At 43.2% G+C, this 234,455-nt stretch overlaps 3 protein-coding genes across 3 annotated transcripts in view; all 3 read right to left on the reverse strand.

Annotated features, from left to right (window-relative positions):
• The window catches only part of LOC123755102 (ionotropic receptor 93a-like), a 158,574-nt gene extending 103,290 nt beyond the window's left edge, over positions 1-55,284 (reverse strand). The window contains exons 1-4 of the mRNA XM_069332691.1: positions 55,271-55,284; positions 52,049-52,232; positions 51,528-51,764; positions 26,403-26,668 (exon numbers count right to left, since the gene is read on the reverse strand). Of these exons, the coding sequence (XP_069188792.1) occupies positions 26,403-26,668; positions 51,528-51,764; positions 52,049-52,232; positions 55,271-55,284 (701 nt within the window). The remainder of the gene's footprint in view (positions 1-26,402; positions 26,669-51,527; positions 51,765-52,048; positions 52,233-55,270) is intronic.
• A 12,343-nt stretch (positions 55,285-67,627) lies between these two features.
• On the reverse strand, positions 67,628-68,296 carry LOC138369447 (tetra-peptide repeat homeobox protein 1-like). Its single transcript, XM_069332693.1, has one exon. It carries the CDS (start codon positions 68,294-68,296, stop codon positions 67,628-67,630), a length of 669 nt encoding a protein of 222 aa, XP_069188794.1.
• Positions 68,297-91,778: 23,482 nt separating this feature from the next.
• On the reverse strand, positions 91,779-187,663 carry LOC123748074 (uncharacterized). The gene is made up of 4 exons (XM_069332694.1): positions 187,467-187,663; positions 186,457-186,599; positions 184,528-184,632; positions 91,779-92,015 (listed from the first exon to the last, which is right to left on the reverse strand). Exons 1-4 carry the CDS (start codon positions 187,654-187,656, stop codon positions 91,779-91,781), a joined length of 675 nt encoding a protein of 224 aa, XP_069188795.1. The 5' UTR covers positions 187,657-187,663.
• Between the last annotated feature and the right edge of the window lie 46,792 nt (positions 187,664-234,455).

The following is a 234,455-nucleotide window of genomic DNA, read 5'->3' on the forward strand; positions in this document are numbered from 1 at the left end:
CTATGCAAGGCCCGATTTGCCTAATAAGCCAAGTTTTCATGAATTAATTGTTTTTCGACTACCTAACCTACCTAACCTAACCTAACCTAACTTTTTCGGCCACCTAACCTAACCTAACCTATTAAGATAGGTTAGGTTAGGTTAGGTAGGGTTGGTTAGGTTCGGTCATATATCTACGTTAATTTTAACTCCAATAAAAAAAAATTGACCTCATACATAATAAAATGGGTAGCTTTATCATTTCATAAGAAAAAAATTTGAGAAAATATATTAATTCATGAAAACTTGGCTTATTAGACAAATCGGGCCTCGCATAGTAGGCTGAGAAGTGCGTTCTGGCTACTAGGTACGACATATATATATATATATATATATATATATATATATATATATATATATATATATATATATATATGTCGTACCTAGTAGCCAGAACTCACTTCTCAGCCTACTATTCAAGGCCCGATTTGCCTAATAAGCCAAGTTTTCCTGAATTAATATATTTACTATAATTTTTTTCTTATGAAATGATAAAGCAACCCTTTTCTCTATGTATGAGGTCATTTTTTTTTTATTGGAGTTAAAATTAACGTAGATATATGACCGAACCTAACCAACCCTACCTAACCTAACCTAACCTATATTTATAGGTAAGGTTAGGTTAGGTAGCCAAAAAAAGCTAGGTTAGGTTAGGTTAGGTAGGTTAGATAGACGAAAACACATTAATTCATGAAAACTTCGCTTATTAGGCAAATTGGGCCTTGAATAGTAGGCTGAGAAGTGCGTTCTGGCTATTAGGTACGACATATATATATATATATATATATATATATATATATATATATATATATATATATATATATATATATATTTATATATATATATGTCGTACCTAGTAGCCAGAACACACTTCTCAGCCTACTATGCAAGGCCAGATTTGCCTAATAAGCCAAGTTTTCATGAAATAAATAATTTTTCGACTACCTAACCTACCTAACCTAACCTAACTTTTTCGGCTACCTAACCTAACCTAACCTATAAAGATAGGTTAGGTTAGGTTAGGTAGGGTTGGTTAGGTTCGGTCATATATCTACGTTAATTTTAACTCCAATAAAAAAATTTGACCTCATACATAATGAAATGGGTAGCTTTATCATTTCGTAAGAAAAAAATTAGAGAAAATATATTGATTCAGGAAAACTTGGCTTATTAGGCAAATCGGGCCTTGCATAGTAGGCTGAGAAGTGCGTTCTGGCTACTAGGCACGACATATATATATATATATATATATATATATATATATATATATATATATATATATATATATATATATATATATATATATATATATATATATATTAATATGTATTTATATATAATATATTTTTTTTTTAATATATATTATTTAATAATATATATAATATATATTTATATATATATATATATATATATATATATATATATATATATATATATATATATATATATATATAAATATATATATATATATATATATATATATATATATATATATATATATATATATATATATATATGTAATATGTATATAATGTCGTACCTAGTAGCCAGAACGCACTTCTTGGCCTACTATGCATGGCCCGATTTGCCTAATAGGCCGAGTAATTTACTTTATTTTCAAGAAACGATTTCTAATTGGTTTATTTGAATTATTATTATTATATTAAGAACATAAATTATTGACTTAGTTATGTTACTTTAGGTTAGGTTAGGATAAGTTAAGTTAGGTTTGGTTGGATAGGTTAGGTTCAGTCATATATCTACCTTACTTTTAACTCAAATTAAAAAAAATTAACTCCGACATAATGAAATGGATTTCTTTATCATTTCATAAGAAAAAAATATAAATTCAGGAAAACTTGGCTTATTAGGCAAATCGGGCCTTGCATAGTAAGCAGAGTACTGTGTTCTGGCTACTAGGTATAACATTTTATATATATATATATATATATATATATATATATATATATATATATATATATATATATATATATATATATATATATATATATATATATATTTTTTTTGTGAGGGTACCACCTCTGGTGCCAATGTGGGGACCCATAGCCTCGGAGAAGAAAATAAAAAGTATTCAGAGGAGACCTTGTGGTTTCTCACTGAACACTAATATTATCATCTCCTACCACCCCCATTCTTTTGTATGTACACATATATATTTACTTTATTTGAACTTTGTTACAAAAAAGGAGTTACATATGGGAAACAAAAAGATGGTTATCATAGGTTGTCGAGTTCCTCCAGCTCCTCAGATGGCGGGCAGAAACCCTGGATGCAGTGCGCATTTCCCCTCTGCATCACCACACTGAGGCGCTGGAAAAGAAAGCTTGCAGCTCTCGGGTCCCTTGTTGTTTCAATGAGCCTAGAACCCAGTTCCTTCAAAAAACTGGTAGCACTTTTACCCCAGGCGCCGAGTGTCTCAGAAGCAATGGGGACAAAATTGTAGTGGTGATCCAGTTCTCTATACTTACGGGATTTGGCTGCTTCCCTGTGGGTGGCAGCGCCACCTGGTTGTGCAACACTGAGGTTAATGTAGGTGTTAGCCAGGGTTGATACGCACGTGTAGTCCCATACCAACTGCTTGCCATTCTTCCAGGGGTTCACTGTGATACCATCCGGGCGACCAGTAAGAGCATCAGAGTTACGGGGCGTTAGGTAACGGGGCTCTCTTTCAGCTGGGCATCCAGCTGTGGTGAGGCTCCCCTTGATGATGTCGTTAACTTCACTGTGCCTCGAGTGCCATCCCCCTGTGCTTTGGCAGAGTAGGCCATGGTGGCCGTACCTGTCAGCCACCACCTCGCCGCAAATACACCTATATCTGGTGTGGATTGGGGCAGCAAGGCGGAGGGCCACAGCAATTCGGAGGGCGTGTGGTGTGAGACGCGTGCCAGTTGCCGACATTGGGGTTGCTAACAGGAAATCCCCTGCATGTGGTGCTGCTACTGCTGTGAGGCGAGCAATATATATATATATATATATATATATATATATATTAGTATATTTTGGAAGACTTCTTAATTGTAAACATATGTTGTTTAATATGACCGAAAGGGTAAGATTGATGATTCTAACACGAATCTTCTCAATACTACTTATGTTTTACTTCAATGTCGAGGGCAGTTGAAAATTTTACTATCCAAAGTTCATTTTCACATTTTATTTATGGTCTAACGTCTAGAAGCGTTTTGCAAGACACTTCTTACATTCTCAAAGACAATTTTTCATACAAGGTTAATGCTTATATTCGCTTTGGAGTGAGATGATAGGACATGAATCAATGGGTACATTGCGTGTTTTATTTTCTTGCTTCTATGTTGGTTTGGGGTCTTGAAGTGGGTAGAATGTAATTGTGTTAATTGGCTGTTGATTGCTGGTTTTGATTTTTTTATGTGTAGGCTCTCGCTGATGTCGAGTCTCCTGTTGTCGTTGTATCTGTCGATAATTTCTGTGTAGCTTGTTAAGATTTATCTGGTGATGGTCTAGTTGTGTGAAGAGATTATATGCTCCTTGATGGAGCCCTGTTGTTTGTGCATTCTTATTCGCTTAGGAAAAGACATTGTTGTCTTGCCTATATACTGAGCTGACACGTGCCCACTTGGGGCTGACAGTCCCCAAGTGGGCATGTGAAGGCATAGACGACGTTGGTTTCATTCAAGGCATTCCGTTTGGTATCTGGGGAGTTCATTGTTGACCGTTTTATTAATAAAAAAATAATGTTCCTATTAATAATAACTTTAAGGACACTTTCCTCCGTTTTATGAGCCGTCGAAAAAATTTCCTGTAAAACAGTCTAATAGGAGGTACAAGTGTTGTGTTAGTAGATTCTTCAGAGATTGCATGGCATTTCACTTGTCTTTTAATGACGTCGTCAACATAACCGTTAGAGAAACCATTGTTGACTAGTACCTGCCTTACCCTACCGAGGTTTTCGTCGACCTGCTTCCAACCAGAGCTGTGAGTGAGAGCTCGGTTGACGTAAGTGTTGACAACACTCCTCTTGTACTTGTCTGAGCGGTCACTATTGTCATTAAGGCACATTCCTATGTTCGTTTCCTTAGTGTAGACTGTAGTGTGGAAGCCACCATTCCTTTCCATGACTGCTACATCTAGAAAGGGCAGCTTCCCATCACTCACCATCTCGGAAGTGAAACTTAACATCGAAATTTGCTCGAATGCCTCCTTCAGCTGCTGCAAATGTCTGACATCTGGTACCTGCATAAATATATCGTCACCATACCTGCTGTATATGGAGGGTTTCAAGTCCATGTCAAATAAGACCGTCTGCTCTATGGTACCCATGTAGAAATTTGCAAACAGGACACCTGGGGGAGAGCCCATCGCGACACCATCTACTTGTTAATACATGTGCCCACTGGGATTCAAGAAGGGTGCCTCTTTAGTGCAGGCTTCGAGTTGCCTGCACTAAAGAGGCGCTATTCTTGAGTCCCAATGGGCAAATGTAGATGGGCAGATTGAGAGGTACGCTGGTGCTTGTAGGCACCAGGTCAGTCAGAAAGGCAGGCAGAAAGGAAGGTAGGGAGGGAGAACTGCAGGCTTGAGGGTAGGGAGGGAGAACTGCAGGCTTGAGGGTAGGGAGGGAGAACTGCAGGCTTGAGGGTAGGGAGGGAGAACTGCAGGCCGGCAGGAAGGTAGGGAGGGAGAAATGCAGGATGGCAGGAAGGTAGGGAGGGAGAACTGCAGGCCGGCAGGAAGGTAGGGAGGGAGAAATGCAGGATGGCAAGAAGGCCGGCAGCAGAAAAGGTAGGCAGGCATTCAGGAAAATAAGCATGTAGATAGTCAAGCTTACTGGAAGACGTGCAAGCAGGAAGCCAAGAAGATAGGCCGGGACAGGCAGGCAAGCAGGCAGGCAGACATAGAGGCAAGCAGGCAGGCAGACATTGAGGCAAGCAGGCAGTATAGCAGGCAGAATGGCAGGCAGGCTAGTATACGTGCAGGACGTTAGACAGGATGACAGACGAGCAGGAAAGCAGGCAGGATGGCAGGCAGGCTGGTAGACTGTATGGTGGCAGGACGGCAGACTGGATGCCAGGAAAGCCGGCAGACTGGTAAATTGGCAGAAGGCAGGCACGCTGGTAGACTGAATGCTCGCAACACGGCACACAGGATGGCAGGCTGGCTGGACGGCTGAATAGCAGGATGGCATGCAGACTTAGAGGCAGAATGGGAGGTAGGATGGCTGGACGGAAGACGGGGAACAGATAGGATGACAGGAAGGATTTCAAACGATCAGGATGGCGGACAGAAAGGCTGGGGATCAGGATGGCAGGAAAGCAGGCTCGCTTGTAGGATGACAGGCAGGCCGGCAGGATGACAGGCCGGCAGAATAGCAGGTAGGCCGGCAGGATGGCAGGGAGGCCGGCAGTTTTGCAGGCAGACCAATATGCCAGCAGGCAGGCCAACAGGCAGGCCAACAGGCATGACGGCAGGCATGACAGCAGACATGCTGGTAGCATGGCACGCAGGAAGCCAGGCAGGACGGAAGGCCGGAGGGCAGGCAGGCTGGAAGGGAAAAGGCAGGCTGGAAGGGTAAAGGCAGGCTGGCTGACAGACTAGCTGGCAGGCTAGCTCGAAGGTAGGCTAGGTGTCAGGCTACCTCTAAGGCAGGCTAGCTGTCAGGCTACCTCTTAGGCAGGCTAGCTGTCAGGCAAGCTGACAGGCGAGTTGGCGGGCAGGTTGACAGGCTAGCTGGTAGGCAGGTTGGTTAAGTTATCTTGAGATGATTTTGGGGCTTTTAGTGTCCCCGTGGCCTGGTCGAACCTCGACCAGACCTCCACCCCCAGGAAGCAGCCCGTGACAGCTGAATAACACCTATAGCATAGGGTGAAAGAAACTCTGCCCATTGTTTCTCGCCGGCACCTGGGATCGAACCCAGGATCACAAGTCCAGCGTGCTGTCTGCTCGGCCATATATATATATATATATATATATATATATATATATATATATATATATATATATATATATATATATAATATAATATAATATAATATAATATAAATAAATAAATGGAAATGTTCGTTTGTTCAAAATCGCTAATCTCCGAAAGTTCTTCACCAATTGCTTTGAAATTTTCACACAACGTTCCATTCGCATTCAAGCGGGTTTTTATACACATATTGTATCGATATCATTTCTGTGACGGGGAAAAAACATGCTTTTTTGGTCTTCTACTCTCTACTACTTCTCTACTTCTACTTTTACTTCTACTGTGTTTAAAAACTGTGTTGTACTGTGTTTAAAAACTACTTCTCATGTGTTTTTTATGTGAGGGAAAACTTAGAAACCGCTTTATCGATTGCTTTGAATTTTTGGCACAACGTTGCATATGAATAGGCCAGTGTTTTTATATACCTACAATATACATGACTCACCTAAGACAGGAAAAAAACATGCTTTTTTTTTAAACAGGGTCATCAGTAGGATGCAGGAGCAACTCACGCTTTAATCTCCAAAAGTTCTTCGCCGATTGCTTTGTAATTTTGATAAAACGTTCTACTCGCATACTTGTGTGTTTTTATATACCTACTATTGTCACGTGGAGGTGGGCCGGGGCTATGCTAGCACTCAGCTGCTAGAGACTCAAAAGGCTGGATACTCAGCCCCTCTGACTCCCTGGATTCACCGGAGTCTCCTTGGTCACACAAGAGAGGACCAACAATGCCCACCTCCGCAGGTCTTTGCTTCCACCACAAAAAGGGGGGGGGGGGGCCACTGATTCAGCCTGGAAGCCCTTCAGTCAAACACGGGGAAACTGCTATTAACAGTTCCGGCCTAGACCCGTGGAGGAGTGAAGGAAGACTCAGGCTCACCTTATAACAATAACCTCCCTGAGTCTTGCCTGCCAGACAAAAAGGTTGCAGGAACTCCTTTCCCGCCTATCTTCTCTATCTTCTTCTTAACAAGGTCGCCAGCTGGGTTATTATATCTGCACCCCAGCAATGCAGTTCAGTGGGTGTATTATATATTGTTTGTAGTCAGAAGATTGCTACTCCCATAGATCTGCTACTAGACTGTCGGCCCAGGGTACTCTCCCAGGAAGGTCTGTGTGGCTTTACCTCTCTCTAGCCACCACGTTACAAGTTGCCACCATTCAGGCACTGATACTGATCGGATGGCTAAGGGTACACTTTTATATAGGTCCGTGCTGTCTTTACCACTCTCCAGGCAATAAGAACTTCTATAGAGAACGTAATGTTCCCTAGGTGGTACTATGATAACCTTCGTTTATGCTCATAGAGAAATATTATAAATGGAGGCACACTTAAACACAATGATAAAAGTGTGAATTTACTGATGCAAATTACATGAACACACATACAATCACAAGTAATACATGAATATGAAAATAAGGATAATAAGTCTGGAGATCGTCAGCCTCTTCTTCCACGACCTCCAATACTCCTTCAACTGGGCAGAAAGACAGGAGTCCCACACTCTCTCACAGGAGGGCCTCTTCACCACGTCGGCGCCTCTTCTTCACTGTCCTGCCATCCATACACACTGTCCCCTCTGACAGTCCTGGACACAAGCTGCCTTGCAGCCTATTCTACTACTAAAGTATTAATGTCCTGTTGCCACATACATAAGTAAATATTGTGGCCTAACTAGCCTACTCACACAAGGGGTAATGGGAGGGAAAATGATCTAACTTACATTCCTGGCTCACGACGCCTGTCCCTCGATGGTGTGAGGTTCCCACGCTTCCTGAGTCGATCCTTGACGATCCAGGAACGTTCCACAGGTCCTCAGGTGTCGTGGAGCCTTCGCGTCGTCGCCGTTCCAATCCCTGAGATTCAGCTACCCCAATCCTGGTTCATCGATGGGCGCTGAGCTAATCACTACTTTCCCACACTCGCCCCTTCCACAAGGCGTTGCTCCTTGTCCTAGGAACGGTGTCGTCTTTCCAAAACCCTCAGTGGATGTGACCCGGTCACAGCTAGGCTTGCCCGCCACACCTTTCCAGGCCCTCAACGTCCAGCGTCGCTGCCCAGCGTCGTCACCGAATATTTCCAAGTTTGGCACTCTTTTGCTCAATAAACTTGGTTCCTTTTTGCTTCCCAGAAGCGCGGGGTCTCCAATACGTGAGATGGGCTGCGATAGCCAGCTCTAATCCACTAAGAAAGGCTTGTAGAGCCTCAAATCCTTGAGAGATGACCTAGGTGCGTCCTCTCGCTTCCAAGGTCAGGTCAACTCTGACGTTGGCGCCGCCCGGGGCACTCGGTGACGTCACAGCGGGCCCTGATTGGTCGCCCGCGACCTAAGTCGGCCAATCCGCGATCGGCTAGTGTCCCTTCCAAAACGTCATATCTGCAGTAGGGGATACTCTTTCATTTTATATCAAGGCGCCAATTTACCCTTACTTACAGCTTATAATGTAACTTTCTCCCTTAACTGGCAGCCGGTCTGGTCGCCACATATATCAATAGACTCCCTGAACCTCAGAGAATCAGTAGGGAGAGCTGATATGTCTCTTAAAGCGGGCAAACGAAAGAAATAGGAGAGGGCACCGTAACACTATGTAGATGCCACACCTGTGACAGGTAAAAACCATGCATTTTTTTTAAACAGCGCCATCTGTTGCATGTAAGACCAAACACAAGCTATGCAAAATATGTTACGATTCCATATCAATGTTTCCGATTGCATTGATAAATTGAATTTTCATAGATTTTGATTAATTTCAATTTTGATTTAATTATTTTGTGTGACATTGCATTGGAATTGAGCTGTATTGTTTTCCATACCATTCATTTCGTGGGTATAGTTTATTTGTTTCTTTTTGATTGTTTTTCATTTCGTTCTTTTAACTGTACTTATTTTCAGTGCAATTGGAGGTGAAATTGAACTGTGTCGATTGATCTGCGTTTGAATTGAATTATTTCGTTAGAATTTTTTGTTTTTGTTTTTAAAACATGAAAATGAACAACACGTTTATTTCACAGCTGCAAATGTTCAACAAACAGCTATGAATCCACTGGCTACAGCGTTAACTGCGTTCTTCACGTTATGTCAAAATGACGCATTTGCCAAAACATTGCTGCATTCGAAAGTGCCTACGTATTACACATGGAATACCAGTAGAAAATCATTTGAATGACGTAAACCAGGAGAGCGAGTCGATAGACATCCTGACATATTCAAATAAACTGATAGGCAGACTGTAAACCGTGCATCCCAATCAGAATGAATGGTTCTTTCTTCACATGCTGTAGGTAAATGTGCCCGGTCCAACGTCTTTCCAGCAACTGAGATTTGTTAACAGCATAACACATGCCACTTCCCGTAGTGCATGTTAAGCTCTGAATTTATTGGAGAACGACCGATCCTGGGATGTGTGCATTAATGACGCGTCCAACACGTCACATCCAAATCAAATTCGTGCAATGTTTGCAATCATATTGACCACAGGCTCTCTTTCATCTCCAACAGAGTTATAGGATAAATATAAATCGAACATGGTTGAAGATATTATCCGTCGAATACGCAAGGAAAATTCAAATATGACCATGGATTTTACAGCAAAAATCTACAACGAAGCGATGGTAATGACTGAAGACTTGTGCTTAGAAATCACGAACAAAGTTCTCAATCAATTGGAAATGCCATCATCGAATCGATCTGCTGCCGCTTCGTTCGATGTAGAATTGCGTCGTGAACAAAATTACAACACGGGTGATCTGTTGTCGTATGTTTAACCAAATATTCCTAAGGTAACGCTTGAGCGAAAAGTCATTTACAATCCAATAATTCAAACTGTCAATAACGTGCTTGGAGAAATCTTCTTAGATGCTCCAGGAGGAACTGGTAAAACATTTCTAATTAGATTGATTCTGGAAGCATTTCCATCCCAAAATGGCAAACCTTAGCTCATGAATCGTCCGGAATTGCTGCGACATTGCTACCAGGTGGATGAACTGCTACTTCGGCTTTGAAATCGCCATTGAGCATTGAAACTCCCACATGCAACATTTCCAAAGCGTCAGGCCTGGGAAAAGTATTGCAGAAAGGCAAACTTATTGTTTGGTATGAATGCACAATGCACGGCAAAAAATCGCTCGAGTCTCTTCATCGATCATTGCAAGATTTGCGTTGAAACATCAAACCATTTAAGACGCGTTAATATTGCTTGCAGTAGATTTCAGCCAAACATTACCTGTTATTCCTTGATCGACACCAGCGGATGAAATAAATGCCTGCCTGAAATACTCTACTTTGTGGCGCCACGTAAAGACATTTAAATTAACAACAAATATGCATGTAGTTATGTAGCTACTGCAAAACGATCCATCAGCTGAGATATTCTCACATCAATTTCTGGAAATTGGGAACGTGAACGTGACGGTTGATCTGACCTCAGGACGAATTTCATTGCCTCATAACTTCTGCAATTTAGTGACGTCAAAAGAAGAATTGGTTGAAAAAGGTTTTCTCATTATTCAAACCAATTATGTGAATCACGATTGGCTGAATGAACGAACTATTCTTGCGGCCAAGAACAAAGACGTCTACGACCTTAACAATATTATTCAGTCTAACATACAAAGCGAGGCAGTCACATACAAGTCTGTCGACACTGTTGAGGAAGCACATGAAGCAGTTAATACCAACAGAATTTTTTAATTTACTCGATCTGCCAGGGATACCACCACACATAAGACAACTGAAAATCAGCTTGCCAATTATCATGTTGCAAAATATCAGCCAGCCAAAACTTTGCAACGCCACACACCTTGCAGTAAAAAATTAATCAGCGACATCGTAGAAGCAACAATCTTGACAGGACCTTTCGAAGGTGAAGATGTTCTCATTCCTTGCATTCCTATCATGCTAACAGATATTCCACTTCAATTTAAGAGATTGTAATTTCCAATTCGATTGGCGTTTGCATTCACTATCAACAAAGCTCAGGGTTAATCTTTAGAATTGTGCAGTTTATTTCTAGACATGGATTGCTTCTCACATGGACAATTATATGTTGCGTGTTCTAGAGTCGGCAAACCAGACAATCTCTATATCTCCACAGACAATGGAACAACAAAAATATTGCATACCCACAAGCATTGTGAAATTAAACAAATTAGAAACGTACGCTTTCTCTTTTCTTTCTTTCTCATTTAACCAGACTGAGCCACAGCAACGCGTGGTGGGTACTGCTTGTTGGAAATTTCCAACATTGATACACTACTATTGTATCATAATACATCACTATTGTATACTAAGTACAATAACTATTAACTCTACCAACTGTAGTGCTAACATAAATTAACAGTTCTTTATCTGAGTGTATTGCTAACATTCTCACGATATTGAGAGGCAGGATTGCGTCAGATAATGTCTATCTAAACATATTTATTACCAATATGTTCGAGAATTGAATGTGGTTCTCTAAATTTATCAGTATTCTGTGCAATAATTAACTACGGGTGATATAACTCCTAATGGTCCAATAACTGAGAGTTATTAATTAAGATTATCATCAAGTAACAGTTTTGTCTGTTACATACGAATGCTATGGAGGAAATAGAAATTCTCTCCATTTCTCGATTAACACCATTTAACGAGAATATGATATTATTTAATTAATTCCCTACAATTGCAACCCTGTTCTCATTAACGCATTACATCAATAATTACACGGAAAAGAATTATCCGTGATTATTAAATTCTATTGTGAATGCGTGAGACGGGCTGATGGAGGGAGGCGAAGGGACGCCATTCGCCTTTAGCAATTCACCATTAAGCACACGAGCTAGCGACGCCAACAACCACATCGTGCGTCCTGGGAGAGTCGAATTTCCATTAATTCTACGTTAGGCCCTTACAGATAATCGGCCTAGAAGCGTGCAATTGCTCCAGTAGCAATCTAGGATTGCTTCGGTGGACAACCAGCAGGTTAAGTGCCCTAGTATTGTTTATATTGAGTACTCCTCATAAATTTTATTGTGCACTGTCCATCATTACGCCACACGACCTCCCCAAACAATAAGTACGTCCATAAGGAATTAATTTTATTCTTTCTATGGCATAGTGAGGATACTAGATAGTAGGTGTAAACAATTGGTATGTTTAGTTTAAATTTCAGCTTGTGTTGAAAGTGGTCTTGGTCCTCTCATGTTCCCACGCCATGCTCGAGCTCACGTGTTGCAGCAAGTAGCAGACGATGCCACCGCACCTCTACCTCTCCGTTCACTATTACAGCTTAGCAGCTGAACCCTTTCATTTATTTTCTTTCATTGAGTGAAATCTATAATCGATTATCAGTCAAGAATATTTAGTTTATATGATTTGAGATATCTAACGTAAATTGATAGCCTCATTAAAGTCAAATGAGAATGAGTTCTTGTTTAATCAACATATAATCTTCTTACCACTCAGCAATTTATTTAATGTTTATTAACATATAATTTAGTAGGAATTACTAATTTTATTCGAGAAAGAGCCAACCTCGATGAAGCGTACTGGGAGTAGATTACTTCTGGTATTAACCCCCCATTTTGTGAAGGACGGAAATTTATTCTCAAACATTAATATATTATACAGTCCATTGAAGTTTAAAGAATAACCTTTAATAGTTTCCTTATCCATAGGCACTGGTATTTCAGTCCTTATCATTTAACTTTATGTTTCCCATTTCAGTAAAAATAGGCTGGTCCTTCGATTAATTTAAATTAATCTATTAATTAAATATCAATCAATTAATAGAGAGTAAGCTTTCTTCCCAACACAAAAATATGGTCTTTATCGAACCGGATGTATTACAATTAATACCATAATCATAACTAATTACTGTGTGTAGTAATCAAGGCTAAAAACATTTTATTAATTGTGACTACCGGCAGTGTACCACATAGGTCAACCTAATACACACCCATTTATTTGCTGCTTATATCTCATGTATAAAGTAGCACTAGTGGGACACAGTCAATTACCCACAATACTCAGACCTATACCTCACACTGAGGTAAGAATCTTCAGGTCACCAGGAGCAACAGCTCATAACTTACATTCAATTTACAGCCAGACCATACAGGCAAAACCTGGATAGAGATGGACTACACCTGTCAGGTGAGTCTAGGTCACATGTAGTTGACAAGTTGGTCAACACAATCACCATAAAAGGCTGTGGCTAGCAAGCCAAAATTAATTGTTCATATTTGTATTTTCAACTGTGTGTGCAAGTGCACATTTATATAAACTATACAATCTAAAAAAAACAAAAACTCAGCACAACTATATATTCACATTATTGCACTATGAATTAATTTATGCCAACCTTTATTAGGTAGGAATTTAGGCTGTGATTGTGTTGAGTTTTGCACAAATACAGACTAAATAATTTAGTAGTTTCTTAGGTAGAAATTCTTTCCACTAGCCTTGGACTAGTCAGTAGTGCATACATTATTCATTCTTGTGCTGACCCTACCAAGGGTGGGATTCAAACTTTATAGTAACTCTGATTAGAGTATATACATATTAATTATTTTATGTATCAATTATTTATGTGTATGAAATTTGAGTGCTGCTGAATGATCACTATTACATCTAATAGTGATAATGAAGAGCTATCCAGAAGAAAGTTAATGGTGACATTCAAACACTGCTCAAAATCCTTAGCTACTTAGTGTTAGGTAGGTACATTTAGCCTGGAGTGAGCAGAGTGTAATTTAGCCAGATTAATTTAGGCTATATTCAATTTACTTGTCAACTAATGAGCAAGTACCCCAGCTTCATTAGTAATACTTATTCAAGTCCTATGAAACCTGGACTTAAAGCAACCATGGCTACTCCTGAACAGTTAAGGAGAACCTATATTGGCCTTAAAGGTCATTTAAACAGACTGATTAATAAGTCTGATGCTTTGTCTAAAGCAACTCCCATTGATTACTATCAACTAGAAACATCATTGAGAGTAGCTGATATCAAATATGATCAAGTCAGATCTACAAGCCAGTCTTATCTCAACCTACTGAATGCAACTGCAACTGATCCTGATGAAATAGATCAAACTCTAGCAGAAATTTATCAGTATGAAGATGAGACTCAAGATAAACTTGATGTACTATCCAATATAGTAAAACAATATAAATGCAATGCAAATAATACTATGTCTCAATCCAGTAATCAATTACCTGAGGTTCGTTTACCTACTTTAGACTTACCTACATTTGCAGGGCTGGATGAAGAAAATTGGGACACATTTTGGACTTCATTTAAAGTTCATGTACATAAAAAATCTTCTCTTGACAGAGTTTCCAAATTCTCTTACCTAATTAGTCTTCTCAAAGGGAAGGCTAAAAAGGTCATAAATAACCTAGCTCTCACTGAGAGTAATTATGAGGAAGCTATAAAACTACTAAAGTTGAATTATTGCAACAAGGAGTTGAGTATAGCTAACCTGTATTACCAGTTGCTGGATCTGAATGCACCAAGTAACCGACCAGACTCACTTCAAAGCTTCAGGCTAGAAGTAGAGTCTCTAGTGAAGGCCTTAGGTACTAAAGTTGATGTACCAGCCTCAGAATGGTCAATTAAGTTACTTTTACAGAGGAAATTACCTCGATATATTTTAACAGAAATCTGCTCACACTATAAAACCGAGTTTCTCACTCTCGAGCAAATATTCGAATGACTGAGAATAACGGTTAACAGGTTGAAAACTCATGACAAGATTAAACCTGAGTCTAAACAACCTAAGCTTGACAACTCAGTCAAACCCAAATCGACTTTGAAAAAGTCCAATAAATTCAAACCTAGGACTACTCCATCCACTGGGTAAAGGAGTGGTAGTGTAGGTATATATTCAGTATCTCCCTTTGACGTTACAACTGATGTGTCTACTAAGAAGACAAACTCAACCAGAGAGAGAAAGTGTCTTTTCTGTGAACAAGAACATGTCACCTACAAATGCAATGATAATCCTAACTTTAATACCAGGATTAAACGGCTACAAGAATTACACAGATGCACCAAGTGCATGGGTTCTCATGATCCTAGTAAATGTGTAGTGCATCTATGGTTGTGCAGTAGATGCAACAAAGGTGTGCATCATTATGCCTTGTGTAGAATAACTTCTTCACAATCTGTGACACCTAGGGAGGATCTATGAATTCTACCACAGTACAATATTGCAAGGTACACCAAGAAATAAATATACTTGCTACTGAGTCAGGCAATAATACTACTCTGCCTACAGCTCAACTCAAACTAATTGACAGGAAGTCTAGAGTTAACACTAGAGGTCTCTTTGATCAATGATCACAGAAAACTTTCATCACACAACAATTAGTCGAGCAGTTGAAATTAAAACCTGCCAAAAGTGTGAGACTGAATATTTCTGGGTTGTTGACTAATAGTGGACCTCGTGAATACCAAGTAGTCAAGGCGTTAGTGAGACTTGGATCTTCCACTAGTCCAATACAAGCAGTGGTAGTAGATAAACTTCCTTCAGACCTGCAGGTCACAGGACTAGCTCGCACTGCGAGATATCTCAAACGTAACCGCATGAGGCTAGCAGATCACAAAATAAATTCTGACGGCCTCACAGATGTTAATAGGCGCTGGCTATTATTATAAATTTATAACAGGATGCACCAGACAACACGGAATGAATTTGTAGTCATCTGCTGGAGGCAAATTGCTTACTGGACCGGTGCTTTTCCAACAAAAAACAGCGTCAACCAACAAACTAACAATTCAATAGTGGCATGACTAGGCTTGGAACAGTCACCCCCCTACATTTCAGAGAAATATCTGAAGATAATGAGTCTGATCCACCTGTATATCGCCTGTGGGATTTAGACACTTTAGGTATTGTCCCTGATAAACCAAGCCCTGATGATACGTGGACTTACCAGCAATATCTGGACACAGTTGTCTATAAAGACAAACAATACTGGGTGAGACTGCCATGGAATTAAATCATCCACAACTTCCAGTTAATTATTACATGGCAGCCTCTCAATTACAGTCTCAATTAATACGGCTGAAGAAACAGCCAGATAAATTGAACATGTATCATCAATTAATTCAACAACAACTCAACAGTAAATTTATCGAAGTTGTTGATAATGATGACCAAAAAACAGGTCAATATTTACCCCATCACACTGTGGTGAAAGATTCATTGATAACACCAATACGTATCGTCTTCAACTGTAGTGCCAAAGTGAAGGCAAACAGCGTGTCCTTGAATGACTGTCTCCAAACAGGACCTAGCCTGACACACAGGCTACATGATGTATTATTACGATTCCGTACTGGTATTTTCGCTTATGCTGCTGATATCAGTAAAGTTTTCCTTAGAGTAGGCTTACAAGAGGAGGATCGTAATTACACCAAATTTCTGTGGATTAAGGACCCACTGAATCCTGACAGTGATGTCATAACCTATCGGTTTGCCTCTGTGCTATTCGGTGCGACTTCTTCACCGTTTCTACTTCAAGCCACATTAGATACACATTTGAAGAAGTCAGATAGCCCTTATAAAACGGAGATTAGTAACAACTTGTATGTCGATAATTTCCAGGGAACTACTAATGACAAATCCAAATTGGTAGAAATCTACCATGAGGCTAACCGTGAGTTGTTAGGAGCCAATATGCCACTACAATCATGGGCCTCAAACAACAAATCATTAAACCAGATAATCGAGAAAGAATTTCCAGGTTATCAGGTGCCTAATCAATTAAAGGTTCTGGGCGTGGAATGGAACACAGTTACTGACGAGATGAATGTCAAGTCAGTACAAACCAATAATTCAACCCTTTCCATGAGAAAATTACTCTCGTATGTCAGTCAACCATTTGACCCTTTGGGTTTACTTAGCCCTATTTTAATAAGGGGCAAACTCCTCATGCAGGAATGCTGCAGAAACATATGGGATGGGATGATCCGTTGCCAATTGAGTTGCAAGATAAATGGCAAATACTCGCAATGGATTTCAATTAATTAGGTGTTTTGAAATTTCCTCGTAATGCTTCAGGACAAAACTTACCCACAAATTTGCACGTCTTTTGCGATGCCTCTGGCAAAGTGTATGGCGCTGCAGCCTACTTAGTCAATAATGTACAATCATTTTTACTCACATCCAAAGCAAGAGTTGCTCCAATCAAGAAGAGATCTTAACCTCAAATGGAGTTAACTGCATTGCTGGTGGGAGTACAATTGGCTCATTGCCTGATCAAGACACTCAATAATATCCACTTTGGTGAAATCGTAGTGTGGTCAGACAATGAGGCAGTTTTTCAATGGGTAAAAAATAATAACAATAAAACTCCCTACGTTAGTAATCGTGTTAGGGAAATTCATCAATTATATGTTCTTTAAAGCGTTCTGCTTTGAGTTTCTCATGAGTAGGCTGGCCGTTTTTTTGGTTTTATAGTAAATCGTTAGTTGTATCTTCTGATTTTTGTCTGGAGGGATAAAGTTTCTATTAACAATATCTTTCAGGACCCTTTCCTCCGTTTTATGAGCTGTGGAAAAGTTCCTGTAAAATAGTCTAACAGGGGGTATAGGTGTTAGTTGTCTCTTCAGAGGTTGCATGGCGTTTCACCTTCCTTCTTATGATGTCTTCAACGAAACAATTGGAGAAGCCGTTGTTGACTAGGACCTGCCTTACCCTACAGAGCTCTTCATCGACTTGTGAGGTATTTAGACAGAACGTTTTGTGCCAGAGACAGGGGGAACAGATTAAGGGTTTGCTATCCGGGAGCTGGAATTGGTGATATTGTTGGAAACATGAACGATATTATGACAGGAAATGGGAACAAACCCATTATTTGTATTAGTGCAGGGGGTAATGATGTTGGGCGAGTTAGGAGTGAGGAACTAATACAGAGATTCAGGACATCCATTGAATTAGTAAGGAGCAAGGGAGGAATCCCGATCATATGTGGCATTCTTCCAAGAAAGGGAGTGGGAAATGAATGGATGTCGAGGGCACTTGGTGTCAATTGCCGGTTGGAAAGATATTGCAAATCAAATGCAATATCTTTCATAGACAACTGGGAACACTTCTATGGAAGAAATGAAATGTATGCTCGTGATGGGATGCATCTATCGAGGGCTGGGGTTGTTGCTGTTGCGAACTCGTTGGAACCAGTGGTTAGAGGTGTTTGTTTGGGTTTAAACTGTTAGTAGATAGTGGCATGGGAATTGATTTGGAGGAAGGAGGTAATAAAAGTATGTGTTCGTGGGAGAAAAGAATTGGCAAAATGATCAGGGAAAGAAAAGGGCCTCAAAATAACAATTCACTTAGGGTATATTACACTAACAGTAGAAGTCTAAGAAATAAAATTAACGAATTAAATGCTCTTGTCTGCACAGAAAAAATAGATATTATTGCACTTACCGAAACGTGGATGAATGTAGAAAATAGAGAACTATTAGCTGAATATCAAATAAATGGATTTAAACTATTTCACACAGATATATTAGACGAGGAGGGGGAGTAGCCATATATGTTACGGACAATTTGAAATGTAGTCTCAAAGAGGGAATCAAAACTGAGCCACACACAGAAACTATTTGGATAGAGTTAAACGAAAAAGCAAATAATATTATAATAGGAGTTATATATAGGCCACCAAATTTAGACAGAATGAAAGCAAAGCATCTATGGGATGAAATATCTAGAGCATCAAGATCTAACAGTATTTATGTCATGGGTGACTTAATTTTAGTGGAATAAACTGGGTGAACAAAACAGGGAATAGTGAAGCAGAAGATTTTCTAGAATTAATTGACGATTGCTTTCTTACGCAACATATTAAGGAACCTACGCGGGAAAATAATATTTTAGATTTAGTGTTAACTAACAGGGAAACACAAATTAATGACATCGAAATAGGGAGTGAGCTAGGGAACAGTGATCACAAAGTAATCAGATTTAGCATAGAATGGAATAGACCTGTAGGAGTAAATTCTGTTAAAGTGCCAGATTTTCGTAAAGCTGATTTTAATTGCCTAAGAAATTTTTTGGGTCAAATAGATTGGAAAGTCTTGTTTATGGGGTGTGGGCCGGTCTTGGAGCGAGACATGAACCCAGCGATAGGTGACGTAAAAGGGGATTTCGATGTGGATTTAATATATAACTTATTTAAGAATATTCTAAACAAAGCACAGGAACGTAGTATACCATACAAATTGAATAGATCGAATACTAATGACCCAATTGTTTCGATTGTTTCAAGCGTGGGTTGGACATGTATATGAGTGGGATTGGGTGGTTATAGATAGAAGCTGCCTCGTATGGGCCAATAGGCCTTCTGCAGTTACCTTTGTTCTTATGTTCTTATGTTTTCACTTGCGAGATGGAGAAGGATGGGAAGCTGCCCTTTCTAGATGTAACAGTCATGGAAAGAAGCGGAGGTTTCCACACTGCAGTCTACACTAAGGAAACAAACATAGGAATGTGCCTAAATGCCAACAGTGACTGCCCAGACAGGTACAAGAGGAGTGTTGTTAACGCTTATGTCGACCGTGCTCTCTGCTACAGCTCAGGATGGAAGGAACATAAGAACAAAGGTAACTGCAGAAGGCCTATTGGCCCATACGAGGCAGCTCCTATCTATAACCACCCAATCCCACTCATATACATGTCCAACCCGCGCTTGAAACAATCGAGGGACCCCACCTCTACCATGTTACGCAGTAATTGGTTCCACAAATCAACAACCCTGTTACTGAACCAGTATTTACCCCAAGTCTTTCCTAAATCTAAACTTATCCAATTTATACCTATTGTTTCGTGTTCTGTCTTGAGTTGATACTTTAATGCCCTATTAATATCCCCTTTGTTATGTCCATTCATCCACTTGTAAACTTCTGTCATGTCACCCCTAATTCTTCGTCTTTCCAGTGAATGCAATTTAAGCTCTATTAATCTTTCTTCATATGAAAGACTTCTAATTTGGGGAATTAACTTTGTCATCCTACGCTGGACACGTTCAAGTGAACTTATATCCATTCTATAGTACGGCGACCAAAACTGAACTGCATAATCTAAATGGGGCCTAACCAGAGCAAGATATAGATGAAGAACCACACCAGGTGTCTTGTTACTAACGCTTCAATTAATCAATCCCAGTGTCCTATTCACCTTATTACGAACATTCATGCATTGATCCTTTTGTTTTAAATTCATACTAATCATAACTCCCAGATCCCTTTCGCAATCCGACTTCGCAATCTCAACACCATCTAGCTCGTATCTTGTAACTCTATCATCATTACCTAGCCTCAAAACTCTATATTTATCAGCATTAAACTGCCTCTGCCAATCCTTTGACCATTCTAAAACCCTATTTAGATCAACTTGAAGTGATAGCGAGTCTTCTTTCGTGTTGATTTCCCTACCGATTTTTGTATCATCTGCAAATTTGCAGATGTTGCTACTCAAACCTGAATCTAAATCATTTATATATATTATAAACAACAGAGATCCCAGGACAGAGCCCTGAGGTACTCCACTAACAACATTATCCCACTCTGACTTACCCCATTTATACTAACTCTCTGTTTCCTTTGGAATAGCCATGCCCTAATCCAACTTAATATAGCACCTCCAACACCATGAGCTTCTACTTTTTTAATTAGTGTTTCATGTCGCACTGCATCAAAAGCTTTGCTAAAGTCAAGGTACTCAACATCACAATCCTTACCACTATCAACTGCCTCAACAATGCTGGAATAAAAAGTTAGCAAATTTGTTAAACATGAACGGTCATTTGTAAAACCATGTTGCGACTCATTTATTTATTTATGTTTTTCAAGGTGGAGACGAATTGTATTTGCAATTATTGATTCAAGTAACTTTCCCACAATAGACGTTAGGCTAATTGGCCGATAGTTTGACGCAAGTGATCTATCTCCTTTCTTAAAAATTGGTACCACATTAGCTACCTTCCATGACTCTGGCACTCTGCCTAACTCTATTGATTTATTTAATATGGTAGACAGTGGCTCGGAAAGCTCCTCTTTGCATTCTTTAAGCACCCTGGCAAACACTTCATCCGGCCCTGGGGATTTGTTTGGTTTTAGTTTTACTAATTGTTTAATTACATCCTCCCTGGTAACTGCTAAACTAGTAAACCTGTCCTCATCCCCACCCACATAGACTTGTTTGGCTGAAGGCATATTGTTAAGTTCTTCTTTAGTAAATACAGATACAAAATATTTGTTAAAAATACTACTCATCTCCTTGTCATTATCCGTTATTTGACCTGTCTCAGATTTTAATGGACCAATCCTTTCCCTTTCCCACGCAACACAGAATTCTGCTCAAATGCCTCCTTCAGCTCCTGCAGATGTCTGACATCAGGTACCTGTGTAAAAATGTCATCAACATACTTGCAGTATATGGCCAGTTTCAAATTCATGTCGACTAAGACCTTTTAAGAACATAAGAACATAAGAACAAAGGTAACTGCAGAAGGCCTATTGGCCCATACGAGGCAGCTTCTATCTATAACCACCCAATCCCACTCATATACTTGTCCAACTCGCGCTTTAAACAATCGAGGGACCCCACCTTCACCACGTTACGCGGTAATTGGTTCCACAAATCAACAAACCTGTTACTGAACCAGTATTTCCACAAGTCTTACCTAAATCTAAACTTCTCCAATTTATACCCATTGTTTCGTGTTCTGTCACGAATACCTTTTAATACCCTATTAATATCTCCTTTGTTATGTCCATTCATCCACTTGTAAACCTCTATCATGTCACCCCTAAATCTTTGCCTTTCCAGTGAATGCAATTTAAGCTTTGTTAATCTTTCTTTATATGAAAGGTTTCTAATTTGGGGAGTTAACTTAGTCATCCTACGCTGGACGCGTTCAAGTGAATTTATATCCATTCTATAGTAAGACGACCAAAACTGAATTGCATAATCTAAATGGGGCCTAACCAGAGCAAGATATAGCTGAAGAACCACACCAGGTTTCTTATTACTAACGCTTCGATTAATAAATCCCAGTGTCCTATTTCCCTTATTACGAACATTCATGCATTGATCCTTTTGTTTTTAATTCTTATTTATCATAACTCCCAGATCCCTTTCGCAATTCGACTTCGCAATCTCAACACCATCTAGCTCGTATCTTGCAACTCTATCATCATTACCCAGCCTCAAAACTTTATATTTATCAGCATTAAACTGCATCTGCCAATCCTTTGACTATTTCAAAACCCTATTTAGATCAACTTGAAGTGATAGTGAGTCTTCTTCCGTGTTAATTTCCCTACCGATTTTTGTATCATCGGCAAATTTTCAAATGTTGCTACTTAAACCTGAATCTAAATCATTGATATATATTATAAACAACAGAGGTCCCAGGACAGAGCCCTGAGGCACTCCACTTACAACATTTTCCCACTGACTTAACCCCATATATACTAACTCTGTTTCCTTTGGAACAGCCATGCCCTAATCCAACTTAATATAGCACCTCCAATACCATGAGCCTCTATTTTTTTAATCAGTCTTTCATGTGGCACTGTATCAAAAGCTTTGCTAAAGTCAAGGTACATAACATCACAATCCTTACCACTATCAACTGTCTCAACTATGCTGGAATAAAAAGATACCAAATTTGTTAAACATGAACGGCCATTTGTAAATCCATGTTGCGACTCATTTATTAATTTGTGTTTTTCAAGATGAAGACGAATTTTATTTGCAATTATCGATTCAAGTAACTTTCTCACAATAGACGTTAGGCTAATTGGTCGATAGTTTGACGCAAGTGATCTATCTCCTTTTTTAAAAGTTGGTATCACATTAGCAACTTTCCATAACTCTGGCACTCTGCCTAACACTATTGATTTATTAAATATGGTAGACAGTGGCTCGGAAAGCTCCTGTTTGCATTCTTTAAGCACCCTGGCAAACATTTCAACCGGCCCTGGGGATTTGTTTGGTTCGAGTGTAACTATTTGTTTAATTACATCCTCCCTGGTAACTGCTAAACTAGTCAACCTGTCCTCGTCCCAACCCACATAGACTTGTTCGGCTGAAGGCATATTGTTAAGTTCCTCTTTAGTAAATACAGATATAAAATATTTATTAAAAATACTACTCATCTCTTCATCACTATCTGTTATTTGACTTGTCTCAGTTTTTAATGGACCTATCCTTTCCCTAATCTTTGTCCGGTATAATTGGAAAAACCCTTTAGGATTTGTTTTTGCTTGCTCTGCTATGCGAACTTTATAGTTTCTTTTTGCTTTCCTTATCTCTTTTTTTAGTATTTCTAACCAGTTGTACGAATTCCTGTTCTAAACAGACTTCCCCATTCTTAATCCTTTTGTACCACGCTCTCTTTTTTCCTATAAGGTTCTTCAGATCCTTTGTTATCCACTTTGGATCATTAGTATTCAATCTATTAAATTTATATGGTATACTACGTTCCTGGGCTTCGCTTAGAATATTTTTAAATAGGTTATATTTTGAGTCCCCATCGTAAACCCCTTTTACATCACCTATCGCTGGGTTCACGTCTAGCTCCAATACCGCCCCACACCCCATACCCAAGACTTTCCAATCTATTTGACCCAATAAATTTCTTAAGTTATTGAAATTAGCTTTTCGAAAATCAGGTACTTTAACATAATTTTCTCCTACAGATCTATTCAATTCTGTGCTAAATCTGATTTCTTTATGATCACTCTTCCCTAGCTCACTCCCTATTTCCATGTCCTTAATTTGTGTTTCTCTGTTAGTTAACACTAAATCTAAAATATTATTTTCCCGCGTTGGTTCCTTTATGTGTTGCGTAAGAAAGCAATCGTCAATTAATTCTAGAAAATCTTCTGCTTCATTATTCCCTGTTTTATTCAACCAGTTTATTCCACTAAAATTAAAGTCACCCATGACACAAATACTGTTTGATCTAGATGCTCTAGATATTTCATCCCATAGATGCTTTGCTTCCATTCTGTCTAAATTTGGTGGCCTATATATAACTCCTATTATAATGTTATTTGCTTTTTCGTTTAATTCTATCCAAATAGTTTCTGTATGTGGCTCAGTTTTGATTCCCTCTTTGAGACTTCATTTCAAATTGTCCCTAACATATATGGCTACTCCCCCTCCTCGTCTAATATATCTATATCTATCTGTGTGAAATAGTTTAAATCCATTTATTTGATATTCAGCTAATAGTTCTCTATTTTCTACATTCATCCACGTTTCGGTAAGTGCAATTATATCTATTTTTTTCTGTGTAGACAAGAGCATTTAAATCGTTTTTATTTCTTAGACTTCTAGTGTTAGTGTAATATACTCTAAGTGAATTGTTATTTTGAGGCTCTTCTCTTTTCCTGATCATTTTGTCAATTTTTTTCTCCCACAAACACATACTTTTATTACCTCCTTCCTTCAAATCGATTCCCATACCACAATCTACTAACAGTTTAAACCCAAACAAACGCCTCTAACCACTGGTTCCAACGAGTTCGCAACAACAACCCCAGCTCTCGATAGATGCACCCCATCGCGAGCATACATTTCATTTCTTCCATAGAAGTGTTCCCAGTTGTCTATGAAAGATATTGCATTTGATTTGCAATATCTTTCCAACCGGCAATTTACACCAAGTGCCCTCGACATCCATTCATTTTTCTCGGTGGTACCCATGTAGAAGTTTGCAAACATCCAAGATCAAGAAGAAGGACAGAGTTTATCGTGATCCGGCCTGTACTCCTCTTGACATACCAGAAAACATTCTTAGGAAACTACTCCAAGGTTGTACTAAAGAGGCACCCTTCTTGAGCCCGGATGGGCACATGTATAAGCAAGTAGATGGGGTTGCCATGGGTTCTCCCTTAGGTGTCCTGTTTGCGAACCTCTACATGGGTACCATCGAACAAAAGGTCTTAGTCGACATGAACTTGAAACCGGCCATATACTGCAGGTATGTTGACGACACTTTTACACATGTACCTGATGTCAGACATCTGCAGGAGCTGAAGGAGGCATTTGAGAGGAATTCTGTGTTGCGTTTCACTTACGAGATGGAGAAGGATGGGACGCTGCCGTTTCTAGATGTAACAGTCATGGAAAGGAGCAGAGGTTTCCACACTGCAGTCTACACTAAGGAAACAAACATAGGAATGTGCCTAAATGCCAACAGTGATTGCCCAGACAGGTACAAGAGGAGTGGTGTTAACGCTTATGTCGACCGTGCTCTCAGCCACAGCTCAGGATGGAAGCAAGTCGATGAAGAACTCTGTAGGGTAAGGCAGGTCCTAGTCAACAACGGCTTCTCCAATGGTTTCGTTGAAGACATCATAAGAAGGAAGGTGAAACGCCATGCAACCTCTGAAGAGACAACTAACACAACACCTATACCTTCTATTAGACTATTTTACAGGAACTTCTTTTCCACAGCTCAAAAACGAAGGAAAGGGTCCTGAAAGATATTGTTAATAGAAACGTTATCCCAACAGACAAACATCAGTAGGTACAACTAACGATTTACTATAAAACCAAAAAAACGGCCAGCCTACTCGTGAGAAACTCTCCCAGACACAAAGCAGAACGCTTTAAAAGAGACCAACGTCGTCTATGCTTTCAAATGCCCACTTGGGGACTGTCAGCCTCAAAGAACTCAGTATATAGGCAAGACAACAATAGCATCTCTTTCCAGGCGATTAACGATGCATAAGCAACAGGGCTCCATTAAGGAACATATAATCTCTTCCCACAACCAGACCATCACCAGAGAAATCTTAGCAAACAAAACAGAAATTATCGATAGATACAGCGACAGCAGGTGGCTTGACATCTGCGAGGCACTACACATCAAGAAGTCAACACCAGCAATCAACAGCCAATTAATGCACAACTATATTCTACCCACTTCAAGACTCCGCTCCAATATAGAAGCATCATGAAATATGGGCCAATAGGCCCTCTGCAGTTACTTCCATTCTTACCTTCAATTTTCCCAATTAATATCCATTGTTTCATGTTCTGTCCTGTGTTGAAACTTTTGTTCACCTCATCCAAAACTGTTGTAACATATCACCTCACCTAAAATGCGGGTATAAAATAAAATGAAAGCTGTTTAAATCATACCATAGTAAGAACTCTGTTTAGTGTTTGTAGGTTATAGTTGTGTGTGTAAACTAAAAGTCTTTGAAAATTTAATAAGTTATTACGAAACGCGTTCAAGTGTCGCGTCAGACTAGAAATAAAAATGAATTTTGAAATATTGAGAAAATTCGTGTTGGAATTATTAATCTTACTTTTTCGGTCATATTTAATAATAATATATATATATGTATAATAATAATAATAATAATAATAATAATATTACTTTTGAGCGGTTGTGGCGAGTTGATCGAGGGTTTCAGGTCTGGGTGGGTACTTGGGCATGGTGAGATAAGCAGTGAGGTTGCCCCTGTAGACGGTGCCCACCACCAGCGTGAACAACAGCCACGTTGTCAGCAGTAGCCGGGTTGAATTACTGGTAGGCAGGTGCTTGCTGGTGCCCTGGCCGAGCAGTGATCCCACCGCTATCTCAGCCGCATCTCCCAAGGACATTCCTCTGCCGTATTCTTCTCCTCGTTGAGGACGTGTGATCTGAGTATGTGTATTTAGAGAATAATCTAAATACCACATAGAGAAATATAGAACATAGAGAAGAATTGTCTAATAAAGAATGAAAATTAAATCAATCACTAAGTCATATACATTTACTTGCTTCCCGGGTTGTTGTTTTCGTTAAATTATCATACTCCTAATTCTCTTATGATATTGTCTTATTGTGTATTTCCCGAAAGGAAGAATTTATTCGCTATTACTCTTGTTCAACATCTTGATTCTGGTTCTGGTTTAAACCGTCAACATCTTGAATGATGTCTGCCACCACATAGATATTCGCCTATGATCCCAAGGAGCGTCTTGTTAATTTGGTTGCAATCTTTTAACTGAATGTTTTGATAGAAACACTCCTTAAGATTTGAGACGAGTACCTAGTATAGGCATACATGCCAAAACAAGTGCCAGAAAGCTGGAATTTAGTATCTTGAATGATCCACACCAGAGGTAATTAAAACCTATGCCGAGCATAAAATAATGTGTAAAATCGTATAAAAAGGTGTGTTTAAAACCAAACATATCTTTGTCAACAGCGCGTTTTGCTACACCACATTGGATAGAGATACTAATAAATTCCTATCTTCAGACTCCAAACACATCATCAATTTTAACCAAGCAGTAGTTACATTTTTATAATACTATTGTTAATAACTGTTAAACAAATATTAGAAATACAATTGATAATACTAATCACTTAGAGCCTGCCTGTAAAGTGGATGAGCTCATCATCAAACATAAAGTCACTTAAGCACAAGAGGAGCTGACCACAGTAACGAATACCATTTTGCTTATGAGTGTTTCGTTGTTGTTGTGCTTTTTGCACTGGTTTTAGTCATTTGTTTTAATAACATTATATTTGTCGGGGATATAGATGGACAATGTTCACTAGAGAGTCCCATTCTTCCCCTGTTTTTTTAATCATTGTAGTCAAAGGGGCATTTGCCATTTAATGCAGCCGCTCTGGTTGGTTGCATGATGAGTTTGATGCGCAAGGCTTCATTTGCTTCATATTTTAGTAAGTAATGCAATATTGGCGCCTTTACATCTGTTCCAGAGAGATGACACTCTTTAACTATTGGGGGGTTATTACTTGCCATCAGTACTTGTAGCGAAGTCTGAGTCGGTGTATCGCTACTGCAATGTATATGGATAGCTTTTTGCAATCCTTGAAAGAGGAGTACCCAGTGGCTTGTTCGTACCACCCCTCCGTGGTGTTGCCTTGTCGTGGTGAGGGGCTCACATACACCTCGCTGGGACCGGTGAGGGCTGCATTTGCCCCCTCTCCTGCCCCTCTTTGGGTGGTGTATGTGCAGAAGGGAATCACGTAGGGGCCTTGTGAGCCATCGGACCGCCAGCTGGAGAGGTCGCCCGTGAGGTACCCCCCCCCCTGAGTGGATGGCTGGGTGTCCAGGCTGGGGCGATAGGAGAATGGGGTTTTAGCACCAGTGTGGGAGAATGGACGATGTAGTAGGACTCCCCTGTTGAAAAGGCGAAGCATCGCTGGAGACGATACACCTTTCCTGCATTGGCTAGCCTGCATTCGGCCTCCCTGGCTGCCCTGGTAGGTGGTATCTCTTGGTTCCAGGCCCCAAACTATTAAAAGGGCTGCAGAATGGATGAAGACACGACCTCTCTTACCCCAGGCTCATAGGGTGGGCGACCAGGCTCCTGGGTCAGACTGTGCTGGAAGATCGGGCTCTGTATCCCCCACGACAGACTACTGCCCCACTCCCCTCCCTACTCCCCTTCCTCCCCTGTGGTAGGGTTGAGCTCCAAGCCCCCCAGTGGTGACCGCCTCGTCCCCTAGCACGGCTCCGTCTCTCATTGTGACTACTGCGCCTTATGATTCCCCTCTCTGTAGGGGTTCTCATTGCCGTCCCCGCCAAGGCCTCTCTCGCATGCTCCTTTCCCATACTAATTCGTACCATGCTTTGTTTGGTCCTGCTAAATGGACCAAGTACTTTGACCTCCATCATTTAGAGTCTACTCCTCCTGACGATTTCTCCCTCCATAGACACCTTGTTGCTTCAGTAGATGCCTCTGTTACTTTTAACCCAATCCGTCTCGGTACGCCTGTCGTTGCTACTGCTTCTCAGGATGCAGCTACCCGCTTGGCTGCTTTGCCCTGCATTGGGAAGACCCCTGTTCGGGTCTCCAAGAATGCTCAGTTAAATTTTAACTGTTCTGGCACTGTTCTCCTCCCACACCATGTTGCAACCGGCATTAGGAACCTCAAGGATTGCCACGAGGATATTACTCATATCCTTGAAGCCCACGGTAATTCTGTTCTCCAGGTGGAAACGTTCAGTGGACCCCTCGTGCCGTCGCTGTCTACCCCTTTGGGTTGTGAAGATTACCTTTGATGTTCGGACACTTCCACCCTCTGTTATTGTTGCTGGTGCCAGATGCTCCGTTCAGGAGTACATCCCCTCTCCTCGGCTTTGTAATAAATGCTGAAAGTTCGGACATGGCCCTCAGATACTCCAGTACTCTCTCTCTTTGCCCCATGTGTGGGGACGAAGGTCACTCTAAGTTGGAGTGTACTTCTCCCCAGGCTCGCTGCCTCAATTGCAGTGAGGCCCGCCCTACCTTCTCCCACACGTGTATACATTACAAATTTGAGGCAGCCGTCCTCATCATGAAGCACCAGGAACGTTTGTCTTTTCCTGAGGCGAGGCGCCATGTTCGCCATCTCCCCCCTTTCACTTGTGTCTCTTATGGTCGCGTGTTGCGCTCTTCCTCTCCTCGCCCTTCTCCCCTTCCTCGGTCTCACATCCATTTCCAGGCCTTAGACTCGGACACGACCACCGCCTCCTCCCCTGTTCCTTTACGTTCTGTTCCAACGGGTCTTCCTCCTGGTTCTCAGTCTGGTTTCCCTTCTTCCTACCTACCCCATCTTCCATGTTTCCTGTGTCTTCTTTCTCATCTCCCTCCAATCCTCCTTCCCATCCTTCTTCCCCATCTCTTAGCTCTCCACGTCGACTGTCTGTACGGGCTGTTGTCCATCACTCTCCCAGTGATCATCTTGTTGTTCACTCTCATTCTTCTTCTCCCGTTGAGACGTTCGAGCCTGTTGCCTAATACGTCGTTGCTGGAACGCCTGTCTCTTTGAATCAGAAGTGAAAGCCTGGCTCATCTCCTTCCTCCTCCCCAGCGGGTAGAAAGGCTTCGCTTTCTTCCTCGCCCCCCACCTCTGACACTCTCGCTCCATCCCTTCCAGTTTCAGTGGTCGAGCCCCCTGTTCCTGCAATTGAGGTTTCATTGGAGGAGAGACAAATCTAGATTATGTGCTTCTTTTCCAATGTGTAGGATTTCAGTGATGAGTTGTATATTATCTCTGTGCTGGCTAGATAACAATGCCTGAAGCGAAGATTTAGAGTATGTCTGCTTCCCTCTCGGTTGCTGCCCTTGCTGAGGTGTGTATCCCGGTTTCTGCCCCCTCCTCCTGTTGTCCTTGACCCTCGGTTGTCTCCTTCTCCATCTCCGGACCCTGCTCATCCACCTCTGTCCTCCCACTCCCTTCCCTCCATCCTTACTCAGTTTACCCATGCCCCCTAACCTTGACTTCGCTGATCCTGATCCTGAGCACCTTTTAACATGCTGTTTTCCTTTGTACCCTTTGTTTCTTCATTGTTCTCTGTTGCTGTTCTTTCTCTTTTGTCGATTTTTTTTCAATATAATATTCGTGGATATAAAGCCAATTTCCAGGAACTCCAACTTCTGATTTAATAGTTTTCCCCTCTTTGTATCTGTCTCCAGGAGCCGATGCTTGGTGCTCGTCCTGGTCACTTCCGTGGCTATTCCTTTCTCCCCCCCCCCCTGAGTTCTGACAAATGTTCTGAAAAACACTTGAGGTCGCCTTCTTGAACCTTTCGTCCTCTCTTTTACCCTGTTTCTTCTTAATTCTGGTGAGACCACTCCTTTGGACTCTCAAACTCGCACCCTTTCCTGTCTTGATCTTTCTCCCTGCTCGTCATCTCTTTACTTGGATTTCTCGTGGCGAGTTCTTGATGACATCCATGGCAATGACCATTTCCCCATCCTTGTTACCTTTTTCTCTTTTCACCCCCCCCCCCCCTCTCTTTCCCTAGATGGTAGTTTGACAAGGCAGTCGGGAATCTCTTTACCCTCCGAGCTACACTATTCGACCTCTCAATTATGCCTCTCCCTCGCGCTCTCCTTCTTTTTCATGACACCATTTTGACGCTGCTCTCCAGTCTAATCCTCACTCTACCTCTCGGAGCACGCGGAAGTGCGTTCCCTAGTGGACTGTGCCCGGACTGTCTGTTGTAAGCATGCAGCTTGGAAGAGACACCACCGCCGGCAGACGGCTGATTCTTTTCTTGTATTTCGGAAGACGAGTGCAGTGGCCCGTAAGACCATCCATATGGCTAAAAGTGAGTGTTGAAAGTCTTAAGTTTCCACTATTACGTCCGAAACTCCAACTTTCATCTGATAGCTCTGGTTCTCATCTTCCTCAGCCTTTCCTTCTTCGTAAGCCTGTTTTGAATTTCATCCTTTAGATTTCCGTACCCATCTCAGACTACCCTATAACGATCCCATCTCTCTCTCTGAACTTCAGTCTGCCCTGGCCCTCTGTGGTTCTATGGCAGCGGGCTCAGATGACATTCCTGTTCACATGTTCCTGTGAAGCGATATGTGTTTGCTATCTTTGATTGATTATTGCGGTGGTTCCAACATGTTTTGCTGTTATGGTAGCTATTCTTCGTTTGATCCTATTTTCTAAGGCTGGTTAGTAGGTTTTCATTTATAGAGTATATCACTACGTCCAAATAGGTGCTCCTAGCATTGTTCTTAGAGCATCATTTTGTTACACTTTGAATTTCCCCCTGATTCGACCCTGGATTCTTAATTGGCTCTGCCAGGGAACCAGGCTCATTAGAGTTCTGTTTTATATCCAGGCAGGGTCCATTCACTTAGTATATTGGTAGTGATAGGCTCTAACTGTTAGGGATTATGTGTGGGTTCTTGATTAATTAAATTATAGAACATTAATTGATAGGTTAGTTTATGTAGGAGAGATAATTAAATAACAATATAAGACTTATATTCAAGGGACCTGTATCCTTGATTTTGTTGATGATCCCGTCTTCCCTGCCAGGCGTAGGAATAACCTTGTTGCTCACAGGTCTGGTATTCCCTGTGTTAATTGAATATTAATATAATATAAAGCTAGATGTTAACTATACTTAGAACTGTTAAAGTAGCAAGTAAATATTTGTCTTGAAAGACTAGTAATGATTGCTACTGTACGATCGGTTTAGTATACATCAGGCAGCGGCCACATAGAGGAGCAAAGGGAGCTGCAAGATCTTCTCTGCTGTGATCCCACCTGGACTGGTCATGTGATCTGGGGCCGTTTGTTTATATATTTCCCCCTCCTCCTCTCTTCTCTCTCCTTGTTCTGTGACTACCAAGTTAATAACAATAAACTGAAAATTCATAACCTAGAAAAACAGCAAAATATTGCCTAAATCGTTGATTTTCAAGTACCATATTCTAGAATTACTGTGCCATTTGTTAGATTCTTAGGGCATTTCTTTATGTCCTATAAATCAGTGTTATGAGCCCCACGTGTTACCTCTGGGGTGGCTTAGGGTGATCATGTGTTGTTGATATTATTACCAGTGGGTGTTCTTTCCTTTACGGCAAGTAGACCTTATCACTAAGTTGTTGTTTGTAATCCTTGTCTCCTGTCTATGTAGATTCAAGGAGTTAACGTAAGATTGAGGTGGCACGGTATTTAACTGAGAGGAAGGAGGTTAATACGGGTATTATTGATTTGGCCAAGTTGTTCGAATACTACTAGTTGGTAGGCAAAATGACCAGTAAAAATAACTATATTCGCCATGGTAACAAACCTTATACCCACAGCCAGTCTAGACCAGCCCAATCTTACCCTGTAACTGTTTCAACAACTCTTTCAGAAAGAACTAACCAGGTTAAATTGTCTAACCCCATGGCACCTAAGGGTGAACCACGGAGAAACTCTGGTAGTAATGTCACTTCTCCCCAAAGATCCTGTTGCCATTGTAAATGTTCAAACCACACCACTAGCTGATGTTGACAACTGTACCCAGAAAAAAGGGCAAATGCTCTTGTTGTGACTCAGGGTTGAGGACTTCTCAAGGGTTAAAGAGTAAGACCCCCAACCCAAAGTGGTTGAGCCTGCTTACTCCATTCTTGTCTAAAGGGAAACTTTTAAACTGGGAGGGTTCTTCCAAGAAGGACGTGGTGATCTTCTGAGACTCCGGTACCATCCAGATTTTAATTTTAGAGAGTGCAGTGCAAGGTGCCCACGCTCTCGACACTGGAGAGGAAGTACTGGTCGAGGGTGTCACACGTGATATACGACCAGTACCCCTCTGTAAGGTAACCCAGGAATCTGATTTCCACAATCAGTGTTTGTACAGTCGGAGTCACCTCTTACTTACCTTTCCCAAATGTTGATATATAATATTGGGTAATGATTTAGCAGGGGATAAGTTAGGGGACTCCAGACTGCCTATTATGTTGCTTACCCCTAAGGTTTCCATGGAACTACCCGTCACATAGGATAATGTTGTATACCCTTACTGTGCATTAACCAGGTCTATTGGTCTTAAATGTAAGGGCAGCCTTGCAGTTGCCAAAATGGTAAATCCCGAGGCCATGAGGAACTTTCCGAGTGGTGAAAGCTAAGTGGATCTTTGAGGATACTTTCATGGTAAGAATCGATGATGAGGCCGAGGTTATTGTGAAGAGCCTACCATCACCTACCGAGAGAACATGGTTGGGACTCTGCCAATGGCATCTGAACGAGGCATGGGAGCCACTTTGAGTGAACTGCAGAAGGCTGACCTTAGTTTTGCAGAATGTCATGATGTAGCTCTCTTAAAAGAAGATATAGTGGATGCAGTGACTGATCCTATTACAAGGATCAGATTTTGATGAGAAAATGGAGATCGCAGAGTTCTTCCTTGTCAAATGAGTGGGAGGTAGTACACCAGGTAATGGTGCCTACATGCTATAGAGAGAAGGTTTTGGCAGCTGCTCATGATGATCCTATGGGGGACATCAAGGTATTAACATTACTTACCATAAAATCTTTAAACATTTCTATTGGCCCAAGATGAAAAGCAATATGGCAAAATATTTTAATTCTTGTGTCCTGTGTCAACTTATTGGAAAACCAAACCAGACACCACCTAAAGCTTCTCTAAGGCCTACTGTAGTGCTGGAGGAACCATTTTCGCATGTGGTAATGGACTGTGTTGGTCCATTACCTAGGACTAAGGCTGGTAACATTTACTTGATACCCATGATGTGTATCACGACCTGTTACCCCGAGGCTTTTTCTGTAAGGAAAATCCGAGCAAATATTGTTGTTGCTCGTATGTTGCAATTTTTCTCCACTTTTGGACCTGCCTTGGGTCGTTCAAACTGACAATGACACTAACTTTAAATGTGATACTTTTGGTCAATTCAGTAAGGACAAAGGAATAACTTGCAAGGTTTCTAGCCCATATCATCCGCAGAGTCAGCAAGTAATTGAGCGACTTTGAAACAGATGCTTAAGACATAATGTGAACACTCCAACAGGGCTTGGAAAGAGAACTTGCCATATGTTTTGTTTGCTACTCGAGAGGGGTTAGAGTTCACTGGGTTGTTCTCATTTTGAGTTAGTCTTTGGCCATAAGGTCCATGGAACCTTACAAATGTTACAGGAGGACCTGCTAGGTAACGTAACATTAACCAAAGGTTCGGCTTTCTTTGCACAACGCCACCAGAGACTCAGTGACTGTAAGGCGGCTGCATCAAAACATCTCGAAGACCCAAGATAGCATGAAAGAACGGCACAATGCTAAGGCTAAGTTGAGGGTATTTCAGCCTGGTGACCCTCTCCTGGTATTAATGCCTTTATTGGGGAGCACTATGTCTCACAAATATGGAGATCCCTATAAAGTGACAGAAAAGGTTGGGGACCTCAAGTACAAAGGCACTCGGACAAACATAACCAGGTGATGATTGTGCACTTGAACATTCTGAAGAGGTTCTAGGGTCCCATGCCAGTCGTTCTACAAATATTTCCTTTTCCAGAGGGAGGGGGATAATTGTTCTGGGGACCCAATTAATCCTATTTTCAATCATTCTAGTTCTGCGAATGCTGTGGAGGAGAGGCTGTCCCATTTACAGATGTTTCAGTGTGAAGAGGTGCAGTCGTTACTTAAGGGGGGCATCTGGGTCCAAAAATGCAAAAATGATAACTCGTTCGATTTCAATCAAACTTTTTTGACAAGTTCTTTATAAAAAGTGTTTCATCTGGTCCACGTTTCAGCATCGTAGCATAAATAGGAAGGGAGAAAAAAAATATTGAAGTACTTGTGAAAATTATGCCAAAATGGTCAAAATCGATTATCAATCGAAGTGTCAACTGAAATCATAGCTATGGCTCTTTGCTATCACAATAGCATATATTAAACAAATATTATAATTAGTTTAATTGGAAAAAAAATTGTATTTTTTTTTTCAATTTTTTTTTTTTATTTTTTTTTCGGGCGATTTGCATCAAACTTACACACCTGACTGTAAGTAAGCCTATCTGTAAGGATGCCAATTTTGGAGAATATTGGTTGATGTCAACCTCAGCCACAGATTTTAGAACCTTAGACTTTATTCATTTCTGTTTTTTTTTTTCAATTGACACAAAACGTTTACAAAACTGATTCATTTTTTATTAAATTTACATGAAACTTACACAGTACATGTGGAGGGCATGTCTCTACATTTGCGTGTTTTCATTTTTCTCTAAGTTTATTTATTGATTTTATAATAGCAATAAACATGCCATATTTGCATAATTTTTTTGGGGAACTTTGAACATTTGTATTAGGAAAACTAAAGATGTTTTGGAAATTCGAAAGCACACAATTCTTTATTATATGCTAATGTGTCAGAAAAGTGTCACAGAATAATTATATCTGAAACGTGTGTTCTGAAGTGTAGACTTGAAAATATGTAAAAAACGTTGAAAAAACAAAAACAAAAAATCTCCCTTTCTATTTACGCTGCAGTACTGAATCTTGGGACAATTTCAGCACTTTTCATATACAACTAGTCAAATAATATTGGTTGACATTGAACAACTTTTCCAACACCAACCTAATCGCTCCTACCGGGTTGTCTATACGTCATAGCTGATGTGCTATCCCGGTTACCTGAGTAGTGTACATCAGAGCCACAGGACACCACAATCCAACTGTCATGTTTAATTTTATTTTTAGATTCCTAGCGCCTTTGCCTTTGATGACCACAAAGTCGCCTGCATAGTTAAGCAGTTTGACTTTCGGTAACTCGAGCTTCGTAAATTGTTCCATGAGACAGTGGAAGAGGAAGGGACCTAGTATTCCTCCCTGTTGAGTCCCATTTTCGAGCCTCTTTGAGGAGGATGTTTTTCCTTTAAATCTGACTTTAGCTTCTCTGGTGAGCAGACTTTCTTTGACAAAGACAAGAGCATGTCCTTTGATTTCTTTATCCACCAGGCAGCACAGTGTAGCTGGAGCATTGGCTAGTTCAAAGGCTTTTTCTAGTTCCAGAAAAATAAGGATTCCTGATTTGTCTTTTATTTGATCCAGACGGGAGGTAAAGGAGTCTGTGGTTCACACACCTTTTCTGTAAGAATTTTTTTTTGTGCAGTGGCTTTCCATTCACTTTGATTAAGAACCATTCTTTCCACAGTTTTGGCCAGACAACTGCTTATTGACATGGGTCTAGGATTTTCTGGTTCTATGGGTTTTGGAATGGAATTATAATTGAATTGTTCCAAGAGAGGGGGTTGAGTTCTTGTCACACATACTCTATTTATGAGATTCAAGAAGGCTTCTTCACCCTTTTCTCCTAGCTTGGCCAGCATGTTGTAAGTGGTTTTCTTCTCACCTGGAGCAGTTTTTAAATTTTATTTGTAGCTCTTCTGAGTTCTTTCAGATAGAAAGGTTGGTCTAGTTCGTCCGGTAAGGCTAAGTGCTTCGTCTTGCCTTGTGAGTGCTTGATTAATTTATTGATAAAGATTTAGCTACCAAAAAGGTGGCACTGGCATGAATAGCTGGTAAGTGGAGGTCTTTTGGAGCCATTACTAGTACCAATAGCTGATACTGGAGACTTGTGGATGGATGGGCTCTTCATGGTCGCTCATAGTTTATGGCCCGCAGGAGGCTTGGTCGCCAGGTTGCAGTTTGATGTGCAAGACGACGTTTTATATCTCGACAAAACAACCTGGGTAGTTTGGTATCATTAGGATCGTCGTCCTTTTCGAGGAATTGCATTTATCCGTCTGGGAATTTGCGGCGAAATTCTGGGTCGCGGTATTCTTCCTTTAGTATTGTGAGGTCAGTGTAGTTCATGGTGTTGGCGTGGACATACATGGTTTGGGGTATTTGTTGTTACTGATTATCTTGTTACATTTGTGGGTAAAATTTTCGTTCATTTGTGGGCCAATTTTCTTGTCTTTGCGTTTCCATTAAACTCACTTGACGGAATGAAGAGCACATAGTAAGTACTTTTGTCTTCGTCATCGGTCGCAAGGTCATTCTCGTCGACGTCGGTGGTGGCTCTGGTGTCGCCTCCTGGTGTCGATTGTAGGAGTTTCGGGTGGTCCGTCGTCGTCGTCTTCGGATGTAATGTCTTCGCTGGCATGGGCAGCCAGAGTGGGTGGAGTCCCTGTTACCACACCGGTTGTGAGATCTGTTGCTGGGTCGGACGCCGGGCCGGCAGCAGGTGGAGGAGCTGGGAGAAGGTCACTTGGTACCGTCACCTTCGCTAGTCCATTTGTGGTGAGAAGCCGGTTGAAGGTGTGGACGTACAGGTTGACGTCGTTGACCGCCATTTTGTAGGCGAGATGAAGAAGTACCAGTAGCAGGGTATAGTTGATGGTAACTGCAGGTTTGGGTGGTGGTAGTGAGGGCTGCAGGGGCGAGGCACCAAGCGATGATGAGGTAGCAGCAGCTTCCCAAGGTGTGTTATCGGGCATGGCCGGGAAAGCAGACATAGGTGAGTTGGCTAGCTGAGGTGAGGTAGAGGTAGTGTTTGCCCTCATTTTTTTTATTTCCTCCTGCTGGTGGAGACAGTCAGGTGAAACTGCAGTGTGTGGGCCATTGCAGAGTAAGAAGCGTCTATGGGAGGATGTGCAAGCCGTGTAGTTGTGCTCCTCGGTGCACTTCCTAATGTAATGGGAGTACCGGTAGCCCTTGAAGCACTGGCAGAGGTACGTGTATCGTTCCTTGGTCACTTGGGCATGTGGAATGATGACTCTGGCACACTTAAGTCCGTGTTCCATGGTGTGAGTTGCTGCGATGGCCGTGCTAAAGGTCCCTTGTCCCCTCCAGTATCGGTTTGCAGGTGTTGCTGGAGTTGGTGCTGAACTTTGCCACTACTGCAATCCGCGTCGGGTTCAGGACATTGATACTGGCAAGGATGTCATTGTCGCTGCAGGCAGAGATCCATGTGCTGATGTGTCTGGCAAACTCATTTCTATCCACCAGGTTGCGTCGTGAAGGAGTGAGGGTGAGGCCGCCGTCTAGCAGGGAGGTCGAGGTGGAAGCGGTGAATAGCTTCTCTAGGTTGTTGTCGCGGGAGAAGAGAAGGTTAACACCTCATCTGGTCTCCAGGATGTCAGCCGGTGATACATTTCCGATTGTAGAGATCTTTTCTTAGATCTCAGCCGTCGTGAGAACGAGGTCGTCTCGGAGGCGAACCTTGACCCTGTGCTACATGGACCGGTGGGCTCTGGATCATAGATGCTTGGGTCTGTGTGTGTGTGCTTAGTCATACCCTACAGGTATACTCCGGCTTTGGGACATTATTGTTGTTGTTTTGAGATTCAGCAACTCGGAACAAAAAGTTCCAAGTAGCACGGGCTATGGTGAGCCCGTAAGTGGAGGCTCTTTGGAGCCAATATCTATATCGATAGCTGATATTGGAGATGTGGGGATGGGGTCTGTGGACGCATCAATCCAATCCATGACCACAAGTCTGGTCAGACCGGTGAATGGTTGGGGTACACACACATCGCTCACAGTTGAGTGCCACAGGAGCTAGTAGTGCCACTTGGCTGTCGGCGGGCTGGCCACAGTTGGCCAGTTTAGGGGGATATGTCCGAGTGTTACAAGAGGATTGGTTTCCTTATCCCAGTTCCCCGAAATTAGTAGACTGGCCGAATTTTCTTCTTCAAGGTGTTATAGTCGCAAAGATTGTTGCTGTTCATTTTAGATTTAGCTACTCAGAACGAAATGGCCATGTTGCACGGGTTACAGTGATCCTTTAATTGAGTTTGTTTATTCGCGATAAACGTGTTACTGAGATATTTGGGTCAATGTTTTAAATTGAAGTGGGAGTTCCTCCTTTTCTCCTGTTTGTTTTCCACTTCTATTTTACCTCACAGGTTTTAGTCTTCTTTTAATAACAGTATCTTGCTGGTGGATATAGATGCGCAGTGTTCACTAGTGTGACCCATTCTTCAACTCCTTTTCAAATCATTTTAGTTGTTGTGGATTTTGCATCTAGTGCAGCTGCTCTCATTGGATGAATGTTGAGTTTGATGTGCAGGGCTTCAGTTACTTCACATTCCAGTAGGCAATGTAATAGTGGCGCGTCGGAATATGTCCAACAGGTATGACACTTTCTAACTATTGGGTTTATTACCTCCCAGCAGCACTTGTAACAAAATCTGAGTCTGTGTATGGCTACTGCAATGTCTCTGGATATCTTTTTACCAGGCTTGAAAGAGGAGTATCCAGTTGCTTGTTCGTATTACATCACAGTGGATATTCCTTCCGCTACTTTGGCTATGTGGCGACTTTTCGTAGTTGGAAGTATTTTCTTCTTGATTTACTCCTTAATCTGTGAATTTTTTTTTAACCAGTACAGCATTTTGAGTATATATATATATATATATATATATATATATATATATATATATATATATATATATATATATATATATATATATGTATATATATATATGTATATATGTATATATATATATATGTCGTACCTAGTAGCCAGAACGCACTTCTCGGCCTACTATGCAAGGCCCGATTTGCCTAATAAGCCAAGTTTTCCTGAATTAAAATATTTTCTCTAATTTTTTTCTTATGAAATGATAAAGCTACCAATTTCATTATGTATGAGGTCAATTTTTTTTATTGGAGTTAAAATTAACGTAGATATATGACCAAACCTAACCAACCCTACCTAACCTAACCTAACCTATCTTTATAGGTTAGGTTAGGTTAGGTAGCCGAAAAAGTTAGGTTAGGTAGGTTAGGTTGTCGAAAAACAATTAATTCATGAAAACTTGGCTTATTAGGCAAATCGGGCCTTGCATAGTAGGCTGAGAAGTGCGTTCTGGCTACTAGGTACGACATATATATATATATATATATATATATATATATATATATATATATATATATATATATATATATATATATATATATATATATATATATATGTATATATATATATATATATATATATATATATATATATATATATATATATATATATATATATATATATACATATTATACATAGGTAAGATTAATAATTCTAAAACGAATTTTCTCAATATTTCTTATGTTCCTTTTCACTGTCGACGGCAACTGAAAAATCAATTCTCCAAAATTCCTTTTTATTTCTAGTCTGACTTGAAGCCTGAACGCGTTACGTAATAACTTATTACATTTTCAGAGACTTTAGTTTGCACACACAACTGTAACCTGTAAACACACAAATCCGTCCATACTTATACTCGAATTGGGGTGAGGTGATATGGTACAACAGTTTTGGGTGAGATGAACAAACATGTGACAAACACAAGACAAAACACGAAACTATGGATATTAATTAGATATGAGAACATAAGAATAGAAGTAACTGCAGAGGGCCTATTGGCCCATACTTCCTCTTGATGCTTCTATGTTGGTTCGGAGTCTTGAATTGGGTAGAAGTTAGTTGTGCATTAATTGGCTGTTGATTGCTGGTATTGACTTTTTGATGTGTAGTGCCTCACAGATGTCGAGCCTCCTGCTATCGCTGAATCTATCGATTTCTGATGATTTCTGATGATTTCTGATGAATCTATCGATTTCTGATGATTTCGATCATCTGATGAATCAGATGATTTCTGTGTTGTTTAAGATTTCTCTGTTGATGGTCTGGTTGTGAGAGGTTATATGTTTCTTTATGGAGCCCTCTTGGTTATGCATTGTTAATCGCCTGGAAAGAGACGTTGTTGTCTTGCCTATATACTGAATTCTTTGGAGCTTACAGTCCTCAAATGAGCATTTGAAGGCATTGACAACGTTGGTTTCCTTTAAAGCGTTCTGCTTCGTGTCTGGAGAGGTTTTCATGAGTAGGTTGGCCGTTTTTTTGGTTTTATAGTATATCGTCAATTGTATTTTCTGATTTTTGTCTGTAGGGATAACGTTCCTATCAACAATATATTTCAGGACCCTTTCCTCCAGTTTATGAGCTGTCGAAAAGAAGTTCCTGTAAAATAGTCTAATAGGGGGTACATGTGTTGTATTAGTTGACTCTTCAGAGGTTGCATGGCGTTTCTGCTTTCTTTTTATGTCTTCAACAAAACCATTAGAGAAACCATTATTGACTAGGACCTGCCTTACCCTACAGAGTTCTTCATCGACTTGCTTCCATTCTGAGCGGTAGCTGAGAGCACGGTCGACGTAAGCGTTGACAACACTCCTGTTGTTCCTGTCTGGGCAGTCACTATTGGCATTGAGGCACATTCCTATGTTTGTTTTCTTAGTGTAGACTGCAGTGTGGAAGCCTCTGCTCCTTTCCGTGACTGTTACATCTAAAAAGGGGAGCTTCCCATCCTTCTCCATCTTGTAAGTGAAACTCAACACAGAATTCCGCTCAATGCCTCCTTCAGCTCCTGCAGACGTCTGACATCAGGTACCTGCATTAAAAGGTCGTCAACATACCTGCAGTATTTGGCAGGTTTCAAGTCTATGTCAACTAAGACCTTCTGCTCGATGGTACCCATGTAGAAGTTAACAAATAGGATACCCTGGGGAGAAGCCATGGCGACCCCATCTATTTGCTCATACATGTCCCCATCTGCGCTCAAGAAGGGTGCCTCTTTAGTACAAGCTTGGAGTAGTTTCCTTTGTATGTTTTCTGGTATGTCAAGAGGAGTACAAGCCAGATCACGATACACTCTGTCCGCTATCATCCCGATTGTTTCATCCACAGGTACGTTGGTAAACAGTGATTATATGTCCAACACGACTCGATGTCCCTGTGGCCCGTATTCTCCACAGTAAGTCAACAAAATCCATTGGCGACTTCAGGCTGAAAGCATAAGGTACATAAGGAGTCAGCAAGCCATTGAGTCACTTAGCCAGTCTGTACGTGAGTGTGGGTATCTCGCTGATGATTGGCCGAAGTGGGTTTCCAGGCTTGTGGATCTTGACATTTCCATATGCATAACCAGGTTTGTATTCCCCAATAACCTTTAGCAGGTGGAGTCCGGATTTCTTGGCGTTCACAGTTTCGATCAATCTGTTTACATTTGTTTTCATTTCGGCTGTAGTGTCCTTCGTTACCCTTTGGAATTTAGTTTGATCAGAGAGCATGAGGTTCATTTTTGCCAAATATTCGTCTTTTTTAAGAATAACTTACATTGGAGACTTGTCACCTCTCCTGACGATTATCTCCTTGCTCTCGCGAAGGCTCTTAGCTGTTGCTTTGAGCTCAGGGGACAGTATGGTGCTTCCGTAGTTGCCTTGAATCTTTCCTCCTTCTGCTTGCAAGGTGTCTTTAGTGGTAACCTTCTTTTGCGTCTCGAGGTCGAATATGTCGTCCAATAGGATCTCCAACTCCACTTTCCGGGTCATCTCACTTGTTCTGGACATAACATGACAGTTTATACCCAGATTTAGGAGAGTGATTTGGTCCACAGTGAGGCTGATTACAGCAAGGTTCAAGAAGCCATCAGTGGGTCGTGGAATCGCCATAGATCCTCCATATAATGTTGTTAGTTTCTTGATGATCCTAGTTTCGGTACTGTGGTGATGTCGATCTGTGAGTCAACACCAGCAATCAACAGCCAATTAATGCACAACTATATTCTAACCACTTCAAGACTCTGAACCAAAATAGAAGCATCAAGAGGAATTATGGGCTAATAGGCCCTCTGCAGTTACTTCCATTCCTATGTTCTCATATCCAATTAATACCCATAGTTTCGTGTTTTATCTTGTGTTTGTCACAAGTTTGTTCACTTCACCCAAAACTGTTGTACCATATCACCTCACCCAAATGCGAGTATAAGTATGGACGGATTTGCGTGTTTACAGGTTACAGTTGTGTGTGTGAAATAAACTCTTTGAAAATGTAAGTTATTACATTTTCATTTTCAGTTAATAAGTAGAAAATGTAAGAAAAAATAAGTTATTACTAAACGCATTCAGGAGTCGTGTCAGCCTAGAAATAAAAATGAGTTTCAAGAATTGATTTTTCAAGTACCATCGAGAGTGAAAAGAAACTTAAGAAATATTGAGAAATTTCGTGTTAGAATTATTACTCCTACCTTTTCGGTCATATTTAACAACATTTGTTTACAAGAAAGACTGCTACCAAAATATACTAATATATATATATATATATATATATATATATATATATATATATATATATATATATATATATATATATATATATATATATATATATATATATTAGTATATTTTGGTAGCAGTATTTCCTGTAGACATATATTATTAAATATGACCGAAAAAGTAAGATTAATAATTCTAACACAAATTTTCTCGATCATTCTTATGTTTCTTTTCACTGTTGATGGTAATTGAAAAATCAATTCTCCAAAATTAATTTTTATTTCTAGTCTGACGTGACACTTGAATGCGTTTCGTAATAACTTATTACATTTTCAAAAACTTTTAGTTTACACACACACAACTATTACCTGCAAACACTAAACAGAGTTCTTACTTATGCTATGATTTAAACAGCTTTCATTTTTCATTTTATACCCACATTTTGGGTGAGGTGATATGTTACAACAGTTTTGGATGAGGTGAACAAAACTTTCAACACAGGATAGACCACGAAACAATGGGTATTGAAGGTAAGAATGGAAGTAATTGCAGAGGGCCTATTGGCCCATATTTCTTGATGCTTCTATATTGGAGCGGAGTCTTGAAGTGGGTAGAATATAGTTGTGCATTAATTGGCTGCTGATTGCTGGGGTTGACTTCTTGATGTGTACTGCCTCGCAGATGTCAAGCCGCCTGCTGTCGCTGTATCTATCAATGATTTCTGTGTTGTTTGCTAAGATTTCTCTGGTGATGGTTTGGTTGTGGGAAGAGATTATATGTTCCTTAATGGAGCCCTGTTGCTTATGCATCGTTAATCGCCTGGGAAGAGATATTGTTGTCTTCCCTATATACTGAGTTTTTTGAGGCTTACAGTCCCCAAGAGGGCATTTGAAGGCATATACGACGTTGGTTTCTTTTAAAGCCTTCTGCTTTGTGTCTGGAGAGTTTCTCATGAGTAGGCTGGCCGTTTTTTTGGTTTTATAGTAAATCGTCAGTTGTATCTTCTGATTTGTCTGTAGGGATAACGTTTCTGTTAACAATATCTTTCAGGACCCTTTCCTCCGTTTTATGAGCTGTGGAAAAGAAGTTCCTGTAAAATAGTCTAATAGGGGGTATAGGTGTTGTGTTAGTTGTCTCTTCAGAGGTTGCATGGCATTTCACTTTCCTTCTTATGATGTCTTCAATGAAACCATAGGAGAAGCCGTTGTTGACTAGGACCTGCCTTACCCTACAGAGTTCTTCGTCGACTTGCTTCCATCCTGAGCTGTGGCTGAGAGCACGGTCGACATAAGCGTTAACAACAGTCCTCTTGTACCTGTCTCGGCAGTCACTGTTGGCATTTAGGCACATTCCTATGTTTGTTTCCTTAGTGTAGACTGCAGTGTGGAAACCTTCGCTTCTTTCCATGACTGTTACATCTAGAAAGGGCAGCTTCCCATCCTTCTCCATCTCGTAAGTGAAATGCAACACCGAATTCCGCTCAAATACCTCCTTCAGCTCCTGCAGATGTCTGACATCAGGTACCTGTGTAAAAATGTCGTCAACATACCTGCAGTATATGGCCGGTATCAAGTTCATGCCGATTAAGACTTTTTGCTCGATGGTACCTATGTAGAAGTTCGCAAACAGGACACCTAGGGGAGAACCCATGGCGACCCCATCTACTTGCTTATACATGTGCCCATCCGGGCTCAAGAAGGGTGCCTCTTTAGTACAAGCTTGGAGTAGTTTCCTTAGAATGTTTTCTGGTATGTCAAGAGGAGTACAGGCCGGATCACGATACACTCTGTCCACTATCATCCCGATTGTTTCATCCACAGGTACGTTGGTAAACAGTGATTCTACGTCCAACGAGGCTTTTATCCCTGTGGCCCGTGTTCCCCGCAGTAAGTCAACAAATTCCTTTGGAGAATTCAGGCTGAAGACGCAAGTAACGTAAGGAGTCGGCAAGCCGTTGAGTCATTTCACCAGTCTGTACGTGGGTGTGGATATCTGGCTGATGATTGGCCGAAGTGGGTTTCCAGGCTTATGTGTCTTGACTTTTCCATACGCGTATCCAGGTTTATATTCCCCAATAATCTTTGGCAGGTGGAGTCCGGATTTCTTGGCGTTCACAGTTTCGATCAATTTGTTGACCTTTGCTTTCAATTCGGCTGTAGTGTCCTTTGTTACCCTTTTGAATTTAGTCTGGTCAGATAGTATGAGGTTCATTTTCGCCAGATATTCGTCTTTTTTAAGAATGACGTATATTGGCGACTTGTCACCTCTCCTGACAATTATTTCCTTGTTCTCACGAAGGCTTTTAGCTGCCACTTTGAGATCGGGGGACAGTATGGTGCTTCTGTAGTTGCCTCGATTCTTTCCTCCTTCCGCAATAAGTTCTGTCACGTTATGTCCAGACCAAGTGAGATGGCCAGGAAAGTGGAGTTGGAGATTCTGTTGGACGACATATTCGACCTCGAGATACAAAAGAAGGTCACCACCAAAGACACCTTACAAGCAGAACTTATTGTGGAAGGAGGAAAGAATGGAGGCAACTACAGAAGCACCATACTGCCCCCCGAGCTCAAAGCGGCAGCTAAGAGCCTTCGTGAGAACAAGGAAATAGTTGTCAGGAGAGGTGACAAGTCGCCAATATACGTCATTCTTAAAAAAGACGAATATTTGGCGAAAATGAACCTCATACTCTCTGACCAAACTAAATTCGAAAGGGTAACGAAGGACACTACAGCCGAATTGGAAGCAAAGGTCAACAAATTGATCGAAACTGTGAACGCCAAGAAATCCGAACTCCACCTGCCAAAGATTATTGGGGAATATAAACCTGGATACGCATATGGAAATGTCAAGACACATAAGCCTGGAAACCCACTTCGGCCAATCGTCAGCCACATACCCACACCCATGTACAGACTGGCGAAACGAATCAATGGCTTGCTGACTCCTTATGTTCCTTGCGCCTTCAGCCTGAAGTCTCCAAAGGAATTTGTTGACTTACTGCGGGGAACACGGGCCACAGGGATAAAAGCCTCGTTGGACGTAGAATCACTGTTTACCAACGTACCTGTGGATGAAACAATCGGGATGATAGCGGACAGAGTGTATCGTGATCCGGCCTGTACTCCTCTTGACATACCAGAAAACATTCTAAGGAAACTACTCCAAGCTTGTACTAAAGAGGCACCCTTCTTGAGCCCGGATGGGCACATGTATAAGCAAGTAGGTGGGGTCGCCATGGGTTCTCCCCTAGGTGTCCTGTTTGCGAACTTCTACATGGGTACCATCGAGCAAAAAGTCTTAGTCGACATGAACTTGAAACCGGCCATATACTGCACGTATGTTGACGACATTTTTACACAGGTACCTGATGTCAGACATCTGCAGGAGCTGAAGGAGGCATTTGAGCAGAATTCGGTGTTGCGTTTCACTTATGAGATGGAGAAGGATGGGAAGCTGCCCTTTCTAGATGTACCAGTCATGGAAAGGAGTGGAGGTTTCCACACTGCAGTCTACACTAAGAAAACAAACATAGGAATGTGCCTAAATCCCAACAGTGACATCCCAGACAGGTACAAGAGGAGTGTTGTTAACGCTTATGTCGACCGTGCTCTCAGCCACAGCTTAGGATGGAAGCAAGTCGACGAAGAACTCTGTAGGGTAAGGCAGGTTCTAGTCAACAACGGCTTCTCCAATGGTTTCATTGAAGACATCATAAGAAGGAAAGTGAAACGCCATGCAACCTCTGAAGAGACAACTAATACAACACCTGTACCCCCCTATTAGACTATTTTACAGGAACTTCTTTTCCACAGCGCATAAAATGGAGGAAAGGGTCCTGAAAGATATTGTTAATAGAAACGTTATCCCTACAGACCAAAATCAGAAGATACAACTGACGATTTACTATAAAACCAAGAAAACGGCCAGCCTACTCATGAGAAACTCTCCAGACACAAAGCAGAACGCTTTAAAAGAGACCATCGTCGTCTATGCCTTCAAATGCCCTCTTGGGGGACTGTACGCCTCAAAAAACTCAGTATATAGGCAAGACAACAACATCTCTTTCCAGGCGATTAACGATGCATAAGCAACAGGGTTCCATTAAGGAATATATAATCTCTTTCCACAACCAAACCATCACCAGAGAAATCTTAGCAAACAACACAGAAATCATTGATAGATACAGCGATAGCAGGCGGCTTGACATCTGCGAGGCACTACACATCAAGAAGTTAACACCAGCAATCAGCAGCCAATTAATGCACAACTATATTCTACCCACTTCAAGACTCCGCTCCAATATAGAAGCATCAAGATATATGGGTCAATAGGCCCTCTGCAATTACTTCCATTCTTACCTTCAATACCCATTGTTTCGTGTTCTATCCTGTGTTGAAAGTTTTGTTCACCTCATCCAAAACTGTTGTAACATATCACCTCACCCAAAATGTGGGTATAAAATGAAAAATGAAAGCTGTTTAAATCATAGCATAAGCCTTTTTTATTACCATCTATGCTAATATGACTTGGTATCCAATTTAGGGGTGATTGACGGCCCTAGATTGTGTACTTCTTTTTCTGTATGTAGGATTTATGTGATGGATTTAATAATATTTCTGTGCTGGCTGGATAACAATGCCTAGAGCGTAGATTTAGAGTCAGAATGAATGATGACATAATTTAAATGATTTTCAATTGCATAATTTATGTCCTGTTTCAGGGCATATAATTCTTCTTGAAATGTTGAGCACCTACTATTTATGCTTCAGCAAACTTCGTGGTTGTTATTGTAAACTGCTGCTCCAGCAGTATCTCTTTCTTGATCAACTGATCCATCTGTGACGAAGTGAGTGGTTGTTGGTCTTGAGATGGTTTCCATTTGTTGTTCTATGACTGCTTTGAGCCTCTGTAAGTCACATGCTGATTTCTGTAACAGGTAATCCTTCAATGATACAATGATAATCTTTAGACTCGATTCTTTCCATGGAGGTGGCTGCTGAAAGTGTTGATATAGTATATCTTCTAATTTGTTTTTAATGGTCCGTTTCAAGTCCACTTTCTTTAGAATCTTGACCAGATTATCCATCCATGCACTTCTTCAATATTGAAGGTTTCTGTGAAGCGATCTGTGTATGCTATCTTTGATTAACAGTCTGGCAGTAGTTCCAACAAGTTTTGGTGTTATGGTGGCTATCCTTTGTTTGATGCTGTTTTCTAAGGCTGGTAAGTGTGTTTCCATTCCTAGATTTTCTGGACTCGTCTATATAAGTGCTCCCAGCATTGTTCTGAGGGCATCATTTTGTGACACTTCCAGTCCCTCCCATTGGTTATCACTGAGGGACGCAAGAGCAAGAGCAGCATAGTCACCTAACTGCTTGAACGTAATACATTGTGAGTACTGGTAGAGATGCACCATCTCTATGACTTGTTAGGGAGTGTAAAGCTGAGATTCTGACTTTGCAACGTTCACGAAGATATTCAATTTCTTTAGTGAATTGCAACTGGCTGTCCATTATGACTCCAAGGTATTGAAAGAATGTAACCCACTCAATGAATTGTTCTTGTATTGCGAGTTCTCATTTTATCGGTCATTGCTTTGGTTTTATTACTCTTTATTTTCTCTGCTTATGAGGTCTAGTCATTTTTGTGCATGATTCCTGGCACCTTTGCTATTGATAATGACCACAAAATTGTCTGCATAGTTAAGCAGCTTGGTTTTTGGCAACTTGAGCTTCATAAATTAACAACTTTATAGACAATTTCTCTGTTAAGCAGACTTCATTTGGCAAAGGCAAGAGCGTGTCCTTTGATTTCCTTATCCACCAGGCAGCACAGAGTAGCTCGAGCATTGGCTAGCTCGAACATTTTTTCTGGGTCTAGAAAAATAAGGATTTCTGGTTTGTCATTGATTTGACGCAGGAAGACATTTTCTGTAAGCAAACCTATTTTGTTGCAGTAGATTGGCTTTTCATTCAATTCGACTGAGAGCCAAGAATTCAAGAAGATTTGAGATTCAAGAATGCTTCTTCACCCTTTTCTGCTAGCTTGGCCAGCATGTTGTAAGTGATCTTATCCTCACCTGGAGCTGTGTTTTTAGTTTTCGTTGTAGCTCTTCTTCCACAGAGGTGGTTGAGGCCTTAGGGACAAATTAACTGACTTATTGGGAAAGAGGAGAGATCAGGTGGGGTTATGTCAGTGAGGTGAAGATTATATATGTATGAATGTGAACTTGAAGAATCATCATCACGAAAAAACTCGCACACCTCAACAAAGCCCATCTACAACAGAGAGTAGCAAAGATTTCGCCCTCTGCAATATGATATCTTCAGGCCACCAAGTTAGACAGGCTAAATATCCACAGATAAATAGCAGTTCGGTCATATAGACTACGTCTAGCTTACAGATGCAACTGGGAAATTGGTGAACCCAGAGAGAATGCATCTTCTGCCAAACAATCACAGAAAAACCACTACTTCACTATATCCTGGAATGTGAAGCAACCAACGTCCTTAGAAGAATTTTAAGCGTCCCTGAATCTTCCGGTAACCACACTGAAGGCATCAACACTGCCACTCTACTGGTCAAAAAAAGTGTCCAGTAGCTGGACATCCTCATAAATACTGTCCAGCAGTATTCCCCTCCCATGACAGGGGACCGACGATTTAAATGCGACCTCAGCACACAGTATACAAGCATTCAAAAAATCTTCCTCTTTCGGGCTATTAATGCCCGTCTCACCTCTTGGGTGGCTTAATCTTCATCAATCATTGAATCAAGAAACTTGCTACAATGCCGTAATAGAAACAATTGCGGATTCTTTGGAGACAGTAAATTGGCAAAAAATCTTTTAGTAAAGTAGATCCGATTAACTGTAAAATTATTCTTAAGGAAGCGAAACTAACTAATCTCGTTAATTCACATAAGCACAGACCCTGTGATGTACAGAGTAAGGATAGTGATTCCGCAGAGCCCTGGAAACAATTCTCAGAAATGAGGATAATTCAGTATTATTTTCAAACTTAAACATCCCTTGGCGAGTCCCTGGGGGAACATAATCACGACGACATCTAGTGATGGACGCAGAGTGTAGCACTTAACCAGAATTATAAACGTAAACTCCTGGAATGTTATTCAGAATCTTGTATAAAGGACTTTGAGAGATAATGTAGAATACATCCAAAAAGTTGTTTTTTAATACACTTACACTTATATATTGGTTCTTTACTTCACCTTCATTCAAGCACTACAGCATGATTGCTGTAGTGCAACATTCAGGGGACCATTGTTGTAAGTTTCTCCATTATTTTTAGGGTAATTAACATATGAAAAGGGTTAACAGTGTCAAGTCTCCTTCATTCCTTTCGATTGTATTATACATCTTGCTAAGTTTACATGGAATCCCTAAAAACAAAATCCTTCTTTAGCATCTTCCTCATACTGTAAAATATATTCGTTTTATACATAATCATCGCATCATGCTATTTCAACGTAAACAGTTTTATAAAAGAATGAATTTGAACTTTCCATGCAGTTTTGTATAGTAAGAGGTGACTCCTCTCCTTCTATAAAAACACTCTCATACACTTGATCAAGATTTAAGAAATCATAGAGAAAGTAAAGAAATGACCTCATTTGTACTCTCACCTTGAAAATGGGACGAAACGAGGAAGTCATTAAGTAATTTATTCGAGCATTATATGGATATGTAGCCAGCAAGTCCTTGAATATGTTGGTCTATACATCAGAGTCTATCCTAACATACAATACCATATATCCTTCACTGGCAAATGCAGAAATCAAGCGAGTAAGAACATAACAAAAAATGCGAAATCATTACAGAACCAGAGAGCAGCTCACTTTCCCAACAAGACATACATCAACCCATAAAACCAACACCTGCAATAATGACATTATTCTTCCAATTTACCGAGTGGAACTCTTGCACAATAACAATACTTCTCCTTTGCATAAAGTTGAGAAGTAATAATAATGGATTTATTAGTATTGAAATTGACTTTATTAGTAAAAAATATATATTTTTGTCTCCGTGACAAAGCGATCCATCCTGATGCTTGGATGTAACTCGACACTGACAGTCTAAGGCTGCCATGGCAGCCTTATAGACTACTAGTAATTGTGTAAACCAAAACAGAGGACATTATGAGGAGAGTTAACAGAGTACAAACACCCTCACCACGTACCAGGAAGAGCAGGAGCGGTACCAGCAGCACGGACGCCAGCACTGACGCCCACACCTCGTCCGTCAAAGGCTCATAGAGGCTTTGCCAGTTTGATCTTAGGGACGGCTTGGCCATTACAAAGCAAGCCGGATCGTGCTCATAGATATATGTGAAGTCATAAATGAGCTGGCGCTGTGGTAGTACCGCGTGCAGGACCGTAGCCATGAAGGAGATCCTATCCACTACCAAGCTTGTCACCTGGGAGTACCGTATATGCATTTTTTTATAAAGACGAAAAAATATGTGGTAATTTATGATATGAACAAATAATTTTGACGGTCCATTTAAAAAAAATCCACTTGGATATCTTTAGGGTAATCACCAGTAGGTTCTCATAAAAACAAAAATTATCTGAATCGACCGGAAATGTTTGATGAAGATAAACTTGGGGTTGGAATACATGTATTATGAATGCAGAATACCACAGTATTTATTTTGTAACGCAGGGGCAACACCGAAGCTAAACTGGGACGTCAACATACCTGGTCCCAGGAAGTTACAGGAAGGACAATAAAAGTGAAGTTGAGGGCTTCAGCTATGGTGATAAGGAGCTTGGCGTCGCTGCCAGAGTACCTGGTGGAACTAGAACTATCTTGTTCCACCTCCGCCTCAGTCCAGTAAGGTCGGTATGGCAGTGCGGTCACGTTTACTGAGGCTCCGTAAAAGCTGATAGAATATTTTTGTTTCGTAAATTCTAGATGGTATTATGTACATATTACATTAAAAATATAATCTTTACTAATTTCGTAACTACTCAATACTGTAAATTCGACGAGTAAATATTCTAAAGTTTAATGGTCGTGAGATCCACTCTGTCCTCTGGTCCCCTCAGCTGTAGTGCGTGCCCACAGGCATTCAAACTTACCTAAATTATAGTAGTGTAAAAGGAGACACATGGGGAATAAATTTTTTCAGAAACGGTTGGGCACTTCCATGCCAACTCGACTCCCGGGGGCCAGATCGTGAAAATCTTTTTCAAGCAGTTGGGCCAGGACGCGCTGGGCGCGCACCTGGCTGGCTGGCTGGGTGGGGTGGTGGTCTGTTCCCCCCCAGGGGTACCAGGGCCCACCACCCAGGATGTACCTGAGGAACTGATGCCCTATCCTAACCTGTTTTTTCTCGTGCTTTTAAGATGAGTCTAAGGCATCAAGAAGGGGGTCCCCTACTTATGAATGGATCAGTGGGTGCATGTTCAATAGATTCAAACCAAAAAATACACTGGTGTAAGGCATATAAACGTTTTTGGAGTATTTAATAGCATGAGCAAAAATTCACGATTTGGCCCGTGGGTGTTACGAGAGTACTACGGTATCAATTTGGGGTCCCTTACTTTTGAATGGATCAGAGGGTGAATGTTCAATAGATTCAAACCAAAAAACCCAGTTGAAAGAGAATATAGAAGTTTTTGGAGTACTTTAATGATGCTATGACTGAATAGTATAGGGAGCCCTTGGCACAGCTCCATTTTCTGTAATGGTCAGAGGTGAGCGGTGAGAACAGGGCGCGATTTTCAACCCGTTCTCGCAAATTCGTAAAGTCAATATTGACTTATTAACTACGTGCATAGGTGATATACTAAACATAATAGATACCCTTAAAAAGATTCATAGAAAACACCGACCTTACCTAACCTTGTTAGTATCTTAAGATAAGCATCTTATTGCTTCGTAATTACAATTATTACTTAACCTATACCTATTATAGGTTAGGTAATAATTGTAATTACGAAGCAATAAGATGCTTATCTTAAGATACTAACAAGGTTAGGTAAGGTCGGTGTTTTCTATGAATCTTTTTAAGGGTATCTATTATGTTAAGTATGTCACCTATGCACATATTTAATAAGTCAATATTGACTTATTTAATTTGCGAGAACGGGTTGCGATTTTTATGACCAATCAGGAGCCGAGTAGAAAAAATTCTCTTTACGTCCCGGGTCATGGGCCAATCAGGTGAAATTTTCCTTATTTGTCACAGGGGTGTCACGTGACATGACGTCAGCAATAGGGACCCTCTACCTATGATTACCCCAGTGGGGTCAAGCATACAAGGGGGAGGGGGTCAAGATTCTTTACAAAGACCAAGTTGGATATTTAGGTGTAGTAAGCCTTATCTTGAATTTGCATGATAATGTGGGGTACATTGACATGAAGAGCGAATCATAGAGCAGGATCTGCATGTGAGATGGGTCATATTAGGGTTTTAAAGAAGTTAAGATAGCTTTAAAGAGTCCTGTGTGCTTGATGGTGGGTAAATGTTCAGTCAATAATTCTCGTGTTTTTAATCTGAATGAGGGGTCCTAGTTTGCGTTCTAGTCGTAAAATGAGCTCCTTAGTATATTTGCTATGGAAAAAGAGCTTTCAGTACTCTATATAATTTGAAATGAGGTCAAGAAAGACATGTTTATGTGCGAGAGGAGTCAGGTTGTAAACTGTTTATTCCAGTCATCCCCCCTTGGCTTTGCTCTGTTTTCTGTAGCCAAAGTAAAGATTCCATTTTCTGTGGCCTTCAGTTGATTACTGGTGAAAAAGGCATGCTTGCATTTGTATGGTTCTAACCTGTTTATAGATTTTATAGATATATTTGTCGGGCCTCAAATTAGATTTTTAATATGAAAAATAGCATCAAATGTATGTCTATCCTTTGTAATAAACGTTACAACCATTAACATTACCTATGATATTTCATAGAATACAAAAAGAATGCTAAATAGTGGGGCCTCAGCCATATTGTGTTGGGTTTGACACTCCAAACATTAATTTGACACTCGTAAATATACTATGCAGGAGAGTAGTTAAGTGGTTTAAGCAATAAATATATATTAGGAATCTGTTCATATTCCGTATTAAATTGCATCTTTTAACATCATGATAGTTCGCAGATATTGTGGTGGGGGCCCCAGTAACTTCATATAACGCTTCAACTGGCACTATCTGTTGCTATGAAATGCTTTTTGCTATCATGCCTAAAAATTTAAAAGTAGAATCCATCAGTTACTTTTTTTTATGTCAGTGGTGGTATATCAAGCGCAAAGGGTTTTAGAAAATGTTAGACCTCCACCTTTCAAAAATTGAAAGGATGAATTTATTTTGGCATTACCTTCATTACTTTGGAAGTTTTCAATGATAGCACATGCTTAAACAAACTCGCTCGCAAAAACAAACTCATTTTTTTTTGGTTCAACTTACACAAATAAACACGGGCTTTGCACATTCACACAAAAAAAATGCTTAGTCCCCCTAGACTTGAACACTCACATTCTTCCGTGCTTTAATTGCCAAAGCCTTCCAAACCTGCACTGGGTCGTTAGTCATACATAGAATCAGGGAGAAAAATATCTGCTTCAAAATATAAAAAAAAAAAATAATACAACTCTTGAATAAATAGTCCAACCACTTGGATTGGACGGTAGAGCGACGGCCTTACTTCATGCAGGTCGGCGTTCAATCCCCTGACCATCCAAGTGGTTGGGCCATCCTTCCTTCCTCCCATCTTATTCCCAAATCCTTACCCTGACTCCTTCCCAGTGCTACATGGTCGTAATGGCTTGGTGCTTTCTCCTGATAGTTCCATTCCATTCTTGACTAAATAACTAGCATTAAGTTTTAAGTCAATCTAATATCCCTATCTCACGGCCCCCCAGAACTCTGCACTGCCCTCCAACAAATCCCAAAGCCTTGCAAGAGCCCACTCCAGTCACTCACGTGGCAATAGACATGTTTTTTGCCCAACTGTATTTATCTAAAATAATACGTCAGATAGAAAGAGTTTCGCATTGCTATTATCTTTACCTTATAAAGCCTTTCTATAAAAATGATATGCCACTGCGTATTATGATTGATTTATATTGAATATTGCATAAATACTTACGCGATTTCATAAAAAAATATTTTAATGAGCCAGGTTTGGAAGGCTTTGGTTTTAAATTATCACTTACTTCTTGTTTTAATAAATAATAAAATTATTAAGATTGACAAAGATTTACTCCTGAAATACATTGTCTTTTAAGACTTTTATGTGCTATAAAGTAGTTGAGATTTTCAATACTTAGAGTACCAATCGTTAAAGTTTTTTTTCCATCACAGAGAAAATCTTTTCTTTCTCCCACATGTTTCATCATTTGCACTGGATGCAGAGCAACCTTCGTGCAAGTCCTGGCTCAGTTCCCCAACGTCCAAACTATTGGACATTGCAAATTTCACTAAATGATGCGGTATCTTAGTTGCCCTCCTCTAATTATAGAGATTTTACTCTCTAAACATTTGAGTGCCAAGAACAACTCTCGTGCAGGCCCGTGTTCAGTTCCCGACGTTCAAGCTTTTTGCTAAAGTAAATGTCTCTAAATGAGGCCTTATCTCGCCCTGACCAACTGTTTTTGGCTCAATTGTAACCCATCCAGCCGCAGTCTGCTGGATAGAAGGGCAGTGGGCCTGATAAAAAATAAAAACATAAATTGTTAGATCAGCCTCTAAATGAAGCCGTATCTTGCCCTGACCAACTGTTTTTAGCTCAATTGTAACCCATCCAGCCGAAGTCTGCTGGATAGAGGGGCAGTGGGCCTGATAAAAATAAAAACATATAAATTGTTAGACTAGCTCTTTACATATGCTAGTTGCTTTATTTAGAAACTGCTACTAATGCGATGATGCAAGAGGAGCCAGTACACATCTATGGATCAACCAATAAAAGCAGCAGACTTCTAGATGTTACTACTGCTCAGCTTAGCCCCCCACTGGATGGGCGGCGGTGCGCAAGAAAAACAGATAAATTATGACACTAGCTCGCCACATATCCCAGTCTTGGTTTTAATTTAGAAACTGCACTTGCGGTCTTTCTCGTGCCCCATTGTTTATGTGTGACAATGACCATTGGATTTTTCAGAACTAGCTCATTAAGATTGCGAAAACTTGCTTTAGCTAAATAAATTGTGTAGGTTCTGACTCTGAGGCCCATTATGCATCGCTGCAGCCCTTTCCACTATTGCCCACAAGATGGGATTGATTGATTGATGAAGATTAAGCCACCCAAAAGGTAGCACGGGCATGAATAGCCCGTACGTGGTGGCCCTTTTGAGCCATTACCAGTATCAATAGCTGATACTGGAGATCTGTGGAGGTGCGACTGCACCTTGCGTGATGGGTGATGTCTCCCCCGTGGCAAGATGGGAATAGGGGCTGCATTAATAAATGAATTAAAACTAACATTCAATTATATATTCTCAAACTTATGCAACAAAAAAAAACTTTACAATCACATTTGCAGACTTGCACAAATTAATATTGTCAATTTTGTTTACCCATTTTTTGCTTGTTTTTCTTGCTTGAGCCAAAATGAATTGTTGGGTTCATTGCCAGAGTACATTTCCCGCCGTGGTAACCCTTCCCACTACCCGCCCCACAAGATGGGTATGGGATTCATAATAAATGAACTAAACTAGCATTCAATTATATTCTCAACAAACTTATGCAAACCCCATACAATTACATTAGCAAGCTAACACAAATTCATTGAGCAAATTTAACTATTCGCATACTTTGTGTCATTATATAATGGAATACGAAAAAGAAATTCGCAGAATTCAGAGATAACACCATCAATGGAGTCCAAGAAATACGCATGTATTTCATTCATAATGATGCGCTGCCAGGAATCTTAGCAAAGTAACCAAAATATTTGCGTACTGTATGTATGTGAAGGATGCACATGACTCTCTGGTTAGGCGGTTGTGGAGTGAGACCTGCAACTGCAGACTTCCCATAGTCGTAAAAATGCCTTGCATAGAGACCGTTGCAAGCCTCTTGTTGAATCACTTAGGGTGCATATATGTGTGTGTGTATGTAGCAGTGACAATCGCGTAACGAGCTTTCAAGAGATTGTCACTTACATAGCTAAACAATATGTAGGGTTCAGTTTCCAAACCAATTATGCGGCTCTCGAACCCTTTTCCCCCGCTACATGCGGGAGATCCCTTTTATTTTCAGCTAAAATATGCATTATATTGAGGGGGTTCGCCGTATGTCATAGCACAACCAAAAGCCCAATATACTCCCCTAAACTTTCCCTATCCCATCTAAATTTAAAAAAATGCATTTCCAATACCCAATATATATATACAGCTAACGCATATTATACAACATCCCCAACACCATTTCATAAGAGTTAGTGCTGCACCCCTCCAGGTAATTTCATCAAATTAAAGACAATTTTACCTAAAATTTGTTGTGTATGGTACAACCAAAAGCCCAATTTCCCAAAGCTTAAAAAAAAAAACAGCCCAAGCTAAATTTATTTAAATTTCCTCCAGTTTATAGACATGTCCACCAAAAGTTATCTCCAACTATAAAAAAAAACTAAAACTGAATTTAAATGTAACTAATCATATAAGAACCAAAAGCTAAATTTCACTGTCCCTCCCCCTCCCCCACACACTCAACTCCCACCCCACCCCAGGAATAGGCCTGATTTGTTCAAGCCAAAGCCCAATTCACCCCGAGTTTTCTCTATCTCATCTAAAAATAACGTTCATTTCCAATGCCCAGTACCCAGCCACCACATATTCCCCATTCCAAAGACCATTTCATAGTGTTAGTGCTGTGGCCATCTACCTAATTTCATCCCAATTAATGACAATTCCCCATTAAATATTGGGAAAATATGCCAAATCATATCACAGCCAAAACCCATTTCACCCAAGTTTCACCTATCCCATACAAATTTAATGTGCATTTTCAATATCCAATATCCAGTTGCCCCATGTCACGCCCTATTCCCATGACTATTTCATAGTAATAGCGCATTGTCCTTCCAGCTATTTCCAAATATCCAGATGTGCTTATATATCATCACTCCTAGGAAACCAGTCCTATCCTAATGCAGCCAAGGCCAAATTTTGCCAAATGTATCCCAATTTACGACAATTTCCACCTAATTTATGGCAATTTATCCCAATTTAATCCAATTTCCACCTAATTTTTTGCCCCAATTTGTCCTAATTTAATCCAATTTCCACTAAATTTACCAGAGTTTGTCCATTTCATAGCGCAACCAAAGCCTAAATTTGACCAAGTTTCACCTATCCCATATAAATTTAATGTGCATTTTCAATATCTAATATCCAGGTGCCCTATGTCACGCCCAAGACCATTTCATAGTAATAGCGCAGTGTCCATCCAGCTATTTCCAAATATCCAGATGTGTTTATATATCTTCAATTCCACGAAACCAGACCTAACCTAACACACAGCTAAGGCCAAATTTATCCCAATTTAATCCAATTTCCACCTAATTTGATCCAATTTATTCTAATTTAATCCAATTCCCGCCAAATTTACCCGAGTTTACCATTTCATAGCACAATCAAAGCCCCAATTTGACCAAGTTTCACCTATCCCAATTAAATTTAATTTGCATCTTCAATATCAGGTCGCCCCCAATGTCACAGCCTATTCCCAAAGACCATTTCATAATAATAGTGCAGTGTTCTTCCAGCCATATCCATGTTCCAGATGTGTTTATATATCATCAAACCTACCAAAAGCAGACCTAACCCAATACGGCTAAGGCCAAATTTAACCAAATTTTCCCCAATTTAAGATAATTTCCACCTAATTTGCCACAATTTTATCCAATTTCCACCAAATTTTACCATAGTTCACCTTATCATAGCACAGCCAAAGCCCCAGTTTGTCCAAGTTTCACCCATTCCATATAACTTTTATGTGTATTTCCAGTATCCAATATCCAGTGGTCGATGTCATACTTCATTCCCAGAGACCATTTCATAGTGATAGTGTAGGGTCCGACGAGCCATTTCCAATATACAGATGCGTTTATATACATCAATCCTACCTAAAAACCAGACCCAACCCTAACATGGCTAAGACCAAATTTAACCAAATGTATCACAATTTAAGACAATTTCTACCTAATTTGCCCCAATTTATCCAAATTTAAGACATTTTCTACCAAATTTACCCGATTTTACGTATTATAGCAAGGCCAATGCCCAATTTTCCCCCCAAGTTTTGCCTATTCCATACACTGCAAATTTAAGGTGCATTTTCAATATGCAGTCCAATATTCTCGACTGTTTTTTTTATTTGTTAGTTATGGATCTTCCATAACTAACTATAGTTATGGAGTTCAAACACAACCCAACCTCATATAAATGGATTTGAACTCCATTTGTACACATGTTCTTAGGAAACATGATACGATTCGATATAAGAACATGTGTACAAATGGAGTTCAAATCCATTTATATGAGGTTGGGTTGTGTTTGAACTGATGTAGAGAAAAATGGCCATTAAACCCATAGTTAATAGAGGTTAGGTTGGGATGGATTGGCTGTATCCCAAGAATAAGATACCATATATGGAACCAAGATCTTGGTATCATAGGTATGGGCAAAGGCGGTTGGGTTGATGCAAAAACATCACGTTCCCCCCCAAAAAGAAGGTGCAACAATTAACGTGAGGTCAAGGCAGGTTAGCTTCAGGGTTGTTGAGTCCATAAACATCATTGGCAGGAATATTCGGCAAAGATCCACGCAGGTTAGGGTACGGGGTAGTTGGGTTAATATCCAAACAAATACTTTTCTGAGAATATAAAATACAATATTTAACAAAGATCCATAACTAACAAATAAAAAAAAACAGTCGAGAATATTGGACTGCATATTGAAAATGCACCTTAAATTTGCAGTGTATGGAATAGGCGAAACTTGGGGGGAAAATTGGGCATTGGCCTTGCTATAATATGTAAAATCGGGTAAATTTGGTAGAAAATGTCTTAAATTTGGATAAATTGGGGCAAATTAGGTAGAAATTGTCTTAAATTGTGATACATTTGGTTAAATTTGGTCTTAGCCATGTTAGGGTTGGGTCTGGTTTTTAGGTAGGATTGATGTATATAAACGCATCTGTATATTGGAAATGGCTCGTCGGACCCTACACTATCACTATGAAATGGTCTCTGGGAATGAAGTATGACATCGACCACTGGATATTGGATACTGGAAATACACATAAAAGTTATATGGAATGGGTGAAACATGGACAAACTGGGGCTTTGGCTGTGCTATGATAAGGTGAACTATGGTAAAATTTGGTGGAAATTGAATAAAATTGTGGCAAATTAGGTGGAAATTATCTTAAATTGGGGAAACTTTGGTTAAATTTGGCCTTAGCCGTATTAGGTTAGGTCTGCTTTTGGTAGGTTTGATGATATATAAACACATCTGGAACATGGAAATGGCTGGATGAACACTGCACTATTATTATGAAATGGTCTTTGGGAATAGGCTGTGACATTGGGGGCGACCTGATATTGAAGATGCACATTAAATTTAATTGGGATAGGTGAAACTTGGTCAAATTGGGGCTTTGGTTGTGCTATGAAATGGTAAACTCGGGTAAATTAGAATAAATTGGATCAAATTAGGTGGAAATTGGATTAAATTGGGATAAATTTGGCCTTAGCTGTGTGTTAGGTTAGGTCTGGTTTCGTAGGATTGAAGATATATAAACACATCTGGATATTTGGAAATAGCTGGATGGACACTGCGCTATTACTATGAAATGGTCTTGGGAATAGGGCGTGACATAGGGCACCTGGATATTAGATATTAAAAATGCACATTAAATTTATATGGGATAGGTGAAACTTGGTCAAATTTAGGCTTTGGTTGCGCTATGAAATGGACAAACTCGGGTAAATTTAGTGGAAATTGGATTAAATTAGGATAAATTGGGGCAAACAATTAGGTGGAAATTGGATTAAATTGGGATAAATTGCCATAAATTAGGTGGAAATTGTCGTAAATTGGGATACATTTGGCTAAATTTGGCCTTGGCTGCATTAGGATAGGACTGGTTTCCTAGGAGTGATGATATATAAGCACATCTGGATATTTGGAAATAGCTGGAAGGACAATGCGCTATTACTATGAAATAGTCATGGGAATAGGGCGTGACATGGGGCAACTGGATATTGGATATTGAAAATGCACATTAAATTTGTATGGGATAGGTGAAACTTGGGTGAAATGGGCTTTGGCTGTGATATGATTTGGCATATTTTCCCAATATTTAATGGGGAATTGTCGTTAATTGGGATGAAATTAGGTAGATGGCCACAGCACTAACACTATGAAATGGTCTTGGGAATGGGGAATATGTGGTGGCTGGATACTGGGCATTGGAAATGAATGTTATTTTTAGATGAGATAGAGAAAACTCGGGTGAATTGGGCTTTGGCTTGAACAAATCAGGCCTATTCCTGGGGTGGGGTGGGGGTTGAGTGTGTGGGGGAGGGGGAGGGACAGTGAAATTTAGCTTTTGGTTCTTATATGATTAGTTACATTTAAATTCAGTTTTAGTTTTTTTTATAGTTGGAGATAACTTTTGGTGGACTTGTCTTTAAACTGGAGTAAATTTAAATAAATTTAGCTTGGGCTGTTTTTTTTTTTTTAAGCTTTGGGAAATTGGGCTTTTGGTTGTACCATACACAACAAATTTTAGGTAAAATTGTCTTTAATTTGATGAAATTACCTGGAGGGGTGCAGCACTAACTCTTATGAAATGGTGTTGGGGATGTTGTATAATATGCGTTGGCTGTATATATATATTGGGTATTGGAAATGCATTTTTTAAAATTTAGATGGGATAGGGAAAGTTTAGGGGAGTATATTGGGCTTTTGGTTGTGCTATGACACGGCGAACCCCCTCAATATAATGCATATTTTAGCTGAAAATAAAAGGGATCTCCCGCATGTAGCGGGGGAAAAGGGTTCGAGAGCCGCATAATTGGTTTGGAAACTGAACCCTACATATTGTTTAGCTATGTAAGTGACAATCTCTTGAAAGCTCGTTACGTGATTGTCACTGCTACATACACACACACATATATGCACCCTAAGTGATTCAACAAGAGGCTTGCAACAGTCTCAATGCAAGGCATTTTTACGACTATGGGAAGTCTGCAGTTGCAGGTCTCACTCCACAACCGCCTAACCAGAGAGTCATGTGCATCCTTCACATACATACAGTAAGCAAATATTTTGGTTACTTTGCTAAGATTCCTGGCAGCGCATCATTATGAATGAAGTACATGCATATTTCTTGGACTCCATTGATGGAGTCCAAGAATATCTCTGAATTCTGCGAATTTCATTTACGTATTCCATTATATAATGACGCAAAGTATGCGAATAGTTAAACTTGCTCAATGAATTTGTGTTAGCTTGCTAATGCAATTGTATGGGGTTTGCATAAGTTTGTTGAGAATATAATTGAATGCTAGTTTAGTTCATTGATTATGAATCCCATCTTGTGGGGCGGGTAGTGGGAAGGGTTACCACGGCGGGAAATGTACTCTGGCAATGAACCCAACAATTCATTTTGGCTCAAGCAAGAAAAACAAGCAAAAAATGGGTAAACAAAATTGACAATATTAATTTGTGCAAGTTTGCAAATGTAATTGTAAAGTTTTTTTTTTTTGCATAAGTTTGAGAATATATAATTGAATGTTAGTTTTAATTCATTTTATTAATGCAGCCCCCTATTCCCATCTTGCCATGGAGGGGGGGGGGGGGAGACATCTCCCGTCACGCAAAGTGCAGTCGCACCTCCACAGATCTCCAGTATCAGCTATTGATACTGGTAATGGCTCAAAAGGGCCACCACGTACGGGCTATTCATGCCTGTGCCACCTTTTGGGTGGTTTAATCTTCATCAATCAATCAATCCCATCTTGCGGGCAATATCAGAGTCAGAACCTACACAATTCATTTAGCTAAAGCAAGTTTTCGCAATCTTAATGAGCTAGTTTTTGAAAAAATCCAATGGTCATTGTCACACATCATCAATGGGGCACGAGAATGACCGCAAGTGCAGTTTTCTAAATTAAAACCAAGACTGGGATATGTGGCGAGCTAGTGTCATAATTTATCTGCTTTTCCTGCGCACTGCCGCCCATCCATTGGGGGGCTAAGCTGAGCAGTAGTAACATCTAGAAGTCTGCTGCTTTTATTGGTTGATCCATAGATGTGTACTGGCTCCTCTTGCATCATCATCACATTAGTAGCAGTTAATAAATTAAACAACTAGCATATGTAAAGAGCTAGTCTAACAATTTATGTTTTTTATTTTTTATTTTTATCAGGCCCACTGCCCTTCTATCCAGCAGACTGCGGCTGGATGGGTTACAATTGAGCCAAAAACAGTTGGTCAGGGCGAGATACGGCCTCATTTTAGAGACATTTACTATAGCAAAAGCTTAAACTTCAGGAACTGAACGCGGGCCTGCATGAAAGTTGTTCTTGGCACTCAAATGTTTAGAGATTAAAAATCTCTATAATTAGAGGGGGCAACTAAAATAACGCATCATTTAGTGAAATTTTTGCAATGTCCAATAGTTTGGACGTTGGGGAACTGAGTCAGAACTTGCACGATGGTTACTCTGCATCCAGTTCAAATAAAGAAACATGTGGGAGAAAGAGAGGAAGCAAGATTTACTCCCCTAGAAAACCTTTAAACAAAATTTGTAGGAGTTTTGAAAATATTAGCAACCTTATACAGAATCAAACTCTTACACAATAACATATATCCTGATGAATAAATCTTCCTCTGAGATATATATATTTTAGTTAATTTAAAAGTTCGTATTTATTGTAATCACGATGCCTTCCAAACATGGCTCATTAAAATAATTTTTTGTTTATGAAATCGCGTAAGTATTTATGCAATATTTATTATAAAACAATCATAATACGCAGTGGCATATCATTTTTATAGAGAGGCTTTATAAGGTAAATATAATAGTAATGCGAAACTCTTTCTATCTGATGTATTATTTTAAATATATACAGTTGGGCGAAAAACATGTCTATTGCCCGCGTGTGCGACTGGGGTGGGCTCTTGCAAGGCTTTGGGATTTGTTGGAGGGCAGTGCAGAGTTCTGGGGGGCCGTGAGATGGGGATATTAGATTGACTTAAAACTTAATGCTAGTTATTTAGGCAAGAATGGAATGGAATGGAACTATCAGGAGAAAGCGCCAAGCCATTACGACTATGTAGCACTGGGAAGGAGTCAGGATAAGGATTTGGGAATAAATAGGATGGGAGGAAGGAATGGTGGCCCAACCACTTGGATGGTCAGGGGATTGAACGCCGACCTGCATGAAGTAAGCCCGTCACTCTACCGTCCAGCCCAAGTGGTTAGACAATTTATTCAAGAGTTGTTGTTGTTTTTTATACATATATATATATTGAAGCAGATATTTTTCTCCCTGATTCTGTGTATGACTAACGACCCAGTGCAGGTTTGGAAGGCTTTGGCAATTAAATCACCGTAAGATTGTGAGTGTTCAAGTCTAAGGGGGGACTAAGCATTTTGTGTGAATGTGCAAAGCCCGTGTTTATTTGTGTAAGTTAAAACTTGAGTTTTTGTTTGTGTATAAGAGTTTAGCAATGTGTTTAAGTAAGATTGTGCAACTGTTTTAAGTTTAGGGGGGACTAAATATTTTGCGTGAATGTGAAAGCCCTGGGTTTATTTGTGTAAGTTGAACAAAAAAAAAAAATGAGTGTTTTTGCGAGCGAGTTTGTTTAAGCATGTGCTATCATTAAAAACTTCCAAAGTAATGACAGTAATGCCAAAATGAATTCATCTTTTCACTTTTTGAAAGGTGGAGGTGCAACATTTTCTGAAAACCTTTGCACTTGATATACCACCACTGACATAAAAGGCAACTGATGGAGTCGACTTTTAAATTTTTACACATGATATCAAAAATGATTTCATAGCAACAGATAGTACCAGTCGAAGCGTTACATGAAGTTATTGGGGCCCCCACCACAACAGCTGCAAACTATTAAGATGTTAAAAAATGCAATTTAATACAGAATATGAGCAGATTCTTAATATATATTAAATTGCTTAAACCACTCAACTACTTTCCTTTAGAGTATATTTACGAGTGTCAAATTAATGTTTGGAGTGTCAAACCCAACACAATATGGCTGAGGCCCCACTATTTAGCCTTCTTTTCATATTCTATGAAATATCACAGGTATTGTTAATGCTTGTAACGTTTATTACAAAAGATAGACATACATTTGATGCTATTTTTCATATTAAAATCTAATTTGAGGCCCGACAAATATATCTATAAAATCTATAAACAGGTTAGAACCATACAAATGCAAGCATGCCTTTTTCACCAGTAATCAACTGAAGGCCACAGAAAATGGAATCTTTACTTTGGTTACAGAAAACGGAGCAAAGCCAAGGGGGGATGACTGGAATAAACAGTTTACAACCTGACTCTTCTCGCACATAAACATGTCTTTCTTGATCTCATTTCAAATTATATAGAGTACTGAAAGCTCATTTTCCATAGCAAATATACTAAGGAACTCATTTTACGACTAGAACGCAAACTAGAACCCCTCATTCAGATTAAAAACACGAGAATTATTGACTGAACATTTACCCACTATCAAGCACACAGGATTCTTTAAAGCTATCTTAACTTCTTTAAAACCCTAATATGACCCATCTCACATGCAGATCCTGTTCTATGATTCGCCCTTCATATCAATGTACCCCACAGTATCATGCAAATTCAAGATAAGGCTTACTACGCCTAAATATCCAACTTGGTCTTTGTAAGGAATCTTGACCCCCCCTTGTATGCTTGACCCCACTGGGGTAATCATAGGTAGGGGGGTCCCTATTGCCGACGTCATGTCACGTGACACCCCCGCGACAAATAAGGAAAATTTCACCTGATTGGCCCATGACCCCGGGACGGAAAGAGAATTTTTCTACTCGGCTCCTGATTGGTAAGAAAATCGCGCCCCGTTCTCACCGCTCACCTCTGACCATTACAGAAAATGGAGCTGTGCCAAGGGCTCCCTGTACTATTCAGTCATAGCCTCATTAAAGTACTCCAAAAACTTCTATATTCACTTTCAACTGTGTTTCTTGGTTTGAATCTATTGAACATTCACCCTTTGATCCAATCATAAGTAGGGACCCCCAAATTGATACCGTAGTACTCTCGTAACACCCCCGGGCCAAATCGTGAATTTTTGCTCATGCTATTAAATACTCCAAAAACGTTTATATGCCTTACACCAGTGTATTTTTTGGTTTGAATCTATTGAACATGCACCCACTGATCCATTCATAAGTAGGGGACCCCCTTCTTGATGCCTTAGACTCATCTTAAAAGCACGAGAAAAAACAGGTTAGGATAGGGCACCAGTTCCTCAGGTACATCCTGGGTGGTGGGCCCTGGGTACCCCTGGGGGGCAACGGATTACCACCCCACCCAGCCAGCCAGCCAGGTGCGCGCCCAGCGCGTCCTAACCCAACTGCTTGAAAAAGATTTTCACTATCGGGCCCCCGGGAGTCGAGTCGGCATGGAAGTGCCCAACCGTTCTGAAAAATTTATTCCCCATGTGTCTCCTTTTACACTACTAATTATATATTTCGTCTAGTTGTTACATACAATTGTTACTGGAAATGTATCATTTTATTTTCCTCTGAATATAATAAATTGAACAGTACAAAATGTATTTCGGCAAACATTTTTTTTTTATTTTAGTCATATACATACTTATTGAACTTGTTAGGAAATAGATGTTGGTTAGTGAGCTGGAGGCCATGAACTGTTGTCCAGGACGCCGTCCGCACTATCCTTGTCTGTGAGGCGCTGTACGGCAGGCTCACATACACGCTGAAACTATCACCATATTATGTTATACAAGACACCACCTTTAGTTTAAAAAAAAAAAGTAAATTTCTATCATTCTTTCAAAAATTATTTAGGAAGTCAATATTGGAAAGAATTGTGACATCATATATCTTTATATCATATTAAGCCTTTGATACTGTACTTCACGAGATACTAGAAAGAAAGAGGCTAGTATTATCCATTGGTGAGAGCGGGTGGTTACGCTAATGGTAATTCGGGCTTGGTTAATAAAAAAAAGAAGTGTTAGCATAAATGGAATAAAGTCCAACTGGAAAACTGTTGTGAGTGCTCCAAGGGCCTGTCAATGGGCCAGTCCAGGGATGTGTCCAGGCGCCTGTCCAGGGATGCTTCCAGGGGCCTGTCCAGGGATGTGTCCAGGGATGTGTCCAGGGGCCTGTCCAGGGATATGTCCAGGGGCCTGTCCAGGGATATGTCCAGGGATGTGTCCAGGCGCCTGTCCAGGGATGTGTCCAGGGGCCTGTCCAGGGATGTGTCCAGCTGCCTTTCCAGGGATGTGTCCAGGGTCCTCTCCATAGATGTGTCCAGGGTCCTGTCCAGGGATGTGTCCAGGGGCCTGTCCAGGGATGTGTCCAGGGGCCTGTCCAGGGATGCTTCCAGGGGCCTGTCCAGGGATGTGTCCAGGGGCCTGTCCAGGGATGTGTCCAGGGATATGTCCAGGGGCCTGTCCAGGGATATGTCCAGGGATGTGTCCAGGCGCCTGTCCAGGGATGTGTCCAGGGGCCTGTCCAGGGATGTGTCCAGCTGCCTTTCCAGGGAAGTGTCCAGGGGCCTCTCCATAGATGTGTCCAGGGTCCTGTCCAGGGATGTGTCTAGGGGCCTGTTCAGAGTCGTGCCCTGGGGCTTGTCCAGGGAGCCTGTGAAGAGACGTGTCCAAGGGCCTCTCCAGGCATGTGTCCAGGGGCCTGTTCAAGGACGTGTCCAGGGGCCTGTTCTGGTGCGTGTCCACCATGGAGAAACAAACTGTAACTGTCTCTATTTTCCCCTTGTTACAACTTGTAATAAAGTTGTTGCATCTTGGCTTCACGTGTTTATGACGTATTAGAACGTTGTTACAACTTGCTATATTGGTTGTTATAACTGGTTAGGTGTTAAAACTGGTTCGAACGTTGTACCAACGTCGTAGTTTCGGTGAGTGTTTGCCGGGCAGGGGCCTGCCTGGGGGATGTATCCAGGGGCCTGTCCGAGACATGTGGGTGCCAGTCCAAAGACATGTCTAGGGGCCAGTCAAGAGACGCGTTCAGGGGCTGGTCCGGGGACGTCTCCAGGGGTTGGTCGAGGGACGCATCCAGGGGATGATCCGGGGACACGTCCAAGGAGTGGTCCGGGGAGGTGTCAAGGAGATGGTCCAGGGACACATCCAAGGAGTGGTCCGGGGAGGTGTCCAGGAGATGGTCCAGGGACACGTCCAAGGAGTGGTCCGGGGAGGTGTCTAGGAGATGGTCCGGGGACACGTCCAAGGAGTGGTCCGGGGACGTGTCCAGGGGATGGTCTGGGGACACGTCCAAGGAGTGGTCCGAGGACACGTCCAAGGAGTGGTCCGGGGACGCATCCAGGGGATGGTCCGGGGACACGTCCAAGGAGTGGTGCGGGGACGCGTCCAGGGGATGCGTTCAGGGTGTTGGAAATTTCCGACACCTAAGTACTATCCCCCTTACACATCAAGATAAAAGCTTCCTGTTAGAAAATTAATTTTACTAATAATATTTATTTGAGTGTGGAACACCAGGGGACTCCCCTAACTGAATATTTGGAATTATGAAGGAACTATTGTCATAGAGAAAAGGATTACTGACATCTATCTGACTTTAATTGGACTCAGAATATATGTTATACGAGCTGTGTTTGGAGTGATTCTGAGCCGAGGTAACCCCAGAATCAGTTGATTTAGATTACTTAGAGTGTGCAAATATCTTTAACATTGTGGAATAAATAATTTATTTTAGTTCTTCCTTTAATTAAGTCTCATAGCATCCTAATTTTGTGATTGAAATTGTGCCAATATGTCATACAGCCTGATGGTAAACCTCACTTTGTTATTAGAAAATATCACCATTTAAACTGTAAGCTAAATCTCACCCATTATATGCCACAAATGTTTGTTTTACACTGCCATAGACCTGTTTAGTACAAGTTGTGCACAAATTATTACCAATTACGTTTCTGATGCTGATAATGATATGTCTGCATGCTGTGCTGTTATTGTGACGTGTGCAATAAATATTATCATTTTTATGTAAACTTTCCCAATTATAAATATTCAATCATATTCGACTAAAGTTTTTATTTTTGCTTTGTTGTGCATATAGTGTAAAGACAAGTGTAATATGAATCGTGTTGTCCATTAGTGAACAACTGGTGCGTCATTGCTGGATTATGCTCGGAATGATTGTAACAAACACCATTTTAAAATAATGAAAGTGAATGCATGGTTTGGTAAATGTATCAGGAACGCAAGAGTGGGGACTGACAGGAGTTCTGGTGGTAATTTAAAAAGGAGGGATTCAGACAGTAACAGAGAAAGTGATCCCCCTCCTCCAAGTTAGGGCTTGTAAATTCATTATTTACAACAATTTATAGTATTAATTGTGTGGAAGGTTTCACACAATAGTTATACAAGTCCGGCAAGTTTAAAGCTGAAATAAAATTAGTATGGCTAATAAATATTACTTACATTATAATAAAGACACACTTTAAACACACACACTCATGGAAGATGCCAGCTCAGTGTTGTTGGGAAACGCCCTCCATCAAGTCATCTACCAGTCATCTACCATATTCACACTCCAGCGTCACGTCCATTCCTACTGCAACTCTACCTCATTCCAAGCAACCTCCAGCCCAACTTTATTCCAAGTCACCTCGACCCAAACACATACTTACTATATAAAATAACATTAAATTTAAGGAAAGTGCAGACGATCTATTGACCCATATGAGGCAGTTCTGATTTATGTCCTCCCAAACTCATTCAAATATATGTTTGAAACACTCCAGGGATTCCACATCTATTATGTTTCTGGGAAACTCGTTCTGTAAACCATAACCCTTTTTCCTTACCAGTATTTACCCAGGCCTCTCCTAATAACCGCCAATTATGTTACGGCCCTCTCGGGACGCAACGGGGTTCTTACTCTGATGTTGTTAGAGGAAGTTGTATCCAACCCCAAGCCAGTAGTGGCTTTCAAGGGATGAGATCCGTGACGCAAGTAACTTAAAGGGGAAGGGAAATAAAGTCAAGAACTTAATATAATATATTGACCACCACCAATAAATAATATATAAAAAGATTACACGAGGGGAGGGGTATTAACACTGTACACAAACGTCTTCTCGTGAAGACTCTGGAATCAAGCTCTCGGTGCTTTCGTGGCCTCACAACGAATCCTCTGAGAAGCTGAGCCTACCCTGGCCACAGGTCAGCCAAAACACAGGTCCACTGGGGGCACCGCCGTGGAGGCCGTCAACCACAAGTCCAGCAGGTCTGCTGGCAGGTTCCGGATCAGCAACGCTGGTCAGGCCACTCCACGGGCGATATTAGGGTAACGCCCTAGACAGGAGCCTCGTGTGATACCACAAATCACTCTCCTGTCCTCAATACCCCAGTGGATAATCGTCTCCAGCAGTCGGTCCCGGGTAATCCTTCTACTGCCACTCCACTGGCAGGGTAACACCACAGTGTTCTTCCGGGGGACGACTTCACAGCTGCTGCAGCAAAGCACAAGGTATGGAGACGGCTGCCTTGGGTAGACTGCCTCAACTTCCATCACAGCAGTCCCAGGTCGACTCTGTAAGCAGACACGTCATCAATAACAGGGACACTAAAACACCTCACTTACGGGCTCAGGCACAAACGCCCGACATATCCACTCCATAGATGGCGCTGTAGTCTGAGCACCACCTCACCAGAGGTCAGGAGCGGCTGTGTTGTGAGCTGTACAGGACTGGAAACTGGCCCTTGTGGCCAGTACACGTCATCCTCACCAGGTGTCGTCGTCCGTTTGGAGGGGGTTTCGGGAGCTGACCCACAGATGGCGCGGTCGTCATTGCTCCGTGCTCGGATGCTGGATCCGGGTTCGTAACACCTCCCCACCAAAAAGAATTTGGTTTGGGGTTCTAGAAAAAGAAACACAAACCAAATTAGTATGGCGACACAACTCCAAATGGACACACATGCTTCATAAACTGGAACGGCGAGGCTGTCTCGTCCACAGAACTGTACTAAGGAGAAACCCTGGCACAAAGGGAACTTGAAAATGGCAGGCGATGACCTGCCTGATGTAATCGTCCACATTTCCACTACGATGTCAAGCAGGGGCATCATCTCACATCTCTCAAGTAAGGATCGGTGTGGACACGATCTGGGGCGACTCGACACTTCCCTATGTCGTGGCACCGATGATGGCTGGACACAGACGGCATTTCTGGTACCGGTCCGGTAGTCCTTCAGGGAGACGGGAACCTGGAATACAGGGGTCTGATAATTCAGAGTGATAGCGACAGTGGGTAAGTCAATACTTACTGCATACGCCTCTACTAGGCTTACACCTAGTTTCAACAGGGCTGCTTGCACACCGAAGATGGCATTCGCTCTGCCACCGTCAGGTCGACCAACGTTCCATATAACGCTGTATTGAGGCTCGGCTATCACGCGGGGGGTGTCAACCTGTCGGAAACAGTCACTCATATTATCATTTCTCGTACCTCCTGTATCTACCATTACCTTCCAGGTCCCTTCTTCAACTGCAACACTTGCAGTGCAAATCTCCAATCCCTGGGATCTCTTCTCGATGTTCAAGGGAGCCATCATCCTTCGGGTCGTCCACTGATCCTTACTGAGAACACAGAGAACACATACGAGAACAAAACAAAATACCGGTAGGAAACATTTGGTAAACTGAGGGATAAGCTTTCTGAGCTTGTAATATCCATAGCCGGCTACATCCAATAGTCTGGTTTGGACTGAACAGGGCTCTAGAACCTTCGCACATACCTCACATACCTCTGACGTCTGGGGAATCTCTGGTCGGTTCAATGAACGCTGTACCTTGCCATACCGCAAGTACACATCCGCCTTCGCTCCAGACTCGTTGGTATCCGTGGGTGCCTGCACACAAGGCCTCTCTTCTAGCTCAGGTACTTCTGCCTCCCTAGCCGCATGTTCCTTGTCGGGAGAAGAATCAGGAGTCTCTGCTAGAATATTGTCGATCTGCGGGTGAGAGGAAGGATTAAACACACTTAAATCCGGGTCTGTCTTTACATGGACATTACCATTGCCTGTTGTCACCTCCGACCTTGCTGTTTCGGCTGACTCGTCCACGACCTTGGGAAGATTGATGCTCCAATCTGTCGCCAAGTCGTTGGCTAGTACCACGTCAATCCCAGCCACAGGGAGGATATCGACTACTGCCAACGCACATGTGCCGCTGAAGTAAGGCGAGTCGAGATGTACCGGCACTAAGGGGGCGATGTACCGCGTCCTTGGAAACCCAACCAGGACAACCTTTGGTCTCCCAACCACACTCACTCCTTCGGGTAACGAGCTTCTCACGATCAGGGACTGGGCTGCTCCACTATCTCTGAGCACTACTACTGATCTACCAGTATGATCACTCGATACATACCCGCCTGAAGTGTGAGGGGAAAACAATCTGGGTTCTTCCTGCGTAGTCGTAGACTGGTTCCCTGCTGGTGATGTTCCACAGCTCATCAACATCACCTCCCTTCGTGCGCCGCGACCTCTTCTGCCTCGGCACATAGCAGCTATATGCCCTTTCTGCCCACAAGTCCAGCACACCACATTCCTCTTCGGACTCCGGTGTTTCGGACTGCTAGGACTAGTCCTTCGAGGGCTACTTGGGGGCGTCTTCTTAGCGCTTCGTGGGACGGGGGTCTCCTCTTCGTCCTGAGGTTTATCAAACCGGCGTTGGTAATGCCTTGGGACGTACTTAGCAGAAGGCCTATGAGTCAGGATATACTCTTCAGCCATGGTGGCTGCCGCGCTCAAGGTCTCTACCTGCTGTTCCTCTAAGTACGTCTTCAAGTCTCCAGACAAACAATCCTTGAAATCCTCTAGCAGTATAAGCTGCTCGAGGTCTTCTTTGGTCTCCACATTCCGAGAGGCACACCATTCTTGAAAAAGTCGCTCCTTGATTGTGGCGAATTCGGTGAAAGTGTGCTCTGAGGTCTTTTTCAGGTTTCGGAACTTCTGTCTATATGCCTCAGGTACCAATTGGTACGCCATGAGCACTACCTTCTTCACCTTGTCATAATCGCCGGAGTCGTCAAGGGATAACGTGGAGTAAGCGATTTGGGCCTTCCCAATCAAGACTGACTGTATCATGATGGCCCAATTCTCCCTTGGCCACTCCAAAGAGGCAGCGACTTTCTCGAAGGCTGCAAAAAACTTTGAAACTTCCCTCTCATTGAATTTGGGGACCATTTTGATGTTCCTTACCGGATCGAAACCGCTGGTGTCCGTTGTTGGCCTCCGACCACCGCCTAATCGTAATACTTCTAGTTCATGTTGTCTCTGTCTTTCTTTTTCTTCTCTCTCTCGCTGTTTCTCTTCTCTTTCTCGTTCTTCTCTTTCTCGTTTCTCTTCTCTCTCTCGTTCTTCTCTTTCTCGTTCTTCTCTTTCTCTTTCTCGTTCTTCTCTCTCTCGTTTCTCTTCTCTTTCTCGTTCTTCTCTTTCTAATTCTAAACGCCTCATCGGCAATTCCTTTTCTTTTAATTCTCGTTCCATTTCTAATTTCTTCCATTCTATTTCACGATTTATCTCTAGGGCGCGCATTTTGACAGTAAGAAAGCTAATATTAAGCTCACCTGCATCACTGTCAATGTCACTGCCCTTATCTTCCTTTTCCGTGGAAGCTATTTCCTCACCTTCCTTTGTACTAGGAGTCTCGCCTTCCTGTTTCTCCTCTGCCTTCAAGTGCCGGTGAACCTTGGACAAGATCTCCACACGGGAATCACTGGCACGGATCTTGATCTCCACACGGGAATCACTGGCATGGATCTTGATCTCCAGGTAGGCGCTCACTAGTACAAGTTCCGGTTTGCTCAGATACTTTAATCTGGCAAGACAGTCCACTCTGTTCAGAAAAGCCTGAACATCGTCCAGATCATCGATGGTAGCTTTTTCTGCCATTGTCACAGATGGAACACTCAACTAGCACTTAACACACTGCTTACACGTTAGCACTTAATGCACCGAGCACTGTTCTACGCCAATATTGCACTTTATCGCACCAAACACTGCACTTGCCAATATTGCACGTAATCACTTCGGGCACCGCACTACGCAATATCGCACTTAATCACAGCGAACCCTTCGCTCTACAATATTGCACTGAATCACTGAGCACCGCACTAGTCAATATTGCACTTAATCGCTTAGTCACAGCGAGCACCGCACTGCACAATATTGCACTTAGTCACTCTTGAGCACCGCACAGGACGTATAACGTCACAATCGTCCCACAGAGGGGGAATTATATACAGGGATTACGCCACTTCACCACCCCTGTCAAACATACTTATCAAGGGGACGGATCCCGCTGGGGATGCCAATTATGTTACCGCCCTCTCGGGACGCAACGGGGTTCTTACTCTGATGTTGTTAGAGGAAGTTGTATCCGACCCCAAGCTAGTAGTGGCTTTCAAGGGATGAGATCCGTGACGCAAGTAACTTAAAGGGGAAGGGAAATAAAGTCAAGAACTTAATATAATATATTGACCATCACCAATAAATAATATATAAAAAGATTACACGGGGGGGAGAGGTATTAACCCTGTACACAAACGTCTTCTCCTGAAGACTCTGGAATCAAGCTCTCGGTGCTAAGTCTTCGGTGCTTTCGTGGCCTCACAACGAATCCTCTGAGAAGCTGAGCCTACCCTGGCCACAGGTCAGCCAAAACACAGGTCCACTGGGGGCACCGCCGTGGAGGCCGTCAACCACAAGTCCAGCAGGTCTGCTGGCAGGTTCCGGATCAGCAACGCTGGTCAGGCCACTCCACGGGCGATATTAGGGTAACGCCCTAGACAGGAGCCTCGTGTGATACCACAAATCACTCTCCTGTCCTCAATACCCCAGTGGATAATCGTCTCCAGCAGTCGGTCCCGGGTAATCCTTCTACTGCCACTCCACTGGCAGGGTAACACCACAGTGTTCTTCCGGGGGACGACTTCACAGCTGCTGCAGCAAAGCACAAGGTATGGAGACGGCTGCCTTGGGTAGACTGCCTCAACTTCCATCACAGCAGTCCCAGGTCGACTCTGTAAGCAGACACGTCATCAATAACAGGGACACTAAAACACCTCACTTACGGGCTCAGGCACAAACGCCCGACATATCCACTCCATAGATGGCGCTGTAGTCTGAGCACCACCTCACCAGAGGTCAGGAGCGGCTGTGTTGTGAGCTGCACAGGACTGGAAACTGGCCCTTGTGGCCAGTACACGTCATCCTCACCAGGTGTCGTCGTCCGTTTGGAGGGGGTTTCGGGAGCTGACCCACAGATGGCGCGGTCGTCACTGCTCCGTGCTCGGACGCTGGATCCGGGTTCGTAACACCCATATGAGGCAGTTCTGATTTATGTCCTCCCAAACTCATTCAAATATATGTTTGAAACACTCCAGGGATTCCACATCTATTATGTTTCTGGGAAACTCGTTCTGTAAACCATAACCCTTTTTCCTTACCAGTATTTACCCAGGCCTCTCCTGATTTAAAACTGATCAAATTTAAATCGTAAGTTTTCATGGTTTTTAAATAAGTTTTGTGTTCCCTTTTTGCGTTGATATATTTAAAGCCTCATATACCTCCCCTCTTCTTATTCACTTTCATCAATTTGTATTCTTCTGTTGTCTCCTCTTACTGTTCGTCTTTCTAGTTAGTGTAAAGTAAGCTTTCTTGGGATTACCTTTATCATCATTTTATTTGTGTTCACATAAATATATGCTCATACTATTGTATAAAAAACAAACTGAACTGCATTAATCTAAGTGTGGTCTAATAAAGACAATAAAAAGTTGAGGAATATTATTAGAATGATTTGCAAATGAGTCTAGAAATAAATCCCAGTATCCTATTTACTTTATTTCCTATATTTATACATATAATTCTTGGCTTAGTCCTCCTAGTATCTCCTAATCATTTTCCCATTCAGATTTCGTAATTTCAAAACTATCTAGCTGATATCTGGTAACTGATCATTTGCTACAGAATTATTATTTAAAGCAAAAAACTACATCTGCAATTCTTTTATCCAATGTACAAGACTATCTTGATCGTTTTGTAACTGTTTTGATTGTTACAAGTCGTTCTTCTAAATTTACTTCACAGAAAAAGTCCACAGGACCCGTGATGAGGATTCGAACCTATGTGCTAGGTATTCGTAAATGCACGCTCTATACGACTACACCACGGCATGGTCAAAGGAATTACAACCAAGTGTACTTCTCTACACTCCAGGATTCCTAAAGCTTCCACTGAAGCGGGACATGAGTTCCACAGAATCCCTCCCCCCTCCCATGTACTCTGGATCTGTCGTCCATTAACTCTACTTCAGACGATCCTCTTTCAGTACACAGAAAAATCATTTTATTATGATGCTAGCTGTACCCGCCACGCGTTGCTGTGGCTCAGTCTGGATAAATGGAAAAGAGAGAAAAAAGAAAGTACACGTTTCTAATATGTTTAATTTTACAATGCTTGTGGGTATACAATACTTTTTGTTGTTCCATTGTCTGTGGAAATATAGAGATTATCTGGTTTGCCAACTCTAGAACACACAACATATAATTGTCCATGTGAGAAGCAATCCGTGTCTTCATATAGAGCGCATAATTCTAAAGATTGACCCTGAGCTTTGTTGATGGTTATCTTGAGGTTATCTTGAGATGATTTCGGGGCTTAGCGTCACCGTGGCCCGGTCCACGAACATCCTTCCATTTTATTATCCTCCCCAGGAAGCAGCCCATAGCAGCTGTCTAACTCCCAGGTTAGACAGCTAGCCTGAGAGTTTTACTGCTAGGTAACAGGGGGGCATCAGGGGAAGCATTTACTGCTAGGTAACTGGGGGGGGGGACAGGTTGAAAGAAACTTTTTGACCCATTTGTCTCCGCCTCCACCGGGGATCGAACCCGGAACCTCAGGACTACGAATCCGAAGCGCCATCCACTGAGTTGACAGGCGCCCTGCAATGGTTATTGCAAACGCCAATCGAATTGGAAATTATAATCTAAAAATGAGATGGCATATCCGTTGGAATCATAAGAATGAGACGAATGAGGACATCTTCACCTTTGAAAGTTCCTGTCAAAAGTGCTGCTTCTACGACGTTCCTGATTATTTTTTTTACTGCAAGCTGCGTGCCTTTGCAAAGCTTAGTCTGGTTGATATCTCACAACATGATAATTGGCACGCCGATTTTCAATTGCTGCTGTACGTGCGGTGGTATCCCTGGCAGATCCTGAATTCAAAAAATCTGTTGGATCATTAACCGCTTAATCTGCTTCCACAACAATGTCGACGGATTTGTATGTGACTGCCTCGCTTTGGATGTTAGACTGAATAATATTGTTAAGTTCGTAGACGTTTTTGTTCTTGGCCGCAAGAATAGCTCGTTCACTCAGGCAATCGTAATCCTTATAGTTGGTTTAAATATTGGGAAATAGTTTTTCAATCAATTATAATTTTGACGTCACTAAATTGCAGGAGTTATGAGGCAATGAAACTCGTCCTGAGGTCAGATCAACCGGCACGTTTCCGTTCCCAATATCCTGAAAATAATGTGAGAATATCTCAGCTGATGGATCGTTTTCAGCTGGACACGCACATTTATAGTTAATTTTAACGTCTTTCCATGGCTCCACAAAGCAGAGCTGTTCAGGCAAGCATTTATTTCGTCCGCTAGTGGCGATCGAGGAATTACAGGTAATGTTTGCCTGAATTCTCCTGCAAGCAATATTAATGCGTACCCAAATGGTCTGATGTTTCTACGCAAATCTTGCAATGATCGATCAAGAGCCTCGAGCGATTTTTTGGAATCCATTGTGCATTTTTCCCAAACAATAAGTTTGCATTTCTGCAATACTTTTTCCATGCCGGATGTTTTGGAAATGTTGCACGTGGGAGTTTCAATGAATTGCATGTTCAATGGCAATTTCAAAGTCAACTGAGCAGTTCTTCCACCTGGTAGCAAATTGCAGCTATTCGACGCAAGAGCTAAGACTATGCCATTTTGGAATAGAATTGCTGCCAAAATCAATCTAATTAGGAAGGTTTTACAAGTTCCTCCTGGCGCATCTAAGTAGAAGATTTCTCCAATCCCATTATTATCAGTTTGAATTGTTTGATCATAAATGTTTTTTGCTCATGTTTTAGCTTTGGAAGATTTGATTGCATACACGACAACAGCTCACCTGTGTTGTAATTTGGTACACGACGCAATTCTGTAACGAACGAAGCAGCAGCAGATGGATTCGGTGATGTCATTCCCAATTAAATGAGAACTTTGTTCGCGATTTCTAAGCTAAAATATTGAATCATTATCCACGCTTCGTTGTAGATTTCTGCTGTGAAAACCATGATCATATTTGAAATTTCCTTGCGTATTCGACGGACAATATTTGAAGCCATGTGCGATTTATATTTCTCCCATAACTGTGTTGGAAATGGAGAGAAGCCGGTCAGTATGATTGCAAATAATGCACGAATTTGATTTTGTTGTGACGTGTTTGACGCGTCATTTATGCATACATCCCAGTGTCTGTTGTTCGACATTAAATTCACAACCAGAAATGCACTACGGAAAGAGGCATGTGTGACGCCGTTTGACAAATCTCAATTGCCGGAAAGACATTGAACCAGGCTCATTTACCAACAGCGCTCGACGGAAAAATCTTTCATCTTGATTGGGATGCATGGTATACAATCTGCCTATCGTAGATTGTTTGAATATGCCAAGTTGTCTGTCGACTCGCTCTCCTCGTTTGCGTCGTTCAAATGATTTTCTACTCGCATTCCATATGTAATACTTAGACACTTCCTCATACAGCAGTGTTTTTGCAAATGCGTCATTCTAACATAACGCGAAGAAAGCAGTTAACATTATAGCTGGTGGATTCATGGCTATTTGTTGCAAATATGCAGATGTGAAATAAACACGTTGTCCATTTTCTTGTTTTCAAAACAAAAACAAAAAATACTAACGAAATATTTCAATCCAAACACAGCTCAATCGACACAGCTCAATTCCACCGCCAACTGCACTGAAAAATAAGAACAGTTAAAAAAAGCGATATTAAAAAATAAAAAAAAAATATTAACTATACTCATTTCGTTCATACCGAAATGAACGGTATGGTAAACAACACACACCTCAATTTCAATGCAATATCACACAAAATAATTAAATCACAATGAAAATAAATCGAAATTCATGATATTAATTATCAATGCAATTTGAAACATTGAAATTGAACTGTAAGAAATTTAGTATTGCGTGTGTAGCTCTTACATGCAACAAATGGCACGGTTTAAAAAAAATAGCATGTTTTTACTTGTCACCGGTATTGAATCTATATAATAGGTATTTAAAAACATGCACGTATTCGAATGGAACATTGTATCAAAATTTTAAAGCAATCGGTGAAGAACTTTCAGAGATTACAGTGTGTGTTGCTCTCACATCCAACAGGTGGCGCTGTTTTAAAAAAACAAACATGTTTTTTCCTGTCACAGGTGAGGCATGTATTAAGTAGGTATTGAAAAACACGCGCCTATTCGTATGCAACGTTGTGTCAAAATTTCAAGCAATCGGTAAAGATGTTTCGAAGATTTCCTTCACATGAAAAACACTTGAAAAACACAGTTTTTCAAATAAAGCATGTTTTTTCCCTTCATACCTTCATAGACGTGACATATATTTAGGATGTATATAAAAAGCCGCTCAGATGTGACGGGAACGTTGTGTGAAAATTTGAAAGCAATCAGTGAAGAACTTTCGGAGATTAGCGATTTTGAAAAACGATCATATTCATTTTTATTTATGAAGATATCAAAATAATGATATATCTCACGGGCTATTTTTAATCATCTACAAATTTTCAAATGTTGCTTTTTAGCTCTGAGTCTTCGTTGCTTGGAGAACACCAGCGGTCCATGGACACATCCTCGGTCCTTTCCAGGGGACGTTCCGGGACGCGTCCAGGGTGACGGTCTGAGGACGCTTCCAGGGGGACGGTCTGAGGACGCTTCCAAGGGGACGGTCTGGGAACGCATCCAGTGGGATGGTCCAGGAACGCGTCCATAGAACGGTCCGAGGACACATCCAGGGGACGGTCCTGGGACACGTCCAGGGGACTGTCGGGGGATGCGTCCAGAGGCTGGTCTGGGGACGAGTCCAGGGGACGTTCCAGGGACGTGTCCACGGAATGGTCCGAGGATGTGTCCATGGACCGCTGGTGTTATCCACATATATAAACAACGAAGATTGGGTATCGAATGTATAATTAAAGCACAGATAATTCAGTAGAATCTCAGGATGTATAACGTACCCCTGTACCAAAATAACGTGAGCGGCTGACAGTACTCTAATCGCTGGTTCGACTCACCTAAGTTTCAGTTGATTTTCTCGTCGATATATACCAGATTAGTGTGATTTCTTTGTGTATGTGAAGCCGAAGCGTACTGTTGATGAACTACTTTACCTCCTCCAGAATGCTAGGAGGTAAAGCTGGGAATAGCTTCAGTGGAGGCCTCCAGACTTCCAGTGGATTCAGTGGCATCCCAGGTTGTATAACGTCCACGTTCATTTTATATGACGCTATTTAGCCTTTTGCTTGAACGTTTTTCTAATTTCTCCCAAAAATTCATAAAACCTTTTTCTTGAAAGGTCAGCAACGTTTGATCTGACAACGTTATGTATATCTTGATGCTCTTGATGGCCTGATGATAGTGGTCCTTGGTGCTTTGTCTGATCTGGTGTAACCAGCCATCTCTGGGGGGCCCAGCACCTCTCCATAGGTTATGCCAAAGGAGAGAGATCTATTTTATGATTCCCTTACGTGATCATTATAATTAGGTCTATAACTTCGTCTGTTTCCAAGAGGGGCTATTCTCCAACCCCCCATCCCCACTCTTAACGTACAGTGACATAGATGTTAAAGTCATTTAAACTGTTCTGGTGCATATTATGCTGAAGATTTGAGCAAAAAGACACTTGCATCAGTTGGAATTTGAATATTAAAGTTTTCCATTCAGCAAGTTTTTACATAAATCCAGGTCAACAACAGTGACCTTCTCCCAGATCAGAAGAGCTGTAAGGAGGAGAAATCAGTTCTCTCTGGCAGCAGCAACTCTGCGAGTGAGGTACACTGAAGGTGGCCATGATAGGATGATTTAGGAATAGATTGTCACCATCACTGAGTCTGATACCCACAGATTTGACCAGTTAGACCATCCTTAATTTTAAAATTCTCAACACGAGATCTTCCTCTCTCATGCATGATAGGAAACGGATAGTTAATATTAAATTCCTAATTGAAACCTAATTTTGCAAATGTTTTGCATCCATGAAAGCGCAAAAATTGATAAAAACGTGTCTAGTTCAGAAAAGCGCCATTAAAATTGCCTATCACCATGAGGTTAGCATCATGATACGAATTAACGAAGCGAGATATGTCAATTACCACATCTCTATACACATTTGCACTGTTGTTGTTGTTAGTGCTTATGAAACAAGACATACACACGTGTGACCAAATACTGTCTAGCACCATTGGTGACAAGTACAGCTGTAGTGCGCCCTGATACTGTATTGATACCGATCTATTCATCAATCTGTACCGCTATCGATCTACCTATTGATCTATTTATCCATCCACCTATCCATATAATTAAACATCTATCTACTGACTGTTTGCCTCTTTGTCTCTCTGCCTTCCTCGGTCTGTGTCTATCTATCTGTCTGTCTCTCTTATAAAATATGTAATTGTCTAATGTGTGGGTAGTCGCCAGGTAGCGGAGCTTAGTGGTGTGAATGACTAAATCCACACTAATTACTACTTACTCTGTATTACTTCATCAACGCAATCATAGCTAACTGTCATTGTTATGGTGTTAAGGCTCCTTGAAAGAAACACCAACGGTGCAGTAATCTCCACTGATTCAAAAGCAGCATTACAAAGCCTTAGTAAAAATCAAGCAGAAAACCTTGTGATAGGCGCTGACATCAGGAGTGCTGTGAGAGCACTAACCAATCAGGGAAGAGTGGAAAAATTCCTGTGGATCCCCTCCCATGTTAGAATCTGCGGAAATGAACAAGTTGATGTGCTGGAGGTTGAGGGGGCTCATGGAGACCATATTGAATACCCCATTCATAAGACTTCTACAAATTGGAGGTATCATTAGGCAACATTACTATGACCAGGTAAATGAGGATAAGAGAACAGAAAAGCAAATCACTCAATCTCCACACTGGTACAGTGTGGTTGCAGCTGGCAATTCATATCATTATAGAAGAAGGGGAGGTTGATGTGGGGAGAATCAGTAATAGTATGAATTCGCCTTGGATACAAATATCCATGGAGATTCGGGATGGAAAAAAAAACAGAGCAGCGGAGTTGCAGTATCTGTGGTGAGGGTCATGTGTTATACTCAAATTATATGGCGGTTGAGACATAACCAATCACAGGCGAGTAGGCCTCTGACGTCATGCCAGACAGAGGAGCACCAGCTATGCTTGCAGCAGGCCTCAGTATTCTCACAGACTCAGAGTAGGTTGGACCTCGGCTGGCCAGTTATACACCTTGTTGTCTTAATCAATAAAACTACAGAAGTGCCTACTGTGTATAACATTCAACCCGACAAGGCAACGAATACTGGTAGCAGCAGTGGGATCCAGAATTATTTTTCTGGAAACGAAAATTCAAGTACCCACATCGCCACATGTTCCAGCCGCCACCGCCGCCATCCTGCCACCCACACATCAAATATTGTGCCAGTCCGGGGTCCTGCCATCAACCACTACTCCAGGCCAACGTCTCAGAAGTAGGGGTCAATATTTTCCTGTGAGAACGCTAATTCATCAGTGAGGAGAAAGGAAGATTCCCGCGCCAACCATTTTGAATCTCGCGCCACGTGGGAACCTGCACCACCCACCACCACCGCCACCCAAGCCAATAGCATCAAGCTTTGTGAGTGTTCTACCTATTGAAATCGTGGTCAGTCATCGTCGCAAGTATCAACTGATCATTGTGTGTGTTGTACTGTTATTTAAGAGGAATTGATGGACTGCAAATGTCTGAATAATGTCGCCACCAGCTTATACACACCTCGCCTCCTCTCACCATCGCCACAGCCTCCTGCTACACCACTCTGCTGTGAACTCCTGCCTAGCAAATCGTGCTTCCTTCACCACCATCGACGCAATATCGTCGTCTCAAAGTTTATCTTCGCGCTCCCAACATCACTCTAGTGTGGGGTCTCCCGAGCTTCGCACCACTGCCGCTAGGAGCGCTGCCGTCGCACCAGATTGTAAACAAACATATGTGCATGTGCCTCTTCACCAACCCGTTCTCGCAAATTTAATAAGTCAATATTGACTTATTAGTTGCGTGCATAGGTGACATACTAAACATAATAGTTTCCCTTGAAAAGCTTCATAGAAAACACCGACCTTACCTAACCTACTTAGTATGTTAAAATAAGCATCTTATAGCTTCGTAATTACAATTGTTACTTAACCTATTATAGGTATAGGTTAGGTAATAATTGTAATTACGAAGCAATAAGATGCTTATCTTAACATACTAAGTAGGTTAGGTAAGGTCGGTGTTTTCTATGAAGCTTTTCAAGGGAAACTATTATGTTAAGTATGTCACCTATGCACATATTTAATAAGTCAATATTGACTTATTAAATTTGCGAGAACGGGTTGCTCTTCACACGCCTTGTCGCCGTTTTTCGTGTTGGCCACTGTTATATTGCAAATCCTGCAGCCCTGAGTTAAGTAATTAAGAGCTCAGATATCGTGTGCTATGTTTTAAAGAGGTTTAACGTAAATATATCCACAATATCTTAGAATGATTTCAACATTCATGCTTCTAACAGTAATTTCATTGTGCATTAATTGTGTTGATAGTGTTATTAGCAAATTCAAAGTCAAGAGAAGTAAGACATTCTTGTTTTAGTAGCAGTTAAGGATTTGTACAATATAATTCTTTTTAATTCCTCCAGGTCTAAAATTGAAATTTACTCCTTCAACATTTCATATTATAATTTTTACCATAGCAGTTATATACATATGTGTGTCCAGTGTATGTGCTACATCCATATTTCTTGCATTGCCACTTGTTGTGTTGAATCATTTTAATGAAATTTTGCAATTGCACTCTCCAGTTTTTTATTCTAAATTGCTGTGCTTAGCCTGGTTTAGTTAATTTACATGCTTCTAATTCCAGCCATTTTCATGAAAGATTGCTAATTTAATTCACAATTTTGCTTGTTCTTAATTATTTGTTGCCTAACCCAATTTAATAATTTTATTTCTGCCATTTTCTTACTTTAGCCAAGTTGAAATTTTTTTGAGTGTTTATTTTTGTGTATACCATTTCTGATGCCTGGTGCACTTAATTATAATCTGCGTTCAAACATTACTTCCACGGCTGTGACAATGCCTACCACTGTTAAAACCCCCTCAGACTCAACGGGAACAGTTGCTCGTCCCAATGTCCAGAGGTCAGCTCAGGAAATGGCTATTCCTCTTTTTGCTGGTGAATCCCGCTTATTAGAGTCATGGTTTAGTAAGGTTGAAGCAAAAACAGTTGCACGTTTTTCTAAGCCTACTGATGCCGAATACTTGGCAATTGCAGGGTCAGCTGTGGATGCAACCAAAGGTGATGCACATTTTGTTGTTGATGAGAAAGCCATTGGTAGCCTCCAGTCTTGGTCTGAATTTAAGGACTTCTTTCGCTGGCGCTTTGTTAACAAAGGAGACCTCGACCCGTATAGGTTAGTCAAAAAAAATGCCAATGCCACTTGGCAGCCTGGTGAATCGTTTAAAGCGATTACTAGCCGTCTCGATCAGTATCTGTATTCCTTAATGTCTGCTATGATTAGTTCGTCTTGCGTAGATAAAGACAATAATCTGTCCCCTGAAGCTATGGCCAAGATGATAGCATTTGGAACTTTAATTCATTTTGCCCCAGAGCATACTAAACCGATCCATGAGCAACAAAATTTTGGATTTAAACATGAAATTGGTGAAGTGTTTGAGGCTATTAACAATGCCGCCGATAAACTAGCTCCCCGAAGTACTCAACTGTTGCCACCCTCAGATACTGTAAATGTAGTAACAAGCTCTCAGCATCCCCCCACAAACTCTCGAAACTCTTGGTCGCAGAACCGTACCCATGGTTGTAGCCCCCAGTCAAATTCGCCTCCTCATAAGTTGCCAAGACGCCATAGTCCACAACCATCCACTCCCTCATGTTGGCATTGTGGTAAGAGTAACCACCTCGCAAGGGACTGTTGGTCCGCCTCTAGATCATCACCCTCTAGACAATTCTCTCGGTCTCCTCGTCAATCTAATCATTCTAGGCTCACATATTGCAAGTACCATAAACAAGTTGGTCACCACACTGCGGATTGTAGAGCTAGGCAAAGGACATCCTCACCTCGTATCTTCCACGGTCAGTCTTGGCGAGGCGCACAGCGTCCAAGACATTATCAGAACTCGCGTAATTACAACTCCCGGCCCAGCTATAATGCAACTTCGAATTATAATACTCGGCCACAAAATGCTGGAGTTCAGAATGTTCACTCCATGTCGTCGGAAACCCCCAAGGCCATCCGCTAACCAATTCAAGCTAGCCAATTCTAGTGCCCTCCCTGTGTATTCAGTAGCTACCCAAAATAGATTTGGACACTTGACAGAGGAGGAAACTGACTCTAGACCTGTTGTAGATGTTGACGGAACCACAGTGAATTTGACCCAGACGAGACGCAGATATCCCAGACAACATAAGTCACAAGTAGTAACTTGTCCAGTCTCAAGTGATGGTCCCCTTGTCTCAACCATTGTCCATGGGAGAGTTTAGAAAAGTTTTTCTTCACTCAGGTGCAAAAGTTAATATTGTCAAGCCCTCAGCTCTTAGAGACATTGAAAGTAAGCACCCTACTACAGTAAGGAAGTGCCCCATACCTTTTCTAAGTGGTGTTTCAGGAAATAAAGTATAAGTTCAGGGTGAAATTGACCTACCTCTCAAGTTAGATGATGTCACATTGTCTATAACATGTTTAGTTGTTGACATTATTCATTTTCCTAGAGACATTCTCTTAGGTCTGTACACCATGATTGATGAAAATATTGCATTGTTTCCCCATCGTTGGAACATTAGTATCAAAGACCACGTCATACCATACATATCTATCTATTCGTCTATCCATGCATTTACCTATCATCCATTTATTTATCCATCCATCTACTCATGTCTGTTCATCTACCTATCCGTCTGCTTATCCATCTACCTATACATCTGCTTATCCATCTACTTATCTATCTACTTGTCCATCTACTTATCCAACTACTTATCCATCTACTTATCTATCTACTTATCCATCTACTTATCCAACTACTTATCCATCTACCTATCCACCTGCTTATCAATCTACCTATCTATCCCTCCATCTGTCTACTACCTGTGTTTGTCTAGTTGTCTCTTATTCAAAATATAATTCTTTAATGTGTGGGTAATGGGCAGAGAAAGTAGCTCAGTGGTGTGATATACAACAAAAATAATTGTTATCCCTGGCTCTGGTAAAGATCTGTTGCTCGAGGATCCTTTGATGCTGTGTAAGGCGTGTCTTTTTGATGCAACTCCGGGCAAATTATTGACAGCAGGAAATCGGCAAAGATCAGTGACTAATATTGCATATTACGATAAAAAAATAATTTGGAAAGTTTTGAAAATATTTAGCCGCGTAGGCGGCGGATAATGCCAAAAATAGTAGTGTGGGTGTATGTATCATGTATAGATATGACCCTGGCACGATTACGTCTTTAATTTGTGCGACGGAGACCATCCTATGTTTATGTCGGAAAATCCGACACCATTTAATATCATACAGATAATAGCTGCTGTATTACCAACAAGTTAACCATAGAAAACGTAACTTGTAGTGGAATTACCGTCTAAAGAAAACGGGATATCATCACCACATACTATTATAATTCACCAGCTATTCTGCTGGGAATTATTCTTAAATACATTAGTCTTTGGACTTTACCATCATAAAAACATCTTATATAAATTAACTTAATTATCAATATTAAAGTAGAGTAAATGTGACCCTTCTATCACCTTTGGAAATCTGGACAAAGTAGGCCAGGCGTCAGTGGGGAAGGAGGGGGCCATTGTTGTGTCACCTCCGAGACGTGTGGAGCAAATTCGGCTCCTATCATTCTGGACAATGTCGGCCAGTAACGTCAATAGGATGGAGTGTTAAACAGCCATTGTTTATATTGAGACCAGAGGCTCACACGGGAGCAAATTCGGCTCCTGTTAATTTACTTGGACGTAGTGTTATGGAAACCAAAGGTACCATCTCCAACACGATGTCTACAATTCAAGTTAAGTCTATCCGAAACCCGTTTATCATTCATTTATGGCCATTAATGTCAGGATATAGGGTGATCCGGTTAGATCGCGAAATCGCCTCAAACTAAAGGTAATTAAGCCAGGTCTTCATGTTCCATGTACTGTATAGTGTTTTCTCTGATATAGCTTGTCATATATAGGATTCTGGCTTCACAGCTAGCGCACTTTTGACAGGTCAAGACGAGGAAGAGTTTGTGCACCAGTTACTGGGTGATGGAAGCTACCTCAAAGAGGATAATTTGGTGTCTACACCCTAGTTATACCTGGTGGACTAACCTGCTGTACTATAAGATAAGGAACCTCTTCAATGTATGTAGTTAATTTTGTAGTTTGATTGGCTGCATATATATATATAAACTATTAAACCCCCCCTAATGTGTAGAGGATCGATTTGTGAGATTATGAGATTATTGCAGAAATACAGTCCACTTATCATTATACAAATTGCTATCGAAGTATATAAATTAACGTAAATATAAATTCATATAAATTAAATAAATATAAATCTCACAGGTCGGTACCCACATTATTTGGACCTTCGGAACCGGAATATTCGGTCCTTTGAACCCACATTTGGTCATCTTAGTACCGGATGAACCAGTTAACCAGTGGATTCATTAAATATACTAGTGCAGTGTTATTTAAACAAAGCCAGTCAAGACAGCGGCGTTGCCTCGTGGGAGCTCAGGAGCCTCCCTCAGCCCAGTTCAGCTTCGTCAGCGGTTTCATGCACACCCACAGATATTTGGTGGCGTGTTATTTCGTGAAATGACAGCGCTAATATAGAATCCAGCCAAATTAGTGACTGTGTCTTCGCGAGATTGTTCACGGATTTCGTGGTGTTACATTTCGCGAGAGATTATCTACGAATTTTGTGGACTTTATTTCGCGAGGTCACTAATAATATTTAATACTTCTAGATAATATTAGAAGTTTCATAGAGGCTAATTAAGAGGCTATTAACAATAATTGTGTATATTATTTCTCCAAAATAGAGAATTATTTAATATATATTGCACTAGTGATCACAGTATAATATTTACTAATTGCCAACCCACAACAGGGTAGGATATTAACCATTGACTAGTTGAACTATTATCGTTCATCCTAGTCCCATTATTACCATAGTCAGTTGTACTATATTGATTAACCTAACACCATTAATGAATGGTGCAGACCCTATTTTGGGTGTAATTTTTATCAACTCGAATTGAGTTGTATATATAATAATTTACTTATGATCATCACACCTTTGAGTGATTAATTAGTGTCTCTACCATCCTAGGGTGATATAGAAGAGCTAACCTAAAGGTACTTCCAGTGACACTGGTTTATCACTCAAATCATTAGTGTGGATGATTGTATATATATAATGTGTATTAATTTTAAGTGCTAACCTCTAGTAGAGGTAGGATTATTGCCTAGTGAGTGCAGAATTTACCCTAGGCTACCATTAGTGTTTGTTCAGAATTATGAGCAGCCCAAGTACAAGCCCCACAAGGCTTCACCAACTAGCCAGGATGGATAATGCAGGGAGAATGAAAAGAACCCTTGCAGGTCTTAAAGGCCACTTAACAAGACAGATCAAGAAATGTGAAGATTTGTCACAACAATCTCAAGTTGATTATGCTGACCTGGAAAGCTATTATCAAGCAGCTGCAGGTAAATTTGAGCAAATCAAATGCCAAATGGCTGTCCTTGTGGGGGCAGACTACTACCATCGATTCATCGGTAGCCCTACTAAATATCAGGGCATAACCATGTTAAACTCTGCAGGAGGTAAATTACTCTCAGGCCCAGTATCAAGCCTGAGGAGACCTATGCCTGCAGATAAACAATACCAGTAGAAATCTAAATTTGTCAGCTGATTATATTTCTCCAGTAGCATTATACTAAGGAGATTACAGCTGACTATACCAACAGAGGTTGATGTTAGTATCATCATTTAAAGCTGGAGTTGAGTTCATGAGGCCTCAGTGGCAAATCAGTGAACAGTAGCCTAAATCAGCTACAAGTCACTGCGACCAATGTCACTGAACCCACTGCAGTCTCAGAACTATACTTTACTTTAATGATGAGCTATTCAATCTTCTGAATCAATTAACTAAATTAAACCCTAATAAATCTGATGACTGATTTGATACATTTATTATTTAATCAAGATGTATTCCATGGGCCTCAGTGTTTATATATCAGTGACCAGTTACCTGAACAAACTTCAAGTTATATCTAATGTCACTGATCTCACTGCAGTCCCTGAATCATACTTGACTGTAGTACTTGATCACATCCAGTCTTCTGGGTTAAATAATATGTAATAAGGCTTGAATATTAGCCTTTCAAGAGTTGACAGGGAAATGAAATCGCATTAGACTTCTAACCCCTGCAACTCTAGTACGGGACATCCGTCCTGTACGAACAGACGCACAAATGTGTGATTACTAACTACTAACATCAAATTAATCTAATAATTCGAAGGAGGAGTATCGGTGTTCGTCTGTTCTAATTAGGACTTCGACCCGTGAGCAGCCCCCTGGGGAATTATGTCGGAAAATCCGACACCATTTAATATCATACAGATAATAGCTGCTGTATTACCAACAAGTTAACCATAGAAAACGTAACTTGTAGTGGAATTACCGTCTAAAGAAAACGGGATATCATCACCACATACTATTATAATTCACCAGCTATTCTGCTGGGAATTATTCTTAAATACATTAGTCTTTGGACTTTACCATCATAAAAACATCTTATATAAATTAACTTAATTATCAATATTAAAGTAGAGTAAATGTGACCCTTCTATCACCTTTGGAAATCTGGACAAAGTAGGCCAGGCGTCAGTGGGGAAGGAGGGGGCCATTGTTGTGTCACCTCCGAGACGTGTGGAGCAAATTCGGCTCCTATCATTCTGGACAATGTCGGCCAGTAACGTCAATAGGATGGAGTGTTAAACAGCCATTGTTTATATTGAGACCAGAGGCTCACACGGGAGCAAATTCGGCTCCTGTTAATTTACTTGGACGTAGTGTTATGGAAACCAAAGGTACCATCTCCAACACGATGTCTACAATTCAAGTTAAGTCTATCCGAAACCCGTTTATCATTCATTTATGGCCATTAATGTCAGGATATAGGGTGATCCGGTTAGATCGCGAAATCGCCTCAAACTAAAGGTAATTAAGCCAGGTCTTCATGTTCCATGTACTGTATAGTGTTTTCTCTGATATAGCTTGTCATATATAGGATTCTGGCTTCACAGCTAGCGCACTTTTGACAGGTCAAGACGAGGAAGAGTTTGTGCACCAGTTACTGGGTGATGGAAGCTACCTCAAAGAGGATAATTTGGTGTCTACACCCTAGTTATACCTGGTGGACTAACCTGCTGTACTATAAGATAAGGAACCTCTTCAATGTATGTAGTTAATTTTGTAGTTTGATTGGCTGCATATATATATAAACTATTAAACCCCCCCTAATGTGTAGAGGATCGATTTGTGAGATTATGAGATTATTGCAGAAATACAGTCCACTTATCATTATACAAATTGCTATCGAAGTATATAAATTAACGTAAATATAAATTCATATAAATTAAATAAATATAAATCTCACAGGTCGGTTCCCACAGTTTATTCCATTCGCCAGACCATTCCCTCTGCCAATTTGGGTGAGGCAAGTCCCAACCGTGTGGCTTCCGTCTTTTAACAGACAGACACAGAAAGGCAAACAGACAGACAGGTAGGCATTCTTATAGATATTTACCTGGGAATGCGTGACCTGTCGTTCAAGATAAGCAACATGGTATTCATCATGGAAAATGTCCAGTGGGAGCATAGAAGGTCTTGCACCTCTGGAAGGGCGAGACGAGTGACTGCGAGGAGCCTCGTTGCCCAAACCAGCAAGCGGCCCTTGAGGGACCACTCAGCGAAGGCGGCGAGGAAGGCGAGGTCGTCGCTCACCACCACCACCGTCACGCACCACGACACCTGCCGCAGCTGTTGACGTCAACATGGTAGATGTTATGTGGGAGTAACCTGCCCGCATCAGTAGTGGTGTGGGAGTGACCTGCCCCCCCTCAGTAATGGTGTGGGAGTAACCTGCCCGCATCAGTAGTGGTGTGGGAGTGACCTGCCCCCCCTCAGTAATGGTGTGGGAGTGACCTGCCCGCATCAGTAGTGGTGTGGGAGTGACCTGCCCGCCTCAGTAGTGGTGTAAGAGTGACCTGCCCGCCTCAGTAATGATGTGAGAGTGACCTGCCCACCTCAGTAGTGGTGTGAGAGTGACCTGCCCGCCTCAGTAATGATGTGAGAGTAGGCCACCCGCCTCAGTAGTGGTGTGTGAGTGACCTGCCCGCCTCAGTAGTGATGTGAGAGTGACCTGCCCACCTCAGTAGTGATGTGAGAGTGGGCCACCCACCTCAGTTGTAGTGTGAGAGTGACCTGCCCGCCTCAGTAGTGGTGTGAGAGTGACCTGCCCACCTCAGTAGTGATGTGAGAGTGGGCCACCCACCTCAGTAGTGATGTGAGAGTAGGCCACCCGCCTCAGTAGTGGTGTGGGAGTGACCTGCTTGCTTCAGTAGTGATGTGGGAGTAGGCCTCCCTTCTCAGTAGTGATGTGAGAGTAGGCCACCCACCTCAGTAGTGGTGTGAGAGTAGGCCACCCACCTCAGTAGTGGTGTGAGAGTAGGCCACCCACCTCAGTAGTGGTGTGAGAGTAGGCCACCCACCTCAGTAGTGGTGTGAGAGTAGGCCACCCACCTCAGTAGTGGTGTGAGAGTAGGCCACCCACCTCAGTAGTGGTGTGAGAGTAGGCCACCTACCTCAGTAGTGGTGTGAGAGTAGGCCACCCACCTCAGTAGTGGTGTGAGAGTAGGCCACCCACCTCAATAGTGGTGTGAGAGTGACCTGCCCACCTCAGCCGTGATGTGAGAGTGGGCCACCCGCGTCAGTAGTTGTGTGAGAGTGACTTTTAATGAAAACAATTCATAATTCATTTTATATTTCCTGAAAAATAAAACATTTCGGTGCACATACATGTGACATTAATATGTGATAGTGTATTAAATATATAACAGTTGTATTATAATACAACATCAAGTGAGCTTATATTGTACAATATAAGCGGAAAAAAATGGTTGAAAATTACACCATAGATAATGAAAATAATCCTGCGAAAATATATTTTGCGGCAACTCGGGCTGCTTCAATGCTGCGCCTGACCCTCCCGAGACGCGCCATGCTCCAGCGACGATGGTCTGTGACGTCGTCGGCCAAGTTCTCCGCTCATGTACTTCATTGGTAGGTACAGTTAACACACTTTAGTGCGCGCGGCACTCGTGAAAAAAAAAAGCGCCTTGTGCGCGCGGCGTTCTGGGCGCTGAAGCGTAAACACAAAAAAGTGTATAATCTTTTCACGCTCCTAACATCAATTCTCGAGCTACCTTTTTCATTTTGGTATCAATGCGTTGGCAATAAAATTCTCTACAAGATCATATGCATAAAATGTCACCAAAGCATTTGCTATCCCACCACGAAGTAAATAAACACGAAGATGACTCGCCGTGACACCCAAACAGGAAGTAAATGTTCATACTCTTTCGTTTGTTGCCAGCCTCACAGTCATCCTACAGCGCTTATTTTGATATCACTGAACTCGCAATAAAATTCCCCACCCAGACATATGCCTATCAATGTCTAATTATGTTCCGCACGAGTGTGGGAACTGGGCGAAGCGTTAGCCGTGATTTCAGCAGCGACGACACTGTTGTGATGCAGCGCTTTGAAAGTTTGTACTTATTTCACTGTCCTGACATTATTTCTCGAGCTACGTATTTCATTTTTTATGGCAATGTGTTCGCAATAGAAAGTTCTATAAGAACATGGGTAGAATTGGCCAACAGAGCGTCAAATAAATTTGCGGCGAATAAAATCTTACGCGTATTTGTACCCGTGAGCGTAAAGGTTTTTACTTTGCTCATGTTTTTCAAGTTTATACTTGTTTCACACCGTTTTTTTGTTTGTATAGTGTTCGGAATAAAATTCTCTACACAGACATATGCATATAAATGTAGAATCATGATCGCGGCCAACACAAGAGTGTGTGGAGTGGGCGATTACCCTCGTTGTGTCACCAACTCAATAGTCTCTCCTCTAAGTTACAATACATTGCCGTCTTCTTAAATAGGCACTGTGCCTATTAGAAAAAACGAAAATTTAATGGCAAACATATTCATACAAACCCCAAATCGATCGAGAAGTATTTTTATTTTTTATTATTTTATTTTATTTATGCATATACAAGAATGTACATAAGGAATGTGAGGATACAAATATGGTAATTACAGTCTTGTAAAGCCACTAGCACGCGCAGCGTTTCGGGCAGGTCCTTAATCTAAGAAAATTTTAAGGAGGTAAATACTTGCAAAATTATAGTCAAAAAATGATAACAGATTACATGAAATGAAAAAAAAGATGAGAGAAAATTGTAGGTACAGTATATTAAAGCACATAGGTAGCTAAGATTGATTGCAATGACAGCTTGAATGGTAGTTGACAAAAAAATTGGTAGGCATAATACAGCAGAAACAATATAAGATTGGTTGCAATGACAGCTTGAATGGTAGTTGACAAAAATTGGTAGTCACAATACAGCATATGGCTAGCACATAAAAGAAGACAGCAATGAACACAATGATAAGGTTGTTTGAAATTACATAAAAATTAGGAGATTGGGTAACACTAGGTACAGAGCAAATTTAAAGCTCAGTGTAGGAAACTAAGAAGATGAAGTTAGGTACTTTTTGGTTTTGCTTTTAAATAAGGCAAAAGTTTTACAGTTTTTCAATTCACTAGGGAGTGAGTTCCATAAACTAGGTCCCTTAATTTGCATAGAGTGTTTACACAGATTAAGTTTGACCCTGGGGATATCAAAGAGATATTTATTTCTGGTGTGGTGATAATGGGTCCTATTACATCTGTCCAGGGAGAGTTTCAGAGCATGGTTTACATTTAAGAACAGGGTTTTGTAAATGTAGTTGACACAAGAGAATGTGTGGAGGGAGTTAATATTTAGCAAGTTTAGGGATTTAAACAAGGGAGCTGAGTGTTGTCTGAAAGCTGAGTTAGTTATCATTCTGATAGCAGATTTTTGCTGTGTGATGATGGGCTTAAGGTGGTTTGCAGTGGTAGACCCCCATGCACAGATACCATAATTAAGATAGGGGTAAATTAGTGCATAATATAGTGAGAGGAGAGCAGAGTTAGGAACATAATATCTGATTTTGGAGAGTATACCAACTGTCTTAGAGACTTTCTTAGTTATGTGTTGAATGTGGGTGCTGAAGTTGAGTCTCTTGTCTAGGAATAGGCCAAGAAACTTGCCATCATCTTTATTACTGATGTTAATGTTGTCTATCTGTAGCTGAATTGCATTTGATGATTTGCTTCCAAATAAGATGTAGTAAGTCTTTTCGATGTTTAATGTTAGTTTGTTCGTTGACATCCATAAGTGGACTTTTTTTAATTCATTATTCACAACATTATTTAGTGTATGTGGGTTGAGGTTTGAATAGATAAGAGTAGTATCGTCAGCAAACAGTATAGGTTTGAGAATATTAGAGACATTAGGCAGATCGTTTATATATATATTTATGCAGTCTCCGTGGTGTAGTGGTAAGACACTCGCCTGGCGTTCCGCGAGCGCTATGTCATGGGTTCGTATCCTGGCCGGGGAGGATTTACTGGGCGTAATTCCTTAACTGTAGCCTCTGTTTAACGCAACAGTAAAATGTGTACTTGGATGAAAAAACAATTCTTCGCGGCAGGGGATCGTATTCCAGGGACCATAGGATTAAGGACTTGCCCGAAACGCTACGCGTACTAGTGGCTGTACAAGAATGTAACAACTCTTGTATATATCTCAAAAAAAAAAAAAAAATAAGAAATAGAAGAGGTCCTAAGATGCTGCCCTGTGGCACTCCAACGGTAATTGGTAGAGTGGACGAAGTTGTATCATTGATGGTTACATATTGGTGTCTGTCACTAAGATAGGATCGGATGTAGTCAAGGGCAAGGCCTCGGATTCCATAATGCTGGAGTTTAAGTAAGAGGTAGTTGTGATTAACAGTATCAAAGGCTTTTCTTAGGTCAATGAAGAGTCCAATCGGAAACTCATTTTTGTCAAGGGCTGAGTAGATAACGTCAAGGAGACTAATGATTGCATCGTTGGTGCTCTTTTGGGACCGGAAGCCAAACTGGCAGGGGCTGAGTATGTCGAATTTTACGAGGTAGGAATAGAGCTGTTTGTAAATAATTTTTTCAAATATTTTTGATAGAATGGGTAGATTTGATATTGGTCTATAATTGTTTATGTCCGCCGGATTGCCTCCTTTATGGACTGGCGTTACTCTTGCTTTTTTGAGGATATCAGGGAAGGTGTGACACTCTATAGATTTGTTGAACAGTAGTGCTATGGGTGGGGCAAGGGCATGGGAGGCTCTCTTGTACACAATGGACGGAATTTCACTGGTGTTCCCTGCCTTGGTTTTTAGAGAGTGTATGATGGACACAACATCTGCCGGGCTGATTGGTGAAAGGAGAAGAGAGTTTGGATAGCTGCCTGAGAGATATGTGTTAATATGTGTCTGAGTCTGTGGGATTTTACTGGCAAGATTAGCACCAACCGATGAAAAGAAACTATTAAATTCATTTGCCATTTCTAAATCAGTTGACGGTATATCCCCATCCTTGTAGAGTTTTATTTGGTTATGTGAGTGTTGCTTAGTTCCTAGGATACTAGAGATAGTTTTCCAAGTGTTTTTCATGTTGCCTTTTGCTTCATTGAATCTATTCACATAATATGCAAGTTTTGCCTTTCTTATGATACTGGTAAGCATTGATGAGTACCTTTTAGCTACTTCCTTTGAAACTAGGCCAATCCTAACTTTCTTTTCATATTCATGTTTCTTGTTGATTGAGTTGAGAATGCCACTTGTGAGCCATGGATTGTTTAATCTTTTGTCAGTTACTTGCTTGGTAAGAAGGGGACAATGAAGGTTGTAGAGGCTTAGAGTTTTGGAGAGGAAGAGGTTAGCTAATGAATTTATATCATGGGTATTATTGAATTCAGAATCCCAGTTAATATTGTGAAGTGCCTCTGTAAGATTGTCTAAAGCTGATTCACTGTGTAGCCTAAATGAAAGTTTCTTGCTTTTTGGTGGTGTTATGTCCATGTTCGCTATGAGAAAGGTAGGATAGTGGTCAGTTGTTCTGTCGTAGATTATACCAGATACAAGGGGAGCTGTTATGTTTGTCCATATGTGGTCCAAGGTAGTGGCTGATGTTTGAGTGACTCGGGTAGGTTTGGTGATAGTGGGGATTAGCATACAGGAGTTCATGCTGTTAAGGAAATAGTCAACTTGAGAGCAATTTTGTTGACCCAGGTCAATATTAAAGTCTCCTCCCAGAATGATGTGGTTTTTGTTGAGATTGTTGTTTATAATAAGATTCCTTAGGTTGTCTGAGAAAGAAGCTATGTTAGTATTAGGAAATCTATAGATGGCTCCAATAGTCAAAGAGGATTTAAGGGATTTAATTGTAAACTGAGCAAAAGTATATTCACAGTAGTCATCTCTGTCACTAATAACACTGTTGCAGATAAATGTATCTCGGTAATATATAGCTGTGCCACCACCTTTTTTATTAGGCCTACAGTTATGAATGGCTTTATTTACCACGGACCGTAACCCACTTTAACACGGACCGTAAATTTACGTCGTGACGCGACAAGCGCTTATCTAAACCGCCCGTAAATCCAAGTGAAGTTTTCAGAAAAGTGTTTTAAATTAGTTTTTCCTGTGCTCAGGGAACACAAATGAACACTTTTATGAGACGAAAAAATGTGGAATATTTGTTGATTTTGCACCTGACGGTGTTGCAGGCCAAATAGCCCTTAGCAGTTTAAGAGTTGAAAGGGCGAAGATATTAGAGTTTATTATTTTTTTTTTTTGATGCTCGGAAGATGTCTTAGAAAGTTTCTTTGATGAACGAAGGTGACTTAAAGATTACCTTTCATGACTCTGAGAATAACTTTTGATGTCTCTGAGAATAACTTTTGAACGTATGAATTGCATCTTTAAAGTTTTTGTGTCTATCCTTAATGTCTGAACATAACTTTTGGTAGCATAAATAGTTTTTTGTGTTGTATTTGAGTGTGTTATTGGTGTCTTAAAGAGTATCCTTGACTATTTTTCGTACGTAACGATGTATATGTTAGTTATAAAGTGTTGAAAGTTTCTTTTGACTATTTATGGAACGAATGAAGAGACATTTTAGTAGCGAAATGACAAGAAATTACACTTGACTATTTTTTCTTACTTAACAACGCATGATGGTAGTTAAAAAATGGTTGAAAGAAGTTACACATTGTTTTCTGATGAGTGAAGAGCGATTTTAGTTAAGCACAGTGTTGAAAGATCCCTTTGGCTATTTTTTCTCACTCCACGAAAAATAATGGCTGTTAACAAAGTGTTGAAAGATGTTACGCTTGACTATTTTCAGTTGAAAGAAGGGTTATATTAGTTAAGAAATGATGAAATAATGACAAAAGTGACTATTTTCAGTATATTGACGAATAATTTCAGTAAATAAACGAAATAAACGTTAATAAAAGATTGTCTTGGTAAATTTGTTATTGTATAGAGCATAGTTTGTTTTAGAAGAACAGTGTCGGTAAGAGAGATTAAGTTGATAAAAGAAATACATTGACGTTGTTGATTGTAAATAAAACTGGGTGACTGACTTAATAATGAATACTTTGTAGAAATTTATTGGGAGAACTGTAATGCAGTTGATGATATTTGATAAAGACCTAGTTACTGAACGGAAGAAACAATTGATTTTAAGAACATGTAAAAATTTGCAATGAACACAGTGAATATGCAGGTGATTATGAACTGAACATTTTCAGAGAACATAAAAACAGAGAATATATAGAGTATTCGAAGAATGAACAACCAACTTGTGAAGACCATGCTAAGAACATTGAGAACATGACAAAGAACACAGAGAACATTAATGGAATTTGTAGAACATAAAAGAGAATGGGATGAACATGGAGAAACAGGTGAAAAATATGATTTGAACTTGCAGAGAACATGAATAATGAGTATTAAAGATCTACAGAGTATATGCTGTGAACATGGTGAGAACACAAAAAACGGTAAGATTATTTAATAATAGCTACATTTAAATTTTTTGAGGGGAAGTTTGGATGAGATGGGGGAGGGAAGAGATGCGGGGGAAGTAGGGAGTGCTGGGTTAAAGGGTGGGTAGGAAAATATCGAGGAAGGCAGGAGAGAGAAATAAGGATATTTACACAGATGGGGTTAGACTTGTGCTTACTTTGATAAGACAAGGCAAGGCAACATAAGGGATGAGAGTTGTTCTGGAAAACCTAATTAACCAAAATTGATGAATGGTTAATTAGTAATGTGAGAGTGAACTACACACGTCACCAGTAATGTGAGAGTGACCTACCCACGTCAACAGTAATGTGAGAGTGACCTACCCAAGTCAGCAGTTGTGTGAGTGTGACCTACCCACGTCAGCTGTAATGTGAGAGTGAACTACCCATGTCAGCAATAATGTGAGAGTGACCAGCCCACGTCAACAGTAATGTGAGAGTGACCTACACATATCAGCAGTAATATGAGTGACTTACTCACGTCAACAGTAAGGTGAGAGTGACCTACCCACGTCAGCAGTAATGTGAGAGTCACCTACACATCAGCATTAATGTGAGAGTGACCTACCACCGTCAGCAGAAATGTGAGAGTGACCTACCCACATCAGCAGAAATGTGAGAGTGACCTGCCCAAATTAGCAGTAATGTGAGAGTGACCTACCCACATCAGCATAAATGTGAGAGTGACCTGCCCAAATTAGCAGTAATGTGACAGTAACCTAACCACGTCAGCAGCAATGTGAGAGTAACCTAACCTACCCGAGAGACCCGGTCCTTAATCAGGCCTCCACCCCCAGGAAGCAGCCAGTGACAGCTGACTAGCACTCAGGTACCTATTTTACTGCTAGGTAACAGGGGCATAGGGTGAAAGAAACTCTGCCCATTGTTTCTCGCCGGCGCCCGGAATCGAACCCGGGACCACAGGATCACAAGTCCAGTGTGCTGTCCGCTCGGCTTCTGCCTCGGAGCCGTGAGAAGGATTCGAACCTGCGTTCGAGAGCATCCCAGACGCTGCCTTAATCGACTGAGCTACAACATGGGAAGGAGTTGAAACCGAAGTTCTACTGAACTTACTGGATCCTGCAGCCTCTCCGAGGCACAAACCAGGGCTTTACACAACTCCCCCCATGCACTCGAGCTATGTCAATAGGCCATTCTCCCTCTTCGCCCTTACTTCATTACACACAGAAATCCCAATTGCTCATTGAGATTCCTTCATTTGATGCATCACGCTATTGTGATTTCTGTGTGTAATGAGTGACTGCATGGCAGCAGTAATGTGAGCGTGACCTACCCACGTCAGCAGTTATGTGAGCGTGACTTACCCACGTCACCAGTAATGTGAGAGTGTTACGAACCAAAATTCCTCGCCTAAGCACGAAGCCGTGAAGTCCACGCCATCTGTGAGTCCGTTCCCGAAAATCCCACAACATGGACAACGCCATCTAGTGATGACGGGAGATGCCGGCAATAAGTGCTGGATGCCTGTCCTAGCCAGCTCGTGACATAGCCGCTGCTGACCTCTGATGAGGTGGCGTTTAGACAGTGAATGCCATCTATGGAGCGAATAGGTGGACGTTTGTGTCTAAGCTAGTAAGTGATTTTCCTAGTGATCCCATGTAGTGTCCCCAGTACTGATGACGTGTCTGCTTTCAGAGTCAACCTAGGACGGCTGTGAGGTACATTGAATCAGTCTACCCAAGGCAGCCAAGGTCTCTTCACCAGTCTGCTTTGTAAAAGCTGTGAGCCACCCCCGGACGAACTCTGCTGAGTGTGTGATCGCCTGCCTGAGGAGTGGCAGTAAGGGATTTGCCGTATCCGGGGCTGGCTGGTGGAAGAGACCACCCACTGTGGTGCTGACCGAGGAGAGTGACCAGCGAGTCACACGAGGCTCCTGCCTAAGGCTCACAACCCTAGTATTAGTCGTAGAGTGGCCTAACAGCGAGGCTGACTAGTACCTGCCAGCTACAGGCTGGACTGTGGTTGTAGGCCATCACGACGAGGCACCCAGTGGGATTTAAATTTGGCTGGCCTGTGGCCAGGGTAGATTCATCGTGGGTTCTGGGCCACGGAAGAGGAAACCAGGAAAGGCTACCCAGAGTGAGCATCACCAACTGTTCAGTGTCTTCAGAGGAAGTCGAAGATGTATATACTGTGTAGTAATAATTCCATTTTGTGACTTTAATTTACATATGATGGTGGGAAAGGAATATATATATATATAAATTAGTATACTTGTGTATTTAATGTACCTCCCCCGTTGATTTTACTTGCGTTACGGAGCTCACCCCTTGAAAGCCTCTACTAACTTGGGGCCGGACACCCAAAAAACTAATACCATCAGAAAAAAACCCGGTTGTGTCCCAGTAGGGCCGTAACATAATTGGCATCCCCAGTGGGATCCGACCCCTTGTGAAGTACGTTTGACAGGGGTGGTGATGTAGTGCAATCCCCTATGTATAATTCCCCTCTTTGTAATTATTAGGACGTTATATGTCCTGTTCAGTGCAGAGTGATCATGTAACAAACTAGGCTGTTGTAAGAATTATCCAGAGTGGTTTATCGACAAAAGAGAATGGGAAGCTGAGCCGCATGGTGACCTGACCCCCAGGGGAATTCGCGGTGGAAATAACCGACGCTTTGTTCATAGCTGCGTATAATGAATCATCCTATAGTATTCAGTAATTTAGAGAAATTAGCCTTTATTCATTTTGTATTAAAATTGTATTGTATAATAGTACTGGGTACAACATCAAGAGTATTCTAATTATTGAGTTTAAGTCACCATCAGTGACGTCACGAATCAGATCTAACTTTTAAGGCGGAGTGACCGGCGGTCATAGGTCAGCAGGGTTGACATGTCTAGTATTTCTCAAAGTTCAATTAACCATTTTGGGGATCGGGAACAGCTCTGCCGTTAGATGTTTGTAATTTAATTCAGTAAAATAATTCAACCAGTCTGGATCAATTAAGTACAACAGAGGTTAATTGTTATAACTTAAACCTGGCTAGTAACTTGGTAAAACTTTGACTAGGCGGAAGGATACAATGTTCTAGTCTGGGCTAGGCCAGACGAGGACAAATCAGTGTGATCTGCCGAGCAGCTGGGAGAGGTCAAACATCTTACCTCTCCCCAAGACCAGCCCAACATCCTTAGCTGGAAAACATAGAGGTATAGTTGCTATGGTTATGTATAGAAATAGTCTCATTTGCCATTCAGGTCAAGTAGGGAGTGTTAAAGTGATAGGGAGTGAACACATTTAGATTTTGTTTTAGTTTTTCTTTTAATAAATTAAATTTGTTAATATTTTGCAAATCATTATTTCCATGTGTTTTATGTGTAAACTTGTCCTGGTCACGTGATCCACACGAGGTAAAGTTGGATTGGGCGCCGATTCTAACATCGAATCGGAATTATCATTACCGTGTAATTTATTCCACACTCAAGGTCATCGTATATAGTGGGGATCAAGCCCCTAGGTTGATTAATTAGCGTGATCGATCCAGACCTCGATCATTGCTCTTGTATTACTGGTCTGGTGGTGGCAGCGTAGAGGCGACTCTAGGGTTTTGCTCAGAGCTTAGGTCACGTCATACTGGGTGTAGAATCCTAAGTCGGTCAATCGTCTTAGGACCACGTGGCGTGGAGTTGGCTTTGTTAAAAGTTTTGGAGTCCCTTGGTAGAGAATAAAAAGTAAGAATACGGGTAGAGGGAGTAGAAGGTAGAGAAGTAGAGAGAGAAACCCTACCAGTGTTACAATGGTGCACAGCGGTGGTTTCAACAATTTTGTTTGAAATTGTTGAAAGGCTCACGCGTCTAGCCGTTCGAACACGTGCGCGGATGCTAAGGAGACAGCCGCGGGCCAGGATTAGCAGTGCGCCCCACAACAGTGCGTTTGAGTGGGGATTGGCTAATCTTGAGTCATGCGGGCTGATATGATTAAGGTTAGTTAGTAAGATTAGGCTGTTAAAATAGATTTATTGAAAAGGAGACCGCTCCGAGTTGATTGGACTGGGTACCATACTCGACCCATTGCAATTAATTCAGAGGTGTTGGGAGCCGCCATACTCTCAACAGCAGTTCCTTGAGGGCTGTCGGGGGCGGATATATCTGTGGGACGCCAGTAGATAGTCCGAGGGCGTTATTAGACGACCCAAAACGCTAGGAAAAACGTAATCCGTGAAGGGCGTTGCGGCCTCCGAGGGACGGACTAGTAACCTACCTAGCAGCGATTCAACAACTAAGTGATCGCACACTTAGTGGAGGTTGAGTCGTCCCTAGTCATAATTGTTGCTGAAAGCTGCGTGTCGCTCTGTTGGAACCTAGATGGTGTGGCCTCTAGGCTAGGTGTGGTACGGCGAGCCGGTAGGAGCAATTATAAGATTAAGTCGAGTGCATTTTTTAATTAAGTATACTTAAATTTATAAAGTAATTTCCGTTTATTTGCGTTGTTCTAGATTAATTTTTTTTTCCCTTACATTCAATCCCCGGTTAAAAATTTTTTTTATCAAAGTGTTTAGCATTTTCTTGCATATTAGGCTAAGTGCGTACATTTTTTGCTATTCCCTGTTGTATTAGTCTAAGTCAGAGGCGTTGTTGCTAGAGTGTAGTTAATCCTCTGGACTTAGGGCTATGTGTCGGTCACGATAGATAAGTGAAGGAGTTTAAGGGATAGTAAGTTGCGTGTAAATGTTATTTGTCCGTGGAATATTTCTAAGTATTTTGGGATAAGTTTTCGGCTAAGTCGATGTCGGAAAGTCGTTAACTGTAATTAATTTGTATTCGTGGGTCACGTGTATGATCTGGGCGTCATTAGGATTCTCCAGTCGACGCGAGTGATATTTTCTAGTTTTTACCAGTAAGACGGTAGAATTGTGTTTGTAGACTTAGAATTCTGTTTTCAGTAGAAACGTAGGTGGAAAATTTTCTAAGTCCAGCTTGGGCTAGAATCTGACTTTTTGGCGAAAATTCGAATTTTCATGTTTTGTGTATATTCTGGGGTCAGTATTACTCTCTAGGGCGCGCAAGGGACGTAATTCTGTCCGTAAGGCATTAAACAGTGATAATTACATTTTTGCCGAATTTAGTTATTTTTCGAGAAAATCGTGTTGTAATTTTGTCAGAGTCCATTTGAGGTGAAAATCTCTGATTTTGACGAAAATTCGAATTAGTGAGTGTTGAAACCGCCCGATGTGTCAGTATTGTTCTGTATACAACGTCAGTAGTAAATAATAACTTATTTTTATATCTGGAAACGAGAAACCCAAATTTTTGTGAACTAAAGGAGTTTTGTGATATTTGGGGTGATAGAATATTTTTCCCTCGGAGTCAGAAAAATTGGCAGAGTCCAGCAATTGGGTAAAAACGCAGTTTTTGATAAAAATTCAATTTTTAGTAAGCATTTATAGGTCCTGGATGTCTATATTAATCGCTAGAGCGGTTTATTAACGTAAAACTAGTTATTTTCCTTCAGAACAAAAATTTTGATTTTTCAGCGTTTAAGCGAAAAAGCGCGGGACTTAGTTTTTTTTTTCAGCGCAGCTGGTCCCGCTCCATCAGTCATCAGTGGCCACGCTGCTCACTTCAAGCGCGCTTAGTATTCAAGTACAGTAAATATTCTTTATTACTCCATCACGAGTGCTGCGCGTTAGTTGCGTTATCATTTAATTTGTTTTATATAAATTAGATTCTTTAATTTTTTTGTTAACGTAAAGGACTTAGGTTTCAGCAATAGAACTGCGGGATATTTCACGGTCAGACACGAGTGCGGGGCAGACACTCATTCATTGGATTCACTTCAGCGATTCTCTCGATAAATCGTTGTATTTCCTATTTTGGGAATTTAGTAGTTTTCTCTTAGAATAGAGTTGTGATTTTTTTTATTTGTGTAAGATCACGGTTGTAGTGAGTCCGGGTCGAGGGTGTACTAAAGGGTAGTTTAGAAGAGACGTGGCACACCAGGAATCACAGAAAATGTTTAACCCAGATAATGACCAGTCAGTGGGGACCAGTGGGAGTGGAAGTGGAAGTGTAGAGGACAGCACCTCTTCCGACACCACTGGGGACCACCTAGGTACACCTCATCCGTCACTACAACAACCCCAACCCCATCCTCAATTCCCATACCAACCCCATCCTCAATTCCCATACCAACCCCATCCTCAGTTCCCATACCAACCCTTCCCCCAACCCCAGGCCACTCCATACCCATTCCAACCCCAGGCCACCCCATACCCATACCCATTCCAACCCCAGGCCACCCCATACCCATTCCAACCCCAGGCCACCCCATACCCATACCCATTCCAACCCCAGGCCACCCCATACCCATACCCATACCCATTCCAGCCCCAGGCCACCCCATACCCACCCCAACCTCAATCCACACCCCAGCCTGAGGTCACCCACACCATACCTCAACGCCAACCTCCATCCACACCCCAACCCGAGGCCACCCACACCATACCTCAACCCCAACCCCAGGCCGCCACAGCCTTAGACAGGCAGATGCGCACGGAGACGCCGGGCACTCAGTTGTCGCCATACGTAGAGGCGTTAAGTAAAGGCGAGGGAGCCAAGCCGAGGAACTGTGGCGCGGTTTCATCAGGCGGGAAGCAGCCCTCAGCTGCAAGTTCGAGCCACCCTGCGCGGGGTACCAACAGAGATCCGCGGAGGTGTTACTCCTGCTGGAAGCGCGGGCATATACAGAGGGATTGCGAAGTCACTCCTACGAAAGCATGAAAGCAGGCTCCTAGTGATGGCAGGCCTACTTTTGAGGTGAAAGTGGAAGGTGTGAGATTGACAGCTTTTGTTGATACAGGAAGCCAGGCAACGGTAATTAAAAAGTCAGCCTTCAGCAATTTTAAGTATGCACGTCTTCAACGTTGCGCAAAGACATTAACAGCAGTCAATGGGGAAAAGATTGAGATCGTAGGTCAAGGTACAGTTAATTTTGAGATTGATGGGGAATTGCAGCCTCACACATGTACGATTGTAGAGAACCTTGATTTCCCTGGTCACATCTTAATGGGAACTGATTTTCTGTCGCGATTTGATTATTCCTTGTCTGCTCAAAAAGGGGCTAGGAACTGCAGGTTGCAGTTGGGACAGACTTCCTACCCAGTGGAGATGATCGACCATCCCCCAGTTGTAGCTTCAATTAAGAGGAAGCTGAAATATAATGCGCACTATCCAAAATTGATTTTTAAGTCTCTTCCAGACACAGTTAAGAGGTCATGCGCATTGCATGCATTGACCAAACAGAGTTGCCCACCACATTCTGTTAAATTTATTAAAGTAGCCGTGGGACGTCACATACAACCAGGTACCACCCTTCAGGTGGCTGGGAGATGTGATAGTTTATTAATTCCTCATCACTTAGTTGTAGTGCTCGATAAAGGTGCACTCATTCCAGTTGTCAATCTTTCACATAAGACTTTTCGCTTCAGGGCAGGTGATAGGGTATCTCAGGGAACCATGGTGGAGGACACAGAAATCTTTCACCATGAGTCAGCTGAGACGCCAGCCGTCACTGCACAATGTAGTGCACTGAATATGTTGAATACTAAAACACCATCCAAAGTACAATACGAGACGAGAAATGTTGCACAGAATGTTGAGGAAGTGGAAAAATTAATTTCAGCACTTGATTTGCAACATGTTGCACAGGCAGATAGGAAGGCACTGAGAGGAGTTTTACGAAAATTCCCGAAATTGTTTGCGACAGAGGATGACCAGATTGGTCTCCTTGATAAGATCGAGCACACCATTCCAACTGGTGACCATTTGCCTGTGTACACAAGACAGTGGAGGTTGCCGGAACAGGCAAAGAACATTATCAGGGAGGAGTGCCAGAAAATGTTGAGACAGGGCGTGATAGAGCCTAGTACGTCACCGTGGCTCTCTCCTGTTGTGCTAGTTCGGAAACCGGACGGTAGTTATCGTTTCTGTGTTGACTACCGGAAGGTGAACGAACTAACTAAGGGTGATGTGTATCCGTTGCCCCGAATACAGGAGATAATAGATCAATTTGGTGCTGCTAAGTATTTCTCAACTCTTGACGCAAAATCGGCGTATTGGGCGATTCCGGTGGCAGAACAAGATAGGGAAAAAACAGCATTCTCGGATGGTAGGCACACTTATCAATTCCGTAGGATGCCGTTTGGTTTGAAGACAGCGCCTTCGTCGTTTCAGAGGGCCATCAACTTTATCCTTAGTCCGGTACTGGGTAGGCATTCTTTAGCGTACCTGGATGATGTTGTGATATATTCCAGGACGTTTGAGGAACACCTGCAGGACTTGACTGAGACTTTGAAGTTGTTAGATCAGGCAGGTTTCAGGCTGAATGTTCAGAAGTGCACCCTGGCGGCTCAGAAATTCAAATTTCTGGGGTTCCAGGTGTGCCCAGACGGTATCCGACCTGACCCAGATTCTTGCCGCGCCATTGCTGACATGCCTACTCCAAGGACAGCAAAGGACGTGCGTAGGTTTTTGGGGGCGGCCGGATATTTTCGTCGTCATATTGAAGGTTTCGCTGGCATTTCAAAACCCCTGACTGATCTGACAAAGAAAAATGCGAAGTTTGTGTGGAAATCAGAACATGACGAGGCCTATCGCAAACTGAAAGACCAACTAATCACGACACCGGTATTGGCTATTCCTGATTTTGAGAAAGAGTGGGAAGTGCACACTGACGCCAGCGGTATTGCTATTGGCGGGTGCTTAATTCAGCGAGACGCAGATAATTTACCCCATCCAGTGGCCTATTTCAGTAGGAAGGTCAAAGGACCTGAAGTTCGTTATTCAGCTACGGATCGGGAGGCACTGGCAGTAGTAGAATCAGTTAGGTATTTCGAGCCTTACCTATTTCAGCGGCATTTTGTAATCTACACAGACCATCGAGCATTAACACACATATTTAAAAAGCGAACAAAATGCCCACGAATGTCACGCTGGTCTCACGAACTTTCGGCCCACTCATTCCAGATCTTGTACAAGCCTGGTCCAGCCCATGTTGTGCCAGATACGCTAAGTAGAAATATAGCGGCAATGCAGATTAATGAAAATATTGAAACCATTCCATCAGATAAAATGAGAGAATACCAGATGAGCGAGCCTAGATGGAAAGAGATTATTGAGTATTTAGAGGGAGGAAAATACCCGAAAAAGAAAAAGAATTTACCTATTCATGATTTTGAGATGAAACAGGGCGTCCTGTATTATGTTAATAGCCAGAATGATAGGGCAGTATTTCAGCTAGTTATTCCGGACGCGTTGCGGTCATCAGCGTTAAAGCTTGCGCATGCTTCTAAAATTGCAGGGCATCCGGGGATCTTTAAAACGCACTTAAAAGCAAAGTCTCTATTTTATTTTCCAGGATTACTTTCTGAGGTAATCAATTTCGTGAAGTCGTGCCCTCGTTGCCAGAGGAGGAAAGGCACCCTTAAGGTACAAGCCCCACTTCAGGAATTTCCTGAAATTCGTGAACCGTTAGATCGTGTGGGGGCCGATTTGATTGACTTACACCACAGTCATTCAGGAAATAGATATGTGTTGGTGCTAGTTGACCATCTGTCTAGATACACTACACTAGTTGCATTACCTCAGAAGGATTCTCGTACGGTTGCAGATGCGTTCTTGCGTAGGTTCGTTACTGTATTCGGACCTCCTAAAGTTTTAGTCTCTGACCGGGGTCAAGAATTCAATGGGAATATATTTAGAGAAGTTTGTAAGATTTTAGAGACAACTTCGGCTTTTACAACGGCCTACCACCCACAAGCAAACGGAATGACGGAACGGACTAATCGTTCAGTCAAGGATATGCTTGCAATCCTTGCTGAACATGATGCAAACACCTGGGATGAACACCTACCCTATGTTCAGTTCGCCTTGAATACTGCCATCCACCAATCAATTAACACCCAACCACTTCATTTGTTTACTGGTAATTCATGCAATTTCCCGTCAGGTCTGCTTAACAGACATAATGTTGCATACGGGGAGGACTATCCTTCAGAGGTCCTGGGTAAAATGAGAAATGCATGGAATATTGCAGCTGAAGCGTCCAAGAAGGCACGGACTCGGTATGCTCATTTTTATGACAAGAAAGTGCGCCCTCTTGAGTTGAAGGAAGGAAGCCTCGTATTGAGAGTGAATGAGGCTGCGCCCGCCAATCAGAGCAGGAAACTAGCTCCAAGGTGGCGAGGACCATATAGAGTAATTAAAAGGGCGGGGCCAGTTAATCTTGTTATAAAAGGAGTGTTCGAGGACCAGGTGGAAAGGACAATTCACGTAAATAAATTGAAACAATATAATGCTAGAGAGGAATTAGAACTGCCTTCAGCGGGTCTAGTTCCTGACTCAGCAGTGCTGACTCATGGCTTCACCGACGAGTCAGAAGATGAGGATGACCCTCTGTCATCGCTCATCAGTAGTCAGGTGCAGTCTCGCCACCCTATGGTGACGAGATCTCGCGTTATACAGTAAAGTAACTTCCTTGGTTAGTATAATTTAGTATTCATTAGATTTTCCTGTAAAGGCAATGAGATGTACTATGTCTATACTTGACTCGGGTAGCAACTTTTACCGTGCTCTGGGGTTCCACCTCCACCAAACCCAGAGTATATCTATGCTTCCGCTGTGTTGTGTCTGTCTGTTCCCAGGTCTGATTGGTACACCGACCCAGTTGTTCCAGCCACACGTGAACCCTTGTCTGTAAAGACCGAGGGGGGAGGCACGTTACACAAAGCCCTCCCCCCACCAGACCCAGTAACCCATACATCAGTTACTTTGGGGATGAGTGACTGTCCAATAGTCACCCGGCCGACGCCTCACGTCACTAACGAGGTTGTCAGGGCCAGCGAGCTGTCCACATTATAGCAGTCACCGGAGGTGCCATACAACGCCGGGGTAGCTGTCTCGAGATCACCAATACCCACCTGCTGCGTCATCAAGACTGCAGCCATTCCAGCAGTGTTGGAGGAGAGGTCAAGAAATGGAAAGCACGTAGCAGTACTCAAGAATTTCGCCGGAAGATTAATGATTACGTCATCTGAAGTAACAAGAAAGCGGAAGTAAGGCGGTCACAGGTGGAAGGCACGGTTTCCCTACAGAGTACCGGGACTCGCCAATAGAAGGTCGCAAAATTGTCTCCTTTGGCCTAAAGTCGGCGGTACGAGGGTATACACAGTTGGTGTTTACGGCCTAGTAACCTGGTGACATCAAGAAACGCCTGAGATGACGTGAGCAATGATAGAAGACGAGATTCACCTGTTCTGCAAACAAGCAACCCGCCTCTACGACCTTCTGACACCACTCCTGCTAAGAGACACTGTTGGTACATCCAGTTCTGCTCTGCTGTGGTCATCTGCGCCGTCAAGTTTAACATCAAGACTGCCGTGTGAACTGTGATTGATACGAAGGCGTGTGGACTGTCGAGAGCAAGATTAATGGCCGAAGTAACAGTATTCTACAGCTGTCACTTGGCACTCCGCTCTACTACACTCTGTCGTCATTCAGGAGTACCGGATGGGAGTACAAGAGGACCAGGTATTGATGTCTACACATGAGAAAAAGCAAGATCGACACCGTCATCGTCAGCGACTACATTCAGCATCCAGCAGCATCGATTTTTTTTTTCGTTTACTCAATATGAACAATTGATACAAACAACAAAGTTGGCTCTGAACATCTGTGTAAAGAACATCTGGACACTTTTGTTTAAATGTTGAAAAACAGAGTTAGAATCAATACTTTATAAATGTTGAAAAACAGATTTAAAATAATTCTGGTATAATATATGAATTTTACTCTATAAATTGGTCAGTAATCAAAATCGAAGCCCCTGTGTAATTGTCTCAGCCCAGAACAAACGGTTATGGAAAATTATGTTGTGCTATTTTTTTCAGAATGTTTGAACACAGGAGAGGCGGACCAATATAAACATTGACACTTCTAGTGAGTGAGAACACTTGGCTGTACAGTCAGCTGAAACCTGTGATATAGTATAGGAATTTTTTTTTATATTTTTAGATACATGTAATAAACGTTAGGTGTGTTCCTTAACATGTCAAGGTTGACATTGATGGGGAGTGGGTAGTACACGGATGTGAACTTGATAGTTCCGTAGTACACTCCCGGATGACTGAAAGTTCAGTCTGATGATATAACTTTAATGTTTGTTTGAGCACGGTGTGGCCGGCTCTAGAGGACACATGGACTTGGCTAGTGAAGAGCCAAGAGAGTTTAATAGCTAGTTTTTTGATGGTAGAGTAGGGACATGTTATTTAGCTATGTCAGTAAGGATAGGATGTATGTTTCCTGATATTGGAGGATTGCTGTCAGTTGACAGCTGAGAAATTTATGAAATATGAACATGTTCATTATGATGTTGGACTATTATTTGTCAAATTTTATTAGTTAGGTTAGCTTTTGTTTGTGGCATGAGTTGAATTGTGGGTTTGGATACTAAACCTCGTGAATCTTAACAAATTAACAAGGTTTACTAAGTGCTTGTGCGGGGGGGTTGTAACAAACTAGGCTGTTGTAAGAATTATCCAGAGTGGTTTATCGACAAAAGAGAATGGGAAGCTGAGCCGCATGGTGACCTGACCCCCAGGGGAATTCGCGGTGGAAATAACCGACGCTTTGTTCATAGCTGCGTATAATGAATCATCCTATAGTATTCAGTAATTTAGAGAAATTAGCCTTTATTCATTTTGTATTAAAATTGTATTGTATAATAGTACTGGGTACAACATCAAGAGTATTCTAATTATTGAGTTTAAGTCACCATCAGTGACGTCACGAATCAGATCTAACTTTTAAGGCGGAGTGACCGGCGGTCATAGGTCAGCAGGGTTGACATGTCTAGTATTTCTCAAAGTTCAATTAACCATTTTGGGGATCGGGAACAGCTCTGCCGTTAGATGTTTGTAATTTAATTCAGTAAAATAATTCAACCAGTCTGGATCAATTAAGTACAACAGAGGTTAATTGTTATAACTTAAACCTGGCTAGTAACTTGGTAAAACTTTGACTAGGCGGAAGGATACAATGTTCTAGTCTGGGCTAGGCCAGACGAGGACAAATCAGTGTGATCTGCCGAGCAGCTGGGAGAGGTCAAACATCTTACCTCTCCCCAAGACCAGCCCAACATCCTTAGCTGGAAAACATAGAGGTATAGTTGCTATGGTTATGTATAGAAATAGTCTCATTTGCCATTCAGGTCAAGTAGGGAGTGTTAAAGTGATAGGGAGTGAACACATTTAGATTTTGTTTTAGTTTTTCTTTTAATAAATTAAATTTGTTAATATTTTGCAAATCATTATTTCCATGTGTTTTATGTGTAAACTTGTCCTGGTCACGTGATCCACACGAGGTAAAGTTGGATTGGGCGCCGATTCTAACATCGAATCGGAATTATCATTACCGTGTAATTTATTCCACACTCAAGGTCATCGTATATAGTGGGGATCAAGCCCCTAGGTTGATTAATTAGCGTGATCGATCCAGACCTCGATCATTGCTCTTGTATTACTGGTCTGGTGGTGGCAGCGTAGAGGCGACTCTAGGGTTTTGCTCAGAGCTTAGGTCACGTCATACTGGGTGTAGAATCCTAAGTCGGTCAATCGTCTTAGGACCACGTGGCGTGGAGTTGGCTTTGTTAAAAGTTTTGGAGTCCCTTGGTAGAGAATAAAAAGTAAGAATACGGGTAGAGGGAGTAGAAGGTAGAGAAGTAGAGAGAGGGACCCAAACCCGTGTTACAATCAATTGCAGTATTGGCGAGTGCGGTGCTCAGTGTGATTAAGTGGAATATTGGCGAGTGCAATGCTCGGTGTGATTAAGTGCAATATTGGTGAGTGCGGTGCTCGGTGTGATTAAGTGCTCAAGTGAAGAGGTGTTGACAAGTGTTCGTTCACCACTTATGTGACAATGGCGGAGAAAGTGACCATTGAGGATCTGGACGATGTTCAGGACTTTCTGTACAAGGAGGACTGTCTTGCCAGATTTAAATATCTGGTAAAGCAAGAACTTGTGCTAGTGAGTGCCTATCTGATCAAAATACGTGAAAGCGATTCCCGTGTTGAGATGTTGTCAAAGGTTCACAAACATTTGAAGGCCGGGGAGAAGCAGGAAAGCGAGGCACAGAGTACAAAGAAAAGTGAGGTGGTAGCTGCTACTGAAAAGGAAGATAAAGGTAGTGACGGTGAAAGTGATGCGGGTGAACTGAATATAAGTTTTCTAACTGTCAAAATGCGTGCCTTAGAAATAAATCGTGAGATAGAGTGGAAGAAGTTAGAAAAAGAACGTGAAATGAAAGAAAAGGAAATAGCGAAGGAAATGGCTTTGAAAGAAAAGGAAATGGAAATGAAACGGTTGGAATTAGAAGAAAAGGAAAAAGAGCGGCAAGAAAGGGAGAAGAAAAGACAACACGAGTTAGAAGTATTGCGATTAGGTGGTCAGAGGGAAAATAACGGAAACACGTAGTTTCGATCTGGTAAGGAATATAAAGATGGGCCCCAAACTAACGAAAAGGAAGTTTCGAAGTTCTTTGCTGCCTTCGAGAAGGTTGCAGCCTCTTTGGATTGGCCAAAAGAGAATTGGGCCATCATGATACAGTCCGTCTTGACTGGGAAGGCCCAAATTGCCTACTCCACGTTGTCCCTGGATGACTCCTGTGATTACGACAAGGTGAAGAAGGTAGTGCTCATGGCTTACCAGTTGGTGCCTAAGGCTTATAGGCAGAAGTTCAGGAACCTGAAGAAGACCTCGGAGCACACGTTCACAGAGTTTGCGACCATCAAGGAACGGCTTTTTCAGGAGTGGTGTGCTTCTCGGAAGGTGAAGACGAAAGACGACCTCGAGCATCTCATACTGTTAGAGGACTTCAAAGACTACCTATCAGGGGATCTGAAGACATACTTAGAGGAACAACAGGTGGAGACCTTAAGGGCAGCAGCCACTATGGCTGAAGAATACATCTTGACGCATAGGCCTTCCGCTAGGTATGTCCCAAAGACCTACTCAAGATATTCGGCAAAACATTAACCAGAGGAGAAGACTACCCCTCGTAGTGCCGTCAAGTCAACCCCAGATAGTCCTAGGAGGTTTAGTCCAAAAAGGGACATAATGTGTTGGACCTGTGGAAAGAAAGGGCACATGGCTCCTAGGTGCCGTAGCAGTGCTGGTAACAATCCACGTAGGGAAGTTATGCTGGTGAATAGTATAGTACCACCGGTGGCCACCCTAGAGAAGAGGAAAGAGTTGTTCGCCCCATATACTTCACAAGGGTATGTATCAAGTGACCACTCAAGTAAGCCCGTGGTAGTACTCAGAGACAGTGGAGCGGCCCAGTCTCTGATTTTGGAAAAGTCATTACCCGAAGGTGTATCAGCGAATGGGACACAGAAGGTAATCCTAGGCGGGTCTCCTTCCACATTGTACGTTGCCCCTTTGATAAAGGTGCATCTAGAGTCCCAACACTTCAAAGGCGAGTGTAAGTTAGCTGTGGTGGACAGTCTTCCCATAGAAGGAATTGACGTTATTTTGGCCAATGGCATAGCCCTAGGTTTGTTACCTAACTATCCCCTGGTCATGGAAGATCCATTGTGTGAAGAGACAAGTCCAATTGCGGTAGTGCAAACAAGGTCTCAGGCTCAATTCCAGGTACCATCAGATTTAAATACTTTGTTTGACTCTCCTCCTATCCCACAGGTTACAAGTAGCCATTCACCTGACCCGCCCGTCCCGATGCCAGTTCCTGAATGCTAGACTCGAGCCAGTCTGCTAGAAGAGCAGAGGAAGGACCCTCAAGTACAAAAGTTGGCTAATACCATCTACGAGTCTCCTACGAAAGGAGGTGATCTGTACGTCTGGTCGAATGAAGTACTGTGTCGCAGGTGTCCACCGAAATACCCCCATGTCAACTGAGGTAGGTAAGCGGATAGTCGTCCCAGCCGTGTTCCAATCTAAGCTGTTAGAAACGGCTCATGCCGATAGATTTGCTGGACATTGGTGGGGTTTCGAAAACCTTTCATCGACTAGCTAAGTGCTTTTACTGGCCACACATGAAGAAGGACGTACATCGCTTCTGCAAAGCCTGCCACGCCTGCCAGATGGCAGAGAAAGCAAATCAGCCTGTCCCCAAAGCTCCTTTATGCCCTATCCCATCCATAGGTGAGCCCTTTGAGCACCTCATTCTGGATATAGTTGGCCCGCTTCCGCCTTCTACCTCAGGGGTGCAGTATTTGCTCACTATATTAGATCGGGTTATAGGTACCCAGAAGCGATCCCCTGTAAGACCATCACAGCTAAGGTCTTGGTGAAACATCTACCCTTGTTCGTCTCGCGATATGGTCTCCCTAAGACCATTCAGACGGATCAGGGATCGAATTTTATGTCTCGTTTGTTTCGCCAACAGATCGTCGACCTGGGAATCCAACAGATTACCTCCAGTGCCTATCATCCCGAGTCGCCAAGAGCTTTGGAACGTTTCCACCAGACGCTGAAGGGCATGCTCAGGAAGTTTTGCTTTGACCGGCAGAGTAAGTGGGTCGAAGACCTACCCTACCGCATATTTGCGGTACGATCAGTACCTAATGAATCGCTAGGAATCTCCCCATTCGAAATGATTTATGGCCACTCTGTGAGAGGTCCCTTAGAAGTGGCACGAGACCATTGGCTAGACGAGGAGACCGACGTAGACGTTGTGGACTGGCTATCTACAAATAAAGGCAGGTTGTTCTCTGCTTGGGAGATGGCAATGAAAACCTTAGAGAATACTCGGAAGACCACCAAGAGCAGGTATGATAAGAGGACCAAACAAGGGATTTCCTAGTAGGGGATCTAGTATGTGCTCCCACAGTGACCGGAAGTTTGAGTGCTAAATTTGTAGGTCCTTACCAGGTCTTAAGAAAGGTTACTAGTCACAATTACCTTCTTAACACTCCAGACCGCAGAAAGAAGGAAACTTTAGTTCATATTAACATGATTAAAAATATGAGGGCCAAGATACACTCTCAATAACCATGGTGACCACTAAAGATGACATTGAGGAGGATGAGGATGTACTAACTCAGAGGTTCCATATAAATTGCAGGCAAAATTGACACATGTGGCCGAAGGAGAGCAACCATCATTGTTGAAAATGATCCGGAGATACAAGACAATCTTCAGAGATGTTCCAGGACTAACAAATGTCCTACAGCATGACGTCGTACAGGAGGAAGGAGTCCGGCCTATAAAGCAACACCCCTTCCGACTCAACCCCCTGAAGAAAAAGGTGGTGGAAGATGAGGTGGAGTACATGTTGAAACACCATCTTATAGCCCCAAGCACGAGCCCATGGTCATCCCCGATACTACTAGTGCCCAAACCTGGTAAGAAATACCGTTTCTGTATTGATTATCGCCAGGTGAATAAGGTCACAGTAGCTGATACCTATCCTCTCCCCAGAGTAGAGGAATGTCTCGATGCCATAGGCAAAGCTAGCTACCTGACGAAATTTGACCTATTTAAGGGCTATTGGCAAGTTCCCCTCACGGAGAGGGCCAAACCCATCTCTGCGTTCGTGACTACCGACGGCCTGTTTGAATGTCAGGTGATGCCGTTTGGGATGAAAAAAGCAGCATCCACCTTCCAGAGGCTGATGGGTACTGTGTTGCGTGACGTAGAAAACACCTTGGTCTACATCGATGATGTATTAATATATGCTGTTAATTGGCAGGACCATATACGTCACATAGACGACTTCTTCGAGGCCATGCTCCAGTCAGGGTTGGTAGTCAACCTGCACAAATCTGAGTTTGCTACAACCACTGTCATCTTTTTAGGTCATAAGATAGGAGGAGGATGGATTGCGCCAAAGGCCAGCAAGGTAGAGGCAATAGTCCAGTACCCTACACCAGCCACCAGGAAGGACATCTTGCATTTCCTTGGTATGGCTGGTTTCTACCATACGTTTGTCCCTAACTTTTCATCCATACCCGCCTCCCTGACAAATCTTTTGAGGAAGGGTGTGAAACTGTCGTGGGATGAACATTGCCAGGAAGCCTTTGAGAGCCTCAAGGCGATTCTAATCACTTCTCCAATCCTCAGGTCCCCGAGTTTTGAGGATAGATTTATCCTAACAGTCGACGCTTCCGACTATGCCTGGGGTCCGTATTATCTCAGACGGATGAAAAAGGGGTGGAACATCTTGTAGCCTACCATTCTAAGAAGTTTACCCCCAGTCATCTCAACTATTCCGTCACAGAAAAAGAGACGTTGGCTTAATTCAGTTCAGTCCAACACTTTGAAGTGTATCTAACTAGTAATAGTCATCCTATCCTAGTACGAACTGACCACAACCCTCTAAAGTTTCTCGCCCAGTTTAAACAGAAGAATCTTCGACTCACCAGATGGAGTCTACATCTGCAACAATATCCCCTCCAGATTGAGCACATCAAAGGAGTGGATAACGTTGTAGCTGATGCATTGTCACGCATCTGAACAACTAATTAATTTGGTTTGTTTCCTTTATTGTTTTTAGAAACCCAAACCAAATTCTTTTAGTGGGGAGGTGTTACGAACCAAAATTCCTCGCCCAAGCACGAATCCGTGAAGTCCACGCCATCTGTGAGTCCACTCCCGAAAATCCCACAACATGGACAACGCCATCTAGTGATGACGGGAGATGCCGGCAATAAGTGCTGGATGCCTGTCCTAGTCGGCTCGTGACGTAGCCGCTGCTGACCTCTGGTGAGGTGGCGTTTAGGCAGTGAACGCCATCTATGGAGCGAATAGGTTGACGTTTGTGTCTAAGCTAGTGAGTGATGTTTCCTAGTGATCCCATGTAGTGTCCCCAGTACTGATGACGTGTCTGCTTTCAGATTCAACCTAGGACGGCTGTAAGGTACGTTGAATCAATCTACCCAAGGCAGCCAAGGTCTCTTCACCAGTCTACTTTGTAGAAGCTGTGAGCCATCCCCGGACGAACTCTGCTGAGCGTGTGATTGCCTGCCTGAGGAGTGGCAGTAATGGGATTCGCCGTATCTGGGGCTGGCTGGTGGAAGACACCACCCACTGCGGTGCCGATCGAGAAGAATGACCAGCGAGTAACAGGAGGCTCCTGCCTAGGGCTCGCAACCCTAGTTTTAGTCGTGGAGTAGCCTAACAGCGAGGCTGACTAGTACCTGCCAGCTACAGGCTGGACTGTGGTTGTAGGCCATCACGACGAGGCACCCAGTGGGATTGTAATTTGGCTGGCCTGTGGCCAGGGTAGATTCATCGTGGGTTCTGTGCCACGGAAGAGGAAACCAGGAAAGGCTACCCAGAGTGAGCGTCGCCAACTGTTCAGTGTCTTCAGAGGAAGAGGAAGATGTATATACTGTGTAGTAATAATTCCCCTTTTGTGACTTTAATTTACATATGGTGGTGGGAAAGGAATATATACATAAAGTAGTATACTTATGTCTTTAATGTACCTCCCCCGTTGATTTCACTTGCGTTACGGAGCTCACCCCTTGAAAGCCTCTACTAACTTGGGGCCGAATACCCAAAAAACTAATACCATCAAAAAAGAACCCGGTTGTGTCCCAGTAGGGCCGTAACAGAGAGTGACCTACCCACTTCACCCGTAGTGCAAGAGAGACCTACCCTCACCAGCAGTTATGTAAGACTGACCTACCAACATCAGCAGTAATGTGAAAGTGACTTACCCATATCAGCAGTAATGTGAGAGAGACCTACCCACGTCTGCAATAATGTGACCTACCCTCTTCAGCAGTAATGTGAGAGTGACCTACCCACTTCAGCAGTAATGTGAGAGTGATCTACCCACGTCAGCAGCAATGTGAGTGTGACCTACCCACGTCAGCAGCAATGTAAGAGTGACCTACCTCCGTCAACAGTAATGTGAGAGTGACCTACCCGCTTCAGCAGTAATGTGGGAGTGAGCTACCTGTAGCAGCAGTAATATGAGAGTGAGATACCCACGTCAACAGTAGTGTGAGAGTGACCAACCAGCTTTAGCATTAATGTGAGAGTGACCAATCAGCTTTAGCAATAATGTGAGAGTGACCTACCAGCTTCGGCAGTAATGAGAGAGTGACCTACCCACGGCCCCAGTAATGTGAGAGAGACCTACCAACATCAACAATAATGTGAGAGTGACTTAACCACGTCAGCAGTAATGTGGAAGTAATCTACCCACGTAAGCAGTAATGTGGGAGTAACCTACCTACGTAAGCAGTATTGTGAGAGTGACCTACCCACGCCAGCAGTAATGTGAGATTAACCTACCCACGCCAGCAGTAATGTGAGAGTGACCTACCCACGTAGTGACGTGAGTGACCTACCTACGTCAGCAAAAATGTGAGAGTGACCTGCCCACGTCAACGTAATGTGAGAATGACCTACCCACGTCATCAGAAACGTGAGAGTGACCAACCCACACCAATAGTAATGTGAGAGTGACCTACCCTCATCAGAAATAATGTGAGAGTGACCTACCCTCACCAGAAGTAATGTGAATGAGACCATCCCACGTCAGCAGTAATGGTAGAGTGACCTGCCCACATCAATAGTAATGTAAGAGTGACCTACCCTCACCAACAGTAATGTGAATGACTTACCCACATCATCAGTAATGTGAGAGTGACCTTCCCAGGTCAACAGTAATGTGAGAGTGACCTACCCACATCAGTATTCTGAGAATGACCTACCCTCACCAACAGTAATGGGAGAGTGACCTACCCACATCAGCGGTATTGTGAGAGTGACCTACCCACGTCAGCAGTAATGTGAAAGTGACCTACCCCCACCAACATTAATGAGAGTGACCTACCCACGTCAGCAGTAATGTGAGGGTGACCTACCCACATCAGCAGTATTGTGAGAGTGACCTACCCTCACCAACTGTAATGTGAGAGTAACCTACCCTCACCAGCAATAATGTGAGTGACCTATCCACATCAGCACTAATGTGTGAGTGACCTACCCACATCATCAGTATTGTGAGAGTGACCTACCCTCACCAACTGTAATGTGAAAGTGACCTACCCTCACCAGCAATAATGTGAGTGACCTATCCACATCAGCACTAATGTGTGAGTGACCTACCCGCATCAGCATTAATGTGAGAGTGACCTACCGACACCAACAGTAATGTGAGAGTGACCTACCCACGTCAACAGTATTGTGAGAGTGACCTACCCTCACCATGAATAATGTGAGAGTGACCTACCAACGTCAGCAATGTTGTGAGAGTGACCTACCCTCACCAAGAGTAATGTGAGTGACCTACCTACATCTGCAGTACTGTGGGAGTGACCTACCCACGTCAGCAACAATGTGAGAGTGACCTACCCCCATCATTAGTAATGTGAGAGTGACCTACCCTCACCAACAGTAATGTGGAAGTGACCTACCCACATCACCATTAATGTGAGAGTGACCAACTCACATCACCAGTAAAGTGAGAGTGACCTACCCACGTCAGCAGTAATGCGAGTGACCTACCCTCACCAGCAGTAATGTGAGTGACCTACCATCGTCAGCAGTATTGTGAGAGTGACCTACCCTCACCAACAGTAATGTTAGTGACCTACCCTCACCAGCAGTTATGTGAGTGATCTACCCACGTCAGCAGTATTGTGAGAGTGACCTACCCTCACCAACAGTAATGTGAGTGACCTACCCTCACCAGCAGTAATGTGAGTGACCTATCCACATCAGCAGTAATGTGAGAACGACCTACCCACGTCAACAGTAATGTGAGTGTGACCTACCCACGTCAACAGTAATGTGAGAGTGACCTACCCACATCAGAAGAAATGTGAGAGTGACCTTCCCACGTCAACAGTAATGTGAGAGTGATCTACCAACATCAGCAGTAATGTGAGAGTGACCTACCCACATCAGCAGTAATGTGAGAGTGACCTACTCACGTCAGCAGTAATGTGAGAGTGACCTACCCACGTTAGCAGTAATGTGAGAGTGACGTACCCATGTCAGCAGTAATGTGAGAGCGACCTACCCACGTCAGTAGTAATGTGAAAGTGACCTACCCACGTTAACAGTAATGTGAAAGTGACCTACCCACATTAGCAGTAATGTGAGAGTGACCTACCCACATCAGCATTAATGTGAGGGTGACCTACCAACATCAGCAGTAATGTGAGAGTGACCTACGCACCTCATCAGTAATGTGAAAGTGACCTACCCACGTCAACAATAATGTGAGAGTGACCTGTAAGTGTCAGCAGTAACGTGATGACCTACCCACGTCAACAATAATGTGAGTGACCTACCCACGTCAACAGTAATGTGAAAGTGCCCAACCTACGTCAACAATAATGTGAGAGTGACCTACCCACGTCAACCTCAATGTGAAAGTGACCTACCCTCGTCAACAGTAATGTGAGAGTGACCTACCCAAGTCAACCTCAATGTGAAATTGACCTACCCTCATCAACAGTAATGTGCGAGTGACCTACTCACGTCAGTAGTAATGTGAAAATGACCTACCCACGTCAGCAGTAATGTGAGCGTGACATACCCACATCAGCAGTAATGTGAGAGTGACCTTCCCACGTCAACAGTAATGTGAGAGTGATCTACCCACATCAGCAGTAATGTGAGAGTGACCTTCCCACATCAACAGTAATGTGAGAGTGACGCACCCACGTCAGCAGTAATGTGAGAGTGACCTACCCAGGGCAGTAGTAATGTGAGAGTGACCTACCCACGTCAACAGTAATGTGAGAGTGACCTACGCACGTCAACAGTAATATGAGAGTGACTTACCCACGTCAACAATAATGTGAGAGTGACCTACCCACGTCAACTGTAATGTGAAAGTGACCTACCATCGTCAGCAGTAATGTGAAAATGACCTACCCACATCAGCAGTAATGTGAGAGTGACCTACCCACGTCAACAATAATGTGAGTGACCTTCCCACGTCAACAGTAATGTGAAAGTGCCCTACCCACATCAACAGTAATTTGAGAGTGACCTACCCACGTCAACCGTAATGTGAAAGTGACCTACCTTCGTCAGCAGTAATGTGAGAGTGACCTACCCACATCAGCAGTAATGTGAGAGTGACCTACCCACGTCATCAGTAATGTGAGAGTGACCTACCTCCATCAGCAGTAATGTGAGAGTGACCTATCCATGTCAGCAGAAATGTGAGAGTGACCTTCCCACGTCTACAGTAATGTGAGAGTGACCTACCCACATCAGCAGTAATGTGAGAGTGACCTACCCAAATCATCAGTAATGTGAGAGTGACCTACCCACGATAGCAGTAATGTGAGAGAGACCTACCCACGTCAGCAGTAATGTGAGAGTGACCTACCCACGTTAGCAGTAATGTGAGAGAGACCTACCCACGTCAGCAGTAATGTGAGAGTGACCTACCCACGTCAGTAGTAATGTGAGAGTGACCTACCCACATCAGCAGTAATGTGAGACTGACCTACACACATCAGAAGTAATGTGAGAGTGACCTACCCACATCAACACTAATGTGAGAGTGACCTACGCACGTCAACAGTAATGTGAGAGTGACCTACCCACGTCAACAATAATGTGAGAGTGACTTATAAATGTCAGCAGTAACGTGAGTGACCTACCCACATCAGCAGTAATGTGAGAGTGACCTACACACATCAGCAGTAATGTGAGAGTGACCTACCAACATCAGCAGTAACGTGAGAGTGACCTACCAACATCAGCAGTAATGTGAGAGTGACCTACGCACGTCAACAGAAATGTGAGAGTGACCTACCCACGTAAACAATAATGTGAGAGTGACCTACCCACGTAAACAATAATGTGAGACTGAACTATAAATGTCAGCAATAACGTGAGTGACCTACCCACGTCAACAATAATGTGAGTGACCTATCCACGTCAACAGTAATGTGAAAGTGCCCTACCCACGTTAACAGTAGTGTGAGAGTGACCTACCCACGTCAACCTTGATGTGAAAGTGACCTACCCTCGTCAGCAGTAATGTGAGAGTGACCTACCCACATCAGCAGTAATGTGAGAGTGACGTACCCACGTCAGTAGTAATGTGAGAGTGACCTACGCACGTCAACAATAATGTGAGTGACCTTCCCACGTCAACAGTAATGTGAGTGTGACCTACCCACGTCAGTAGTAATGTGAGAGTGACCTACCCATATCAGCAGTAATGTGAGACTGACCTACACACATCAGAAGTAATGTGAGAGTGACCTACCCACATCAACACTAATGTGAGAGTGACCTACGCACGTCAACAGTAATGTGAGAGTGACCTACCCACGTCAACAATAATGGGAGAGTGACTTATAAATGTCAGCAGTAACGTGAGTGACCTACCCACATCAGCAGTAATGTGAGAGTGACCTACACACATCAGCAGTAATGTGAGAGTGACCTACCAACATCAGCAGTAACGTGAGAGTGACCTACCAACATCAGCAGTAATGTGAGAGTGACCTACCCACATCAGCATTAATGTGAGGGTGACCTACCAACATCAGCAGTAATGTGAGAGTGACCTAGCACCTCATCAGTAATGTGAAAGTGACCTACCCACGTCAACAATAATGTGAGAGTGACCAGTAAGTGTCAGCAGTAACGTGATGACCTACCCACGTCAACAATAATGTGAGTGACCTACCCACGTCAACAGTAATGTGAAAGTGCCCAACCTACGTCAACAGTAATGTGAGAGTGACCTACCCACGTCAACCTCAATGTGAAATTGACCTACCCTCGTCAACAGTAATGTGAGAGTGACCTACCCACGTCAGTGGTAATGAGAGAGTGTCCTACCCACGGCAACAGTAATGTGAGAGTGACCTACCCAAGTCAACCTCAATGTGAAATTGACCTACCCTCATCAACAGTAATGTGCGAGTGACCTACTCACGTCAGTCGTAATGTGAAAGTGACCTACCCACGTCAGCAGTAATGTGAGAGTGACATACCCACATCAGCAGTAATGTGAGAGTGACCTTCCCACGTCAACAGTAATGTGAGAGTGATCTACCCACATCAGCAGTAATGTGAGAGTGACCTTCCCACGTCAACAGTAATGTGAGAGTGACGCACCCACGTCAGCAGTAATGTGAGAGTGACCTACCCAGGGCAGTAGTAATGTGAGAGTGACCTACCCACGTCAACAGTATGGTGAGAGTGACCTACGCACGTCAACAGTAATATGAGAGTGACTTACCCACGTCAACAATAATGTGAGAGTGACCTACCCACGTCAACTGTAATGTGAAAGTGACCTACCATCGTCAGCAGTAATGTGAGAGTGACCTACCCACATCAGCAGTAATGTGAGAGTGACCTACCCACGTCAACAATAATGTGAGTGACCTTCCCACGTCAACAGTAATGTGAAAGTGCCCTACCCACATCAACAGTAATTTGAGAGTGACCTAACCACGTCAACCGTAATGTGAAAGTGACCTACCCTCGTCAGCAGTAATGTGAGAGTGACCTACCCACATCAGCAGTAATGTGAGAGTGACCTACCCACGTCATCAGTAATGTGAGAGTGACCTACCTCCATCAGCAGTAATGTGAGAGTGACCTATCCATGTCAGCAGAAATGTGAGAGTGACCTTCCCACGTCAACAGTAATGTGAGAGTGACCTACCCACATCAGCAGTAATGTGAGAGTGACCTACCGAAATCATCAGTAATGTGAGAGTGACCTACCCACGATAGCAGTAATGTGAGAGAGACCTACCCACGTCAGCAGTAATGTGAGAGTGACCTACCCACGTTAGCAGTAATGTGAGAGAGACCTACCCACGTCAGCAGTAATGTGAGAGTGACCTACCCACGTCAGTAGTAATGTGAGAGTGACCTACCCATATCAGCAGTAATGTGAGACTGACCTACACACATCAGAAGTAATGTGAGAGTGACCTACCCACATCAACACTAATGTGAGAGTGACCTACGCACGTCAACAGTAATGTGAGAGTGACCTACCCACGTCAACAATAATGGGAGAGTGACTTATAAATGTCAGCAGTAACGTGAGTGACCTACCCACATCAGCAGTAATGTGAGAGTGACCTACACACATCAGCAGTAATGTGAGAGTGACCTACCAACATCAGCAGTAACGTGAGAGTGACCTACCAACATCAGCAGTAATGTGAGAGTGACCTACGCATGTCAACACTAATGTGAGTTACCTTCCCACGTCAACAGTAATGTGAGTGTGACCTACCCACGTCAACAGTAATGTGAGAGTGACCTACCCACATCAGAAGAAATGTGAGAGTGACCTTCCCACGTCAACAGTAATGTGAGAGTGATCTACCAACATCAGCAGTAATGTGAGAGTGATCTACCCACATCAGCAGTAATGTGAGAGTGACCTACTCACGTCAGCAGTAATGTGAGAGTGACCTACCCACGTTAGCAGTAATGTGAGAGTGACGTACCCATGTCAGCAGTAATGTGAGAGCGACCTACCCACGTCAGTAGTAATGTGATAGTGACCTTCCCACGTCAACAGTAATGTGAGAGTGACCTACCCACATCAGCAGTAATGTGAGAGTGACCTACCCACATCAGCATTAATGTGAGGGTGACCTACCAACATCAGCAGTAATGTGAGAGTGACCTACGCACCTCATCAGTAATGTGAAAGTGACCTACCCACGTCAACAATAATGTGAGAGTGACCTGTGTCAGCAGTAACGTGATGACCTACCCACGTCAACAATAATGTGAGTGACCTACCCACGTCAACAGTAATGTGAAAGTGCCCAACCTACGTCAACATAATGTGAGAGTGACCTACCCACGTCAACCTCAATGTGAAAGTGACCTACCCTCGTCAACAGTAATGTGAGAGTGACCTACCCATGTCAGTGGTAATGAGAGAGTGACCTACCCACGGCAACAGTAATGTGAGAGTGACCTACCCAAGTCAACCTCAATATGAAATTGACCTACCCTCATCAACAGTAATGTGCGAATGACCTACTCACGTCAGTAGTAATGTGAAAGTGACCTACCCACGTCAGCAGTAATGTGAGAGTGACATACCCACATCAGCAGTAATGTGAGAGTGACCTTCCCACGTCAACAGTAATGTGAGAGTGATCTACCCACATCAGCAGTAATGTGAGAGTGACCTTCCCACGTCAACAGTAATGTGAGAGTGACGCACCCACGTCAGCAGTAAAGTGAGAGTGACCTACCCAGGGCAGTAGTAATGTGAGAGTGACCTACCCACGTCAACAGTAATGTGAGAGTGACCTACGCACGTCAACAGTAATATGAGAGTGACTTACCCACGTCAACAATAATGTGAGAGTGACCTACCCACGTCAACTGTAATGTGAAAGTGACCTACCATCGTCAGCAGTAATGTGAGAGTGACCTACCCACATCAGCAGTAATGTGAGAGTGACCTACCCACGTCAACAATAATGTGAGTGACCTTCCCACGTCAACAGTAATGTGAAAGTGCCCTACCCACATCAACAGTAATTTGAGAGTGACCTAACCACGTCAACCGTAATGTGAAAATGACCTACCCTCGTCAGCAGTAATGTGAGAGTGACCTACCCACATCAGCAGTAATGTGAGAGTGACCTACCCACTTCATCAGTAATGTGAGAGTGACCTACCTCCATCAGCAGTAATGTGAGAGTGACCTATCCATGTCAGCAGAAATGTGAGAGTGACCTTCCCACGTCAACAGTAATGTGAGAGCGACCTACCCACGTCAGTAGTAATGTGAGAGTGACCTACCCACGATAGCAGTAGTGTGAGAGAGACCTACCCACGTCAGCAGTAATGTGAGAGTGACCTACCCACGTTAGCAGTAATGTGAGAGAGACCTACCCACGTCAGCAGTAATGTGAGAGCGACCTACCCACGTCAGTAGTAATGTGAGAGTGACCTACCCACATCAGCAGTAATGTGAGACTGACCTACACACATCAGAAGTAATGTGAGAGTGACCTACCCACATCAACACTAATGTGAGAGTGACCTACGCACGTCAACAGTAATGTGAGAGTGACCTACCCTCGTCAACAATAATGGGAGAGTGACCTACACACATCAGCAGTAATGTGAGAGTGACCTACCAACATCAGCAGTAACGTGAGAGTGACCTACCAACATCAGCAGTAATGTGAGAGTGACCTACGCACGTCAACAATAATGTGAGTGACCTTCCCACGTCAACAGTAATGTGAGTGTGACCTACCCACGTCAACAGTAATGTGAGAGTGACCTACCCACATCAGAAGAAATGTGAGAGTGACCTTCCCACGTCAACAGTAATGTGAGAGTGATCTACCAACATCAGCAGTAATGTGAGAGTGATCTACCCACATCAGCAGTAATGTGAGAGTGACCTACTCACGTCAGCAGTAATGTGAGAGTGACCTACCCACGATAGCAGTAATGTGAGAGTGACGTACCCATGTCAGCAGTAATGTGAGAGCGACCTACGCACGTCAGTAGTAATGTGAGAGTGACCTACCAACATCAGCAGTAATGTGAGAGTGACCTACGCACCTCATCAGTAATGTGAAAGTGACCTACCCACGTCAACAATAATGTGAGAGTGACCTGTAAGTGTCAGCAGTAACGTGATGACCTACCCACGTCAACAATAATGTGAGTGACCTACCCACGTCAACAGTAATGTGAAAGTGCCCAACCTACGTCAACAGTAATGTGAGAGTGACCTACCCACGTCAACCTCAATGTGAAAGTGACCTACCCTCGTCAACAGTAATGTGAGAGTGACCTACCCATATCAGTGGTAATGAGAGAGTGACCTACCCACGGCAACAGTAATGTGAGAGTGACCTACCCAAGTCAACCTCAATGTGAAATTGACCTACCCTCATCAACAGTAATGTGCGAGTGACCTACTCACGTCAGTAGTAATGTGAAAGTGACCTACCCACGTCAGCAGTAATGTGAGAGTGACATACCCACATCAGCAGTAATGTGAGAGTGACCTTCCCACGTCAACAGTAATGTGAGAGTGATCTACCCACATCAGCAGTAATGTGAGAGTGACCTTCCCACTTCAACAGTAATGTGAGAGTGACGCACCCACGTCAGCAGTAATGTGAGAGTGACCTACCCAGCGCAGTAGTAATGTGAGAGTGACCTACCCACGTCAACAGTAATGTGAGAGTGACCTACGCACGTCAACAGTAATATGAGAGTGACTTACCCACGTCAACAATAATGTGAGAGTGACCTACCCACGTCAACTGTAATGTGAGACTGACCTACACACATCAGAAGTAATGTGAGAGTGACCTACCCACATCAACACTAATGTGAGAGTGACCTACGCACGTCAACAGTAATGTGAGAGTGACCTACCCACGTCAACAATAATGGGAGAGTGACTTATAAATGTCAGCAGTAACGTGAGTGACCTACCCACATCAGCAGTAATGTGAGAGTGACCTACACACATCAGCAGTAATGTGAGAGTGACCTACCAACATCAGCAGTAACGTGAGAGTGACCTACCAACATCAGCAGTAATGTGAGAGTGACTTACGCACGTCAACAGTAATGTGAGAGTGACCTACCCACGTAAACGATAATGTGAGTGTGACCTACCCACGTAAACAATAATGTGAGACTGACCTATAAATGTCAGCAATAACGTGAGTGACCTACCCACGTCAACAATAATGTGAGTGACCTATCCACGTCAACAGTAACGTGAAAGTGCCCTACCCACGTCAACAGTAGTGTGAGAGTGACCTACCCACGTCAACCTTGATGTGAAAGTGACCTACCCTCGTCAGCAGTAATGTGAGAGTGACGTACCCACATCAGCAGTAATGTGAGAGTGGCCTACTCACGTCAACAGTAATGTGAGAGATTCCTACCCCCATCAGCAGTAATGTGAGAGTGACGTACCCACGTCAGTAGTAATGTGAGAGTGACCTACGCACGTCAACAATAATGTTAGTGACCTTCCCACGTCAACAGTAATGTGAAAGTGCCCTACCCACGATAACAGTAATTTGAGAGTGACCTACCCACGTCAACCGTAATGTGAAAGTGACCTACCCTCGTCAGCAGTAATGTGAGAGTGACCTACCCACATCAGCAGTAATGTGAGAGTGACCTACCTCCGTCAACAGGAATGTGCGAGTGACCTATCCATATCAGCAGAAATGTGAGAGTGACCTTCCCACGTCAACAGTAATGTGAGAGTGACCTACCCAAATCATCAGTAATGTGAGAGTGACCTACCCACGTTAGCAGTAATGTGAGAGAGACCTACCCACGTCAGCAGTAATGTGAGAGTGACCTACCCACGTTAGCAGTGATGTGAGAGAGACCTACCCACGTCAGCAGTAATGTGAGAGTGACCTACCCACGTCATTAGTAATGTGAGAGTGACCTACCCACGTCAACAATAATGTGAGAGTGACTTATAAATGTCAGCAGTAACGTGAGTGACCTACCCACATCAGCAGTAATGTGAGAGTGACCAACACACATCAGCAGTAATGTGAGTGACCTACCCACATCAACACTAATGTGAGAGTGACCTACGCACGTCAACAGTAATGTGAGAGTGATCTACCCACGTCAACAATAATGTGAGAGTGACCTACTAACGTCAACAGTATAGTGAGAGTGACCTACCCATGTCAGCAGTAACGTGTGAGTGACCTACCCACGTCAACAGTAATGGGAAAGTGACCTACACACGTCAGCAGTAATGTGAGAATGACCTACCCTCACTAACAGTAACGTGAGTGACGTTCCCACGTCAGCAGTAATGTGTGTGACCAACGCAAGTCAAAAGTAATGTGAGAGTGACCTACCCACTTCAACAGTAATGTGAGAGTGACCTACCCACGGCAACAGTATTGCGTGAGTGACCTACTCTCACAAACAGTAATGTGAGAGTGACCTACCCACATCAGCAGTAATGTGAGAGTGACATACCCAGGTCAACAGTAATGTGAGAGTGACCGACCCACATCAGCAGTAACGTGAGAGTGACCTACCCATGTCAACAGTAATGTGAGAGTAACCTACCTCCATCAGCAGTAATGTGAGAGTGACCTACCTTCATCAGCAGTAATGTGAGAGTGACCTATCCACATCAGCAGTAATGTGAGAGCGACCTACCCACGACAACAGTAATGTGAGTGTGACCTACCCACGTCAACAGTAATGTGAGAGTGACCTACCCACATCTTAAGAAATGTGAGAGTGACCTTCCCACGTCAACAGTAATGGGAGAGTGATCTACCAACATCAGCAGTAATGTGAGAGTGACCTACCCACGTCAGCAGTAATGTGAGAGTGACCTACCCACGTTAGCAGTAATGTGAGAGTGACGTACCCACGTCAGCAGTAATTTGAGAGTGACCTACCCACGTCAGTAGTAATGTGAAAGTGACCTACCCACATCAACAGTAATGTTAGAGTGACCTACCCACATCAGCAGTAATGTGAGAGTGACCTACCCACATCAGCATTAATGTGAGAGTGACCTACGCACCTAAACAGTAATGGGAAAGTGACCTACCCACGTCAACAATATTGTGAGTGACCTACCCAAGTAACAGTAATGTGAAAGTGCCCTACCTACGTCAACAGTAATGTGAGAGTGACCTACCCACGTCAGTAGTAATGTGAGAGTGACCTACCCACTTCAACAGTAATGTGAGAGTGACCTACCCCCATCAGCAGTAATGTGAGAGTGACCTACCCACGTCAACAGTAATGTGAGTGTGACCTACCCACGTCAACAGTAATGTGAGAAAGACCTACCCACATCAGCAGAAATGTGAGAGTGACCTTCCCACGTCAACAGTAATAGGAGAGTGATCTACCCACATCAGCAGTAATGTGAGTTACCTACCCACATCAGCAGTAATGTGAGAGTGACCTACCAACATCAGCAGTAATGTGAGTGTGACCTACCAACATCAGCAGTACCGTGAGAGTGACCTACCCACGTCAACAATAATGTGAGTGACCTACCCACGTCAACAGTAATGTGAAAGTGCCCTACCCACGTCAACAGTAGTGTGAGAGTGACCTACCCACGTCAACCTTGATGTGAAAGTGACCTACCCTCGTCAGCAGTAATGTGAGAGTGACCTACCCATATCAGCAGTAATGTGAGAGTGACCTACTCACGTCAACAGTAATGTGAGAGAGACCTACCCCCATCAGCAGTAATGTGAGAGTGACGTACCCACGTCAGTAGAAATGTGAGAGTGACCTACGCACGTCAACAGTAATGTGAAAGTGCTCTACCCACGTTAACATTAATTTGAGTGTGACCTACCCACGTCAACGGTAATGTGAAAGTGACTTACCCTCGTCAGCAGTAATGTTAGAGTGACCTACCCACATCAGCAGTAATGTGAGAGTGACCTACCCACGTCAACAGCAATGTGAGATTGACCTACCCAAGTCAACCTCAATGTGAAAGTGACCTACCCTCGTCAACAGTAATGTGAGAGTGACCTACCCACGTCAGTAGTAATGTGAGAGTGATCTACCCACATCAGCAGTAATGTGAGAGTGACCTTCCCACGTCAACAGTAATGTGAGAGTGATCTACCCACATCAGCAGTAATGTGAGAGTAACCTACCCACATCAACAGTAATGTGAGAGTGATCTACCCAATTCAGCAATAATGTGAGAGTAACCTACCCACATCAGCAGTAATGTGAGAGTGACCTTCCCACGTCAACAGTAATGTGAGAGTGATCTACCCACATCAGCAGTAATGTGAGAGTAACCTTCCCACGTCAACAGTAATGTGAGAGACCTATCCACGTCAACAGTAATGTGAGAGTGACCTACCCACGTCAACAGTAATGTGAGAGACCTACCCACGTCAACAGTAATGTGAGAGTGACCTACCTACATCAGCAGTAATGTGAGAGTGATCTACCCACATCAGCAGTAATGTGAGAGTAACCTACCCACATCAGCAGTAATGTGAGAGACCTACCCACGTCAACAGTAATGTGAGAGTGACCTACCCACATCAGCAGAAATGTGAGAGTGACCTTCCCAAGTCAACAGTAATGTGAGAGACCTATCCACGTCAACAGTAATGTGAGAGTGACCTACCCACGTCAGCAGTAATGTGAGAGTGACCTACCCACGTCAACAGTAATGTGAGAGTGACCTACCCACATCAGAAGTAACGTGAGTGACCTACCCACGTCAACAATAATGTGAGTGACCTACCCACGTCAACAGTAATGTGAGAGTGACCTACCCACCTCAACAGTAATGTGAGAGTGACCTACCCACGTCAGTAGTAATGTGAGAGTGACCTACCCACATCAGCAGTAATGTGAGAGTGACCTACACACATCAGAAGTAATGTGAGAGTGACCTACCAACATCAGCAGTAATATGAGAGTGACCTACCAACATCAACACTAATGTGAGAGTGACCTACGCACGTCAACAGTAATGTGAGAGTGATCTACCCACGTCAACAATAATGTGAGAGTGACCTACTAACGTCAACAGTATAGTGAGAGTGACCTACCCATGTCAGCAGTAACGTGTGAGTGACCTACCCACGTCAACAGTAATGGGAAAGTGACCTACACACGTCAGCAGTAATGTGAGAGTGACCTACCCTCACTAACAGTAACGTGAGTGACCTTCCCACGTCAGCAGTAATGTGAGTGTGACCAACGCAAGTCAAAAGTAATGTGAGAGTGACCTACCCACTTCAACAGTAATGTGAGAGTGACCTACCCACGTCAACAGTATTGCGTGGGTGACCTACTCTCACAAACAGTAATGTGAGAGTGACCTACCCACATCAGCAGTAATGTGAGAGTGACTTACCCACGTCAACAGTAATATGAGAGTGTCCTACCCACATCAACAGTAATGTGAGAGTGACATACCCACGTCAACAGTAGTGTGAGAGTGACCGACCCACATCAGCAGTAACGTGAGAGTGACCTACCCACGTCAACAGTAATGTGAGAGTAACCTACCTCCATCAGCAGTAATGTGAGAATGACCTACTATCATCAGCAGTAATGTGAGAGTGACCTATCCACATCAGCAGTAATGTGAGAGCGACCTACCCACGACAACAGTAATGTGACTGTGACCTACCCACGTCAACAGTAATGTGAGAGTGACCTACCCACATCTAAAGAAATATGAGAGTGACCTTCCCACGTCAACAGTAATGGGAGAGTGATCTACCAACATCAGCAGTAATGTGAGAGTGACCTACCCACGTCAGCAGTAATGTGAGAGTGACCTACCCACGTTAGCAGTAATGTGAGAGTGACGTACCCACGTCAGCAGTAATTTGAGAGTGACCTACCCACGTCAGTAGTAATGTGAAAGTGACCTACCCACATCAACAGTAATGTTAGAGTGACCTACCCACATCAGCAGTAATGTGAGAGTGACCTACCAACATCAGCAGTAATGTGAGTGTGACCTACCAACATCAGCAGTACCGTGAGAGTGACCTACCCACGTCAACAATAATGTGAGTGACCTACCCACGTCAACAGTAATGTGAAAGTGCCCTACCCACGTCAACAGTAGTGTGAGAGTGACCTACCCACGTCAACCTTGATGTGAAAGTGACCTACCCTCGTCAGCAGTAATGTGAGAGTGACCTACCCACATCAGCAGTAATATGAGAGTGACCTACTCACGTCAACAGTAATGTGAGAGAGACCTACCCCCATCAGCAGTAATGTGAGAGTGACGTACCCACGTCAGTAGTAATGTGAGAGTGACCTACGCACGTCAATAGTAATGTGAAAGTGCTCTACCCACGTTAACAGTAATTTGAGAGTGACCTACCCACGTCAACGGTAATGTGAAAGTGACTTACCCTCGTCAGCAGTAATGTTAGAGTGACCTACCCACATCAGCAGTAATGTGAGAGTGACCTACCCACGTCAACAGTAATGTGAGATTGACCTACCCAAGTCAACCTCAATGTGAAAGTGACCTACCCTCGTCAACAGTAATGTGAGAGTGACCTACCCACGTCAGTAGTAATGTGAAAGTGACCTACCCACGTCAACAGTAATGTGAGAGTGACCTATCCACATCAGCAGTAATGTGAGAGCGACCTACCCACGTCAACAGTAATGTGAAAGTGCCCTACCTACGTCAACCGTAATGTGAGAGTGACCTACCCACGTCAGTAGTTATGTGAGAGTGACCTACCCACTTCAACAGTAATGTGAGAGTGACCTACCCCCATCAGCAGTAATGTGAGAGTGACCTACCCACGTCAACAGTAATGTGAGTGTGACCTACCCACGTCAACAGTAATGTGAGAAAGACCTACCCACATCAGCAGAAATGTGAGAGTGACCTTCCCACGTCAACAGTAATGGGAGAGTGATCTACCCACATCAGCAGTAATGTGAGAGTTACCTACCCATATCAGCAGTAATGTGAGAGTGACCTACCAACATCAGCAGTAATGTGAGTGTGACCTACCAACATCAGCAGTACCGTGAGAGTGACCTACCCACGTCAACAATAATGTGAGTGACCTACCCACGTCAACAGTAATGTGAAAGTGCCCTACCCACGTCAACAGTAGTGTGAGAGTGACCTACCCACGTCAACCTTGATGTGAAAGTGACCTACCCTCGTCAGCAGTAATGTGAGAATGACCTACCCACATCAGCAGTAATGTAAGAGTGACCTACTCACGTCAACAGTAATGTGAGAGAGACCTACCCCCATCAGCAGTAATGTGAGAGTGACGTACCCACGTCAGTAGTAATGTGAGAGTGACCTACGCACGTCAACAGTAATGTGAAAGTGCTCTACCCACGTTAACAGTAATTTGAGAGTGACCTACCCACGTCAACGGTAATGTGAAAGTGACTTACCCTCGTCAGCAGTAATGTTAGAGTGACCTACCCACATCAGCAGTAATGTGAGAGTGACCTACCCACGTCAACAGTAATGTGAGATTGACCTACCCAAGACAACCTCAATGTGAAAGTGACCTACGCTCGTCAACAGTAATGTGAGAATGACCTACCCACGTCAGTAGTAATGTGAAAGTGACCTACCCACGTCAGCAGTAATGTGAGAGTGACCTATCCACATCAACAGTAATGTGAGAGTGATCTACCCACATCAGCAGTAATGTGAGAGTGACCTTCCCACGTCAACAGTAATGTGAGAGTGATCTACCCACATCAGCAGTAATGTGAGAGTAACCTACCACATCAACAGTAATGTGAGAGTGATCTACCCAATTCAGCAATAATGTGAGAGTAACCTACCCACATCAGCAGTAATGTGAGAGTGACCTTCCCACGTCAACAGTAATGTGAGAGTGATCTACCCACATCAGCAGTAATATGAGAGTAACCTTCCCACGTCAACAGTAATGTGAGAGACCTACCCACGTCAACAGTAATGTGAGAGTGACCTACCCACATCAGCAGTAATGTGAGAGTGACCTTCCCACGTCAACAGTAATGTGAGAGTGATCTACCCACATCAGCAGTAATGTGAGAGTAACCTTCCCACGTCAACAGTAATGTGAGAGACCTACCCACGTCAACAGTAATGTGAGAGTGACCTACCCACATCAGCAGTAATGTGAGAGTGACCTTCCCACGTCAACAGTAATGTGAGAGTGACCTACCCACATCAGCAGAAATGTGAGAGTGACCTTCCCAAGTCAACAGTAATGTGAGAGACCTATCCACGTCAACAGTAATGTGAGAGTGACCTACCCACGTCAACATTAATGAGGGAGTGACCTACCCACATCAGCAGTAACGTGAGAGTGACCTACCCACGTCAACAGTAATGTGAGAGTAACCTACCTCCATCAGCAGTAATGTGAGAATGACCTACTATCATCAGCAGTATTGTGAGAGTGACCTACCCACGTCAACAGTAATGTGAGAGTGATCTACCTTCATCAGCAGTAATGTGAGAGTGACCTATCCACATCAGCAGTAATGTGAGAGCGACCTACCCACGACAACAGTAATGTGAGAGTGATCTACCCACATCAGCAGTAATGTGAGAGTAACCTACCCACATCAACAGTAATGTGAGAGTGATCTACACAATTCAGCAATAATGTGAGAGTAACCTACCCACATCAGCAGTAATGTGAGAGTGACCTTCCCACGTCAACAGTAATGTGAGAGTGATCTACCCACATCAGCAGTAATGTGAGAGTAACCTTCCAAAGTCAACAGTAATGTGAGAGACCTACCCACGTCAACAGTAGTGTGAGAGTGACCTACCCACGTCAACCTTGATGTGAAAGTGACCTACCCTCGTCAGCAGTAATGTGACAGTGTCCTACCCACATCAGCAGTAATGTAAGAGTGACCTACTCACGTCAACAGTAATGTGAGAGAGACCTACCCCCATCAGCAGTAATGTGAGAGTGACGTACCCACGTCAGTAGTAATGTGAGAGTGACCTACGCACGTCAACAGTAATGTGAAAGTGCTCTACCCACGTTAACAGTAATTTGAGAGTGACCTACCCACGTCAACGGTAATGTGAAAGTGACTTACCCTCGTCAGCAGTAATGTTAGAGTGACCTACCCACATCAGCAGTAATGTAAGAGTGACCTACCCACGTCAACAGTAATGTGAGATTGACCTACCCAAGACAACCTCAATGTGAAAGTGACCTACCCTCGTCAACAGTAAGGTGAGAATGACCTACCCACGTCAGTAGTAATGTGAAAGTGACCTACCCACGTCAGCAGTAATGTGAGAGTGACCTATCCACATCAGCAGTAATGTGAGAGCGACCTAACCACGTCAACAGTAATGTGAGAGTGATCTACCCACATCAGCAGTAATGTGAGAGTGACCTTCCCACGTCAACAGTAATGTGAGAGTGATCTACCCACATCAGCAGTAATGTGAGAGTAACCTACCCACATCAACAGTAATGTGAGAGTGATCTACCCAATTCAGCAATAATGTGAGAGTAACCTTCCCACATCAGCAGTAATGTGAGAGTGACCTTCCCACGTCAACAGTAATGTGAGAGTGATCTACCCACATCAGCAGTAATGTGAGAGTAACCTTCCCACGTCAACAGTAATGTGAGAGACCTAACCACGTCAACAGTAATGTGAGAGTGACCTACCCACATCAGCAGTATTGTGAGAGTGACCTTCCCACGTCAACAGTAATGTGAGAGTGACCTACCCACATCAGCAGAAATGTGAGTGACCTTCCCAAGTCAACAGTAATGTGAGAGACCTATCCACGTCAACATTAATGTGAGAGTGACCTACCCACATCAGCAGTAACGTGAGAGTGACCTACCCACGTCAACAGTAATGTGAGAGTAACCTACCTCCATCAGCAGTAATGTGAGAATGACCTACTATCATCAGCAGTAATGTGAGAGTGACCTACCCACGTCAACAGTAATGTGAGAGTGACCTACCTTCATCAGCAGTAATGTGAGAGTGACCTATCCACATCAGCAGTAATGTGAGAGCGACCTACCCACGACAACAGTAATGTGACTGTGACCTACCCACGTCAACAGTAATGTGAGAGTGACCTACCCTCATCTTAAGAAATGTAAGGGTGACCTTCCCACGTCAACAGTAATGGGAGAGTGATCTACCAACATCAGCAGTAATGTGAGAGTGACCTACCCACGTCAGCGGTAATGTGAGAGGGACCTACCCACGTTAGCAGTAATGTGAGAGTGACGTACCCACGTCAGCAGTAATTTGAGAGTGACCTACCCACGTCGGTAGTAATGTGAAAGTGACCTACCCACATCAACAGTAATGTTAGAGTGACCTACCCACATCAGCAGTAATGTGAGAGTGACCTACCAACATCAGCAGTAATGTGAGTGTGACCTACCAACATCAGCAGTACCGTGAGAGAGACCTTCCCACGTCAACAATAATGTGAGTGACCTACCCACGTCAACAGAAATGTGAAAGTGCCCTACCCACGTCAACAGTAGTGTGAGAGTGACCTACCCACGTCAACCTTGATGTGAAAGTGACCTACCCTCATCTGCAGTAATGTGAGAGTGACCTACTCACGTCAACAGTAATGTGAGAGAGACCTACCCCCATCAGCAGTAATGTGAGAGTGACGTACGCACGTCAGTAGTAATGTGAGAGTGACCTACGCACGTCAACAGTAATGTGAAAGTGCTCTACCCACGTTAACAGTAATTTGAGAGTGACCTACCCACGTCAACGGTAATGCGAAAGTGACTTACCCTCGTCAGCAGTAATGTTAGAGTGACCTACCCACATCAGCAGTAATGTGAGAGTGACCTACCCACGTCAACGGTAATGTGAGATTGACCTACCCAAGTCAACCTCAATGTGCGAGTGACCTACCCACGTCAGTAGTAATGTGAAAGTGACCTACCCACGTCAGCAGTAATGTGAGAGTGACCTATCCACATCAGCAGTTATGTGAGAGCGACCAATCCACGTCAACAGTAATGTGAGAGTGATCTACCCACATCAGCAGTAATGTGAGAGTGACCTTCCCACGTCAACAGTAATGTGAGAGTGATCTACCCACATCAGCAGTAATGTGAGAGTGACCTTCCCACGTCAACAGTAATGTGAGAGAACTATCCTCGTCAACAGTAATGTGAGAGTGACCTACCCACGTCAACAGTAATGTAAGAGTGACCTACCCACGTCAGCAGTAATGTGAGAGTGACCTACCCACGTCAACAGTAATGTGAAAGTGACCTACCCACGTCAGCAGTAATGTGAGAGTGACCTACCCACTTCAACAGTAATGTGAGAGTGACCTACCAACATCAGCAGTAATGTGAGAGTGACCTACCAACATCAGCAGTAATGTGAGAGTGACCTACCAACATCAGCAGTAATGTGAGAGTGACCTACCAACATCAGCACTAATGTGAGAGTGACCTATAAATGTCAGCAGTAACGTGAGTGACCTACCCACGTCAACAATAATGTGAGTGACCTACCCACGTCAACAGTAATGTGAAAGTGCCCTACCCACGTCAACAGTAATGTGAGAGTGACCTTCCAACGTTAGTAGTAATGTGAGAGTGACCTACTCACATCAGCAGTAATGTGAGACTGACCTACACACATCAGAAGTAATGTGAGACTGACCTACCCACATCAACACTAATGTGAGAGTGACCTACGCACGTCAACAGTAATGTGTGAGTGACCTACCCACGCCAACAATAATGTGAGAGTGACTTATAAATGTCAGCAGTAACCTGAGTGACCTACCCACATCAGCAGTAATGTGAGAGTGACCTACACACATCAGCAGTAATGTGAGAGTGACCTACCCACATCAACACTAATGTGAGAGTGACCTACGCACGTCAACAGTAATGTGAGAGTGATCTACCCACGTCAACTATAATGTGAGAGTGACCTACTAACGTCAACAGTATAGTGAGAGTGACCTACCCATGTCAGTAGTAACGTGTGAGTGACCTACCCACGTCAACAGTAATGGGAAAGTGACCTACACACGTCAGCAGTAATGTGAGAGTGACCTACCCTTACTAACAGTAACGTGAGTGACCTTCCCACGTCAGCAGTAATGTGAGTGTGACCAACGCAAGTCAAAAGTAATGTGAGAGTGACGTACCCACTTCAACAGTAATGTGAGAGTGACCTACCCACGTCAACAGTATTGCGTGAGTGACCTACTCTCACAAACAGTAATGTGAGAGTGACCTACCCACATCAGCAGTAATGTGAGAGTGACTTACCCACGTCAACAGTAATATGAGAGTGTCCTACCCACATCAACAGTAATGTGAGAGTGACATACCCACGTCAACAGTAATGTGAGAGTGACCGACCCACATCAGCAGTAACGTGAGAGTGACCTACCCACGTCAACAGTAATGTGAGAGTAACCTACCTCCATCAGCAGTAATGTGAGAATGACCTACTATCATCAGCAGTAATGTGAGAGTGAACTACCCACGTCAACAGTAATGTGAGAGTGACCTACCTTCATCAGCAGTAATGTGAGAGTGACCTATTCACATCAGCAGTAATGTTAGAGCGACCTACCCACGACAACAGTAATGTGACTCTGACCTACCCACGTCAACAGTAATGTGAGAGTGACCTACCCACATCTTAAGAAATGTGAGAGTGACCTTCCCACGTCAACAGTAATGGGAGAGTGATCTACCAACATCAGCAGTAATGTGAGAGTGACCTACTCACGTCAGCAGTAATGTGAGAGTGACCTACCCACGTTAGCAGTAGTGTGAGAGTGACGTACCCACGTCAGCAGTAATTTGAGAGTGACCTACCCACGTCAGTAGTAATGTGAAAGTGACCTACCCACATCAACAGTAATGTTAGAGTGACCTACCAACATCAGCAGTAATGTGAGAGTGACCTACCAACATCAGCAGTAATGTGAGTGTAACCTACCAACATCAGCAGTACCGTGAGAGTGACCTACCCATATCAACAATAATGTGAGTGACCTACCCACGTCAACAGTAATGTGAAAGTGCCCTACCCACGTCAACAGTAGTGTGAGAGTGACCTACCCACGTCAACCTTGATGTGAAAGTGACCTACCCTCGTCAGCAGTAATATGAGTGACCTACCCACATCAGCAGTAATGTGAGAGTGACCTACTCACGTCAACAGTAATGTGAGAGAGACCTACCCCCATCAGCAGTAATGTGAGAGTGACGTACCCACGTCAGTAGTAATGTGAGAGTGACCTACGCACGTCAACAGTAATGTGAAAGTTCTCTACCCACGTTAACAGTAATTTGAGAGTGACCTACCCACGTCAACGGTAATGTGAAAGTGACTTACCCTCGTCAGCAGTAATGTTAGAGTGACCAACCCACATCAGCAGTAATGTGAGAGTGACCTACCCACGTCAACAGTAATGTGAGATTGACCTACCCAAGTCATCCTCAAGGTGAAAGTGACCTACCCTCGTCAACAGTAATGTGAGAGTGACCTACCCACGTCATTAGTAATGTGAAAGTGACCTACCCACGTCAGCAGTAATGTGAGAGTGACCTATCAACATCAGCAGTAATGTGAGAGCGACCTACCCACGTCAACAGTAATGAGAGAGTGATCTACCCACATCAGCAGTAATGTGAGAGTTACCTTCCCACGTCAACAGTAATGTGAGAGTGATCTACCCACATCAGCAGTAATGTGAGAGTAACCTACCCACATCAACAGTAATGTGAGAGTCATCTACCCAATTCAGCAATAATGTGAGAGTAACCTACCCACATCAGCAGTAATGTGAGAGTGACCTTCCCACGTCAACAGTAATGTGAGAGACCTACCCACGTCAACACTAATGTGAGAGTGACCAACCCACATCAGCAGTAATGTGAGAGTGACCTTCCCACGTCAACAGTAATGTGAGAGTGATCTACCCACATCAGCAGTAATGTGAGAGTAACCTACCCACATCAGCAGTAATGTGAGAGACCTAACCACGTCAACAGTAATGTGACAGTGACCTACCCACATCAGCAGAAATGTGAGAGTGACCTTCCCAAGTCAACAGTAATGTGAGAGACCTATCCACGTCAACAGTAATGTGAGGGTGACCTACCCACGTCAACATTAATGTGAGAGTGACCTACCCACGTCAGCAGTAATGTGAGTGTGACCTACCCACGTCAACAGTAATGTGAGAGTGACCTACCCACATCAGCAGTAATGTGAGAGTGACCTACCCACGTCAACAGTAATGTGAGAGTGACCTACCCACGTCATCAGTAATGTGAGAGTGACCTACCCACGTCAACAGTAATGTGAAAGTGACCTACCCACGTCAGCAGTAATGTGAGAGTGACCTACCCACTTCAACAGTAATGTGAGAGTGACCTACCAACATCAGCAGTAATGTGAGAGTGACCTACCAACATCAGCAGTAATGTGAGAGTGACCTACAAACATCAGCACTAATGTGAGAGTGACCTATAAATGTCAGCAGTAACGTGAGTGACTTACCCACGTCAACAATAATGTGAGTGACCTACCCACGTCAACAGTAATGTGAAAGTGCCCTACCCACGTCAACAGTAATGTGAGAGTGACCTACCCACGTCAGTAGTAATGTGAGAGTGACCTACCCACATCAGCAGTAATGTGAGACTGACCTACACACATCAGAAGTAATGTGAGAGTGACCTACCAACATCAGCAGTAATGTGAGAGTGACCTACCAACATCAGCAGTAATGTGAGAGTGACCTACCAACATCAGCACTAATGTGAGAGTGACCTATAAATGTCAGCAGTAACGTGAGTGACCTACCCACCTCAACAATAATGTGAGTGACCTACCCACGTCAACAGTAATGTGAAAGTGCCCTACCCACGTCAACAGTAATGTGAGAGTGACCTACCCACGTCAACAGTAATGTGAAAGTGACCTACCCACGTCAGCAGTAATGTGAGAGTGACCTACCCACTTCAACAGTAATGTAAGAGTGACCTACCAACATCAGCAGTAATGTGAGAGTGACCTACCAACATCAGCAGTAATGTGAGAGTGACCTACCAACATCAGCACTAATGTGAGAGTGACCTATAAATGTCAGCAGTAACGTGAGTGACCTACCCACGTCAACAATAATGTGAGTGACCTACCCACGTCAACAGTAATGTGAAAGTGCCCTACCCACGTCAACAGTAATGTGAGAGTGACCTACCCACGTCAGTAGTAATGTGAGAGTGACCTACCCACATCAGCAGTAATGAGGAGACTGACCTACACACATCAGAAGTAATGTGAGAGTGACCTACCCACATCAACACTAATGTGAGAGTGACCTACGCACGTCAACAGTAATGTGAGAGTGACTTATAAATGTCAGCAGTAACCTGAGTGACCTACCCACATCAGCAGTAATGTGAGAGTGACCTACACACATCAGCAGTAATGTGAGAGTGACCTACCCACATCAACACTAATGTGAGAGTGACCTACGCACGTCAACAGTAATGTGAGAGTGATCTACCCACATCAACAATAATGTGAGAGTGACCTACTAACGTCAACAGTATAGTGAGAGTGACCTACCCACGTCAACAGTAATGTGAGAGTAACCTACCTCCATCAGCAGTAATGTGAGAATGACCTACTATCATCAGCAGTAATGTGAGAGTGACCTACCCACGTCAACAGTAATGTGAGAGTGACCTACCTTCATCAGCAGTAATGTGAGAGTGACCTATCCACATCAGCATTAATGTGAGAGCGACCTACCCACGACAACAGTAATGTGACTGTGACCTACCCACGTCAACAGTAATGTGAGAGTGACCTACCCACATCTTAAGAAATGTGAGAGTGACCTTCCCACGTCAACAGTAATGGAAGAGTGATCTACCAACATCAGCAGTAATGTGAGAGTGACCTACCCACGTCAGAAGTAATGTGAGAGTGACCTACCCACGTTAGCATTAATGTGAGAGTGACGTACCCACGTCAGCAGTAATTTGAGAGTGACCTACCCACGTCAGTAGTAATGTGAAAGTGACCAACCCACATCAACAGTAATGTTAGAGTGACCTACCAACATCAGCAGTAATGTGAGAGTGACCTACCAACATCAGCAGTAATGTGAGTGTGACCTACCAACATCAGCAGTACCGTGAGAGTGACCTACCCACGTCAACAATAATGTGAGTGACCTACCCACGTCAACAGTAATGTGAAAGTGCCCTACCCACGTCAACAGTAGTGTGAGAGTGACCTACCCACGTCAACCTTGATGTGAAAGTGACCTACCCTCGTCAGCAGTAATGTGAGAGTGACCAACCCACATCAGCAGTAATGTGAGAGTGACCTACTCACGCCAACAGTAATGTGAGAGAGACCTACCCCCATCAGCAGTAATGTGAGAGTGACGTACCCGCCAAACACACACCGGAACTACGACGTTGGTACAACGTTCGAACAAGTTTTAACACCTCCTAACCAGTTATAACAACCAATATAGCAAGTTGTAACAACGTTCTAATACGTCATAAACACGTTAAGCCAAGATGTAACAACTTTATTACAAGTTGTAACAAGCGGAAAATAGAGACAGTTGCGGTTTGTGTTTCCAGGGTACCCACGTCAGTAGTAATGTGAGAGTGACCTACGCACGTCAACAGTAATGTGAAAGTGCTCTACCCACGTTAACAGTAATTTGAGAGTGACCTACCCACGTCAACGGTAATGTGAAAGTGACTTACCCATCGTCAGCAGTAATGTTAGAGTGACCTACCCACATCAGCAGTAATGTGAGAGTGACCTACCCACGTCAACAGTAATGTGAGATTGACCTACCCAAGTCAACCTCAATGTGAAAGTGACCTACCCTCGTCAACAGTAATGTGAGAGTGACCTACCCACGTCAGTAGTAATGTGAAAGTGACGTACCCACGTCAGCAGTAATGTGAGAGTGACCTATCCACATCAGCAGTAATGTGAGGGCGACCTACCCTCGTCAACAGTAATGTGAGAGTGACCTACCCACGTCAGTAGTAATGTGAGAGTGATCTACCCAATTCAGCAATAATGTGAGAGTAACCTACCCACATCAGCAGTAATGTGAGAGTGACCTTCCCACGTCAACAGTAATGTGAGAGTGATCTACCCACATCAGCAGTAATGTGAGAGTAACCTTCCCACGTCAACAGTAATGTGAGAGACCTACCCACGTCAACAGTAATGTGAGAGTGACCTACCCACATCAGCAGTAATGTGAGAGTGACCTTCCCACGTCAACAGTAATGTGAGAGTGATCTACCCACATCAGCAGTAATGTGAGAGTAACCTACCCACATCAGCAGTAATGTGAGAGACCTACCCACGTCAACAGTAATGTGAGAGTGACCTACCCACATCAGCAGAAATGTGAGAGTGACCTTCCCAAGTCAACAGTAATGTGAGAGACCTATCCACGTCAACAGTAATGTGAGAGTGACCTACCCACGTCAACATTAATGTGAGAGTGACCTACCCACGTCAACAGTAATGTGAGAGTGACCTACCCACGTCAGCAGTAATGTGAGAGTGACCTACCCACGTCAACAGTAATGTGAAAGTGACCTACCCAGGTCAGCAGTAATGTGAGAGTGACCTACCCACTTCAACAGTAATGTGAGAGTGACCTACCAACATCAGCAGTAATGTGAGAGTGACCTACCAACATCAGCAGTAATGTGAGAGTGACCTACCAACATCAGCAGTAATGTGAGAGTGACCTACCAACATCAGCACTAATGTGAGAGTGACCTATAAATGTCAGCAGTAACGTGAGTGACCTACCCACGTCAACAATAATGTGAGTGACCTACCCACGTCAACAGAAATGTGAAAGTGCCCTACCCACGTCAACAGTAATGTGAAAGTGCCCTACCCACGTCAACAGTAGTGTGAAAGTGACCTACCCACGTCAACCTTAATGTGAAAGTGACCTACCTTCGTCAGCAGTAATGTGAGAGTGACCTACCCACATCAGCAGTAATGTGAGAGTGACCTACCCACGTCAACAGTAATGTGAAAGTTCCCTACCCACGTCAACAATAATTTGAGAGTGACCTACCCACGTCAACCGTAATGTGAAAGTGACCTACCCTCGTCAGCAGTAATGTTAGAGTGACCTACCTACATCAGCAGTAATGTGAGAGTGACTTACCCACGTCAACAGTAATGTGAAAGTTCCCTACCCACGTCAACAATAATTTGAGAGTGACCTACCCACGTCAACCGTAATGTGAAAGTGACCTACCTTCGTCAGCTGTAATGTTAGAGTGACCTACCTACATCAGCAGTAATGTGAGAGTGACTTACCCACGTCAACAGTAATGTGAGAGTGACCTACCCCCATCAGCATTAATGTGAGAGTGTCCTATCCACATCAGCAGAAATGTGAGAGTGACCTTCCCACGTCAACAGTAATGTGAGAGTGACCAAACGAAATCATCAGTTATGTGAGAGTGACCTACCCATATCAGCAATAATGTAAGTGATCTACCCACGTCAACAGTAATGTGAGAGTGACCTACCCACGTCAACATTAATGTGAGAGTGATCTACCCGCGTCAGCAGTAATGTGAGAGTGACCTACCCACGTTAGCAGTAATGTGAGAGTGATCTATCCATGTCAGCAGGAATGTGAGAGTGACCTACCCACGTCAGTAGTAATGTGAGAGTGACCTACCCACATCAGCAGTAATGTGAGAATGACCTACCCACATCAGCAGTAATATGAGAGTGACCTACCCACATCAGCACTAATGTGAGAGTGACCTACGCACTTCAACAGTAATGTGAGAGTGACCTACCCACGTCAACAATAAAGTGAGAGTGACTTATAAAAGTCAGCGGGAACCTGAGTGACCTACCCGCGTCAACAATAATGTGAGTGACCTACCCACGTCAACAGTAATGTGAAAGTGCCCTACCTACGTCAATAGTAATGTGAGAGTGACCTACCAACGTCAAGCTTAATTTGAAAGTGGCCTACCCTCGTCAGCAGCATAGTGAAAGTTACCTACCCACGTCAACAGTAATGTGAGAGTGACCTACCCACGTTAGCAGTAATGTGAAAGTGACCAATCCACGTCAGCAGTAATGTGAGAGTGACCTTCTCAAGTCAGCAGTAACGTGATAGTGACCTACCCACGTCAACAGTAACGTGAGAGTGACCTACTCACGTCAACAGTAATGTGAGAGTGACCTACTCACGTCAACAGTAATGTGAGAGTGACCTACCCCTATCAGCAGTAATGTGAGAGTGACGTACCCACGTCAGCAGTAATGTGAGAGTGACCTACCCACGTCAGTAGTAATGTGAGAGTGACCTACCCACATCAGCAGTAATGTGAGAGTGATCTACCCACATCAGCAGTAATGTGTGAGTAACCTACCAACATCAGCAGTAATGTGAGAGTGACCTACTCACGTCAACAGTAATGTGAGAGAGACCTACCCCCATCAGCAGTAATGTGAGAGTGACGTACCCACGTCAACAGTAATGTGAGATTGACCTACCCAAGTCAACCTCAATGTGAAAATGACCTACCCTCGTCAACAGTAATGTTAGAGTGACCTACCCACATCAGCAGTAATGTGAGAGTGACCTACCCACGTCAACAGTAATGTGAGATTGACCTACCCAAGTCAACCTCAATGTGAAAGTGACCGACCCTCGTCAACAGTAATGTGAGAGTGACCTACCCACGTCAGTAGTAATGTGAGAGTGACCTATCCACATCACCAGAAATGTGAGAGCGACCTACCCACGTCAACAGTAATGTGAAAGTGCCCTACTTACGTCAACAGTAATGTGAGAGTGACCTACCCACTTCAACAGTAATGTGAGAGTGACCTACCCCCATCAGCAGTAATGTGAGTGTGACCTACCCACGTCAACAGTAATGTGAGAAAGACCTACTCACATCAGCAGAAATGTGAGAGTGACCTTCCCACGTCAACAGTAATGGGAGAGTGATCTACCCACATCAGCAGTAATGTGAGAGTTATCTACCCACATCAGCAGTAATGTGAGAGTGACCTACCAACATCAGCAGTAATGTGAGTGTGACCTACCAACATCAGCAATACCGTGAGAGTGACCTACCCACGTCAACAATAATGTGAGTGACCTACCCACGTCACGGTAATGTGAAAGTGCCCTACCCACGTCAACAGTAGTGTGAGAGTGACCTACCCACGTCAACCTTGATGTAAAAGTGACCTACCCTCGTCAGCAGTAATGTGAGAGTGACCTACTCACATCAGCAGTAATGTGAGAGTGACCTACTCACGTCAACAGTAATGTGAGAGAGACCTACCCCCATCAGCAGTAATGTGAGAGTGACGTACCCACGTCAACAGTAATGTGAGATTGACCTACCCAAGTCAACCTCAATGTGAAAGTGACCTACCCTCGTCAACAGTAATGTTAGAGTGACCTACCCACATCAGCAGTAATGTGAGAGTGACCTACCCACGTCAACAGTAATGTGAGATTGACCTACCCAAGACAACCTCAATGTGAAAGTGACATACCCTCGTCAACAGTAATGTGAGAGTGACCTACCCACGTCAGGAGTAATGTGAAAGTGACCTACCCACGTCAGCAGTAATGTGAGAGTGACCTATCCACATCACCAGAAATGTGAGAGCGACCTACCCACGTCAACAGTAATGTGAAAGTGCCCTACTTACGTCAACAGTAATGTGAGAGTGACCTACCCACGTCAGTAGTAATGTGAGAGTGACCTACCCACTTCAACAGTAATGTGAGAGTGACCTACCCCCATCAGCAGTAATGTGAGAGTGACCTACCCACGTCAACAGTAATGTGAGTGTGACCTACCCACGTCAACAGTAATGTGAGAAAGACCTACTCACATCAGCAGAAATGTGAGAGTGACCTTCCCACGTCAACAGTAATGGGAGAGTGATCTACCCACATCAGCAGTAATGTGAGAGTTACCTACCCACATCAGCAGTAATGTGAGAGTGACCTACCAACATCAGCAGTAATTTGAGTGTGACCTACCAACATCAGCAGTACCGTGAGAGTGACCTACCCACGTCAACAATAATGTGAGTGACCTACCCACGTCACGGTAATGTGAAAGTGCCCTACCCACGTCAACAGTAGTGTGAGAGTGACCTACCCACGTCAACCTTGATGTAAAAGTGACCTACCCTCGTCAGCAGTAATGTGAGAGTGACCTACCCACATCAGCAGTAATGTGAGAGTGACCTACTCACGTCAACAGTAATGTGAGAGAGACCTACCCCCATCAGCAGTAATGTGAGAGTGACGTACCCACGTCAGTAGTAATGTGAGAGTGACCTACGCACGTCAACAGTAATGTGAAAGTGCTCTACCCACGTTAACAGTAATTTGAGAGTGACCTTCCCACGTCAACGGTAAAGTGAAAGTGACTTACCCAAGTCAACCTCAATGTGAAAGTGACCTACCCTCGTCAACAGTAATGTGAGAGTGACCTACCCACGTCAGTAGTAATGTGAAAGTGACCTACCCACGTCAGCAGTAATGTGAGAGTGACCTATCCACATCAGCAGTTATGTGAGAGCGACCTACCCACGTCAACAGTAATGTGAGAGTGATCTACCCACATCAGCAGTAATGTGAGAGTGACCTTCCCACGTCAACAGTAATGTGAGAGTGATCTACCCACATCAGCAGTAATGTGAGAGTAACCTACCCACATCAACAGTAATGTGAGAGTGATCTACCCAATTCAGCAATAATGTGAGAGTAACCTACCCACATCAGCAGTAATGTGAGAGTGGCCTTCCCACGTCAACAGTAATGTGAGAGTGATCTACCCACATCAGCAGTAATGTGAGAGTAACCTTCCCACGTCAACAGTAATGTGAGAGACCTACCCACGTCAACAGTAATGTTAGAGTGACCTACCCACATCAGCAGTAATGTGAGAGTGACCTACCCACGTCAACAGTAATGTGAGAGTGACCTACCCACATCAGCAGAAATGTGAAAAGTGACCTTCCCAAGTCAACAGTAATGTGAGAGACCTATCCACGTCAACAGTAATGTGAGAGTGACCTACCCACGTCAACATTAATGTGAGAGTGACCTACCCACGTCAACAGTAATGTGAGAGTGACCTACCCACGTCAGCAGTAATGTGAGAGTGACCTACCCACGTCAACAGTAATGTGAAAGTGACCTACCCAGGTCAGCAGTAATGTGAGAGTGACCAACCCACTTCAACAGTAATGTGAGAGTGACCTACCAACATCAGCAGTAATGTGAGAGTGACCTACCAACATCAGCAGTAATGTGAGAGTGACCTACCAACATCAGCAGTAATGTAAGAGTGACCTACCAACATCAGCACTAATGTGAGAGTGACCTATAAATGTCAGCAGTAACGTGAGTGACCTACCCACGTCAACAATAATGTGAGTGACCTACCCACGTCAACAGAAATGTGAAAGTGCCCTACCCACGTCAACAGTAATGTGAAAGTGCCCTACCCACGTCAACAGTAGTGTGAAAGTGACCTACCCACGTCAACCTTAATGCGAAAGTGACCTACCTTCGTCAGCAGTAATGTGAGAGTGACCTACCCACATCAGCAGTAATGTGAGAGTGACCTACCCAGGTCAACAGTAATGTGAAAGTTCCCTACCCACGTCAACAGTAATTTGAGAGTGACCTACCCACGTCAACCGTAATGTGAAAGTGACCTACCCTCGTCAGCAGTAATGTTAGAGTGACCTACCCACGTCAACAGTAATGTGAGAGTGACCTACCCACATCAGCAGTAATGTGAGAGTGACCTTCCCACGTCAACAGTAATGTGAGAGTGATCTACCCACATCAGCAGTAATGTGAGAGTAACCTACCCACATCAGCAGTAATGTGAGAGACCTACCCACGTCAACAGTAATGTGAGAGTGACCTACCTACATCAGCAGAAATGTGAGAGTGACCTTCCCAATTCAACAGTAGTGTGAGAGACCTATCCTCGTCAACAGTAATGTGAGAGTGACCTACCCACGTCAACAGTAATGTAAGAGTGACCTACCCACGTCAGCAGTAATGTGAGAGTGACCTACCCACGTCAACAGTAATGTGAAAGTGACCTACCCACGTCAGCAGTAATGTGAGAGTGACCTACCCACTTCAACAGTAATGTGAGAGTGACCTACCAACATCAGCAGTAATGTGAGAGTGACCTACCAACATCAGCAGTAATGTGAGAGTGACCTACCAACATCAGCAGTAATGTGAGAGTGACCTACCAACATCAGCACTAATGTGAGAGTGACCTATAAATGTCAGCAGTAACGTGAGTGACCTACCCACGTCAACAATAATGTGAGTGACCTACCCACGTCAACAGTAATGTGAAAGTGCCCTACCCACGTCAACAGTAATGTGAGAGTGACCTTCCAACGTTAGTAGTAATGTGAGAGTGACCTACTCACATCAGCAGTAATGTGAGACTGACCTACACACATCAGAAGTAATGTGAGACTGACCTACCCACATCAACACTAATGTGAGAGTGACCTACGCACGTCAACAGTAATGTGTGAGTGACCTACCCACGCCAACAATAATGTGAGAGTGACTTATAAAAGTCAGCAGTAACCTGAGTGACCTACCCACATCAGCAGTAATGTGAGAGTGACCTACACACATCAGCAGTAATGTGAGAGTGACCTACCCACATCAACACTAATGTGAGAGTGACCTACGCACGTCAACAGTAATGTGAGAGTGATCTACCCACGTCAACAATAATGTGAGAGTGACCTACTAACGTCAACAGTATAGTGAGAGTGACCTACCCATGTCAGTAGTAACGTGTGAGTGACCTACCCACGTCAACAGTAATGGGAAAGTGACCTACACACGTCAGCAGTAATGTGAGAGTGACCTACCCTCACTAACAGTAACGTGAGTGACCTTCCCACGTCAGCAGTAATGTGAGTGTGACCAACGCAAGTTAAAAGTAATGTGAGAGTGACGTACCCACTTCAACAGTAATGTGAGAGTGACCTACCCACGTCAACAGTATTGCGTGAGTGACCTACTCTCACAAACAGTAATGTGAGAGTGACCTACCCACATCAGCAGTAATGTGAGAGTGACTTACCCACGTCAACAGTAATATGAGAGTGTCCTACCCACATCAACAGTAATGTGAGAGTGACATACCCACGTCAACAGTAATGTGAGAGTGACCGACCCACATCAGCAGTAACGTGAGAGTGACCTACCCACGTCAACAGTAATGTGAGAGTAACCTACCTCCATCAGCAGTAATGTGAGAATGACCTACTATCATCAGCAGTAATGTGAGAGTGAACTACCCACGTCAACAGTAATGTGAGAGTGACCTACCTTCATCAGCAGTAATGTGAGAGTGACCTATTCACATCAGCAGTAATGTGAGAGCGACCTACCCACGACAACAGTAATATGACTCTGACCTACCCACGTCAACAGTAATGTGAGAGTGACCTACCCACATCTTAAGAAATGTGAGAGTGACCTTCCCACGTCAACAGTAATGGGAGAGTGATCTACCAACATCAGCAGTAACGTGAGAGTGACCTACTCACGTCAGCAGTAATGTGAGAGTGACCTACCCACGTTAGCAGTAGTGTGAGAGTGACGTACCCACGTCAGCAGTAATTTGAGAGTGACCTACCCACGTCAGTAGTAATGTGAAAGTGACCTACCCACATCAACAGTAATGTTAGAGTGACCTACCAACATCAGCAGTAATGTGAGAGTGACCTACCAACATCAGCAGTAATGTGAGTGTGACCTACCAACATCAGCAGTACCGTGAGAGTGACCTACCCATATCAACAATAATGTGAGTGACCTACCCACGTCAACAGTAATGTGAAAGTACCCTACCCACGTCAACAGTAGTGTGAGAGTGACCTACCCACGTCAACCTTGATGTGAAAGTGACCTACCCTCGTCAGCAGTAATGTGAGAGTGACCTACCCACATCAGCAGTAATGTGAGAGTGACCTACTCACGTCAACAGTAATGTGAGAGAGACCTACCCCCATCAGCAGTAATGTGAGAGTGACATACCCACGTCAGTAGTAATGTGAGAGTGACCTACGCACGTCAACAGTAATGTGAAAGTGCTCTACCCACGTTAACAGTAATTTGAGAGTGACCTACCCACGTCAACGGTAATGTGAAAGTGACTTACCCTCGTCAGCAGTAATGTTAGAGTGACCAACCCACATCAGCAGTAATGTGAGAGTGACCTACCCACGTCAACAGTAATGTGAGATTGACCTACCCAAGTCATCCTCAAGGTGAAAGTGACCTACCCTCGTCAACAGTAATGTGAGAGTGACCTACCCACATCAGTAGTAATGTGAAAGTGACCTTCCCACGTCAGCAGTAATGTGAGAGTGACCTATCAACATCAGCAGTAATGTGAGAGCGACCTACCCACGTCAACAGTAATGTGAGAGTGATCTACCCACATCAGCAGTAATGTGAGAGTTACCTTCCCACGTCAACAGTAATGTGAGAGTGATCTACCCACATCAGCAGTAATGTGAGAGTAACCTACCCACATCAACAGTAATGTGAGAGTGATCTACCCAATTCAGCAATAATGTGAGAGTAACCTACCCACATCAGCAGTAATGTGAGAGTGACCTTCCCACGTCAACAGTAATGTGAGAGTGATCTACCCACATCAGCAGTAATGTGAGAGTAACCTTCCCACGTCAACAGTAATGTGAGAGACCTACCCACGTCAACACTAATGTGAGAGTGACCTACCCACATCAGCAGTAATGTGAGAGTGACCTTCCCACGTCAACAGTAATGTGAGAGTGATCTACCCACATCAGCAGTAATGTGAGAGTAACCTACCCACATCAGCAGTAATGTGAGAGACCTAACCACGTCAACAGTAATGTGACAGTGACCTACCCACATCAGCAGAAATGTGAGAGTGACCTTCCCAAGTCAACAGTAATGTGAGAGACCTATCCACGTCAACAGTAATGTGAGAGTGACCTACCCACGTCAACATTAATGTGAGAGTGACCTACCCACGTCAGCAGTAATGTGAGTGTGACCTACTCACGTCAACAGTAATGTGAGAGTGACCTACCCACATCAGCAGTAATGTGAGAGTGACCTACCCACGTCAACAGTAATGTGAGAGTGACCTACCCACGTCATCAGTAATGTGAGAGTGACCTACCCACGTCAACAGTAATGTGAAAGTGACCTACCCACGTCAGCAGTAATGTGAGAGTGACCTACCCACTTCAACAGTAATGTGAGAGTGACCTACCAACATCAGCAGTAATGTGAGAGTGACCTACCAACATCAGCAGTAATGTGAGAGTGACCTACCAACATCAGCACTAATGTGAGAGTGACCTATAAATGTCAGCAGTAACGTGAGTGACTTACCCACGTCAACAATAATGTGAGTGACCTACCCACGTCAACAGTAATGTGAAAGTGCCCTTCCCACGTCAACAGTAATGTGAGAGTGACCTACCCACGTCAGTAGTAATGTGAGAGTGACCTACCCACATCAGCAGTAATGTGAGACTGACCTACACACATCAGAAGTAATGTGAGAGTGACCTACCAACATCAGCAGTAATGTGAGAGTGACCTACCAACATCAGCAGTAATGTGAGAGTGACCTACCAACATCAGCACTAATGTGAGAGTGACCTATAAATGTCAGCAGTAACGTGAGTGACCTACCCACCTCAACAATAATGTGAGTGACCTACCCACGTCAACAGTAATGTGAAAGTGCAATACCCACGTCAACAGTAATGTGAGAGTGACCTACCCACGTCAACAGTAATGTGAAAGTGACCTACCCACGTCAGCAGTAATGTGAGAGTGACCTACCCACTTCAACAGTAATGTAAGAGTGACCTACCAACATCAGCAGTAATGTGAGAGTGACCTACCAACATCAGCAGTAATGTGAGAGTGACCTACCAACATCAGCACTAATGTGAGAGTGACCTATAAATGTCAGCAGTAACGTGAGTGACCTACCCACGTAAACAATAATGTGAGTGACCTACCCACGTCAACAGTAATGTGAAAGTGCCCTACCCACGTCAACAGTAATGTGAGAGTGACCTACCCACGTCAGTAGTAATGTGAGAGTGACCTACCCACATCAGCAGTAATGAGGAGACTGACCTACACACATCAGAAGTAATGTGAGAGTGACCTACCCACATCAACACTAATGTGAGAGTGACCTACGCACGTCAACAGTAATGTGAGAGTGACCTACCCACGCCAACAATAATGTGAGAGTGACTTATAAATGTCAGCAGTAACCTGAGTGACCTACCCACATCAGCAGTAATGTGAGAGTGACCTACACACATCAGCAGTAATGTGAGAGTGACCTACCCACATCAACACTAATGTGAGAGTGACCTACGCACGTCAACAGTAATGTGAGAGTGATCTACCCACGTCAACAATAATGTGAGAGTGACCTACTAACGTCAACAGTATAGTGAGAGTGACCTACCCACGTCAACAGTAATGTGAGAGTAACCTACCTCCATCAGCAGTAATGTGAGAATGACCTACTATCATCAGCAGTAATGTGAGAGTGACCTACCCACGTCAACAGTAATGTGAGAGTGACCTACCTTCATCAGCAGTAATGTGAGAGTGACCTATCCACATCAGCATTAATGTGAGAGCGACCTACCCACGACAACAGTAATGTGACTGTGACCTACCCACGTCAACAGTAATGTGAGAGTGACCTACCCACATCTTAAGAAATGTGAGAGTGACCTTCCCACGTCAACAGTAATGGGAGAGTGATCTACCAACATCAGCAGTAATGTGAGAGTGACCTACCCACGTCAGAAGTAATGTGAGAGTGACCTACCCACGTTAGCAGTAATGTGAGAGTGACGTACCCACGTCAGCAGTAATTTGAGAGTGACCTACCCACGTCAGTAGTAATGTGAAAGTGACCAACCCACATCAACAGTAATGTTAGAGTGACCTACCAACATCAGCAGTAATGTGAGAGTGACCTACCAACATCAGCAGTAATGTGAGTGTGACCTACCAACATCAGCAGTACCGTGAGAGTGACCTACCCACGTCAACAATAATGTGAGTGACCTACCCACGTCAACAGTAATGTGAAAGTGCCCTACCCACGTCAACAGTAGTGTGAGAGTGACCTACCCACGTCAACCTTGATGTGAAAGTGACCTACCCTCGTCAGCAGTAATGTGAGAGTGACCTACCCACATCAGCAGTAATGTGAGAGTGACCTACTCACGCCAACAGTAATGTGAGAGAGACCTACCCCCATCAGCAGTAATGTGAGAGTGACGTACCCGCCAAACACACACCGGAACTACGACGTTGGTACAACGTTCGAACAAGTTTTAACACCTCCTAACCAGTTATAACAACCAATATAGCAAGTTGTAACAACGTTCTAATACGTCATAAACACGTTAAGCCAAGATGTAACAACTTTATTACAAGTTGTAACAAGCGGAAAATAGAGACAGTTGCGGTTTGTGTTTCCAGGGTACCCACGTCAGTAGTAATGTGAGAGTGACCTACGCACGTCAACAGTAATGTGAAAGTGCTCTACCCACGTTAACAGTAATTTGAGAGTGACCTACCCACGTCAACGGTAATGTGAAAGTGACTTACCCATCGTCAGCAGTAATGTTAGAGTGACCTACCCACATCAGCAGTAATGTGAGAGTGACCTACCCACGTCAACAGTAATGTGAGATTGACCTACCCAAGTCATCCTCAAGGTGAAAGTGACCTACCCTCGTCAACAGTAATGTGAGAGTGACCTACCCACATCAGTAGTAATGTGAAAGTGACCTTCCCACGTCAGCAGTAATGTGAGAGTGACCTATCAACATCAGCAGTAATGTGAGAGCGACCTACCCACGTCAACAGTAATGTGAGAGTGATCTACCCACATCAGCAGTAATGTGAGAGTTACCTTCCCACGTCAACAGTAATGTGAGAGTGATCTACCCACATCAGCAGTAATGTGAGAGTAACCTACCCACATCAACAGTAATGTGAGAGTGATCTACCCAATTCAGCAATAATGTGAGAGTAACCTACCCACATCAGCAGTAATGTGAGAGTGACCTTCCCACGTCAACAGTAATGTGAGAGTGATCTACCCACATCAGCAGTAATGTGAGAGTAACCTTCCCACGTCAACAGTAATGTGAGAGACCTACCCACGTCAACACTAATGTGAGAGTGACCTACCCACATCAGCAGTAATGTGAGAGTGACCTTCCCACGTCAACAGTAATGTGAGAGTGATCTACCCACATCAGCAGTAATGTGAGAGTAACCTACCCACATCAGCAGTAATGTGAGAGACCTAACCACGTCAACAGTAATGTGACAGTGACCTACCCACATCAGCAGAAATGTGAGAGTGACCTTCCCAAGTCAACAGTAATGTGAGAGACCTATCCACGTCAACAGTAATGTGAGAGTGACCTACCCACGTCAACATTAATGTGAGAGTGACCTACCCACGTCAGCAGTAATGTGAGTGTGACCTACTCACGTCAACAGTAATGTGAGAGTGACCTACCCACATCAGCAGTAATGTGAGAGTGACCTACCCACGTCAACAGTAATGTGAGAGTGACCTACCCACGTCATCAGTAATGTGAGAGTGACCTACCCACGTCAACAGTAATGTGAAAGTGACCTACCCACGTCAGCAGTAATGTGAGAGTGACCTACCCACTTCAACAGTAATGTGAGAGTGACCTACCAACATCAGCAGTAATGTGAGAGTGACCTACCAACATCAGCAGTAATGTGAGAGTGACCTACCAACATCAGCACTAATGTGAGAGTGACCTATAAATGTCAGCAGTAACGTGAGTGACTTACCCACGTCAACAATAATGTGAGTGACCTACCCACGTCAACAGTAATGTGAAAGTGCCCTTCCCACGTCAACAGTAATGTGAGAGTGACCTACCCACGTCAGTAGTAATGTGAGAGTGACCTACCCACATCAGCAGTAATGTGAGACTGACCTACACACATCAGAAGTAATGTGAGAGTGACCTACCAACATCAGCAGTAATGTGAGAGTGACCTACCAACATCAGCAGTAATGTGAGAGTGACCTACCAACATCAGCACTAATGTGAGAGTGACCTATAAATGTCAGCAGTAACGTGAGTGACCTACCCACCTCAACAATAATGTGAGTGACCTACCCACGTCAACAGTAATGTGAAAGTGCAATACCCACGTCAACAGTAATGTGAGAGTGACCTACCCACGTCAACAGTAATGTGAAAGTGACCTACCCACGTCAGCAGTAATGTGAGAGTGACCTACCCACTTCAACAGTAATGTAAGAGTGACCTACCAACATCAGCAGTAATGTGAGAGTGACCTACCAACATCAGCAGTAATGTGAGAGTGACCTACCAACATCAGCACTAATGTGAGAGTGACCTATAAATGTCAGCAGTAACGTGAGTGACCTACCCACGTAAACAATAATGTGAGTGACCTACCCACGTCAACAGTAATGTGAAAGTGCCCTACCCACGTCAACAGTAATGTGAGAGTGACCTACCCACGTCAGTAGTAATGTGAGAGTGACCTACCCACATCAGCAGTAATGAGGAGACTGACCTACACACATCAGAAGTAATGTGAGAGTGACCTACCCACATCAACACTAATGTGAGAGTGACCTACGCACGTCAACAGTAATGTGAGAGTGACCTACCCACGCCAACAATAATGTGAGAGTGACTTATAAATGTCAGCAGTAACCTGAGTGACCTACCCACATCAGCAGTAATGTGAGAGTGACCTACACACATCAGCAGTAATGTGAGAGTGACCTACCCACATCAACACTAATGTGAGAGTGACCTACGCACGTCAACAGTAATGTGAGAGTGATCTACCCACGTCAACAATAATGTGAGAGTGACCTACTAACGTCAACAGTATAGTGAGAGTGACCTACCCACGTCAACAGTAATGTGAGAGTAACCTACCTCCATCAGCAGTAATGTGAGAATGACCTACTATCATCAGCAGTAATGTGAGAGTGACCTACCCACGTCAACAGTAATGTGAGAGTGACCTACCTTCATCAGCAGTAATGTGAGAGTGACCTATCCACATCAGCATTAATGTGAGAGCGACCTACCCACGACAACAGTAATGTGACTGTGACCTACCCACGTCAACAGTAATGTGAGAGTGACCTACCCACATCTTAAGAAATGTGAGAGTGACCTTCCCACGTCAACAGTAATGGGAGAGTGATCTACCAACATCAGCAGTAATGTGAGAGTGACCTACCCACGTCAGAAGTAATGTGAGAGTGACCTACCCACGTTAGCAGTAATGTGAGAGTGACGTACCCACGTCAGCAGTAATTTGAGAGTGACCTACCCACGTCAGTAGTAATGTGAAAGTGACCAACCCACATCAACAGTAATGTTAGAGTGACCTACCAACATCAGCAGTAATGTGAGAGTGACCTACCAACATCAGCAGTAATGTGAGTGTGACCTACCAACATCAGCAGTACCGTGAGAGTGACCTACCCACGTCAACAATAATGTGAGTGACCTACCCACGTCAACAGTAATGTGAAAGTGCCCTACCCACGTCAACAGTAGTGTGAGAGTGACCTACCCACGTCAACCTTGATGTGAAAGTGACCTACCCTCGTCAGCAGTAATGTGAGAGTGACCTACCCACATCAGCAGTAATGTGAGAGTGACCTACTCACGCCAACAGTAATGTGAGAGAGACCTACCCCCATCAGCAGTAATGTGAGAGTGACGTACCCGCCAAACACACACCGGAACTACGACGTTGGTACAACGTTCGAACAAGTTTTAACACCTCCTAACCAGTTATAACAACCAATATAGCAAGTTGTAACAACGTTCTAATACGTCATAAACACGTTAAGCCAAGATGTAACAACTTTATTACAAGTTGTAACAAGCGGAAAATAGAGACAGTTGCGGTTTGTGTTTCCAGGGTACCCACGTCAGTAGTAATGTGAGAGTGACCTACGCACGTCAACAGTAATGTGAAAGTGCTCTACCCACGTTAACAGTAATTTGAGAGTGACCTACCCACGTCAACGGTAATGTGAAAGTGACTTACCCATCGTCAGCAGTAATGTTAGAGTGACCTACCCACATCAGCAGTAATGTGAGAGTGACCTACCCACGTCAACAGTAATGTGAGATTGACCTACCCAAGTCAACCTCAATGTGAAAGTGACCTACCCTCGTCAACAGTAATGTGAGAGTGACCTACCCACGTCAGTAGTAATGTGAAAGTGACCTACCCACGTCAGCAGTAATGTGAGAGTGACCTATCCACATCAGCAGTAATGTGAGGGCGACCTACCCACGTCAACAGTAATGTGAGAGTGATCTACACACATCAGCAGTAATGTGAGAGTGACCTTCCCACGTCAACAGTAATGTGAGAGTGATCTACCCACATCAGCAGTAATGTGAGAGTAAAATACCCACATCAACAGTAATGTGAGAGTGATCTACCCAATTCAGCAATAATGTGAGAGTAACCTACCCACATCAGCAGTAATGTGAGAGTGACCTTCCCACGTCAACAGTAATGTGAGAGTGATCTACCCACATCAGCAGTAATGTGAGAGTAACCTTCCCACGTCAACAGTAATGTGAGAGACCTACCCACGTCAACAGTAATGTGAGAGTGACCTACCCACATCAGCAGTAATGTGAGAGTGACCTTCCCACGTCAACAGTAATGTGAGAGTGATCTACCCACATCAGCAGTAATGTGAGAGTAACCTACCCACATCAGCAGTAATGTGAGAGACCTATCCACGTCAACAGTAATGTGAGAGTGACCTACCCACGTCAACATTAATGTGAGAGTGACCTACCCACGTCAACAGTAATGTGAGAGTGACCTACCCACGTCAGCAGTAATGTGAGAGTGACCTACCCACGTCAACAGTAATGTGAAAGTGACCTACCCAGGTAAGCAGTAATGTGAGAGTGACCTACCCACTTCAACAGTAATGTGAGAGTGACCTACCAACATCAGCAGTAATGTGAGAGTGACCTACCAACATCAGCAGTAATGTGAGAGTGACCTACCAACATCAGCAGTAATGTGAGAGTGACCTACCAACATCAGCACTAATGTGAGAGTGACCTATAAATGTCAGCAGTAACGTGAGTGACCTACCCACGTCAACAATAATGTGAGTGACCTACCCACGTCAACAGAAATGTGAAAGTGCCCTACCCACGTCAACAGTAATGTGAAAGTGCCCTACCCACGTCAACAGTAGTGTGAAAGTGACCTACCCACGTCAACCTTAATGTGAAAGTGACCTACCTTCGTCAGCAGTAATGTGAGAGTGACCTACCCACATCAGCAGTAATGTGAGAGTGACCTACCCACGTCAACAGTAATGTGAAAGTTCCCTACCCACGTCAACAGTAATTTGAGAGTGACCTACCCACGTCAACCGTAATGTGAAAGTGACCTACCCTCGTCAGCAGTAATGTTAGAGTGACCTACCTACATCAGCAGTAATGTGAGAGTGACTTACCCACGTCAACAGTAATGTGAGAGTGACCTACCCCCATCAGCATTAATGTGAGAGTGTCCTATCCACATCAGCAGAAATGTGAGAGTGACCTTCCCACGTCAACAGTAATGTGAGAGTGACCAAACGAAATCATCAGTTATGTGAGAGTGACCTACCCATATCAGCAATAATGTAAGTGATCTACCCACGTCAACAGTAATGTGAGAGTGACCTACCCACGTCAACATTAATGTGAGAGTGACCTACCCGCGTCAGCAGTAATGTGAGAGTGACCTACCCACGTTAGCAGTAATGTGAGAGTGATCTATCCATGTCAGCAGGAATGTGAGAGTGACCTACCCACGTCAGTAGTAATGTGAGAGTGACCTACCCACATCAGCAGTAATGTGAGAATGACCTACCCACATCAGCAGTAATATGAGAGTGACCTACCCACATCAGCACTAATGTGAGAGTAACCTACGCACTTCAACAGTAATGTGAGAGTGACCTACCCACGTCAACAATAAAGTGAGAGTGACTTATAAAAGTCAGCGGGAACCTGAGTGACCTACCCGCGTCAACAATAATGTGAGTGACCTACCCACGTCAACAGTAATGTGAAAGTGCCCTACCTACGTCAACAGTAATGTGAGAGTGACCTACCAACGTCAAGCTTAATTTGAAAGTGGCCTACCCTCGTCAGCAGCAAAGTGAAAGTTACCTACCCACGTCAACAGTAATGTGAGAGTGACCTACCCACGTTAGCAGTAATGTGAAAGTGACCAATCCACGTCAGCAGTAATGTGAGAGTGACCTTCTCAAGTCAGCAGTAACGTGATAGTGACCTACCCACGTCAACAGTAACGTGAGAGTGACCTATTCACGTCAACAGTAATGTGAGAGTGACCTACTCACGTCAACAGTAATGTGAGAGTGACCTACACCCATCAGCAGTAATGTGAGAGTGACGTACCCACGTCAGCAGTAATGTGAGAGTGACCTACCCACGTCAGTAGTAATGTGAGAGTGACCTACCCACATCAGCAGTAATGTGAGAATGATCTACCCACATCAGCAGTAATGTGTGAGTAACCTACCAACATCAGCAGTAATGTGAGAGTGACCTACTCACGTCAACAGTAATGTGAGAGAGACCTACCCCCATCAGCAGTAATGTGAGAGTGACGTACCCACGTCAACAGTAATGTGAGATTGACCTACCCAAGTCAACCTCAATGTGAAAGTGACCTACCCTTGTCAACAGTAATGTTAGAGTGACCTACCCACATCAGCAGTAATGTGAGAGTGACCTACCCACGTCAACAGTAATGTGAGATTGACCTACCCAAGTCAACCTCAATGTGAAAGTGACCTACCCTCGTCAACAGTAATGTGAGAGTGACCTACCCACGTCAGTAGTAATGTGAAAGTGACCTACCCACGTCAGCAGTAATGTGAGAGTGACCTATCCACATCACCAGTAATGTGAGAGCGACCTACCCACGTCAACAGTAATGTGAAAGTGCCCTACTTACGTCAACAGTAATGTGAGAGTGACCTACCCACGTCAGTAGTAATGTGAGAGTGACCTACCCACTTCAACAGTAATGTGAGAGTGACCTACCCCCATCAGCAGTAATGTGAGAGTGACCTACCCACGTCAACAGTAATGTGAGTGTGACCTACCCACGTCAACAGTAATGTGAGAAAGACCTACTCACATCAGCAGAAATGTGAGAGTGACCTTCCCACGTCAACAGTAATGGGAGAGTGATCTACCCACATCAGCAGTAATGTGAGAGTTACCTACCCACATCAGCAGTAATGTGAGAGTGACCTACCAACATCAGCAGTAATGTGAGTGTGACCTACCAACATCAGCAGTACCGTGAGAGTGACCTACCCACGTCAACAATAATGTGAGTGACCTACCCACGTCACGGTAATGTGAAAGTGCCCTACCCACGTCAACAGTAGTGTGAGAGTGACCTACCCACGTCAACCTTGATGTAAAAGTGACCTACCCTCGTCAGCAGTAATGTGAGAGTGACCTACCCACATCAGCAGTAATGTGAGAGTGACCTACTCACGTCAACAGTAATGTGAGAGTGACCTACCCCCATCAGCAGTAATGTGAGAGTGACGTACCCACGTCAGCAGTAATGTGAGAGTGACCTACCCACGTCAGTAGTAATGTGAGAGTGACCTACCCACATCAGCAGTAATGTGTGAGTAACCTACCAACATCAGCAGTAATGTGAGAGTGACCTACTCACGTCAACAGTAATGTGAGAGAGACCTACCCCCATCAGCAGTAATGTGAGAGTGACGTACCCACGTCAACAGTAATGTGAGATTGACCTACCCAAGTCAACCTCAATGTGAAAGTGACCGACCCTCGTCAACAGTAATGTGTGAGTGACCTACCCACGTCAGTAGTAATGTGAAAGTGACCTACCCACGTCAGCAGTAATGTGAGAGTGACCTATCCACATCACCAGAAATGTGAGAGCGACCTACCCACGTCAACAGTAATGTGAAAGTGCCCTACTTACGTCAACAGTAATGTGAGAGTGACCTACCCACTTCAACAGTAATGTGAGAGTGACCTACCCCCATCAGCAGTAATGTGAGAGTGACCTACCCACGTCAACAGTAATGTGAGTGTGACCTACCCACGTCAACAGTAATGTGAGAAAGACCTACTCACATCAGCAGAAATGTGAGAGTGACCTTCCCACGTCAACAGTAATGGGAGAGTGATCTACCCACATCAGCAGTAATGTGAGAGTTACCTACCCACATCAGCAGTAATGTGAGAGTGACCTACCAACATCAGCAGTAATGTGAGTGTGACCTACCAACATCAGCAATACCGTGAGAGTGACCTACCCACGTCAACAATAATGTGAGTGACCTACCCACGTCACGGTAATGTGAAAGTGCCCTACCCACGTCAACAGTAGTGTGAGAGTGACCTACCCACGTCAACCTTGATGTAAAAGTGACCTACCCTCGTCAGCAGTAATGTGAGAGTGACCTACTCACATCAGCAGTAATGTGAGAGTGACCTACTCACGTCAACAGTAATGTGAGAGAGACCTACCCCATCAGCAGTAATGTGAGAGTGACGTACCCACGTCATCAGTAATGTGAGATTGACCTACCCAAGTCAACCTCAATGTGAAAGTGACCTACCCTCGTCAACAGTAATGTTAGAGTGACCTACCCACATCAGCAGTAATGTGAGAGTGACCTACCCACGTCAACAGTAATGTGAGATTGACCTACCCAAGTCAACCTCAATGTGAAAGTGACCTACCCTCGTCAACAGTAATGTGAGAGTGACCTACCCACGTCAGTAGTAATGTGAAAGTGACCTACCCACGTCAGCAGTAATGTGAGAGTGACCTATCCACATCACCAGAAATGTGAGAGCGACCTACCCACGTCAACAGTAATGTGAAAGTGCCCTACTTACGTCGACAGTAATGTGAGAGTGACCTACCCACGTCAGTAGTAATGTGAGAGTGACCTACCCACTTCAACAGTAATGTGAGAGTGACCTACCCCCATCAGCAGTAATGTGAGAGTGACCTACCCACGTCAACAGTAATGTGAGTGTGACCTACCCACGTCAACAGTAATGTGAGAAAGACCTACTCACATCAGCAGAAATGTGAGAGTGACCTTCCCACGTCAACAGTAATGGGAGAGTGATCTACCCACATCAGCAGTAATGTGAGAGTTACCAACCCACATCAGCAGTAATGTGAGAGTGACCTACCAACATCAGCAGTAATGTGAGTGTGACCTACCAACATCAGCAGTACCGTGAGAGTGACCTACCCACGTCAACAATAATGTGAGTGACCTACCCACGTCACGGTAATGTGAAAGTGCCCTACCCACGTCAACAGTAGTGTGAGAGTGACCTACCCACGTCAACCTTGATGTAAAAGTGACCTACCCTCGTCAGCAGTAATGTGAGAGTGACCTACCCACATCAGCAGTAATGTGAGAGTGACCTACTCACGTCAACAGTAATGTGAGAGAGACCTACCCCCATCAGCAGTAATGTGAGAGTGACGTACCCACGTCAGTAGTAATGTGAGAGTGACCTACGCACGTCAACAGTAATGTGAAAGTGCTCTACCCACGTTAACAGTAATTTGAGAGTGACCTTCCCACGTCAACGGTAAAGTGAAAGTGACTTACCCAAGTCAACCTCAATGTGAAAGTGACCTACCCTCGTCAACAGTAATGTGAGAGTGACCTACCCACGTCAGTAGTAATGTGAAAGTGACCTACCCACGTCAGCAGTAATGTGAGAGTGACCTATCCACATCAGCAGTTATGTGAGAGCGACCTACCCACGTCAACAGTAATGTGAGAGTGATCTACCCACATCAGCAGTAATGTGAGAGTGACCTTCCCACGTCAACAGTAATGTGAGAGTGATCTACCCACATCAGCAGTAATGTGAGAGTAACCTACCCACATCAACAGTAATGTGAGAGTGATCTACCCAATTCAGCAATAATGTGAGAGTAACCTACCCACATCAGCAGTAATGTGAGAGTGGCCTTCCCACGTCAACAGTAATGTGAGAGTGATCTACCCACATCAGCAGTAATGTGAGAGTAACCTTCCCACGTCAACAGTAATGTGAGAGACCAACCCACGTCAACAGTAATGTTAGAGTGACCTACCCACATCAGCAGTAATGTGAGAGTGACCTACCCACGTCAACAGTAATGTGAGAGTGACCTACCCACATCAGCAGAAATGTGAGAGTGACCTTCCCAAGTCAACAGTAATGTGAGAGACCTATCCACGTCAACAGTAATGTGAGAGTGACCTACCCACGTCAACATTAATGTGAGAGTGACCTACCCACGTCAACAGTAGTGTGAGAGTGACCTATCCACGTCAGCAGTAATGTGAGAGTGACCTACCCACGTCAACAGTAATGTGAAAGTGACCTACCCAGGTCTGCAGTAATGTGAGAGTGACCTACCCACTTCAACAGTAATGTGAGAGTGACCTACCAACATCAGCAGTAATGTGAGAGTGACCTACCAACATCAGCAGTAATGTGAGAGTGACCTACCAAATCAGCAGTAATGTGAGAGTGACCTACCAACATCAGCACTAATGTGAGAGTGACCTATAAATGTCAGCAGTAACGTGAGTGACCTACCCACGTCAACAATAATGTGAGTGACCTACCCACGTCAACAGAAATGTGAAAGTGCCCTACCCACGTCAACAGTAATGTGAAAGTGCCCTACCCACGTCAACAGTAGTGTGAAAGTGACCTACCCACGTCAACCTTAATGCGAAAGTGACCTACCTTCGTCAGCAGTAATGTGAGAGTGACCTACCCACATCAGCAGTAATGTGAGAGTGACCTACCCACGTCAACAGTAATGTGAAAGTTCCCTACCCACGTCAACAGTAATTTGAGAGTGACCTACCCACGTCAACCGTAATGTGAAAGTGACCTACCCTCGTAAGCAGTAATGTTAGAGTGACCTACCCACGTCAACAGTAATGTGAGAGTGACCTACCCACATCAGCAGTAATGTGAGAGTGACCTTCCCACGTCAACAGTAATGTGAGAGTGATCTACCCACATCAGCAGTAATGTGAGAGTAACCTACCCACATCAGCAGTAATGTGAGAGACCTACCCACGTCAACAGTAATGTGAGAGTGACCTACCTACATCAGCAGAAATGTGAGAGTGACCTTCCCAAGTCAACAGTAGTGTGAGAGACCTATCCTCGTCAACAGTAATATGAGAGTGACCTACCCACGTCAACAGTAATGTAAGAGTGACCTACCCACGTCAGCAGTAATGTGAGAGTGACCTACCCACGTCAACAGTAATGTGAAAGTGACCTACCCACGTCAGCAGTAATGTGAGAGTGACCTACCCACTTCAACAGTAATGTGAGAGTGACCTACCAACATCAGCAGTAATGTGAGAGTGACCTACCAACATCAGCAGTAATGTGAGAGTGACCTACCAACATCAGCAGTAATGTGAGAGTGACCTACCAACATCAGCACTAATGTGAGAGTGACCTATAAATGTCAGCAGTAACGTGAGTGACCTACCCACGTCAACAATAATGTGAGTGACCTACCCACGTCAACAGTAATGTGAAAGTGCCCTACCCACGTCAACAGTAATGTGAGAGTGACCTACCCACGTCAGTAGTAATGTGAGAGTGACCTACCCACATCAGCAGTAATGTGAGACTGACCTACACACATCAGAAGTAATGTGAGAGTGACCTACCCACATCAACACTAATGTGAGAGTGACCTACGCACGTCAACAGTAGTGTGAGAGTGACCTACCCACGTCAACGGTAATGTGAAAGTGACTTGCCCATCGTCAGCAGTAATGTTAGAGTGACCTACCCACATCAGCAGTAATGTGAGAGTGACCTACCCACGTCAACAGTAATGTGAGATTGACCTACCCAAGTCAACCTCAATGTGAAAGTGACCTACCCTCGTCAACAGTAATGTGAGAGTGACCTACCCACGTCAGTAGTAATGTGAAAGTGACGTACCCACATCAGCAGTAATGTGAGAGTGACCTATCCACATCAGCAGTAATGTGAGGGCGACCTACCCACGTCAACAGTAATGTGAGAGTGATCTACACACATCAGCAGTAATGTGAGAGTGACCTTCCCACGTCAACAGTAATGTGAGAGTGATCTACCCACATCAGCAGTAATGTAAGAGTAAAATACCCACATCAACAGTAATGTGAGAGTGATCTACCCAATTCAGCAATAATGTGAGATTAACCTACCCACATCAGCAGTAATGTGAGAGTGACCTTCCCACGTCAACAGTAATGTGAGAGTGATCTACCCACATCAGCAGTAATGTGAGAGTAACCTTCCCACGTCAACAGTAATGTGAGAGACCTACCCACGTCAACAGTAATGTGAGAGTGACCTACCCACATCAGCAGTAATGTGAGAGTGACCTTCCCACGTCAACAGTAATGTGAGAGTGATCTACCCACATCAGCAGTAATGTGAGAGTAACCTACCCACATCAGCAGTAATGTGAGAGACCTATCCACGTCAACAGTAATGTGAGAGTGACCTACCCACGTCAACATTAATGTGAGAGTGACCTACCCACGTCAACAGTAATGTGAGAGTGACCTACCCACGTCAGCAGTAATGTGAGTGTGACCTACCCACGTCAACAGTAATGTGAGAGTGACCTACCCACATCTTAAGAAATGTGAGAGTGACCTTCCCACGTCAACAATAATGGGAGAGTGATCTACCAACATCAGCAGTAATGTGAGAGTGACCTACCCACGTCAGAAGTAATGTGAGAGTGACCTACCCACGTTAGCAGTAATGTGAGAGTGACGTACCCACGTCAGCAGTAATTTGAGAGTGACCTACCCACGTCAGTAGTAATGTGAAAGTGACCAACCCACATCAACAGTAATGTTAGAGTGACCTACCAACATCAGCAGTAATGTGAGAGTGACCTACCAACATCAGCAGTAATGTGAGTGTGACCTACCAACATCAGCAGTACCGTGAGAGTGACCTACCCACGTCAACAATAATGTGAGTGACCTACCCACGTCAACAGTAATGTGAAAGTGCCCTACCCACGTCAACAGTAGTGTGAGAGTGACCTACCCACGTCAACGGTAATGTGAAAGTGACTTACCCATCGTCAGCAGTAATGTTAGAGTGACCTACCCACATCAGCAGTAATGTGAGAGTGACCTACCCACGTCAACAGTAATGTGAGATTGACCTACCCAAGTCAACCTCAATGTGAAAGTGACCTACCCTCGTCAACAGTAATGTGAGAGTGACCTACCCACGTCAGTAGTAATGTGAAAGTGACGTACCCACATCAGCAGTAATGTGAGAGTGACCTATCCACATCAGCAGTAATGTGAGGGCGACCTACCCACGTCAACAGTAATGTGAGAGTGATCTACACACATCAGCAGTAATGTGAGAGTGACCTTCCCACGTCAACAGTAATGTGAGAGTGATCTACCCACATCAGCAGTAATGTGAGAGTAAAATACCCACATCAACAGTAATGTGAGAGTGATCTACCCAATTCAGCAATAATGTGAGATTAACCTACCCACATCAGCAGTAATGTGAGAGTGACCTTCCCACGTCAACAGTAATGTGAGAGTGATCTACCCACATCAGCAGTAATGTGAGAGTAACCTTCCCACGTCAACAGTAATGTGAGAGACCTACCCACGTCAACAGTAATGTGAGAGTGACCTACCCACATCAGCAGTAATGTGAGAGTGACCTTCCCACGTCAACAGTAATGTGAGAGTGATCTACCCACATCAGCAGTAATGTGAGAGTAACCTACCCACATCAGCAGTAATGTGAGAGACCTATCCACGTCAACAGTAATGTGAGAGTGACCTACCCACGTCAACATTAATGTGAGAGTGACCTACCCACGTCAACAGTAATGTGAGAGTGACCTACCCACGTCAGCAGTAATGTGAGTGTGACCTACCCACGTCAACAGTAATGTGAAAGTGACCTACCCAGGTCAGCAGTAATGTGAGAGTGACCTACCCACTTCAACAGTAATGTGAGAGTGACCTACCAACATCAGCAGTAATGTGAGAGTGACCTACCAACATCAGCAGTAATGTGAGAGTGACCTACCAACATCAGCAGTAATGTGAGAGTGACCTACCAACATCAGCACTAATGTGAGAGTGACCTATAAATGTCAGCAGTAACGTGAGTGACCTACCCACGTCAACAATAATGTGAGTGACCTACCCACGTCAACAGAAATGTGAAAGTGCCCTACCCACGTCAACAGTAATGTGAAAGTGCCCTACCCACGTCAACAGTAGTGTGAAAGTGACCTACCCACGTCAACCTTAATGTGAAAGTGACCTACCTTCGTCAGCAGTAATGTGAGAGTGACCTACCCACATCATCAGTAATGTGAGAGTGACCTACCCACGTCAACAGTAATGTGAAAGTTCCCTACCCACGTCAACAGTAATTTGAGAGTGACCTACCCACGTCAACCGTAATGTGAAAGTGACCTACCCTCGTCAGCAGTAATGTTAGAGTGACCTACCTACATCAGCAGTAATGTGAGAGTGACTTACCCACGTCAACAGTAATGTGAGAGTGACCTACCCCCATCAGCATTAATGTGAGAGTGTCCTATCCACATCAGCAGAAATGTGAGAGTGACCTTCCCACGTCAACAGTAATGTGAGAGTGACCAAACGAAATCATCAGTTATGTGAGAGTGACCTACCCATATCAGCAATAATGTAAGTGATCTACCCACGTCAACAGTAATGTGAGAGTGACCTACCCACGTCAACATTAATGTGAGAGTGACCTACCCGCGTCAGCAGTAATGTGAGAGTGACCTACCCACGTTAGCAGTAATGTGAGAGTGATCTATCCATGTCAGCAGGAATGTGAGAGTGACCTCCCCACATCAGCAGTAATGTGAGAATGACCTACCCACATCAGCAGTAATATGAGAGTGACCTACCCACATCAGCACTAATGTGAGAGTGACCTACGCACTTCAACAGTAATGTGAGAGTGACCTACCCACGTCAACATTAATGTGAGAGTGACCTACCCGCGTCAGCAGTAATGTGAGAGTGACCTACCCACGTTAGCAGTAATGTGAGAGTGATCTATCCACGTCAGTAGTAATGTGAGAGTGACCTCCCCACATCAGCAGTAATGTGAGAATGACCTACCCACATCAGCAGTAATATGAGAGTGACCTACCCACATCAGCACTAATGTGAGAGTGACCTACGCACTTCAACAGTAATGTGAGAGTGACCTACCCACGTCAACAATAAAGTGAGAGTGACTTATAAAAGTCAGCGGGAACCTGAGTGACCTACCCGCGTCAACAATAATGTGAATGACCTACCCACGTCAACAGTAATGTGAAAGTGCCCTACCTACGTCAACAGTAATGTGAGAGTGACCTACCAACGTCAAGCTTAATTTGAAAGTGGCCTACCCTCGTCAGCAGCAAAGTGAAAGTTACCTACCCACGTCAACAGTAATGAGAGAGTGACCTACCCACGTTAGCAGTAATGTGAAAGTGACCAATCCACGTCAGCAGTAATGTGAGAGTGACCTTCTCAAGTCAGCAGTAACGTGATAGTGACCTACCCACGTCAACAGTAACGTGAGAGTGACCTATTCACGTCAACAGTAATGTGAGAGTGACCTACTCACGTCAACAGTAATGTGAGAGTGACCTACACCCATCAGCAGTAATGTGAGAGTGACGTACCCACGTCAGCAGTAATGTGAGAGTGACCTACCCACGTCAGTAGTAATGTGAGAGTGACCTACCCACATCAGCAGTAATGTGAGAGTGATCTACCCACATCAGCAGTAATGTGTGAGTAACCTACCAACATCAGCAGTAATGTGAGAGTGACCTACTCACGTCAACAGTAATGTGAGAGAGACCTACCCCCATCAGCAGTAATGTGAGAGTGACGTACCCACGTCAACAGTAATGTGAGATTGACCTACCCAAGTCAACCTCAATGTGAAAGTGACCTACCCTTGTCAACAGTAATGTTAGAGTGACCTACCCACATCAGCAGTAATGTGAGAGTGACCTACCCACGTCAACAGTAATGTGAGATTGACCTACCCAAGTCAACCTCAATGTGAAAGTGACCTACCCTCGTCAACAGTAATGTGAGAGTGACCTACCCACGTCAGTAGTAATGTGAAAGTGACCTACCCACGTCAGCAGTAATGTGAGAGTGACCTATCCACATCACCAGTAATGTGAGAGCGACCTACCCACGTCAACAGTAATGTGAAAGTGCCCTACTTACGTCAACAGTAATGTGAGAGTGACCTACCCACGTCAGTAGTAATGTGAGAGTGACCTACCCACTTCAACAGTAATGTGAGAGTGACCTACCCCCATCAGCAGTAATGTGAGAGTGACCTACCCACGTCAAGAGTAATGTGAGTGTGACCTACCCACGTCAACAGTAATGTGAGAAAGACCTACTCACATCAGCAGAAATGTGAGAGTGACCTTCCCACGTCAACAGTAATGGGAGAGTGATCTACCCACATCAGCAGTAATGTGAGAGTTACCTACCCACATCAGCAGTAATGTGAGAGTGACCTACCAACATCAGCAGTAATGTGAGTGTGACCTACCAACATCAGCAGTACCGTGAGAGTGACCTACCCACGTCAACAATAATGTGAGTGACCTACCCACGTCACGGTAATGTGAAAGTGCCCTACCCACGTCAACAGTAGTGTGAGAGTGACCTACCCACGTCAACCTTGATGTAAAAGTGACCTACCCTCGTCAGCAGTAATGTGAGAGTGACCTACCCACATCAGCAGTAATGTGAGAGTGACCTACTCACGTCAACAGTAATGTGAGAGAGACCTACCCCCATCAGCAGTAATGTGAGAGTGACGTACCCACGTCAGTAGTAATGTGAGAGTGACCTACGCACGTCAACAGTAATGTGAAAGTGCTCTACCCACGTTAACAGTAATTTGAGAGTGACCTTCCCACGTCAACGGTAAAGTGAAAGTGACTTACCCAAGTCAACCTCAATGTGAAAGTGACCTACCCTCGTCAACAGTAATGTGAGAGTGACCTACCCACGTCAGTAGTAATGTGAAAGTGACCTACCCACGTCAGCAGTAATGTGAGAGTGACCTATCCACATCAGCAGTTATGTGAGAGCGACCTACCCACGTCAACAGTAATGTGAGAGTGATCTACCCACATCAGCAGTAATGTGAGAGTGACCTTCCCACGTCAACAGTAATGTGAGAGTGATCTACCCACATCAGCAGTAATGTGAGAGTAACCTACCCACATCAACAGTAATGTGAGAGTGATCTACCCAATTCAGCAATAATGTGAGAGTAACCTACCCACATCAGCAGTAATGTGAGAGTGGCCTTCCCACGTCAACAGTAATGTGAGAGTGATCTACCCACATCAGCAGTAATGTGACAGTAACCTTCCCACGTCAACAGTAATGTGAGAGACCTACCCACGTCAACAGTAATGTTAGAGTGACCTACCCACATCAGCAGTAATGTGAGAGTGACCTACCCACGTCAACAGTAATGTGAGATTGACCTACCCAAGTCAACCTCAATGTGAAAGTGACCTACCCTCGTCAACAGTAATGTGAGAGTGACCTACCCACGTCAGTAGTAATCTGAAAGTGACCTACCCACGTCAGCAGTAATGTGAGAGTGACCTATCCACATCAGCTGTTATGTGAGAGCGACCTACCCACGTCAACAGTAATGTGAGAGTGATCTACCCACATCAGCAGTAATGTGAGAGTAACCTTCCCACGTCAACAGTAATGTGAGAGTGATCTACCCACATCAGCAGTAATGTGAGAGTAACCTACCCACATCAACAGTAATGTGAGAGTGATCTACCCAATTCAGCAATAATGTGAGAGTAACCTACCCACATCAGCAGTAATGTGAGAGTGACCTTCCCACGTCAACAGTAATGTGAGAGTGATCTACCCACATCAGCAGTAATGTGAGAGTAACCTTCCCACGTCAACAGTAATGTGAGAGACCTACCCACGTCAACAGTAATGTGAGAGTGACCTACCCACATCAGCAGTAATGTGAGAGTGACCTTCCCACGTCAACAGTAATATGAGAGTGATCTACCCACATCAGCAGTAATGTGAGAGTAACCTACCCACATCAGCAGTAATGTGAGAGACCTACCCACGTCAACAGTAATGTGAGAGTGACCTACCCACATCAGCAGAAATGTGAGAGTGACCTTCCCAAGTCAACAGTAATGTGAGAGACCTATCCACGTCAACAGTAATGTGAGAGTGACCTACCCACGTCAACAGTAATGTGAGAGTGACCTACCCACGTCAGCAGTAATGTGAGAGTGACCTACCCACGTCAACAGTAATGTAAAAATGACCTACCCACGTCAGCAGTAATGTGAGAGTGACCTACCCACTTCAACAGTAATGTGAGAGTGACCTACCAACATCAGCAGTAATGTGAGAGTGACCTACCAACATCAGCAGTAATGTGAGAGTGACCTACCAACATCAGCACTAATGTGAGAGTGACCTATAAATGTCAGCAGTAACGTGAGTGGCCTACCCACGTCAACAATAATGTGAGTGACCTACCCACGTCAACAGTAATGTGAAAGTGCCCAACCCACGTCAACAGTTATGTGAGAGTGACCTACCCACGTCAGCAGTAATGTGAGAGTGACCTACCCACGTCAACAGTAATGTAAAAATGACCTACCCACGTCAGCAGTAATGTGAGAGTGACCTACCCACTTCAACAGTAATGTGAGAGTGACCTACCAACATCAGCAGTAATGTGAGAGTGACCTACCAACATCAGCAGTAATGTGAGAGTGACCTACCAACATCAGCACTAATGTGAGAGTGACCTATAAATGTCAGCAGTAACGTGAGTGGCCTACCCACGTCAACAATAATGTGAGTGACCTACCCACGTCAACAGTAATGTGAAAGTGCCCAACCCACGTCAACAGTAATGTGAGAGTGACCTACCCACGTCAGTAGTAATGTGAGAGTGACCTACCCACATCAGCAGTAATGTGAGACTGACCTACACACATCAGAAGTAATGTGAGAGTGACCTACCAACATCAGCAGTAATGTGAGAGTGACCTACCAACATCAGCAGTAATGTGAGAGTGACCTACCAACATCAGCACTAATGTGAGAGTGACCTTTAAATGTCAGCAGTAACGTGAGTGACCTACCCACGTCAACAATAATGTGAGTGACCTACCCACGTCAACAGTAATGTGAAAGTGCCCTACCCACGTCAACAGTAATGTGAGAGTGACCTACCCACGTCAACAGTAATGTGAAAGTGACCTACCCACGTCAGCAGTAATGTGAGAGTGACCTACCCACTTCAACAGTAATGTGAGAGTGACCTACCAACATCAGCAGTAATGTGAGAGTGACCTACCAACATCAGCAGTAATGTGAGAGTGACCTACCAACATCAGCACTAATGTGAGAGTGACCTATAAATGTCAGCAGTAACGTGAGTGACCTACCCACGTCAACAATAATGTGAGTGACCTACCCACGTCAACAGTAATGTGAAAGTGCCCTACCCACGTCAACAGTAATGTGAGAGTGACCTACCCACGTCAGTAGTAATGTGAGAGTGACCTACCCACATCAGCAGTAATGTGAGACTGACCTACACACATCAGCAGTAATGTGAGAGTGACCTACCCACATCAACACTAATGTGAGAGTGACCTACGCACGTCAACAGTAATGTGAGAGTGATCTACCCACGTCAACAATAATGTGAGAGTGACCTACTAACGTCAACAGTATAGTGAGAGTGACCTACCCATGTCAGCAGTAACGTGTGAGTGACCTACCCACGTCAACAGTAATGGGAAAGTGACCTACACACGTCAGCAGTAATGTGAGAGTGACCTACCCTCACTAACAGTAACGTAATTGACCTTCGCACGTCAGCAGTAATGTGAGTGTGACCAACGCAAGTCAAAAGTAATGTGAGAGTGACCTACCCACTTCAACAGTAATGTGAGAGTGACCTACCCACGTCAACAGTATTGCGTGAGTGACGTACTCTCACAAACAGTAATGTGAGAGTGACCTACCCACATCAGCAGTAATGTGAGAGTGACTTACCCACGTCAACAGTAATATGAGAGTGTCCTACCCACATCAACAGTAATGTGAGAGTGACATACCCACGTCAACAGTAATGTGAGAGTGACCGACCCACATCAGCAGTAACGTGAGAGTGACCTACCCACGTCAACAGTAATGTGAGAGTAACCTACCTCCATCAGCAGTAATGTGAGAATGACCTACTATCATCAGCAGTAATGTGAGAGTGACCTACCCACGTCAACAGTAATGTGAGAGTGACCTACCTTCATCAGCAGTAATGTGAGAGTGACCTATCCACATCAGCAGTAATGTGAGAGCGACCTACCCACGACAACAGTAATGTGACTGTGACCTACCCACGTCAACAGTAATGTGAGAGTGACCTACCCACATCTTAAGAAATGTGAGAGTGACCTTCCCACGTCAACAGTAATGGAAGAGTGATCTACCAACATCAGCAGTAATGTGAGAGTGACCTACCCACGTCAGCAGTAATGTGAGAGTGACCTACTCACGTTAGCAGTAATGTGAGAGTGACGTACCCACGTCAGCAGTAATTTGAGAGTGACCTAACCACGTCAGTAGTAATGTGAAAGTGACCTACCTACATCAACAGTAATGTTAGAGTGACCTACCAGCATCAGCAGTAATGTGAGAGTGACCTACCAACATCAGCAGTAATGTGAGTGTGACCTACCAACATCAGCAGTACCGTGAGAGTGACGTACCCACGTCAACAATAATGTGAGTGACCTACCCACGTCAACAGTAATGTGAAAGTGCCCTACCCACGTCAACAGTAGTGTGAGAGTGACCTACCCACGTCAACCTTGATGTGAAAGTGACCTACCCTCGTCAGCAGTAATGTGAGAGTGACCTACCCACATCAGCAGTAATGTGAGAGTGACCTACTCACGTCAACATTAATGTGAGAGAGACCTACACCCATCAGCAGTAATGTGAGAGTGACGTACCCACGTCAGTAGTAATGTGAGAGTGACCTACGCACGTCAACAGTAATGTGAAAGTGCTCTACCCACGTTAACAGTAATTTGAGAGTGACCTACCCACGTCAACGGTAATGTGATAGTGACTTACCCTCGTCAGCAGTAATGTTAGAGTGACCTACCCACATCAGCAGTAATGTGAGAGTGACCTACCCACGTCAACAGTAATGTGAGATTGACCTACCCAAGTCAACCTCAATGTGAAAGTGACCTACCCTCGTCAACAGTAATGTGAGAGTGACCTACCCACGTCAGTAGTAATGTGAAAGTGACCTACCCACGTCAGCAGTAATGGGAGAGTGACCTATCCACATCATCAGTAACGTGAGAGCGACCTACCCACGTCAACAGTAATGTGAGAGTGATCTACCCACAGCAGTAATGTGAGAGTGACCTTCCCACGTCAACAGTAATGTGAGAGTGATCTACCCACATCAGCAGTAATGTGAGAGTAACCTACCCACATCAACAGTAATGTGAGAGTGATCTACCCAATTCAGCAATAATGTGAGAGTAACCTACCCACATCAGCAGTAATGTGAGAGTGACCTTCCCACGTCAACAGTAATGTGAGAGTGATCTACCCACATCAGCAGTAATGTGAGAGTAACCTTCCCACGTCAACAGTAATGTGAGAGACCTACCCACGTCAACAGTAATGTGAGAGTGACCTACCCACATCAGCAGTAATGTGAGAGTGACCTTCCCACGTCAACAGTATTGTGAGAGTGATCTACCCACATCAGCAGTAATGCGAGAGTAACCTACCCACATCAGCAGTAATGTGAGAGACCTACCCACGTCAACAGTAATGTGAGAGTGACCTACCCACATCAGCAGAAATGTGAGAGTGACCTTCCCAAGTCAACAGTAATGTGAGAGACCTATCCACGTCAACAGTAATGTGAGAGTGACCTACCCACGTCAACTTTAATGTGGGAGTGACCTACCCACGTCAGCAGTAATGTGAGAGTGACCTACCCACGTCAACAGTAATGTGAGAGTTACCTACCCACATCACCAGTAATGTGAGAGTGACCTACCCACGTCAACAGTAATGTGAGAGTGACCTACCTACGTCAGCAGTAATGTGAGAGTGACCTACCCACGTCAACAGTAATGTGAAAGTGACCTACCCACGTTAGCAGTAATTTGAGAGTGATGTACCTACTTCAGTAGTAATGTGAAAGTGACCTACGCACGTAAACAATAATGTGAGTGACCTATAAATGTCAGCAGTAACGTGAGTGACCTACCCACGTCAACAATAATGTGAGTGACCTACCCACGTCAACAGTAATGTGAAAGTGCCCTACCCACGTCAACAGTAGTGTGAGAGTAACCTACCCACTTCAACCTTAATGTGAAAGTGACCTACCCTCGTCAGCAGAAATGTGAGAGTGACCTACAGACATCAGCAGTAATGTGAGAGTGACCTACCAACATCAGCACTAATGTGAGAGTGACCTATAAATGTCAGCAGTAACGTGAGTGACCTACCCACGTCAACAATAATGTGAGTGACCTACCCACGTCAACAGTAATGTGAAAGTGCCCTACCCACGTCAACAGTAATGTGAGAGTGACCTACCCACGTCAACAGTAATGTGAAAGTGACCTACCCACGTCAGCAGTAATGTGAGAGTGACCTACCCACTTCAACAGTAATGTGAGAGTGACCTACCAACATCAGCAGTAATGTGAGAGTGACCTACCAACATCAGCAGTAATGTGAGAGTGACCTACCAACATCAGCACTAATGTGAGAGTGACCTATAAATGTCAGCAGTAACGTGAGTGACCTACCCACGTCAACAATAATGTGAGTGACCTACCCACGTCAACAGTAATGTGAAAGTGCCCTACCCACGTCAACAGTAATGTGAGAGTGACCTACCCACGTCAGTAGTAATGTGAGAGTGACCTACCCACATCAGCAGTAATGTGAGACTGACCTACACACATCAGAAGTAATGTGAGAGTGACCTACCCACATCAACACTAATGTGAGAGTGACCTACGCACGTCAACAGTAATGTGAGAGTAACCTACCCACGCCAACAATAATGTGAGAGTGACTTATAAATGTCAGCAGTAACCTGAGTGACCTACCCACATCAGCCGTAATGTGAGAGTGACCTACACACATCAGCAGTAATGTGAGAGTGACCTACCCACATCAACACTAATGTGAGAGTGACCTACGCACGTCAACAGTAACGTGAGAGTGATCTACCCACGTCAACAATAATGTAAGAGTGACCTACTAACGTCAACAGTATAGTGAGAGTGACCTACCCATGTCAGCAGTAACGTGTGAGTGACCTACCCACGTCAACAGTAATGGGAAAGTGACCTACACACGTCAGCAGTAATGTGAGAGTGACCTACCCTCACTAACAGTAACGTAATTGACCTTCGCACGTCAGCAGTAATGTGAGTGTGACCAACGCAAGTCAAAAGTAATGTGAGAGTGACCTACCCACTTCAACAGTAATGTGAGAGTGACCTACCCACGTCAACAGTATTGCGTGAGTGACCTACTCTCACAAACAGTAATGTGAGAGTGACCTACCCACATCAGCAGTAATGTGAGAGTGACTTACCCACGTCAACAGTAATATGAGAGTGTCCTACCCACATCAACAGTAATGTGAGAGTGACATACCCACGTCAACAGTAATGTGAGAGTGACCGACCCACATCAGCAGTAACGTGAGAGTGACCTACCCACGTCAACAGTAATGTGAGAGTAACCTACCTCCATCAGCAGTAATGTGAGAATGACCTACTATCATCAGCAGTAATGTGAGAGTGACCTACCCACGTCAACAGTAATGTGAGAGTGACCTACCTTCATCAGCAGTAATGTGATAGTGACCTATCCACATCAGCAGTAATGTGATAGCGACCTACCCACGACAACAGTAATGTGACTGTGACCTACCCACGTCAACAGTAATGTGAGAGTGACCTACCCACATCTTAAGAAATGTGAGAGTGACCTTCCCACGTCAACAGTAATGGGAGAGTGATCTACCAACATCAGCAGTAATGTGAGAGTGACCTACCCACGTCAGCAGTAATGTGAGATTGACCTACTTACGTTAGCAGTAATGTGAGAGTGACGTACCCACGTCAGCAGTAATTTGAGAGTGACCTAACCACGTCAGTAGTAATGTGAAAGTGACCTACCCACATCAACAGTAATGTTAGAGTGACCTACCCACATCAGCAGTAATGTGAGAGTGACCTACCAACATCAGCAGTAATGTGTGTGTGACCTACCAACATCAGCAGTACCGTGAGAGTGACGTACCCACGTCAACAATAATGTGAGTGACCTACCCACGTCAACAGTAATGTGAAAGTGCCCTACCCACGTCAACAGTAGTGTGAGAGTGACCTACCCACGTCAAATTTGATGTGAAAGTGACCTACCCTCGTTAGCAGTAATGTGAGAGTGACCTACCCACATCAGCAGTAATGTGAGAGTGACCTACTCACGTCAACAGTAATGTGAGAGAGACCTACACCCATCAGCAGTAATGTGAGAGTGACGTACCCACGTCAGTAGTAATGTGAGAGTGACCAACGCCCGTCAACAGTAATGTGAAAGTGCTCTACCCACGTTAACAGTAATTTGAGAGTGACCTACCCACGTCAACGGTAATGTGATAGTGACTTACCCTCGTCAGCAGTAATGTTAGAGTGACCTACCCACATCAGCAGTAATGTGAGAGTGACCTACCCACGTCAACAGTAATGTGAGATTGACCTACCCAAGTCAACCTCAATGTGAAAGTGACCTACCCTCGTCAACAGTAATGTGAGAGTGACCTACCCACGTCAGTAGTAATGTGAAAGTGACCTACCCACGTCAGCAGTAATGGGAGAGTGACCTATCCACATCATCAGTAACGTGAGAGCGACCTACCCACGTCAACAGTAATGTGAGAGTGATCTACCCACAGCAGTAATGTGAGAGTGACCTTCCCACGTCAACAGTAATGTGAGAGTGATCTACCCACATCAGCAGTAATGTGAGAGTAACCTACCCACATCAACAGTAATGTGAGAGTGATCTACCCAATTCAGCAATAATGTGAGAGTAACCTACCCACATCAGCAGTAATGTGAGAGTGACCTTCCCACGTCAACAGTAATGTGAGAGTGATCTACCCACATCAGCAGTAATGTGAGAGTAACCTTTCCACGTCAACAGTAATGTGAGAGACCTACCCACGTCAACAGTAATGTGAGAGTGACCTACCCACATCAGCAGTAATGTGAGAGTGACCTTCCCACGTCAACAGAAATGTGAGAGTGATCTACCCACATCAGCAGTAATGTGAGAGTAACCTACCCACATCAGCAGTAATGTGAGAGACCTACCCACGTCAACAGTAATGTGAGAGTGACCTACCCACATCAGCAGAAATGTGAGAGTGACCTTCCCAAGTCAACAGTAATGTGAGAGACCTATCCACGTCAACAGTAATGTGAGAGTGACCTACCCACGTCAACATTAATGTGGGAGTGACCTACCCACGTCAGCAGTAGTGTGAGAGTGACCTACCCACGTCAACAGTAATGTGAGAGTGACCTACCCACATCAGCAGTAATGTGAGAGTGACCTACCCACGTCAACAGTAATGTGAGAGTGACCTACCCACGTCAGCAGTAATGTGAGAGTGACCTACCCACGTCAACAGTAATGTGAAAGTGACCTACCCACGTTAGCAGTAATTTGAGAGTGATGTACCTACTTCAGTAGTAATGTGAAAGTGACCTACGCACGTAAACAATAATGTGAGTGACCTATAAATGTCAGCAGTAACGTGAGTGACCTACCCACGTCAACAATAATGTGAGTGACCTACCCACGTCAACAGTAATGTGAAAGTGCCCTACCCACGTCAACAGTAGTGTGAGAGTGACCTACCCACTTCAACCTTAATGTGAAAGTGACCTACCCTCGTCAGCAGAAATGTGAGAGTGACCTACAGACATCAACAGTAATGTGAGAGTGACCTACCCCCATCAGCAGTAATGTGAGAGTGACGTACCCACGTCAGCAGTAATGTGAGGGTGACCTACCCACGTCAGTAGTAATGTGAGAGTGACCTACGCACGTCAACAGTAATTTGAGAGTGACCTACCCACATCAACAATAATGTGAGTGACCTACCCACATCAACAGTAATGTGAAAGTGCTCTACCCACAGTAATGTGAGAGTGACCTACCCAAGTCAACCTCAATGTGAAAGTGACCTACCATCGTCAACAGTAATATGAGAGTGATCTACCCACGTCAGTAGTAATGTGAAAGTGACCTATCCACATCAGCAATAATGTGAGAGCGACCTACCCACATCAACAGTAATGTGAGTGTGACCTACCCACGTCAACAGTAATGTTAGAGTGATCTACCCACATCAGCAGTAATGTGAGAGTAACCTACCCACATCAGCAGTAATGTGAGAGACCTACCCACGTCAACAGTAATGTAAAAGTGACCTACCCACGTCAAAATTAATGTGAAACTGACCTACCAACGTTAGCTGTAATGTGAGAGTGACCTACCCACATCAGCAGAAATGTGAGAGTGACCTTCCTACGTCAAGAGTAATGTGAGAGTGATATACTTACATCAGCAGTAATGTGAGAGTGACCTAACCACATCAGCAGTAAAGTGAGAGTGACCTACCCAAATCAGCAGTAATGTGAGAGACCTATCCACGTCAACAGTAATGTGAGAGTGACCTACCCACGTCAGCATTAATGTGAGAGTGACCTACCCACGTCAGCAGTAATGTGAGAGTGACCTACTCACGTTAGCAGTAATATGAGAGTGACGTACCCACATCAGCAGTAATGTGAGAGTGACCTACCAACTTCAGCAGTAATGTGAGAGTGACCTATCCACATCAGACGTAATGTGAGAGTGACCTACCAACATCAGCAGTAACGTGAGAGTGACCTACCAACATCAGCAGTAATGTGAGAGTGACCTACCAACATCAGCAGTAATGTGAGAGTGACCTACCAACATCAGCAGTAATGTGAGAGTGACCTAGGCACGTCAACAGTAATGTGAGAGTGACCTATCCACGTCAACAATAATGTGAGAGTGACCTACACACGTCAGCAGTAATGTGAAAGTGCCCTACCCACGTCAACAGTAGTGTGAAAGTGACCTACCCACGTCAACCTTAATGTGAAAGTGACCTACCCTCGTCAGCAGTAATGTGAGAGTGACCTACCCACATCAGCAGTAATGTGAGAGTGACCTACCCACATCAGCACTAACGTGAGAGTGACCTAGGCACGTCAACAGTAATGTGAGAATGACCTACCCACGTCAACAATAATGTGAGAGTGACTTATAAATGTCAGCAGTAACGTGAGTGACCTACCCGCGTCAGGAGTAACGTGAGTGACCTACCCACGTCAACAATAATGTGAGTGACCTACCCACGTCAACAGTAATGTGAAAGTGCCCTACCCACGTCAACAGTAGTGTGAGAGTGACCTACCCTCGTCAGCAGCAAGGTGAAAGTTACCTACCCACGTCAACAGTAATGTGAGAGTGACCTACCCATGTTAGCAGTAATGTGAAAATGACCTACCCACGTCAATCTTAATGCAAAAGTGACCTACCCTCGTCAGCAGCAAAGTGAAAGTTACCTACCCACGTCACCAGTAATGTGAGAGTGACCTTCTCACGTCAGCAGTAACGTGAGAGTGACCTACCCACGTCTACAATAACGTGAGTGACATTTCAACAATAATGTGAGAGTGACCTACCCTCGTCAACAATAGTGTGAGAGTGACCTACCCACGTCAACAATAATGTGAAAGGGACCTAGCCACATCAACAGTAATGTGAGTGTGACCTACCCACGTCAACAAAAATGTGAGAGTGACCTACTCACGTCAACAGTAACGTGAGAGTGACCTACCCACGTCAACAGTAACATGAGTGACCTACCTACGTCAATAATATTGTGAGAGTGATCTACCCACTTCAACAATAATGTGAGAGTGACCTACCAACATCAAGAGAATTGTGAGAGTGATCTACCCACGTCAGGAGTAACTTGAGAGTTACCTACCCACGTCAACAGTAATGTGAAAGTGACCTACCCACGTCAACAGTAATGTGAAAGTGACCTACCCACGTCAACAGTAATGTGAAAGTGACCTTCCCACGTCCTCAGTAATGTGAGTGTGAAGTACGCACATCAACAGTAATGTGAGAGTGACCTACCCGCCGAGCCTGGTCGACCACGTGGGGGAGCTGCGTTAGCGTCATGTTAGCGTCCTGGCCGTCCGCTGCCACCTCCCACACTGATATTCCTGAAGGAGCCACTAGCTGACCGACGCACATGTAAAATAATAATAATATAGTTTACATGTTTCTTATTTACATTCACAGACGAGTAACTAAACATTCACTGAAAACTTTATTTTTGATAATATATACATCCATTGTAATCACTAGACATAAATTAATTCATTTGGCTCCCATTGAGTATACTTATAATTTAGATTTCTAACTTAATGAAGATTGATGAAGATCATTCCCGTGCCATCAAGAACACGGGAATGAATAGCCCGTAACTGAATTGTAGATTGATTGATTGATGAAGATTAAGGAAGAAATTGAGGATGCCTGAAGCGCTGCACTTCTGGACGGCTACACTCAGGCACTGAAACAGAAAGCTGGCAGCTCTGGGGAATCTTGTAAAGTCAATGTGCCTAGAACCCAATACCTTGAGAAAGATCATTGCCCTCTTGCCCCAGTGGCCAAGTATCTTAGATGCTACAGCAACAAATGTGTACAGATTTTCCAGATGCCTATACTTGTTTAGGCATCTGGAAGCATCTTTACTGCTTCCCTGTGGTTAGCCCTGCCACATGCTTGCCCAACCCCTGAGTGTTTACAGGTGACAGCCAGGGTCGATGCACACATCTACATCCGCACCAGCTGTGTGCCATTCTTTAAGGATAAAGCAACCTCACTCGTTCAGACAGTCACCAAAGGTTAGTTCCTGAACAATCACCATGGGGCTCTTGTAGGATTTTCTATACAGGATTGTTCCATGCAGAGGAGGAAGAAAGAAAGGTGGGCAAAGCAATCCCTTGGATAGACAACATCTTAGAAAGTTAGATTATGTAGCGATAAGCGTCTTGAGAGAAAGTAAAGGGCATCATAAGAGTCGATTGTGTGAATTCTGTTACTCAGGATTATTACTTATTCAGTTACAGGTAACTGAATTTTTGGCATCTAGGATCGTCGTTGCCGGCAACTCAAGTGGACACCTGAAGTATTGATACACTCCAGGAGGGCTCCATGTTACCGGCAAGAGTGCCATTATCAAGAAACCAAATGTTTAGCTTCCTTGGTCGACAATCAATGACCTCTTTAATGACTAAGCAAGAAAGAAGGTGGTGCTAAGAAATCGCACTGGTGCATACCTTCACACTAATTAATTTCATATTCCCAAAGAGAACCTTAGATTCGCCACTGTAACATGACTGGACGAATGGATTACTAGGAGATAATTGGCTATGAACAAATATGAGAACAGCGTCTCTTCAAAAATGATAAAAGGCATTTTATAATCTAGCTTAACTACTTCCTTCTGGTCTGTGAAACTAGCAATGCATGTTCGTGCCTCAACTAAACAGCCTTATGGAGACTCTAAACACAAGCTGGTTGGGTTTTAGCATGGTGACTGCTGCAATGTTCCCATCCTGTTAGAATAAATGTTGCTGTTGTTTTAGATTCAGCTACTCAGAACATAAAGTTCCAAGTAGCACGGACTATGGTGAACCCGTAAGTGGAGGCTCTTTGGAGCAATTATCTATATCAATGACTGATACTAGAGATCTGGGGAAGGATGTGAGTCTTCAGTCCTGGAGGGCTGGATGAACCAGTTATGGAGCTTGTGGGGTTAGTGTAGACCACTAGCTCTAGGCACAAATACTTGTTTTCTTTGCCTGAGACTTTGGCTAGCTGTGCTGTCGTTGGAGTTTGGTGAGGTGGCCTCCATGAGGAGGTCTTGTACCAAGAGTTGTCGTATTTGTGGTCCGGCGGTGGAGCTCCTACTAAGATTTCCTCGTTTGAGGTGTCCATAACATCCGTAGAGGGTGTTTTAATGAAGGTTGGAATTGTTAGTGTATTAATATATACCTTATTTGTAATAATTGCAATGAAATGTGATGAGGGGATGCTGAGGGCCTGGTGGACGATAATGACGGAGCAGCTTGGCTGTGAAGTAGCTTCAAGTACCGCGCCTGGAGGCCAATAATTCCTCGAAATATATTTAAATGTTTCTGAAATTAAAGTTAAAATTCATTAAAATTATACTCTATTCTTCAAGTAAAAAGTTCTATTGAAACAATTTTATACATTTACATATATACCGACTTGATAATTTCTTTCTGAAAAGTAGACAAGTTCTTTGGTTATTAGTGGCAAATTTTCTAGTGTCATTTATTCCAAAATTAGTCAGCCCGTCCTCCAAAAATGGGGAGGTAAATGTAAGAGCACAAATAAGTGCAATTATGTACTATTCATAGCAGTCAGGAATTGTACTTATTTTCACTTAGTAATAAATCGTACTGTCAAATATATTGTGAATATTTGAGTTTACTTGAAAAACTGAATAGAAAACCACGACCTCACCTAACCGTCTTAGTTTTTAAAGATAATAATTTTATTGCTTCTTAATTACACTTAGTACTTAACCTATAGCTATATTGATATTATAGTTTTATGGAACTAATAAAACAAAACTAAAATATATCAATAAATTGTATAGTAACTTAGGATATTTTCCAATTTTGTATAAAATCCCTATTGTTTAGTAAAACTAAAAAAGAAATTCCTGATATTTAAAACTTTGGTATAGTAATTCGAACTTGAAAACTTCATCCTAAAATTCTAAGTGTCAACAGAAAACGAGGAGAATAAATGGGGAGGTAAATGTAACAGCCCCATAAGTGCAATTATGTTCTGTGTATGACAGTCAGGAAATGTACTTATTACACTTAGTGTTAAATCGTACTGTTAATTCAGAGAATGGGTTGAAATAGTTTTGTGCTGATGATTATTTAACATATATAGATAATACAACAAAGGTTTTCAAACGATTTGTAATTCTCGAATATGAAAACAAAATGTTGCTTTCAGTTACCGACCTTGAGGAATAAGCGGTGAACTGGCCGTCACAAGACGAATGAATATAACAACTTGTCCCAACACTGCTACGGTCCTGCTCGCCGCTGCGGTCCTGCTTACCGCTACGGTCCTGCTTACCGCTGCGGTCCTGCTCACCACTACGGTCCTGCTCGCCGTTGCGGTCCTGCTCATAGCTGCTGGTAGCGGCATCCTCTTACTTAACCCCAACTAGATGTTAAGATTAAAAAAAAAAAATAGCCTGTCAGCTAAATAATACTAATAAGGCCACAATGTATTACCTTGAATAAAAATTTTCAAAATTTTTGTAATTTTAAATTAATTGTGACTTCTTGAGGGGTCTCCCCTTACTCATGGAGTTGGTTACAGTTATAGTGGCGCTGTCCACCTTAACTATTGGTCCCTATAGGCTTAATACACCCACTGTCACCACAATATTGACTGCACACTAATTTTAAATTAGCTCTAGTTAATTTAAGAAAATTTTATATCTATGATATAATTCCAGATAATCTGTTATTTTGGCCAAATTGTTAACGCCTAATTGTGCTAATTGTGTCATTACTGTAAGTAACACGGTTTGATCAATGAGAATGAAAGATGGTATATGATTGTCAGAGAACCAGGAGACCAGCCAATCAGAAGACCTATAGCAACGTGCTGAAGCGGCTCTGAACAATCTGTCTGGCATCGAGATGTCATGACAGATCTTACGTTGAGTTTGCCTCTTGACCCAAACTCTTAATTCCTGATATTTCAACAAATTCATCAGAGAATGCTACTTGTAAACCACTATTCTTTGAAGACCTTGTGTAGTTTTAGTTCATTTTGTGATGTGTCACCTAGTTGAAGGCTGACATTGTAGTAGCTAAAACTGCCGTGAAAGACACAATGATAATTTAGTTGGGAGCTGTTAGAATTAATGACTACTGAAATTTAGTGAATATATCAATTCAAGGTGACATTGAACTAGCGCTGAACAGCAACCAATGTTACTACAACCCGTGCTGGACAGCTGGGGCGCCGACAGGTGGGTGGACAGCGCTTCGATTTAGTAGTCAGGATGTTCCGGGTTCGATCCCCGGTGGAGGTGGAGACAAATGGGCAAAATGTTTCTTTCACCCTGATGCTCCTGTTACCTAGCAGTAAATAGGTACCTGGGAGTTAGACAGCTACGGGCTGCTTCCTGGGGGTGTTTAACAAAAAGGAGGCCTGGTCGAGGACCAGGCCGTGGGGATGCTAAACCCCGAAATCATCTCAAGATAACCTCAAGATAACCCATGAACCAGGCCACTATTCTAGAACTGTTAATAAAGTTAAACAGGCAGTATTTTCAGGAATGTTTCTTCGAGCCTTGAGGGTGTGCAGCCCCGAGTTTTTTGATGAAGAGATTATTACCATTTAGAAATTGGGAAGAGTTTACAATCCCCTAATGTGTTTTTGTAGTGCACGTTCGGGCAAGCTTAACGTACGTTTTATCATATCCTCAAAGCTAAACCAGAAATCAAAAACTCATTGCTGGTTCCTTATGCGGTAAGAATTGAAAAAATTTTCCCGGTTTTTAAGAACATTAATATTAATTTGGTATTCAATAAAAGTACGATCAAGTCCATTTTAATACAAAACTCCCCTGGTACAGCAGGTTGTGTGTGTTTGATTCCCTGCAATGATTGAGAGTTTGTGTACTTCAGACAAACAGAAAAATCCTTACAATTGCATTTGTCCCAACATGCTTATAGTACTAGAACTGCCCAAACGCTTAGTGCACTGTATCTACATACAAGTATGAGTGATCACACACTATTAATTGGGAAGGAGCGAAAAGTATTACCAGTTGCAGCAGTTTCGTGGATTGGAATTTGATTGAGTCTGCCCTAATCAGTGCCCAAATCTTGTCGATGTTAGCACTCTTTTTAAGTTATAATATTGCACAATAGTTTAAGAAAAAACTCTGAAAGGAAGGGTTACAATGTCTCAATACAATATTATAATCAAATATTATATGTCTGTTTAATGAGGTTTTTTGTTTAATCTTTCATACTTATTCTCTGACCGCTTGTTCCTTCTGACTGTTCTAAGCTAATCTATACCTATTTCTGGGTAAATCTTTTCCTGGGGATGGGTGGTCTAGTTGCAGTTGTTGGCCTCCACTTTCCTTCTGTTTCTCTCAGTCACTCCGGTGTTCACAGCTGTTTTGATCAGCCGAAACGTTCATCTCCATTTCCCATTTCTCTATGGATTTTCCACATACCAATAATAAAGTTTCATGATCGTCAACTGCAACTATATATATATATATATATTATATATATATATATATATATATATATATATATATATATATATATATATATATATATATATATATATATATATACATGTATATATATATATATATATATATATATATATATATATATATATATATATATATATATATATATATATATATATATATGTCGTACCTAGTAGCCAGAACGCACTTTTCAGCCTACTATGCAAGGCCCGATTTGCCTAATAAGCCAAGTTTTCCTGAATTAATATATTTTCTCTAATTTTTTTCTTATGAAATGATAAAGCTACCCATTTCATAATGTATGAGGTCAATTTTTTTTTATTGGAGTTAAAATTAACGTAAATATATGACCGAACCTAACCAACCCTACCTAACCTAACCTAACCTATCTTAATAGGTTAGGTTAGGTAAGGTGGCCGAAAAAGTTAGGTTAGGTTAGGTTAGGTAGGTTAGGTAGTCGAAAAACCATTAATTCATGAAAACGTGGCTTATTAGGCAAATCGGGCCTTGCATAGTAGGCTGAGAAGTGCGTTCTGGCTACTAGGTACGACATATATATATATATATATATATATATATATATATATATATATATATATATATATATATATATATATATATATATATATATATATATATATATATATATATATAAATATATGTCGTACCTAGTAGCCAGAACGCATTTCTCAGCCTACTATGCAAGGCCCAATTTGCCTAATAAGCCAAGTTTTCATGAATTAATTGTTTTTCGACTACCTAACCCACTTAACCTAGCCTAACCTAACTTTTTCGGCTACCTAACCTAACCTAACCTATAAAGATAGGTTAGGTTAGGTTAGGTAGGGTTGGTTAGATTCGGTCATATGTCTACGTTAATTTGAACTCCAATAAAAAAAATTGACCTCATACATAATGAAATAGGTAGCTTTATCATTTCATAAGAAAAAAATTAGTGAAAATATATTAATTCAGGAAAACTTGGCTTATTAGGCAAATCGGGCCTTGCATAGTAGGGCGAGAAGTGCATTCTGGCAACTAGGTACGACATATATATACATATATATATATATATATATATATATATATATATATATATATATATATATATATATATATAAACGAAAACAACAGCCCAGAAATGACTCGAACCAATACTGCCAGAAGCACTAGCAACTGGTGTACAGGACACCCTAACCACTCAACCATCATGACCGGACAAAAGATGATGGCAGCTGAGGGTAATTTCCCCCATCATCCCACCGGCACCCTGATGGTAATCTTGGACATAGTATTTCATCTAATCAAAGAATGAGGTGATTATATATATATAAATTATATATAAAAATATAAGGGGTACCACCTCTGAAGCAAGTGTAGGGACCCATAGCCTCGGAGAAGAAAATAAAGAGTACTCAGAGATGACCTTGGGGATCCTCATTGAACACTGATATTTTCTTCTCCTACCACACCTATTCTTTTGGTAAGTGTATATATATATATATATATATATATATATATATATATATATATATATATATATATATATATATATATATATATACATATATATATATATATATATATATATTGTGACGATAATCTCCTTCAAGAGATTGAGCCTGCTCTTCCCTCCACAAATACGTCGCAACAAATATATATAACTACTATGGAAGAAATGTCCAACAACGACAACAACACCAGCAAGGTTTGCCAGAGCGCAAAACGTATGCAGCCAGGGACACCTGCTCAGACTCAAACCGCCAAACTACCCGTCTTGCTGCCGGCTCCTCTGATTGGTCGCCGGTCTGGCTGCAACTGCACTCGCCCCCCCATACTACTTGATGTCTGGGGCCGCCACGGCCTCAGTCCTCAGAATATTCCGTGCTTTCACAGTTAACACTTCTCCCTGCTAGACGTAAGCTTTAGCGTACGTATACTGAGAGAGGTGATAGCTTAAAGCCAATATTCCAGCACCTTTCATATACTTGAATATTGCACTTCTTGTTATTTTGTCTTAACGTAACTTTTCATTGTGTCATTTAATTATTCTTATTATTTTGATTGATTGATTTTATTATACGAATTTGTTTGTCCATTTTATTCATGTTTTATTTCTTTAACGTAATTAAAATTCCATTGTTAAAATTTACTTGTGTTTTGTGTGTCTTCTCCTTACCTTACCACAGACGAAGTTCCAGATTTTCTATTTTTTTTTAATACTATGTGACGAGGCCATACCCCTAGCTTTGAACAGCCGAACACCAACGCGTTACCGTCACATATTATATGGGGGCCTGTCCTAGGAGCTTCACTCAGGTACTGGTGCCAAGTGGTAATTTATGGTAAGCGTATTTAACTTTGTTAACGTAGCTTTACTATTTTTCATATTCAATTTCATTTTTTATAAGGTGCGGTGTATTGTGCATTACGAGAGTAACATATGGTGAAGGTGAGACAACTTTGGATTACGTGGTGACTGTAGGCCTCAGTTATACTCTTAATTGGTCATCTCTCCCTCCGTGTTATTACTCGTGTTTACCATCTTTGTCCCTTGGATATTTCTCATTTTTGACAGATCATCATATTGGTACCCTGGTACTGTGGTCTGCCCCGGGTCAAGAGTACCCAATCTTCTGCAATCTGACTGTAGGAGGACAAAGAGGGCCATAGTTCCTCTAGCTCGAACTTTAGTTGCTGAATTGGGACCTCAGCAGCAGTTCTCGTCACCAGTTGACACCTCGCACCCCTACACGTCAGTCAGAGATGATGATACATACAACGGTAGGGAATTAGCTTACTTTTTCAGAGCACAAAAGTTCGCTAATTCTGTAAGTATCATATTAAATTCAGTAGGAAAAACTTGCTTTATGTCCTATACAGACTCGGCAAGGTATGCCTACATCCTTGGACTACCAATTTTACTTTTGAGGCATTTAATTGTTTCATTTGTTTTCGAAACTCTGTTTCATTTGTTAGTAGGATTTTCTTGCCCTTATCCTCTTACATGAGTACCGGGTACAAGATTTCCTACGCCCTTGATTTAATTTAATCATTTAACATCTTTTACTTAACTTTAATTGTTAAAGATCTCACAGGATAGGTATCAGTTGCCACGTTGTCCTGTTTCTGACATTCACTATTGAATATTCGTGTACCTTTATTTGCTAATTTCACCATGTTTCGTCTCCAAGCTTTCCGTGCAAATCCAGCAGGTGAAATAGGGACTTTAAGTCGTGCCAAGAAGACTGAATTACAAACTCTTGCACATGAGTATCAACTAGAAGTTCCCTACCAAGCCAACAAAAATGACCTACACAACCTGTTGCTGGATTACTATTTAGAGCAAGGTAAGATAGACTCTGAAACTCATGAAACTTACTATATTGCAGAAAAAACTGATTTGGCAACGCTGAAACTCAAACTAGAGCTGGCCAAGATTGAACGTGAGCAGCAAAGAGAAGCAGCTGCCATACGAAGGGAAGAACAAGAACGAGAAATCACCCTCAGAGAACGTGAAACTACTTTGAGGAGAGAAGAACAAGAACGAGAAATCACCCTCAGAGAACGTGAAACTACTTTGAGGAGAGAAGAACAAGAACGCGAAGCTGCCTTGAGGAGAGAAGAACACGAACGTGAGGTCGCATTACTCCGTGAACGTGAACGAGTACAGCTTGAAACCAAACAACGCGAGTTGGAAATACAACGCGAACATGACAAGCAACAAGCGACTCTGGCTCTAGAGTGTCGTCAACGCGAAATCGCCTTGGAAACTTCACACTTCACTCAACGCCAGCAAGCTACTGCCAATCTTCCCGTCAGTTTTAATATATCACATGCAAGTAAGTTAATGCCATCCTTTGTAGAAGCAGAAGTTGATGTGTTCTTTACCACCTTTGAAACCCTTGCTAATCAACTCAGTTGGCCTGTCGACCAATGGGCCACACTTCTCAGAGTCCATCTTACAGGTAGAGCTGCAGTCACACTCAGTACTCTGGCGTCTGAGAATGACTACCAGACTCTGAAACAAGCAGTGTTAGACGCCTACCTACTTTCCACAGAAAGTTATAGAAGGAAATTCCGTGACCACCTGAAGGCAAGTACCACTACCTTCCTCGAGTTTGCTAACACGAAACGGAGGTATTTCATGAAATGGCTGGAAGCAGCACATGTCTTTACTTTTACAGAACTCGTCAACCTGATGCTTGTTGAAGAATTCTTGAGACGTGTGCCGCCTCCTGTCCGCCTCTACTTAGCAGATAAAGAAGAAACCGACTACCTGAAGTGTGCTAAGTCGGCTGACACTTACAGCCTCATCCACCGGCTGACACCCGAACCATCCTCCAGTAAGAAGTCGTGGTACAGTTACGAGAAAGTGAGCCCCGATCAAGCTGGTTCACAACTGTACTGCAAGTATTGTAGACTCTATGGACATATCATAGACAAGTGTGGTAAGTCTCAATACAAGGGAACCACTGACCAACAAAAACCCAAACCAACTCCTCCTAAGTCCGGTAAGCCTGTGATGAATGTTGGTGTTAATGTTAATGATCTTTCTCTTTTCAGTAACCACCTGTATACTGGAACTGTCTCTGCCAACGGTTCAAATCCGGAGGGACGTTTCAAATTGAAGATCTTGAGGGACACAGCGGCTCTTCAATCGATCATCTTGAAGTCGGCTGTGCCCAACTTCACCTACACCGGAGAAACTGTCTTCATCACTGACCTCACTGCTACCACTCCATACCCTCTCGCCAGAGTCCACCTGGATTGTCCCTACGTGAACGGGGAAGTTCAAGTCGCCGTCAGGGAAAAGCCTTTTCCCATGCCTGGAGTGCAACTTCTCCTAGGCAACGACTTGGCAGAAGACCTGCAACCGACCAACTTGATCGTCATGGACAAACCCCAGGTGTGTAACTCTGTGCCAAGTAACCCTATTCTAGAGTATGTTCCAGCAGAGGTTCAAGAGAGTGATGAAGTTTCTCCTCCGGTTCTCGTGCACCCGTGCACAAGCCGCACGTCCACAGCCAGCTGACTCTACTGCTACCGCTGTCCCTCAAGACCCTCAGAAACTCCCCCCGCATCTGACCAAGTTGGAGTTCCGTAAGTTGCAGAGGGAAGATCTTACTTTAACACCATTGTATTTCCAGGCTGAGACTCAACCCGACAGTATTCCTGGGTTCTTCCTAGAGAACGACTTGCTCTACCGCAGATATAGACCCAGTAAACTGAAGGAGGAGGACGATTGGGCCAACATCGAACAACTTGTGATTCCTACCAGCCTGCGGCCCACTATTCTACACCTGGCCCACGGAGCACTCTCCCACTACGGCTTCAACAAGACTTACCATGGAATTCGTCAAGACTACTACTGGCCAGGTATGGTAAATAACGTCAAACAGTACGTAAAACAGTGTCATACATGTCAGATGGCAGGCAAACCGAACATCTCCATTCCCAGAGCGCCACTGATTCTCATACAGGTGCCTGCGGAACCTTTCCACAGACTCATAATAGACTGTGTTGGTCCTTTAACTCGGACCAGTTCAGGTAACGCCTACATCCTAACCATCCTGTGTCCTACCACCAGATTTCCCATAGCAGTTCCAGTGAAGAACATCACGGCTGCTACGGTTATAAAACATCTATTGAAGATCTTCACTCAATACGGATTTCCCAGGGAGATTCAGAGCGACTGTGGTACCAACTTCACCAGTGATCTCTTCAAAAGGACACTGGAGGAGTTCAACATCAAACAGGTATTGTCCAGCCCCTATCATCCTGCTTCACAGGGTTCTCTTGAACGTAGTCATCAGACAATCAAAGCACTCTTGAAAAAGTTTTGAAGTGAAACCTCTAAGGATTGGGATAAGCAGATTGACCTTATAATGTGTATTTACAGAAGTCTCCCCAATGAGTCCCTAGGAGTATCTCCTTATGAGATGCTCTACGGCCGTAAGTGCCGTACTCCCCTTAAGGCTTTCAAAGACTCTCTCAGAGATGCCACCTTCAGTGAGCATCAGAATGTGCCCCAGTTTCTTCAAAACCTTCAACACATTCTAGAGAGAGTCCACCGTTTTGCCCATGATAATCTATTGAAAGCCCAGGAGAGAATGAAGACTCATTACGACCAGACCAGCAAAGTACGAAAATTCAAGCCGGGAGACTTCGTCCTTGCATATTTCCCTATCCCAGGTTCACCTTTACAAAACAGGTTTTCAGGACCCTACTGCGTCAAAGAGTGCAGGAATAATAACAACTATGTAATAGAGACTCCAGATAGGCGGCGGAAGACCCAGCTGTGCCACGTCAACCTCCTGAAGCAATATAATGGTACTCCTCCCACTGTCCTGACTAACTGTTCTACCTTCACAGAACCCTACATCCACAGTGAGACCATCCCAGCTTCTCCCGAAAGCACTGACAAGGAGTCAGCGCTTTCTAATTCCGAAATCCTTAATGATCTTCCCAAATGCTTTCAGGATAATAATCGTGCTCCTTTGCCCTATTCTAATTCCACTCTCACCTCGTCAGATAAGCCCTTCATCCTCCATGTCGACGCCAGTGGTACCGACGTTGGTGGTGTCGCGATGCAGCAACGAGGCGAGGAGAATACACCTGTCAGCAACTACTGCTACAAGGAACTACGGAACAATTGGCAAGGAGCTACTCTTCATCATCCTGAAGCTCCAGCACTTCACTCCACACCTGAAAAGTGCTCGGTCCACCATCAACACGGACCACACCACCCTACACCTCCTGCAGCATGCCCCCTTCTCATCTCAACGTCTTCTACTATGGGCTTGCTAACTGCAGAAATTCAACCTGGAGACACGCTATACCAAGGTTCCGACAACATCTTAGCCAATGATCTCTCCAGAGTTTATGAAGTAGAAGCGACTCCATCTATTATTCCACCACATAACGACGTACTTCTTCCAGAACCGCAGGCTTCGGGGGAGAGTTGTGACGATAATCTCCTTCAAGAGATTGAGCCTGCTCTTCCCTCCACAAATACGTCGCAACAAATATATATAACTACTATGGAAGAAATGTCCAACAACGACAACAACACCAGCAAGGTTTGCCAGAGCGCAAAACGTATGCAGCCAGGGACACCTGCTCAGACTCAAACCGCCAAACTACCCGTCTTGCTGCCGGCTCCTCTGATTGGTCGCCGGTCTGGCTGCAACTGCACTCGCCCCCCCATACTACTTGATGTCTGGGGCCGCCACAGCCTCAGTCCTCAGAATATTCCGTGCTTTCACAGTTAACACTTCTCCCTGCTAGACGTAAGCTTTAGCGTACGTATACTGAGAGAGGTGATAGCTTAAAGCCAATATTCCAGCACCTTTCATATACTTGTATATTGCACTTCTTGTTATTTTGTCTTAACGTAACTTTTCATTGTGTCATTTAATTATTCTTATTATTTTGATTGATTGATTTTATTATACGAATTTGATTGTCCATTTTATTCATGTTTTATTTCTTTAACGTAATTAAAATTCCATTGTTAAAATTTACTTCTGTTTTGTGTGTCTTCTCCTTACCTTACCACAGACGAAGTTCCAGATTTTCTATTTTTTTTAATACTATGTGACGAGGCCATACCCCTAGCTTTGAACAGCCGAACACCAACGCGTTACCGTCACAATATATATATATATATATATATATATATATATATATATATATATATATATATATATATATATATATATATATATATATATATATATATATATATATATATATATATATATATATGCAGAATAACCACATATGAAAAATAGAAAATGCTTAACGCGTTTTCGGCTAATTAATTCTACTTTGCTCTGATGAAGGCGAATTAGCCGAAAACGCGTTAAGCATTTTCTATTTTTCATATGTGGTTATTCTGCATACTTGGATCAGTGTTTTTGTGATCATTGTTGCATATATATATATATATATATATATATATATATATATATATATATATATATATATATATATATTATTAAATATGACCGAAAAAGTAAGATTAATAATTCTAACACGAATTTTCTCAATCTTTCGTACATTTCTTTTCACTGCTGGTGGTAATTCAAAAATCAATTCTCCAAAATTCATTTTTATTACTAGTCTGACGCGACACTTGAGCGCGTTTCGTAAAACTTATTACATTTTCAAAGACTTTAGTTTACACATACACAACTGAATAGAACTTACACATCTCCGATTTGTTTATATCTACATTTGAGTGAGGTGGATGGGGTGAGGTGGTATTAATAGGGTATTAAATTCATCAACACAAGACAGAACACGAAACAATTGGTATTGAATGGAAGTGATTGTAGAAAGCCTATTGGTCCATATTTCTTGATGCTTCTATATTGGAGCGGAGTCTTGAGGTGGGTAGAATGTAGTTGTGCATTAATTGGCTGTTGATTGCCGGTGTTGACTTCTTAATGTGTAGTGCCTCGCAAACGTCAAGCCGTCTGCTATCGCTGTATCTATCGATGATTTTTGTGTTGTTTACTAGGATTTCTCTGGCGATGGTTTGGTTGTGGGAAGAGATTATATGTTCCTTAATGGAGCCCTGTTGCTTATGTATCGTTAAACGCCTAGAAAGAGATGTTGTTGTCTTGCCTATATACTGAGTTTTTTGGAGCTCACAGTCCCCAAGAGGGCATTTGAAGGCAAAGACGACGTTGGTCTCTTTTAAAGAGTTTTGCTTTGTGTCTGGAGAGTTTCTCATGAGTAGGCTGGCCGTTTTTCTGGTTTTATAGTAAATCGTCAGTTGTAACCTCTGATTTTTGTCTGTAGGGATAATGTTTCTATTAACAATATCTTTCAGGACCCTTTCCTCCGTTTTATGAGCTGTGGAAAAGAAGTTCCTGTAAAATAGTCTAATAGGGGGTATAGGTGTTGTGTTAGTTGTCTCTTCAGAGGTTGCATGGCGTTTCACTTTCCTTCTTATGATGTCTTCGACGAAACCATTGGAGAAGCCGTTGTTGACTAGGACCTGCCTTACCCTACAGAGTTCTTCGTCGACTTGCTTCCATTCTGAGCTGTGGCTGAGAGTACGGTCGACATATGCGTTAACAACACTCCTCTTGTACCTGTCTGGGCAGTCGCTGTTGGCATTTAGGCACATTGGCACATTTAGGCACTTCTGTTCAATACCCATTGTTTCGTGTTCTGTCTTGTGTTGATGAAATTAATACCCTATTATTACCACCTCTTGTTCTGTCTTGTGTTGATGAAATTAATACCCTATTAATGCCACCTCACCCCATCCACCTCACTCAAATGTAGATATAAAATCGGAGATGCGTAAGTTCTATTATGTTGTGTATTTGTAAACTAAAGTCTTTGAAAATGTAATAAGTTTTACGAAACGCGCTCGTGTCACGTCAGACTAGAAATAAAAATGAATTTTGGAGAATTGATTTTTGATTTACCTCCAACAGTGAAAAGAAATGTACGAAAGATTGAGAAAATTCGTGTTAGAATTATTAATCTTACTTTTTCGGTCATATTTAATAATATATGTCTACAGGAAAGACTGCTACCAAAATATACTAATATATATATATATATATATATATATATATATATATATATATATATATATATATATATATATATATATATATATATATGTATATATATATATTGTGACAGTGTTCCCCCCCTTATATTTCTCCCACGCCTGCTGTAAGAGTCATGTCCACTTTACCCGAGCGTTCTCTACGTCGCAGGCATCAGTTTGATATATGTGGGAGAGTGTAGTGTTCGCGAGGTGGCGAGAAATTTGTAAAAGAAGAGTATTTTGGCCTGTGGTATAGGCCCTTTAGGAAGCCAATATGGCGCTGGCCCCTCCGTTTTGCCGCCAAAACTGTGTGACGTCAGTAGCGCCCGATTGGTCACCGACAGCGACGTGGCACAGAGAGCCAATGAAAACCTCTCTTGGCAAGTATGACGTCACGAAGGAAGGTGGGTCCGGTCATCGCGCCGCGGTGTCACCATCGGTCTAAGACAGCACGTCATGGAGGTCGGATGTGCGCTGGGGGGGTCCTGTCAGTTGGACAGTTTACCCCGTCTCCGGAGGATTTACGCATCACCCATGGTCTGCCAGCACCTGTGGGGTCTTCCTTCGTTCATGTGTTAGACCTGAGAAGGAATTGACAGAATATTGAGCATCAAGTGCTCCATGGACAGGTTTTGTGCAAGAGTGGAGTCTAGGCAGCAACATATGCCACGGCTGATAGCTTCACAGTGATGACGTAGTGGCTGGGCCAATCCTCTGTGAGGGAATCAGTCTGTCACGACACGTCAAGGTGGACGGATGTGTGAAGGTTGATCCTGTCAATCTGACAGTAATACGCCACTCCCGTGGATCTTACGCGTCACCCGTAGTCTGCAAGTACGCCGAGAGGTCTTCATTCATTCCATGTGTGGACCGAAGAGGGAATTGACGGAATATTGAGCATCAAATGCTTCAGGGTCGAGTGCTGTGCAGGTGAAGTCTAGGCAGTATCGTCTGGGACGTCTGATAGCTTCACAGTGACGACGTAGCAGCTGGGCCAATCCACTGGGAAGCAGTGAAAGAAGATACTAATTGGGAATCCGTACGACTGCAGCCGAGATGTAGGTTGGCAGCCGTAGTTGGGAGGAGAAGTTGACGGCCGGGAGACCGACTCCATCCCTACAAGACGTGGAGGAGGAGCACGGACCCACGGAGGACAGAACACAGAGACGACGCGTTTATTTTGGGACGTTTATTGGGTTCCTGGAGGACACGACAGGGTGTATGTGTGGTTCCCGCCTACACGAGGTGGGAACCTGGACCAGGAGCTACAACTCAACTCTCACCGGAGGATAGGTGGAAGTAGGTGATTCTAGTTTCCCTCCCAATTCCCCTTTAGTCAGCTATAGATATGTGGACTGAGTATCTTTCATGTAGTGAGCAAGTCTCACCTAGGTCTATGTCACAGTACGTATAGGTCTCACCTAGGTCTATGTCACAGCACAGTATATAAGTGTGCAGAGTGGGGCTGCATAGAACACTCACGGTATTTATTATTATTTTTGGTGTGTGCAGGCACCCGGAGTAATTGATGAATTTACTGTGTCGATAATGTCTTTCATGAGACTTTAATATGATAATTTAGTGAGAGAATATATATATATATAAGTGTACCAGTATTTGGTGTTAGGCTATGTGCCCAGTAATTATATTATTACTATTATTGATATCTATGATTTATCTGTATATATATATGTCTATGTTTGTGTATTGAATAACCATTCATGTGTGCAGTGATCAATTGAATATTCGCCCACGAAACGAATTACTGAGAACTCCAGTAATATATACTTGCATTCGTTATCATTAAATAAAGTGCAGAGTGTTATACTATAGTAGTGAATTATTGTGTTCATTAATATAGAAATGTTTGATTGAGCTCAAGATCAGTGCAGCGAAGTATTTACATTCTATTGCTATTGTCGCAGATATTGTGTTGTTTGAACATTTAGTGATCCTTGAGCATTTAAAGAAACAGGCGTCTTTCGCCAACAAACAAGTGCAGTAAGAGATCACACAGTGAGGGGGGCGTCGCCCAGCTGATTTTGACATTGACATGTGGGGGAGCATTGCCAGCATGGCGAGTTCATGATTATTTGTGAGAACGAGCGACTTTCGCATGAAATAGCTGTTTGCTTATTGATATAATTATAAGATGCCTTGAGTTTTAAGTAAAACACAAAATACCCTGGCGTTTGTATCATCCCCTCCATATTTCTTGTGGCTGTATAATACGTGAAAGGAGATAGAGTGATAGAAATAAATACCTGCCTGATATCAGACCTATTGAGTGTGTTCTTGCCACTGTTACCACAATTCAACAAAACAACTGACGTGTTACTGGACACGGGAAACACCAGTTGGCGACCTTGTGGTTAGTAGTAGAGCCTTTTGTCAGGGCGGGCACAGAGCAGTTAAGAGAACAAGCTGTGTTGTCACTCATTCTCGATCAGAGGCTGGTTGGGATTGACTAGGATACTCTCCTGGCGTACAGTGGCGCCGCAAGGATAGAGTGAAGACCCGCAGGGCTACGGTGAGTGACCTTGGGTATACTGATATTCGCCCCTCTTACGGTGGACCCCGACAATATATATAAATATATATATAAATATATATATATATATATATATATATATATACATATATATATATATAAATATATATATATATATATATATATTTTTTTTTTTTTTTTTTTTTTTTTTATATATATATATATATAAAAGGAAGGGAGTACCACCTCTAGCTGGAAGAAGGGGGACCCATAGCCTCGGAGGAAACCACGCATAACGCATTAGAGGGAATGTTTAGATCCCCTCCAATACAGTTTCTGTGTGCTTTTCTCCTACCACCCCCTTCCTTGAATATTTTTTGTGCTTTATTATGCATTTGATGGTTACAAGATATACATGGGTTGATACAAAAATAATAATGCAAAAAGGTGCTTAAAGGTTATGGATCTCTTGAAGAACACAACAATGGGAAACATTGATGAATGTCACAGACGGGTTCGATCATTGTTGCAAGTCAAACACTTCTTCGAATTCCTCTGAAGTTGTCCTCTTCTTCGAATTCCTCTAATATATATATATATATATATATATATATATATATATATATATATATATTTTTTTTTTTTTTTTTTTTTTAAATAGGAAAGGGAGTACCACCTCTGGCTGGAAGAAGGGGGACCCATATATATATATATATATATATATATATATATATATATATATATATATATATATATATATATATATATAGTAGTAGGCATCCTTCAGTCTCGGGAGACTATGGAGTTGCGCCCTAGTTGTCAATCCTGGTGCAGCGTCTGGTGTGACTGATGAGGCCAATCCGAGAGTGGCAGTCCTTCCCACACCGAGCACAAACGAAGTCCGATTCTGGTCTGTCTTCCTGGTTACCGGCTTTCCTTCTCTGTCTCTTTGCCTCCGATTCCTTGGCAAGTGACTCCTCGAACTTGGAGAGACCTCTTTGAACAGACTGCCTCCAGGCTGAACGGTCTGCAGCCAGTGTCTCCCATATAGCAAGATCGACGTCCATGGCTTTCAGGTCCCTTTTGCATACGTCTTTGTACCGTAGCTGGGGCTTGCCTACTGGACGCTTTCCCTGCCTCAGCTCTCCGTACAGGAGATCCTTGGGGATCCTGCCGTCGCCCATTCGCACAACGTGCCCGAGCCAGCGCATTCGTCTCTGTTTCAGCATTGTGTACATGCTGGTGATTCTTGCTCTCCCCAAGACGTTGTTGTTTGTCACCTTGTCCTGCCAGGTGATGTCCAAGATGTGTCTAAGGCAGCGCATGTGGTAGGCACTCAGCCGTCTTTCCTGACGGGCGCCAAGTGTACAAGACTCACTGCCATAAAGGAGAGTGCTCAGGACACAGGATCTGTAAACCTGAATCTTAGTATACTCAGTTAGCCTATTGTTGGCCCACACTCTCTTTGTCAGTTTGGACATGGTAGTAGATGCCTTACCGATGCGTTTGTTTAGCTCCGTATCAAGAGAGAGGGAGTCAGAGATTGTGGAGCCCAGGTACACGAAGTCGTGAATAACTTCCAGTTTGGAATCAGAGATGCCGATGTCAGGTGGGGAGTCCACTCCTTGTCCCATGACTTGTGTTTTCTTCAGACTGATGGTGAGTCCGAAAGCCTGAGAGGCCTCGCTGAAGCGGGTTATGAGCCGTTGGAGGTCTTCAGCTGAGTGGGCAGTGATTGCTGCGTCGTCGGCAAAGAGGAAGTCGCGCAGACACCTCAGCCGAACCTTTGTCTTGGCTCTCAGCCTGGCGAGGTTAAAGAGCTTTCCATCCGACCTGGTCCGGAGGTAAATGCCTTCCGTGACAGATCCGAAGGCGTGCCGCAGCATAACTGCGAAGAAAATCCCGAATAGGGTTGGAGCCAGTACGCAGCCCTGCTTTACTCCACTTCGGATGTCAAAGGCGTCTGATGTTAGGCCATCAAAGACCACGGTGCCCCTCATGTTCTCATGGAAAGATCTGATGATGCTGAGGAGCCTGGGTGGGCATCCGATCTTGGGGAGGATCTTGAACAGGCCATCCCTGCTGACGAGGTCGAAGGCCTTCGTCAGATCTATGAAGGCTACAAAGAGTGGCTGCTTCTGTTCCCTGCATTTCTCCTGCAGTTGTCTGAGGGAAAAAACCATGTCGATGGTGGACCTGCCAGCTCTGAATCCACATTGTGATTCTGGATAGACTCTCTCTGCAAGTACTTGGAGCCTCTTCAATGCGACTCGAGCAAACAGCTTTCCGACAATACTGAGGAGGGAGATTCCACGGTAGTTGTTGCAGTCGCCCCTGTCACCTTTATTCTTATACAGTGTGACGATGTTGGCATCCCTCATGTCCTGTGGCACCTCTCCTTCTTCCCAGCAGAGGCAGAGAATTTCGTGCAGCTCCATGAGCAGGCTACCTCTGCAGCACTTCAAGGTCTCAGCAGGAATGCCATCTTTGCCAGGAGCTTTACCAGAAGCAAGGGAGTCCAGGGCATCGCTGAGTTCTTCCAGGGTGGGTTCACTGTCGAGCTCCATTAACACAGGCAGACACTCAATGGCGCTCAGGGCATCTTCGGTGACCACATTGTCCTTGGCGTATAGCTCAGAGTAGTGCTCGACCCAGCGCTTCAGCTGCAGTGTCTGGTCCTGAATCACCTCGCCAGTGGCAGATTTCAGAGGAGCGGTCTTCCTCTGGATTGGGCCGAGGGCCTGCTTGATGCCGTCATACATTCCCCTTACATTGCCTGTATCCGCTGCAGTCTGTATCTGGGAGCAGAGCTGGAGCCAATAGTTGTTGGCACATCGCCTGGCGCTCTGCTGCACTTTGCAGCGGACGGCCCGAAGGATCTGTAAGTTGCGCTGACTTGGGCAGGCTTTGTAGGCTGCCAAGGCGTTTCTCTTCTCTTCGATTACAGGTGTCATCTCTTCCGAGTGAGCCTCGAACCAGTCTGCCGACCTGCTGGTCTTCTTGCCAAAGGTGGAAATGGCAGCGTTGAACACAGTGTCTCTGAGGTGCTCCCATCTTTTACAGGCAGTGACCCCAGCTGGGCCAGGGAGAGCTTCCTCGAGCACGTGTGCAAAATCTTCCACCTTGTCCTGGTTGCGGGTCTTGGTGGTGTCGATGCGAGGTCTGCCTGCCTTTTTCGAGTGATGAATCTTCTTTGGTTGCATCTTGACCCTGCTACATACCAGGGAGTGGTCGGTGTCACAGACAGCACTCTGGTAGCTACGCGTAATCTTGACGCTGGGTAGACTTGCACGCCTGGCAAGTATCAGGTCAAGCTGGTGCCAGTGCTTGGATCTGGGGTGTCTCCAAGATACTCGGTGTTGAGGCTTTGTGCCGAAGAACGTGTTGGTGACACAAAGACCATGAAGGCAGCAGAGTTCTAGCAGACGTTGCCCGTTCTCATTCATCCTTCCTATGCCGAATTGACCCAGGCAAGTGGGCCAAATGTTGTGCTCGGCACCCACTCTGGCGTTGAAGTCGCCGAGGATGAACAGTGGCTCCTTTACAGGGATTCTCGCTATGACTCTGTTGAGGTCATCGTAGAATTTTTCCTTTGCCTCTGCTGGAGAAGTCAGGGTTGGTGTATATGCACTAATTACATTGACTGGTCCTGTTTGGGAGTACAGTTGCAGAGACAGAATTCGTTCGGTTTCCCCCATCGGTGGCATAATGTGTCCCAACAGTGCATTCCTGATGGCAAATCCCACACCATGTTCTCTGGTCTCATCTGGAGGTTTTCCTTGCCAGAAGAAAGAGAAGGTCCTCTCTCTCACAGATCCTGATCCCGGGAGCCTGGTCTCTTGGAGAGCAACAATATCCATCTGCAGCTTGCTCAGCTCCCTATCGATGATTGCTGTTTTTCGGGCGTCATTGATTTCTTGCAGGTCGTCAGAGAAACCTGGTGTCAGTGTCCTGACGTTCCATGTGCCCAGCTTTAGGGCAGTTGATATTTTCTTCTTTGGTTTGGTATTGCTTGGTGCAAAGTTGTCGGGCCGCTTGTCAGTTTTCACCCTAAACCCCACGCACCCAGTGAGGTTAACGGACCGTGGCGAGGCAACACCTTATTGGCTGGGGTTTGCCCAGCTTGAGGCGGGCGGTAGCTGCCCAGTGGGGCGCGATGACCCCTCCCACCGTCAGAAGCAACCCCTGGCGTCACACTCTTCGCCAATCGAGCAGAAGACTTAAAACCGGTAGACTGTCGCTTCCCGTGTTGGTTCGACGCTGTGAGGCTAAGCTGGAGTGTCCTCTCCAGGGCGCAAAGCCTGGGTAGGTAGATATGGAGGAGAAGCTGTTACCCATGCAGCAGGTCCCCCCTCTCCACGTTGCTGAAATTATCCAATAGAGAGGCAAATGCCAATACACATGGTTCCAGCAACGTCGCAGGAGCTGCCAGAACGAGGTCGATGTCAACAACGAACTGCCTTAGGGGCTCCAACTCCGGATTTTTCCTCGAGGTTGACTCCTGAAGCCTTCCCAAAAACAAGGGTATGGCCGCAAGGCAGCGGAGGTTTAAAATCAGGGTTTTCCTTCCCCTAGATGGGCTGCCTTCCCAGGCTATCGAGTCCCATCTACCCGGAGCAGCTGGTTTTAAACACAAGTATATATATATATATATATATATATAGATATATATATATATATATATATATATATATATATATATATATATATATATATATATATGTCGTACCTAATAGCCAGAACGCACTTCTCGGCCTACTATGCAAGGCCTGATTTGCCTAATAAGCCAAGTTTTCCTGAATTAATATATTTTCTCAAACTTTTTTCTTATGAAATGATGAAGCTACCCATTACATTACGAATGAGGTCAATTTTTTTTTATTGGAGTTAAAATTAATGATGATATATGACCGAACCTAACCAACCCTACCTAACCTAACCTAACCTATCTTTATAGGTTAGGTTTGGTTAGGTAGCCGAAAAAGTTAGGTTAGGTTAGGTTAGGTAGGTTAGGTAGACGAAAAACAATTAATTCATGAAAACTTGGCTTATTAGGCAAATCTGGCCTTGCATAGTAGGCATAGAAGTGAGTTCTGGCTACTAGGTACGACATATATATATATATATATATATATATATATATATATATATATATATGTATATATATAAATGTCGTACCTAGTAGCCAGAACTCACTTTTCAGCCTACAATGCAAGGCCCGATTTGCTTAATAAGCCAAGTTTTCATGAATTAATATATTTTCTCTAATTTTTTTCTTATGAAATGATAAAGCAACCCATTTCATTATGTAAGAGGTCAATTTTTTTTTATTGGAGTTAAAATTAACGTAGATATATGACCGAACCTAACCAACCCTACCTAACCTAACCTAACCTATCTTTATAGATTAGGTTAGGTTAGGTAGCCGAAAAAGTTAGGTTAGGTTAGGTTAGGTAGTCGAAAAGCAATTAATTCATGAAAACTTGGCTTATTAGGCAAATTGGGCCTTGCATAGTAGGCTCAGAAGTGAGTTCTGGCTACTAGGTACGACATAAATATATATATGTCGTACCTAGTAGCCAGAACGCACTTCTCCGCCTACTATGCAAGGCCCGATTTGCCTAATAAGCGAAGTTTTCCTGAATTAATATATTTTCTCAATTTTTTTTCTTATGAAATGATAAAGCTACCCATTTCGTTATGTATGAGGTCAATACTTTTTTTGAGGAGTTAAAATTAACGGAGATATATGACTGAACCTAACCAACCCTACCTAACCTATCTTTATAGGTTAGGTTAGGTTAGGTAGCCGAAAAAGTTAGGTTAGGTTAGGTAGTCGAAACACAATTAATTCATGAAAACTTGGCTTATTAGGCAAATCGAGCCTTGCATAGTAGGCTGAGAAGTGCGTTCTGGCTACTAGGTACGACATATATATAAATATATATATATAAATATATATAAATATATATATATATTTATATATATATATATATAAATATTTATATATATATATATATATATATATATATATATATATATATATATATATATATATATATATAAATATCTACATTTGAGTGAGGTGGATGGGGTGAGGTGGCATTAATAGGGTATTAATTTCATCAACACAAGACAGAACATATATATATATATATATATATATATATATATATATATATATATATATATATATATATATATATATATATATATATATATATATAAAACCTAGAAGGGGTACCACCTCTGGTGCAAATGTAGGGACCCATAGCCTCGGAGAAGAAAATAAAGAGTACTCAGAGAAGACCTTGTGGATCCTCACTGAACACTTTGATATTTTCTTCTCCTACCACCCCTATTCTTTTGTTAAGTGTGTATATTTATCTAACTTTATTTGAAAATGTCATTACACAAAATATATATATAATATATATATATATATATATATATATATATATATATATATATATATATATATATATATATATATATATTATATATATATATATATATATATATATTATATATATATATATATATATATATATATATATATATATATATATATATATATATATATATATATATATATATATATATATTGTGACGGTAACGCGTTGGTGTTCGGCTGTTCAAAGCTAGGGGTATGGCCTCGTCACATAGAATTAAAAAAAAATAGAAAATCTGGAACTTCGTCTGTGGTAAGGTAAGGAGAAGACACACAAAACACAAGTAAATTTTAACAATATAATTTTAATTACGTTAGATAAACAAAACATGAATAAAATGGACATACAAATTCGTATAATAAAATCAATCAATCAAAATAATAAGAATAATTAAATGAAAAAAAATGAAAAGTTACGTTAAGACTAGTAATAACAAGCTGTGCAATATACAATAAAATGAGAGGTGCAGGAATATTGGCTTTAAGCTATCACCTCTCTTAGTACACATAAGCCAAAGCTCAGTCTACCAGGGAGAATTGTTAACCGTATGAAAGCACTGAATATTCTGAGGACTGAGGTCGTGGCGGCACCAGACATCAAGTAGTATAGTGGGTGGAGTGCAGTTGCAGCCAGACCGGCGGCCAATCAGCGAGGAGCCGGCAACAAGACAGGTAGTTTGGCGGTTTGAGGTGAGGCAGGTGTTCCTGGCTGCATACATTTTGCTCTCTGGCAAACCTTGGAGATGTTGTTGTCGTTGTTGGACATTTCTTCCATAGTAGTTTTATATAGATGTATCGCCGTATTTTTGGAGGGAAGAGCAGGCTCAATCTCTTGAAGGAGATTATCGTCACAACTCTCCCCCGAAGCCTGCGGTTCTGGAAGAAGTACGTCGTTATGTGGTGGAGTAATAGATGGAGTCGCTTCTACTTTATAAACTCTGGAGAGATCAGGGGCTAAGATGTTGTCGGAATCTTGGTATTGCGTGTCTCCAGGTTGAATTTCTGCAGTTAGCAAGCCCATAGTAGAAGACGTTGAGATGCGAAGTGGGCGTGCTGCAGTTGGTGTAGGGTGGTGTGGTCTGTGTTGATGGTGGACCGAGCACTTTTCAGGTGTGGAGTGAAGTGCTGGAGCTTCAGGATGATGAAGAGTAGCTCCTTGCCAATTGTTCCGTAGTTCCTTGTAGCAGTAGTCGCTGACAGGTGTATTCTTCTCGCCTCGTTGCTGCATCACGACACCACCAACGTCGGTACCACTGGCGTCGACATGGAGGATGAAGGGCTTATCTGACGAGGTGAGAGTGGAATTAGAATAGGGCAAAGGAGCACGATTATTATCCTGAAAGTATTTGGGAAGATCATTAAGGATTTCGGAATTAGAAAGCGCTGACTGACAAGGAGTCAGCGCTTTCGGGAGGAGAAGCTGGGAAGGTCTCACTGTGGATGTAGGGTTCTGTGAAGGTAGAACAGTTAATCAGGACAGTGGGAGGAGTACCATTATATTGCTTCAGGAGGTTGACGTGGCACAGCTGGGTCTTCCGCCGCCTATCTGGAGTCTCTATGACGTAGTTGTTGTTATTTCTCCACTCTTTGACGAGGTAGGGTCCTGAAAACCTGTTTTGTAAAGGTGAACCTGGGATAGGGAAGTATGCTAGAATGAAGTCTCCTGGCTTAAATTTTCGTACTTTGCTGGTCTGGTCGTAATGAGTCTTCATTCTCTCCTGGGCTTTCAATAGATTATCATGGGCAAAACGGTGGACTCCCTCTAGAATGTGTTGAAGGTTTTGAAGAAACGGGCACATTCTGATGCTCACTGAAGGTGGCATCTCTGAGAGAGTCTTTGAAAGCCTTAAGGGGAGTACGGCACTTACGGCCGTAGAGCATCTCATAAGGAGATACTCCTAGGGACTCATTGGGGAGACTTCTGTAAATACACATTATAAGGTCGATTTGCTTATCCCAATCCTTAGAGGTTTCACTACAAAACTTTTTCAAGAGTGCTTTGATAGTCTGATGACTACGTTCAAGAGAACCCTGTGAAGCAGGTTGATAGGGGCTGGACAATACCTGTTTGATGTTGAACTCCTCCAGTGTCCTTTTGAAGAGATCACTGGTGAAGTTGGTACCACAGTCGCTCTGAATCTCCCTGGGAAATCCGTATTGAGTGAAGATCTTCAATAGATGTTTTACAACCGTAACAGCCGTGATGTTCTTCACTGGAACTGCTATGGGAAATCTGGTGGTAGGACACAGGATGGTTAGGATGTAGGCGTTACCTGAACTGGTCCGAGGTAAAGGACCAACACAGTCTATTATGAGTCTGTGGAAAGGTTCCGCAGGCACCTGTATGGGAATCAGTGGCGCTCTGGGAATGGAGATGTTCGGTTTGCCTGCCATCTGACATGTATGACACTGTTTTACGTACTGTTTGACGCTATTTACCATACCTGGCCAGTAGTAGTCTTGACGAATTCCATGGTAAGTCTTGTTGAAGCCGTAGTGGGAGAGTGCTCCGTGGGCCAGGTGTAGAATAGTGGGCCGCAGGCTGGTAGGAATCACAAGTTGTTCGATGTTGGCCCAATCGTCCTCCTCCTTCAGTTTACTGGGTCTATATCTGCGGTAGAGCAAGTCGTTCTCTAGGAAGAACCCAGGAATACTGTCGGGTTGAGTCTCAGCCTGGAAAAACAATGGTGTTAAAGTAAGATCTTCCCTCTGCAACTTACGGAACTCCAACTTGGTCAGATGCGGGGGTAGTTTCTGAGGGTCTTGAGGAACAGCGGTAGCAGTAGAGTCAGCTGGCTGTGGACGTGCGGTTTGTGCACGGGTGGTCACGAGAACCGGAGGAGAAACTTCATCACTCTCTTGAACCTCTGCTGGAACATACTCTAGAATAGGGTTACTTGGCACAGAGTTACACACCTGGGGTTTGTCCATGACGATCAGGTTGGTCGGTTGCAGGTCTTCTGCCAAGTCGTTGCCTAGGAGAAGTTGCACTCCAGGCATGGGAAAAGGCTTTTCCCTGACGGCGACTTGGACTTCTCCGTTCACGTAGGGACAATCCAGGTGGACTCTGGCGAGAGGGTATGGAGTGGTAGCAGTGAGGTCAGTGATGAAGACAGTTTCTCCGGTGTAGACGATGTTGGGCACAGCCGACTTCAAGATGATAGATTGAAGAGCCGCTGTGTCCCTCAAGATCTTCAATTTGAAACGTCCCTCCGGATTTGAACCGTTGGCAGAGACAGTTCCAGTATACAGGTGGTTACTGAAAAGAGAAAGATCATTAACATTAACACCAACATTCATCACAGGCTTACCGGACTAAGGAGGAGTTGGTTTGGGTTTCTGTGGGTCAGTGGTTCCCTTGTATTGAGACTTACCACACTTGTCTATGGTATGTCCATAGAGTCTACAATACTTGCAGTACAATTGCGAGCCAGCTTGATCGGGGCTCACTTTCTCGTAACTGTACCACGACTTCTTACTGGATGATGGTTCAGGTGTCAGCCGGTGGATGAGGCTGTAAGTGTCAGCCGACTTAGCACACTTCAGGTAGTCGGTTTCTTCTTTATCTGCTAAGTAGAGACGGACAGGAGGCGGCACACGCCTCAAGAATTCTTCAACAAGCATCAGGTTGACGAGTTCTGTAAAAGTAGAGACATGTGCTGCTTCCAGCCATTTCATGAAATATCTCCGTTTTGTGTTAGCAAACTCAAGGAAGGTAGTGGTACTTGCCTTCAGGTGGTCACGGAATTTCCTTCTATAACTTTCAGTAGAGAGGAGGTAGGCGTCCAACACTGCTTGTTTCAGAGTCTGGTAGTCATTCTCAGACGCCAAAGTACTGAGTGTGACTGCAGCTCTACCTGTAAGATGGACTCTGAGAAGTGTGGCCCATTGGTCGACAGGCCAACTGAGTTGATTAGCAAGGGTTTCAAAGGTGGTAAAAAACACATCAACTTCTGCTTCTACAAAGGATGGCATTAACTTACTTGCATGTGATATATTAAAACTGACGGGAAGATTGGCAGTAGCTTGCTGGCGTTGAGCGAGGTGTGAAGTTTCCAACGTGTATTCTCGTTGACGACACTCTAGAGCCAGAGTCGCTTGTTGCTTGTCATGTTCGCGTTGCATCTCCAACTCGCGTTGTTTGGTTTCAAGCTGTACTCGTTCCCGCTCACGGAGCATTGCAAACTCACGTTCCTTGAGGGCGATTTCTTCCCTTCTTAAGGCAGCCTCACGTTCTTGTTCTTCTCTTCGTATGGCAGCTGCTTCCCTTTGTTGTTCGCGGGCTTCCCTTTGCTGCTCACGTTCAATCTTGGCCAGCTCTAGTTTGAGTTTCATCGTTGCCAAATCAGTTTTATCTGCAATATAGTAAGTTTCATGAATTTCAGAGTCTATCTTACCTTGCTCTAAGAAATGATCCAGCAACAGGTTGTGTATTTCACTCTTGTTGGCTTGGTAGGGAACTGTTAGTTGATACTCATGTGCAAGAGTTTGTAATTCAGTCTTCTTGGCATGACTTAAAGTCCCTATTGCACCTGCTGGATCTGCACGGAAAGCTTGGAGACGAAACATGGTGAAATTAGCAAATAAATGTAACACGAATATTCAGTTATAGTGAATGTCAGAAACAGGACAACGTGGCAACTGATACCTATCCTGTGGGATCTTTAACAATTAAAGTTAAGTACAAGATGTTAAATGATTAATTTAAATCAAGGGCGCAGGAAATCTTGTACCCGGTACTCGTGTAAGAGGATAAGGGCAAGAAAATCCTACTAACAAATGAAACAGTTTCGAAAACAAATGAAACAGTTAATTGCCTCAAAAGTAAAATTGGTAGTCCAAGGATGTAGGCATACCTTGCCAAGTCTCTATAGGACATAAAGCAAGTTTTTCCTACTGAATTTAATATGAGACTTACAGAATTAGCGAACTTTTGTGCTCTGAAAAAGTAAGCTAATTCCCTACCGTTGTATGTATCATCATCTCTGACTGACGTGTAGGGGTGCGAGGTGTCAACTGGTGACGAGAACTGCTGCTGAGGTCCCAATTCAGCAACTAAAGTTCGAGCTAGAGGAACTATGGCCCTCTTTGACCCCCTACAGTCAGATTGCAGAAGATTGGGTACTCTTGACCCGGGGCAGACCACAGTACCAGGGTACCAATATGATGATCTGTCAAAAATGAGAAATATCCAAGGGACAAAGATGGTAAACACGAGTAATAACACGGAGGGAGAGATGACCAATTAAGAGTATGACTGCGGCCTACAGTCACCACGTAATCCAAAGTTGTCTCACCTTCACTATATGTTACTCTCGTAATGCACAATACACCGCACCATATAAAAAATGAAATTGAATATGAAAAATAGTAAAAGCTACGTTAACAAAGTTAAATACGCTTACCATAAATTACCACTTGGCACCAGTACCTGAGTGAAGCTCCCGGACAGGCCCCCATATAATATGTGACGGTAACGGGTTGGTGTTCGGCTGTTCAAAGCTAGGGGTATGGCCTCGTCACATAGAATTAAAAAAAAATAGAAAATCTGGAACTTCGTCTGTGGTAAGGTAAGGAGAAGACACACAAAACACAAGTAAATTTTAACAATGGAATTTTAATTACGTTAGATAAACAAAACATGAATAAAATGGACATACAAATTCGTATAATAAAATCAATCAATCAAAATAATAAGAATAATTAAATGAAAAAAAATGAAAAGTTACGTTAAGACTAGTGAGCAATAACAAGCTGTGCAATATACAATAAAATGAGAGGTGCAGGAATATTGGCTTTAAGCTATCACCTCTCTTAGTACACATAAGCCAAAGCTCAGTCTACCAGGGAGAAGTGTTAACCGTATGAAAGCACTAAATATTCCGAGGACTGAGGTCGTGGCGGCCCCAGACATCAAGTAGTATAGTGGGTGGAGTGCAGTTGCAGCCAGACCGGCGGCCAATCAGCGAGGAGCCGGCAACAAGACAGGTAGTTTGGCGGTTTGAGGTGAGGCAGGTGTTCCTGGCTGCATACGTTTTGCTCTCTGGCAAACCTTGGAGATGTTGTTGTCGTTGTTGGACATTTCTTCCATAGTAGTTTTATATAGATGTATCGCCGTATTTTTGAAGGGAAGAGCAGGCTCAATCTCTTGAAGGAGATTATCGTCACAATATATATATATGTCGTACCTAGTAGCCAGAACGCACTTCTCAGCCTACTATGCAAGGCCCGATTTGCCTAATAAGCCAAGTTTTCATGAAATAATTGTTTTTCGACTACCTAACCTACCTAACCAAACCTAACCTAACTTTTTCGGCTACCTAACATAACCTAACCTATAAAGATAGCTTAGGTTATAGGTTAGGTTAGGTTAGGCTACCTAACCTAACCTAACCTATAAAGATAGCTTAGGTTAGGTTAGGTAGGGTTGGTTAGGTTCGGTCATATATCTATATTAATTTTAACTCCAATAAAAAAAAATTGACCTCATACATAATGAAATGGGTTGCTTTATCATTTCATAAGAAAAAAAATAGAGAAAATATATTAATTCGGAAAAGCTTGGCTTATTAGGCAAATCGGGCCTTGCATAGTAGGCCAAAAAGTGCGTTCTGGCTACTAGGTAAGACATATATATATATATATATATATATATATATATATATATATATATATATATATATATATATATATATATATATATATATATATATATATATACATATATATATATATATATATATATATATATATATATATATATATATATATATATATATATATATATATATTATTAAATATGACCGAAAAAGTAAGATTAATAATTCTAACACAAATTTTCTCAATCTTTCGTACATTACGCTTCACTGTTGGAGGTAAATCAAAAATCACTTCTCCAAAATTCATTTTTATTTCTAGTCTGACGCGACACGGGTGCGTTTCGTAAAACTTATTACATTTTCAAAGACTTCACAAATACACAACTGATTAGAACTTACGTATCTCTGATTTTATATCTACATTTGAGTGAGGTGGGAGGGGTGATGTGGCATTAACACAAGACAGAACAAGAGGGGATATTAATAGGGTATTAAAAATATCAACACAAGACAGAACAGAAACAATGGGTATTGAATAGAAGTGTTTGTAGAAAGCCTATTGGTCCATATTTCTTGATGCTTCTATATTGGAGCGGAGTCTTGAGGTGGGTAGAATATAGTTGTGCAATAATTGGCTGTTGATTGCTGGTGTTGACTTCTTGATGTGTAGTGCCTCGCAAACGTCAAGCCGCCTGCTATCGCTGTATCTATCGATGATTTCTGTGTTGTTTACTAGGATTTCTCTGGCGATGGTTTGGTTATGGGAAGAGATTATATGTTCCTTAATGGAGCCCTGTTGCTTATGCATCGTTAAACGCCTAGAAAGAGATGTTGTTGTCTTGCCTATATACTGGGTTTTTTAGAGCTTACAGTCCCCAAGTGGGCATTTGAAGGCATAGACGACATTAGTCTCTTTTAAAGCGTTCTGTTTTGTGTCTGGAGAGTTTCTCATGAGTAGGCTGGCCGTTTTTCTGGTTTTATAGTAAATCGTCAGTTGTATCCTCTGATTTTTGTCTGTAGGGATAACGTTTCTATTAACAATATCTTTCAGGACCCTTTCCTCCGTTTTATGAGCTGTGGAAAAGAAGTTCCTGTAAAATAGTCTAATAGGGGGTATAGGTGTTGTGTTAGTTGTCTCTTCAGAGGTTGCATGGCTTTTCACTTTCCTTCTTATGATGTCTTCGATGAAACCATTGGAGAAGCCGTTATTGACTAGGACCTGCCTTACCCTACAGAGTTCTTCGTCGACTTGCTTCCATTCTGTGCTGTGGCTGAGAGCACGGTCGACGTATGCGTTAACAACACTCCTCTTGTACCTGTCAGGGCAGTCGCTGTTGGCATTTAGGCACATTCCTATGTTTGTTTCCTTAGTGTAGACTGCAGTGTGGAAACCTCCGCCCTTTTCCATGACTGTTACATCTAGAAAAGGCAGCTTCCCATCCTTTTCCGTCTCGTAAGTGAAACGCAGCACGGAACTCTGCTCAAATGCCTCCTTCAGCTCCTGCAGATGTCTGACATCAGGTACCTGTGTAAAAATGTCGTCAACATACCTGCAGTATATGGCCGGTTTCAAGTTCATGTCAACTAAGACTTTTTGCTCGATGGTACCCATGTAGAAGTTTGCAAACAGGACACCTAGGGGAGAACCCATGGCGACCCCATCTACTTGCTTATACATGTGCCCATCCGGGCTCAAGAAGGGTGCCTCTTTAGTACAAGCTTGGAGTAGTTTCCTCAGAATACTTTCTGGCATGTCAAGAGGAGTACAGGCTGGATCACGATACACTCTGTCAGCTATCATTCCGATTGTCTCGTCCACAGGTACGTTGGTAAACAGCGATTCTACGTCCAACGAGGCTCTTATCCCTGTGGCCCGTGTGCCCCGCAGTAAGTCCACAAATTCCTTTGGAGACTTCAGGCTGAAGGCGCAAGGAACATAAGGAGTCAGCAGGCCGTTGAGTCGCTTCGCCAGTCTGTACGTGGGTGTGGGTATCTGGCTAATGATTGGCCGAAGTGGGTACCATCGAACAAAAAGTCTTAGTCGACATGAACTTGAAACCGGCCATATACTGCAGGTATATTGACGACATTTTTACACAGGTACCTGATGTCAGACATCTGCAGGAGCTGAAGGAGGCATTTGAGCAGAGTTCCATGCTGCGTTTCACTTACGAGACGGAAAAGGATGGGAAGCTGCCTTTTCTAGATGTAACAGTCATGGAAAAGGGCGGAGGTTTCCACACTGCAGTCTACACTAAGGAAACAAACATAGGAATGTGCCTAAATGCCAACAGCGACTGCCCTGACAGGTACAAGAGGAGTGTTGTTAACGCATACGTCGACCGTGCTCTCAGCCACAGCTCAGAATGGAAGCAAGTCGACGAAGAACTCTGTAGGGAAAGGCAGGTCCTAGTCAATAACGGCTTCTCCAATGGTTTCATCGAAGACATCATAAGAAGGAAAGTGAAAAGCCATGCAACCTCTGAAGAGACAACTAACACAACACCTATACCCCCTATTAGACTATTTTACAGGAACTTCTTTTCCACAGCTCATAAAACGGAGGAAAGGGTCCTGAAAGATATTGTTAATAGAAACGTTATCCCTACAGACAAAAATCAGAGGATACAACTGACGATTTACTATAAAACCAGAAAAACGGCCAGCCTACTCATGAGAAACTCTCCAGACACAAAACAGAACGCTTTAAAAGAGACTAATGTCGTCTATGCCTTCAAATGCCCACTTGGGGACTGTAAGCTCCAAAAAACCCAGTATATAGGCAAGACAACAACATCTCTTTCTAGGCGTTTAACGATGCATAAGCAACAGGGCTCCATTAAGGAACATATAATCTCTTCCCATAACCAAACCATCGCCAGAGAAATCCTAGTAAACAACACAGAAATCATCGATAGATACAGCGATAGCAGGCGGCTTGACGTCTGCGAGGCACTACACATCAAGATGTCAACACCAGCAATCAACAGCCAATTATTGCACAACTATATTCTACCCACCTCAAGACTCCGCTCCAATATAGAAGCATCAAGAAATATGGACCAATAGGCTTTCTACAAACACTTCTATTCAATATCCATTGTTTCGTGTTCTGTCGTGTGTTGATGAAATTAATACCCTATTAATACCCTTGTTCTGTCTTGTGTTGATGAAATTAATACCCTATTAATACCACATTTTGTTCTGTCTTGTGTTAATGCCACATCACCCCTTCCACCTCACTCAAATGTAGATATAAAATCGGAGATACGTAAGTTCTATTCAGTTGTGTATTTGCGAACTAAAGTCTTTGAAAATGTAATAAGTTTTACGAAACGTGCCCGTGTCGCGTCAGACTACAAATAAAAATGAATTTTGGAGAATTGATTTTTAATTTACCTCCAACAGTGAAGCGTAATGTACGAAAGATTGAGGAAATTCGTGTTAGAATTATTAATCTTACTTTTTCGGTCATATTTAATAATATATGTCTACAGGAAAGACTGCTACCAAAATATACTAATATATATATATATATATTTTTTTTTTCGTTTAAAAAAGGGAAGGGAGTACCACCTCTGGCTGGAAGAAGAGGGACCCATAGCCTCGGAGGAAACCACACATAACGCATTGGAAGGAATGTAGGTCCCCTGCAATACAGTTTCTGTGTGCTTTTCTCCTACCACCCCCTTCCCTTTTTATTTTTTTTTCTGTATATATATGTATATATTTATATATATATATTGTCGGGGTTCACCATAAGAGGGTGAGCAACAGTATACAAGATGTCCTCTCAACGGTCGCACTATTAGCGATAACCGTTACTCACCGTAGCCCTGCGAGTCTTCACTCCATCCTCGCGGCGCCACTGTACGCCAGGAGAGTACCCCAGTCGATCCCCAACCGGCCTTAGTAGTTAGAGATGAGTGGAGACACAGTTTGCTCTTTCAAGTGTGTGCCCGCCCCGGCAAGGGCTCTACTATTAACCACAAGGTCGCCAACTGGTGTTTCTTGTGTCCAGTAACACGTCAGTGGTTTCGTGGAATTGTGGTAACAGCGGCACGAACACACTCAATAGATCTGATATCAGGCAGGTATGTATCTATCACTCTCACCTTTGTAATAGTTAGGTAGCAGCAAGAATTATGGAGGGGTAATACAACGAGAAGGAATTTTGTATTTTACTTAAAACTCAAGAGATCATATTCATATATCCACAGGCGAACAAGTACAAGCAGGAGTCGCTCTCTCTCTCCACATATAATTTGGGCATACTATATGGCAACTCGCTCTCCCCCTCGCGTCAAATGTCAAAATCAGCTGAGCGATTCTCACCGAGCGAATGTTCGTTTATCTGTTTGTCTGGCTTGAGACGCCTGTTTCTTTAAATTCTCAACTATCACTGTATTAACACACAACACGATTACTGCTATAATGGCAATAGAACGCAGATGATTCACTGCACTGATCTTGAGCTCAATCACATATTTCTATATTAATGAACATAATAATTCACTATCATGGCGTAACACACTGTACTTCATATAATGATAAGGAATGCTACTAGATATAATACTGGAGTTCTCAGTAATTCCTTTCGTAGGCGAATATTCAATTGATCACTGCACACATGAGAAATTATTCAACACACAACCATGTATATATATATAGATAAATCATAGATATCAATAATAGTAGTAATATCAATACTGGGCACATAGCCTAACACCAATAACTGGTTCACTTTATATATATATATTCTCTGGCATAAGTTATACCATAAATGTCACAGGAAAGAATTCATCAACTAACACAGCAAACTCTTCAATAATAACACAGGTGTATCCACACACCGCAAATATCCTGTGAAATCTTTCTACAGCCGCACTTCTCACAACTGTGTCATACCGTGACATTGGTGAGCCTTGCTCATGACATACAAAATACTCTGGCTAAATATTATAGCTGACTAAAGGGGAATTGGGAGGGAAACTAGAATCACCTACTTCCACCTATCCTCCGGTGAGAGTTGAGTTGTAGCTCCTGGTCCAGGCTCTCGCCTTGTGTAGAGAACGCCCCCACACACACCCTGTTGTGTCCTCCAGGAACCCAATCAACGTCTCAAAATAAACACGTCGTCTCCGTGTTCTGTCCTTCGCGGGTCCGTGCTCCTCCACGTCTTGTAGGGTTGGAGTCGGTCTCCCGGCCGCCAACTTCTCCTCCCAACTAAGGCTGCCAACCTACTTCTCGGCTGCAGTCGTACGGATTCCCAATTAGTATCTTCTTTCACTGCTTCCTAGTGGCTCGGTCCAGCCACTACACCGTCACAAACGGGTGAACTGCCTCAGACGTCGCATACGTCACTGCACAGACTTCACTTCTTCTTGCACAGTACCTGTCCTGGAGCCCTTATTGCTCAATATTCCGTCGATTCCCTCTTCGGTCCACACATGGAATGAAAGAAGACCTTACAGAGTACTTGCAGATTTCAGGTGACGCGTAAAATCCACGGGAGCGAGATTCGACTGTCAAACTGACAGGATCAATCTTCACACATCTGTCCACCTTGACGTGTCGTGTCAGACTGATTCCCTCACGGAGGATTGGCCCAGCCACTACGTCATCACTGTGAAGCTATCAGCCGTCGCATACGTTGCTGCCTAGACTTCACCTGCACAACACCTGTCCCGGGAGCACTTGTTCCTCAGTATTCTGTCAATTCCCTCTCTGGTCCAACACATGAACGAAGGAAGACCCCACAGGTGCTGTCAGACCGCTGGTGATGCGTAAGTCCTCCAGAGACGGGGTAAACTGTCCAACTGACAGGACCGCCCAGCGCACGTCCGACCTCCTTGACGTGCTGTCTTAGACTGGTGGTGCCACCGCGGCGCGATGACCGGACGCCCCTTCCTTCGTGACGTCATACTTGCCAAGGGAGGTTTTCATTGGCTCCCTGTGCCACATCGCTGTCGGTGACCAATCTGGCGCCACTGACGTCACACAGTTTTGGCGGCAAAACGGAGGGGCCAGCGCCATATTGTCTCCCTAAAGGGCCTATACCACAGCCCAAAATACTCTTCTTTTACAAATTTCTCGCCACCTCGAGAACACTACACTTTCCCACATATATCAAACTGATGCCTGCGACGTAGAGAACGCTCGGGTAAATTGGACATGACTCTTACAGCAGGCGTGGGAGAAATATAAGGGGGGAACACCGTCACATACCCCTCCCCTTAAAATAAGAGTCATGTCTGGTTAGTGTATACAGGACAGGGCATCTGCTACTACGTTGTCTTCCCCTCGGATGAGTTTAATTTCCAACCAGTACTCCTGCCGCCAATGCGAGACGCTCCTTACGTATCCGTCGACCGTTCCCACGGTCACTCCTGATGTCCATTGTTCCTTCAGCATGAACAGAGGACTTTGCACCTCTTGTCCATACAACAGCTGGAAAGGTGAGAAACCTAACGATCCTACCCCTGCGTTACGTAGGGCAAACAACACAGGGCCTACTGCCTCATCCCACTCAGTTCCCTGCTCTGCGCAGAACACTCTCATCAGCATGCCGTCCTGTATGTAAAAATGAGTGGCCCTCTCAGGACCAACACGTCCTCCATTGGCCTCATGAATCAATTCGGGGGACTCTATCTGCTGCGACTCCCCAAGACGAGTGCGGTCCACCCCAAGAGAACTGATGAGGGTCACCTGTAACTCACCATCAGGGCTGCCTTTGCCCTCCACTTGTTCTCGGGTTCCATGAAGAGGTGATCGATTTCCAGACTGTCGGACGTCTCCTCGTCAGCCCTATCAGATCCACACCCTCCGTGTCTGTCGCACTTCCTCGGAATCACAGCACAAACCGGGAACGCCACCGTGGCGATTCCTTTCTCGCCCCCACAGGCGTCTAACACTCTGCCTGTCTCCTTATAGTGCTCTAAGCACTCCTCGCCCTTCACGAGGTTCGGGAGGACACATCCTCCACATGCGTCATTTCCCAAGATGACTTGTGCCTCCATCTTGGGCATTGATGCACAGACCCCCACCACAAGGGTCTGGCAGCCATAATCAGAATTCAGAGTCACCTGGTGTAGGGGCATCCGCACTGGGCCTCCCACAGTGGTCACACTTGCCACCCCCACACTGGTACTCTCGTAACCCTCGGGGAACAGGGTTTCGCTCGCCAGGGTAAAATCTGCCCCAGTGTCTCTTAAAATTCTCACCGGAATGGGGTCTGCGTCCCCCATCCTTACGGTTCCCTCACACACGAATGGGTGAACTCTTTTCTTCCCACTCAGTACGGGTTCATCCCGCACCCTCTCGGCCATCTGATCCTCTACCCTCACGAAAGCTACGTTCCCCCGCTGCTCAGGGTGTCTGCATTCCCGCGCGACGTGTCCGAATACTCCGCAGTTGTAGCAGCGGATCCTTCTTCTTCTGTGGATCTTCCTCGCGCCATTCGTCGATTCCTCCGTCTCGGCCACAACTCTTGAGCTCTCAGCTTGGGACTTCTTTACTGGCTCCACAGCACCCTTTGAGCCTCTTCTGTCTCCATTCGAGAGGTGGGACTCAGGAGAACTCGCTCCTGTCCTCCATCCATCCGTCCTTCTATATCTTCTACCATATCCGGAGTGTATGGGCGGTCGCTGCCGTCCCTCTCGGTGTGGTCGCAGGGCTTCTTCCAGCATGTCAGCTCGGTCGGCCGCGGCCCGCAGGTCCTTAATGTCCGCCTCCTTTACTCTAACCCTGATCTCAGGGGAGAGTAAAGACATAAACTTCTCCATGACCATAAGCCTCTTGACCTCTTCAGCCGACTTCGCTCCTTCGGATTCCAACCACTTCAGGAACTTTCTCTCCATGCCCCGCGCCGTCTCCGCATAAGATTTTCCTGGCGAACGGGTACATTCCCTGAATCTCTTCCTGCAACATTCCGGCGTGAGCTTGAAAGAATGTAGCACAGCTCTCTTTACAGCATCGTAGTTGGTGCACTCTCTGAGGTCGAGCATGTTGTAGGCTTCACGAGCTTCACCGGTGAGTCTACTCTGAACCAGCTCCGCCCACTCCACCCTCGGCCACTTCTTCAAGGTAGCGACCTTCTCGAAGTGGTCGAAGAAACCTTCAGCTTCGTTTGGTACAAAGACCGGCAGATCTCGCTCCCTCACTCGGCGGTCTTCCTGCTGCGGCAGAGCAGGTGGACCTAGCCCCAGCTCAGCTCGCTTCAGCTCCATCTCTTTGTTAGCTTCTACCTCTTGCTGTCTCAGCCTAGCTTCTACCTCTTGCTGTTTTAGCCTAGCTTCTAGCTCTTGCTGTTTCAGCCTAGCTTCTAGCTCGCGCTCCTCACGCTTCAATTGCGCTTCTTCTCTCCTCACCTGTGCTTCTCGCTCTTCCTTGCGCAGCTGTGCCTCTCGCTCTTCTCTGCGCAGCTGTGCCTCTGCTTCTCGCTCTTCCCGCTTCAGTTGCACCTATAGCTCTTCCCTGCACAGCTGTGCCTCGCGTTCTTCTCGCTTCAGCTGTGCTTCCAGCTGCAGCTTCAATATCTCCAGCTTGACGCTGCCCCTGCTGCCGCTGGATCCCCTGCTGCTTCCACCATGCTCAGATGTTCTCCCATACTGGCAGGTGTTTGTGGCCGTTCCTCCCCCAAAGCTTCGTCTCGTGCCCTGAGCTGTGCCATGATCTCCAGTCTTCTCTTTCCCACTTTGGGAGATCTCAGCTTTATCCCAAAGTGGTCTGCTATCGATTGCAGCTGTGCCTTGGTGCACTCTTCCAGCACCTGCTCATCTCTAGTGTCAATGAACCTTGATACCTTATCATCCTCCATCTTGTGCTATGAGTGATAACCTGCACCTGATACCTAATACCACTGCAAAGTACCATAATTGCAACCTTTATCTTGATCGTTATCCTGGCAAGGTCGCCAATGTCGGGGTTCACCATAAGAGGGTGAGCAACAGTATACAAGATATACTCTCAACGGTCGCACTATTAGCGATAACCGTTACTCACCATAGCCCTGCGGGTCTTCACTCCATCCTCGCGGCGCCACTGTACGCCAGGAGAGTACCCCAGTCGATCCCCAACCGGCCTTAGTAGTTAGAGATGAGTGGAGGCACAGTTTGCTCTCTCCACTGTTTGCCCGCCCCGACAAAGGGCTCTAATACTATCTGCAAGGTCGCCAACTGGTGTTTCCTGTGTCCAGTAACACAGCAGTGGTTTGGTGAAATTGTGATAACAGTGGTAAGAGCACACTAAATAAATCTAATTTCAGGCAGGTATTTATTCCTATCACTCTCTCTCCTCTCAAGTATTATATAGCCAAAAGAAATATGGAGGGGATGATACAAACGCCAAGGTATTTTGTATTTTACTTAAAACTCAAGACATCATATTCTTATATCAACAAGCAAGCAGCTAGTTCATGCAAAAGTCGCTCGCTCTCCACATATAATCAGGGCCGCACCAAGTTGGCAATGCTCCCCCTCACGTCAAACGTCAAAATCAGCTGGGCGACTCCCCCTCACTGTGTGATCTCTTACTGCACTATTTGTTTGTTGGCGTTATGCGCCTGTTTCTTTAAATTCTCAACTATCCCTGTATTATCACACAACACGATTACTGCTATAATGGCAATAGAACGCAATCGAATCACTGCACTGATCTTGAGCTCAATCAAACATCTCAATATTAATGAACATAATAATTCACTATCATGGCGTAACACACTGTATTTCATGTAATGATAACGAATGCAACAAGATATAATACTGGAGTTCTCAGTAATTTTTTTCGTAGGCGAATATTCAATTGATCACTGCACTCATGAGAAATTATTCAACACACAACCATGTATATATATAGATAAATCATAGATATCAATAATGTAATAATATAAATACCGGGCACATAGCCTAATACCAATAACTGGTTCACTATATATATATATATATATTCTCTGGCATAAGTTATACCATAAATGTCACATGAAAGAAATCATCTAACACAGCAAACTCTTCAATAATAACATAGGTGTATCCACACACCGCAAATATCCTGTGAGATCTTTCTACAGCCCCACTTCTCACAACTGTGTCTTACCGTGACATTGGTGAGCCTTGGTCAGACATACAAAATACTCTGGCTAGATAATATAGCTGACTAAAGGGAAATTGGGAGGGAAACTAGAATCACCTACTTCCACCTATCCTCCGGTGAGAGTTGAGTTGTAGCTCCTGGTCCAGGCTCTCGCCTCGTATATGGAACGCCCCCACACACACCCTGTCGTGTCCTCCAGGAACCCAATCAACGTCCCAAAATAAACGTGTCGTCTCCGTGTTCTGTCCTCCGCAGGTCCGTGCTCCTCCTCCACGTCTTGTAGGGTTCAAAGTCGGTCTCCCGGCTGTCAACTTCTCCCAACTACGGCTGCCAACTAACTTCTCGGCTGCAGTCGTACGGATTCCCAATTAGTATCTTCTTTTCACTGCTCCCCAGTGGATTGGCCCAGCCGCTATGTCGTCACTGTGAAGCTATCAGACGTCCCAGATGATACTGCCTAGACTTCACCTGCACAGCACCCAAACCTGGAGCACTCGATGCTCAATATTCCGTCAATTCCCTCTTCGGTCCACACATGGAATGAAGGAAGACCTCTCGGTGTACTTGCAGACTACGGGTGACGCGTAAGATCCACGGGAGCGGGGTTCAACTGTCAAACTGACATGACCATCCTTCACACATCCGGCCACCTTGACGTGTCGTGTCAGACTGATTCCCTCACGGAGGATTAGCCCAGCCACTATGTCATCACCGTGAAGCTATCAGCTGTTGCCTACGTTGCTGCCTAGACTTCACCTGCACAACACCTGTCCCGGGAGCACTTGTTGCTCAATATTCTGTCAATTCCCTCTCTGGTCCAACACATGAACGAAGGAAGACTCCACAGGTGCTGTCAGACCGCTGGTGATGCGTAAGTCCTCCGGAGACGGGGTAAACTGTCCAACTGACAGGAACCCCAAGCGCACGTCCGACCTCCTTGACGTGCTGTCTTAGACTGGTGGTGCCACCGCAGGGCGATGACCTGACCCCCCTTCCTTCGTGACGTCATACTTGCCAAGAGAGGTTTTCATTGGCTCCCTGTACCACGTCGCTGTCGGTGACCAATGTGGCGCCACTGACGTCACACAGTTTTGGCGGCAAAACGGAGGCGCCTGCGCCATATTGGCTCCCTAAAGGGCCTATACCACTGGATAAAATTCTCTTCATTTACAAATTTCTCTCCACCTCGAGAACACTACACTCTCCCACATATATCAAACTGATGCCTGCGACGTAGAGAACGCTCGGGTAAAGTGGACATGACTCTTACAGCAGGCGTGGGAGAAATATAAGGGGGGGGGGGGAACACCCTCACAATATATATATATATATATATATATATATATATATATATATATATATATATATATATATATATATATATATATATATATATATATGTATATATATATATATACATATATATATATATGTATATATATATATATATATACATATATATATATGTATATATTGTCGGAAAATCCGACACCATTTAATATATCATACAGATAATAGCTGTGTTGTATAAACAAGTTACCCATAGAAAACGTAACTTGTAGTGGAATTACCGTCTAAAGAAAACGGGATATCATCACCACATACTATTATAATTCACCAGCTATTCTGCTGGGAATTATTCTTAAATACATTAGTCTTTGGACTTTACCATCATAAAAACATCTTATATAAATTAACTTAATTATCAATATTAAAGTAGAGTAAATGTGACCCTTCTATCACTTTCTGAAATCTGGACAAAGTAGGCCAGGCGTCAGTGGGGAAGGAGGGCAGCCATTGTTTATATTGAGACCAGAGGCTCACACGGGAGCAAATTCGGCTCCTGTTAAATTTACTTGGACGTAGTGTTATGGAACCCAAAGGTGTACCATTGTCAACACGCTGTCTACAAATACAAGTTAAGTGTCTATCCGAAACCCGTTTATCATTCATTTATGGCCATTAATGTCAGGATATAGGGTTAGCCGGTTAGAACGCGAAATCGCCTCATACTAAAGGTAATTAAGCCAGGTCTTTAATGTTCCATGTACTGTATAGTGTTTTCTCTGATATAGCTTGTCATATATAGGATTCTGGCTTCACAGCTAGCGCACTTTTGACAGGTCAAGACGAGGATGCAAGATTATGTGCACCAGTTACTGGGTGATATGGAAGCTACCTCAAAGAGGATAATTTGGTGTCTACACCCTAGTTATACCTGGTGGACTAACCTGCTGTACTATAAGATAAGGAACCTTTTCAATGTATGTAGTCTATTTCTGTAGTTTGATTGGCTGCATATATATATAAACTAATAAAACCCCCCCTAATGTGTAGAGGATCGATTTGTGAGATTATGAGATTATTGCAGAAATACAGTCCACTTATCATTATACAAATTGCTATCGAAGTATACAAATTAACGTAAATATAAATTCATATAAATTAAATAAATATAAATCTCACAGGTCGGTTCCCACATTATTTGTATATATATGCAGCCAATCAAACTACAGGAATAGACTACATACATTGAAAAGGTTCCTTATCTTATAGTACAGCAGGTTAGTCCACCAGGTATAACTAGGGTGTAGACACCAAATTATCCTCTTTGAGGTAGCTTCCATATCACCCAGTAACTGGTGCACATAATCTTGCATCCTCGTCTTGACCTGTCAAAAGTGCGCTAGCTGTGAAGCCAGAATCCTATATATGACAAGCTATATCAGAGAAAACACTATACAGTACATGGAACATTAAAGACCTGGCTTAATTACCTTTAGTATGAGGCGATTTCGCGTTCTAACCGGCTAACCCTATATCCTGACATTAATGGCCATAAATGAATGATAAACGGGTTTCGGATAGACACTTAACTTGTATTTGTAGACAGCGTGTTGACAATGGTACACCTTTGGGTTCCATAACACTACGTCCAAGTAAATTTAACAGGAGCCGAATTTGCTCCCGTGTGAGCCTCTGGTCTCAATATAAACAATGGCTGCCCTCCTTCCCCACTGACGCCTGGCCTACTTTGTCCAGATTTCAGAAAGTGATAGAAGGGTCACATTTACTCTACTTTAATATTGATAATTAAGTTAATTTATATAAGATGTTTTTATGATGGTAAAGTCCAAAGACTAATGTATTTAAGAATAATTCCCAGCAGAATAGCTGGTGAATTATAATAGTATGTGGTGATGATATCCCGTTTTCTTTAGACGGTAATTCCACTACAAGTTACGTTTTCTATGGGTAACTTGTTTATACAACACAGCTATTATCTGTATGATATATTAAATGGTGTCGGATTTTCCGACATATATATATATATATATATATATATATATATATATATATATATATATATATATATATATATATATATGTCGTACCTAGTAGCCAGAACGCACTTCTCTGCCTACTATGCAAGGCCCGATTTGCCTAATAAGCCAAGTTTTCATGAATTGTTTCTTTTTCGACTACCTAACCTACCTAACCTAACCTAACCTAACTTTTTCGACAACCTAACCTAACCTAACCTATAAAGATAGGTTAGGTTAGGTTAGGTAGGGTTGGTTAGGTTCGGTCATATATCAACGTTAATTTTAACTCCAATAAAAAAAAATTGACCTCATACATAATGAAATGGGTAGCTTTATCATTTCATAAGAAAAAAATTTGAGAAAATATATTAATTCAGGAAAACTTGGTTTATTAGGCAAATCGGGCCTTGCATAGTAGGCCAAGAAGTGCATTCTGGCTACTAGGTACGACATATATATATATATATATATATATATATATATATATATATATATATATATATATATATATATATATATATATATATATGTCGTACCTAGTAGCCAGAACACACTTCTCAGCCTACTATGCAAGGCCCGATTTGCCTAATAAGCCAAGTTTTCCTGAATTAATTTATTTTCTCTAATTTTTTTCTTATGAAATGATAAAGCTACCCATTTCATTATGTATGAGGTCAATTTTTTTTTATTGGAGTTAAAATTTACGTAGATATATGACCGAACCTAACCAACCCTACCTAACCCAACCTATCCTTATAGGTTAGGTTAGGTAGCCGAAAAAGGTAGGTTAGGTTAGGTTAGGTAGGTTAGGTAGTCGAAAAACAATTAATTCATGAAAAATTGGCTTATTAGGCAAATCGGGCCATGCATAGTAGGCTCAGAAGTGCGTTCTGGCTACTAGGTACGACATATATATATATATATATATATATATATATATATATATATATATATATATATATATATATATATATATATATATATATATATATCTTTCGTACATTTCTTTTCACTGTTGGTGGTAATTCAAAAATCAATTCTCCAAAATTCATTTTTATTTCTAGTTTGACGAGACACTTAAGCGCGTTTCTTAAAACTTATTACATTTTCAAAGACTTTACATACACAACTGAATAGAACTTACACATCTCCAATTTGTTTATATCTACATTTGAGATAGGTGGATGGGGTGAGGTGGCATTAATAGGGTATTAATTTCATCAACACAAGACAGAACACGAAACAATGGGTATTGAATGGAAGTGATTGTAGAAAGCCTATTGGTCCATATTTCTTGATGCTTCTATATTGGAGCGGAGTCTTGAGGTGGGTAGAATATAGTTGTGCATTAATTGGCTGTTGATAGCTGGTGTTGACTTTTTAATGTGTAGTGCCTCGCAAACGTCACGCCGCCTGCTATCGCTGTATCTATCGATGTTTTCTGTGTTGTTTAGTAGGATTTCTCTGGCGATAGTTTGGTTGTGGGAAGAGATTATATGTTCCTTAATGGAGCCCTGTTGCTTATGCATCGTTAAACGCCTAGAAAGAGATGTTGTTGTCTTACCTATATACTGGGTTTTTTGGAGCTTACAGTCCCCAAGAGGGCATTTGAAGGCATAGACGACGTTGGTCTCTTTTAAAGCGTTCTACTTTGTGTCTGGAGAGTTTCTCATGAGTAGGCTGGCCGTTTTTCTGGTTTTATAGTAAATCGTCAGTTGTATCCTCTGATTTTTGTCTGTAGGGATAACGTTTCTATTAAAAATATCTTTCAGGACCCTTTCCTCCATTTTATGAGCTGTGGAAAAGAAGTTCCTGTAAAATAGTCTAATAGGGGGTATAGGTGTTGTGTTAGTTGTCTCTTCAGAAGTTGCATGGCATTTCACTTTCCTTCTTATGATGTCTTCGACGAAACCATCGGAGAAGCTGTAGTTGACTAGGACCTGCCTTACCCTACAGAGTTCTTCGTCGACTTGCTTCCATTCTGAGCTGTGGCTGAGAGCACGGTCGAAATATGCGTTAACAACACTCCTCTTGTACCTGTCTGGGCAGTCGCTGTTGGCATTTAGGCACATTCCTATGTTCGTTTCCTTAGTGTAGACTGCAGTGTGGAAATCTCCGCTCTTTTCCATGACTGTTACATCTAGAAAGGGCAGCTTCTCATCCTTTTCCACCTCGTAAGTGAAACGCTGCACGGAACTCTGCTCAAATGCCTCCTTCAGCTCCTGCAGATGTCTGACATCAGGTACCTGTGTAAAAATGTCGTCAACATACCTGCAGTATATGGCCGGTTTCAAGTTCATGTCGACTAATACTTTTTTCTTAGTCGACTTGAACTTGAAACTGGCCATATACTGCAGGTATGTTGACGACATTTTTACACAGGTACCTGATGTCAGACATCTGCAGGAGCTGAAGGAGGCATTTGAGCAGAGTTCCGTGCAGCGTTTCACTTACGGATGGAAAAGGATGGGAAGCTGCCCTTTCTAGATGTAACAGTCATGGAAAAGAGCGGAGGTTTCTACACTGCAGTCTACACTAAGGAAACGAACATAGGAATGTGCCTGAATGCCAACAGCGACTGCCCAGACAGGTACAAGAGGAGTGTTGTTAACGCATATGTCGACCGTGCTCTCAGCCACACCTCAGAATGGAAGCAAGTCGATGAAGAACTCTGTAGGGTAAGGCAGGTCCTAGTCAACAACGGCTTCTCCAATGGTTTCGTCGAAGACATCATAAGAAGGAAAGTGAAACGCCATGCAACCTCTGAAGAGACAACTAACACAACACCTATACCCCCCCTATTAGTCTATTTTACAGGAACTTCTTTTCCACAGCTCATAAAACTGAGGAAAGGGTCCTGAAAGATATTGTTAATAGAAACGTTATCCCTACAGACAAAAATCAGAGGATACAACTGATGATTTACTATAAAACCAGAAAAACGGCCAACCTACTCATGAGAAACTCTCCAGACACAAAGCAAAACGCTTTAAAAGAGACCAACGTCGTCTATGCCTTCAAATGCCCACTTGGGGACTGTAAGCTCCAAAAAAACCCAGTATATAGGCAAGAAAACAACATCTCTTTCTAGGCGTTTAACGATGCATAAGCAAGAGGGCTCCATTAAGGAACATATAATCTCTTCCCACAACCAAACCATCGCCAGAGAAATCCTAGTAAACAACACAGAAATCATTGATAGATACAGTGATAGCAGACGGCTTGACGTTTGCGAGGCACTACACATTAAGAAGTCAACACCAGCAATCAACAGCCAATTAATGCACAACTATATTCTACCCACCTCAAGACTCAGCTCCAATATAGAAGCATCAAGAAATAAGGACCAATAGGCTTTCTACAATCACTTCCATTCAATACCCATTGTTTCGTGTTCTGTCTTGTGTTGATGAATTTAATACCCTATTAATACCACCTCACCCCATCCACCTCACTCAAATGTAGATATAAACAAATCGGAGATGTGTAAGTTCTATTCAGTTGTGTATGTGTAAACTAAAGTCTTTGAAAATGTAATAAGCTTTACGAAACGCGCTCAAGTGTCGCGTCAGACTAGAAATAAAAATGAATTTTGGAGAATTGATTTTTGAATTACCACCAGCAGTGAAAAGAAATGTACGAAAGATTGAGAAAATTCGTGTTAGAATTATTAATCTTACTTTTTCGGTCATATTTAATAATATATATATATATATATATATATATATATATATATATATATATATATATATATATATATATATATATATATATATATATATTTATTCTACCATTATCTTACACGACCAATTCCTTAACACACACTACTAACACCATCACATCACACGCTACCACCAACACCACCACACACTACCACCACCACACACCACCACACACTACCACCGACACCATCACCACACACACCACCACCACCTCATCCACCAAACACTACCATCTACCACTACCATAACCACCACCCAATACCCCTACCACCACCTTACACAACTACCACCATCACACACTAACACCTCACACTACCACCACCATCACACACTACCAACATCACCACCACTACACACTACCACCACCATTACCACCACATACTCCCACCACCACCACCACCAAACACTACCACCACTACTCATCACCACCACCACCACACACTACCACCTCCTCCACCACACACAACCACCACCCCCAAACCACGAACACCACCACCACCACACACTCCCACCACCACCACCACCACAAACTACAAACTCTACACACCACCACCACTACCACCACACACTACCTCCACCACCACCCCATACTGTTACCACCACCACACACCATCACCTCACACTGCCACAACCACCCCACACAACGACCACACACAACCACCACACACTACCACCACAACCTCAAACTACCACCACCACCACATACTACAACTTCACACTATCATCACCACCACCACCACACACTACAACTTCACACTATCATAACCATCACCACCACCACCACCACCACTACCACCACCACCACCACTATCACACACCACCAACACCTCCACACACTACCACCACTTCCACACACTACCACCTCATCCACACACTACCACCACCTCCACACACTACCACCACTACCTTCACACACTACCACCACCACCTCCACACACTACCACCACCTCCACACACTACAACTACCTCCACACACTACCACCTCATCCACACACTACCACCACCTCCACACACTACCACCACCTCCACACACTACACTTCATCCACACACTACCACAACCACCTCCACACACTACCACCACCACCTCCACACACTATCACCACCACCTCCACACACTACCACCACCACCTCCACACACTACCACCACCACCACTCACTACCCCCGCCACCACATACTGCCACCAACACCACACACTACCACCACCACAACATACTGCCCCCCACCACTGCCCCCCACCACAACATACACAACCACCACCACACACTATCACCAACACAACTAACTACCACCGCACACAACCACTACCAACTCACACTGCCACCATCAGCACACACTGCAACCACCACCACATATTGCCACCACCACCACCACATACCACCACCACATATTGACACCATCACCACATGCCACCATTACACACACAAACACCACACACTACCACCACCATCACACACTACAACCCATTCCACACACTATCACCACCACCACACACTACCACCACCACCACCACACACTACCACCACCATCACACACTACCACCACCACAACACACTACCACCACAACCACCACACACTACCACCACCACCCAATACCACCACCACCTTACACTACTACCTCCTCCACCGCACACTACCACCACACCCAAACCACCAACACCACCACCAATACACACTCCCACCACTTCCACAAACTACCACATCTACACACCACAACCACCACACACTACCTCCAACACCACCACTTACTGTCACCACCAGCACACATTACCACCACCACCTCCACACACTACCATCACCTCCACACACTACCATCACCTCCACACACACTGCCACCACCACCACATACTGCCCCACACCACCATACACAACACACACTACCACCACCACCACAACACACAACCACCATCACCACAACACACTACCACCACCACCACATACTGCCTCCACCACCACTTACTGCCTCCGCCACCACATACTGCCACCACCAACACACACTACCACCACCACAACTTACTGCCCCCACCACCACATACTGCCCCCACCACCACATACTGCCACCACCACCACATATTGCCACCACCACCACACACTATCACCACCTCCACACATGTTCACCACCACAACTATCTACCACCGCACACAACCACTACCAACTCAAACTGCCACCATCACAACACACTGCCACCACCACCACATATTGCCGCCACCACATATTCCCACCACCACCACATACGACTACTACACACAACCTCCACACACTACCACCACCACCACCACCCACAACCACTACTACAACATAACGACCACCACACACTACCACCACCACCACGCACTACCACCACCAACATACACTACCACCACCACAAACACACACTACCTAGACCACACAAAGCACCACCTCCACACTCACTACCACCATTTCCACACACTACCAC

This window comes from Procambarus clarkii, chromosome 28 (genome assembly GCF_040958095.1).
Source record: "Procambarus clarkii isolate CNS0578487 chromosome 28, FALCON_Pclarkii_2.0, whole genome shotgun sequence".
NCBI lineage: Eukaryota > Metazoa > Arthropoda > Malacostraca > Decapoda > Cambaridae > Procambarus > Procambarus clarkii.

Bases quoted from the DNA above. Each gene is read 5' to 3' on its own strand.
- LOC123748074 (XM_069332694.1), bottom strand. From the start codon at position 187,656: ATGCCGCTACCAGCAGCTATGAGCAGGACCGCAACGGCGAGCAGGACC. The intron at 184,633-186,456 runs GTATATATTAAT...TGCGTCGGTCAG, and splicing joins TTGCAATTATTACAAATAAG to CTAGTGGCTCCTTCAGGAAT. The intron at 92,016-184,527 runs GTAGGTCACTCT...TGACGTCAACAG, and splicing joins TGGTCGACCAGGCTCGGCGG to CTGCGGCAGGTGTCGTGGTG.
- LOC138369447 (XM_069332693.1), bottom strand. From the start codon at position 68,296: ATGGTGGACACGCACCAGAACAGGCCCCTGGACACGTCCTTGAACAGG.